Raw genomic sequence first — 288,358 nt, 5'->3', positions numbered from 1 at the left:
ATAAATTTTCCATCTGAAGGCAGGTGTCTCATTCACTTTTGCCTCATTCTACTTCTGACTCTGGTGTGAAATCACCGACAAAAGGATAGGCCATCCTTAGTCCTCCTAACTCCCGCCCTGTGATACCCCCGAGCATTTCTGCAAAGCTGGACCAGCTGACGAGGCAGTCTTTATACACCCTCTGGTATCAGAGTCCCCTCCAGACTCTGGTCCCTGGCTGAGTTGAGCCCCACAGATCTAGTGACCTCATTCCAGAGAAAGAACAGCCAATATTTGATTGTGCTGATTGAACATCACCCAAGTCCAGTGTTCTCCCAACAGCTCATAAATTCCAGGGGCACTGGGCCCCTCTCCTTTTATTCTCATTATATCACCAGCATCTCCCACAGCTCCTGATACACAGCACGCAGCCAAGAAACACTTGCGAAATAAACAAGGATGTCCTCCTTAGATTATACACAGAGGTAAATAAAAGCAGAGACAAAACAACCTCCAAAATAAAAGAAAAAGCTAACAGCAGTTGAAGAAATGAATTAGCAGGGCTGCCTAAATTGCAATTTTGAGATTCTGGATCCAGAAAATATGAAGAGCTTAGAAACTAAATCAGCCAACACGCAGATGTGGCTAGAGCAGGAGCTCTTGAGCCAAGGTCCAGGAGGGAAGTGGGCTGTGAAAGTACAGAGCCCTTGAAATTGACTGCAAACTGTACGAGCGGGTTTGGTATTGGGAGGTAAAAGACTCGTGCATCTTTAAAAGTCTTCTTCACATCTGGTTGATAATCACTCCTCCAAAGACTGTTACAAATGGCAAAGCTCATCCTGGACTTGGCCCACTGAAACAGTTCCTATAAAATACCACTAATTATGATGCATTCCGCTTGAAACCAGTGAGATTTGCATCAACCCAGGGTTTTTTTGTTTTGTTTTGTTTTGGTTTGGTTTGGTTGGTTTGTTTTAGTAAAGCTGATGATACTGCTCTTTAAATTCCATTATTACTACCAGGCCCAAGTACACCTCTGTCCGTAAGTGCCCTAAGAAAGTCCGTTTGCTCAGCTTGCTTGACAGCCTAGAGACCTGCCAGAGATGGAAAGAAAAATCATATCAAGTGTCCCCACAACAGCCCTTGTCTCTGGCCCTGCGGCAACTTCATCAGCCCCTGGTGGAAAAAAAAGGTCTGCGTGTGACCTCTGATGGTCTTTTCTTTACCTCCTCCCACATACACACCAGAGAAATATCAACGTTCTGCATAATACCTAATTTGGGGGAAAATACAGTTAGCATTACAAACGTGTACTCATTTCGCAGGAGAAGAGACAAAGCATTAAGCCGTTATATGACAAAAGACTCAGCAGTCATGCTAGAAGTGCAAGTCGAACTGCCTTAAAGTGGAAGAGAGGTGGAGGCATTTACTGGTTTATTAATCAACAGGGTTCCAGGGATCATTGGCTTCAGGCAAGGCTGGATCAGGGGCTCACACAGGTCCCCGGTACTGGATGTCTACCTGTGGTCCAGCTCTCTCCGTGTTGACTTCACTGTGGCTGCCAGTTACAGGGAGTCTTGGGCACACCCCTGTACCTCAGCAGCTGCAAAAGAAGAACATAATTTAATTGCTCAATACTTGCAAATTAAGTCCTGCAACTGAACCTCATTGTCCAGGTCTCTGATATATGTCCATGCTTATACCAATCATTGTGGGCAGAGGGCATAGAACATACTGATGGAGCAGACCTGAGTGACACGCCCTCATCTAAAGCTAGCACGCTACAAGGGCCTCCCTGGAACTGTGGGGCCTGAGACTGAGGAGTTAGCATGTCCTCAGAGGAAACTCCAAGTGCTGTCAGAAAAAGAAAAGAATATGATGCTGGGCTATTTAAAATAAACAAACATACGAAAACTACATTTGCAAATGGAAAAAAATTAAGCAATATGCCCAAGGTCAAATGGAAGTCAAGAGTGACAGGGAGTATGAAAATGCGTGTTTCGTTACTTCCAGCCTGGGTAGACATTCATTTGCTAGAGGGGCCGGAACAAAGTAGCACAGACTGGGTGTCTGAAACAATAGAAATTTTGTTCCGCGTGGCTCTGGAGCCTGGAAGTCCAAGACCTCTGCTGAGGTCTCTCTCCTTGGCTTATAGTAGCCATCGTCTATGTCCTCATATGGTCTCCTCTCCGTGTCTGTCTGCATCCTAATCCCCTCTTATAAGGACACCACTTAGATTAGGGCCGAAGGTAATGACTTCATTCTAATTTAGTTACCTATTTAAAGACGCTGTCTCCAAATACAGTCACATTCTGAGGTCCTGGGGGTTAGGACTTCAACATATAAATTTAGGGGAAAGAAGCACAGTTGAGCCCATAATGGTGGGTTTCATTACACCAAGTATGTTGGATGTAGTTTATATAAACACGTGAAGGTAAACCCACAGAAAGTGACCACGTGCACAGATCTGCCAAGATATGCACAGGGGGGCCATATGTGTGCCTTCTGGACACCTGACTGAGTGTGTCGGCATCCAAGGTGACCTGATGGTCAATGACCTGTTCTATCACAAATTTCACAAGTAAACCTTATCTGGAGCCATTGCAACCTTCCCCCCCCCCCCCCCCCCATCGAGTCAACCATTTTACAAAGTAGCGAGTTCTTGTGAAATTTTTTATCAAATAAGATAACCCTTTTACACCATTTATACAAATGTCAGTTTCAACATTATCTTTTTCACACTCCTTATGCATAGGGCAATAAGGAATGGAAAGTACAGAGATTAATTTAGGTAACAATTACCATAATTCACAATTGCATTAGCACCTATTAAGGTTCATTGTTCTGTGGAAATTTTAATGATACATTCCTGAGTGAATAAAAGCCGAAGATGATTGGAAATAAAATTGTTTCTATGTATGCTGACGGGACTGCTGAGTGTAATTATACATTTCAGAGGCGACCTGTTTTGGAGTTTACTCCATAATTTTATGTAAATGTTAAATAACTTTGTGTGTTCTTCCTCCCGGGTTAAATGCTAATTTGTGTTATTTCAACACAGGGAGTACTGCAAGGTTATTAACAGACTTGCTCTGCCAGCGAAGCCGACTTTGGAAAAATGGCTCCGCATACTTCAAAATGATAGAGGTATCTCTAGTGTTTCTTCCTTTTGCATCCTATAAGTGGGCTGCCAAACTTGTCGTTCTGAAAACAGCTATTCAGTCTTAAAATTTGTGGCGAAAACCCAAGACGTGAGGCATTTTCTCCCTAAAGGTAATCAAGTTCGTTCATAACGTTGGTTTGCATCAACTTGTTCAATCCCAAAAGAAAACAGGTAGAGGGTAACAAACCTTGAGACTCTCCAAAGTATGATCATTTTCATGTGTAGATAGGAGTGGCTCTCTATGTCCAGATTTCTCCCGGTTCCTAGAGACTAACACAGAGCCAGTACATAGTAGGCATTCTTCAGTACATGCTGACGGGAGGAAAATCCCCAGTCTTTACAAACCCTCAGGAAACCATCAAGACAAAAATCTGCTGAAACACAGAGGGCCTATTTTGCTTCTGCAGAAATGCTCACCCTATTCCCCACATATATATGCCCCCAAATCAAGAGAGGACCAGAACAGGCACACATAGAGAAGGCAGGGGATATAAAAAGCAACAGATCCATGTATGAGGGTTGGAAAACAGTAACACTTTCCCCTACAATTTCATTATCAGATCCCAAAGTCAGACAATCAAAGCGTTCCACTTTATTATGACAAGACTCTTTGGCGATGAGGTCAAGAAAGAGTCAAATTATTTGCTTTGGCCTCTAGTGCCACACAGAGGAATTGAGCGCCACATAGGGATGTGAACTTTTGAAGGGGCCTCTAAGGTCGTCTGGGGAGAACAGACGCCCGGTGGTGTGAGAACCTTTACCAGATTCACAAAGCCAAGGCAATGCCAGCACTGGACGCCTGGGCTGCCTGACTCCCAGACCCGTGTCCTCCCGCCTCCCTGCACAGCCCAGCCAAGGGTGACCAGGCTGGAACATCCCTCCGGCTTCCTCTTTGCACCATGGAACGGTGTTGTAGGGTAAAAAGAATACCCGTCTCTGGTTCCGATGAGTCAGGATGAGTCTCAGCTCTTTGGCTTACGTTTTCTGTAATGTGGGTCAATTACTGACTCATCTGAACTCTATCAGCTCTTTAGCAAAGACATCTGAATGATCAATAGGATTTTCTATTATGAAATATCAACAAGGATCTGGGAAGCCCAGAATAAACTGAAAATGTGGGGATAGAGGGCTGCAAAGAAAAAAAAAAAATCCTGTCTTTATCTGCCGAGGATCTCCTGGGACTGGTTAATCTGGCCACAGAGGAAACGGAGAACTCGTAAGATGGAGAATTATCAAAAGGCTTAACATTTATTTGAGTTCTTAAAAATAAGACGGCGGTTGTGCAACATTAAATGTATGCTAACTATATTGTTTCATCCTTGTGACCATCTACCCTGTGATTTTCTTTCTTCATCTACACAATTTTTGGTTCTGCAAAACTCTGGAGATTAATATGTTACACTTCACAATTACTTAGTTATGTCAATTATTTCTCTCTTAGATATGTCAGTATCTAAAGTGTCAGTCAGCGTGTTGATCTCCCTATTGGCATAAAAGTTGGTCAAGTCAAGTCCCATTTGGAGAAACATTCTTCACATAAAATGTCATCACGGATATTGTCATCAAAACCACCATCAACAAACTGATCTCCTCTACCAAGGGAAAGCGTTACTCCCGAGGGAGACTTTAATCTATTTGCTGGAGACCAAAAGCCATGATAAAAGTCGATGGCCGTCTGAACTCCCAAGGTTGTTGCCTCAGTGACATTTCAGCTCCCGACTTGCATTTTACTTTCCCTTCTCCAACATCGCTTCGCCTTCTCTGTTCTCTCTATTCCAAACATGCTTATGCCTCCTGTTCTCCTAATGCAAAAACATGTTTCAGAGTTTCCTCCATCTCAAGTTTTGCCAACTTCATCCCAGTTTCACAAACACATATACAGAGATGTCACATGTAGTGATAACATGGCCTCGAGTAAGATAAAACATAAGCCAATAGTGGATAAATTTTAAAACAAGGCACTATTTTGGTGATTCAGACAGCAGATGTCAACTCAGAATATATAGTGACACATATCAGGAGGCAACTGCTGTTGAGAATTTAGGAACTACAAATAACTATTGAATCATTTCCCAAACAACTCACCATGCTAAGGAAAAAGTCAAAAATAGAAGTACATTCAGTACTTCGGTTTGTCTCCAAAGTTAGGGGCACTGATTATACTTATTTCTATTCTTATACGCTCTTTTACCAATAGGAGCTCATGTCTGCTTATTGTCACCAGACTTGTACGTGTCCTTCCTATCAATATCTGTCTTCTTGCTGCTTTTATTTTCCAGCAAAGTACGGAAATGCTTGAAAGTCTACTAAAAATTTATTTTTCATGCATCTGTCTCATCCATTAGAACCAAGCTGAATGAGAGCAGGGACTGCCTCTGATCTGTGATTGCTGTATCTCTGGGTCGAGAAAAGTCTCTGGCATGCGGTAGACGGTGGATAACGTTTTTTGAAAGAACAGCAGATGTGTGCATACTGTGTGGTGGCAAAAGAGATGGTTAGATGATCACCTGCAGATGTCTGGCATCAGCTGCCTGGGACAGGCAGAACCTTCGGGTGACCAAGGAGTTGATGTCATTTTGGTGGAAATAAGGAGTATCACGGATCAGTTAGCGGTTTTTAAGGAAACTAGAGAATTTAGGGAGTAAAAATGATAAACTCAGGGCTTTGAATTTCTAGGTCAACACCTTGATACGGGACCAGAATGCTTCTGTGACTTCCCTACAAGTAATCTGGTTTTTTTTTTTTTTTCCTACAGACACAGGGCCAGAAGTTCTGAAAAACAAATTCTATATCAAATCTTTCTGGTAGCTGAATTACAAGTCAAATTGAATTCACATCCCTGAAGGGTTTCTGATGTTAAAGTTCCAGTGTTGGTTAAGAAAAAGCAGCATCCTAAAAATTGGACACATCCCGTGAAGCTGGAGACTCCGAACCCCCAAATTCCACTGAGGCGCCTTTGCAGGTAGAGGCCCTTCCTCCCTGACTGGTGTTAGTATTCATCTGCCTAAACGTGCCACAATGGCTTCCTCTGAGGTGTTTGCCTTGCAAGGAACCGCTGTTATTTCTGAAGACCCACACACCCTGCCTGTCCTTGCTTCTAGACTTGCAACCAGACCCGAATGCCACCAGACCCCAGAGCATGAGTTACAAAGTGTGAACCAGGAGAAGACGAGAGCCACACCAAAATCTTACAGGATTCTGTCAGCTTATACAGACAGAAACCCGACGTACGTGTATGGAAATGGATGGTAAGGGTGTTGGAAGAAATATAATGTTGGACAAAATTGAAATCATGGATACGGGAGCTTGGAGCCGAGATTCTGAATTCGATGTGCCAGCTTGAGTGGCTCTAAGAATTTTCTTGGTTACTTAACCGGAACTCAGTAGCCTACGCTAAATGAAGACTAAATGTCAAGACCTCCTTGGTAGGTCGTAAAAGACAGTATCTAAGGCCCAGGGAAATTGGAATGCCAGAACAGATTTATCATCTAAGAATTGCTCACCCACCCCCTATCTATACCCAAAGAGGATCCAGAAGATCCTTCACCAAAGCAGAGAGAAATACCATTGTAAAGGGAGTGATAGCATCCTGGGAAAGCTCTCCGGTGGCTACTCTCTGCGAGCCAGTAATGCCTGTGGTAACCGCTGCTTCGGAATGAGGCTCCCTGAATTCAATGCAGATGCTGGAATCCAGGGTGGGAAAGAAGAAGCCGACTGCGGTCACCGTAATAGGCAGGGAGCTGAAGCAGCGATGTGATGGTTTCAGCCACAGAGATCTCTGTCGTTAGCCGATTTCTCATATATCCTTGGGACCGATTTGATTAAGCACAAAAGCTCTTGGTGCGGTGAATCACCACAACAGACATTCAAAGGCCCTCAACAAATTTCTTGACTTGAGTATTTTTGCACTTGCCTCCGCTCTTATTTGGCATCTTTCAAGTCCTGAGTCTGCTGGGGTTCTATGGGAAATTTTTAAAAATCATCTTGTTCGGAAATAATTGCAAAGGTACAGCAACATTACCAGAATAATAACGAATGGCCCCAAACTCCTCACTTGAATTTTCGTCTTTTTAACATTCTGTCAGGTTTGCGTACTCTGTATGTGCTTACATACATGCATATATACTTATATATAACATATATACATATATATAATTATCATGTTTTCTTTAACATTTGAGAATAAGTTGCCTACAACGTGGTACTTTACCTCTTAGTACTTCAGAGTATATTCCCAAAAGAAAGATTTTTTTACATAACCACTTCTTTACGGACTAAAGTTATCGACTTCAGTAAATGTAACATGAATACAAAAATTGTATTTATCTTCTCTCTGTATTTCAATTCTGTCAATTTGCCCAGACTGCCGGACTACCGGATCTGGCACGGTATCACCCACTGCATTTAAATATTATGTCTCTGTGGTGTCTTTTAATATTTAAAATTTTCCATCTCGGAATAGGCTGCAATTTACTACGGCCCCCTCTTAAGGGCAGCACTAGAAAGGGGTCACTTATTCCACTGTTGCCGAAGAAGACCTGGGACAGATGACCAGTGTGGCCAGCAGACTTCTAAGATGGCCCCCGAGATTCCCCACCTCGTTGGTGTCCATTCTGTCTGCAAGCCCTGAGACGGTGACATGATGGATTTTACTGCTGTGACAGCTGCCGCAGGAGTCAAAGCCCCCTGAGAGGGAGTGAGAGGGAGTGACAGGGTGGGGCAGAGGCAACAATGGAAGATAGTTGCTTCCAGGGGGATTGGCCAAAGAACCAATTTGTATAAAACTTTTCCTTAACTCCCGAAACTGTCCTTCTTCCTAGTCAGCCCCTACCCCCTCAGAAACAACCACTGAAATGATTTCTGCCATCGTTGATTAGATTTTCCTATTACCGTAGAGTGTAAACATAGCTTTCGTATGCACGGGAAATAAAGTGGGGTGGCTCGCTTTGTTGCCATATTGGCTCTATTGCAGTGGTCTAGAATGGAACCCACAATATCTCCAAGGGACACCTGGGGATGGCATAGTCTCTCTAATGGGGCGCCTGGGTGGCTCAGTTGGTTAAGTGCTGTCTCCTGATTTCAGCTCAGGTCACGATCTCAAGGTTCGTGAGTTCAAGCCCCGGCCTCCGGCTCCGCACCGCTGCAGGGCCTGCTTGTGATTCTCTGTCTCCCTCTCCGTCTGCTTATTCCTGCTTCTTCCCCCGCCCCCTTTTTCCTGTCTCAAAAACAAACTTTAAAAAAAGAAATATATGACTCTTAAGTTCTTCTATTTATTTGTTAGTTCAGTAACTTGAGTCTTCAGTTGAAGAAGAATTTGTCCACTTCACTTACACTGTAGAATTTATTGGCAGAAAGTTCTTCATAGTACCTCCAAATTTTCTTCTTAATGTCTCTGTGACACATCAGGGTATCGTTCCCTCTTTCATCTGTGATGTTGCAACAGGTTTTCTTTCATTTTCTTATCAAGCAGGGTTTATCAATTTTATTCTTTGCAAAGACTAAACTTTTCACAGAACTAACTTTTGGCTTCACTGATTTTCTCTATTCTTTGTCTCTTTTCTATTTCATTGATTTCCACTCATTTCTATCCTATGCTTTCTTCTGCTTTTAGTTGTATTTGCATTTTTATTTATTTATTTATTTATTTATTTGGTGGCTTGCTTCTTACGGTAGATACGGGGCCACTGACTTACCCTGTTCTTTTCTGATACGTGAATTTAAAGTTATAAGTTATCTTTTAAAGAAAGCTTCAGCAGCATCTGGGAATTTTGATAAATTGTGTTTTGGTCGTCATTCAGTTTTGAATGTTTTCCAGTTTCTTTTGTTACTTCTTCTTTCTCCCAGGAATTATAAGTTACTGCATTACTTCATTTCCAAATATTTGGCGATTTCTGAGGTGTCTTGTTTTTATTAGTTCTAGTTTAATACCATTTTAGTCAGAAAACATACTCTGTAGAATTTTAATCACTTGAAACTTGCTGGAGCTTGGTTTATGACCCAGCTTTTGGTCTGTCTTATTCAATGTTTCATGTGCGTCGGAGAAGAATGTGTTTTCTCTTTTTGTTGGATATGCTATTCTATACATTTAAATTAAATCGAATTGGCCAAAACATTTTTCAAATTTCTGTATCCTTACAGCTTTTTATCTGCGAGTTCAATTACTGAACCTCCAACTATGATTGTGGATTTCTTTATAGTTTTCTTTAGTTCTATCAATTTTTGCCTTCTGTATTTGGGGGCTTTGCTTTGAGTGCCTATAATGACTTTCTAGTTATGCCTCCATGGGTTTTTTTTTTATAGACTGCTTTACAGATTATAATATGATTTTTAATTTATCAACATTCCAGTTCACTATTTTCTTTCTCCATTTGTGCTAATCTGTTGTTTAAACAAGACCTTGAGAATGTTTTGACAAATACATTTTTCATTTCTAAAATACTACATGGTTTCTTTTAACATCTGCTTACCTGTATTTATTATCTCTCCTTGTTTGTTTAAATTTGTCTTACTTCTTTTATTATTATTTTTTTTAATCAGAGTTACTGCAATACCTTACATCTGAAATATTTTTTAACAGAAGTCCTTGGGGGATCTGCTTCTGCAGATTTTCACTCTTGTGGCTCATGTTGGTGTAGATTGCATGACTGTTGGTTGTGAGCTTATATTTGCTTGGTTGACACTGATCAACCTTCATTTCACCTTTGTTTCTACTAAGGGGGCACTTTCTACTCACACTTTCACAGATGCTGGTTTTAGGCAACTATGGGTTGCCTGGGTTAGCCTGATGTTTCATTCACCTGATCTGATGTTGACGTGCGTATTTGCCCTTTGGAAGATCCGTCTTTCCTTTGCTGGCCCCTCACTGCTCTGGTTTCAGCACATGAATTTTTGCCTCTGTTTACTTAGAGGGGCTTCAAGACGTCTTTTCTTTCTTGGAAGTCCAGCACTGAACCCGAAAGAATATTTGATGCAGCATGCTGTTGATTTCCAGCAGGAAGGCCCTTGAGGGTACTTGTCTCACCATACTTGAATTTGAAGCCTGACAACATTCTACGTCTTCAGTCCATGAACATTACTACTGAATGTGCCACTGGGGCCCAATGCCTGTGGAGGCTCTGATGCCAAAGCTCCTCGTTTCAGCGTCTTAACACCCAAAAGCCCTCATCATCTGTCTCATTGTCTCCAGCGTTTAGTTCCCTTTCATTTTCTGGTCAAGTAGAATGTCCTACAGTAGGATGGTTAAGTCCCCCCCATTGAATTCTCCTAGTTGTTCCATCCAGAATCCTCTGGAAAGAAAGCCAACCCCAGTAGAAAGGTTTGGTCCTTCAACACCACAGTTCTTTCATTTCTCCCCGCAAAGCCCTCTTTTTAGCAAAGTGTTTAGGCAGTCTGGGAGGAAAGAATACGGAGTATATTCGGTCACAGCCTGACACTATACCTAAAGTAGAGAGTATTTTTGTGGCTCTCTGAAATCTGACTTCCATGATGATCTTTCCAGTCTGCTCCTCTGTCTAAATCCCAATAATGATGATGTCCAGGTTCTCCTTCTTGAGTGTTCTGGACTCCCAAAAATCAACAAGTGTGGCTTTTTAATTAGAAGCAATGGTACTCTTTGCCCAATCATATGGAGGAAATTTAGAGTGGATGCTGGTGACCTATGACCTCAGTTCCAAATTCAGCTAAAACTCCCTCGTGCACATAATTTTTTACCCAGGGCCATAAAAAAACCTTCCTGGTAGTGATTAAGTTCATAGGGGCACAGGAGAATGTTTCAGAATGCTGGGATGCTAGCAGTTTTGTGAATTGAGTCAAGTATTAAAAAAATACTTTATTATGCTCACTCCCAAGAATGGCATTGAAACTGGGCAACACAAGTGCCATAAAATGTAAGTATTTATAAGCTACATTGATTATTGGGGTATATAGCCACATGAGCGTAATGATGCTATGGTACAGGTATGTATTCATTTTCCAATGAATACATTGTATGTATATACAGGTATGTATTCATTTTCCAATGAATTATTATTCATTATCCAATATTATTCCTTCTCCCTCTTAAGAAAGTTTTAAATATCAGAGTAAAATAAAGTTTATACGAAAATGAAATACTTCAAAATCAAAGTAATTGTGTATAAACAAATTTCTAAAATGAATCATTAACCCTCACAATTTCACTTACAAATGTTTCAGTATATTTTTATAGTGAGCAAAAGTCTAACATATTAACGTTCCCCTTTTCTCTTTAACAGTAAAATTGGATACACAAAAATTCAATTTATTATATTTTTAAAAATTCATAAGCATTATTTAAATCTTTACAAGTTTCTTACATTTTGCAAAACCAGCATTTTTGTTAAAAAGGCATTATATATTAACCTGAGACTTTTACTACAGCTTCTTACTGGTTACAATCTTTTTAGAAGGAAAGAGGACCTACAAATTTGGTAACTTTATCAGCAGGAATTAAAAAGGTTTCATTGTGATTATATTTCAATCTAAACATCTCTGTTGTCAGCAATGAAAACACAAAATGCAACTCAATAAAGTGTATGCTAAAAAATGTTTTGCCCTGCACATTAAATTGACTTAGTAATATTCTTTTAGGAGGGTGTTTTCTTCTTTCTCTTTGCTGTACTAAAATCCGTGATGTTAAATCAAAACAAAATTCCAAATGAATTTTTAAGTATTCTTATGTCCCTACCCATGACACCATGATCAAAAGTCATATGTTCTGAGCACTTGGGTGGCTCAGTCGGTTGAGCCTCCGACTTCGACTCAGGTCATGATCTCACAATTGGTGAGTTCAGGCCCCACATGGGGCTCACTGCTGTCAGCCTGTCAGCACAGAGCCTGCTTCAGATCCTCTGTCTCTCTCTCTCTCTCTCTCTCTCTCTCTGCTCCCCCCCAAAATAAATATAATACCATTTATTTGCACTCTTCCAAAATATAAATAAAATATTTTTTAAAATATACGCTCTTCAACTGAGCCAGCCAGGCACCCCTGTCCCCAGCAGTTAATAGGTAGGTGGAATATAGGACAATTCTAGAGACCAGCTTTTATTTTTTTTTAAAAGAGCCCTAAACTCATGTAATTTTAGTTTTTTAATGAAGAAGATTCATCAGATGTGATTTGTTTTATACATTTGTAAGACTTCTTACATAAACATATTCACAAAGCAGAAAATAATCCTTTGACAAACCATGTTCATTGGCTTACAAATTATGACCCCCTTCCAAACAGGGCCAATCAGAGTCACTTATTATCACTTAGCAAATAATTATTCATCCATATTTCTTATAAAATGCCTCTGCTGTATTCATATAAAGCTTGACTTTTTTCCCCCAAGCTTATTTATTTTTTTAGTAATCTCTGCATCCGACGTGGGGCTCGAACTCACGACCCCGAGATCAAGAATCCCACGCTCTTCTGACTGAGCCATTCAGGCGCTCCTACAGCTTGACTTCTGGTAAAATTTCAAGGATGTTTCTAAACTGGGCTTGGATATCTTAGTTGGAACCATATTTTTGGTCTGCCATTTAACTGCCTGGAGTTCTGGTATGTGGCCCCTTAACAGCTCCGATATGATCCTCTATTGCCTCACCCATTTGCTTTGTATCAGCTTTAAATCTTGTTTAACTAAAGATCAAAACATCAGTGGCCACTCCCATCTTTCCCAATTCCAACATGAGCCTTAAAGGTGAATACACTGCATATTGTCTTCCATTTTGTTCACTTGAGGTCACTCATTTGATAACATATTGATCTTGGGAGGAAATAGTCAAGAATTATGCAAAGCATAGGACAAACTTTGAAAAATATCTCTTTATCGTCTATGAAAACACCTCAGCACACGCAGGCACAAACACACGCCCAACGTCTATGAAAACACCTGTGCACATGCAGGCACAAACACACGCCCAAATCATCACCTTCTATTACAGCAAATAATTAATTGTTTACTTTAGTTACCTTTTCTTAAAGTAACTCCATCAGATACAGGCAGGCTCCCATGGGCAGTTAGCGAAAACTCGAAAAGACCATTCCTGGTCTCCTGCAGAAATGAACAATGGGCCAGCCCATAACGCTAAGCCCATGTCCCCCAAAGTATGTTCCACACAATTTGCTGTTAATAAGTGGCAAGGGGCCAAATGATGCGAGGAACACTGGAGTATCAAAGTTAAACTGTTTTCACTGCAGGGTTTTTCAGAGTCTTTCATGGGCTCGTGAGTATTGTGAGTCTGCAAAAGCGCTTTGAAGATGTAGCGTTTCCCTGCTTGTCTTACTTTAACCCTGAGCATCTTGAGAGTCTGAGCAAAGCTCACTTTGGGAAAGGATGGACTGAATGGACTTTCTGGGGTTATTATAAGAATTAGATGAGATAATGCACATAAGTGCTTGTCACTGAGCCTGGCACAGAGAGAGTGCTTAACAGTGAGTGCATAACAGACAGGTTTATGACAAGCTACACCATTTCACATTCATACTAGCAACGGGTAAGGATTCCAATTGCCCCACGTTCTCATCAACACTTTATTCAATTTAATTTTATTTTTATAACAGTCCTAGTGGGTGTGGAGTGGTATGTCATTGTGGCTTTAACTTACGTTTCCCTAAGAATTTGGTGATGAATCGGGGCGCCTGGGTGGCTCAGTCGGTTGAGCGTCCGACTTCAGCTCAGGTCATGATCTCGCGGTTGGTGAGTTCGGGCACCGCCTTGGGCTCTGTGCTGACAGCTCAGAGCCTGGAGCCTGCTTCGGATTCTGTGTCTCCCTCTCTCTCTGCCCCTCACCTGCTCATGCTCTGTCTCTGTCTCAAAAATAAAAAAACATTAAAAAAAAAAAGAATTGGTGATGAATATCTTTTCATGTGCTCATTGACCCTTTGTATATCTTCTCTAGAGAAATATCTATTCAGATCCTTTGCCCATTTTTAAATTGAGTTTTGTCTTTTTACTGTTGAGTTGTAGGAATTCTTTAAATGTTCTGACTACTAGGGGCACCTGGGTGGCTCAGTCAGTTAAGTGACCGACTCTTGATTTTGGCTCAGGTCATGATCTCATGGTTTGGGGGTTTGAGCTCCACGTCAGCCTCCGCGCTGAGAATGTTGAGCCTACGTGGAATTTTCTCTCCCTCTCTCTCTGCCTCTACCCCACTCATGTTCTCTCTCTCTCTCTCTCTCTCTCTCAAAATAAATAAATAAACTTAAAAAAATGTTCTGTCTACTCGTCCCTTATCAGACATATGATCTGCAAATACTTTGTCCCATTTTAGGGGTTGTATTTGCCCCTTTCTTAATAGTGTCATTGGATACACAAAGACTTTAATTTTGTCATGGTCCAACTGAACTATTTTTTTCTTTGGTTTCTTGTGCTTTTCAGAATCATCAGATTTTACAGTCCTTCCTCTCACGCTATCCTGCTATTTCTAAACGAGATCCTCTATGTAAAGTCCCTGCCACAGCATCTGACACATCATAGAATTTCAATAAATTTTAGTTCCTTCTCTCTGTACTCAAGAAGCCAGGATGATTGGATGGGGCAAACGTCTTAACTCACATAAGTTGGGAGAAATGTTCCAAACCCAAAGTGAGATCCAAGGGAATAGATTGGTTGAATCAGCCAAACGCAAAGGCAGGTTAGACATGGAGTGAAGGGACAGTCAACATTGTCACCAAGTTTTCCTGACAAGACACCTGGCAGAATGGAGTGATTATTAAAGGACATGAACTTAAGATAGAGGTTGGGATGTTAAGATGACGATACCTAGAGGTCTTGGTTTTACCAATCAGATACAACCAGGGAAAATCTGGAAGTGAGTGGGTGTCAAATAGAAGATCATCTGGCACTCACGGGGGCAGGAGTAGGGGGAGGTCTTCCTGTGGTAACTGTCGGGGGCTCCTGGCACCCAGGCTCTAGCACCTTTGGTGCTAAGTCGGGACAGCCAGTGGTAGTGGCATTCTTTTCCTGGACCAATATGGAGGTGCCCTTGGGCATTTTGTCTGGCTGCAATGTTTTTGGCTGTGTCGCTCCTGGTAGTCTCCCATAGAATCTATAAACTACCTAATCTCCTAAATAGTCTAGGAATATTTATTACCTTATAACACATATTATGATGTAATTTTATCCTGTTTATGTATTTGTCAGCTTTTAGACTTGAGACTGCTGATTCTCAAGTGGGGTTGTCAAGGGGACATATGACAATGTCTTACAGATACTTGGGATTGTTACCACTGGGGTGGGAGAATTGCTACGGATATCCACAGGATAAGGGTCAAGGATGCTGCTAAACATCCTACAATGTACAGGACAGCCCCCCAATCACAATGGATTATCTGAGCCAAAATGTCACTAGTGCCCAGGTTGCTCAACCTTGATCTAGATCACTTGAGGGCAGAAATCATGGCTTATTGATCATCATATCTCCAGAATAGTGTCTGATAAATCCTTGGTAAAAGAATGGAAGAACATCAAAGGCAGTTCTCTAATGAATATCATCATTTAGGGAGTGGGGGAAAGAGCATCCACGTCTTCATCTGAGTTTTGTCGTTCACAAGTTGCTTCTCCCATCCAATCCATTACCTGTTCATGTCCCTGAGGATTCTCTCCTTGGCCATTTTCTCTCGTCCTATTCTCTTTGGGGTCTTCTCTTGCTCGTAGATTTCCTAAATAATCTCTTACATTTGCACAACTCTCTCCTAATTATATGTTAAAAGACCACAGAATTTTGTTTTCAGCTCAGACGTATCGCCAGGCCTCCAGAACTGCCTACTAACGTGTGGATGCTAACAGACACCTTCCCCACACCAAACTTGCCCCCCACACACCATATGTGAGCAGAGGGCACCCAAATTCCATCTCCTTCCCAATCTGCTATTTCAGCAAATGAATAACTGAAAACCCTGTTACTCAGATCGGGCAGCTGGACTTCTCTCTGGCTCTCAGCCATGAGCTGTGAATTCCCTTCTTGAGTATCCTCAATAGATGGTGAATTTACACCCTGCTCTCCAACTTTACTCCTAGAAACACACTTCGGACCTGGATATTTTTTTGCTATCGCTTAGTCAGCCTTCTTGTCTATAGTTTTACCTCTTCTAGTCTTTTTATATAGGCACCTGCTTGATGTTTCTATAATGCATCTCTTGTCATATCCCTTTCTGTGTTAAGTCCCAAGACTTCTCTCTCTGGATAAAATTCAAACTTTCTTGCTCTAAAATGCAAGGGGACTTATGATGTTGCCTCTGCCTATTTTTCAGTCCGCCTTGGTAACCTTTTCCTTCTTTGCTCTAAGTGTCTTCTTCCAATTCCTCCTTGCACGTGCTGTTCCCGCTGTCTGAAATGATGTTCCCCTCACATTCACCTGGCTGTTGGAGAAGGGTAGACATTCCTCCTTACTATTTGTGATGATCATTTTTATGTGTTAAATTGATCAGATCGGTAGTACCTAGTTATTCAAACACTAATCTAGGATACCATACATACACATACATCCTACTGGTTCGGGTTCTCTGTCGGAAGTCTGACTGATATGCTAGCCATGCCTGTCAACCTGGCATGCTTTGTGCAATTCTGCACAAAGGAGGAAGTCTTATAGGAAACACTTAGTGCCCCCCTCTTCTGCCTCCCCTCTGTCTTCTTTCTCTAACTTCCTCTTCCCCATAGGAGAAGTAGTGCCCAACCCAAATAGAGCCTGGTATTCAATGGCTCATGTTTTACCAATAGTGGAATCACTCTGTCTTGTTATTTGAAAAAAGACCACACCCTCTTTCAAACCCCATGCCTTGGCCTGCACACCCTTGTGGCCCCACAACCTGTCTTTTACAGCAAGCTTCTAGTCCTTGCCTATGGAGCTGTTTGGGTCAGAGGGTCAAATATTCATTTCCCCACATTAAGTCGTAACCAGAATTGCCATGTTCTGTAGTCTGAATGTTTGACCCCACAAAATCCATATGTTGAAATCCCAACCCCGAAGGGGATGGTATCAGGAGGCGGGGCCTTTGGGAGCTGATTAGGTCACGACGAGAGAGCCCTTATGATTGGGATTAGGGCCCCTAGAAAAGAGACCCAAGAGAACTAGCTCATCCCTTCCGCCATGTGAGGGGACAGCAAGAAAACAGCTGTCAGTGAGGAAGCAGGCTCTCACCAGACACCCAGTCTTCCAGCACCTTGATCTTGGACTTCCCAGCCTCCGGAACCATCAGAAACCAATGTCTGTTGTTTATAAGCTTGCCAAAGGTAATTCACTGTAGCAGCCCCTGCAAACTCAGACAGAAGTTGGTACCAAGAGTGAGATGCTGCTGTAACAAATACCTAAAAGTGCGGAAGTGACTTTGGAGCTAGGCAAGGGGTAGAGCCTGGAGGATTTTGGGGTGCATGCTACAGAAAGCCTACACTGCTGTTAAGGGTAATTCTGTGAACTGCAAGAAAGGAATGTTTACTGTTTATAAGCCACTCAGTCCATCTCTCATAAGTTGCCATAGTCCCAGTGGGCTAAGACACCATGCCTCTGAAGCAGAAGGCGGGCCATCAATTTCCTATTTCATTTCTCACAGGCTCTGGAGAAGCACTCACTTCTTTCTCGTTCCATCTGTTATGGTGAACGAGATGCAAGCCACACCCCCCTCCCTCCATCCACCTCCTCTGCTTCCTTACCGGGTGGAGAGCTAAGGCGGGTCTGGGAAGGCAAGGCCAAGGAGTCTGGACTTGGTAATCACAGGACCTAGCAGTTGAATATCATCTGAATCTGCCAGGCATCCTCAGCCAGGCAGCCACATGAGGAATCAGCACTAAGGGAGACTCACTGTTGATTTGGAACCTCAGAATGAATGAGTAGGGATGTGGTCAAGAGCCAAGATGGAGATTTCTCATCTGGCATCAGTAAGATCTTTTCACTTCTCCAGGAGTTCAGGGCCTCACAGAGTCTTTGACAGGCCCAAGGTCCTAGAAAGAGTAGGGCTTTTCACCGATCTTAGGAGGATGTCTTCAAAAGGGTCCGGGAATATGTGCGGAGGTTTGAATGCACGGCAGTTTGGGAGGGCTGGGCATAGGAGCCACAAAGGATATTTACTTGGTTTCTCCCATTGGCCTGCAGCTGTGAACTTGATGCACCAGGAAGTGGGTGCTTAACAAGGGATCTTGTGCCGCCTCTTAAGCAGTTAAATTTATTCAAGGCGTGGGGAATTAAGGGGGAGAACATGAGAAAAGGGAAAGATTTGGGGTCATTATATCTCAGGGACCGCTCAGGCACGGGTTTGGGGGATTCTGACAGCCCCACACAGAGCTGAAGGAACCCAGAGCTACTGCAGGTTTTGGGGGTGAAGCACACAGCAGGCAGAGGTCTTTGCTTCTCCTCAGGATTCTGAGGAAGAAAGTTCCAACAGTAGTAGCTCAGACGAGAGGCTTTGGCCTTATGTAAGGCATATGGCAGTATGTTGAAGCTCATGATGGAACATTTTCCCAATTGAGTTTAAGTGAACATGTTGTATACTCCAGACAGCTGGCATAGAGTAACTGGCGTTCTGGCAAATCTAGAGGCAAGATGAATTTTTTCCTTCCTACTTTTTCTCTGTGTTACTTCCTCCACCAACTCTCAGCTTCAATCCATCGCTGGCTCAAGACAGAGGAGAACATAGCTTCTATTTGTGAAATGCTCTCACTGGGGATCAGACACCATTCATCTTCTGTACGGGCCCGGGGCGCTGATCAGTCATCTTGAGAATTGGGTTGACTTGATTCTTTGGAGATGTGGGACGCGTAAGAGTTCTGAGGTTGGATGAATCCACTCTTAGCATCGGGTGATCACCGTGGCAGCCCAGGAAGACGGCCCCACCTGCAGCAGTTGGGTGAGACTATCCAAGTCTGAGCAGAATGGGAAACGTAGGAAGAAGGTATTTTAGAGTTAAGTGTCTTTGGTTTACAAGAAAAAAGGAATTTGCACTTTTATTTCACTTCTAAACTCTAATTTCTTCCAGGACTTTAGCTGTGAAAGAAGTGATCCATTGTTCATATTTAGGGAATCAGTATTGTGCTAATTTGAATCTAGTCCAGAATCCCTGGTGAGCTATTCTGGCTAATGGGCTTGGTATAGTTTGAGATAAGAACTGAGTCTAAAATTCAACTCGGCCTTTGAAATGATGTCCGTATAGGACCGTCCTGTATCCTCCTGGCGTAAACGCTGAACTGCCCAGCTCCCTCGTGGCAAGAATGGGTTCTCCGTGTCCTGTTGGGTATTGGGAGTGGCACAAAAGGGACACGGCTGCTTTGACACTCTTCTGGCCCCTTCTCTCCAGGGACAGCCTCATTCTTCGTCCAAAGGTTTGAGAAGGAACAGAAAGCTGAGGAGAATTCAGGAATTCCTTGCCACCTCTTCCTCTGTTCATGCCTCAGGCAAAGAGGAGGGAGGTGCTCTGTCTCTCCAGGTGGGAGAGCGCTGGCAAAGGAGACTCTGTTGCCTTCTCCACTCCTGTCTTTATCCACTGGCCCTTCCGGGAGGGAGGGGATGTGGCCAGTCTTAGAGGGGAACTTGAGATCCTCAGCCTCACTGCCCTAGCAGGTGCAGTTACTGGGCTCACCCTACCTCTTCCAGTGACACCAGCGGGGTGGGTGGTGGGAAAGGCTAGGAGAGTCCCGTGCTCCCAGGAGGAATGTCGTTTCACTGACACTGTCTACAACCGTCAGCATGTGATGATAATAAAAAGCAGAGGGCTTTGGGTTGGTCGGTCTTGATATTGTCTACAGAGAATGCACCACTAATTGGATGGATCGCCAACGTGGATCACTCCCAGCACCCTATCTTTATAGACTCTCAGGGAAGGGTCCCCTGGGCTTCCCTCGCTTACACCAAACCAGAGAGCTAGCTACTCTCTAGCTGACACCATCCCTCCTGCGTATCCGGGAAGGGCTTCCTCATATCCTACCTGCTTCTTATCTGCCCCTTCGACCCCATTTTCCTCAAAACGGCTGGAGCAAGATGTTAAAAGTCACTACCCCCTCCCATAATTTCTCATCAGACTTAGAATTAAACCCAGCCTCTTACCCCCAGCCCTCAAAGCCCTGTCCTCCTGGCCCTTGCCTGGTTCTCGAAACCTATGTCCTCCTTACTGCCTCCCGGTCACGAAGCTTCGGCCACACTGGCTGTCTTGGTGTGCTCAGGCAGATGTCACAAAACACTACAGACTGGGTGGCTTAGACAACAGACATTTATTTTCTCACAGTTCTGGGGGCTGGAAGACCAAGATCACAGTGGCAGAAGGTTTCTTCTAAGGCTTCTCTCTTTGGTTGACAGACAGCTGCCTTCTGGCTGTGTCCGCATATCCTCCCATAGCCTTGCCTTTTAACATCTTGTTCCAGCTGTTTTGAGGAGAATGGAATCAAAGGGGCAGATAGGAAGCAAGAAGGACATGAGGAAGCCTTCCCGGACCCCCAGAATGGATGCTGTCAGCTAGAGAGTAGAGATGGGGGTTGAGAGAAGTAAGCAGCTTTGGGATATGTTTGGTGTAAGTGATGTCCTCATTAATGCTAATTACTTCTTTCATGGCCCTGTCTCCAAACACAGTCACATTGGAGGCTAGGGCTTCCACATTTGAATTTTGGGAGGATGCAGTTCGTGCTATAACACTGGTCCTCCTGCCTGCCCCAGGACCTTTGCCCATGCTGTGCTCTCGGTTTGGAGGGCCCTTGCCAGTTCTTTGATTAGCCACCTCTTTTTTTTTTGTCATTCAGTGTTCAGCTAAAATGTCTTTTCTTCAGAAAGACTCTCTGGCATCTTATCTAAATGGCCCTTCAGTCACTCGCTATCCCTTTATCCATTTTGGTTCTGCCCCAGGCCTCGTCACCTCCTGCTATACATCATACATCTGATCGTGCCCCTGCTTGTTGTCGCCTTTGCCCATTAGAATAAAAACTCTGTGAGAGCAGAGGCCTTGCCTGTCACGTCCACTGCTAGTCGCTCTGTGTCCCCCACTGTGTTCCCAGTGGCACATAATAGATGCCTAATAAACATTTACTGAATGACTGCAACAGAATGCCCATAGTGTTAAACCAGTAAATCAGTCCAGTATAAGGTAAGTCGGACAGCTTTCCACACTGAAAAATGAACTATAATTAGTGCCTAAAGATCTTCTTCTAATCAAATGAGCAGAGCATAACTCAAGGCCAAGTGACAGGGCATCGAGAGTAAAAACACCAGCAAAGCTATCGCTAACGCTCCTGCCAAAACAAGTGATGATCGCTCACACCATCATCAAAAGTGTGTGCCCGTGCTGGCTCCCCGCCCTCTCACAAATGACCTGTGGGATCAAATGTAGGAGTATTTATCAACTTTACAGGGAAAATGCTATCTGGTTTTAATTTTCCGTTAGTGAAGGAGTGAGACTGAGTAACTGTTCTTTTGCTCACTAACCAATTGTATTTCTTTTTCTGTCTGACATGTGTTCCTTTATTAGTTTTAGATTTTTTATTCACCTTTTACTTATTGATTCATAAGAATACTTTGAGCCTAAAATAAAACATGTTATTTACCGAGCTTACAGAAATGCATGTACTCTTTGACCCAGGAATTACGCTTGTAGGAATTTCACCCATAAACAGATTTGCCTTACCGCACAAAAATAATGCTCAAGGACATTAACGGCACTTTTGTTGTAATAGTCTCAAATGAAAGCCATTTAAATGTTAATAGGGATAGGTTATATAAATTATTCCATAAGGATACACAGAACACTGAACAGCTGAACGAAAGACTATAGTACATTTTCAGGTCCAAAATCCATTCAATTTGAAGCAAAGTGGCAAAACAGTATTTATAGGCTGATTCCATTTGTGTCTTTTGAAACAATGTTTTCTAAGCCTGGAGAAGAAATGGTTAACAGCAGTTAGTAGTAATAGTAACACAAAGGGAAGTGGGTAAGAAAGGGACTGACGTTCCACTTTAAAGGCAAGTCCTGGGGGCGCCTGGCTGGCTCAGTGGATTAAGCGTCCAGCTCCAACTTCGGCTCAGGTCATGATCTCACCATGCGTGGGTTCGAGCTCTGCATGGGGCTCCCCACTCTGAGCGCAGAGCCCGGTTCAGATCCTCTGTCTCCCTCTCTCTCTCTGCCCCTCCCCCCACTCCTACTCTCATAAATAAATAGATAGATAGATAGATAGATAGATAGATAAATGTAAGTCCTCCTCACAGGTTCAAGGGTTTTCCAGTTGTCATCATATGTTTGCTTTCGTTTTGCTTTGTTTTATTTCTTAGTTCAGGCCTTGGAGAAGCAAATCTTTCTCTTGACCCTGCAGCTCTCCCCAGATACTCAAAGTCGCCGGCAGCTGTCCAGAGATTTCCTGCATTATCCACTTCCTTGAAAAGCCCACATTCTTCTTTAAATTCTTCTAGAATCAATCTTGAGTCATCAAGAGGAATTATTCCTGCATCAGTCCCTTCCCCTGCTGCACATTAAGCCTAGCTGTGAGGGGAGACTGCATTTTCTAATGGGGCTTGTCACTCTGCATACGATATTATGCCACTTAAAGGGACGTTACAAGAATTCTAACCGCATTCGAGCATTTCTACGCAGAGCAATGGCTTACAGTGTGAAAACAGAGCATGTACAGCCCAGAGACCCTGGAATTCTTGCCAGACTTGAAGAGGTTTCCACTGGAGCTAGCTGTTCTGAAAGTATTTGGCATCTGAAACAACTACTTTTTTGGTAGTTCCCATGTCTGCGTTCCAGGTGTGCATCCCCAGAAAAGTATACGCTATTTCATCCTAGGCACGTGGCTCACACCCAGGACCTATGCTCGAGCCACCAATCCACACTGGTCCCTAAGAGCATCTATTCACCGGTATGCAAAAAATGTCTCCTTGTATGTGAGCCATGTCAGGAAGAACGGATGGGGCACTGACATGAAATGAAGTGGCAACTCTTGCTGGAAATAACAGCAACGAATACACTTGAGGGGTATTCCTGGGCCTCACAAAACTGGAGGGATAAAAGCATAAAAATTCAGATTATTTGGGGAGCTCCAGGGTGGTTCAGTCTGTCAAGCATCTGTCTCTTGGTTTCGGTTCAGGTCACGATCTCCTGGCTCGTGAGCTCGAGCCCTGCATCAGGCTCCACGCTGACAGCATGGAGCCTGCTTGGGATTCTCTCACCCTCTCTCTCTGCCCCTCCCCTGCTCACTCTCTCTGTCTCTCTCACTCAAAATAAATAAATAAACTTAATATTTTTTTAAATTTCCGATTATTTTTATCTTTTCCTTTTCCACTTCCAAGATTTAAAGAAGACAGGAATAAATACGTAGAACTTTTACCAACCCGAGACTTCTGAATGGGGCCTGTGTCAGGGCGTTGAACTTACAGCAGTAGCCTTGACTCATCTACTCTCCACCATTTTCCAATAGCTATTTCCAAATCTACTCCGATGGGAGAGCCGTCCACACAGTCAGCCAAAGAAGATCATGCTTCCCTGGCCTCCCACCTCTCCCCGATTGCCAGACACCAAGGGTGAGCCTGCCCATCTCTGGCCTCACACGGCCGTCGGCAAGAGTGAAGAAGGCCTCAGAACACTCCTGGCCAGTCGACCACAGTTCACTGCCCCGCAATGCTCCCAGCCTTGTTGAGGACACACAGGCAAACCTCACTTAGCCCTGTTCTCTGGTGGGTGCCAGGCCCCACAAGATGCTTAGAACTGTCAGTCATCTTTCATCTCCGTGGACTCTTGTCCTCAACCATCTCTGTATTTTCCCGTCTTCTCTTTCACTCTATGACCCCGCTCAAATTCCCAAAACCCTTCCACACTGCCTTCTGGAATTCGGGTTTAACCACCAAATTCTGGACTCTCCTCTCAGGAAACGACTTGCTTTTCACTCAGCCCTCTGAGGTGACGGCCGCTGTGTCCTTCAAGACTCTTGCAACACCAGGCCTGGGGGTGGGGGGTGGGTATCCTTCCTGTTTCATACAGCCTCCCTCCCAACACACGAACAACGGCAAATCCTCATCTTTGAATATCATGTCATTAGTCTTTATCACTCTATATTCCAATCTGTTACAGTTACTAACAGACCCCCCCTCCTAATCCTTTGCAGATTTTAGCTCTTGGCTCACTGCTACTTCTCCAACATACATGATGACTTCAGTACGCATATATATATATAATCTTTCCAATGTCCTAGACTCTCAGTTTCCTGATGCCCTCTCCTCCAACTCTTACATCCTCCACTCTGCCTCAAGCAGTCACTTCAAAGGTCATACCTAGACTTACTGCCAGCAAATAGGACTCCTCTATAATTGTAATTTCAAGCATTGTCTCTTTCCAGCTCACTCTGATATCCCAACTCTAAGAAGCTTTGGCCCCACCGGGACTTATTAGCAATTGATCATATATTTTCATGGTCGCTTGGTTTTCCGTTTAGCCTAGGTTGTGAGACTCCGCCATTATATTACACCTTGGCAAATATTCTTCACAATCTTGTTTCACTATTCTCGTCTGGAAAAAACCCCCAAGCGAGGTTAACTCTAATCATTCATCTCTGTGCACCTACAGACATGGTCAGGGCTGGACCTCACTCCCTGACTGATCTCATTTTCAACTCCTGAACAGTGTCTTCAAGGAGGTTCTTTGTTCTTCCCATCAACATACATTTCTAGAAATCCATCAGTCTCCTGTTTACCCTGAACTTGCTCCCGAGTTTGAGATTACCCCAGAATCACCTAGAAGATACATGAAAACTCAGATTGCTGGGCCTCCCTCCCCAGATTTCTGAATCAGTCGGTTTGGGGCAGGGCTTGAGTAACTGTATGTCTCAGGTGGTGCTGATGTTGCTGGTCTGGACCACACGTAGGGAACGACGTGCCCTGGATGACTTTTTCATGACTTTTTCTTTCTCCTCAAACCTCCAATACATATTGCCCACCCTTACTCTCATTTGATGGCTTTACTTAACATACACCACACATACACACACACACCCACACACAATCTAAAAACAACTTCCGAGGCTCCCAGCACCCAATCTCCTTGTGACCCAGAGCAGTGCCCATCCGTTCTTTGCTCCCTCCTGCTATGATAGATGAACTATTTAGGCTTCTCTCTATAGCCAGCCCTCCACATGTATAATGGACTCTATCTCCCCTCTTACTCCATCCTAACTTGTGCAACTACCCGTTCTCCTAACCTTCTCCCTGTATCATGAACTTCTCCCTTGCCTCCCATGCCCACCAGTGTCAAGCACTTGAAGAGAACCCCCTCATGACCCCACATTTCCTTCTATCACCCTTTTACAACAACATTCCATGAAAACCTGGTGTCTTCAGGTTTCCTCAGACTCACCAGGCACAGTACCTACCTACCACACAGCCTTTGACTTGCTGTTGTCTCTACCTGGAAGATTCTACAAGACCAAATTGACCATCTCCTTCATGGCCTTGGTCAAATGTCATCCTCCCAGTATTTTCTCTCCCCCAAGCCCCACCCCTCTGTCCCTCACTGACCAGTTGTCCTTACCCTTCTTCTCTCCTGTATTGCTTGGGATCTGAAATTCCATCTTGGTTGGATTCGGGTAATAACGGACATTAGGCAAAACTAACCTCTTTCACACAGGAACACTGAGCTCTCTTTGACTGCATCTAAATTGTCAAGGCCTTCCTAAACAAAATACGTTTCTGCTTTTCCTTCGCTCTCTGTTTCTACTCTGTGTGATCAGTTTTAATACCAACTGGCCACTTTATAACTTTGTCCTGAATATTTAAGTGCCGTTGGATTATGGGGACTAGTAGGCTTCCCCGGAGGCCACTTCAAATGTAGCTTAATTCGTACTGGTCCATGTGGCTATGTTAATCTAAAATCCAGATATATGAGACCTGCCTCATCTTCCTTTCTGTTCACTTACTTTTCCCTATGTTAAATCGTATTTGGATAAGCTAGACAACAAGAAGGAAAAAAAAAAAAAAAAGACTGTGGCATATCCTACCCTAAAGGGACCACCACATCAGTGGCGTTAGAGGAATTCCCACATCATTCAAGAGGTACTCCAGTGCTCTTAAGAAACCCGGCACTGGCTGCAAGGAAGCTCACTGGCACATCACATCACCTGCAACACAGTGAATCAGACAGGAATGAATCTAGCTGAATCCATATGCCGTGTGGTCCCTGGGAAAGAAACTAATCAGTCAAAGTGACATGACTGATGGATTAACTTTAGGAATGAAGGACATGGCAATTTCTCCTCTGCACAGGGCCCAAATAAAGGGGAGGTCATACAAAAGCCACAGCAATTAAAGAATGAAAGAATCACAGTGTAAATATTTGCGGAATTTCCCTATAACTCAAACTCGACCGCTTTGGCTTGTGGGGATAGTTTCTCTGTAAAAAGAAAAAAGGAATTCTCTGTGTAAAGGATTAAAAAGCCAGTGGATTTTAAATACCCTGGTTTCTCTACTTAAGAGATCAAATAAATAAATAAATAAATAGGACGTGCGGACACTTTAAGTGCCGTGTGTGTCCCCAGGTGGAAAGATCAGGCTTGGTTAAATCATTATATACTCCATCATTCATGTGTCATGTCATGGAAGGCGTCATGGGGAGAAAAAGAAATGTGCCCCTCCCCTCGTGCTGGCTGAGGGGACATAAATCGGTATTCAGGACTGAAATGACGAACCCTTCGGGTTAGAAGCCTGCAGGTTCACAGAAGTTGCCCTTTCAGTTGGTTCTCTTACGTTAAAATAAAACATACCAAACAGAAGCATACATTTTAAAGGAGAGGATGAAAAACATGTGAAGGTGATTTGATGGGGAAGACAAAAATCCCACCCCTGGCCCTGCTTGGAAATATTCTGCCATGGAAGCTGTGTCTTTGTCCAAGGCCACTGTTTTCCCGGCCCCTCCTTTCCGGGATCACGTGTTTCCCCGGCAGCTATGAAAATGACCTGATACTCCCAAGGTAGCAAACATTCCACTGAGTTTCTGTTGCAGGCGCCTAGAAGAAATTTCCTGTTCCATTATTGTACCAAATGAGTGTTGGGCTAATCAGGGCCTCCTGGGGAGGAATGACGAATAAAGAGTACCCATCCCCTCGAGTGAGGCTCTGAGCTACTTCCAAATGCATTTATAGCCTTAATATAACTCAGGAGACTTCACCACCCACGTGGGAAACCAAACCCTTCTTCTAATGGAGTATTTGCTGAGTTCGTCATGGAGCAAAGGAGGACCATTTCTGATAAGCATATTCTTTTATCTATTGTGTTCATTAGAGGTGCCGATGAGAGGTTTCAAAGTCATTTTTTTGTTGTTGTTGTTCTGTTTTATCGTTGCTCGGGATAAGACATATAACTTTTATCATGAGCAAGATGACCGTCAGGAGACACACGATTCCTGCCTGGTGCTGCCCAGGTGTTCGGTGGGGAGGAAGAAAAACATGGGGCATGCCCCCTGACCTTGCCACCAATACTTGGTGTGGGTCTTCCCCATTCCCCATTAAAGCCCCATTTAAAGAAGGCTTTAAAACCCCACCCACTTTGGGGCGCCTGGGTGGCTCAGTCAGATAAACATCTGACTTCGGCTCAGGTCATGATCTCACGGTTCGTGGGTTCAAGCCCCAAGCCCCGGGTCGGGCTCTGTGCTGACAGCTCAGAGCCTGGAGACTGCTTGGGATTCTGTGCCTCCCTCCCTCTCTCTCTGTCCCTCCCCTGCTCACACTCGATCTCTCTCTGTCTCTCAAGAATAAATACACATCAAAACAAAAATTTAAACTCCACCCATTTCGTGACCCTCCCTCTTACCTCTTCGTGTGTCTTCAACATGCACCTCGCCCAGAGAAAAAGTATCAGACTCCTCATTTTCTCATAGGCAGATATTCTCCGTCCTTTTGTTTTGGTGAGAAGCTTGCTGATACTGCACTGAGAATCCCTGGGCCCCCACCTGCCTCTTCTTCTCCCAAGGGATAAGAAAGCTGTTATCACTTCCATGCTAATAATAGCAAATTTAGCACAATTGCCTTCTGATCTTTCAAACCACTACAATATTTTGAAGAGGAAAAAAAAAAAAGAAAAAGAAAAAGAAAAAGAAAAAACCTTGGCTCCAGAGGGAAGAGAAAGATTGTAGTTGATCAGATCTGTAAACAATTGTCTAACATTTGTATGTAGCAAGTAATCATGCTTTTTCTTTCTGTAATTAAAAGAAAAAAACTATTGCCCTCTCACTTTTGTCCTATTATTTTTGGAGAAACTGAGGCATCAACATTATACTTAAAAAACCTTCCGCATTTCCTGCCTGTCCCACCACCTGCTCTTTAACGTATTTCTGCCTTGGACATCAACCCCCACCTGAGAAATGCTGTTATAAAGAAGAAGCTAGATTTATAGAAACATCATGTAATGCCTAAGCAATTTGCTGGAAAAGAAGATGTAAATTTTAAGTGTATCTATGGTTCACATTCCAAGTGAGTGCAGCTCCCTGGGTCATACAAATTCTGTGTCCACAAGCATTAAAAATTAATATCATATGGGGCACCTGGCTGGCTCATCGGTTAAGCATCCGACTTCAGCTCAGGTCATGATGTCACAGTTTGAGAGTTCGTGCCCCACATCGGGCTCTGTCCTGACAGCTCAGAGCCTGGAGCCTGCTTCGGATTCTGTGTCTCCCTCTCTGTTCCCCTCCCCTGCTTGTGCTCTATCTCTCTCTCTTTCTCTCTCTCAAAAATAAATAAATGTTTTAAAAATTTTTTTAATAAAAAAAATTAATATCATATGAAAATATAATCACGACACTATTTGGCATCTAGATAATACTTCGCATCTTAAGAACTCAACATCCCTGTAAATAGGTGACCTTACTTCACCTTCCTTATAGTCTTGGAAGCTAGAAAAGGCATAGTATGCTAATATGATCCCTGTTTTATGAAGGGAAAAAAAGGAATCTAAAAAACTCAAGCAGCCTCCATATATAGGATGGAATTGGAGCCCAAAGTTAAAATGCTGCATGGGAAATTCACTGAACTAAAACAGCTCCATCATTTATTACGTTTGAGAGTTTGTAAAGGACCTTCAAGTGCTGCTGGCACATATACCTGCAAAATGCTCTCAACCCTCCAGATGAGCACATTTGCAACTGCGGTTTTCTGACCCAAACAAGGAGCAGCTGAACCAAATGAATTAGCGTCTACGTGTTCCGATTAGCGGGCCTCAGCGCTGCTCCCACAGGGACATCCCGGGATGTCCCTTGGACCGGCCGGGGAGGTGGGGACAGGGAGAGATGGAAAGAACCCTTGAGCACTAAGGGGAAAACCCAAGTGCTCCGAATATTCACCTTCCCTCCTTTTGCTTCTCAAACGTTATTGTAGATGAAATTAAGCCAGAGTGCAGTGCGCATGGACCCAAATCCTTTCTTTTCTTTTTTTTTTTTTTTTTTTTTTTTTGTCTCCGGTTCGGAAGTGCCAGACAGGCGAGCTGTGGTTTTAAGAAGCACCCCAGGTTTTAAGAAGCAAGGCAGGTGTGCAGCCATTTCCATTCCGGCTGCAAGCCCTTTTGCAAAAAGGAGCCCTTTGCAAGAAGCATTTCTCTCCTGTCCTTATAAATCAAATAAAGAAAAATAAAAATTTCTGCCAGGCCGTATGCCTCTGTTCCTATCCTTCAGTGGGCCTAAAATAAAAAAGATTACCCTCTCTGTTCTTTCTCTTATCCCTTTACTAGGGGGAAAAAATAAATAAAAATAAAAAATAAAAATAAAAGAGCTAGAGAAAGAGAGAAAAATCAAACAACTGTCTAAACCAATCAATCCAACATTTCCAAAGGCTTTTGACCTGTGGCAATGTCAATCCCGTCTTTTTTTTTTTCCTCCTTTCTTTCTTTGAATCGATATAACCTATGATTCCGATCGCTCCCATATGTCAGTGCCTGCTGAAGGCACATTTTATTGTTCATAAAGCCCCGGACGATAATGAAAAATAAGCAAGAAAATGATAAATTCATCAAAGTTGCGAGAATATTCGAGGAAAAAAGGAATTTCCCGAGGTAACTGTCCTTGACCTGGCTCTTTAATCGAGTGAGATTTCATCACTTTATCTAATATCATGCTTCATGCTTCAGGCGTCCAGCAATTCTATTTTAGTGTGGTCTAATGGGCAGCTGACACATCCACTCAGCCCCAGACTGCATAATATGTGCTGACATACTGTGTGGTGAGCAGCCTTGCCCGGGCTGTTTATTTGGGCCTCCGGAGGAAACAAACCAACCAACCAACAAGCAAGCAAAAAATGTCATCAGGAAAGGGTGCTTCCTCCCCCTTTCAGGCTCACCTTTCCGGGTCTCGGTGGACTTCACCTGTGAAGAGGTCCGGGAGCCCTTGCCGGAGGGCAGGCTCTGATTTGGGGCTGCCTGGGTCTGCCTGTAGGTGAGAAGCCGGCAAAGGCTGGTTATGGTGGTCTGAAACCTGAATCTGGATGGTGTAATGAGGAGTGTCATTCTAACCGCTTTGCAGGCGGCTCTTCTCAGAACCCCTGATTCAATTTGATATTCTGAGGTTAACGTACTGTATTGCGCCCGAAAATAGGAATGCACACGGAAGGCTTTTAGACTTACTCAGTTCAGTAAGCATGGCAAAGCCATCGACAGCTATTTGTACACATAGGCATGGTGGGGCTCACTTCGATGTTCTGATTAATGCTCGCTCCCCGCCCCCCCGCCCCCGCCACCCCCCCCCCCAGTCGGACCTCAGAATAGCAACCCCCTTGTTTTGTTCTTTTTAAAGTCAGCTTTTGACATAACAGCTGAGAATATTTTCGCAGATGACGTAACACCAACACCAACACGCACGCAGGGAAACGCCACAATCTTTGTAGATTTCCAACGTAGGCAAACTTCAAACTTTTCTAAAAAGCACGAGGACACAGCAGGGACATGATAACTCTCTGAAATATGTGACCCTGGACTGAATTCAATACTGGAGAATGAAAAATGCCATCGAGAATATTATGAGAACAACTGACAAAACATGCACCGTGGATTACAGGGAAGGACTGTGGCAAAGTCGCATTTTCTGGATTTAATAACCTGCCGCGGTGAAGTAAGAGAATGTGTTTTCTTTCACGATTCATAGCGAATTCAAGGTATTAATGGGTAGGATGGCAGGAGGCATGCAAATTATTCTCAAAGGGCTTTAGAAAAATTTAATTAGAGAAAGAGGGAATGATAAAGGATATGTGGCAAAATGTATAAAATGAGCCCATGGGGGACGCCTGGGTGGCTGTTAGTTAGGCGTCCCACTTCATTTCAGGTCACCATCTCACAGTTCTTGAGTTCGAGCCCCCTTCTGACTCTGTGCTGACAGCTGGGAGCCTGGAGCCTGGAGCCTGCTTGGGATTCTGTGTCTCCCTCTCTCTCTGTCCCTCCCCCACTTGTGCTCTGTCTCTGTCTCTCAAAAATAAATAAACATTAAAAAAAATTAAAATTAGCGAATCGTCATGGCAAGGCGAAATGCTTCTTGTCTAAAGGCAAGTAAAGAAATCCTGTCAAGCGGCATTTCACCTGGCTCCCTCCCCCACTGTGAGAAGCCAGCATTGCAACCATTTGCAAATTCACTTCCATGCTCTTGATCTAGAATTGAACCTTTGAACCGGTCATAACGTTCGCCTGTTTCTTTCATTAATAGTAAGTTAAAATCTTTAACGTGTGTTCATTCAAAACAAAATTTGTGCATCTGGATAAAACTCTACAATTTTCTCTCCCTCTTTTTTTTAAGATTCTTATTTCTTTAAGTAATCTCTACACCTCACACGGGGCTCAAACTCACGACCTCGGGATCAAGAGTCACACGGTCCACCGACTGAGCCAGCCAGGCACCCCTAAAGCTGTACAATTTTCTTAACCAACCTTGCAACATTTCTGCACGTTTGAAATTCTTGCAAAATAAAGTTTCTAAAATTACCATACACAGCCAATGACAATAGGCAAGGAGTGTATAAGAAGGAACACCTTCTGTATGTACATATTAAACAGGAATGCTCTTTGCAGGAGACAGTATGCTCAATCCAGAATCATGGCAGCTGTCAAGTTGGGCAAGCCATCATTGTCTAGACCACCATGACTAATCATAGCAAAGCTCTGTGATTTGTGGTCTCATTACAACCCTGACACGCCTACCTAGATCTCCCTGTATGCTATTCCTTACTTCATATCACATCTTTTATATTTAAGAAACTGGAATAGGGGCACCTGAGTGGCTCAGTCGGTTAAGCGTCCGACTGCAACTCAGGTCATGATCCCACAGTTCATGAGCTCGAGCCCCGCATCGGGCTCTGTGCTGACAGCTTGGAGCCTGGAGCCTGCTTTGGATTCTGTGCGTCCCTCTCTGTCTGCCCCTCCCCCACTTGCGCTTGTCCTCTCTCTCTCTCTCTCTCTCTCTCTCTCTTTCTCTCTCTCAAAAATAAGCAAACATGAAAAAAAATAATAAAGAAAAAAAAAAGAAACTGGAATATAACAGCTTTACATTTTCCAAGAAGATTAAATGTAGTTCAAATGGAGTAAGATAGCTCTATCTTGTGGGACTGGCCTTGTGGCCCTCATAGTCCATCTAGGGAGGAGGGGTCTTTTGCCCAAAATACTGGCAGTTGCAGTTAGGGAAGGCATGCGAGAGTAAAGCAGTGAAGCCATCAGTCCATCAAGGGTTGAAAGTAGGACATCTTACCGAAGATGAAATAAGGACATTGTTCCGTCTTTTAAATGCCATGTTTTCCATTCTGTGCAGGAGCACTTTTTTTTTTTTAATGTTTATTTATTTTTGAGAGACAGAGAGAGACAGCATGAGCAGGGGGAGGGGCAGAGAGAGGGAGACATAGAACATGAAGCAAGCTTCAGGCTCCGAGCTGTCAGCACAGAGCCCGACGCGGGGCTCGAACTCACGAGCCGTGAGATCATGACCTGAGCCGAAGTCGGACGCTTAACCCACTGAGCCACCCAGGCGCCCCTATGCAGGAGCACTTTTAATACAATGGCTCAAAGATCCCTTTCCTGGTGATTCCTGCTTTGCTTCCTGTCTAAAGCAGTACAATAATAGCTGTTATCATAATAGCCCTTATGTTGAGGCTTTAACAACGTTCCATATACTCCATACACAATCTCACATTATCCCTTTAATCTTCCCAATTCTCTGAGCCAGATATTATTGGTCCCATTTTACAGATGAGGAAACCGAAATTGAAGATCCAAGGACACCCAGAACTAATTAGTGGCAGAGTTAGATTTCGTATCAGGCTAATCTGGTTCTAAATTCAGGATGCTTAACCTCCACCCTAAGCAACCTCTAAACACAGATTTGATGAAAACGAGCTTAGAAATTCCTTTAAAAAGCTCATTGAAAGAAACAATACAAATTAAGTATTCACGATATAGTACTGTTCGTGTCATGGTCAAGAGTGGTTAACTGTGTTGTGTAGCATCATACTAATGAAATAGCTAGTTTAAATGAAGCTCTTTAAAAGCATTTAGAGCCAAAGTATGCAAAGCAGGGTCATTTTCTTAGATTTATTTAAAGTTACTAAGAAAAGGAAAGAAATGAGGAACTACTGTTTAATTTTCCATTTTGAAGACTTTAAAACTCTAGTTGGCAAGGCCTCTTACTTTCTAAGAGGATAAAACAAAACTGACTGCCAAATGGTGAGAAATTAAAAATGCAGCTTTCAAGTATCATTGTTTTAGTGATTATATCAATATTTTCTCTACTAAAAGTAAGCATTTTTCCAAGTAAAAAATGTTTGATGTAAATGGTTTTTGCTAGCCAAATCGTAGATGGAAGTGTTCAGGGTCTGATATTGTACAGAAAAGGATTGTTATCTTAAATAGTAAGCCCTCCCCCATTTTCTGTGAATGCGCATCTCCCTTAATTCCCAAAATATCAAGTCTCACTAATGAGGCTCTGGAAAGGTCAAAAAGATCCTTAACCCATTAAAATGATAACTTGGGGTGCTCTTTCATTTGCCACCTGCTTGGTAAGTCCGTCACTCAACTAATATTTATTGAATCCTGCTAACATTTATGGAATGGAGGTACATACATGTCCTCAAGAAGCTTAGAATTCAAAGGAGAAGATACACATGAAAAGTGAGCTGTAGTGGAGAGCAAAATGAAAGAACCCAAAAGAAAATATAATGAAGAAAATCACCTTACTCTTGGAGATGGTTCCTTCCTCACTCTACAATACTCTGGCACCCCTGTCCATCATGTGGCCCCACTTCCTTCACCACGGGAACCAGCATATGACCTATGCTGGCCAATCAGAGAACCTCAACTTCCCAGTTAGGGGAAAGTGATAGAGCCAAGGTGGACGCGTGACCCAAATAGGGACACTCGGTGTCCTATGGTGGCCGGGGGGGTGGGGTGGGGCTGTGGCTGTTGATACAGATATTATGGAAGAGGATTTCTCTCCTTTTGAGATGAAGAGCTGAAAACAGCCTCTAAATCTGGGGCTTGTTAGAACTACTTTCCTCCCATGCATGAGTGGAGGGTCTGCTGAAGACTGAGAGGAAGGCATGAACATGAAGGAATCTAGAGCCAGGAAATACAATGAAGGACAGACCCTGAAACCATTAGCTGGGCACCACAGTCAGCCAGCTCAACTGCTAGATTTTTGGGTACATGAACCAATAAGCAGGTCCCTTATTCATCCCAATGTGTTTGGTATTTCTTTCCTTGAAAACTAAATCATCTCTCTAACACCAAGAGGATCCCTGAATAGACTTTGATTCAACTGTAAGCCTTTCTCCGTCTTCAGTATACTAATTTACTCCAGGGTGCTCTGGGGGCGGGGGGGGGGGGAGAGAGGAAAGAACAGGTACTTTCAGGGGTACCCAAGGCTTCGGGAAGGGGTGATATTTGAGTTGAGCTAGGGTTTCCATAACTAGAAAAGTGGAGTAAGGACATTCGGGATGAGGAATTAGGGTGAACAAAGACAAAGAAACGTGAAAGCATCGGGTGCATTTGTGGAACCCACCGGTTCCTAAATCTAATATATGTAGAGGGATGAAGGGGAAGTTGACACTGGGAGGCATTTGGAAGCTAGATGTTAACGATCTTGAAGTAGTTCAGACCATATCACATAAGCAAATAAAAGCCCTCGAAGGCTTTAGAAGACAAAGGGAAAAAACCTCTGTGATCTATCCTATTTCTTGGTAACTAACCCTGAGAAGAACCTGAAGAGATAATTAAATTAGGAAAGATTGGAGCAGAAGTCAACCCAGGACCCGGTAACAGGACTGGCAGAGAGGTGTTCGTGACATAAGACAGTCTCAGGAGCCTGGATAAAAGGGGACATATTCAAGAGACATTTCAGAAATAAAATTAATAGGGCAAGGTGACTAACATTAAACTGTTCGAATAGTGATATCTGCCAACAGAGAGTTTTAAAAAAAGAAATTGTGCTCTGATAAAGTTTTGAGGGAACGGTTTTCGATGGTTCAAAACAGCATCTTTCAGGCACAGTGCAACTAACCTTTGAGAAATGCTTAGAAACGATCCAAAACAGGCAGATGTACCACACTCACTCTAGTATCAGGAAGTGAAAGAATTTTACTTCTAAGTTTTGACTTTATAACACATTTTAAACTGCAGACAAATGAGCTGGCATAATGATAGAGTCACAAAATGAATTGCAAGTTGAATGTGAAATGATGCCTGCTTCCTTTGGGTTTTTGTGTGGTCGGGCTGAATCTCAGGACAGCAACCAAATGTGAACACAGACACTCTTCATTTCCTTCCTTCCTTCACTTTTCTTCCTCTTTCTCTTCTTTTTACGCTTTTTTTTTCAGTCTTTCCTCTTCTCATACTCTCTCATTATAATTAAATTTTTTAGCTAGGCTTAGAAGGAAAATTTTCTTTTCATAATAGAAAGAAATCAGTGTGCTATTTGAAAATGGCAAAAGAACAGTTAGAAACGCTTTCTATGGTTTTAGGAGGGGGACAACTTGTAAATTTTAGGTAACAAATGTTTCTTGACTATTTGCCCCGCGGCAAACACAGTATCCAGTGTACTTTTCCACCCCGAATAGCCATTTAATCCAAGGATGCAGGGCTCTGAATCTTCGCTTGGAGAGATGTGACTCTTCTAACCTAATAATTAGACATTTCCTCCTTCAGGGACGTCTGGGTGGCTCAGTCAGTTGAGCGTCTGTCGGATTCTTGATTTGGGTTCAGGTCATGATCCCAGAGACGTGGGATCGAGCCCCATGTTGTGTTCCACACTGATTGTGGAGACTGCTTAGGATTCTCTCTCTCTCTCTCTCTCTCTCTCTCTCTCTCTCCTTCTCCCTCTACCCCTCTCTCATACACTCTCTTCTGCTCTCTCTAAAAAATAAATAAATAAGTAAATAAAAAGAAACTTTCTCTTTCAGCAAGTTTACACTTCTAATCACAATATGAAATCTTAGGGTGGTTTCCTTTCCTGGATTGATTGTATTATCCTTTAAATTCAAATAGGGACATCAAGGGATATCCTAGAAATGTCCACAATAATTTTTCCTAAGGGGATACAAACGTTGATTTCAAGCTGTCACCCTGGAGTGGGGAAAGACAGCTCTCATAGCATGTTTTAACTTTCAGATGGATAGTCATCATTCATATTTCATGAGAATTTGAGCTAATAGCAGACTGTACTTATTCGGGACTGAGTGTGAACCAATGTGCACTCCTGTCCGGGGAGGGAGAGCAGGGAAGCAACTACAGGGTGGCAGCCTCTGACGATAAAAGAAAGGCGAAAAGGGGGAAACAGAAAGCGAACTGAGTTGTCAACGCTGGAAATCAGTGGACAACTACAGCATGAAGTCCACCATCCACAGAGGACGTTCACAGACATTTTTCTGAACCCAAAATCAATACCATTAAGGCATCGGCATTCATTTTTTTCTTAATTTAAAACAGCTTTTCGGGTAAATAGCACATACTGTTATTATTACCCTAAGTAATAATCTGGGAGCTTAAACTATGCACAGATAATTTCCTTTGCATCTTCGAAATGCAAAAAGGAGGAAAAGTGGATACTTGCGACCAACCCCTAGTCCCCCCGCATGTACACACCAAGAAAGTAAGAAGTTAAGATACAAGACAAGTCTTAAAATCAGTTCTGAGAAACTTGAATGTGGTTTTCTTACATATAAAGTTGAGCTCATTAAGCTGAGATTAGCAAATTAGTTAAGACTATTAAAAATGATTTCCAATAAAAATACTACTTCTAAATTCAAACACCACAGAGACAAATGTATTAATTAAAAAAATAAAAGCTACATCTCACCTAATCGAGCCTAGCTGCTCAAGAAGAGTATATTCTCATAATTTCCTTTTTAAACACGGTAACTGGGGTGCCTGAGTGGCTCAGTCGGTTGAACACCTGACTCTTGACTTTAGCTCGGGTCATGATCTCACAGTTCGTGAGTTCAAGCCCCGTGTCAGGCTCCACAATGACAATGTTGAACCTGCTTGGGATTCTCTCCCCCCAACACACACAGTCACATGTTCTCTCTCTCTCTCTCTCTCTCAAAGTAAATAAATAAACTTAAACAAAAAAACTATGATAACCAACTAACAATTTAACAAAAGGAAAAGATAAAGAAATCTGTAACATATATTATGCTTTCACTTATCAGCAAAACAAACAAACAAACAACAAAACACAAAGTGAATGTGCTTTTACCACAACTGCTTAACCTTGGAGACTCACTGTTATGTTCACTCTTGCTCTGGGAGTTTTAAATGGCAAAAACATCCCTGGTTTCATTTGCAGTCTGAACGAGTAGTTCAAAGATAACAGTGACATTTGAAATATTTGTGGTTTTCTGCAACATTTCCTCTGAGAATTATAAATAAGTCAAAAACATTGAATAAGGCAAAGAGGACCCTCCTTAAGAACCACAGAGGAAGACAAAATCCAGTGAAAAAGTTAGTTGTTTCGCAGCACAGCCCCATTGACAGCAAGAACTCACATGGTCCACCTTTGTCTTTTGGCCGATTAATTCATTAATAGTAAATTGTATTAAAGATCAACGAATTGGCATTCAGATTTCCACTTCTCAGCTAGTAACCATTGCCCAATTAATTCATTAATAATAAATCATATTAAACATCAATTAATTAGTGTTAAGTTTCCACTTCTGAGCTAGTAACCATGTTTGTTCAGTAACAGTAAAATTCAGGGTTGTTGGGTTTTTTTGTTAGTTTAGATTTACGTAGCTTCTACAGTATGTTTACAAGAATACAAAATGACTACCAAACAGATATTTACATATATATCTTTGATTGCTCCCTCTGTTGACCAACGTCTAAGCATAAGAGTTGGGAGACGTGTATAAAACCGTAAGATACGGGGGGTTTATGTTCTAGGTAAAAGGATAGTTCTGTAAACTGAGTCTCAAACTACTCATGCTACATGTAGTCATAGTTTTTTCATGTCTTTATTTATTCTTGAGAGAGAGCCAGAGCAGAGCTCAAGTGAGGGAGGGGCAGAGAAAGAGGGAGACACAGAATCCGAAGCAGGCTCCAGGCTCTGAGTCGTCAGCACAGAGCCCGACGTGGGGCTCGAACTCAGGAACCGCAAGATCATGACCTGAGCCGAAGCTGGATGCTTAACCGACTGAGCCACCCAGGTGCCCCTGTATTCATATTTTTAAGGTGTGCGCACAGTGTTAGATGATCTCCCGAACTGTACGTTTTTAGACAGTAAGCATGTATAACAACTACAAATATTTCATGAATGAACCAGACCATCGGCCACAATGTCGAAACACTTTAAAAGAAACGTCATGAAAATAAGTTGTCTCCTTTACTCCTGGCTAAAGGCAATAAACCAAGAAAAAGGGAAGTCCTCCAAGCCAACACCTAGGCAAAAAGCAAAAGACTTCAGAAATCCAAGAGGAATGACACACATTTTAAAAATAGTATTTGATTTTAAATTAAAGTCTTAACTGAAAGTGGTTCTAAAAATCAATGTGCTCTGCTTCAGGGCAAGAGAAAGAATTGCAACACAGTTCTAAGTACACAGTAGGCACTCAGTATATCACTGTTGATTGATAGAAAAGCAATGACAAAAATCTCGTGTTTTTCTAGAAACAGAGAAAGGATCAAGGTTTTCTCTCTGTCTGGAAGTCCACTTTATCCTGCATAATGCGGGGGACCCACAGAAGGTATCGTTAAAGGGGCGAGGATGTAAGCAGGGGAGAGACTATGTTGGCAAAGACAAGAACACAGCTTCTCACTTCCCTACTGTCTCAAAAAATAAATGAATGAATGAATGAATTAATTAATTAATTAAGGTTTTTTGAAAGTGAAGGTATTTTGTGTCCTTTCTCCACGACATGGAGAATAAATCTGGGGGTGGCCTCCGAGCTCCCTAATCAATTGGTCCTCATTGTTCTAGGAAGTAGGTGAGGGAAGAAAGACATGGCATCCAACTTTGAGTAATTATCAGTCCCTTCGCCTCTCCCGATCCTCCTTAATATCCAAAAAGTAAACAAAGCGGGGTGACAGTGGGGCCATCTGGAGAACTCTGCACCGTTCCTTTAATCTTCCATTGAAGGACACCCGATAGTGGCCAGATAAATGTTACGGCTCGGAGGTGTAACTCTAACGTACAGAGAAGTTAAATAAATGATCGTTGTTGTAGACAACACAGAAGATTACAGGTGGTGCTTCCGTAAAAGTTAAGGATTTTTTTTTCCAAGTGCACTGTCTAAGCAGGTGGGCTTGACATGCACATTCGCCGGATCCTGTGCAAAATCACCAGCGCTTCCCTGTCCGAAAGCGTTACCGTTAAAAGGGAATTATCCTACGAGGGAGAGAGGGCTGTGTGTATTTAACTTGAAAACAAGATTTGACAAGGTGACCATCTGTTTTCCCTTTCCCACTTAATTACAAAAGGAATGGTACTCGAAGCCAACTAAAATACCCGGAGAGGAATTGAGATTATGACGCATTCGTTTTCTCTGCAAAGCGCCAATCTAACGCTTGCTCGTGCGGCCACTTTGAAGAGCGGCCGAATCAGTGCCCGGGCATTGGCTTTTCCATCACAGCCACTTGGCTTGAAGCCAGTCAGCCTGCAAACAGTGACATCATTCAAAGCATTGTTAAAGGCTCCTTTTAGGAGGGCCAAATGCTCTGCCAGGTGACACCTTGTTCCATCAGCTGGCATGAAGTCATCTCCACCCGAGGCCAGTTTCCACTGGCAGAGTTTATTCTGTGTCTGTTTGTTTTCGAATAAAACATGCCTAAATACAAAAGTGGAGACATAGTTCCTTGTCATGGAAAGCACAACTGCCCGGAAGTGCAAAGGTCTGGACACCAGCCACAGGTAAGTCACTCCTTCCCCGTGTGACCCTAGGCAAATCACATAACCTCTCTGGGTCTCAGTGTCCTTACCTGTAAAATAAGGCTAGTAATAGCAATTCCATTTACCTTAGAGACTATTGGGGAAAGTTTCATAGGACAATTGGAAACTGATAGGTAAAATGTAAAGCATTTTACAAATGTAAAGCGTTAATACCAACATCAACAAAAACATGTCACAATGAACCTAAGAAGAATCCCATAAGGGACCTTTCTACATCATGAGTAAACACCCCACCAGTGGTGAAGATAGTTTTCCAGCTACCCTTTTTTAGTTAAGCGGGAATTTGCTGACCAGCTTCCAAAAGACCACGAGAATAGTCAGATTGTCTCAGAGAAGTTAATTACTTCAGAATCCTTGCATTTGTTATAGACAAGACTTTTGCAAGAGCAAAAGTGAATTCTGAGTCCCTTAACTCTTTGGTATTTTCCTGCAAATATAGTGACCTTCAGTCCAGTGTTGCAGTCTCCCGTACGAGAGCCACCAGCCACATGCGCCTACTTAAATGGAAATTCATTAAAATTAAATAACATTAAATCTTCAATTGCTCAGTCATACTAACTGCATTTTAAGTGCTCAATAGCCCCAGGTGGCTAGTGGCTACAGTATTGGTTAGCACATATAGAGAACATTTGCATCACAGAAAGTTCTACTGGACAGTGCTATTACAGCATAAAAAATGAAAGGCTTTACTCGAAGGGAAGTGGAAAAGTAAAGATAGCCTGTGCTTTCAAGTTCAAGCTTTGACTCAACTCTGCCTTTTCTTGGCCAAATGGCTTAAACTGTCCCCTAAGACTCAGGTTTCTCCATCTGTAAAATGGGGACAATAATAGTACGGTTTGATAGAGTAACTGAAAATTAAGGGAAATAATACAGGTAAAGTATCTAGCATATTACACACGCTCTACAAATGTTATTTGTTACTGTATTTCAGCGAGTCTGAGATGCAGAACTTTTCACATTTTAACATATCTCAAATTCGTATGTAATTTATAGTCGGTGCCAAAACAAATTTGGCAGAGGAGTGAGTTGTGACATAGATGTCAATGCCTGCACATGTGCAAATTAGCATGTGGATGGGAGGTTATAGATTCATCTGAGTCTCACCTAAGCTGAGATATGAGCCTTGTTAGCATGACATGTAGTTGAACCTCAGTTTAAATCTGGGCCCTAACTGTCATTTAAAATGTCTTTTAAAAGAACCTATTAAAATTTAACAGGGAAACAAATAATAATTATCTTTGCAGAACAGAGTCATGCTCTACATAAAACAAAGGCAATAAAAATTACCAAATGTCTCCGCATGGCTTTCTCAAAACTATAAAAATTCAGTGATGTCTGCTCTTGAATCCCAAACAGCTACCACTCTGGTACCAGCACCCATCTATCAGAAATCCCCAGTTGAGGGGCGCCTGGGTGGCTCAGTCGGTTAAGCGTCCGACTTCAGCTCAGGTCATGATCTCGCGGTCCATGAGTTCGAGCCCCGCGTCGGGCTCTGTGCTGACCGCTCAGAGCCTGGAGCCTGTTTCAGATTCTGTGTCTCCCTCTCTCTCTGACCCTCCCCCGTTCATGCTCTGTCTCTCTCTGTCTCAAAAATAAATGTTAAAAAAAAAAAAAAAAAGAAATCCCCAGTTGATTCTTAAGAACTGTTTAATGTCCAATATATAATTCGGTGAAGGGGGAACATATAATCATGATTTTAACCACATAGGAACTGTTAATCCAGCCTGGAATACTGTGATACGCCTTTTGTTCTGAAATATGCTAAAGAGAACCAGATGATAGAAGAAGGGCCTGAGGTACAGTGGTCACCTGTACCTCATGGTACCTGACGTCACCATGACCACTATGGGTGGTCTTCAAAATAGACCTAGGAGAACATTTGGATTTTGAATGTGAAAAAGCATAGGTTCAAATCAAACTTACGAATTGAGGAATACGTCTGGGGCACCTGGGGGGCTCGGTTGGTTAAGCATCTGACTTCAGCTTAGGTCATGATATCACAGTTAGTGAGTTCGAGCCCCACATCGGGTTCTCTGCTGTCAGCACACAGCCCGCCTTGGATCCTCTGTCTCCCTCGCTTTCTGCCCCTCCCCCACTCGTTCTCTCTCTCTCTCTCTCTCTCTCTCTCTCTCTCCCTCTCCCAAAAATAAATAAACGTTAAAAATAGATCTACATATATTGAAGAACATACGTCTATCAGAAAAAGAAAGGGGCAGCTGGATGGCTCAGGTAATTAAGTGTTCGACTTTGATTCAGGTCATGATCTCACTGTGGGACAGTTCAAGTCCCTGTGGCAGGCTCTGCACTAAAGCACGGAGCCTGCATGGGATTCTCTCTTTCCTTCTCTCTCTGCCCCTCCCCTGCTCACATTCTCTCTCAACAAACAAACAAACAAACAAACATTTAAAAAAGAGAAAGGGCTGGGTAAATTTATGGGCACTTCTTTTTCCTGAAAAGCTATGATAAAATTCACGGGGTATCTAACAACCTATGGTGTCTGGTGTAAAGGAAGTGTGGGATTACCTGTTTCGCCCACCATCCAAAAAGAAAGCATCTCTCCGAAACCTTTGGTAAGCTGAAACGGCATAAAAAGAGCATCCTTCCCCTTTCCACGGTTTGCCACTTGGCTGACCCAAAAGACTTGCATCAGCACAGTAATGGCTTTTTTCCGTAAATCAAAAATCCGCTTCGAATTTCTCTCACTCAGTGAAAAGGAGGTACTAAGGTAGGTCTTTTCATACAAATGAAGTGCGTGTAGCGAACTTCCGAAAACCAGGGGACACCTGAATTAACTGTATGAGAAGAGCTGTATAAGGAGAGAAGAAAGAGACAAATTCCTGTATCTCCCGAGCTTAGCACTAGAGGATAGTTTTTTGAGTTTATTTTCCCCAGTGTCATTGTTGGTAGTATATTTCATCAAATCTAATAATTTAGTTGAAAAACACCATTATTTTAAAAGCCACTAAGAAAAAAAAAACCTACCAATTAAACTGATAAAAGTAACCTTCTTATCAGTTAGAATTTTAGGTGTAATATTAATACCATGATGACATTTTTTTTAAAAAAGCCCTTATCTTTTAGGGTTACATGTTGAAATATTTACATAAAAGATAATATGAAATCTGGGATTTGCTTCAAAATAATGTGGGAGGGTAGACGTGAAGGGGGGTATGTATGTGTAATAGGTAGACTTCTAGAATGGTTCCCAACGATCCTCACCTTGGTAGCTAACACCCTTATGTAATTCCCTCCCCTTGAGTGTGGGCTGGACCTAATGACTTATTCCCAAAGAACAGAATTTGGCAAGAATGGTAGGATGCCTCTTTTATGATTAGGTTATAAAACACTGTGACTTCCCTTTTAGCTCACAAGCTGTCATGTTGTGAGATGCTCTACAGAGATGTCCATGTGGAAAGGAACAGAGAGAGGCATCCCTTCAACAGCTCATGAGCCAATGACTCCTGTCAACAACCACTTGAGTAAGCTAGGAAATGGGTCCCTCCCACGTGGGATTTGAGGTGACTGCAGCCTTGTGAGATAAGCCAGAGGATCCAAATAAGCCCTATCCAGAGACCTAATCCACAGAAACTGTAAGATAATAAATATGCAGTGTTTTAGGCCACTACATTTAGGGTAATTCATTTTACCCCAGTGGATAAATATAGTATGCTACAAGACTGACCGTGGTCTGATGACTTTGGGGGTGAAAAGTGTATGGAGGTTCACTTTTTATTCTTTCTACTCTTGTGTATGTTTGAGATTCTCCATAACAGTGAGTGCTTCGAAAGCAATGAGTGAGATATGGTAATAACAATTCATTGCCTTTCCTGTCTTCCACCACTTAATGGCAGTACAGATATTTTCCATATGGCTAGGTTTTGTCTATATCTTCTGTTATGATACGTTTCCTACTCTGATTCGTCTACTGGGCTCCATAAGACAGTAAATATTTAGGGTCTGCTAAGTACTAATGAAGAAAAGACCTCACGCACCAGTTTAAAAAGCAAAAAAAACCCTAAAAGACTCTTCTTCCATTTGTGATCACTTTGGAAAATGGCAACAGCATAAATGAAGGTAAGTGATGATTAAAAGGATACGTAAATAAAGAAGGGGGCAGGGAGGGGGGAGGAAGGCGCTCTGGCATGGGACTAAGAAAACAAAGATGAAGGCAAATGTGTTAGTTCATTTCCCAGGCTGTGCATTAATTGGTGTCTCTGCTTTTGTTTTGTTTTGTTTTGTTTTGTTTTGTTTTGTTTTGTTCAATCTGCCTGACTTTAGACTATTGCATTAGTTCTTAAATCTCTACCAGCAGGGCAAAAGGGAAAAAAAAATGTAATGCAGCATTCGATATTCCCCTTGTCAACACATGTAAGAAAATGTTAGAGGTGATGGAAACAAATAGCAAAGCTTAAACATTAAGTTAATTAACACAAATTAAATATGGAGTGGGGATTTGAATTCCTACTGATCGTGCAGCTTGCCGATACATTCGTCTTAAGTTTATAAGGTCACATCTCGATAAAATTTAACAAGTGTTTTAGAAGAGATATAAAATGTTTTTTATCAAACCCACGCGCAATTTTCTTATCTTCTTTTGACAGGGATAATTTTGAATTAGCTATTTGCCACTTTGTTCTCATAAAATGATTATAGGATGTGACTCACTGAGGCCTAAATTATGTGAATGTGCTAGAAAGAAATCTGCTGAGCATCAGCAGGGGACGAGTAACAGTTTAGTCCTTGGGTGCCGATTCTCTTCTGTTGTGATCCAGTCCCTATAGGGAGAAACTGTAAGTAGTTCAACATACAAATTCTTGGTGGGGCCACCTGGATTTAAATACAAGCTCTTTTACTAACTAAGGGTATAAGCATGGGCAGGTCCTGTAAATGCTCTAAGTTTTAATGTACCCGTCTTATCAGATGGTATGGTATTATCAGTATGATAATGTAGTTAACTCCTCTGTTGTAAGGATCAAATGAAATTGTGCATGTAAGTGACACAGCCCAGGGTGGGACACCATAATTGTCCCTCAATAAATGAGAGCTATTGTTGCTATTATTACCAAAACCAACAGAAGACAATCTTAGACCCTCGGCCACCCAAACTCATAGTCTTAGGACGTGTGAGTGTGAATTATGGTACAGAGTGCAATAAACCTCCTACTCCTTTTCAGTTGATATTTTGATGTTAAAATTTGGTGGAAGGAAGTTAGGAGGATGGGTTTATGCATATAATTTGCTTCCTTATGTTATTACAATATAAGATACTTCTAGGATCATAGTATACCCCTAATTCAGTGGTTTTCAGCTGGGGGCAATTGTGCCCCCTAGTGGGTCCCATGGGACAACTGGCAATTTGGGACGTCTGAAGACATTTTTTATTGTCATGAGTGGGAAGGTGTTGCCGGCCTCCAGTGGGTAGAGGCCAGGGATGCTACTGAAAATCCTACAATGCACAGGACAGCCCCACCTCCACCACCACCACGAAGAATTATCCAATCCAAAATGTCAAAGGTGCCAAGGTTGAGAAACCCTACCCTAGCTAAAGCCAAGAACAGAACTGTCCTTTTAGTTGGCCTTTTAAAGGTTTGGAGCACGTATTTAACAATAGCTAAGATGGCTTTTAAGCGCTCTTACTTTCAGCCAATGGAAATCCTCATGACTCTTTAATCCTACTGACCAAGATTTCAGAAGGCCTCTTCCTGATGCTGTTAATTAAAACAGACTTTACTTCTTGAGAAGAAAGAAGAAAAGAATAGATATGCCACAAATAAGCAGAACTGTCATATTGTTCCTCATTATTGTGACCTAGAAAAACTGATACATATTATATTGTATATGTTATAAATATATGTGAGAGAAATAATTAGCATGGACTATCTTATACTTCCCTATACCAAGAGTTTGTGGACCAACCGACCCAACACTGTTGTATGTTAAGGGTGGGTAGGAGAAGGTAACAATTGAGGCCCTGCAAGATTTCTTCAGTAGCTCTCATCTTCCAACCAACCCTCCTCTCCACTCCAATCAAAACACTTCTAACAGTCTCTGTGGATATTTCTCCACTAACAACGAACAACAGATCCCCACCACCATCGGCTACCACGGCATTTCACACCACCTATCATTATTAGAGCTTGAAACCAGGAGCCCTATTTTTCCACACTGAAAATATTTGAATGGGCTGTCAAAAAGACAGAAATACGCCCCATCCAACAGCAACAAACCCTGTGCAAACAAATCAAGTGGTGCAGAAATCCTTTGCACAAGATGATAGGGAAGGCCTCCATGCTGACACTGTAGGCGAGCCAAGTTTTCATGTACTTGGATGGCTGACCTCCAACTTCTGACATATTCATTATATTCCAGCATGTCGGCTGCAGATTGCATTGAAGTGATGACAGCTACAAGACAGCCAACGAGGAATATGGCCATTCTGGCAACAGGTGGCCTTTCACTTGTACTGGGAAAGTTAATCTAGTTTATCATCAAAGTATATTATGTTCAAGGAGTGTCATGTTTTGAGAGCTCTAGTGACAGATCAAATAGAGAAAGCATTCTTCCGTGGAATGTGACATTTTGGGGAGACCAACCCTTTCAAACCACTTCATTGTTTATGCTTGATTCAGGTCTGTTAAGCTACTCCATTGTCTCAAGGTTTACATTATAGTTTCCAGCTTATGGATTGTGTTCCCCATCAAAGGCTGATGGAGGTGCCCACAATCTCACTTTTAATAATCAAATGCCCGGACTGCAAGGAATTTTTAATGGCCCTAATTTGTCAGTAGAAAAAAGTATACATGTTGAAGAAAAGGCCAGCAGCAAAGGTGTATTCGTATCCACGCAAAGTGACCATCATATTTCCTGGTGAATTTTCAAGTTACAGACATTCAAAACCAGCCTTGCGGACCCCCCTTCAGAATACAATTGTTAAAAATAATCATTGAAATGAAATCATGTTCAAGGCTCATAATGGGGAAACAATAGCCCCTGGAGGGTACTAACTTCTCTTCAGGTTTAACCTTGGATTTTGGCAGGAAATTCCTCCCCAACCTCTCTCCCATTCCCACTAGAGTTGGAGATAAATGATACTAGATGGTAATATTTATTCAATCATCCCATTCCATGGCTGCCCTCCAAGTTGGATGATTATGTTTTGCTGCACTTTGGACCTCATTTGAAAAACTCTTAGTACTTCTAAAACATGGGGAGGCAATCAAAATTCTCATTTGCCTTGTGGAAAATAATTCTGATTTTCTTGAAAGTCTTCTAGGCAATCTGGCGACTCTTTATGAAGAGTCTTTATGGAAGAAAGAACAGGGTAACACTCTTTATATTTTTTTCATTCTATGTGAACTCCTTTTTGCCCAGGGACAGTCAAGACATTTAATCTCTAAAAGCTAATTAGTCTCTTTAGTCCACAACTACTTCTCAGCATTCAAAAGGATGGCAATGGTCCCATAAACATACATAGAGAAGGTTATCTATTCATAATACTGTCTCATGTTCTTGGACCCTACTTAAGGATCGAAGAGTAGGCATTACCTGACTCATCTCAGATGTTGATGATTCTGAAGCATTAACATTCCATCCTAGCAATCTGGCAAGTACCTCTTTGGGGATTAGTCAAATTGAGCACACTTTGGACCAACAATCTCAGAACATGCGATTCTTCTGGATACTGAACACTTCAGAGAAAACAAAATATTGCCAAATGTGAGGAAACAAAAGTAATATGTTTAGTTTTATTCTATGACCATTCCAACCACCTGTTACTTAAAATATGGATTAAATACTTTGTTTAATTCAAAGAATCACTTACATAGCACTTAGTATGTAGTAGACATTGTTCTCAGTACTTTCATATGCATTAAAGTATTTCATCCTCATAAAAATCCCATCAGGTAGATATTATTATTACTTTTTTTAGGTGAGAAAACTGAGGTACAAGGGCATAAGTGATTTCTCAAGACCACAGACCTAGTGACAGTCCAGGGTTGAATCTAGTCAGCCTTAATCCAGAGTCCACGACATTAACCACCACATTGTACTGTCTCTACCAGCAACATAACAGTATGAATAACCCACAAAATTTAATGAGCCATACTAAACACTGTGCATGTTATATTTAATCCCTACTATAACCCAATGAGAAGGGTCCAATTATCATCCCCATTTTACACATGAGAAAAATGAGGATTAGGAAGATTCAATCATTTGTCCAAAAACTCACAGAACCAGCCAGTGGTGGAGCTTGGGCTAGATATTGTGGAGGTGAAGAGATGACATAGAATATAATTTTGTTTTCAGGGGACTGAGTGGCTCAGTCGGTTAAGCGTCTGACTTCAGCTCAGGTCATGATCTAATGAGTTCGAGCCCCACGTCAGGCTCTGTGCTGACAGCTCAGAGCCTGGAGCCTGTTTCAGATTCTGTGTCTCCCTCTCTCTCTGCCCCTCTCCTACTCTCTCTCTCTCTCTCCCCCAAAAATAAATAAACATTAAAATTTTTTCAAAAAAAAGAAAATAATTCTGTTTCTCTGGTTTCTAATAGTTTATAAAAGTAGGTGCTCATTGGTCTGGGAGCATGGGGACATTTTTAGAAGTATAATCTTTCCTTTTCATAAAAACAGAACATGACCCTCAAATTCTGGTTTGCTGGCCTTCCTCAGACATTATAGGTTATATTCCTAAAGAATTTGGAGATTTAGTTGTTACTTCATTAGTTTAATAAAACCCTAAATCTTCAAAAATACCCAAAGCTAATTCACTTATAAAAGGAAAATTTTTTAAATTGAATCCTTTCACGAATATAAAATTATATTGCCTTTAAGAATCTCAGCATTTGTAATTCTTCTCTTAAAAAAATAATAATTAGAAACACAAGATGTTGTCTTTAGAAGATGAAATGATGTCAAGGGATAAACCATTCTAGTAGATGTCATTGTTTTATCAGGAAGAACACAAGGTCTTAGGGGGAAAAACAACGCAAATTAAAAACAGAATAAAATATTAAGTTTAAAGACCACACATATGGTGAAATATTATGCAATCATTTAAAATTGTATTTTTATGGGCCTAGAATAATGTTTATTTATGTCAAGGGATAAAGCAGCATAAAATCTGAGTGTAAAGTACAATACAATTCTTTTTTAAAAAATTTATTCATTTAGTCATTTATATGCATATAAATTTCAGGTAGTAAATGTACCAAAATATTAACAAAGGGTACCCCTCAAGGGTAGGATTCTGAGTGGTATTTTTTCCCTTATACTCTATTTTTTAAACTTGCTACAATTCAATATATGTTTATAGTCACAAATAATAAAATAACCATTATTAGAAAACTATGGGATAACTAACTGCCCCATCTACACCGATCCCCATCTCCAGCATCCACAGCCCAGGTCACAGCAGACTGGAGACCAGTTCTCAAACTGGATTGAAATAAAGCCTATATAACTGAGGAAACACATGATATAAAGCAACATGGAAGTCATTGCCAAAAGAGCCAGAAAAACAAATGAAGTCAATTGATGGATGTGACATCAATCACATGTGGAATCCTATGTGGGAACACAATAGTATCTACCTCATGGGATACATGGAGCAAAGCCTGAAGCCTGGAAGAACAGAAACGGAAGAAGAGAGCTGAAGCAGAGTGAAAATAAGTTCAGAAAGAGGACAAGCATTGCAGACTCTACTCAGTTCTGCTTCCCGAACACAGCCATGTGAGCCACCCTGCAGGAGGGAAGTACAAGACCAGGATAACCCAAGGACCGCCCTGTTCCCTGCAATAACATTAAATTCAGGGCAGATCTAGCCTCCCAAGGAGCCCCCCACCACCAGATTCAGGCGTGACCAGAACAAACATGGTGGGCCCAACAGTCATAGCTACTTTCGGGATGCTGAAATGACAGCGATTTTAAGACAACTAAAGGAAGAAAAGAATATCTTGAGATTTAGACATTCCCAGGAAAGAGTCAGCCTTAAGTAATTTGCATTACATGCAGGAGTCTGTATATTTCTATGAAATAAAACTTTTAAACTGCATTGTTTAAATCTTTTATACCCTGTTTTTTTGGCTACTCAGTCAATCCATTGATTTATCGGGGGAAACGTACTACCATCCACACAATGCCTACTAAATTATCCCCTGCTCCTTGAAATTATTTCATGTCTTCTCTCTTAGGTTTTCATGTCCAACTTCCAATTTCCTGCTTCTACTGTGATCTTCCCCATCTCAGCAACCGACAATATTTATTTTTCCATTTCTCAAACTGGAAAACATGGGGCCATTTTTGACTCTTCGTTTTCTCCTGCATCAGACCCATGGGCTCTGTTTTTGAAATTACACCAAACTCTGACTCATTCTCATCCTCTCTAGTGGTCCAAACCATAGTCACCCTGTATGTGGATTATTGCAACAGCATACAAACTGGTCTTCCTGTTTGTTTCCTTGTTCTCCTACAGTCTAAACTCTGCACCACAGCCCGAGTGATCCTTTCATTTTTTAAGCTTATTTATTTATTTTGAGGGAGGGGTGGGACAGAGAGAGAGAGAGAGAGAGAGATAATCCCAAGCAGGCTCCAAGCTATCAGCGCAGAGCCTGCCACTGGGCTTGATCCAGGAACCATGAGATCATGACCTGAGCCAAAATCAAGAGCCAAACACTTAACTCAGTGAGCCATCCAGGTGACCCCAGAGCGATCGTTTTAAAACAAAAGTATATCACGTCACACCTCTGCTCAAGGATATCCCGTCTCACCCTGAAAAAAAAAAAATCCAAAGTCACTGTACTGGCCATCAAGGTCCACACGACCTGATGAATTATTACCTTTCTGACATCATCTCCTGCCACTTTCTCCATTGCTCACTCCACTCCTATCACACTGGCCCCCTTGCTTTCCACAGACACATTAAGCATTGTCTTGCTCAAGGTCTTTGCTTGTGCTAATTCCCCTGCTTTGAAAGCTCTTCCCCTATAAACCCATATTTATTATTCCTTCACTTCCTTTGGGTCTGAACTCAAACGTTATTTTTTTTTAATTTCCCCTTACCCCCTATCAAAAATAATATTCCCATATTGTTTCTCTTTCTCCCCTTACAATATTTTACTATTTTTCATAGTTCATATTACCTCTCCAAATGTGTTTCTTTGCTTAGTGCCTAATTATCTAACCTCTGCTCCCAAAGAAATTAGACTGTAAGTTTCATGACAGCAGAAATTTTTGTCTGTTTTGTTCACCAGTGTGTTCCCCAGCGCCTAGAACAGAGTCTGGCATAGGATGGCTTTCAGTTAATATTAAACAAATGAATGAGTGAAATTTTGAGAACTCTAAGAGAATACGGTATCGAATCACAGACTTCCTGGTGAGTTAAAATGGTAATGGTTATGTAGAAATCTCTTTAACCCTAAAGACGCTTTTGCCCTTAAATTTATTTTGTCCGGATTAAACATAGCTATGCTAACCTACGTTAGGTTAGTATTTCTGTGATGTAACTTCTCCCTTTGTTTCCATTCACCTTATTTTTTTTAAGCCTTTTATTTAAATTTCAGTGTAATATTAGTTTCAGGTGAGCAATATACTGATTCGACACTTCATACATCACCGGGTGCTCATTACAAATGTACTCCTTAATCCTCATCATCTATTTCACACCTCCCGTCTGTCCATTCATCTTAAGTTTTAAAGATCATTTGTAAACAGCTCATACCTAGTTTGATATTTCTAGTGCAATCAAAAAGCTGACTTTCAATTAAATTCACACCACTTACGTTCATTTATTGTTATATTTATTTATTTATTTATTTATTTATTTATTTTGTATTTATTTATTTACTTATGCTTTCTATCTGTAATGCTTTTCCTGAATGTCTTCTACTGGCGCTTCTCAAAAAGTTTGCTGACCTTGCGTCACTACTTTTTAAGTAATATGTTTTTTTCTTTCTGGCTGCTTTTAAGATCTTTCCTTTGAAGTTCATGTTTTCTGTGTCTTACGGTGTTTCATTATGAAGTATCCCGGTGTGGGTTATGTTTTAGTCATTCTAAAGTCACTTATTTTAAAATCTCCTTTTGCTGATTCCATTCCCTCAAATTCTTCAAAGTTTAATTCAGCTGTTTGTTGAATCTGCTGATTCTTATTTGGGGCGGGTGGTTTTTCCTTTTCATGTTTCATAATTTTGAATCATAAATTCATGTTCACTTAGACTTGATAGGTGGGACTGCTGAGGACATAGGTTGATGCTATATCCCTCTGGAAATAGTCTCTGTTGCTTCTGTCAGGCCACCCAAAGAAATTACCAGAAACAAACAAAATTTTGAAGGGGATGCTACCTTAAAAAATTCTTGGTTTACAGATTACCAAATCATACAAGTAGTATAACAAACCCATGTGGGCTCAGATTCATAATTATCGTATCACCAGGAAGACTTTTCCTCCGACCGGGAACCCAAGTCAAAGAGACAGATAAGATCCGCCACCACCACCCCCCCGCCCCGCCCTCCCCACCTTGCTAGTAAGTGACTTTTGGTACGATGTTCATTTGTTTGCATCCATACCTCCCATGCTAATGTCAGGGTAATTTCTTTTAGGATCCTATATATGGGGGTTGGGGTAGAGTCAGTTTCTTTTCTAAGTCTTCTCATCACCTAGACCAGAGATTCCATTTCTATTTTCTGCCTGATGACCATTAAAGTGTTTGCCCACGGTCTTCAGACCCAGCACCCACCTCCATCACAAGGCAGATACAAGTTAACTCCCACGTTCAGCTGAAGTTCTCAGTTTCCTCTCCATCTTCGGCCCCTAGGATTTCTTTAGCTATTTTGAAGGTTCGGCTCTCCATTTAGAAATGTGTCTGTTATATTTTACTAAGCCGATTCAGCTGTTTTGTTGTTTTATGTCAGGCTCCATATATTTCCAGAAATTGAAATCTCAGTCACCTCTCCTTAAAATATAATATACCCGGGGTGCCTGGGTGGGTGGCTCAGTCAATTAAGCGCCCAACTCTTGACTTCGTCTCAGGTCATGATCTCATGACCTGAGTTCAAGCTTGCTTGGAATTCTCTCTCTCTCTCTCTCTCTCTCTCTCTCTCTCTCCTTGCACTTGCAAGCTCTTTCTCTAAAAATAAGAATAAAAAATATAGTATACCCCTCCTTTTATAATCTTTTGTTACTGCAAATTCAAGCACCCTTTCACATGTAATTTACTATCAATCTCACTGTGGTTGGAGCTGGATCTTCTCAGAGGTGCACTGGGGTCTGGGACTCTCTTCCAGACCAGTGTGGCTTCCCTCCTTTTCTCCATCTTAAGTGTCAAACCCTTATTATGGTCTGAAGGCTTCTCCACCTAATCTGCTTCCTATCCTTTCACCATTCACAACATCTCCCCCAACAGGTCTCCAGTACATTCAATTCTGCCTTAGGGTCTGCTTCTCAGAGTCAAACCAGCACTCTCAGTAAAGATGAAGTCTGCCTTTACCATATTTTTGCATATCTTTGTCTCATAAAGTTCATGGTACTTTTGCCTAAATTGCAACAGGCTCTTTGAAGTTTCTGTCTCTCTGTGAAGGTGGCCTACCATTGTTATTACCCACTAACTAGACCACCGCACTTCAAACTCTGACCCGAAGAAACCGCAGATCCTAAAAGACTTGTGACTGGTATGATATCTGTGGGATAATCTTCCTGAATACTTGTCAACCTCATTTCAGAATTACCAGACTACAGGAATGTTCTAGAACCATCTATGGCCCAGTAAAATGAAAAGTCATTCGGGCAGAACACCATTCATGGTCCGTCCACGTAGAAGAGTTGTGTTCTATACATTCCTCCCAGAAATTCTCCACACAGCCAGTGCTTAGGGAAATTTCGATAGGATAAAAATCTCTTTGCTTTCAGGAATTTTCTCTGACTTGCTCTCAAAGCAGTTAGGGTGTTTCTCTCACAAATAACCTCTGGAAAAATTTCGCTGCATACATTATTTCTTTATCAAGTTATGTCACAGAAATTTGATTAAAAATTTGGAATTGAGGTGGTGTTACTTATGACACTCAAGTAGTCCACCATCCCGCAATTAAATCAGGGTTCAAAAAAATCAATCAATCAAGGGACACCTGAGTGGCTCAGTCAACTGAGTGCCTGACTTTGGCTCAGGTCATGATCTCACAGTTTGTGAGTTCAGAGCCCTGCGTTGGGCTCGCTGCCATCTGCACAGAGTCCGCTTAGGATCCTCTGTCCCCTCTCTCTGCCCCTCCCTGACTGAAGTGCGTGCGTGCTCTCTCTCCATCTCTCTCTCTCTCTCCTCTCTCTCAAAAGTAAGTAAACATAAAAAAAAAAAGAGGGGCGCCTGGGTGGCTCAGTCGGTTAAGCGTCCGACTTCAGCTCAGGTCACGATCTCGCGGTCTGTGAGTTCGAGCCCCGCATCGGGCTCTGGGCTGATGGCTCAGAGCCTGGAGCCTGCTTCCGATTCTGTCTCCCTCTCTCTTTGCCCATCCCCCGTTCATGCTCTGTCCCTCTCTGTCTCAAAAATAAATAAACATTAAAAAAAAAAAAAGAAAATAGTCACTTTAAAAAAATCAATCAGGTTCATATAAAAGATTCAACTTTTTGTGTTTATGCCCTGCACTTTTCATTTAAATTGTTCTTTGAATGCTGTGAACTTATTTTGTATTTCTTTGTATCCCATACGACACAGATGATCATTCAATAATATATGAGATGTCAAATTAAAACCTAAGAAGGATTTACTTTCTCAGTGAATGACTATACCCTAGAGTTATTTATGGCTTGAAAGATTTATCAAAAACTTAACTAATTTTTTTAAAGTAATATATGGGGATTAAAGCATTTTTACTTAAAATATTCATGGATATCAACAAGTTCTGAAATACTGAAATAATAACTCTTTATTTTATAGATGATTCAAAATACAATCCTTATTTTTATTTTTATATGAATCAGTTTATATTTGAAATTACTGATAGATGTGGTGATCTTTGGGAAAAAAATTAATCCAATATCTATTAGTTAAAAGTTCAGAAATTATATTCGATAAAATGATCAGTGATCACATAATTCCATTTATTTCTTCAAATTAAGGCATTTTGCCATTAAAGTCCCATATTACCTAACTGACTACTCTTCAATTAAAAGAATGCATTTTTAATTGAGTAAACAAGAAATTCAGTTTCACCAACGTGCTCTATTAAATAGTAACACTATACACAAACAAAACAAGATGAAAGGAGTAAGTATTCATTAACCTTAAGTGTTATAATGAAGCAAATATTAGTTGGATTGTTTTTAATATCATAACACCAAAAAGAGATTTATGTATTTTTTTTAATTAACAAAAAGGAAATGATAAAAGGACTATGTGTTGACAAAGCCTCTATTTGTAGAAAACTCTTCCTCTTAAATTCAGAAAAACTATGCACCAAGATGTTCACATCAGTCTTATTTATAATAATTTGACTACAACCTAAACATTAGCTGTGGCTTGAAACATTTAGCAAATTACTTATCATGGATGGAATAGAATTTAATGATAAAAAAAAATCTTAATTATATTCTAACCTACAAAACACAATCAGTGCTACATTTGTAGGATAACCTTCCTAAAACTCCCGGAACCTCTTTTCAGAATTACCAGGCTAAAGCAGCACTCTAGAACCTTCCATGACTTGGGAAAATGAGAAACTGATTTAGACCGGGCATTCTTTGCGGTCTGTCCATGTAGGAAAGCTTTGCTCTATAAATTCTCAGAGCAGGGAGAGTACAAATGCTCTCTTATCATAATAGGATCAAAGTCAGGATTATTAGTTCACATTGAAATAAGTAAAAATATTGAAAAAGAAGAAAGAAAATTTGTCAAGTAGACCCTAGGGAAGTTTTGCAAATTAAATAAATTTGGACTGTAGTCCAAAGAGTCAAAAGCCCGTCTTCCTTCTCATCTCTGTCCTCCTTGAGCCGTCTGGAGAGCAAGCAGCAATCAGTCGAGATGGGGAATTTTTGACATTCATTGGCAGGTAAAGCTTGTAAAATTGGCAAAGTCCAAGAAAGTTTTCTGAACTTCACTATTTCTATATCAAGGAGTAGTCTGTTCTGGAAAACACAGGAGATAGGGAGAGAGAATCCTTGAGGGCACCACAGATGAACCAGCTATGGGTTGGGGAAAGCAAAGGAGAGAAGGGGCAAACTCAGAGAAGAAAAGTACAGGGAACTGTGGAATGTTTTATTAGGTGCTGCCTGGAGGTGACACTTGCCTTTTGGTATTAAGACTGATGACCCAGATTGAATAGAAGCCAGCTATGTATTGACTCAGGTGACAAACATGTCAGAAGGTCCTTCTGGATCTGTGCATAACAAAAGATCAATTCACTCAAGGAATTTTCACTCTCTCCAATCCAGTCTTCCCACCTAGTGTTTTAGTTCTAGAGGTTCTTGTGTCATACAGGGTAACTAGATTAGGGTGTAATACTTGATTTACCATCCACCTTCATCCTGCCCCACTCAATCTCTACAGGGTTTCAGTAATTACTAACTAAATCACTGCTTTTGGGGAAATGCTGATAGAGGAAATATCTGGCCCATGGAGAAGAATGGTCCCCTTTCTCCATGGTAACAGATAGATGTTAACCACACCTGTGGAGAGGCATTCATTTCTGTGAAGACCTATGGTCCTCTGGGTGTTGAGAAGTCTCTATCCATGGTCGGTTGACAAACCCACAGCAAATACAGTAAATGCAACATTTCTGAACTCCTACTTATCACATCTTCATAACTCAATAGCTAGAAATAACCCTGAGGGACAAAAGGGGTTCAATGAATTACAAATGCCAACAAAACAAAATTCATACTGTTCAAAGACATCAGGTTCAATCAAATAGCACAATATGTTTATTTATAAGCATGGTATGTCTTCCCACATAAGAAAAGTATTTTCAGGTACACCCTTCCTGTATCAGTGCACAACTCACTCTCTTTTCTTTTGTGTAATGTCAGACTACTCAGCTTCACGGTCAGTGCCACTGAGGAGATGCTGGGGGAGAAGATAGGACCCAGAGGCCTAATAGAATGTGTATATATCTTTGTTGACCTATATAACTAAATGGTTAGTTGGTTAGTTATGCCATTTCCCCTCAATTTCTTCTGAGTCTAAAGGTTGGGGAATAGGAGTACAGCAGCAGGGCTCCTGGGTGACTCAGTCGGTTGGGCATCCAACTTTGGCTCAGGTCATGATCTCACAGTTTGTGGGCTCAAGCCCCACTTCGGGCTCAGAGCCTGGAGCCCGCTTCAAATTCTGTGTGTGTGTGTCTCTCTCTCTCAGTCCCTCCCCCACTAGCATTCTATCTTTTTCTCTCTCAAAAACAAATAAACATTAAAAAAAAAATTTAAAAAGCACTGCAGCAGAATTGAATGTGATTTTCCAGTAGGTGAATTGCCACCTTCTCCCTTTATTTTAGTACTGGAGACAGATTAGGAACATAAAATAAATACAGCAGAATTGCAGGGAGCTCCTCACAATTTCACAATTTTTCCTCAAATGTTTGTTTTTTTTTTTAAGTTTGTTCATTTTTTGAGAGAAAGAGAGACAGAGTGTGAGCTGGAGAGGGGCAGTGAGAGAGGGAGGCACAGAATCCAAGGCAGGCTCCAGGCTCTGAGCCATTAGCACAGAGCCTGATGCGGGGCTTGAACTCATGAACCGCGAGATCATGACCTGAGCTGAAGTAGGCCCTTCAGGTGCCCCTTTTTTACTTTTTAAACAAACCACTCTGTTTAAGTGTGAACAAGACATGAGCAAGAAGACAAAAAACAAATCTCAGAAGAACAATATGGCTCTACCTACATATTATTTTAAAATTCTGTACGTAGAAAGAAAAAAAGACTGGAAGGAAATACAACCAGATAACATTGGTTTTCTTTGGGGTTTTCTTTGTGTTTTAGGACTCTGGGTGACCTTTATGTCTTCTTTTCATTGTTCTATTTGTCCTAAATTCCCTATGATGAATAAGTCTTACTCAAAGCATTTAATATTTTTAATAAAATGTAATAAACACTTGTTTAGAAACTAGCCTATGTGGTGCTTTCCAGTCTTTTTAATCTTTTTTTTTTTTTTTTTGAGAGAGAGAGAGAGAGAGAACATGTGTGAGCAGGGGAGAGGGGCAGATGGAGAGGGAGAGAGAATCTTAAGCAGGTTCCTTACTGAGTGTGGAGCCCAACGAAGAGCTCGATCCCACGACCCTGGTATCATGACCTAAGCTGAAATGAAAAGTCAGACGCTCAACCAGCTGAACCACCTAGGCACCTCTACAGTCTTTTAAAATTGGCATTTTTAAGACTGTTTTTCTTTCAGGTGCCTGGGTGGCTCAGTTGGTTAAGCATCCAACTCTTGGTTTTGGCTCATGTCATGATCTCATGGTCCATGAGATCAAGCCCCATGTGAGGCTCTGCACTGAGCACAGCGCCTGCTTGGGATTCCCTCTCACCCTCTGCCCCACTTCTCAAAAAAAATGTTTTTCTTTATTAATAAGCAATCTCATTTTCATCACAATTTCATACATGTACTCTGAGAAGAATTCTGCCTCTTGGAATGAACACCTTTGCAATTTAAACTGGGCATTTCTGATGGAAAATACTGAAATTTTTTTTAGCAACCTTGTTCTATCTTGTATATATGTGTACAATATAGTGAAAGAGGAGTTGCTGGAATTACATGAGAAAGCGTCCTTTCTGAGAATGAAAGTGTAAGTGGGATTCTAATGGCCTTATAGACCAATAGTGGCAGTGAACTATTCATGAAACGCCACAGCTTCACCATAGAATGTTCTTTTTTTTTTTTTTAAGGGGGGGCAGAGGGGCAGAGAGAGATGGAGAGAGAGAATCTTAAGCAGATTCCACAGTTCATAAACCGAGAGATCATGATCTGAGCCAAAATCAAGAGTCAGATGCTTAACCAACTGAGCCACCCAGAAGCCCCAGCCATAGAATGTTCTTAAGAGTGCAACCACCAGGAGTCCTGACCTATATGTTTCTCAAGTGTCACTGTTCACGGGAACAAATGCTTTTTCACAGTTTGTTATAGGCAGCATATTAAATACCCAATCTCTGGAATACTAATTTAATACTGTGTGGCCCCGAGATTGTATATTGGCTTTGCCTTAAGTTTCTTTTTTGTTCTTCTTGGTGTAATTTTAATTCTCGGAGGTGTTAAGGGAATTCAATAAAGCCAAGGATATGTTTTTTTAATGGGAGAGAGAAAATATAATTGTTTTTAGAAAGATCCCAGAGACCTCCTGGAGCACAGCCTCTCCCTTTTTAGATGTAGATCCACAATCCCAAAGGCTGGAAAGACTAGCATACTCCCAGAAGTATCCAGAGCAGTGATTTTGGCACTATTGTCTTTATTTTGCAACATTCAGGAGGCAGAATGGAAGGATCCTCCAATTATCTTAAGTCACGTCATAGAATTTTCGATAAATTATCAGAAAAGTGCAATAGCTCAGAATGCATTTTTAAGAGGAGTGGTAAAAGGAACGCTCTAAATAGCCAGTATGAGACTAAATATACAAATGGAAAGTGGCCAGATCACATGTAAAAATGGTACTCTGAACTCTGACCTACAACCTTCAGAAACCCTGCCCAGGAAACCGAGCCCTCATCTTCAGAAAACAGCCCAGGAAACCAGCCTACTATGAGACTTGCCGGAAGTCGGACTGCTATCTCTAGTAACAATCCAGGAAGCTAAACAATAATTTCTGTAACAATCATCCCCAAATGGCCAGATATTGATTAATAACTGACAACTTCCCTAATTGCTGTCCCTGCTTCCAATTTAGGAACAACCAGAGAAAGTCAAATATGCACCCCTAACCGGTCACATAGGATGCCCACCTTCTGATTATCCTGCCTCTGGCTCCCCCATGCCAGCAGCCTCCAAGCAGGGCACACCCAAAGCCTTTTCTTTTTTCCGCTCTAAAGCGTTCCCACTCCTCTGCCTGCCTTTGAGTCTCTGCCAAACACAAGTGATGGTGGTTGACTTCCTTGCTAAAACATGCCCTAAATAAATAGCCTCAGCTCTTCTCATCTGATTGGTCTTCATTAATTTCCACACCATGAAAGAACAGGGAAAATGCCGTGACCAACTTGCAGAAGAATTCATAAAAAAGCAAAGCAAGTTAGTTACTGCAAAGTGTGTATCATGGAATTTATACCTAAATATGACCTGCATGGCAATAAGCAGTCAAGCATTAAAGAGCACCCCCTTTGAGAACCTCCATGGCATTTTTTTTCTAATATACCCGCTCACACACAGTGATCTCCAAGCATTCTTAATTCTGTACACCATTAATAAATTTTTGCAAGCATTCCCAAAATATAGATACCTATTTGTGCATTTTATACATGTAGAAAATTTAGACAATTTGAAGGATGATATCAAGTGAAATAAAACTACTTTTAAATATTCTGCGAGGGGTGCCTGGGTGGCTCAGTTAGTTAAGCATCCAACTCTTGATTTCAGCTCAGGTCATGATCTCACAGTTCATGAGTTCGAGCTTCTGCACTGTCAGCACAGAGCCTGCTTAGGATTCTCTCTCTCCCTCTCTCTCTCTCTCTCTCTCTTCCCCTGCCCTGCTTATGCATGTGTTCTCTCTCTCTCAAAATAAATAAAATTTTTAAAAACTTCCGGAAATCATGATGACTTCACACTGTGAAGTAGCTAATCCCTATGTTGCGAATTCATATGTGAAAATTGGTAAGTTTCAAGCCTTATATCCACTAGTCACTTGAGTAGATTGCTATTGTTTTTACCTCTCGAATGGCTAACCACACACTCACATTAGGAGTAGGTCTGCTCTGCCATGTTCTTGATGTTTGTCTCAGCTTAATCATAGATACTGTTTTATCTGTAGTGTCTTTCCAGGAATCTTTTTAGTTCACTTTCCTTTGAAAGATCGAGATTCAAGCAAGATACTACCTTCTATAAAGCCACACAAACAGACCCATATAGGCTATAAAAAGTTTGCAGGAAGCTTGAAAACAAGCAAATGGTCAACCATCTATCAACGTCCAATCTTTTTGGAGTGGAACGCTCCAAAATAAGGATGCAGGGTCAATCAAATTAAATATTCATAAGGCTAATTTATTTCTCACTTTAGATAATATGTTTGTAGAATTAGAAAATTAATAAATAAATAGAATTTCTAATATTTTCCTCCCACATCTCAATAGATACTTCTGTGGAGACACGCTTTATAGACTAGACATTCTACTATATTATTTCACAGAGTTTGATCAACGAATGAACAATTATTTTTTTCTTTTCTGGAATTATTTGGAGGGGAATAAAGGTGAGGAGGAAATGAGGTGGTATGTGTGCTTACATTTTGTTATCTTAAATTTACATCAGATAAGGGATTGTGCACAGTTTTTTGTGACTACTGGCCTTCTGAGCTATAGGAGAAGGATGGCCAATCTGAAAAATAAAATCATAGAAACCTTAAATTCTTGTGATTCCAGTTTCCCTGCTTTCCTTCTTTGAAAAGTGGCAAGTCTAGAGTTCAGTGCATTTAGAGATTTAGTTCACGTTAAATCCGCACAATTATCTTATAAAAATTACGCATAAGTGGTTTGGTAAGCACATTAGCTGATCCTCACATACTCAAGAGGAGGCATGTCAACCAGATGTGCTGATATATATAACTTCAAATTTTCCAAGTACAGTCACTTACCTGCATTTTTAGTAGCCATGTTTGCAATTTTATTATTTATTAGTGATCTAAAATTCTCTTCTTTGTTTCTCCTAGTAATGACAGTTTAAACACCAATATTTCAACCATTATAGAGTCATTCATAGGATGCCTATCTCTACTGATGACTGAACTTTTTAAAAACTTTTATCTACTTCTTCTCTGATATATTTGTGAAAGTCCCATTATCATTATCTCCCTCTGCCAACAAACTCCATTTGCTTTTTGGCTATTATCTTTTCCTTGTCAGTCATAACTAATGGGGCAGGATCTTGTTTAATTTTTTTTTCATCTGTTCTATTCCTGTCACGTTTTTATTTCCCCCTACATATAGATCTTAAAATAAGTCAAAGGAACCAGTTCATTAAAAAATTATTTGAATGCTTCTCACAGCACACAGCCTTTCATTTGGGTGTCAGTTTAAATTCCTCATTTCATTCTTATTCTCCCAACTGGATCTTTCTCCCAGCACAGAATACAAGGAAACTCTTTAAAATAATCATTCTTACAATCTGATATCCAATGTCATGATCTGTAAAACCAATTTGAATGATAGTCAGCCTTCAGTTGGCCATGGTAACTGGGGAAATGTTGGCCTGTTATAATTAATTGAAGGCCCTTGAAAGGAGCCAGAATTCATGGAAGGCACAGCTGTTCACCAAACCTGCTCCAAATTATATGCATTTGAGAGGAGATATCCCAAACTTTCCCATCTATTTTCAGCAGGCGTGATAATACACGTTAAGTTAATTGAAGGCAAAGAGTTAGCAACAATAGCCAACGGAGCAATACAGAAAACTGACACCAAGTCTTAAAAGTGATTACTTCTTGAAAGGCACGCATGCTGATTGGGGGAGAAAAAAGTTGAAGGGGCACTCCAGTTCTATGTATCCCCTTGTGTACCACCTTAATATTTTAGGGCAAAGCATGTACTTTCAACAGATTAAAATAATATAAAGAAAAAGAAGGGGGGCGCCTGGGTGGCGCAGTCGGTTAAGCGTCCGACTTCAGCCAGGTCACGATCTCGCGGTCCGTGAGTTCGAGCCCCGCGTCAGGCTCTGGGCTGATGGCTCGGAGCCTGGAGCCTGTTTCCGATTCTGTGTCTCCCTCTCTCTCTGCCCCTCCCCCGTTCATGCTCTGTCTCTCTCTGTCCTAAAAATAAATAAATAAAAAAAAAAAAAAAAAAAAAAAGAAAAAGAAGGAATCATATGAAAATTAAGCACCTGCTTGAGGGGCGCCTGGGCGGCTCAGTCAGTTAAGTGTCCGACTCTTGAGTTCAGCTCAGGTCATGAGCTCACAGTAGTGAGATCAGCCACGCTCAGCGTGGAGCCTGCTTAAGATTCTGTCTCCCTCTCCCTCTGCCCCTCCCCTGCTTGCACGTGCGCACACGCACACACACACACACTCTCTCTCAAAAAAAAAAAAAAAATTAAAAAATCACCTATTTAAGTGAACTACTGTAAAAACGCATTAATTAATTGCCTATATAATTAGCTATTTCCAGCAAACACAATATATTCTGAAGTTATGGTTAAAGTACAATTTGTTTCTGTGAATTAAATACAGCTATAATATATTTAAAATATATTAAATTTACATTTGTAATATGTAAAGTATACTTAAAATAATATATTAAAATGTATGTGTTTGTGAGGTGTTTTTTTTTTTAAATTTATTTATTTTTGAGAGAGTGCAAGCAGAGGCAGGCAGGGAATCTGAAACAGACTCTGCACCATCAGCTCAAAGCGGGACTCAAGGCTCAGGCCCACCAACCGTGAGATCGTGACCTGAGCCAAAGTCGAATGCTCAACGGACTGAGCCACCCAGCGCCCCTACAATGTATGTTTTTAAGTCAAATATATATTTTATATACATTGCACGTTATGTTTTAGGACCTTTTACGGTTGTAGTCTGAATAGGCAGTCGTCCGATTTCCAGATGCCCGTTCTAGACGTTCGATTCCCACCTGCTCCATCTGAGAAAGAATGGATAGGTTTATCCAGCTCATGTACACCAGAAGCTCTGGACTTAGAAGTCCCAGGCTGAGCTGATCACTGGGATCATGCAGGAAATTGAAAAGACGGAGATGACAGTGAAAATGTACAGACGAAACAGTGATCTTCTGGTTGCCTTTCAGAACGCTGGCAGGCAGACTCCTAACCTGCCCCCATGTTAGCAAACACTGGAGAAATTTAGATGACTCAGCGAAAAGAGTTGGAGAACAACCCCCTCCCCCCACCCCGCCCCGCCCCGCTGCGAGGGCCACCACTGACAAAGCCCCACCACACCTGCAAAGCTGCCATTGACCTTGAGTGCCTTGTTCTCAAATATGACAGTTCAGCCAGAGATCACCAGGGTTCACCAAGAACAAATGTGAAAATCCAAGATCAATAAACAAATAAGAAAAAAGAATTTTTTTTTCTGTCAAAAAGCAAAGAACCCTTAAATAATTATAATAAATTTTCAGGACATTAGAAAAATTCATAAACATAGAACAAAAACAGAAGACGCTTTTTAAAAAGGACATGGAGAGAACTTTTTTAATGTTACAAATTAAAAACATGACAGGAAAAAAAATGAATGATCTAAAAAACTTAACCTCCTATGCTCATTTATTCAGAAATCAAGCAGATGATGTATTCCACCAAAATGAAGAAATAAACTAAAAATGAGAAATACCTGTCAGATCATTCATCTTTGTCCTGATTTACATGTATCTATCTATCCATCTGTCTATATATCCCTCTATCTTCTATCATCTTATTTTACATACTCTCTTGTGGGAATGATGTTATACTTTCTATTCTGTTTTTTTTTTTAATTTTTTTTTAACGTTTATTTATTTTTGAGACAGAGAGAGACAGAGCATGAATGGGGGAGGGTCAGAGAGAGGGAGACACAGAATCTGAAACAGGCTCCAGGCTCTGAGCGGTCAGCACAGAGCCTGACGCGGGGCTCGAACCCACGGACCGCGAGATCATGACCTGAGCCGAAGTCGGACGCTCAACCGACTGAGCCACCCAGGCGCCCCTCTATACTGTTTTAAAACTCATTCTCTCACAAAATAACACACCAACATCCTCTCGTGGCACTAAGTACAGATTTACAGGTTTTCATCATTATGTTAAACCCTGTCCAGTAAAGCCTATAAGCATCATTGCATTTTATGAATCCCAATTTCATCTATGCACAAGAAAAAATGATATCAATATACATCATGGAGATGTTTTTAATTGGGCCTCCTGATGGATGTGAATGTGTGGGGACACAGGAATCATGGCGATCCCTCTGCTCTGTGATCTCTATGGCCACACGTTGGAAACTACAACCTTGCCGGGAAAAACAAGCCCCTTAGCAATGGGTAGGGATAAAAGTGCGTACGCGATGAAAGCAGCGTTTGTCATGTCACTTACTCATTTATCAAATATTCACTGTGAACCTACTATGTGTCCCAGCACAGTGCACCTGAAGGTGGTCGGATCCACAGGACTGTCAGGTACCGTGAGCGGCTGGGGGCCGATGGAAGCGGCGGGAAAAGGAAGAGAAGAGTTAAAATAATAACCAAACTATAACTGCGTCAAACTTTTGTGATTTTGACATTTTACTAAGGGCCAGCTCTGCTTGAGACTGGCCACATGGCCACCCAAATGACGTGACATTTCCTAGACTTTCTCCCTTCCTCAGAGGAGACAGGCATACTTTGGGACCAAACCCAGTGGAACATGTGCTACTTGTTATCTTTTTTTTAATTTTTTTTACTGTTTATTTATTTATTTTTGAGAGAGAGTGTATGTGTGAGAGAGAGAGAGAGAGAGAAAGAGAGAGAAAGAGTGGGGGAGTGGCAGAAAAAGGGAGAGAGAGAATCCCAAGCGGCCCTGCACTGTCAGCACAGAACCCGACACAGAGACCAATCTCATGAACCACGAGATCATGACCTGAGTCTAAATCAAGAGTCAGACGCTGAACCGACTGAGCCACCCAGGCGCCCCCATGCTACTGCTTATCTTCATGAGACCCTGCACCTGCATGGACTCAAGTCAGGATGTCTACAGTTCTTCTGGGAATATTTTACGGGCCGTTGGTATAACCACCAATATCCTAGAAGGAATTTTTTTTTAATATCATAGAAGGAATTTTTTAAATATTTCCCCAGATGTCACAATTCCCTTCTTCGGAAAAATTTTACAAAGCAAATTCAGCTGCGGGGAGACAATCAGGGGACAGGGGTGATCAGAGAACCTCTCCTACTGTTAGTTGAGTTTTTGGAAAATGTTGAGTCAGACCTGGCCACAGTCCTGAGACAACATGTTTTGCGTATTTCTCAGCAACATAAAATAACAAGAACAAAACCTAAGTCAGAAATATGTGGAGCAAAGAGGGAGGCACTCCTCCTTCACTCAAAAAAAAAAAAAAGAAAAAAATTAAGTTCTGGCAATTCTGTAAATCCATCCTGAAAATGACATCCTTATTTTGATGAGTGACAAATAACATCTTATGACTTAGAGCAGAAATTTATGTATATGTTCCCAGGATTAAATCACTCAGGATAGAGCATTTGAGAATTAAAAAAATTGCATCTCAGCCCCGTGCTCCTTATTAATTACGCTGCTAAGTTTGACATCAGTGTGCCTTAATGTTCTTCAGTGATGAAGGGGAAATTACACTGAGGTACATCAGGAAAAGTGTTGGCCTACTCTGATGGATATCAAATAGAAACTAGAATAATGTCGTCCAAGCAGTAATCAAAAAAAAAAAAAAAAAAAAAAAAATGCTGCCTTTCCAATTGAGTTTCCTGAGAAAAAGACACTCTGATGATGAGAGCAGTTATTTAAAGACTGACTGACTGGAGGGGTTGGGAGCAGATACTATTTGATCTTTTGAACTGAGACGATTCGAGTAAAAATATCTGGCCAACGGGATCTTAGCGTGGTGCCTGCGTTTCTGTTTTGGTCAATCGATCAGTCGGTCAACATACCCTATGCCAAGCGTTCCATTTAATCCTTACAAACGAACCTATAAGCCAGGTTTAGTATCCCCACTTGCAAAATGAGGAGAATAAAACCAGAGAAGTTAAATAAGTTATTGAATGGGACAAATTTAAGAAAGAGCCCTTAAATACTACCAACTTTTCCTTCCCTGACCCTTGACAATATCTGAGGCAGATTCCATAGCTTTCCAGTCATTTTTAGGCATTAAAAGAGTTTCGACTTCAGGTGTTAAGAAGTCCAACCCGGTCCAAATCAAAAGGTCAATACTCAGGCTCCCGGGTGGCTCAGATGGTTAAGCGTCCGACTTGGGCTCAGGTCATGATCTCACGGTTCGTGAGTTCGAGCCCCACATCAGGGTCTCTGGTGTCAGAGCAGAGCCTGCTTCAGATCCTTTGTCCTCCTCTCTCTCTGCTCCCTGCCCACCCCACCCCTGCTTCTTGTGCGCTCTCTCCCTCAAAAATAAGTAAACTTAAAAAAAAAATAAAAAGGTCAATATCTCAACTTTCAATCTCTCAGAATGCCCCTCCCCCGCCCCACAGAGATCACAGCAATGGTCATTTTACTTTTCATGCATTTTAAGTGAAAATTCTAAAACAGTGAAAGAAACCTGGCCATTGTAGGGAGGTGGGAAAGACTGAACTGTTTGGCAAACTTTTGGAGCAAATGCAGGCATGAAGCGGAGAGGTATTGGAGACATTTAAGAACTTCTCGCCTCCTGCACCACTAATCCTAACCCACGATTTTACAGACATGAGTGAAGAGGGAAGACAGCATGCTCTCTTTTCCTCTCTTTAATCCAGCTCCTCACTTATTCGTGGTCACCTTACCTCCTCCAAGGTCAAGAGAACTAACTAGAATAAGTGGTAAGGGACTAAAAGCTTCTTTTTTTTTTTTTTTTAAATTGGTGCTTTTTACAGTTGTCTTTTATGTCTAATGGTCTTTGCAAAGCAGTCATCAAATTCTGGCCCTTCTATGGGGTTCACCGTCAGTTTTTCCAGGTCCTTCTCGGAGGCCTCCCATTGGACCAATCCTCAGGGCGGGGAGTGAAATTTCAAGCTGACCTCCTTTACTCCAGCTCTATCCCAGCCTCTGTCGGTACACCTCCTGCGATCTCTTTCTGTCAGGGCTGCTTCACCCCAGCAGACCGTCCTCCAGGACGGTATCCTTCCAACAGGGTTCACTCCCGGCTATCCTGCTCTGAGTCAACGTGGCCTCCGGGAAACTCTGGATGCTTGTCTAGCAAACAATGGAAATACAAGTCCCTCCCTGTCTTAGCCTACGTTCCGCAAAAGTAGGGCCGGACCCAGAGGCTGGCATACGGGTAGTTCATGGACGGTCATGATGCCAGGGAGCCAGAGAGCTGGAGAACAAGAGAGCAACAGAGGGAGGAAATGCCTATACAGCTGCGGTTCATCAACTTGGCCCCCGCGAAGGACAAAGATGTGCCTCCTGTGAGGACAGACCACGGACCTTTATGAAATGCATCTCGGAGCTGGGGGTGGAGAAAACTGAGGAAAATAGGAAGCATCTATCAGTTGTCTCTCATCACCCATTGGCCAAGTGTGACCCCACCGGTATCAACTCTCCAGTATTCCAAGATAAGCACAACGAATTCACGGCCATTATATCAGAGAAGCCCCAGGGCAGGAAGAGAAGGCTGTACAGGGCGGGCCTGAGGCCAGGCCTTATCTCCCGCTACCTGCAGAAAACAGAGGAGACTGGAGCTAGGGGTAAGTGGCCAAGACTATCCCAAAGGGATGCGGGAAAGGTGCTCAGCACGCGTCCTCTAGTGCTCTCTCTCCTTTCCTGGGCGTTAAAGGACAAAATCACCACTCTTAACGCAGACCTAAAATGAACATTTGTCAAAAATGGTCCTTAACTAATTAATTAATGAGGGAACACTGAAGACATTAGAACCAGTTCATAGGAGTATCAAAAGTGCAGTTACATACGCAGCTCCCCAGAAATCTGGAATGAAAGGAATTTGCAGAATGGTTCTAAAACTGGTGCCTTTGGAGGAAAAGACCAGGGAGCCAATTGAATACCCGTCAGACAAAATTCACTTGCATCTTTATGGACAGAAATCATTTGTATTACTACTAGTCAGTTTCCTGTAATTGACAGAAACTATAGAATTAAATGAGAACACAAATATATAATACAAATTAAATTAGAAAGAGAAATTATCTCTTTATAACTTAAAGAGAATGAAAACTTCAGATCCCAGAGAATCACATAACCTGGGAGAGTGTTCCAGACGATGCCTGGCTTCCATTTCAAAAGACTCAGTTATCTTTTCTGCCCATTTCAAGTCTTCCACAACTTTTCCTAACCAGTCCATTATGGGATACTCTGGTCTTTATTTTCTCATATGCCCATCAGACACTCTACCAGAAATTCACTTGTGATCCAACCCAAACTAATAGGTAAATCTCTACATCAGGGTCCATACACTACAACCCACAGGCCAAATATGACCAGTAGATGTTTAAAGAGGAAGTTTTATTGGAATACAGCCACATTTACCTATTGTCTAGGACTCCCGTCCCTCTATAATGGCAGAGTGGGATTGTTGCAACTGGGACCACGTGGCCCACAACGCCTAAAATATTTACTATTTGGTTCTGTGTAGAAAAAAACGTGTCCATCGCTGTTCTAGGTCATCAAGCAAATAGCAGGATTGTGAATGTCAATTTTCCTTTCCATCAGATGGCCCCTGTCTTTAACAATGATTTTCCAGGGTTTGAGGCCAAGAAGGAAGCCAGCATTTTCTAATCCCCCGTGGGGGAGAAAAACCCAGCATTTTCTAATCCCGTGTGGACTCTTCAGAGAATTCTCCTGTTCTCTACCACAGCAGCTCATTTTTCTCTTGCATAGACTGGAGCTGGGCAGTGGGGACAGAGTTCAAAGACTAGTTTTACTACTTCCTAAAATATCTACAAAGAAATGTCTAGACCTTCCTTACAAAGCATGGGCACCCATCATCTTCAGTCCGTGAGCCTTAATTAAAATTCCGAGATCACAGGAAAGGTGATGCAGAACAAGTTCTGTCCTGTAAGTATCCAAAGACAAAACTGCTTATAAACCATTATGGCTGAGATTCAAATCCAGGTCTGACCCGGCCCCAACGTTTCTCTGCTCCTGGGATAGGCATGACTCACAAGCTTAGAGTCCACGCCATCTACTTCCAGAGCCATTTTGCTGTTATTTTAAAAGACACTGGATGTGGCAAGAGCATTGGGGTGAGAAAAAAATGTTTCAGGCAGAATGTTTGATATCTCCTCGCTGCTTCCCCCGCCGTTCAGATGGGGAAGGAAACACGGGTCGGCTTCCACACCAGCCTGGCGGTGCAAACGGACATCTGTCTCAGGACGGGATTTCTTACTCTTGATGGCAGCCAGGAGTGCTTTCTGATCCAAAAGAAAAACTGTGCCCGAGCTAAGAAATATGAGATTAAAATTCAAGCATATTGAAACTCAACTTTGAATTAAGTTTCTTTCTTTAAAAAGACAAAACACACACACACACACACGCACACACACACACACAAAACCCTGCCTCACAACAACAGAAAAAAATCTTCATCTTGCTAAAGCACCAGGTGGGATGTTCCTAAGTAGGTGTTGGAGGGAAAGCATTCCGAAGCCAATGAGTGGAAGGTGAGAGGCGAACCATGCCATCGAGATGCCACATCCTTACAACCAGCCACTTTTTTCTTTCTTTTCATCCACGCAGAAACCCATGCCACGCTTCCTTGTTTCTCTAGTCCTACCAAGACAATAAGAGGCTCAGCTTTTCAGCTGGTTGTCTGATGCCACAGATGAGGACTGTCAATCTGTGTGTTAAGACTGTTTCTTGGGCTGTCTGGAGACCGTAAATGGTTTTCCTAATTTTCTGTGAAGGTCATTCATCCAAGTGTTTTCACTTAGGGAGGTGAGATGTTACATTGCCAGCAATTACAAGGACACTTTGGCCCACTCTTTCTTGACGCATCATGAAATCGAATAGTCAATGGGTAGCATGCATCATTTGGGATTCGTGGTGTGCTGGAAAAATGCAAGGCTTCTGGCTTCAGATTTGGGTTCAAATCCCGGCCCCGTCATTTACGAGCTGGGTGATCTGGTGCAGATTGTCTCACATCTTTGAACTTGCACTTTCTCATCTGTGAGTTAGGGATGATAATCACTCCCTAATTTTGTTGCGAGATGTGAATAAGAAAGGTTAGGAAAATCTTTGCACAGAGACTGACACATGCTAGGTGTTTTGATGTGTTCCCTCCTTCCTACCTCACTGTGCTTTAGTCAGCAGTTACCATGCCTCAAAGAAATTTTATGAGTTTTGATATCGCTCCTACCCAAACATGCCCTCCACTGTGTTAATTTCTCCTGCCTATTTTCTATCCCATCCCTATCACAGATGCATTTGTGTTTCTCATCGGTTTAACTGGAAGCTTCTTGACCAAGCAAAATAAAAGGAAACTCAAAGTAGCTGCCTGCAATAAAACCCGTCACTATGGTTGGGTGTGATTTAATAATTGGCCTAAAGGTCTTTGGTATTAAAATACCAGAGAGTACCTCAGGAGACACAGTTGAAGATGATTAGTCCTGACTGGCGTTAGAGAACAGCAGAACGGGGATAGAAGAAGAGGATGGGAAGCTTTGTAAAAGTTAAGCACCTCTTTGTGTTTAACAGACCACCAGCTGCTTTGGTGGAAAACAATTTCAGAACAAAGCCGTTTGGTGTCTTGAGTTCAAAAGGAAGAAGAGTCCTAAACAGCATGCCAATAAAAGATAAAAAACAGAGGTGCCCGGGTCGCTCAGTCAGTTAAGCGTCTGACTCTTGATTTCAGCTCAGGTCATGATCTTACAGTTCGTGGGTTCAAGCCCCATATCAGGCTCTGTGCTGACAGCATGGAGTCTGCTTGAGATTCGCTCTCTCCCCCTCTCTCTGTCCCTCCTGCACATGCTCTCTTTCTCTCTCTCAAAATAAGTAAATAAACTCAAAAAAGAGAAAGAAAAAACACAAAGTCTAGAAGCAAATAGTCTAGGAAAAGATGTTGGCTGTTTGTTTTGATTTTGATGGACCTTTTTTTTTTTTTTAAAGATGAACTGTTTTGCATTTCTTTAACTTCATGTTGATTTTTAAGCTCCTCAATGGATAGAAAGTAAAAACTACGTGACAATTTAAAATTTGCTTTTCCACGTCTTTCCAAACCAAATAATTTTGCAAATTACATTAGGGTTAGAATTCTGGAAGCCAAGAATGTCTTTATACATAACCCAAAATAAGGCACAGTCTCTCTGCCCAATATAAATATCACCAAAGATGTCTGCTTTCAACTGCATGAATGGTTTTATGCTATTTTTCCTAGTTATTCCTCTGGAAAGTCCCTATGAACATTACCAAATAACTCCAGTCCAAGAAAGAAGTCAATCAAGATAATCTAAAGTCCAGAAACCTGGCCCACAGGGATCTGGTACAATCCACAACGTGCGAGAGCCAAGTAGACCAGAGTAAAAGACGACACTTCCTAGTTCTTTCCCTCCTGGCATCTGCCTCAAACAGGTTTTCTGCCATTAATAGCTGTCATCACAGGGGACTTCCCAACTGCATCCTACCCAGTGCAATATGTGTCAAAAAGGGAAAATTATTTTCTCATCAATCATGCTACCTTAATACCAAGGATAAACAGATACTCTTTCCAAGTTAAGAGGTAGGAAAAAGTCTGCTGGCTCAAGCTGTTAACCAGTTTCTCAGTTTTTCCTAAACATTCGTCGTCTTCAGAACACATATTTTATGTTAATGTAAATTTATACAATAATATTTGAATTTCTGCGATGATCATTGCCAGTTGAAAATAAAATTCACAAGCATAAAACCACTAAAAATGTTAAGCTATAACTGTATCCCCGGCTCTCAGAAGAATGCCTGGCACACAGAAGGCACTCAATAAATGCTTGTGGAGTTAATGACAATCCACAAGAAATAGTAGTTAAGCCCAGAGAGAGGACAAGATCACTCTTGGAGCGTGGGGAGGGAGAAAGGGAAAATATGGGAAGAAAAAGGAATAAACAGGAAGGAAAAGAGGGCCTAGGGAGTAACCATGGAAACCAGCAATAAGTAAGGGATGGACAGAGCAAAAAATGGCAATAAAAAAACTGAGCCTGAGAAACCAGAGAGATAGAGAAAAGCCTCAAAACATAAGATTGTGGAGGGATAAACATTAACTTCATTTAGGACGGGGCACAACATTGCCCTTGTCCACCAGTCTTTTTCTTTCTGTACAGTCTTTTTTTGTCTTTTTTTTTTTTTAATGCTTATTTATTTTGATAGAGAGAGAGAGAGAATGGGGGAGGGGCAGAGAGAGACAGAGAATCCCAAGCAAGCTCAGCACTGTCCGCATAGAGCCTGACTCAGGGCTCCAACTCACGAACTGTGAGATCATGACCTGAGCGGAAATCAAGAGTCAGACACTTAACCAACTGAGCCGCCCAGGGGCCCCTGTGCAGTCTTCTTAATAAATAAACAGATCTATTTTCAACTTCAACTTTTATTTCTGACCCTGTGTATCAACAAATTTAACATATCCATAATGTGACTCTAATAGAAAAGAAAGAAAAAGAAAGAAAGAAAGAAAGAAAGAAAGAGTAAAATAGAACTAATGTAGAAACATTTTCTCTCATATTAAGAGAGATATATGATAGATGGATAGATGATTAGATAGATGATAGATAGATAGACAGATAATAGAGATCATGAGAGAGCAGAGATACATCAGTGGTTCATCCTTGGAGTATTGATGTTATTTTTTATGGAAAGTAGCCCGAATAAAGTAAAAGCGTCCCAGCAAACAATGCTGTCTACCTTTTTGCAACCAGTCCTGGAAATCACAGCATCCCTTTTAAATACTCTATTGTTTAAGGCACTCACAAGTTCACCCAAATTCCAGGGAAGAATTAGACTCAACCTCTCGATAGTGGAACAGAAGGTTCCTGTTAAGGAGCATGGGGAACAAAGGACATCGCTGTGGCCATCTCTGGAAAATACCATCTGCCACAATGACTGTCTGAAGCTTCAGGTGGGGGCAAAGGCTGGAGTCATCATTACCTCTAGAGGCTTTACCCCTCCTGCCTTTCACTGGGAGCGCCCCTTACACCCAGACCTTGAATTCCTCAATTGCCACAGACTTTCTTGCTCAGCTAGAGTGGCTGCGTTCAATACCATCAGTTCAATTCCTCAATCACTCAGTTTCCTGACCACGGGGGAAACAAACACAGCAAAACCACTTACTCTTCTTTTTTTTTTTTAAACATTTATTTATTATTGAGAGACAGAGCATGAGAAGGGGAGGGGCAGAGAGAGGAGGAGACACAGAATTGGAAGCAGGCTCCAGGCTCTGAGCTGTCAGCGCAGAGCCCGGCGCAGGGCTGGAACTCACAGCCTGAGTGATCATGACCTGAGCCCAAGTCAGACGGTTAAGCTTAACCGACTGAGCCACCCAGGTGCCCCAAACACTTCCTCCTCTACGTTCAGGCCTGGTGGAAGAGAAAAACTACCATGGACCGAAACTCCTTCTTGTCATGACGGGAGCTTACGCTCTTCCCCGCTCCCAATCCCGACAGAATTAGGCCCCCCTTCCCTTGCACCCTCATTCTGCAGCTCCTATCCTGGTCCTTACCAAACCGTACCGCAAAGCACGCTTTGATTTGTCTCCCAGTGAACTTCCCAACGAGCCCTGGAAAACAGGGGTGATGTCTCATTCATCTTTGTGTATCCAGGCCTCACCCTAACTAACCACTTCTGTCTTAGAAGTCATAACGCTGTAACGTAAAAAGTCGGGACTTAGCGGCAGAAAACCTGGATTCCTATCCTACTTCTCCAATATACCTGGATGACACTGGCAAATTCACCCAACCTCTCTGAGCTTCAGTTTTCTCATCATGGACAGGGGGATATGGCTACCTCACTGCCTATATCACACAAGGGTTATTTTGAGAATCAACTAGATGATACGCTATAAAATTACAAGGCATTATTTTCCAATATTAGTTTCTAAATGAATATAGATCTTTACCCTTTATTGTCAAAGCTTACAAAATGTCAGTACTTTGCACTACATAGTCTCTGACACGCTGTTGACTTTAAGTGTTTGGGGTCATAAGTCCAAGCTACGCAAAAACTCTTAGAAATGAATTTTAATGAACTGATCAGGAGGGTAATACAGATATATAAAGTGGTTTCTCCACAGAGTATTTCCATTTAAAGCAGGAAAAAGAAAAATAGATAAAGTATTTCTATCTATAAATAGATAAAGGATTTCTAAGGCGCACAGACAAAATGGAAAAGGTACAGTGAACCACTATGAACACACTGAAGAAATATGCAGCTTCTTCCCAAGAATTTGCTTGGCATTTTACATTTAGAGATAGTCTTTTGTTTTTTTAAAACGTTTATTTACTTTTGAGAGAGAGAGAGAGACAGAGCACTAGCAGGGGAAGGGAGAGAGGGAGGGAGACACAGAATCCGAAGCAGGCTCCAGGCTCTGAGCTGTCAGCGCAGAGCTCGATGCGGGGCTCGAACTCACAGACCGCGAGATCATGACCTGAGCCGAAGCCGGATGCTCAACCGACTGAGCCACCCAGGCACCCCCAGAAATAGTCTTCTTAAGGGGCGCCTGGGTGGCTCAGTCGGTTGAGCGTCCGGCTTCGGCTCAGGTCCTGATCTCACGATTCATGAGTTAGACACCGCGTCGGGCTCTGTGCTGACAGTTCAGAGCCTGGAGCCTGCTTCGGATTCTGTGTCTCCCTCTCTCTCTCCCCTCCTCCGCTGGTGCTCTGTCTCTCTGTCTCTCAAAACTAGATATTAAAAAAAAAAAAAAACTTGTTTTTGAAGAAAAGAAATAGTCTTCTTAAAAGTACTTGCCAAGAAAACACATCATCGGCCGTCACTCGTGTACTACAGTTTTTCAGAGAAATAAAATAATTTGTCTGCAAGTCAATGAACATTTGCTACTCCAAAAGCAATAAAATTAAATCATGCTAATAGCTACTCCCTCTTCTTCCAGTCCTCACATCGTACTGTTTTAACGAAACAAATACTTAAATATCAGAAAAATTCTGACTATTCCACACTAACACCAAACCGGCACACTATCTCTCTGGGGGAATGTGCAAGGCAAAAATGTAAGCAAATATATGAAAAGCCAAACACAACTTTTGTAATCATTATCTCTAATGCAGAGAGATAGTGGCCATAAAATTAATGAAATACAGCTGAGAAAAAGAGAGTTTAAGAATTACGTGCAATTAGTTTTCGCGGAGGGAGGTTTCCAGCCAATCTTAATTCCATCAAAGGGTATGATCCCGCTAACACTGGCGTGGAGAAAACCTGAGGAACTGGATTTCTGTCTCTAAGATTGATAAAGACTAGGAGTCCACAGTCCTCACAGGGACCTAAGGAATGTAGAATATCACCAGGTGATTCGGGTGGTTAAGCAGGCTTGGAAACCATGACCTGAGTTACAATCTCGTTGCCAGCTTCTTCCTGCCACCCCTTGGCTCTGTCTTCCAAAGTCTGTAGCCCCCATTTGGCTCTGTGCCTCTTTCTTCCCTCTCACTTGTCATTCTTACTCACCAGTGATCCTGGCACCATAATACCCTGATATTGTCAGAGTTCACAGTTACCGTTTTTGACTCTTTGGGACCAAAAGGGCCAAAAGTGATGAAATTCATCACGGTGCCAAAGCAGGACTTTGAATCATCTGTTTGCAAAGCTTTTGCGAGGGCAGGAGTCACTTTAGCAAGGGAGTATGGCCACTTACAAAGTCAATGTCAACTGTAAGCAATGCAGGTGAAGGGACCATGAGGGAGACCACTATAAATATGACTGTCCTTGGCCAGAAAGACAAAGGTTATAGAAAAGCCCAGGGGGTAGGTTGATTGCATTTCTAGCCATCCCTAGGTCCTTGCCCTTTGCCAGGTAACTGCAAGGCTTTCTGCTGTGGGCAGGGCGATCTGCCCTGCCCCTCCCCTTTGGGCTCAGCCACAGGACTTATCTGGGCCAGTAGAATGAAATATAGGGTTGCCAGATTTGGCAAATAAGAAACACAGGACGTCCAAGTTGAAAATAAGAGTGCCAGGAGCACCTGGGTGGCTCAGTCGGTTAAGCATCCGATGGGCTCAGATCATGATCTCACGATTCATCAGTTTGAGTCCCACATCAGGCTGTATGCTGACAATGCAGAGCCTGCTTGGGATTTCATGTCTCTTCCTCTCTCTTTCTGCCTCTGTCTCTGTCTCTCTCTCTCCCTCTCTCTGTCTCAAAAATAACTAAACTTAGAAAAGAAAAGAAAAGAAAAGAAAAGAAAAGAAAAGAAAAGTGTGCCAATTCCAAGAACTCGGCCTCAAGAGTTCCTGCAGATTTCCACCCACTTTTACACCTGTATCTGCCCGAGCTAGCCTGCTATAGGAGAAGATTTATGTGAAACAGAGCCAGATCTCCTGTCAATCCCAGCCGAGGTGGGCCTAGATTGGCCAGCATTCACTCAACCTCCATTCAAGAGTGAGCCCAGCCAGATCAGCAGAACCATCTGGCCAATCCCCAGGGGAACTCTCTGACATATACATAAACAACAGACATTGCCTCATAGAGGCCCCTGAGCTTGTGGTTGTTTGTAATGTAGCATGATGATGTTAACAGACAGCACGGTAGCCCACAAAGTGAAGTATGCCACAGTGGGATTTGTGACCTGGCTGACTGGGGGTTGTGATTCGTTACCGGGGTGACCAGTGAGTTCCCTCTAAATGCCAAGGAATATGCACCTCTCCCTTCCCACCTCACCCTGTACATTGAAACACCGGGGCCAAAAAAGATAAAAATTAATTTCTCTTCCTCCCCTCAATGAGCTGAAACCCCCTACCCGCCCATTACCCAACCTGTTAGAAGTGCTGGCATTGTCTAGGACAATATAAATATAAATAAAAAGGACTGGTCCCAACAGGCTTATTCTTCTGTGGCTCTGAGGCTGCCAGGCCCAAATCGTGTACCTCATGTCCCTGGGCAGGGGCAGAAAAGAGGCACATATCTAGTTGATCAGAGCTACTTGGGATAATACGCACGACAGCGTGTTAGCATTGAATTCTTCCAGCCTCTGCTTCTACAGGGTGATACAACGGATGTAATATGTCAAAGTGGAAGCAAGGTAAGACCTTCAGCTTCACATACAACCATTTGGAAAGGCCTCGAAAACTTGTCCCATGAATCTTGAAGCTTTCAGTCAGATCAAAAGTATAAAAGGAGACCAAGGAGATTAGCAAGGTTTTTCCTTCCCTTTCCATTTTTCTTTTCCTTTTCGCAAGAAGTGCTACCGTCGTGTGAACGCCCATCCTCTTTATCTGGGAGAATGGCAGGGGTACCATCTTCCACCCTGAAGGGTGTAGAGCGAGAGGCTGCTAGAGAGTTTCAGGGACCCCTCAGAAAATTTGGAAATGGCAACGGCTATACACGAAGGACCAGTTTCCAACTCATGACTAAGAATGCCAGGATGAAGTGTCACCTAAGGCCTGCCTTCTGCAGGGGCAATGTGTCCAAAGAGCAAGGAGCTGCCTCACTCTTCTGGTGCTAACGCTGGGAGAGTGCTCTGTGATGGGGTCAGCCCGCATCCTCAGGGCTGGCGGGGCAGAGGATCCGGCGAGGCGGTGTGAGCCATGCCAGAGAGAGACCCAGCCCATCTGGCTGCCTACGGTAAGAATATCCCAGCAGAGGAGTTCACTGGACAGCCAGCAGCTAAGGGGAGATTCCACATGGCCCACTGGAACAGAGGTGAATCCACACGGGGAACGGAAGCTATGGGAGAAGAGCTCAGCGGAGTACTTCAAAGAGCCCAAAGACGTAGCCACGGAGGAAAGGTCTGTGTTAATCATCGGCAACCTAATTAGGGACGGTAGCTTCAGGCCCAGGGATAACTAAGCTCCCCTCCCTCCCTCTCCTCTCTTTGATGTTCACAAAAGTATACATGGAGGAAGAGGTGAGCAAGGAGGGCAAGGTGAGCAAGGGAGGTGAGCAGGGAGGGGGTGAGAAGGAAGGGAGATGAAGAGGGAGGAGATAAGACTAGAGGAGAGCAGGGAGGGGAGCAGAGAGAGGGTCAGGAGGTAGGGGAGGAGGCAAGGAGTAAGTGGGGAGGAGGGGTGAGGAGGGAAAAGAATGAGGAGAGAGGAAGGAGGAGGGAGGGGTGAATGGGGGGTGAGGAGGGACAGGAGTGAGCAGGGAGGGGAGTGACCAGGGGGGTGAGGAAGGAGGGGTGAGGAGGGAGGGGAGTGACAAAGGGATAAACAGGGAGGGGGGAAGGAGGGAGAGAGTGAGGAGGGAGGAGAACGAGAAGGGAGGGAGGTGAGCAGGGGGGTGAGCAGGGAGGGGGTGAGTAAGGAGGGAATGGGAAGGGAGGGAGGTGAGCAGAGAGTGAGTAGGGAGGGGATGAAGGAAGGGGGGAGGGAAGAGAGGGAGGAAGGAGGTCTGGGAGGTGATCAGAGAGGTGAGTGAGCAGGAGGTTGAACAGGGAGGAGGTAAGGAGGGGAATGGGAAGGGAGGGGAGTGAGCAGGGGGTGAGTAGGGAGAGGAGGAAGGATGCGGGAGGGAGGGCTGGGAGGTGAGCAGAGAGATGAGTGGACAGAGGTTGAACAGGGAAGGGGTGAGGAGGGAGGGGAGTGAGGAACGAGGGGTGTGAGAGGTAGGGAAGTGAGCAGGGATGAGTAGAAAAGGGAGGGAGGAAGAAAGGGAAGGAGGAGGGAGGGAGTGAAGAGGGAGGAGAGGAAAGAGGGAGGGAGGTAAGCAGGGAGGGGAGTGAGTAGGGGCTTGAGCAAGGAGAGGGTGAGGAGGGAGGGGAGTGAGCAGGGGGTGAGGAGGGAGGAGAGGGGGGAGGGAGTGAACAGGGAGGGGTGGAGACAAGAGGACCACGCCTGAAGCAGGTCAGAACTGAAGGAAGTCAGACAATTGGATGCCTTCACGTTCAAAGTTTTGATTAACATCTGCGCCATGACATTCTAATTACTGAATGGAGACTGTGTTTGCAACCTAAAGTGACCTTGGAGTATCTTTTATATAAGATTGGAGGCAAAAGCAGTAAGATGTGCCAGAGTTCACATCCCCGGGCAGGAGACAATCCCACTGAATCAAGCTTAAAGGTTTGTTGGGGGAAAGACTGTCATGCTGTGTTTTGTTTATGTCACAAGCAGTCTTGTTACGCTCACCAGTTACATATGGTTGAAGCTGTGTTTTCTACTCTTGATGATTTACACGTGCTCTTTCCAGTGTCTTGCCCGCGCTCAGGAGTAAGTGAAATTCCTTTGTTTCCAGTCATTGGATCCGGGCTGCGATCAGAAAGAGCCTGTAGAAGATGAGAATTGTTGGGATCTAAACGGCACCCAGTGGACTGTAAGGACGAGGGGACATCTCACACCTCCGCCCACGTCTTTACTGACCACGTGGACTGAATGAGTCGTATCCGCTCTGGCCACCTACTTCCAAAGACCTCTCTTCTTCTGTGTCTTCCACAACCCACGTGGCCCAGCTGGGTCCCCAGCAGCTGAAGAAAAACCCTTTCACCCAAGCCCTTATTTTTCATCTCCATGTGTTTTTATAAGATTTACGCACTACAAGAATTCCATTGAATAGGCAAAAGCCAGGCTTTCTTGAGAAGGCAGAGATGAAAATTAGTATCCAGATCTAGAGACTGCCATTTAACTAGGGCCCCTTCCATATATAGAACATCCCATAGATCTTAAAACAAATGGCCAGAAATAATGAGAATACTAAGATAGAAAGAGAAGAATCACTTATTTTTGAACTATTGAGTCTTACCCTTAACATATACCAACTGATCATAGGTTAGTATTCTAAAACAGCAATGAGGGATGCCTGGGTGGCTCAGTCAATTAAGTGTCAGACTTCAGCTCAAGTCATGATCTCATGTCCATGAGTTCAAGCCCCCCGTTGAGCTCTGTGCTGACAGCTCAGAGCCTGAAGCCGGCTTCAGGTTCTGTGCCTCTCTCTCTCTCTCTCACTCTTACTCCCCACCCTCGCTTGTGTTCTCTCTCAAAAATAAATCAATAAACTTAAAATAATTAAAGAAAACTTTTCCCCTGGAAATTGCCACCTTCAAGTCAATAACCACAAACCAAAAACAATTTCTAGCAAAGAGGACACAAAGAAAGCTACACCTCCCTTTGCCTCAGTTTCTCTGTTTGTGCAGCGGGGATAAAAGTGGTGCCTGCCTCTGGAGGTGCTGTGAGGAATTAATGAGCTCAGACCAGCAGAGCGCTAAAAAATACTGTGTGGCACACAATAGGCACTCGGTAAACGTGCACACAGGACGGCTGGATAAGAGGCCAGCCAGCCATCTCTCTGCGGCAGCCTCTGATTCAGAATTGACACCCAGAACGCTGCAGAATGGCCCGCCTGCGCGGCATGGGGGACGCTGCGTGGGACCCAATTCCCACCTCTCTGCTCCTAACCCAAAGCACACACCAAGAGAAACGGGAGGGCTTTCTAAAGAAGGAATTCCTCTGCAGTAACGCGTCAGCTCCCCTTTGCACCCACAGCCACCTCTCGGAGCCGTTGCAGTCGCGGTCACAGGTGTGGTCATGTGGCTTTGTAAATGACCACAGGTCGCACCGGTCTTCTCCTTGGCTTAACAGGCGCCTTAGGTGCGCCCACGCTCCCTTGCCTGGGATCACAGTGGAGGAGTTTGGAGAAGCTGTATGTGGATCCCCTTGTGCACCTGCTGTGCTCACTCCTGAACAGAATGAGATCAGGGGGATTTAACTTTACCCTTTCTGCTTCAAGGGAACACATATCCAGAAGGCTGCTCTGTAAAGGAAAACCCATGGGGTGCCGGGGTGGCTCAGTCAGTTAAGCGTCCCACTTCAGCTCAGGCCATGATCTCACCGCTCGTGAGTTCGAGCCCCACATCGGGCTCTGTGCTGACAGCTCAGAGCCTGGAGCCTGCTTTGGATTCTGTGTGTGTGTCTCTCTCTGCCTCTCTCTCTCTCTCTCTCTTTCTCAAAAATAAATAAACAAACATTAAAAAAAAAAAAAAAAAAAGGAAAGAAACCCAATATTCTGAATGCCTTCCTGGGCATTTGATACTTTTCACTTTCTCTTCCCTGGTTTCCTAGAAACTTCTGTACCAGATCTGGAGATGAAAATGTGTCCTGAGGAAGAAAGAAGAGGGCTCACCTGTGGGGCCTCCACCAGGCACCCAGCGCTGCTGAATTGTTTTCTATCAAGTAATTCAATTAAACTGCACAACACATTATTAGAAATTCTCTAGATCTTCATGTCAGCTTCAGTTTCTACTTTCTTTTTTTTTTTAAGTTTATTTATTTATTTTGAGAGAGAGACAGAGCAAGCAGGGGAGGGGCAAAGATAGAGGGAGAGAGAGAGAGAGAGAGAGAGAGAGAGAGAATCCCAAGCAGGCTCCACGCTGTCACCACGAAGCCGGAATCGGTGCCCAATCTCACGAACCGTGAGATCATGACCTGAGCTGAAATCAAGAGTCAGACGCTTACCCGACTGAGTCACCGAGGTTCCCCTATTTCTGCTTTTTTAAAGGAGTCTGGTTTTTAGCTCTTAAGCAGAATACATGCGATAAATCTTTAAAAAAAATATATATATATATGGAGACTAGGTCTGAGGGGAAATCTCTGGGGAAGGAGTTTCTGTTGGCCCCTGGTGACTGAGCAGGAGCACGTGGATGTCCATGTTACAGATGAAGAAACTGAGTCTCAGTGAGGTTAAATGACAACTAAAGGTCACGCAGACACTAAGGCCTCAGGCCGGGAGGATTAGAACTGCTATGACTTCAAGTTCAGAGCTCTCTCCTTTCCACTCCACTGTTCTCCACTCTCAACCAGCGTCTACGGTGCGGGCAGGAAGTAAACAAAAGGCAGAACGGAAAGTGGCTACCAGAGCTCGTGTCCAGGGGTCCGCCAGGCAGAAGAATGCAGGCCGGAAGCACCTGGCCTGTGGTTAGGTGGTCACTCCTGAAGCAGAGAGAGGGACTGTTTGAATTTTTCTCGGGTCTGCTTTGTGCAGCGTAAAGATAGACGGAGACAGGAGGTGAGCCAGCAACTCAATGGCAAGACAAAACAGCAAAGTGACGCTTCAGCAGTGAATCTGAATGGGGGTTCTCCGCGTCTTTCCTCCAGGCGGAGTGCACTATAATTCAGCCAGCACCACGGGGAAGCCAGAAACCGGGCGAGCCAAAACCCCGAGGAGGACGTCCGCTGGAGTCTTGGAGAAGTCTCCAGAAGGTCCGGCCAGGATAAAGCTGAACGTGTAAACCCCCGAGTGAGGCAGCCTCGGATGAGGCCTGGAAACAGGAGGGCCGCCTGCTGCCCAGAGGCAGAGTGAGGTGAACCGGCCTTACGGCAGATATTCTAGGCAGAAAAGAGCTTATAGGTGTAAGAGTTGTGGGTATAGTCCTACCTCGTCTGTATCTACATATGGTTTTCCCTCTGCTAATTGAATTTCCTTCTGTAAACTTGCATTTAGAGTGCTGATACGTTTTCCCACCCCTGCTTATCTGTAGAAGATACTCCCTGGGAACGGGAGAGAAGATAATAAACCAGAGAGCGGTTCTGAACGGTTCACTTCTCCCGGCCTAATCCGGTGGAGCTGGTACTCAACGCTCTTTGCGAACTTTGATTTTCTTGCTTGGTGTGCGGCCTTGGACAGCTGCCAGGGCCTTCCCTCCCCCACGAAGAGGCAGCTGGAGCTGCAAATGGGAGCTGTGGCTCCAAAGCTGATGAGGGACATAATTGCTCACAACAAGTGGACTTCTCCAGGATTCATGAGTTTAAAAAAGATGCAGCCTTCACATCCAGAAAAGCGTGCTTCCTGGAGAAAAGTGAGATAATAGATCATTAAAGCAGGTTTTTGTTTCTTTTGTTGTTGTTATTGTTAAGTTTATTCCTTTATTTTGAAAGATAAAGAGGGAGGAGGAAGAGGAGGAGGAAGAGGAGGAGGAGGGAGAGGAGGGAACGAGTGGGGGAGGGGCAGAGGGAGAGAGAGAATCTTAAGCAGACTCCATGCTCAGAGCCAGACTCAGGGCTCAATCTCACAGCCCTGGGATCATGACCTGAGCAGAAATCAAGAGTTAGATGCTCAGCTGACTAAGCCACCCAGGCACCCTTAAAGCAGTTATATATATATATATATATATATATATATATATATATATATATATTTTTTTTTTTTTTTTTTTTTTTTTTTTTCCTTTTCTAAAAACTCATAATGAGAGACAGCCCAGATGAAAATCTTGGTTTCCCCTTCCAGGCACTTTTTCTATTTATCTCCCTGTGTTATTGGAAGTTCAAGCTGTTGTGTATGAAGGCTGGAGGTCTTGCCTTAAAGGATCATAATTAAGTGAGTTCCACCCTTCTGTGGTATCATAGCTACAGCGTGAGAAGGGAAATTGCCTAGAGTTGAGACTTGTTAAATGACATTAAAAATATACACAGTATAAACTATCAAGTACAGACAGTATAAACTCTAAAAGGTAGTGGAGGGCGGGGAAAGTGCCCAAACTGTGATAAAACATAACGGGAAGAAATGTGAAGTCTTGTCTTGTATAGACTGGACCACCATCTTAATTCCTTCACTGTTAGGTAATATCTCCTTACTGTTCCTTCCTGGTTTTCTTTCTTGCTGTTACTGCCAGAGCAGTAACATTGGAAAAACAATATCACATGGATGAATTTCCAACTCTTTTATTTGGACCCAACATGGCTGTTTGGGCTGGGTATCTCATTTTGCGTAACAGATGGATTATGTGAACATTCGAGGTAATTTGGACACAATATTATAAATGTGTAAGGAGGGGAGCCTGGGTGGCTCAGTCAGTTAAGCGCCTGACTTCGGCTCAGGTCATGATCTCACGGCTCGTGAGTTCGAGCCCCGCATCGGGCTCTGTGCTGACCGCTCAGAGCCCGGAGCCTGCTTCGGATTCTGTGTCTCCCTCTCTCTCTGCCCCTCCCCAGGTTACACTCTGTCTCTCTCTCAAAAATAAATGAAGATTAAAAAAAAAAAATGTGTCAGGCAATGTCACTGTTTAAAAGTATTTAGATACTCAGCAAATTATTAGGTGGACCCACCTCTGCTTATTTTATAAAGGAATCAATCTTTTTGTACAGGCATTATCACTTCAAATATATCTGAATTTTCACATACCGAGATTTCCTACAGCAAGGCAGGACTGTGTTTTATCATCTCGTTACTTCTGATTGGCCTGATATTGTTTAAGAGTCTTGTACAATTTGTATTGCTAGTATATATAAGATGTTAAGTATACGGGGCCTGACCCTGTAAGTGAGAAGAGAATAAATTGGAAGCCACTGGGGTACAATTTGGTATATTAACTCACCCCTGATCTAAATTTTAGCATAATAGAATGAAGTCACAGCTGGGTGGAGAGAATAGTCCCCCGCCAGTCAGGGTAGCGGCTCGTGAGAGAGGGACCGCTCACTCCCCGGGGGGTAATAATATGGGCAGAGGGTAAAAGTTTCTGCAGCTTACACGTGGCCACACTCAGGCACTCCAGCCCGATTGCATCCCTTAGGATATAGGTCTACTTATAGATAACAAAGATCCAAAATAATGCACATTTTAAGAAGGTAATTTATTTCTCACACCTAAATGGGTGATTCATGCCTGCCTGGTAGCTCTGGGGGCGCCCGGGTGGCTCAGTTGGTTAAGCATCCAACTTCGGCTTAGCTCACGATCTCACAGCTCGGGGGTTCGAGCCCCGCGTCGGGCTCTGGGCTGACAGCTCAGAGCCTGGAGCCTGCTTCGGATTCCTTGTCTCCCTCTCTCTCTCTCCTCTTCCCCTGCTCACAATGGCGCCATTACCCCAGCCTTGCACGGCCCATTAAGATTTTTACAGGAGACGGAAATAAATTTTCTAGCTTTCCAGCCTCTGTCACTGGAGTCTCTGTTAAATGCTGATGCCACTACAACCCACCTAATACCCGCATCTTACGGGAGCTTTCCTGGGGGCTGGGGCAAGGTCAGTATTTTAATTACTAAGGTTCAGCGATTAGCCCCGAAGCCTCACCACTGGCCCTTAGCATGTGCACATTCAATAGCTATTTATCTAGCCTCCCATCTTCCCAACGGGGCTCCAGGCCCTTAGGGCGATGCGAAATGAATGTGCTCTGCTCTTTCCCTCAAGGAACGTATCAAATTGAGGAAGGAATGAAGGGAGCAAATGTTATTGAATGCTACGAACATGCCAGGCAGGCTGTAGTTATTTTCCCGTGTGGTAGATCACCTCACTTGCCCCCAACAAAATTTCTGTGGAGTTTCGCATCGTAGATGTGGGTGCTGAAGCTGAGGGTTGTGGAATGTTGCCCAGAGCTGCGCTTAGAACAAGCAACGGGATGGAGATCTGGGTTTTGGCTCCTGACTCATGAGTCAAGCAGTCACCAGGCTGCTTCGGGGACATGCATATGTGGACCAAGAATGCAAGGCTCTGTGTGACAAGGGCCAAGCACTTCAGGTGCTTGACCTGGCGTGTCCCTAACTCTTCTTGGGAGGCCGCCCGCCATTACAGTTTTCTCAAGGTTTCTATGGGACCATGAATAAGCAAGGAAGAGTAAGCCCCTTAAACATGATGGTGTTTACACCTGCATCATGGGCACGAGAGTGTCACCTTGCGGGTCTTATAACAATAACTACAATCCTCATTTTCTTTTCTTATTGGAAAAAAATATATATATTCGATGGACAACTTCCCTTCTGACCATCATCTTGCCTGCTTATCTACTCTGGACTCCAGCCTTTTTCACTCTGGGCATTTCCCTCTCCACCTTCCACAAACATAAAGTAGCATTTGGAACCTGTATCCTCCTTCATTCAATGGGCTTATTATGCCTAACTGACCCTAAAGCATATAAAGTAGCCTGTCCAGAAATTTACAGAATTCTTATATCATCTCTTAAATCATGTCACACCTTCTGCTAAAAAATACCCAGCTCTTAAATCATTTGCAGAGGTAAGCCAAGGTTCAAAATCCCAGACAACCATAAAGTCTGAATGGAAAGAAAAATTTAAAATCAGTTGAAGCATTTATATGTGCTCGAATTATAATTTTAACTCTGAATGATCACCTACACATGAGCAGGCCTGGCTTGCCTACCCATTTTGAGAGTAGTAAAAAAAAAAGATGGCAAGCCTCTCTTATATACCAGGAGAACTCATTCCAGAGAAGTATCTGAATTCAGCCCAGCAGAGGTCTTTGCCAGCAGTAGCTTTGCAGAAAGGGGCTGTGGTCCCTTACATTATTTATAGTGAAGGAACACTACTTGATGAAACTAAAAACCCCCAGATCCTACCGGCTTCACGAAATAAAGGCTTATTTATTTCTCGTATCATCCTCTTGGGTTTTCAGCGGCCAGCCTTCACTGAGGTGATTTGAGGACCCAGGCTCCTGCCATCTGCTTGCCTCCTCAGAACGGTTCCTCTGCTTTGGGCCCAAAGCCAAGGGAAGTCACAAAGTATGAGATACCGTGCTGCTCTTTTACGGCCAGGTCTGGACATCACATCATGTCCACCAGGATCCAGAATCCAGAATCCAGATTCCCTGACCCAAACCTAACTGCAGGGGAAGCTGGGGAACTCTGCCCCACCCCTGGGGGCAAGACTTTGGCAGCTGGCCTCACCACCCATGTCTCTTGGGTGATACGTATTTTCTCACGCCTCTGATTGCCTGGATGCAGGTGTGTCTGACATCTACGAGGCACTGGAATTCTGACACAAAGGAAGGGGCAGATCTTGGCCATGAATTTGTAACTACTAGTGGCTACCTTTTCAAATAAGCGTGGATTTCTGTTGGTATCCCTACCCACCATCCTCTACCCACCTTTACTGCCACCACAGCCTGACTTTCCCCAGTTCTGGGAAGTGGACCACTGACTGTCTTTCCCTTCGGCCTCCACAACGAGCAGAGAAGGCCCACAGATAAGAAGTTTTACTCCAAGTATATTGCTTTTGTTTGGAATAAAAGCATCCTATCTCCAGAAGGGATTCTCTGTTAAGACCATCGAGAAAGACCCCTTTCCGGGGGCACTTGGGTGGTTTAGTCGGTTAAGGGTCCAAATTCAGCTCAGGTCATAATCTCACAGTTTACGAGTTCGAGCCCCACATCAGGTTCTGTGCCGACAGCCCAGCACCTGCTTCGGATCCTCTGTCCCTTTCTCCTTCTGCCGCTCCCCCCTCTCTAAAATAAATAAACATTTGGGGCACCAGGGTGGCTCAGTCGGTTAAGCATCCAACTCTTGATTTCGGCTCAGGTCATGATCTCACAGTTCGTGAGTTCGAGCCCCACGTTGGCATCTGTGCTGACAGTGTGGAGCCTGCTCGGGATTCTCTGTCTCCCTCTCTCCCTCTCTGTCCTCCCCCACTTGTGCCCTCTCTCTCAAATAAATAAAAAATTTTGATAAGTAAATAAACGAACAAACATTAAAAAAAAAAAATGAAGGCAAGAAGCGTTCCCAATTCGGCACTTTGTATCCTCATCAGAGGGAGACTGGCAACCAGGCCTAACTGTGTGTTCTTCTGCGGCTCTGGACGGGAGAAACAGCGATGAACTCAAAATTTGGCCGTTGTCCTACGGAAGTCATTAGGGTCATTGGGTCTGTTCACGAACATTCAGGTGCTCTTTCCAGCGACCCGGTACGATTGCACTTTCCTAACCACTTCGGTGGGCGTTAGCAGGGCCGCAGGGGTTCGCTTGGTCAGTAAAGATGTGTTACCTGGACACACCGCTTCCAGGTAGGAATTGGAAGAGCCAGGGCGGGACTCACTGTGTTCCTTTTCCCCTCCCCCCATCCCCTTAGTAGGCGATGATCAGGCGATAATTTTTCCCAAAGACATTACTCATAAGGCCCTTCCCATAGCAGCTCTGTCAGCCTGGGTCCCTCAGTCACCACAATAGTCAGGAGTATCTGATGACTCTTGTTGGACACATAGCTGTGAAAGAAAAATAAACCTTGCTTCACTAAGCCAGTGTGAATTAGAGATGGCTTGTTACCCAGAATAACCTAATGGGACCTAACAGATACAGCGCTCGTGATTTCTTTCTAGGACATACCCTTTTTCCGGTTACTTTTATGGTGTTATGAAAAATTTCATGCTTGCAAATGATATATATACCACCTCTGTCTGATTTTTCACATGCACTCGTGTAAACATCATCCAGTTTCAGAAATAAAACAAGACCAGTTCCTTCCAGCTCCACCAAGTGACTCTCCATTGATTACTCCCTTCTTCCACCACCCGCCCCCCGCCCCCCGCCCCCCGCAAGACGACAGTTATCTTTTTCTTTCTGTTAACAATTCACTTGTGTTTCTTGATCATTTTATCTCTCATGCATATTGCTTAGCTTTGCATATTAGGTAACTTCATTCGACTGAAATCCTACTGTCAGAATTTTTCTGGAACTTGCTCTTTCGCCTAATGTTATGGGTTTAAGATTCATCCGTGCAGATGCGTGGAGCTCTATTTTACTCACTCTTGCTGCAGTTGTGTGCCTATAACAATACGAATTCGCCCCTTCTCCCGGTAGATGGTTTTGAATGTCCCGTTGGGAATTTTTGCCGTTAGAAACTACGCTAATAAAAATATTCTCGTGTATATCCCCGTGCACATGTGCGAGAATATCTGTAGGGTGTACACCAGGAAGGAGAATGCTCTATTTTACTCCATAAGATCACATTGTTTTCCAAAGTAGCTGTTGCAATTCATACCGCCACCAGCTTGTGTGAGAGCTCCGTGTCTGACATTCCCACCAACACTTGTTACTGATGGCATTTTTCTTTGTTTCCCCACTGTGGTGGCTGTAAATGGTAACTTATCATGGTTTTAAATTTCTTTAAGGCATACTTTCATCACAGGTGAATTCAAGAAACCAAGATGAGAAACTGTTCAAAACAGCTTGTCATAGATATGTTTATATGTTTATATATATATATATATATAGAGAGAGAGAGAGAGAGAGAGATTTATTTTTTAAGTTTATTTATTTATTTGGGGTAGGGGGAAGTGCAGAGAGAGGCAGAGACAGAATCCCAAACAGGCTTCATGCTGTCAGCACAGAGCCCGACATGGGGCTCAATCCCACGAACCGAGAGATCATGACCTGAGCCAAAATCAAGACGGAGCTTAACTGACTGAGCCACCCAGGCGCCCCGCCATAGGTATGTAGAAAAATTGGATAAACTTCATACATTAGGTCCCTTCTTATAGAGGAGGTCAAATAGCTGGAAAAGGCCCCATCGTTCATTTTTGGACATCAGAAAATACCAAAGGGTTTATGCTACTGTTTGCGTTGTAGGTTAAACAGCTATTTCTTAAATGGTTCCTTTTAGAGGGCTAACTGTATTATCTAAAGCCATGGGAGAAACAAATACATTTCAGGGAAATTATAAACATTTCTTTTATCTTACCAGATAAAGAGATTTAGTATAAATCCTAATGTACCCACTTGGCTGTACACAATTTATAGCAGATGAAGAGTTTGAAACACTTTTATGTAAACAATCATAAATTTTTTTTGAAGGTTGCTAAAAGGCTGTGTGACACTCTTTGTAAGTGGGGAGCATCTCAGAATAAGAGCCGGTTCTGGATAATATCAGAATTCATTTCCCGCTAGCAAAGCATCTCCATTAAGCACTTTCTTCATCTCTGAAACCTTTACTTTTATGTAATGTTTACATCATTGACACCTCCTCTTACTGAATCCCTAATATAAACAAGAGATGTAATAAGCCCTAATGTACTTTAACAAGATTTTAAGAGATGTGCCTATGAGATGACGATAACCAAATGGGGTGCAAAGTAAAGCGAAATTTTTATAACACCTCAAGCCCATCTGACATTGACAACTCTGAAAGTTAAGTCCAGGAGAGAAACATTGTCCCTGTGTTTACTCATCAGTTAGAATTTGACGAACTCCAAATGTTATCTGGCCAGCCAAGTTCTGTAACACAGCCTTTAAGCAGAAAATTAGAAACTCAGTCCTATTTGGAAGACAGATGTGAAAATAAATTTACTTTGCTCCATATCTATGTACTCAGGGCAACTGTGAGTTTCATGAACCACAACAGTAATGCATGAAAAGCAAACCTTTGTAATTCACCATCTTAATCCCATAATGTAAGAAGGCAATCCATCCAAGACTAAAATTTTGCCTGGTCTGTTTTAGCTGAAAAGCGTTCTTTGAAAGTGAGCTTAGTAACTGACCAGCCTAGGTAGAAGGGGTAGGGGTGGTGGGTGGGGGGGGCGATGTCTGGTCAGCAATCATCTCTATGATTCTATTCTCTTCTTACAAGATCGGAGGTATTCCGTGGCAGAGGTCCGTAAGGTCCAGGCAGCAACAGCGATCGTTCCAGACTGAGGAAGGCCAGTGTACTGGCTTACATGAGTGACACTCAAAGCGTGGTCTGTGGACGGGTGCAACCCCATGCAGCCTCCAATAAGAAAGGTAGAGAAGTTGAGAGTAAGCATCTAAAACTCGTATAGCGATGGACGCCCCTGCAACAGCATAGCAGGGAGAGCTGAATTTGTCTTGCCGAACAAGATGTTTTACAAAATAATGGGCTAGTGACAAATTTCTAAAAGTAGGAAAGCAAAACACTTGCCCTTCATCACGGGTAGTTTGAGAAGCACGGGTCTCAGGGTATGGTTAAAACTCAGACTCTCGATCGCCAATCCCAGAGATTCTGATTCAGGGATTCGAGGTGAGATCCGCGATCCTGCATTTCTAACAAGAACCGAGGTGGTGCCGATAGTGCTGGTCAGGACCACATTTTATGTGGCGATGGTCTAGATCAGTCTTAATACCAGCTGCTCCCCACTCTTCGTCACTGCTGACTCACAAACCTGGACATTTTAATTTTGTGGTCCCAGAAGGTAAGACCTTTCAGATGTTTCTATTTGGCACCTTCTGTGTGTTCAGGAGAGTGTGGGAGTTACCATTTGTCACGCTCCCAGTGTTCTGCTCTTCAAGACTTTTCCATGTCATCCCCTTCTACCCTCTCAGAACTGGCATTATGGTGACATTCTCCTGAATTTTTAGAGCTTCCTCTTTCACTGTTTGAAAGCTTTGCCAATGTGTTAACAGCATACACATGCTGGGTCTCATAACCAGAGCAGGCAATGCCTTCTGGAAATAGGGATTATAACTGGCATCAGTACTGACCTGAATTTTAAGACAGACTCATAAAAGAAAGGAAAGGCTTGCTCTCCGGGACTGAAAACCCACAGTGCCTACCACCCAAGCTCCTCAAGTAATCTTTGAAGACTCGCCTGAGTCTCTTTGCTGCTGCTTCTAGAACATCAGCCAATCTAAGTTCTCTTCCGAATGAACAAAGCCTTAGCACTTAGGAAATTAACTGTCTCTGAAGGCAGTTAGTCACCTTTTCTCCTGTGAATTTATAGGAAGAACAACTGGGAGCCCTTCCTGGGCCCTTCAAGACTTCCATCAGCACCCCTGCCATAGAAATGCAGGGGCTTTCTGCAGTGCAATTCTACAGCTCAATTATCACAGGGTGTGGCAGGCTTTTAGAGAGATTAAACTACCCTTTCTACCAGAAGAAAATGATGAATTCTCAAATGAGACCCCTGTAATAATAATCCATTTGCTCAGCTACGTTTACTCCTATTGGCCAATTATCTAGCTCGATCCCCATTGTTTGAACAGATGCCTTGGAATTCTGGGAAAGATGCACAATTTGGAGAGCCGCTTGTGCGTGCGAAAGGGGGCTGCGTCCTTAGAAGAGAACGTTCTCCAGAGTCTGAGAGATTGAAAGCAAATCTGTAAAGAGAAAACATTTCAAGGAAGTTCTGAAAGAGCATGCTTTAAATTCTGAGTATATCCCAATTATGACAGTTTCTTTACTTTGACGTAGCTGCTACTAAATATCCACTGATGCCCCTCTGTGCTTCCACCTCATCTGTAAAATGGGGATAATGGTAGTACCTACACCATAGGGTTGTGGCAAGGACTAAGCGAATTCATACATGTCAAGGCTTGAAAATAGTCCTTGGTGCCAAGTAAAGGCTGCATAAACTTTCCCAGGATCTCACCGTTATCAAGGGTCTTAATAACTAGGTGCACTTGGACCTCAGCCCACCCCACCCCATACCCACTCCTGGTAACTTGCATCCCCTAGTCTAAATACTGATATTATCCAGGCTGGTATATACTGGTAAGACCATAAACCAACTCCGTCCAACAGAAATATAATATGAGTCCTACATGTAATGTTCATATTTTTTAAAAGCTAAAAGGGGTGGAATTCATTTTAACATTTAAATATATAATAGGGGTTCCTGGGTGGCTCAGTCGGTTGAGCGTCTGACCTCGGCTCAGGTCACAATCTTACGGCCCGTGAGTTCGAGCCCCGCATCGGGCTCTGTGCTGACAGCTTGGAGCCTGGAGCCTGCTTCGGATTCTGTGTCTCCCTCTCTCTCTACCCCTCCCCCGCTCACACTCTGTCTCTCTCTCTCTCTCAAAATTAAAAAAACCTAAAACAATTTTAACAATTTAAAAATATAACCCAATGTACCCAAAATATTATTATTTCAACATTCCATCAATATAAAAAATGATTAGTGAGATAGTTGATGTTTTTTGTTTTTTTTTTTTTTACAGTAAGTCTTCAAAATGTGTCTACCTTTACACTTAAAGCATATTCCAATTTGAACGCTACATTTCCCTTGGGTGTATTTGCTAAGCAGGTAGAGCTCATCAAATGTTCAGTTGAAAAAGTAAGCTTCCGACTGCAGCTCAGGTCATGATCTCTCGGTTCGTGAGTTCGAGCCCCGCGTCGGGCTCTGTGCCGACAGCTCGGAGCCCAGAGCCTGCTTCGGATTCTGTGTCTCCCTCCCTCTCTCTCTGCCCCTCCACTGCTCGCACTCTGTTTCTCTCTCTCTCTTAAAAATAAATAAACATTAAAAAAAAATTTAAAAAAAAAAAAAAAAAAAAAAAAAAAAAAAAAAGAAAAAGTAGTTTCGCTGACCCGAGTTGTTACCAACATACTTGACACTTTTCCAGTATCTGAAGGGAGTTTTCCAATCGCTGAATTCAGTATCAGTTTTTTTAAGTTTAAACTGAATAAAATTATACATTCAGTTCCTCAGTCATACTAGCTGTATTTCAAATGCTCACAAGCTACCTGTGGTGAGTAGGGACCATCTTAGGTAACATGGGTGTAGACTTTGAAAACAAACCGGTCTCCCACTTCATGATACGGTCCTGGACAAGTTATAGGACTTTTCTTCTTTCTTATTTACAACTTAGAAATCTACTAATTTGCAATAGAAGAAAATATAATCGATAAGTATATTAATACATTTATTCTCTTTAGTGTTAGAGGGGTTAATATATCTAAAACGCATAGCACAGTGACAAACAGACTGTAATAGGGACTATCAGTGAATAGGGACTATTTTTTTCCTTAACATTTTATTAAGAAAAAATTGAAATGTCAGAAATGCTAAAATTGTACAGGGAATCCCCACATACCCACCCCCTCGATTCTATTAATTGTTAACATTTGGTTATGTTGCTTTATCACATGTTTATGATACCTCCATTTTGACCTCAAACTTTCTAATTAAGTTCTTTCCAGCTTATCTCTCAACTCAGGCAAAGACCTTACAGGCAAAAGCACACCCTGATGGGAACCAAAATTACTCCCTCCAGCAATAGGGACTGCCCTGAGCCAGCAAGATCCTGTGTTATTAACCCCAAGACAGTGATCGACCTGACCTTTACTACCTACACACTCACCAACCTTCGTCGCACAATCTCCTTAAGTAAACCTAGAAGTACCTTCAGTGCTTTGGAAACAGTCTTTGAAACATTAGTCTGTCTTCCCCGTGTTGGCCTCACTGAAATAAAGTCCTTTCCTGTTTCGCCAGCACTGTCTGTCTGCCTTTGGATTTTGTCAGCAGCGATTGGCCAAACCTGGTCTGTTTGGGACCCCGGGACCGGGTGCTCTTGCCCCCCTGTGCCCCAGCTACATCTAGCTATGCATTCGTCAGCCAGCCTTACTTCTCATGTTTCTCAAAGCAAATGCAGACATCAGTATCGTCCATCCTACAGCTCCAGCTTGTGTGTCATTAACTAAAGTTCAATATTTTCTCTTTCCTCTCTCCCTCCCCACCCTTCCCGCCTCCCTTTTTCTGTGACTCCCTGTCTTCCTGCCTTATTTATTTTTAGGTGAAAATACACATAGTGAAATGCACCATTGAATGAATGCTGACAGTGCATATACCTGTGTAAACCAAATCACTATCAAGATACAGAACATGTACATTATCCCAGAAAGTTCCCTCACACCCCTTCCTCATTAATCCTAGCCCTTCCTGTCCTCCCTTCCCCAGGCAATCATTGTTCTGCTTATCCCCTACAGATTAGTTTTGCCTAATCTAGAATTTCAATCATACAAGATGTAGTCTTGTGTAAGGCTGCTTTCATGTAGCATAATGTGTTTGAGATTCATCCGTGTTGTTATATATTTACTCCTTTTTATTATTGAGTACTAATTGTGGCTATTTTTTTTTTATTTTTTTAATGTTTTACTTATTTTTGCGACAGAGAGAGACAGAGCATAAGCAGGGGAGGAGCAGAGAGAGAGGGAGATACAGAATCCAATGCAGGCTCCAGGCTCTGAGCCATCAGCACAGAGCCCAACTCGGGGCTCGAAACCATAAACCACGAGATCATGACCTGAGACCAAATCGGATGCTCAACAGACCGAGCCACCCAGGTGCCCCTAATTGTGGCTATTTTTAATCAATAGAGCTCTTGACCTGACCCACTCCTCCAAGCAAATCATTCCATTCCTTTACAACTTAAAAAAAAAAAGTCTGCATCCTGTCAATCCAACATGGACCTCTCTAAGGCTTTTAGTTTTTGATACTCAACCCCTTAGACTTCATGAAAGAACGTCTTCTTCATATGACATCCTTTAAAATGTATGTATAGTTGGGAGGTCTGAGCCTTCTATGGAGAAGGCAAAACCTTCCTAATTCCTTCAATTCTATGTACAATGATGTGTTAGTTTCTTTCAATGTCCTGGCCATTCTCTTGTGTTCACTCTCTTGGCACCATTTGTAATTCATATGTATTTGTTTTCTTGTTTATTGAATCTCTTCCCTAATGAGTTGTAAGTTCCACTGGACAACATCTTGTCTATTTTATGCACCTGGATACACCCAGCACCTGGTACAATACCTGGTATTTAGAAGGCCCTTGACAAATATTTTTTGAATGAGTAAGTGAATATATAAAGAAGGAATTCTCCCATAAGCATGTTTAATTTTTTCTATACGTTAAGTATATATGGGGACAGTAGACAGGTGTTATGGGGGGGGGGGGTGAACACTGGAGCTTGACGAAAACACAAATTTCCAAGAGCCATCCCTCAGGGAATGTGCCAGACAAGGGCACTGACTCCATTCCTGGCTGGAAGTATTGATGGGATTTTGGAGTGATGGGGGGGTTCGGAGGCAACTGGCCAAGAAAGAAGTCTTGAAGACATCTTTGGTACAAAAAGGTGATTTTATTAAAGCATGGGGACAAGACCCGTGGGTAGAAAGAGCTGCACTGGGGTTGTGAAGAGTGACTGCTTGTATACTGTGGAGTTGGGGGAGGTGAGGTCAAGAGGAAGTTTCTTAAAAGGATTTCCATATGCTAAAGAGGGTTTACAGATTACTGGAGGCCTAGCTATTGTCAAGCTCAGGTTGTTTTTCCCTCTAGCAAAGCATTATCATGAAGATAGTAGGGAATTCCTGGAGATTAGACTAGTGATAAGATTAGCCTTTTCTTGTAATATTACTAGGATATTTGTAAACTGATGGAGATTCTACAGTTTAACCATTTGTTTTCTGTCCTTTCCTTTGTTCTTAGGCAGCCAGGAGTGCCTGAGGAATGTCACACATATCCCATCTGGGTTGGGGTGGGGTGGGGGTGGTGATGGGTTGGGGGGTGGGTGCTAGCTTGTGCTTGGCCCTCAGCTTATGGCCCCTCATCAGTATGCCCTTGAGTCCCTGTCTCCATCTCTTCTCCAGTGAGCTGAATGGATAGCCTGAAACTCCCCTTAAAATCTAAACTCAGTCATAATTAGCTGGGCCCTTACTTTTATTTTCCAAGCCTCCGTAGGTCCCCAGCATTAAGCATGTGCTGTGCTCTTTTCCTCATGCCCCAAGTCCAACTGTGTGAGATAATTTTTTAAAATATTAATTTGTTTTTGCCATTCTTGTATTTTTCTTTCCCCTCTTCCAAGCAGATAGCCAGGATGCTGTGTTCAGCTCCTTGCTTTAGAGGAGTTTGTGATTCATAAAAGCAAACATTGCCTTTAGACATCGTGATCCTCTGGCTTGTTTTTCCAGAAGCATAGGATTCCTGAAGGAGTCATCTGGGGGTGGGGAGAGAGGGGGGAATCTTGGACTGTTGCTAAAGGAAGCAGAGATGTTTCCCCCAGACTGGAAAGGGGTTGGGGTTGGTAGACCCCTCAAAGAGTATAACCCACACCCAGCTCTCCCAGCACCCTGGAGGGGGCAGCACCCCAGAAGGGAAAGGCTGTGGTGCCCTGGAGAGCCTAGACTCCAACCATCAGGCTCCCATGAGCAATGCTGACACTGGGTTCCTGCTTTGCAATGAAGAAGCTGCAGAACTGCCTGCCTAGCTTGGATCACCTAGCTTGGGTTACCAAACGTCAGTGGTCAATGTGATGTCTGAGCGAGAGGGCCGATTTGATAAATGGCCCTAGAGAAAGAGAAGGTGGGAGAACATTCCATCTTTACACCCTTCTCCATAATAACAAAGATTAGATTTCTTGCCAGTGAGGAGAGATGAAGATTCAGGCATGCATTTGATTTGCTCTCAAAAAAATAAAGACTGCACATTTTAAGCACTTGAGATTGTGCATAAGATTTCTACAAAGAGGAGAGAAGAGAGGAATAAGAGGGAGAAATTAGGCTGTATCAAAGGGAGGAGAACAGAAAAGTAGGGAGAAAACGAGGGGACAGAAGGCAAAATATGGCAAGAGTTCAAATGGAAGCCCATATGCCATAGATCTCAATAATTATAAGATATAAAGCAAGTTAACGAACTATTAGAGAATTCATATTCTATCTTCTTCCTTGACAAGTAAGTATTCACAATGATAGAATGAAAATTCTTTTTGAAGCTATGGTTTTTACATGACTGAAAGTCAACAAACTCTCAAAGACTGGATTTAATTATATTGTACATGTCTGAGTGTTTCCTTGATGGGCTAGTGATGTTTGATAAGTAATAAAATAACTCTCATTAATTCACAAATATATTCCATACAAATTTGCTTTTCTTGCCTTTGTTTCGCTAAAACACTAATTATATTGTAATCCACACTTTCATGTATTTGTATTCTATTGACAGTAATGGTAAAATAGATACATTTCTTGAAATATTATAGTTCTAAGGTAATTTCTTTATTATTAATTTCTGTTTGGAGAACATTCACTCTGCTAAAGCAGTAATAACTGGAGTTGTTAACAAAATTCCTTAATCTATCATGTGCAACCATGATATTTGGATTGTGTCCAATAGATTATTGTTACTACAAAAATTAGAAATTTTTTTTAGCATTTATTTATTTTTGAGACAGAGAGAGACAGAGCATGAACAGGGGAGGGGCAGAGAGAGAGGGAGACACAGAATCCGAAGCAGGCTCCACGCTCTCAGCTGTCAGCACAGAGCCCGATGCGGGGCTCGAACTCACAAACCGTGAAATCATGACCTGAGCCACAGTCGGACGCTTAACTGACTGAGTCACCCAGGCACCCCAGAAAAAAAATTTTTTTAATATTTATTTCTGGGAGAGAGTAAGTCGGGGAGGGGCGGAGACAGAGGGGGACAGAGGATCCAAAGCAGGATCTGAGCTATCAAGCTGGCAGCAGCGAGCCCGACGTGGGGCTCGAACCCACGAACCATGAGATCATGACCTGAGCTGAAGTCGGTCGCTCAACGGACTCAGCCACCCAGGAGCCCCAAAACACTATATCATATTTTAATTTCAATATATTAATCATCATATCATGGTTTTCATCATCTTTTAAAGCAATATCTAGAACCATGTAATAATGTAAAGAAAAATACTTCTCACATTTTATCTACCTCTACATCTATACAGATGTAGTAGTAATTTGGATTATTTAACTTTCAGAAAATGTTCCACAGACTCTATGTGCTAGCGCTCTGAACACTGTGCTAATTTGTAAATACCTCTGGAACCACAAAGAGGAATAAGAGAGTGGATGCTCGGCACTAATGGGAAATGATATTTGATCGCACGAGACGCTATCACACTCATGCTATCAGAGAACAATAATTTGACAAGTGAATTAATTTGTCTTTTCTTTTACCTAAGTGCTTCTGCCATTCAAATCTTGTCACCAGGTGCAATGCAATGTTTGTTTCCGATGTATCAGCAGTACAGCCCGGAGGTCTTTATGGCATTTTGATGGAGTCCTCTTTATCATTTTAAGGGCATAGGGCAAAGATGGGAGGTATTTCCCCGGGGCCTGAATGGTGTTAATACTGAGGGTGGATGTTCAGGCTTATGCTGACCCAGCACTGGACACGGGATCCCAAATGACAGAGGTGCCCCCGTGTTCTTTAATTCACTTATGTCTCTTTGAGACAAGTAGGGCTTTCTAAAGGGCGAGGCCCGAGAAGGACCACTTTGGTCTGGTGTAAGCTCAGTACTGATAAGGAGAAGGGAGAATGAAGAGAAGGAAGGAGACACGAGAAAGAAAGGAAAACAGGTGAGAAAATAGATGAGGAGGCCACCTCTCCCATCTCCAAGAAATTAAAGCCTCCCTCTGACTCAGTCGAAAATACTCCTATGTGCTAAGAGCATCCAGTGAAAACTCTTCAGCTCACCTCCATTCAAGAGCATCTCTAAATAAATGCACATAAATATGTAAATACATATTCTCTGTAATTTTTACAAAGTACATATAACACATGATGTATTTTCTTCTTGTTTTTCTACAGCAAGTGGGGTTATTTTCTTCTTCCCAATTTTTCTTCTGTTTTCCCCTTCCGTCTAAGACTCTCTCCACTGATGGAGTTTGGGAGATGCCGGTGTAGGGTGGTGGAGACAAAAAACATTGTACGTGGCGTTGCTGGTTTCCAGAATCAGGATTTCAGGGAACAGTAGGAATTTGAACATTTGCTGAGGGGGAAGGGTAAAATAGGCCTTTAAAAATAAATACCAGCCCTCTGTAATGTCCATCAATTCCTGAGAAAGACATTTCTTTTTTTGTAAGTTTGTTTAATGCTTATTTATTTTTGAGAAAGAGAGAGAGAGAGAGTGAGGGAGAGCACAAGTCGGGGAGGGGCAGAGAGAAAGGGAAACAGAGGATCTGAAGTGGGCTCTGTGCTGACAGCAACGAGCCCCACGTGGGGCTGGCACTCACCAAGTGCGAAATCATGACCCGAGCCGACATTGGAAGCTTAATCGACTAAGCCACCCAGGCGCCCCGAGAAAGACATTTCTAACACAGATACACACAGGCATGAAGAACATACACTTAGACGAAAGACTACATCTTTAAACTGGTTAGTTTTTTGTTTTTGTTTTTGTTTTAACTCATTTATTGCATCTGTGTATTCATCTGTGCGTGTGTTCAAGATCTGGTGAAAGCTTCTTCAGGAACATGAGCTGGTCCTCGGACTGACTTTCGGGATCCAGCACCCACATGTGTCCAAACGAGCCGAGTGAGAGAAGCCCTCGCAAGATCTCCGTCGAAAGACCCCACAGAGGGTCTGATACCGCAGGACGCATTGTTCGTGCCCAGGTTGGTGAGATTATTGCCAAACTGATCAAAGTCTGGAAACCACCCAATATTATTCCTGGCATTGGCTTCTAAACATCCCCATGATGGTGGTTCCTGGAACGTTAAGCCATGAAGATGCGTTTGGCTTATTGAGGCTTTAAGCATAAGAAAAACAGCAGTGTACCCATCTCAGTGGAACCAGAGACTAGGAAAGACACACACACACACACACACACAGCGGTCACTGTGAGAAATATGGCCAGGGGAATAGCACAAACTCTCGTCCTCTAAGGGCCTGAATGAGAGCTGGACGACGGCAGTCCCGGAAGAATAAACAAACACTTTTCGCCCACCCTGAAAATTGAAAGGCTCGGACAGCGTTGACAAATGGCTTCCCTCCCCTCTGTAAAGCAGGTCTGGTGCCCAACTCTACAGCAGGTGGCTCTGGACAGAACTGCCAGCAGGTGGCTGGCCGCAGACTCCACCGCTTCTCTGTACAGGTGCAGAGACGAAAGCCACACCCCCGGCTACGTGGCAAAGGCTCACTGGTCCCCTGGGATGATTAGACTCTTGGGGCAACCCACAGGTGTGCTGACCGTGGGGCTGGTGAGCTCCAGTTGGGTAGACTGGTCACACCAGCTCCTGGCTACAAACTTCGGGCCGATCACGTCACTTCCCCGAAGCTCCATTTCCCCGCCTTTCCGTTGGGCTGATACCGCCTATATGACTATGTTACTGTGGGCATTAAGTAAAAGGTCGTAAATGCAGTAACTTCTTCAGCAGGCACTCCTCCCTCTTTTCTAATGACATTATTTTCCTACCTCACTGTGAGTATCCCACAATTCTCCCCAAATTTCTATCGGCCCATCATCCCATAAAACGGCTACCACCGTCCAAAAATAAGGAGGAGGAAGAGAATGCCTGTTATCTGGGAGGATGTGTTGTTGCCAAAAACTAACGGGGATGGCTCCGAAGCCCTGTGACATTCCAGAGCTCCCGGGCCTCCTCCCCGCGCACTCTCGCCAACCCCACAACCCTAGCCCAAGGATGAGGATTATTGCGATGGGCACATCCCCGCTTTTCAAGGAGCACGTTCAGAGGGTGGCTATTTGCTTGGCCCCTTCCTTCCTGCCGTTGCTACTTGCCAGCTCACGACAGCTGAGGTGTCCCGTCGAATACCCAGTGACCGCCTTCACACTCACGGGAAAAATCACACGGAAGCCCCCGCCTCTGCAGCATGAACCAGATTCCTTCTATTTATAAGCAGCAGCCCCACGGGCAGGCTTCATTCTGTAACTTGCGGTTCTCAGCAAGCTGCACCAGAATAGAGATGTGTTCATACTTTCCAGTCACCCAGATTGCCACTTCAAAAAGAGAGTGATAGACAAATATGGTGCAACCCGTTTATAACATTTTCCCATGTTTAACTTCCAAATCTGAGAGTCTTGAGCGCAGTTGCCAAAAGCGATTTTTTTTTCTAAATGCAATATATATATATTTTTTCTTGGGCTCTTAAATGGTAAATGAGCTTTCCCCCTCCCCACCCCCCCCCAGCCCCCTACTGTTTCTTCTTAGAGGCCAAGAGTTTTTCAATCTCGGTCTGCAATACCTTGCCTGGGCTATCACCCAAATGGCTTTCACACTTAAAGCGAGAAAGAATTAAGTGCTTCTGCGGTTGAAAAATGGTTCTGTCTGCCTTGGAGTCACAGAGCTCTCTTTACTGAACTATCGCTTTGAGGCTCCAAAGCCGAGTGTGCCAGTGAGCCCACGACGGTGCCAAGAAAGTACCCAGAGAATAAAGACAATCCCATTGTTTGTCCATCCGGAGCACATCCGGGTAGGTTCACCTCATTTTCACCCCCCCGATGTGTAGAGAAAGGCATTGTTCACAGCTGTTCTTTGGTTTTCCTACAGGGAGTCTAGTGCAAAACTCAAAAGCTCCCGTCTTAACATCATTTCCACACAGTAAGGACAAGCTGGCTGCTGACCACATTTTCCTAGTGAGTTAGTTACAAGGAGATCTCACCTGTGCTTCTAACATGACGGTGAACTTATTATTATTTTTTTTTAATTTGATAGAGAGGCGGAGAGAGAGAGCATGTGAACACGCACTAGTGGTGGAGAGGAGCAGAGGGAAAGAGAGAGAGAGAGAGAGAGAAGAATCTTAATCAGACTCGATGCTCAGCGTGGAACCTGATAGACCCAGGGTCTATCCCACGACCCTGGGAATGCGACATGAACTGAAATCAAGATTCAGACACTCACCTGACTGAACCATCCAGGCACCCCAACGCTGAACATATTTTAATGGCAGGAAAAAGCAGTCATACTGATCTCCATCAATGATTATTCCCTTTGGAAGGCTAAACCAGTCTCTTCATATCTCGAAAGTATATATTATCTGGTCATCCACGTATATCTTTTATGAAACAAGCTTGTCAAGGGGAATAATTATTTGAATCAATTGGCCTTAAAATCTTTAACTATTTCACTGTTACTTATTGTTATGCCCCTGTAATGGTAACCTTATAAATTCTAAGTTTTGTTTAAGGTCAACCTTAGGGCTGCAGAAGGTGCCTTGCTTGTAAGAAACTCCAAATTTCACTTCTTTGTTGCCGTGTTTTCTTTTTTAAAAATTAACTGTAAGTGTTCCGGTAATCATTTCCTTTAAGTGTTTCCCCTTCCATAACTACTAAGCAAGCTTAATGATGTTTTCCAAAAGCAACTCAAAAAATTCAACAGGGATTAGTGAGGCCATTAAACAGTAAAAGAAGAAGAAGAACAAGAACAAGAACAAGAAGAAGAACAAGAAGAACAAGAATAAGAAGAACAAGAAGAACAAGAAGAAGAAGGAAAGAAAAAAAAAAGTAGAGATCAGATCTATATTTGAAACTGAGAAAGGGACAGCCCTGAAAATCATAGAGTAGTCAGCTTAGTGTTCATACCTGGAAAAATACTAGAACCAATCATCAAAAAATAAATTTGCAAACACCTATCCGATCACAGAATACTAGGTAATAATCAACATTGCTTTGTAAAGAACAGTCTTGTCAGAACCATCTAATTTCCTTCTAAAACAGAGTGACAGGCCTGTTGGATCAGAGGAATGAAACAGGTATAAGAGACCTTGAATTTCACAAAGCTCTTGATTCTGTCTTCCATGATACGCTCATCGACAGATGACTTCAAACCAGAAGAAATTTGCTGCACAGGTTTACTAAAAAAGCACAGCTCTTAGTGTTTCTGCACCAAATGGGGGGCGGGGGGGGGTGGTTGGGCAGGGGATGTTGGGCACAGGATTGAGTGGCTCCTGGACACTTTAATATGTTCACCCGTCCCAAACATAGCCCTAGCAACTCACAATGGAAGAAGGACGCGTCTCATGGCTGCTGCTTGGTGCATTATCATGACTCTCAAAGGAATGGATGGTCAGAGACCAGCGTATTAGAGAAGACCACCTCCCTCTCCCTACGAAGAGCCAGTTCCCTAAGAACAATATTAAGTAAGGGATTGACGTTGTTTGAGAAAGATTTCGTTACAAATGACTCTGAAGGTTTTATAAATATGCAAAAATAATGGCATACATTTCATTTTGGAGATCAAACTACATAAACTCAAACCTTAGAAAATGCAAAAGGAGTGGTCTATGAAATGCAGGGCAAGTGAAAAACATGTCATATTCTTAAAATATCTCTGGGGTAAAATTTTGAGGAAGATGAGGAGCCAGAACCCAGCAGTCAGGGTTTGAGAAGTGACTTGGCTATTTACTAATTATACAATGTTGGGTAAGTTATTGACTGTTTCTTGGACTTCCATGTCCTTCTATGTAAAACGGACCTCCTAAATCTTCCAGAGTTGAAATCATAAAGGAAATTTCATATCTTATATATTTATATATACAAGATATGAATATATAAATATATATTCATATATACAATGTGTTTAGATATTTAGGTATATAGGTACTTTCTCCAGAGTTAGGCATACCGGAGGCATGTAATAAATATTAGTTCTTCACTTCCATTCACATGTTGGATAATCCACCTCGAGAAACCAACTTATAGTGGTAGATTCAGTGAGATACATATCAACTTCTTATCTTCTGCCATCAATCTGAAGTGACCAATGGCCATTTGATGTTTACCCCATGATTCTCATACTTCACCCCCAGTTTCCATATTTTAGATAACATACTCCATCTAGTGTTTGGCTTATCATATGGAAAAAAAACCCAAATTTCCAGGGGATATCTATGGAGTTGCCTGCCCAATCACTATACCCTTCCCCTTTCTCCAAAGCCACATGACCATGACAGAAATATATTATATCCTTGGCATCTTGACCACACCAACTCATCTGAATTGGGTATATGCATCAATATAGGCTAATCCTTACCACTGCAATTGACGATTCCATTGGTGAGTTTCTGAATGGGCCTTCAGAGTCTTTCTGCAGAATTGGATTTGAACTAGAACTCAGAGAATTTCAGATTAGTCAGCCTCTTCTTTGTTGATGATGTCTATTGGGCCAATGGAGGTGTTTCCCACCGCAAGAAAAATCCAGTCTGTCCTAAAATAAGAGAATACTCTGAGAACAGCAAAGAAGACTGACAGGACAAGACCCGTCAACATTTAAACCCTGATTCTGGTTGTTGCAGTTGTATCCCTGCCTTCCATAACTCAGTTCTTCTAACTTTTGGATTCCCTTAGCCAATAAGCTCTCTGTTTCTACTTATGCCTTTTTAGGTTGGGTTTCTTTCACTTTGTAACCAGATTTCAAAAATCACTGTAACTAAAATCCTTTTAAAAAAATTTTATTATACTGTCAGATATTTATGTAGAGTGAAATCAAAGAAATTGTAGTTTTGAGTCAAGGTTTATATATACTATCAAGATTATTTAAGCACATTTCCAAAAAGTCTTTCAGAGAAACTTCATTAATTTCAACTCCCCAACATATGAGAATATGTTATCTATATGTTCCTGCCATTGGATTGAAAAAAACATATATAGTTTCCCAGTTTGAAAGGTGAAAAATGGCATCTTTGTTTCATTTTTATTTGTACAGTTATAAGTGCTAATGATAGCTATTCACTTCTCGTATTTGCAGAACGTTCATTTGCGTCATTTGCCCGATTTTCTATTAGTATGCTCTCTAACTGATTTGTAAAATCCATTTATATAGAGAGAGAAATATTAAAGCTTCGTCATCAATGTTGCAAACATGTCATGCTATTTTGTTATTTGCCTGGATACCTGTGCTTTTCTCCATTAAGGGTGAGTTGAAGGTTAAATAAAGACCTACAATACCCATTCCTTTTTTGAGAAATAGTACTATAATTGTTCTTTCAGGGGATTCTCCAAAGCAACGATACCCACCAAGTTTTACATATATTAATTAATTTATTTATTTACTTATTTTTAATTTTTTTTTTAAGTAGGCTTCACGCCCAGCATGGAGCCCAATACGAGGCTTGAACTCACGACTCTGAGATCAAGATCTGAGGTGAGATCAAGAGTCAGAGACTTAACCGACTGAGCCATCCAGGTGCCCTACATATCTTTAAATCATTTGAATATGATCAGAATATAATCAACACCTCAAAGTTTTCATTAGCCACTTCAAATCTCCAGATTTCTTTTCACTTCCACCCTCCCAGGGAAAAATAATGCAGTTGCCTTTTAAGAGTTGACCATTTTTCCATAAAGGAAAAGCTCCCATACCATTAGCAGGTTCTAACCAATCTTGACATCTTTCCTTGCTGACAATTGTTCTTCTTTCTTTCTAGCAGGTCAATGTCTTTGGTCCTCTTTCTTTCTGCATTGTAACTAAAGAAGGTCTCGTTTGTATAGCTTAGTCCTTTGATGTTAAAAAATCTATTTAACCAATAAAAATTCTAAGAAGTTACAGCTATAGGACTACTACCGTTACAGAGAAAAAATAAATAAATTTGGCTAGAAATGAACAAGGGACCCTGAAAGTCACTATTGGTTTCATAACAGTTTGCAGGGCGATTAGAAATAAAATGCTATGTGAAGAAAACTGAATAATAGAGCTGAATTAATGTCAGAGGAAAAACATTGACAAGATCCAAGTTCCCCAACTCACACCTGTCAGAATGGCTGAAATCAAAAACACAAGAAACAGGAAGTGTTGGTGAGGATGCGGAGAAAAAGGAACCTTTCGTGCACTGTCGGTGGGAATGCAAACCGGTGCAGCCACTTTAGAAAACAGTATGGGGGTTCCTCAAAAATATTAAAAACAGAGTTATCCTACAATCGAGTAATTCCACTACTGGGTATTTACCCAAAGGATACAGAAAACACTAATTCAAAAGGATATAAGCACTATTTTTATCGCAACATTATTCACAATAGCCAAATGATGGAAGCAACCCAAGTGTCCATCAACAGATGAATGGATAAAGATGTGATATAACATATCCAATGGAATATTACTCAGCCATAAAAAAGAATGAAATCTTGCCATTTGCTATAACATGGATGGAACTAGAGAACGTAATGCTAAGTCAAATAAGTCAGTCCGAGAAAGACAAAGGCCTTATGATTTCACTCATATGTAGACTTTAAGAAACAAAAGGGAAAGACAAAGGGACAAATCCCCAAACAGACTCTTAACTATAGAGAACAAACAGATGGTTGCCAGAGGGGAGGGAAGTGGGGGGATGAGTGAAATAAGTGAAAGGGATTAAGACTATACTTACCTTGGGGCGCCTGGATGGTTCAGCGGGTTAAGTGCCTGACTCTTGGTTGTAGCTCAGGTCATGATCTCATGGTCCGTAAGTTCAAGCCCGCGTGGGGCTCTGTGCTGACAGCATGGAACCTGCTTGGGATTCTCTCTCTCCCTCTCTCTCTGCCCCTCCCCGTCTCGTGCTTCCTCTCAAAATAAATTAATAAACTCAAAAAAAAACAAGTACACTTACCTTGACAAGCACACCTGAAACTAACATAACACTGTAGGTTCACTATTGGAATTAAATTTTGTTTAATTAATTTAATTGGAATTAAAATTTGTTTAAAAATCCAGGTTACAGAGAGCTCTGTGCTTAGTATCTCTTGCTGTACGACAGGTTACCTCAAAACTCTGTGGCTTAAAACAGCAAAAAGTTATTATCTGACCATATCTGTGGTCCTGAATCTAGGAGCAGCTCAGCCCGGTGATTTTGCTTCGGGATCTGCCATGAATCCCCCAGCAATGTGTGACCTGAGGCTGTAGTCACCTGGGCTTACCCAGGACTGGCGCGCCTGCCTCCAAGCTCGGTCACACGGCAGCTGGCCAAAGGCCTGAACTGCTCATCGCATGGGCCTCTCGATGGGGCACTCACAACACGTCAGTGGGCGGAGGGAGAGATCCACGAGGGAGGGAGAGAGCAAAACAAAAGCCCCCGTGTCCTGTAACCTAAAATGCCATCCGGTCTGCACATTCTGTTGGTGACGCGCATCAATTCCAGTACCATGGGGGAGGGAGCCCACACACGGGTGTGAATACCAGGAGGTGGGGACCGCTGGCCGCCATCTCCAAGGCTGGCAACACCAGCCTGGGTCAAACTTATTTTACCTCTGTTTCCTCTTAGATCTGCCCGTGTTAATTCCGAAGATTCTGTCCAAGCTTGTCTTCCCTCTCCTACTACACACTCTCCTTATACCCTCTTCTCCATCCCCGTGGATTTACCACCATGTGAGTACCGAGGACTATCTCCTCAGCCTAGATATTGTTCTCTTGGTTCAGACATGGATTTTCACTCTCCTGCAGACCTCTTCATGTGTGTGTTTGATATGAAATGCCACTCCCCACTCCTCTCTTCAAACCTGCCCCTTTTCCTGTCTCAGGGGATGACGCCCTCATCCACCCAGTTGCCCAGGTTGCGGACCTGGGCCTAAAGTTTCACTCCTCTCCCTGCCCCCCTCCATACTGTTGGGGCTACTGCTATGGTTGGCCCTCCTCCTTCCAGGTCACTGGTAAAAGAATATACCAACCCTGGCTGCTTGGGTTTTAGAGATGGGCTCTATGCTGGCCCATTCAGATTTCCTTTCCTGAGACTTTGAATTCTTTTTTTTTTTTTTTTTAAATATAACTTATTGTCAAGTTGGCTAACATACAGCGTATACAGTGTGCTCTTGATTTTGGGGGTAGATTCCCATGATTCATCGCTTACATAAAATACCCAGTGCTCATCGCAACAAGTGCCCTCCTCAATGCCCATCACCCATTTTCCCCTCTCCCCTCCCCTCCCCATGAACCCTCAGTTTGTTCTCTGTATTTAAGAGTCTCATGATTTGCCTCCCTCTCTCTCTGTTTGTAACTATTTTGTGCCCCTTCCCTTCCCCTATGGTCTTCTGTTAAGTTTCTCAAGATCCACATATGAGTGGAAACATATGATATCTGTCTTTCTCTGACTGACTTATTTCACTTAGCATAATACCTTCCAGTTCCATCCACGTTGCTGCAAAAGGCAGAATTTCATTCTTTCTCATTGCCAAGTAGTATTCCATTGTATATATAAACCACAACTTCTTTATCCATTCATCAGTTGATGGACATTTAGGCTCTTTCCATAGTTTGGCTATTGTTGAAAGTGCTGCTATAAACATTGGGGTACATGTGCCCCTATGCATCAGCACTCCTGTGTTCCTTTAGATAAATACCTAGTAGTGCTATTGCTGGGTTGTAGGGTAATTCTATTTTTAATTTTTTGAGGAACCTCCACACTGTTTTCCAGAGCAACTGCACCAGTTTGCATTCCCACCAACAGCGCAAGAGGGCTCCCGTTTCTCCACATCCTCGCCAGCATCTGTTGTTTCCTGAGTTGTTAATTTTAGCCACTCTGACTGGTGTGAGGTGGTATCTCAGGGTGGTTTTGATTTCTATTTCCCTGATGAGGAGTGATGTTGAGCATCTTTTCATGTATCTGTTGGCCATCTGGATCTGAGACTTTGAATTCTAAGTGAATATACTTGATAAGTCAGAGATGATTGGAACCAACCCATTTTATGGCAGCACTCCAAAAAAAAAAAAAAAAAAAAAAAAAAAAAAAGGCTCCTTGGGCTTTTGAAGATTCTGAAGAGTCAAAGCGCTCTGTTTCTTGGATCCCCAGACTGCTTGTTTAGCTCGCTCTTCTTCTGGTGACCTATACTGAGAGCCTTCCCAGAAATCCCATTTTTGCTTTAGTTGGTCAAAGACACTTTCTGTCGCTTGCCCAGTAGAACAGAAAAACAAACATAAAGACCTCATTCAGCATGCATGAAGTCACCCAGTCCTGGCCAGCTCCATCAATGACATCTTCAATGTCTCCAGAGCCCATTCACATCTCCATTGTCACTCTCTCTGTTCAGGTCACCATTGTCTCTCCCTTGAATCGCCCCACTTTCCGAAGCAGTCCCTGACTACAGTCCACTGTCTTTCTTGTCTATTCTCTTCATTTCAGAGATCCTCATTGCCTTTAGTGGAAAGTTGTAAGTGCTTATGTTGCTCACAAGGGGCTTCATGGTCTAACCGCCCTTGGATTTGAAGCACGGCAGCCATGCCAAAGGGCTTCTGAGTTCGTTGACGTCTCCATGATGTCACCTCTGGGGATTTCCACTTATTTCTTCTGCATTGAGTGTTCACTCATATATGTGAATTCCTTATCTGACCAATCCCTACGTGTTCTTCAGGTTTGGGCTTATATGTCACTTCTTCTGGAAGCCTATGCTTATCCTAACTTCCAGAATCTTACCCTGACCCTGTAAGTCTGGGCTATGTTCCCTTCCATGTGGTCCTAGAGTGTTCTGAGTGTCCCCGGCATCCTATCCATCCAACTACGTGGTAATCACAGAATGACTTACTTGAAGTTCTATTTCATTCCTAAGCTCTGTGAGGTCAGGGACCATCTCTTTTCTGTCCATTTCTGTATCTCCAGGGTCTAGCTCAGTCCCTCAAAACGTGGTGCAGCTATGTAATAAACATTTGTTGAATAAATGCGCAATAAGATTTTAACAACTCAGTTTCAGCAAACTTTATGTTTTAAAGTAAGATGTAATTTGAGCCACAAACATAATGCTAAAAGAGAGAAGCATCTCTTGTAAAGATATGTAGCAAAGAGGGTGACCTCTGAGTGAAAGACGCAAGTTTTTCCATCAATATCCCTTTAATATTGGGAGCTACACACATCTGATGGGGGGGGGGCGGGGTGCATTTGCTTGGACATCAAGGTATGATCCTAGTGGAATAAAACCCAAGGTTTCATTTTTTAAAAATTTGTTAAAAAAATGTTTGTTTTTTGAGGGAGAGAGAGAGAGTGTGTGTGCTAGCGGGGAAGGGGCACAGAGGGAGGGAGACAGAGAATCCAAAGCAGGCTCTGTGCCACCAGCGCAAAGCCCCAGGTGGGGCTTGAATTGCAAGATCATAACCTGAGTCGAAGTTGGACGCTCAACCGAGCCACCCGGGCACCCCAACCCAAGTTTTCTTTTAAAAAACTCTCCTCCATCTGCATTATAAAAAGTTGTACAAATATATTTTTTTCAACACCGTTGCCAAACGGCTTGATTAGTGCCACATTTTGCGTGGTCACTTCTATACATATGAGTTAATCAAATCATAGCCCTGAGAGCAAACATCCACCGAAAAGGCTGTCTTATCACAGCATGAGGGAAGGTGGGTGATGCAAGGGGAGAGCTAACATTTACTGCCTCCTGCTGTGCCTGTCACTGGCATGGGATGCGATACATCATCTCCAAAGAGAGAAGCGAGCAAGGCATCTGTGTTCAGTTCCGGACGTAGCGATACCTCCCTGGACTGTTGGAGATTTCAGGGAGGATTTTTCAGAGACCACAGATGAACGGGATTATAGTTTTGCCACATCCCTAAAAGACGATCCTGAAAATACTTAAAACACTCATAGCTGCCCCGTTCTCCTCCAGGGAACCAATTATGCCCTTATCCAAACAGCTGTGCATTTCTGCACTGGCCCTCTGGCAGCTCTTGTTTTTCACCGGAAAGCAATTCGGAGAGTACCTTAACCGGTCCAAGTCCTGTGATGAAATCTTAATTAAAACTCTGCAAAATCATCTCCCCGAATTCCCCAAGAATTCCTTTCTTGGCGGTCGAGAGCAGTGACCTTTTTAATACAGGTGTGTGATATCCAGCACTCAAGAGTACATAGTCAAACTGTCCCCAGACTAGAGCAATAGATCAAAATGCCTTTTTGGGTCCAGAATAGCGGCTCCTAGGATTTCAAGCAACGTGTGTCCTTTGTCCCGCAGTTCAATCTGTCCTGTGAGCACGACTCCTGTTATCTCAGTACAATTTTAACATGAACGTAAACAATTCTGCTTTAACTACCATGGTTGGGCCTTTATGAGCCCATGAATCAAAACACACACCGGTAATCAAAGAAAATCTTCCCATGTGGTCCATCTTTCAAACAAGACTATTGTGCATACCACAAAGTGCTTTCCAAAAATAAAAGAGGGGCACCTGGGTGGCTCAGTCGGTTAAGCCTCCGACTTCAGCTTAGGTCATGATGTCACAGTTCGTGAGTTCAAGTCCCATGTCGGGCTCTGTGCTGACAGTTCAGAGCCTGGAATCTGCTTCAGATTCTGTCTCCCTCTCTTTCTACCCCTCCCCTGCTCATTCTCTCTCTCTCTCAAAAATAAACATTTAAAAAAATTTTTAAAAATAAAAAAGGGGCGCCTGGGTGGCTCAGTCGGTTAAGTGTCTGACTTCGGCTCAGGTCATGATCTCACGGTCCGGGACTTTGAGCCCCACATCGGGGCTCCCTCTCTCTCTGCCCCTCCCCTGTTCATGCTCTGTCTCTCTCTGTCTCAAAAATAAATAAACGTTAAAAAAATTTTAAAAAAAATTAAAAGAAGGCAAAAAAAAAAAAAAAAAGGAAAAACCCACAATATTATATCAAGAGTAATACATAAGAATAACATCAAAAGTAAAAAAAGAAAAGTTTAACGTTTGGAAGAGAAAAAACCCAAACATGGTTTAGGACATTTCCAACCAGAAAATTTGAAAGGTGCTTTTGCCATCACATGCTTTTTGCTGATGCTTTTGTTACCATTAAAGTGGACCGCTTTTAACAATGCCTCTTGTCTAAAGATCAGACTTTTAGTCACATAGAAAATAGCATCAAAGCAAGAAGCAAACTTCTCAGAGCTGAGAGCACTAGAGCAAAGCCCAGGCCTCTCTCCACCCTTTTTGTTTTGTTGTGTTTTGTTTTGTTTTGTTTTTAAGAAAAAGTATGGGATTTTTCTTGGGCTTAATGAAAGTAGTTTTCAGTAACTGATCTGAAGAAAGGATGCAGAGAGCATGTAGAAGTAGCCTAACCCAGGGAACATTCTGGGCAACCTTGTTCCGGTCCCTGATGTGCTACCAGTGGGGAGACGTGAAGGACACTGGCTCTGGTGTCATTCAAGCCACTCAACCTCTGTGGATCTGATTTCTCATCTGTGAAATGGGGATAATAGGCCCACAAATCCCTTATTTACAATTCCAAGATGGAACATTCAAAGAATATCAGAATTTTTTTGTGATACATTTGGAACAAAACTGCCATGAACGGAGTTGTGGGTGTTCATAGTCCTCACTAAACTCCGCTTGGTAGGAACATTCACGTTATCCTTAGAACTATGAGCGGGCTTCACTATGGAGCGCTGCTCATATGATGTCCTATATGGTGCATGTAACATCTGACCTTTTCAAAATCCAAAACCAATCTCTATTCTCAAATATGTGTGGACCCAAGGATTTCCAGGAAGTTTTGAGAACTCATGCCTTTGCTTCGTGGGGTTGTTCTGCAGATAAACATGGGGTTCTGTGAATAAAGCCGTTAGCTTCGTGGTTGGCCATGTGGTAAGAGATTCACGTCACTTGCTCTAGTTTTCAGTAAAGAAAATAACAAAAGCATAGGTGCTACATAGAGCACAGCAAGGTAAGTCTTCTTTTGACTTTCTGCCACCAGGAAAGTTTCTAGCATCTTTTGGGGCACCTGGGTGGCTCAGTCGGTTAAGCGTTGGACTCTCTCGTGGTTAGTGGGATGGAGCCCCACGTCGGGCTCTCTGCGGACAGCACAAAGCCTGCTTGGGATTCTCTGTGCCCCCCTCTCTTTGCCCCTCCCCGTTTACAACATGTGCACTTTCTCTCTCTCTCTCTCAAAATAAATAAACATTAAAAAAAAGTAAAGTTTATAGCATCTTTTGAAGGCAATTAAAGGCAAAAGAGAAGTTCAATAGTGTTGGACATCTGCCCGTCTAAAAGGCTTTTCTTTTGAGTTTTGGTTCTTGAGTAAACTTTGAGTTATTTGGAAAATTAAATAGCACGGACTTTTTCATTTTCTAAAATGCCAGGTAAATCACGAAGCATTAAATCACTCACAGCCCAAAATGGAGAAATGTTAAAGTTTTTGAAAAGATAAAGCTTGGGAGGGTGATGTCAGCGAGGTGGCTGAATAAGTCCCTGGCTTGTGTCCCACCCTCAACAACAATGGCTAGGCATCTATCCACAGACAGAAGAGCCTTTGTGGGGGCTTTGAGGCCCAGGTAGGAGCCTGGGAAACCCCGGAGCCGCCCAAGATCGAGGAGAGCCGTCTTGAGAAGGCAGGTCGGCACCCAGAGGACTGCCGGGCCCATGGGGAGTCCTGGCAGCAGAATCAGCGGCAGCTACGGCCCCATTTGGCTTTGGTTCTGTCCCAGCGCCACCCAGCGACCCGGGAGGAGTTACGCCCACCTGTGCATCGGGTGATAGGCACGTAGACCTCGGGAAGTGGCCTGCGAACCAGCTCCAGCCGCTTGGCTGGAGCCCAGGAACCCTTGGAGATAAGCCCACCCAACTTAGTAGAATCTGAAAGGGCCCTGTAACTGGGCTGCATGAATAGTCCGGCTGCACCCCTGAAGGGCCTCATACAAAACTACCATAGTATCCAGCAATCATACTCCTGGGTATATGTCCAAAGGAGATGAGTCACTACATTTTTTTAATGTTTATTTTTGGGAGACAGAGAGACAGAGTATGAGAAGGGGAGGGGCACAGAGAGAGAGAGAGGGAGACACAGAATCCAAAGCACAACTCCAGGCTCTGAGCTGTCAGCACAGAATCTGATGCGGGCCTCAAACTCACGAACCATGAGATCATGACCTGAGCCGAAGTCAGATGCTTAACCGACTGAGCCACCCAGGTGCCCCGAGATGAATCACTGTCTTGAAGAGACATCTGCAACTCCATTTTTATTGCAGCATTATTTATAACACCCAAGAAATAGAAACAACCTAAATGTCTGTCCATCCACACATGAATGGATAAAAGATGTGGTTTATATACACAATGGAGTATTATTTGGCCTTTACCAAGAAGGAAATTCTGCCACTTGCAACAACATGGATGGGCCTCGAGGGCATTATTCTAAGTGAAACCAGTCAGATGGAGAAAGACATATGCTGAACGATCTCACCTATATGTGGAATTTCCAAAAGGCCAAACTCATGGAGAAGAGTATAGAATAATGGTTGCCAGGGGCTGAGGGCAGGGCGTTGGTGGAAATGGGGAGATACTGGTCAAAGGGTACAAACAACTAATTAAAAGGTGAAGAAGGTCTGGGGAACCTACTATTCAGCATGGTGACTATAGGTGACAACACTGTCACGTACTTGAAAATGTGTCAAGAGAGATCTTACGTGTTTTCATCACACACACACACACACACACACGCACCCCATTGTAACTAGGTGAGGGTGATGTGTTAACTAACCTTATTGTGGTGGTCACCCCCTAATACATGCATGTATCAACTCATCAAGTTGTAGATCTTCAACGTACACAATGTTATAGGTCAATTATATTGCAACATAAGTCGGGGGGAGGGTAAGATGAACCTATATAAGCTCCAACACCAACCTGCCTTATCTTATTCGACCGCGCAGCTCTGGGGTCAGGTTACAAGCTCCTATGAGTCTTAAAAACCAAACGGCAATCAGTGTGGGAAAGACTCCATAATAACACTGTTCTCTGTTAACTCCCAGGAAAACGAATCTCCGGCGCGAAAAGCACAGATTCAAGCAAACACAAAATGCTGGGGGCTGGAGATGCCGTCTGCCAAAAGTCCGGAGCTCAAGTCCTTTTGTACTCCAGCTCAAAGCTGCCCGCATGGGGGGATGTCTGCAGAGCCACATGGGCCCAGACCAAGCACCTCAGCCAAGCCTCTCAAGGGGAAAAGCAAGTCCGCCCCTGAGGGATCATCGCCAAATCCTTCACTTTTAGTCAGCCTGAGTCACCACTAAAGCTCCCATTGGGGGCACTTTCTGCCTTGTTTTTGAAGACCACAGCTCGGGAACGAGTGTCCGTGAACCAGGGCCTTTGTCCTCAGAGCAACCTTCACAGCCGATTTGTGCCCAAGAGGCTGTTCGTGTTCCACTAAAACACTGAGGCCTGCGGATGTCGTGCGCAGTGGCATTGACTGATTCTTGGTGTGGAAACTTGTGACTTTGAATTTCCTGACTCGGCCGTAAAGCCTGAAATCACATTTTGTTAACAGTGACTGTCTACTTGGAGGAAAAACAAAAGGGGCTGTTAATATCTGGAGGAGATTTAAGAACAAAGTTGAACGGATGGTTTCTTCAATTACTCCAGAGACCATCTCGTCTTCGTTCACCTGGCAAAGACCAACTGGCTCCGGGGGAAGGTGCTTCCTTCTCAGCAGCACTAGGCTTTTCTGCATTAGATGCATGATGCTAAACACTTGACTTCATAGACGTTGAAGTGAATAGTATTTGTTTAAGCTAAACTCTTGAGGCCAAGAGGCATCCAACTGAAGTTCTTCCAAAAACAGGAGGTTGTCCTAAGGAAAACTCCTTTGCTGGATGCCTGGCGGTCCAGGGGTCTCGCTCCAATCCCCGATGATGGTTCCTGCCGGTGTCTCTTCCTGTCCCTGTGCTGCTGGCCTTGCGAGGAGGAAGGGCACACGCTCGGCCTGTTTTCTGTGATGGAGCCCTCGAGAGAGGGCCAGCAGCCTTCTCTTTGACTAAGATCCCACCATGACTCATTCTCTTGCTACTTCTCAGCCTCCTGGGAACACAAAATCTCTAGTTCAACTCATGCTTCCGGCCACATGACACAAGGGAGAGCCAGCGTGTTACCTCTGGTAGTTTCTTTTAGAAGCAGCTGTGGAGGTATCTGGTAGGTTGAGAAAAAGCCAGTGAGGTCTACCTAGGTCTGTGGAGAAACGCTGGGCCACTGAAAACCATTTGGGCATTATTTGAACTCCACCTCAATAGAGTCCAAAAATTTACTGCCTAAATTCTCAAAATTCGAATAGAACTCACTGGTACCTTCTGGCGTGTGTGTTAGTGTTGCTGGGCTCAAGTCAGTTTACGTCTTCTTCCAAGGTAACATAAAGCTTGTTAGTTATGAATGTTCTCATCAAGCCATGATGTCACCTTAATGGTGACACCCAGGCTCAACAAGGGCATGAGGGTTGCCCTTGGGAAAGTCTACTCAGCCACAAGTGGGTTTTTGTCTTGCATGTACCACTCTCCACAGTAGGCACACACGTCCTAGGGACTCCAAAGATGATTTATGATTAAGGTTTTTTTTAATGTTTATTTATTTTTTGAGAGACAGAGAGGGAGGGAGAGAGACACAGAGCATGAGTGAGGGAGGGGCAGGAAGAGAGAGGGAGACAGAATCTGAAGCAGGCTCCAGGCTCTAGCTGTCAGCACAGAGCCCGACACGGGGCCTGAACTCCCGAACCGTGAGATCATGACCTAAGCCCAAGTCAGATGCTTAACTGCTTAACAGACTGAGCCACCCAGGCACCCCTGTGATGAAGTTTTCAAGAGATTCTGCGATGCCTAAATCCCAAGCCAGCTAGCTTGCGGGAAACTTGAAGGGCAGAGAGCAGCAGGTGGGTGGAAGACTCCAAATCTGCCACGCTGGGCAAATGGCACAGACTTCCAACTCCACACCTGGAGCCTTGGGGGTGGAGGTCGGCTAGCCCTCCTTGGGAGCCAGGGGATTTGGACAAATTGTCTTCTTCTGCTTCTCTGGGTACTTTTGTGTAAATCCCGTACTCTGGCACCCAGCCTGTCGAGGCTGTTGTGAGATCAGAAGGGACAATTTTTGTGAAAACGCTTGTACTCTTGGTTCTCCTCTGGACTAAAGGCAGCCCTAGGAATTCTCCTTCTCTGCAGGCCAAACACGTAAGACCCAGCAGAGGATCTCCTTCCCGGGGGACCAGAGACATCCCCCTACTAATTCCTATCTGGGACCCAAAAGATTGTCACTTGCTGCCAAAAACCCAAACGAAAAGGAAACTGAAGTTTTTGATAGCAGCTTATAACGAGAGTTGGTTCGCACCATCAGGATAGCACTGTTAAAATGTTGTAACGCGTTAGTGAGAGGTTTTCTGATGTGCTCGGGTTACCAAACCTAAACCATTTCCATGGTCAGTCCTCAATCAAAGCTGGCACCGAAAGGCAAATAAATACAATTAGCTCAGAAGAGGTATGGTTGGGCCCCGCTGCTTCTACTGCCGATGCCCCGGCGAGAAGCGACCCGGAGCTTGTGGGACGCCGCTCCACGGATTGCTCAGGAGCTGGAGGGCTACAGAAATGAGCCTCCAAAAGTATCGAGGCTTTTGTTTTGTTTTGTTTTGGTACCAACGTCTTTATAACTGTAATTTCTCACTTAATGCTGGGCAAGGAACTCTACACATTTCCTTACAGCTGCCAAAAAGACCCAAAGACAAATACTCTAAGTCGCATCTTTTGTTTCTGGGTTATACAGCCCCAGGGGAAGATCATCCAGATTGAGGATGCATATGGCCCATGATAATGGAGGGGACCACCGATGGTCTAGCTGCTTACGTGGGCACGGCCTCTCTGCCCAGAATGCCACCGTCTGACCGTGGGGCATCAATTTCCCCTGCTCGTGGCTGTGACGTCCCGGGATTTCGTGGCTGCGTGAGACGGTTTAGAGCTGAGTTTCTTGAGATCTCATGGCTTACAGGGCTGCAAGTTAGTGTCGGCACACACCCTCCAGAACAAGGCTGGACCTTTAGCAGCTTGTTGGACACGAAACCGCCTTGCTAAGAAGTGGCCCAAGAGTGAGGTGTTTCTCTGTAAAAACTTGAAAGATCTTGGACTTTGTCACGGCACGCTTTATCTGCCAATCTCGGGACAAAGTCTTGATGGCTTCTTCAGTCTGAGTTTCTATTTCTTGCTATTTCTACGTGAGTCAGTCTTCCGGTCCCACACCACTGTTCTTTGGCTGGAACCAAGTTTTCTCTGGTTCCGGGTGTTTCCTATCTCAGTAGTTCTTCAGACTGCCAGACCATACTCGGAGAGAAAACCAACGTAAACCAAGGTATAATTACAACATCAAGATTTTTGTGTAGATCAATCCAGGCCTGAGATTTCTATCGAAGACATAAAAATCTAATCTGATAAAACCTGGGCAAAGAGAGGAAGCTGATGTTCATTAAGTTTCAAAGGCTGAGTCTATATGTGTGCATCCACCTCAACTTTTAATCCAGTAGAGAACAAGCCAGTATTTTGGATCTCCCTAAAGAGACAAGTGACGGGCAGCAGAGACTTCACCACCCGACACCAAAGGGGAAATTCTACCTCCTTGAGGCAGTACTTTCTCCTTCTAGAGGCATAAACATGGTATTGTCATAGTCCTTGTACTTGAGGGATTTTTTAAAAACTCCGGATCTCTATACTTTTAAAGAAAGCTTAGTAAGGCTACACAGAAATGGGAGCTAAGAATCCTTTAAAATGTTATCATCTGATGCGGTAGCACTCACAGTACCCACACTTCGAAGCAATGCTTCCAACCGCGTGGGGGAACACCGCTGAAATCTGGCACCTAAAGAGTCCGTCTGGGTCACAGCTGATCACTGAGCCCACTCCAGTCCACGGTGGGGCCTCCAACCCCAGCCTTCTTTCTACCCAGCGGATCCCTAAAATGCCAGGTTTTTGAGCCTCAGGAATTTAGAATTCTCTAAGCCCCTCCTCATGTCCAATGTTCACATGCCCCACTAGAGGCAGCCCGTAGGGCCTCATGCTTTCAACGACTCCCGTGTATTACACCGGAAATGTTTCCCAAACCCAAGTGGCTAGACATGGTATGTGGGGGCTAAATCGAACAGTCCAATATGGTAGCCGTTAGCCACGTGCAGCTACTGGATCCTTCAAATGCAGTTAGTGTGACTAACAAACTTACTACCCGCCCCCCCCCAGTTGATTTCAACGGAGTGAAATTTAGCCACAAACGGCTAGTGGAACCATACCGAACAGCGCAGCTCTAAAGCATTCGAGTAACACTGACAACGTTTCGAGAGACCGTATTTGTACAAACCAAGGAGACACTCAATAACTGTTTGGTAGCAACACGTCCTCGATAACGTCCATCTGCTCTCCCCTCCCGTTCTTGTCAAGTGAAAATAAAAACAGAACTAAGACGGCGGTAACAATAAAGCCCACGCGACCCCCGTCTCCCTTGAATAAAACTAGTAATTTTTAGCATATAGGAGTGGCAAAGTCACAGACAAAAAACAAACCAAAGTCAGCACAGCAAAGAATTAGAAATAAGCGTCCTAGAAGTTATTTTATGTTTAATGCTTAAAAGTCTGAATGCACAAACAATCTACCGTTATAGAAGTACTGGTGGTCAATACGATGCATTAGAACTATGTACAATGCACAGTTTAGTATCAAAATCTTTCTACACTGTAGAGTTTTACGAAACTGTTAATGACATCAAACACTAAGCACTTAAGACACCATTTTTTTTTTTCTGCTACCACATTAGGAACGTCAATGGACAGTCCATTTCAACTTGCAGCATCCATCCATTTCTAGTATGAAATTAAGTAATTTTCTACTTGTACAATAAAGTTTATCTACACAGTTCTCTTGATTTTGATCCATAGCAGCAAAGGCACTGTACATCAGCAGATCCACAGACTTAAAAGATTTTTAAAGCATTCAAACAAAAAATAATAATAATAAAAAAAAAAAAGGAGTCACATATCATAGTTGAACAGCAACAACAACAACATAAAAGATAACACAATGTTTCTGGCACAATGGCACAGCCCGCGTCCATTTCGGGGACATCCAACTAAGACAGGGAAAGAACCGGAGGTAAAGAAAGCAAGTCCTCCTCCCAGGTGAGAGTCCATTCTTTCTGGTTTTCAGAGGGAGGTCCTTGCAAATCTCCTCTGCTGTCCTCGTTTTGTAAAAGACTTGCCTCGCACAGCAGGAGGAATCCTCCCCTGAGTCTGTGCAGTTCCCGAAGAACATGCCAAAAAATAGCCCATAATTTCTCGTTAATGACAAAACTGCCCAAAGGTATACATCTCCCTTTGCAAAGAAACGTGGCAAAAATATCCGGAAGGGATTAAGTTCTCTCTTTAGGCCAGATTTAATTTGTTCATCTGTCTATAATACAATAAAAAAAGGAATTAAAAACTTATTACAAAGACACTTGTCAACGAGTCAAAAAAGAAAAAGGAGAAGTCCAATTACTTTTATCAAATAGAATCTAAAGCTATAGATATATTTGTTAAAGTTGTCCAAATAGACTCAAATGAATACGACGTGGCCTGTCAGGTTCTAATCGTTCAAATTTCCAAACATTTAAAGTAGAAAACAAAAACAAAAACAAAAACCTAACAACACAGCAACATATTGCTTCCATATGTAATTATACATTTCACGTCTCTATACAGTCCTTAGTCTACATTTAGTGACATTTTTAATCAATTATTTTAAACCTTCCTTTCCCCTCCTTTGCCAAAAAAAGGAGGGGAGGGGTATCAAATACAACGCATCTTCATTATCAATGCAGGAGCAGACAGCTTTATTCAGTCAAAGTTAGAAAGCCTTCTTTAAACAAAATAAATATATTACAGATATAATACATAATTCAAGATTCCGTCACGGTTAAGTATGGTTCTTCCATGTTCTTCCGGGTAGAGAGCTGAAGATTTGGTATCACAGGTTCTTAATGGGTATTCACAATTCAACAGCGAGGAGGAAGTGGGGGTAAGAGGCGGGATCAAACCCCACAGCTGTAGCCAGCGTGTGGAATCCTTGGTTTTAGATGCAGGGGAAGAGGAGGACAGAACAAAGTGCTACAGGGAGAAGGGGTCCAGTTCGCATGAAGATTTGTCCTTAATAAATAACTTCATAAACCGTGGCCTTCTTGTCCCCAGAGCCAGTGACAATGTATTTGTCATCCACAGAGATGTCACAGCTAAGCACCGATGAGGATTCTTTGGACTAGGAAGGAAACAGACACAAAGGTTAGGTACTCAAGGACAAACCCACGAGGCAGGACTAGAAAACACACGGGGGAAGAGTGTGACACGTCCCGCTGTCCCGACTGGAGCACCAAGGCAGGAAAGACGGGGCGGGCACCTCCTTAAATGGCGGGGCCAGGGGCACTCCTCCGGACGCCGCCCCGAGCTAGGCTACGGGCTCCTGCACTGGGGCCGTGGGGCAGCAGGCAGGCTGGGTGTATGGGCGGCGGGGCCGAAGAAGCCACGCCCGGTTCCCGATCCTGTGTTCCACACGGTCAAGGGCGGGAAACCCTCAACCTCAGTCAGTCGGCTTGGACTCAGGTCGAGCTGTGGAACACCGGACAAGTCACTCGACCCGTCTGAGCCTCCTTCCCTGACAAGCAGGTAAAGACATCTTGCCTGCCCGCCACCTCAGAGGGTTGCCTCAGAGTTCAAGTGGAAAATGGCATCAAAAACACCACATCTTTTGACATCGGGAATGTAAAAATATTTGTAATAGAAAGTCTCATTTTCTCCTGTGTGAAAAAAAGAATGCCAGCTGTACATACTTAAGAGTTCTGGATACCGTCTTCAACTACACTACCTTCAAGGGGTTCAATGTCAACTTTGAACTGAACTGTGCTAAACAAAACCCCACAAGATTTTATTTTATTTTTTAAGTTTATTTGAGAGAGAGAGAGAGCGCGCGAGTGAGCATGTGGGGGAGGTGAGAAGGGGCAGAGAAAGAAGGGATGGAGAGGGAGAATCCCAAGCAGGCTCTGTGCTGTCAGCGTGGAGCCCAACAAGGGGCTCAATCTCACGAACTGTGAGATCATGACCTGAGCTGAAATCAAGAGTCAGACGCCAAACCGACTGAGCCACCCAGGCGCCTCTAAACTTGACAGGATTTTAACCGGAACTCTGAAAACACACACACACACACACACACACACACACATACACACACACACACACACAATCTGACATGCAGATGCTAACCCATTATCAGTGTTTCTCAAACTTTTTGGACTATAATCTGTAATAAATCCGTTTTACTTCACAACCCATTATACACATAAGATATTCACACACTTGTAAAACATCCAGGCGCCTGGGTGGCTCAGTCGGTTAAGCATCCGACTTCGGCTCAGGTCATGATCTCGTGGTTTGTGAGTTCAAGCCCCGCGTCGGGTCTGTGCTGACAGCTCAGAGCCTGGAGCCTGTTTCAGATTCTGTGTCTCCCTCTCTCTCTCTGACCCTCCCCCGTTCATGCTCTGTCGCTCTCTGTCTCAAAAATAAATAAACGTTAAAAAAAAAAAAAAAAGATCCACTCTAAGATTTTATAGATACACACACACATATATACACACACATACATATACACATACATGTACATATATTTAAGTCCTGGTTGGGACCACCAGAAAGGGTTTAACCCATAATACAAAAAAAATACTGTATTAAATTATAAACTTCATGGCAGCAAGAACTAGCTGTTTTTGTCCTGTTGATTATCTTGCACAGTATTTTCACTCAGTATATATATTTTTGGATTCAACTGCATTGATCTACTCTATGATGACTTAGTACTACTCATTCGAGAAAACTGCAAATCTGTTTCTATTCCTAAAAAAAAAAAAAAAATTCGAAGTACAGGTTAAAAAAAGGTGGTCTTCTTTAACTTGTCTATGAGATTCACACGTGACAGCCAGAGAGCAACGAGACTGTGCGTGAGCACACGGGGTACCATGCCTACCGTTTGGTCCTCCTAGAAATAATTTCACACTCTACACCAAGGACCACTGATTCAGTAAGAATACACATTTATGAAATTAATCAAGATTTACTAAACTTTTCCGGAACACTCTTCTTTGGGGAAAAAAGCCCAAAGAAATAACAATCCTAATACAAGTATTCAAGCAATACGCTCAAACTTTTTAAATGTAAGCATTTTAAAGATGTAACCCCCACACGAAAATCACAGAAGACGTAAAACCTCTACTCTCGTGTATAAACGGGACTGAGGTGTGAAGAGCTAGCGTATCAGGCTCGGTGTCTCGGCTCTGGGCTCACAGAGAACTGGAGACCATCCCCGCCCTCCACGGCTTGTGGCTAGGACACGAGCCTCCCTCACGCAGGGTATTCTGGTCTGTACGACAGGTGAATCACAGCACCTGCCCCTTAGAACACTGGGGGCCTTATTAACCTGACAGAACGCACAGAGCGAGCTTGGGTGAACCACTGCCATGCAGTGAGCACACAGAAGTGGTAGCGAAACAAGTTAATGTTACCTGGAATATACTGGCTCCGTAAGGTGTTCTCCAGGCATTCAGAAGGTTGTCCTTTCCAGTGCTTACAAACCATTTGCCTACAGAAAGAGGGGTTTTGTTCGTGTGACGTCATCAGATACCAGAGATGTGCTTTATATAGAGCACCCAACCATTCACAGAAAACCCATCTCATTTGCAACAAAAGTTTCTCTTCACGGGAAAAATAAAGCTCACTCTCCTAGATTTAGTGAGTTATTTATACTTACAAGAAGGGTAAAGTGGATTAGTACACAGCGTTAGAGACATAGCAAGTATGTGTAAGAAAGTAATGTAATTTTGAAGAGGGACACGGTAATAAACTAAAGGGGTGGAGTAAAACGCATCAGCAGGAGGGCAGAAGGAGGGATTCTGGCGGCGGACGGGAGGGGACTACTCACCACAATGGGCAAACTTGAGCGACAGCACACAGCTCTCATGAAGATGCAGCTGGTATTTGTCTGGCTTGGTGACATGTAGCACTTCCACGTTACTGTTCTCCATCCCCACTGCGAGCCACTCTCCAGTTGGGCAGTAGCCGAGAGAAAAGATCTGGAATTAAAACAGGCGATAGTGACGGTGACTAGGGAAGAGCACCTCCTTTAACCGGGAGGTACTGTTTCTTCTGGGGATAGATACTACTCCAATTATGAAAGACGTCAAGATAATTTGAATTGTATGGGAAGAAATCGCAGCCAAATCCTAAGGTAATGCGATACATCTCCACAACAGAATTTATTAGCCATTTATGTAAAATCCAATATATTAATCCTTTAATAAAATAAACACTATGCTATTTTGACAGAAAACAATGAAATTTTCAGTTATCTAACCTAGAGTCAAAAGTGACTTCATCACCTGGTAAACGACTTAAACCTTAAGCACGTCCTGTATTTCACAAGACCATGGCGTCTAAAAGGTCACGGGCACAAGACCAGACCTGTGAGGTGAAGTCATGCTGCTGTAGCTGCCGCCCTTCGCGCAGGTCCCAGGACCTGACCGTGTTGTCCAGGCCGCCCGTCCAGAGCTTGGTGCCGTCATTAGAAATGTCAATACAGCTGGCCCCATCGGTGTGGCCCTGGAATTGCCTGAAAATGTCAAAATGGAGTGAAAACCCCTGAAAAGTTAGTTTTTAGGTGAACTCAACTCAGAGTTTGAAAAGTTAGTTTTTAGGTGAACTCAACTCAGGAGTTCGTCAGTGCAGCCACCATGGAAAACAGTACGGAGCTTCCTCAAAAAATTAGAAGTAGAAACAGCATATGATTCAGGACTTCTACTACTACTGGTATTTACCCAAGGAAACACCAATTCAAAAAGATGTATGCACCCCTATGTTGACTGCAGCATTATTTATAATAGCCAAGATACGGAAGCAGCCCAAGTGTCCACTGATAAATGGACACGACGTGGTATAGATACACAGTGGAGTATTACTCAGCCATAAAAAAGTCCTTACCATTTGCCACAGCATGGATAGAGCTAGAGTATAATGCTAAGTGAAATAAGTCAAAGAAAGATAAACACCATATGATTTCACTCATATGTAGAATTTAAGAAACGAATGAACAAAGAAAAAAAAAGGATGAACAAAAAACCAGACTCCTAGAAAACAAACTGGTGGTTGCCAGAAGGGAGGTGGGAGAGGGGACAGATAAGCAAAGATGTTTAAGGGTACACCCACATGATAAGCACTTAGTAATTGGTGAATCATTATTTTGCATATTGAAACTAATATAACACTGAATGTTAATTATACTTCAATAAAAAAATTTAGAATTCCTCAGGGAGCAATATCATTGCCAGTCTTATAGATTTCATTTGGAATTACTGTATTTTCTAATTATTCAAAGTAATAATAAAGCATATACATAGATTGAAGTTTAGTTAAGATGTTGTATTTCCTGCACTTTTTATTTCTGAATACTTAGGAAGTACTCTTCATACCAAAAAACGATTAATATAACCAATGGGAAAAAAAAATCTCCAACACAAGTAAACAAAAGAGAACACACAGCTACATGTATATGCACTAACCAAAAATACTTTAAGACCTATTATATCATTGTGATATGAAGGAAAGAATTAAAAAAATTTTTTTTAACATTTATTTATTTTTGAGAGAGAAAGAGAGCATGAGCAGGGGTAGGGGCAGAGAAATAGATAGGGAGACACAGAACCCAAAGCAGGCTCCAGGCTCTGAGCTGTCAGCACGGAGCCCAACGCGGGGGGGCTCGAACTCACAAACCATGAGATCGTGACCTGAGCTGAAAGCGAACGCTTAACTGACTGAGCCACCCAGGTGCCCCCGAAGGAAAGAATTTAAGAAGTCAGGAACATCTTCCCTTCTACAAAAGCTATGAGGAGGGCAAGGGAGCGGCAGAGCGAATTTTGCCAGGGCACAACAATGCAACTGTACGAGGCCACGTAAGACAAAACGGCCATGCTCTCAGGTAAGGCACATGGAAAGAAACGCAGTGTGGTTCAGCTGCCCCAGGAGCTGGTGGAATGTACAAAAGACACTGGGGGAAGGAGAGATTAGGAGCAATTTCTTGTAAGAGCCTTACCCAAGATGAAACAAATGACAACTACTTTGTTTTTGGAATCATACTTGGAGCTCAGTCCTGCAAAATATCTGACGGATGGACAGTGGAGGCCTCTTCTCCTGACACACTCCCTCGAACTCACAGCTAGGCTTGATTACAATCCTCTCACACCCTTCGGTGGATCACACCTCTTGCTTCCTGCTCTTGTGGGTGCTGACATCTGGAGACTCATTTCAGGGCTTTACCTATCAACGCCAACCCTATACAATTTCACTTCTTAAAACAGACATCTCAGTGCATCTATCCATCCTCCAACGTGGGACTACAGATAATCTAGACCATTTCAGAGCAAGTAGCACAAAGCCTGGGCCCATGGTAGGTGTTCGATGGTTATCTGCTGAACGAATGAATGTGTGGGCTACACGTGGCACAAAGGACAGTGCCATGCGCTGTGAATCTTCTCAGTGAGTGTCTATCCACAATAATGGCTGGTTAGCAAGCACAGATGGCAAATTACAGATGTCTAACGAGCTCATGAGGTCATGGGAACATTATGTACATTAATTATGTAAAAATGACCTCATTTTTTAAAAACCCAAGTTGGTGATGCTCAGGATAACATCCAAAAAAAGCAAAGAAAGAAAACAAGCCCTCATTTTTTAAGATCAGAAGTGTAGAAAATAAGATTCTACATTACTAATTTGTTTCCAGCATCTTAAAAGAGGCCTGTTCCTAACACTTTTTAGTACGGTAATTGTTATTTCATCTTTTTAGATGCACACAGCTCTTTGGCCCAGAGTGGTAAAATCGGCTCCCCTCGTGCCCTGGTAAGAGATCTTGCCCACTCACCTCACCAGCGTCTGGTTGTGCAGGTCCCAGACCGCGATGTTGCCGTCACTGCAGCACGAGAAGCAGACCTTGGAGTCGGGGCTGATGGCCAGGGCGTAGCACGCAGGGGCCGAGGACGTCAGCTCCGCCTTGATGCGCGGGGTCGGAGCCGCCAGGTCCCAGATGGACAGAGTGCTGGCTTCCCCTCCCACGATGAGGGTGCGACCGTCAGGGAGCAATCGGCAGGAACGGATGTAGTTATCCCTGTTCTGTAGAGACAAAAACCATCAAGAGATCACTCATGAGGAAAGGAAAACAGCATTAACATGAGAGCAGAAATCCATAAAAGTATTGTGTTCCCTCCTGGTTTTAATGAGCCATTTTTACTTATGACAATGATAAAGTGGATTAATGCTAGAAAATTACATGAAATTAGGGAAGTACTTAAACTTGATCTACAAATTTAGTGCTGAGATATTTAATCTTAATTAGCATGAAAATGCAAAGATCTAGACCCAACTCCCACCACCACCAAATCACCCAGCTGCCTCCGTCATTTGCACACAAAGACACATGCACACAACGCGGGGGCCCTCACAATCCCGGAGCAGCCACATCTGGGGACCTGGGTCCCCTGGCACACTCGACCTGGCCAGTGAAAGGTCCTCCTGCCACCGCCAGAGGGTCAGGGGTCAGAGACGTGGAGTCTCCTCCCTTCCGGCCTGCGTTAGCTGGCTGACGGGCGGCCGGGGCTGATCAAGCATCATCAACCGGGGGCAAGACCCCATCGAGGACTGTTAAGGGACAGGAAAAAAAAGGCCCCTTCCAGCTCGTTAGGCTCTGGGAATGCTGTGTGCGTCAGGCATGTGACGCGGACCTAACACTGCGCTGCGGCGAGAGCGCTACCGCCGGTCTAAGGAAGAACGTCCAAGTGAGGTTTCAAACACAACACAGGGGCAGGTGCCCAGGAGACAGCTAAGGGGGTACTCTAGTCTCGTCTCACAATGTGACAGACTGAGAGAGCCAGGAGCATGCTCACAGAAACCCTCCCGGGCTTCGAATTTTCCTCACCTCCCTTACCAGACAGGAAAGCAGGTGGCGGGTCGGTGCCTGTGCCCTGGGCCGGGTGAATGGAAGATGCCCTGGGGCACGTGCCACCAAGACCTGCTGACTGAACTGAAAGATGCTTCCCGGGGAACTGAAAGATGCCTCCTCAGCAGCACTCTGAACCTCCACGCGAAAGGCCACCAAGCGGTGAGGACAACTACCCACTCGAGATCAACTCCGTGTGCTGCTTGTACACCCAAGTCTCTCACTGTCCCATCCTATTTCTGCATCAAGTGCGCTCACCAGACAGTCGAGCTGAGACACGGGGCTCTTGTTGCCGGGGTGGCTGATGTCCCAGACCTTGACGCAGCCCTTCCCGCCCGTGTACACATGTCTCGTGGGGTTGCTGATGGTCACCGCGCACACCACCTCCCCGTGGTTCAGGGTGTTGATCTGGCGCGCGTGGCGGGGGATGCCGGGTCCGATGAGGGCGTCGGGGGGGAAAGGGACGGGCTGCATCTGACCGTCCGCGGTGACGTGGAAGGAGTATGCTCTATGGTAGTGGGGAGGAGAAAAAAATAGGAAGAGGGGAATGCAAAAAATGTTACTTAACTGATCGTCGTAACGAGATGAAAAATAAAACATTTGTGGTGCTACTTGTGATTTGCAAAGAAATCAAATTTACCTACTATAGTAGAAAGAACATCATTTTCAGAGTCACAGAGCTAGCTCTATGATCAAATTCTCAGGCCGACCCTTCACTAGCTGCTGTGTGACCTAAGTAGTTACTTAGCCTTTCTGAACCTCAGTTTTAAACTTCAAAAGGGGGAGCATGCTACCCACACTTTCTGGAGAATTAAACAGGACAGCCAACGTCTAGCATAACACCTACTCCTTCAGGGTGCTCAGCAAACCTGCACCGCTTTCTGCTATGGGTCATTCAGAAGCCTGTGAGAAGATTCTGCCTGTCTCTCAATTCGATCAAGTGGTTTACTAATGGGGATCAATAAGCCCAAGTTATCAAGCTTTAAGGAGTTAAGAGCATCTGGGCCTACGTTGTGAAATGACCGACGTGCCCTACACACAAACCACAGACTTGACCATCACTAATTCAAGTAATTCCCAAGGGAGCTGGAACCTGAAAAGGCACCCTGTGTGACCACCACAGAGGCCGACCTTGTGAGCACCTATCGGCAGCTCCTTTTCTAGTTCATTTCCAGGAAAAGCTCTATATGGGAAAGCATTTGGTTCCAAAATGCAACTTAAGTTAGAACATCTCCCTCAACACACCCCTGTTTTTAGGGTGCAGAGGTTAGGAAGGGCGCCTCAGTGAGGCTACTGTGAAGCAGGGGCTGGGGGGAGAGGGCTGGACCCATCCTCTACCACAGGCGATAGCTCATTTTGGAAATTATGTCATTCTACTTTGGCGTGAAGCTTTGGAATGCGCTCTGTTTATAGAAAGAAGTTAACAAAAGACGTACCCGGGGAAAGCGTCTGTGGGTACACAAAGGATTGGAGCTTGGACCGATCAGGGAAGTTTTAGAATCAAGCCAGTTTATGGTTCCTCAATGCAAAAATCTACAGGCTAGTCACCTAAATTCATCAAAATGCAGCCCATTACTGAGGGGCCCTGAGTGTCCTCAGAAAGGATGATGCGAACATGTGGCCGTGGAAGATGTGGTGCCAGGTAGTGGAGGGCTTTTTCTCTCTCTGTAAACAACAGAGAAAGGCACAGGACTGGGTTGTAGAAGAAAAGTAGTAGGTCAGATTGCTGAGGGGGAAGGAAGCAGGAAACTAGGAAGACAAGAGACAGAAGACATTGCCTTGTCAAATCAAAAGGACTTGGGAGATACATAGGAGGTGCAACCCGAGAGAGAAGCACTGAGGAGGGCTCTAAAGCTTGGAACCCAGATGACTTAGGTAGCCCACGATACATCAGTCAAGTGTCAGGGAATCATGACTGAAAGGTATGCACGCAGGGAGGAAAATGGTTTGGTTTTCTCTAACGTGAAGGCAGTCAGGAACCCTAACAACTCAGAAGGAAGTCAAGTAATGTGGTTCAGGAGAGAGGTTAGGTTAGAAGGACAATGTGTTAAGTTTTTTTTTTTTAGCGTTTATTTTTGAGAGAGAGAGAGAGAGACAGAGCGCAAGCAGGGCAGGAGCAGAGACAGAGGGAGACACAATCTGAAGCAGGCTCCAGGCTCTGAACTGTCAGCCCAGAGCCCTAAGTGGGGCTTGAACCCACGAACCGTGAGACCATGACCTGAGATGAAGTCAGACGCTTAACCAACTGAGCCACCAGGGCGCCCCTGTGCGTGCTTATCGACTAAAAGTGACAGTTGAAACTAAGGGAACAGAAACAATAATCTTGCGGCAGATTACGCAGTCAACAGACTACATGCAGGATCTAAGGGAATGCTTCCGTCTACAGAACCTTGACCAGCAAGAGCAGTCAGAGATGTGGATAACTGAGAGAGATGACCAAGGTCGGGGAGGAGAGGATGGTCAATCAAAGAGATTCAACCATTCAACACGGACTTTGTAAGTTTCTTTATTTTGAGAGAGACAAAATTCCAAGCAGGCTCTGTACCGTCAGCATGGAGCCTGACATGGGGCTCAAACTCAGGAACCACCACATCATGACCTAAGCTGAGACCAAGAGTTGGATGCTTAACCAACCGAGACGCCCAGGGGCCCCTCAACTCGTACTTCTTGCGTACCCCAGCACACCAAGCACCATGCTGGCCGGACTGGGGTTACAACAGAAAGAAAAAAGCCGTATCCCCGGTTCTCCTGAGGTTACAGCCTGTGGAGAGTGGGCGGCAGGTAGGCAGAGGGGCAGGTTCATTAATGAGATATTCACATAGAGAAGTATTAAAATGTTAGATGGTCAAGGCTATGAACAGTGGAAGTGCATGGTACCGTGACAATCTGACAGAGTGAGGAAATGGTGTAAAGAAGACGGTGTGAGGAGGTGTGTGACAAACATGAAGGCCAGAGTGAGACCGAATGCTTATTATTTACTCGGAAACTATTAATTAAGTGCCTAGTATGAACCAGGTGCTATCAGGTGCTGGGGAATCAGAGGTGAATAAAGTAGACCAAGTCCCTATCCTCCAGGCCCACATCTAGAATGGAAAGCAGACATCATATATAAGGAGATAAATCAGTAACCTCAGACTCCATCAGATGCCGACACACACACACACACACACACACACACACACACACACACACACACACGAGCTGCACAGGTCTGGGGCAGCGTACGAGCACAGACATGAAGGAAGGACACAGGCCCTGCACACATCGAGGGGGGAACGTGCCAGGAAGAGGAACAAGACACAGTCCCTGAAGCAGAACCAAGTGGGAATGCTCGCGAGTACTCAGTGGAGAGGGGCAGGCTGGAGACGGGAAGGCAGCGTTAAAAAGGGCCCGGCAGGCTGTGAAGAGGAGTGTGGGTGTTATTCTGGGCAGAAGGGGAAGTCACAGGAGACTCAGGGGCAGGAGTGGCAGGATTCAGTTAATGTTTTCAAGTGCCGTTCTGGCTGCTGGGTGAGGAGCGGATTGTAGGGGGCACAACAGAAAAAGGGAAACCAGACAGGAGTTCTGTGCAGTGATCTAAGGGACAAGCCAGTGGCTAGGGTTTGGGAGACAGTGAGACAGCTGGGAACAGATTTGCAATGCAAAAGATCACTCTGGGCAGGTGGAGGTAGAGAAGGGTGTGCTGGATGGGACACTGGGACTCTGGAGATGACACAGGGAGGGGCAGGGACGACATCTTCCTTGTGACCCTGTAAGTAGGTAACTGAACTCAAAGGGAGAAGCTAGAGGGGACATGGTCCAAGCCACGACACGAGGTTACTGGGGGTTGACCTTGTGAACACCAGAGTCACCTGGGATGATGGCAGGTTCCGAGTGGAGGAAGACCCTAAGCCAAGGGTCCAGTCTTTAATAAACTGGGAAAATCCCCCAACAAGGTGGAAGGGGGGGAGGGTACAATCCAATGGCACAAGCCTGAAAGGGTTAGAGTTTTCCCAAAAAGGTAAAGGAGTTCGGTTCTAGAACACACTGCAAGGGGTGCAGGGTGATGACAGCCTTTATTACCCCACCACTGGCCCTGAGGATTTTGGGATATGAAACAAATGAAGGGGCATCCCCTCAGAGAGGCTCCCCTTGGGAGAGAGCTGGGTGTCAATCAGGCAAGGAGGGAAAGGCAGCAATACTTGGAGAGAAAGGCTGAGATTCTGAGGGATGACGAAGGAGGAAAAGGCTAATTGATTTAGCAATTAAAGAGGTCATGAAGACTAAATCTTAAAAGAAGGCAGGGGAAGGTTATTCCAAGTTTAGATGGTGTTATACATTCTTAATGATAATTTACTTGAAAAGCCATCCCTTCTCTCCTCTCTAGTATCACTAAATGGTTTTTAAAGAGCTTTGAGAATTAAAATAGTTAAGAAACTAGGCACACAACTTCTTTTGAGGTTTTTGATAGGACATTCTTCAACTCAACCGCGACCACTCTGTGAACACCTACTATGTTCCTGGAGATCCTTTAAGAAGAATTTCAAGAACCTACTTGTGTTAAGGATATAATGTGGTCCTCTGTTTGCTGTTAGCACACGTTAAGATACTCAAGACTGGAAACGATAAAACTCTAGTACACACTTATCAGATTTCAGCAAACTCTTTGATGTGTAGCTAGCAAGGTGTACTGAAATGTGTACTGAAAGCCAATCTTTCTAAAACTCAGAGAAACCCAGGCTTGAAGCACTATTCTTTCTCTGTCTCATTAATTTCATCAGTAAGGACCTTTTAGCCACATGCTTGGATACAGACATCATGCTAAGAATACAAAATCAGGGAAGGCACTGGTCTTGCCCACTAGGGGCTTCTAATCTAGGAAGTATGATGAGAAAAGCATAGAAGTGAGCACAATACCAGGCGGAAGATAAGAAATATAGGTTCTGTGGTGGTTCAAAAAGAAAAGACAAAGCTGACATTTCAATAGTGACATGGTAGTAGAGATGGGTTTTGTGGAATGGAAGGATCTCACCAAAGAGGGAGGAAGACAGAAAAACAATTCCAGGGGTGGAAACGGCAGAGAGCAAGGGCTCTAAAAGGAGAAGGTACAATGATGGAAATTGCTGGACTGGTTTTAATCCAAGGATTCATTTATTTAATAATGATTACACAGAGGAGTGGTTGAGGGAGCTGGCCCGAGTACAGTCTGATCAAATGTGTACATACATGTATATATATTGATATGTATCTATATGTATAGAAACTCAATGTATCGACACCTAACGCTATAAAGGGGAGGGCCTAGAATGCCAGCCTGACAACTCGACAAACAGAATTCACTAAATTCTTTTATTTATTTTTTTTTGAAGTTCATTTTTTATTTTGAGAGAGAGGGAAAGAGAAAATCCCAAGCAGGTTCCATGCTCTGCACTGGGCCCAACACAGGGCTTGCTCTCAACCACCGTGAGATCATGACCTGAGCCAAAATCAAGAGTTGGACACTTACCCGATGGGAGTCACCCAGGCGCCCCTCCCACAGGGTTTTTGGAGCGAGAACAGGTAGGACATCACTGGGGCAACTGACAGAATAAATTTGACAGCAAGGAACACATGGGTAGGAGAAGTAAGAGACAATTATTCCAATAATCTAGATGCAAGGCAGTGGGGGACCTGAACTAGGCTAGGCTAAGGAAGCCACACTAACAGTAACAGCGGATATAAAATTCTGTAGGACATAATGAATGAGATGTGAGGAGGGAGCCAATAACTGAGTTTCTGAGCTTAGGAAACAAGAACCAGAATGCCAGTAGTCCTGATGGGCAATTCGGGAGGAAGACCCAGTGTGGGGAAGCATCGTGATACGATGAACCTGACGTGCGAATAACACACTCAAGATGTCCGAGATGTCCGGCCATTTAGTAGCAACGTAGGGCCGGAGGGAGAGGGTACAGGGCACCAGAGAATACGGTGACCCGCACTCTTCCAAAACACACACACACGCATACGCACATGTGTGCGCAGCAGGCAAAAGCACTAAGAACTAAGAATGGCTAAGGAAGACTGTAAGGAGAACAGAAGCAGCTTGGACTTTCTGACAGAACTATATACCTCGAACAGTCAAGGCATCTGCAAGTGGCTCTTTTTAAAACTTGTGCGCTGAAGATGCTATTTAATCCGAATCACTACCTTTCTAGGAAAAAGCAGCATATTTAAAGAAGGTCCCTGGCCTTCCCACCCCCACCTCCCTGACCCTCTCTAAAAGGCCCAGTTTTGTAACGGCGCACTTATCTTTCTCATACTTTGCAACACTTCAAGTTTCCAAGGTCTCACAAGACAGGAGTAGGCCTTGAATTCACAACAAAAGGTCTGGCCACTGAACTTTATGAAGTATGACAGAAAATCAGGTTCTAAGTAGCATATGAACCCACTAGTAGGTTAGCCGACCAACAAATACTTGTTGGTGGCTTACTGTGTGTCAAGCATTGTTCCTATCTTGAAAAAGCCCACTTTTATAAAAACAAACAAATACAACAACAGGGAAAGATTTCTGAATTGTGAGCAGCCTAAAACCCATAAACCTGAGGTCTTCTGTCACAGCTACATTCACATGCCATAAACTCATGATATAATTAGTACTAGGGTTTTGACTGAATAGTTGTATATATTTACAGATGCCTCCTTCAAGTAGCAGGTGAGGGAAAAAGTCCGTTTTGGGCTTATGTTGAAATTAAACTATGTTGTCGTTCTAATTACATATTGAGTGGAACTCCTGCGAATTCACCAGAACAGACAAGAGGACCCAATGTGAATTATTCGAGAAAAGCTACTTTATTCATTAGTTTGGAACATGCATTTAATTATAACTTTTGATAACATCTAGCAACTCATTCTGTAAAAATAATTAGGATAGAGATACACGACTGTTTTAAGTCTGTCTGGAGAAAGGCCATTTACTTTGTGTGTGTGGTAGGGGAAAAGCCTTTAGGTGATTTATTATGTTTTGTGCTCTAGCACAAAAATATGAGTTGCTTCTGTTGAAAAATAAGCACAAAACAAAGTTTCACAATTCTGTACCTTAAGATCTGAAGAGCCACCTAATTGTTACAATCATTTCTTCGGTAAAAAATCTGTAATAAAAATATATTATCTCTATATGCATACATGAACGTGAATTTACATGTCTTGACGCCCTCTTGTATAAAGAGGCACCAATTGACGGGGATGTGGAGTCTAATTTACTCAATCTAATCATCTTGGGCCACTTCTGCCCGCTACTACATGTTCTATTGCAGAAGCCGCTGAAAAACTGATAATACCTTGGGGCAAAGCTAACCAGGAAATGATGCCGCAACTGACTGAACTGCGGCCCTATACCAAACACGGTGCTAAACATACAACATCTTATCTTATTCCATCCTGACGCCCTGCCTGTCAGGGAGGTGCCACCCCTGGTTTACAGATGAGCTCACAAAGTTAACCAACTATCCCAAGGTTGCCCACTGGCAGAGTAAGAATTCAAATTTTCATCTGTCACACTCCACAACTCGCTCTGCTGACCACACCTTGCTCTCTCTGGGACTCCTAATGTCATTTGCCAATTGCATTAGATGTGGCTCTATCACCCCCAGGAACAAAACCTCACAACCATCCTCAAAGCCATCAATCTGCCCCAAAGGATCCCAACAATTGTACAATGCTAAGAATCAAAATGAGGGGAAGGAAAGGAGCCCAGCTTAAGGCTCCGAAGTGCCTCCTCAATCAGATTAGCTCTAACTCAACAGTGGTTGCAACGGCCCAAACCTAAACCAAGACGGGCATCTTCTTTCTATACTCCTGACACACCTCTGTCTCCCCGCCATGGCCCCTGGGCAGCAGCTGAGCCAAGAAGAACCAGCTCTTCTGTTCCCACGGTGATACTCCAGCTCCGGTGCAACAGCTAGTTAACCAAGTGGTGACTGTGCGGTACTTGAACCTGGGATCACACCTTTTCCCTACAAAAACCTCTCCCATCTCCATGGGTTCATATGGAACTCACAGGTACTGGGGTTATTTGATTAATCCTATGACCTTGTTATTTAGTCACTGCTTGAAATACACCAAATTTTCACCTTCAAATACATCAGAGTTCTTAGTCAACAAGACTTGTAAGTCAATCAACAACTATTTGCAGAACACAGGCAGGCACACAGAATTTTATGGTAATGGGTATTTATACCTTCGATTCTCAGGGAACTCAAAGTCTAATTTGCTTTGCCTCCCTTATTAATCAGTCAAATATTTACGGAGCAACTTGGCTATGGAGCCAGCATTGTGTCTGATGCAACGGGGAAGTTTAGCACAGATCTGGACAGAAGTAAATTACGCATGGGAAACAACAAGGTGAAAACTAAGTGCCTGAGTGTACAGGAGTGAATAAAGAAGCAATGGGAGATCAGAGAAGAAAGAGACCGGCTGGCCCACTTGTGCTCTCTCTCTCCCCCGCGCCCCCATTCATTCACTCATTTAAAAACTATATACTGTGAGCACCAACTAGGAACCAGGTACCATTTCAGGCACTGGAGCTACTTCTGTAACTGAAGAGTAAAGCGTTCTGCTCTGCTCTCACGGAACTTCCATTCAAGCAGGGAGAGGCAGATGATGCCTACAGACAAGCATAAAAAAGGCGAGCAGTTGAAAAGAACAGTGATGGGGAGAGTAAGGGAGCGATGGATGCTATTTTAGATAGGGCTGTCAGGGCAGAACGCTCTAATAAGTGACATTTCAGCAGACACTTGAAGTTGAGACCATAAGCCACAGAAAAAGCACTGCAGGCCTTCCAGTAAGAGCAAATGCCCCGAGGCAGGCAAGCCACCGGGAAAGCCTCTGGGAGAAGGGACTTAGCTGCAACGGAGGGTCACGTGTGGACAGGAGAGGGCTGTGAGAAAGCAGCAGCCCGGGGAAGCAGCGTGTGCACGGCGTGGAGCGTGAGAGAGGCGGCCAGCACAAAGAGCCATGAGAGTAAATACACACATGTGACTAATAAGGCGGGGAGGGTCCGTGGGGATGCTTCCCCAAGAGAGGACGGAGGAAGCAGGCTGCGATTTTAAGGAAGGAGCCAGTGTTATTTCACAGTAAAGTCTTTGTACCCGGAAGACGAAGCCAGAGAGCAGAGAGAACCATGCACAGGTAGTAAGAAAAAGGTACGCTGGACTGAAATGAAGGACGTGGAATGAGATAAGGCGAGAGAGTGGCACATACAAGAGGCCAGAAAAACCGATGTGTGCGTTTTGCCTTCGTGACCCAAGGGGCCTGTGAATACGGATGCTACAAATACCTCGCTCACGGGACAAGGAGCCAAATGAGCAAGCCACCTTTTCCACAAACACAACTGAGCATAAGACCACACTTCTTTCTTTTCACAGCCTTTGAAGTTTGGCACATCTTTTCCCAACACGCTCAAATTGTGAGCATCCAGGTTTGCACATAAGACGCTTTTTTTCAAGGCAACAAAAGAATTCAGTAACAGACGTGGAGAAGACCTGACTGCTGGAGATGCTTCGGTAATTTGCATTTCCATATTAGAAGCTCCAGATTTTAAATTGAAAATACAAAACCCCACCTCATTACTGCTTTCCTTGGGTGAAGAGAAAATGGAAAATTCTTCGCAAGGCAAAAGCGTGAGCCTCAAGAACTCCCCCACACTGCCTAGCAGTGCTCAGTCTGAAGGGCGGGCAGGGGCCCGGGGCCCAGTGGGCACGAGGCACAGGGGTACTCACGGTTTTCCTCCCGGAATGCCGGTCAGGTTTGGAGGTATTGCTGGCACGCGCATGTGATGATGTGGGTCAAACCCAACCTGCAATTTTCCCAGGCAAGACAACAAAAACAAGCACGGTTACATGAACTCATCTCAGCCTACCCGCTATCTCCCTAAATCCTGGGAGAACACAGCCTTTAAAATAGGATTTTAAAAATATATATGCAGCAACATCTACTGGGGAAAAGAGAGGACGTTTATGATTTTAGTGGTAATCTATTGGGGGGGCGGGGGGGGGGGGGTGAACCATACATGAAAAAAAATTATTTGTGTAAGTTTTGAAGCTTATGATGGAAACAAAGGGTTCACTGCATTCATTATTATTTGCTCTGCTCTTGGGGGTTTAAAATTAAAAGAAAACATAAAATAACAAAGACAGTTCCTCACCTTAGGAAAGAAAATGGATCTCACGACAGAACTGCATGCAGTTTAATTTACAAGTATGACAGGTCCCCTTACAAATACCTCCACTTATATAGACCACATTCACAAATCTGTCTGGCAATCCCACGGGCTGAGGAAGAGCCTGATTCTGTAAGGGCCACACGCGTACCACTGGGGATCTCCCGTAGGCGGCGGCGGCGGCGGCAGCAGCGGCCGCCGCGCTCATCTGCGGAGAAATGTTGTGCAGCCCAGCGTAGGCAGCGCCTGGGCTGGTCAGCTCCCCATTCATCCCAGCGTGGGGCACGATCCCAAACGGGGTTGGGTATGGACAAGGGACTGCCATCGGGGTCCTTAGGCTTGAGGCTACAGACCGAAACGGAAGGAGGGAAGAGAAAAACCAAGAACACAGATAACAGTAAGTTAGTAAAATGTTAATACACACGTTAAAGGAGCCAGGATTCAAATGAACTTATTGTAATATTCTCAAAAGCCAAAAGGCATCAAGGTTCAGATTAAATAATTCTAACAACCTTACAATGCTGGTCATTACTGCTCTGAAGGTACTGCACTCTTTAAATTGCTTTAACTTCTTTAAAAACAAGAAGCATAAATATACAGAAAACCTTTCTTCTTACTAACCCAGGGGGTCGACTCCTGGTGGTTTTCCAGGCACAGGCCTCAATCCGGGAGTGGAGTTACTGCCTGGTGTGGGTGCATCGGTTCGTGGAGTAGGGGTATTGGATTTTGAAACAGGAGTGGTAGATTTTTCATTCTAACAAGAGATGGAATAGAATATAGTGCCAATTAGAGCACAGTTTTAACAATGACGTTAAACATTTAAAAAGGCAAATCAGAAGGAAGAAAAAAATGGAAAAGGTTCTTCAGCTTGGGCCTTCACTTTCATAATTAAAAGGAGCAAACCAACAAACAAAACGAGTTCACCGAGTTCATAAAACCAATGTTCAGGAGGACATAAACTGAAGCCGAATTTAGGGCAGAGTAGATGATTTCTAGGAAACTGGTCTGAGCCAGACAGACGCTGACAAATTGTGATGTCCTGACTGTGACTTGCTGGTTGCTCTGATTTAAAGCTGGTTGAGCTGGGTTCCTGGTGGACTGCTCACGTCACAAGGTTTCCTGGCTAACGGGTCCCGTTAAAACAGACCCAAGCCTGAACTGTCACAGAGATCAGCACAGAGGAGTTGCCAATACAAGAAGGCCAGAAGGCCAGGAGGAAACAACAGAAAAAAAGAACTTAACATAGCCCTGTGCCAGACACATCCCCTAGGTTGCGGACACACTGAGGAATTTTCTTTCCTTTAGCTGTAAACTCAGAGGTTAGATGAAAACTGAATTGTCTTTTTTTTTTTTTTTTTAACGTTATGTTACGAGGAAAAAGGAAGACATACTACACAAAAAATGCAATTAACTACACAGCCACAGAAGAAGGGGGTATGGAGAGATTATCCTGACTTGCAAGCAGTTTCATTTTTGCATCCATGATTTGTGGTGTGAGTCAAGGTAGACTTTTGTAAATGACAGATTACTTCTTAGATAGGAAGGGAAAATTATTGCAGTCGTATATAGCTTGGTAATTCAAACAAAGCTAGCAACAAAATCACATCTAAGCCAAAAACGAAATTTACCGTAAACCATAGGTGACAAAACCATCCCTGTAACCCCAGAGTGTATTTCTTCATCTTCCCTAAGACACGTTTCACTCAATTTCCCCATATCCCTCCCCTATCCTTGCAAAAAGAGTCATAAAACACACATCTATCACTGGTAAGTCAGTAAACCCATTCTGCTCCAAAAGTACTTTTGTCGATTAAACTTGAATACCCGGTAGAAAACAAAAAAACAAAAAAACAAAACTATGTATGTTTACACACACACATATCTATATATATCTATATCTATATCTATCTATAGGTATATATATATAGGTGTATATATATATATGTATATATAAACTATGTATGTTTACACACACACATATCTATATATGTCTATATCTATATCTATCTATAGGTATATATATATAGGTGTATATATATATATATGTATATATAAACTATGTATGTTTACACACACACATATCTATATATGTCTATATCTATATCTATCTATAGGTATATATATATAGGTATATATATATATATATATAGGTACCTATATATATATATAGATAGATATAGATATAGATATATATTTAGAAATAAGAGTCCTATAGAAAAATATGAAAAGTAGAAAATTTTCAATAATCAAAGCCAGCCATCTCGAAAGAGGCAACGCCGAGAAAGATGATGAAGACCAGCTTACAAGGCTAAGCTCTTTGGATTTGGAGGAAGGGGTGCTGCTGGAGGATGCGATAGACGCTGGACTGATGGGGGCATCTTTCTTGAGCAGGCGCGTCTTGTCCAGACCATTCTCCCTCGGGGAATGTGCTGGGCTCCCTCGAGGGGAAGATGGATCCTACAAAGGAACAAAGGGCATTAATGCAGGACGGCACATTTACAAGGTTGGAGTACTTGGGTGTGGACGTCTCTAGCGGAGAGCGTGGGGAAGTGCACAATGTTCTGTAATAGATAATAAAAGACTCACCAAGTTGCTCAAGAAAATACCTGGAACTGAGCTCAAAGAAAATACAAGATTTATGGTACAGTCACCCCTTGAACAACATGGGGGCAGATCTGTGCAGGTCCACTTATATGCAGATTTTTTTTTTTGATAAATTAACAGTACAGTACTATAAACACATTTTCTCTTCCTTATGATTATCTTAACATTTTTTTTCCTTTGGCTTCTTTATGGTAGGAATACAGTATGTAACACATATAACACACAAAATATGTGTTAATCGACTGTTTGTGTTATCAGTAAGGCTGCAGGTCAAAAGCAGGCTAAGTTTTGGCGGAACCAAAGTTCTACACGGCAGCATCATGTGTAGACTAGCTGAGTCACTACGCGGTACACCTGAAACTAATAGAACACTGTGGGCTAACTATATACTTAAATTAAAAAAAAAAAAAAAAAAAAAAAAAAGGCAAGTTACATGTGGACTTTTAATATGCGGGAGGCTGGCGCCCCTAAACACCCCCTCCACCATCTGCATTGTCCCCGGGTCAGCTGTACTTATTTGAAAACAAGAATCAGTACCCTACACATCTGCAAGCCGCCTGTCCGCGAGACCTGCAGGCTGACCACAGAGGTCTGGTGTGCATTCATGGTGATAGCAAAAGGCACTGATACTTCATGGAAAAGAATAGCAATACAAAAAGGATTAAGACAGAAAACTAGTAATGCATAAATTCTTCACGTAAACAAAAAGCGGGTCCCTTTAGAAACTAGGCACACACTCTGCACACTAACTGCTTGGGCACGAGTCACTGGGACAGCGGGTGAGAGCAGGAGGTTGAACGTACCTCATTGGAAACGTCAACCACCAAGTTGTCGTCGCTCTTCTCAGCGTCGCTGTCCTGCATTGACAATGGACAAGCATTACCTCCTTCCCCAGTGCACAGGCACAAAGGACAGATTTACCCTAGATGAGTCCAGACTAATTCCTCACATCTTACAGAAATGAACTGCGCCAAACGGGGCTAAACACTTAACGACGTACTATGTTCTTTAATCCTCATGGTGATGTTATAAGGGAGGTAAATATGATGATTCCGCTTCACAGGTAAAAAAAACAAACAAAACAAAACAACACACAACAAACTGAAGCTTATGGCTTGCTTGTTACTCACTCCAGAGCAGAAGTTAGCACAGCCGGCTAAATCCAGCCTATAGTTGTATGTGATTTGTTCTCTCAGTGTTTTTGTGGGTAAGTAGCTACTCTTTTAAAATTGGGATTTCATTCTTACTCATTGCCAAATAGTATTCCATCGTGTATATATATACACATCTTCTTTATCCATTCATCAGCTGATAGACATTTGGGCTCTTTCCATAATTTGGCTATTGTTGAAAGCGCTGCTATAAACATTGGGGTACATATGCCCCTATGAATCAGCCCTCCCGTATCCTCTGGATAAATTCCTAGTAGTGCTATTGCTGGGTCACAGGGTAGTTTTACTTTTAAGTTTTTGAGGAACCTCCACACTGTGGATGGAACTGGAGTATTATGCTGAGTGAAATAAGTCCGTCAGAAAAAGATATCAAATGTTTTCACTCATGTGGAACTTGAGAAACTTATCAGAAGACCATGGGGGAAGGGAGGGGGAAAAAATAGTTACAAACAGAGAGGAAGGCAAACAATAGGAGACTCTTAAATACAGGGAACAAACTGAGGGTTGATTGCCGGGGAGGGGGAAAATGGGTGATGGGAATGGAGGAGGGCACTTGTTGGGATGAGCACTGGGGGTTGTACCTAAGTGATGAATCACGGGAATCTACCCCCAAAATCAAGAGCACACTGTATACGCTGTATGTTAGCCAACTTGACAATAAATTATATTTAAATAAATAAATAAATAAATAATAAAATTGGGAGATGTCACATGGGAATTCAAGCTTGCAGCCTTGTTTTGAGGCCTACAGTCTTGCAGGGCAGCTCCACAGTGGGCAGAGAGGGGACTGCCTGCATCCGCCCCAGTGCCATCCAGCTTGTTCCCTTCACTATGTGCCCTGGAGGGCCAGTCACCGAAGAAAAATGAGCTTCACCCATGCTGGACACACATTTGGGTGCCTCTGCAAGTTATAGTCAACAAAACCTGCTTTATTCCTTAGCACAAATTCATTTTAGGCATTTTACCAGGTTTTCTATGATTTTATATTTTTCCTTAACATTTCTAGTTGACCAGAGAAAATCCAGCCACCTTGAAATACACAGAGGGAAGTAAATACATCTATAGAAATGATATTATGGAACACCTAAGATGTCTTCTATTAGCTTCCAGATAAAGCACTGTGTTCACTCACGACACGTGTGCACGGACCTGCACGCACAGAGGACTTCAGCTAGCCCACTGAGATCCAGCTATAAATGCAATCACTAGCTTCTTCTCCTAGTAGATGTTTTTTTTCTCTTGTGTCTAATTGTGGTTGATAACAGTCAAAGGGTAAAATAGCTGCTGATAAAAAGCAGAATAAACTGGCCTCCCCCAAAGCAAAGGTGAATGAACCTACATAACGAGCTGCGATTTCCTTTTCTTCAGTTTTCTGCTTTTTGCTATCAGAGGAGTAGTCAGTGGAGTTTCTGTGCTTCTCGGCACCTCGGAAACTGGCTGATGGGGATACTGAAGAACTCTGGAGTTAGAAAAGAAAGCAGCATTAAGAAATGACCATCCCTTTAACAGTGAGTTCTTCAGTCACTTAAGACTTAATGTTCCTCTTCTTCATTAGTATACACTTGCAAAACTATTTAGGAGGAGATGGGAGAGAAGGCAGGAGGTGAAAGGAAGAAGGCAACAGAGGTGTAGAGAGAAAACCAAGGAGAAATGGAAAAGGGAATGAGGGATAAAAGGAACGAACCGTGTACAGACGTGGCAGAGGGAGCCAAGGAATAAAAAAGGAGGCAGGGACAGCAAATCCAGAAGACAGAAGGGGTCTGGTCCAAAGGAGATGTTGATTACACTGGCAAAGCATCTTTAGAAAAGTGAGAAAGGAAGCGGATAGGGAAAAAAAAAAAAAAAGGAATGGGGCGCCTGGGTGGCTCAGTTGGTTAAGCATCTGACTCTTGATTTCAGCTCAGGTCATGATCTCACAGTTCCTGACTTTGAGCCCCACATCGGGCTCTGTGCTGACAGGAGCTTGCTTGAGATTCTCTGTCTCCCTCTCTGCCCCTCCCCTACTTGCACTTTCTTTCTCAAAATAAATAAACAAACACTAAAAAAAGAAGAAGAAAAGGAAAGAAGAAAAAGGCAAGCCACCCCCCCACCCCCACCAAGTTTGCTGGCTGATGGGAAGCCAGTATCTTAAGCCATTATAGAAACACTAAATACATTAGAGTTCAACCTGGAGAAAAATTAGTAAATCTTCAAAGAAAAGGGAAGAGAGGTACTCTTTGGGAATTTGAGCACCCAAAAATGGCGATCATGTGACACTAAGGTCCTATTTACAGAATTTTGCTTCGTCCCTTGTCTTGTGGGCATGGAAGATTCAGAGTGGCAAGTAATAAGAACAGAAACAAAACATCCGCAAAAATTCACTTTGTTCCTTTCTGACTCCTACAGTTTTCATAAGCTTGCTCTTTTTTTTTTTTTTGTTTGTTTATCTCTGGAAACCCTGGAACCCCCATTAGGACCAGGTAACAGAAAAAAACAGTCCCTCCCTCTTGGGAACACGGTCGGGAGCGACCCGTATGGGTTCAGGTGATGTCCGTCATTTCTGCCCTTCCAAAGAGGTCCCAGGTGGAGGAGGTCCACACGTCAAAAATAAGCACTGAAAGCACAGAGAATGGATGTGTCTGCCATTGAGGCCAGGTGGCTACTGGTAGGCATATTTAGATAGTATGACTAGTAGGCATATTTAGATAGTATCTAAAACCAGATATGAAGAAATGAATAAAGTGTCAATGGAAGCGGGAAGCAACCTTACAAACTGGCTAGTGACTCAGCTCCAGACAGACCCAACAGGAGCTAGCTAGACATGAAGGTGAGGTGTGAGAGAGGGAGCAGGGCTGACCTGTGGAGGGTAGGTCGTAAAGGCCAGAGAAGCCAAGTCCTTCATCAGGGCACCAGCACAGGGCTCTGTGCACTAGACTGACCCAGGCTGGATGGTGGAAAGAACATTTGTGGAGTTAAGAAAACAAGTTTTAGGAACAGCAAACAATCTCCACCAGAATATCTCCGCCTTGCCATCTGAATCAATTCAGGAAACTATTCCGTAAAGCTCTTCCTCATTGATAACTTTTACTCTTCTCATATAAAACTAACCTTTGTACTTTTTTTTTCTCCTTTATCTTAGTCTGATGGTATTATAAAGATACACAACACTGGAGCGCCTGTCAGCATGGAGCCTGCTTGGGATTCTCTCTCCCTCTCTCTTTGCCCATCCCCCAGCTCATGCACTCTCTCAAAATACATAAACTTAAAAAGAAAAAAAGATACACATTTATAAGGGCTTTTAAATTAACTATGGGGGAGGGAGTGTGATATCCAGAACTTGTGGCCCTGTATTCCATTTCACTTCCTCCGAACCTTAACGCCACATTTTCTTCTGTGGCTAAACTTTCAAAGTGTGTTGTTAGAGGAAAACCAATTAACTTCCTTCCCCCCACCCTCCGCCAGTATCTCTACCAAGACACCACCCCCTAGTGGTCAGCTGTGCTGATGGCAACTCCACCACCAGCTTCAAAGGCAGGAAGGAGAGGGGGTAGGGGTTTGGTGGCAAAGGAAGACGAGAAGGACAGTGAGTGGGTTCCCAACGACAGGGCTGGGTATCTCTAAACCCTTCCTTTGGCATTCTCTCAGCGCTTTCAATGAATGCAATAAATTGTAGGCATCAAACCCTGTAACTATCCCTATTCATTCACCCTTAAGCTTAATGGCAGAAAAGATGGCACGCGTTACTCAGTAAGGCGGAAGGCTGAAACAAAACATTAGAAGCCAGATAATTTTTAAAACTGGACTGCTTCATTTTCACGTATTTCCACGCAGTTCCAATCCTTGTTCCTAAGCTGTAAAGACTCGGTTCAATGCTTCTGCTTTATTTTCACACCATGACTAGGTTTTTATGACCATTACTCCACTAAAATCATGCCTGCAAACATCATCTGTGAGCCACTACCTACCATATTTAATGTCAGAACCCCATATCTAGTTCCCCTGTCTCCAGTCTATCCTCCACATTTCTGGGGTTCGTATTTCCCCAAAGAGAGATTCAACCACTTCTCAGTCTTCCTTAAAAACAACAAATGGTTTCCCACTATCCTTAGGGGAAAACAAGAATCCCATATCTGAGCGTGGCTGTTTCCAAAGCCCTTCAGTCCATGCCCTAAACCAGAGCCCTGGCCTTAGAGCTCAGCGCCACGAGCTTGGTGTTGCCCAGTGCTCTGTGCATTTTCATTGTATCTGTAGCCTTTTTTCCTGGTTTATGAGAATGCCCATTTTCCCTCGGTATCTTCCTGTTGAAATCCTCATTCTTAAGAACCAGCTCTAATGTCACCTTTTAAAGCTCGCTCACACTGGCAGGCAGAATTAATCACTCCATTCCTCTTTGTTCCCTTAACACTTTGTTCACCCAGTGAGTAGAGCCCTCGCAATCAATATGTGGCTATTTGTTTACAAGGTTACTTCCCACCACGGTCTGTGGCTTACTTGGGGGTGGGGGCCCCCGGCACAGTGAGCAGCAGAGAACTGCCCAGAAATGTTTTTGAACATCAATGAGCAAATATCACTTTTGTGCTCCTCAATCTTAACCTACAATTCAAGTGACACATGCCCTTTCAGAAGACCACTAGGCTGGACGGTTCCACAAGAAACCATGCATTGCAGTGAGAGCTGAGCAGTGACGCCCCTTGGAATTAGCAGCAGGGAAGTTCTGTGTCTCCTTCATCTCTACTCCTCTACCTACTCCCACATGCCTTCATCCGACTCATGTGATATCTTACAAAAAAAAAGAAAGAAAAAAAACTCTACGTGTGCATGATTATCAACAATCTGAGTCTTTTGATTCTGACACCCTCTACTGATAAAGTCATTTCCACTTTGTCCGAAAGGAAAAATTGATTTTTAAACAATTATGAAATGCTTTCTTAAAGATCAATACTTAAATGGTAGTGTTTATTTATCTTTATGCTTTATACTTACTTATTGACATACATGTACAGACAGCTTTACTTAACTGGCTGGTTTCTGGCTCTGTGGGCAGTATTTTATTTGTGAATTTTACTGCAGAACAGAGTTATATGTTGGAGTCTCCTGGTAGAAGGATAAAGTAGTTAATTATCACTAGCATTTAAAGGTTAAGCTACACAATGGGCACCGGAGCAATCCGCGATGTTCCAATAACATAATTGCTCTGGAATCAAATTGGACTTGGCACAGACTGCCATCACGAATCTTACACCACCGTTCTGCCACTGGAAGGCCTCTTGGATCTTTGCTGAGCATGTGAACAGGAGGAGTTAAATAAATACTTGTAAAGACAAAGTCATGCTTTCACTACGAAGTACTTCTATTTCTCTATCACTACTTTACAAGCTTACCTACATTAGATTTCCCCTAGCTTGCTACACAGGAAACTTACTGGAGCTGCATCATGACTCTGTATAAATCTACAAACTCAGAAACATTTTCTCATTACCGTTTGATCATGTGAACGTATCAACAAATTCATTAAGAAAGGAGGGTCATAACAATCAGAAAAAGTGGCCTTTTTGCCTCGAAGGCAAAAGACCTTAAATGTGAATGCTTACTAAAAAGCTCTGTATTTTTTAATTTTTTTTTTAAATCTCTATTTATTTTTGAGAGAGACAGAGCACAAGCGGGGGAGGAACAGAGAGAGAGACACAGAATCTGAAGCAGGCTCCAGGCTGTCAGCACAGAGCCTGACGTGGGGCTTGAACTCATCAACTGTGAGATCATGACCTGAGCTGAAGTCGGACGCTTAACTGAATGAGCCACCCAGGCGTCCCAAAAGCTCTGTATTTTTAAAAACAAAACACTTGTGTTGGGATATTAAAAAGAACAAAGCAGATGTTTAAAGAAAGAAAAGGAAGGAGGCAAACAAAAGACCAGGGGAAAAAATAATAAAAATCTGTAAGTCTTATGATATGGAGATCCCAATTGCTTTGGAAGCAAAAGGTAAGCTTTACAAGAGTTACTCCTAACATCATAAATCATATTTTATCTTCAAATGAGAAAAATGATAGATCCTGGTTTGAAACCCAACCAAGACTTTACTAAGGTTATTACTGACCAAGTCAGATGGAAAACAGACACGTCCCTCAATTGAAATGGATGGCCCCGTCCCTTCACCTTTACTCCTCTGCCACTTCAAAGACGACCACGTACGACAAAGAGTTCTATAAAGCACACCATCGCCCCCCAAAAAACCCCAAGAAATAGTGTTGTTACAATTAGCTAATTTTAATAACAGGTAGCACAGATTTTACTAGCAGGCAATAGCATCTGTCTGGAGTCAGACTGCCTGTCTGGATTTGAGTCTAGAGTTTTCCATTTAATAGCTGTGTAGCCCTGGGGATGCTGCCCAGTTTGTCTCTCTGTGGTCTGGGACAAGAACACCCCGCCCATTTCCTCACTGGGCTGCGCTGAGGACTAGGAGAAAGAACCTACGTAAAGAAGTACAAGGCAAGGTCCCAGACACAGAACTGAGCCCCTCAGCAGCAGCAACTCGGCACTATGACGGAGAACTGCATGCTATTTACTACAGAGCTGGTGTGGACCTTCTATTTGGAGCCCCACATAAGGATTATTCTTGGCATCTGTGTAGCACTAGCCCTCAGCACAGATATACAGATGGTCTGTGATGATAGGGTTTCAATAGACTGCTACGAACCAAAACACATCTCCTTTCAACAAAGTAAAGGTTTTGGTTCGATACTGCAGGCAGGACTAGAAATACCACCTCCACGTCGGACTTTCTAATTTGATTTCAAACGCACATCAAGCTAAGGCTGCTTGCCATTCACGAAGTGCAGTGGGTGTATGTCCCTGCCCGCTTCCAAGATTCCAACCAGAAGGAATGGTTGAAGAACCATGATCAAAAACTCTCAAACACATTTGATATGGTCTGTTCATTAGCTACAGCCTTCGAACACCCCATCTACTTGGTACCAAAGAGTAAAACCATCAGATAAAGGGGATAATGATGGGACAAGAGGATACCATGAAAATCCGGCTGGGGTTTTGCCCCTACCTTACAACTGCTGTCCAGGCCTCCTCTATTCTCAAAACCAGCCTGGTTTAGACCATTAATTATACTGTCAGTCTGACTGTAGTTCATTCAGTATGGGAATTAGTTTAGATGAGGGACAATTCAGAGGAAGTCTGTTAATGGCAGTGGGGGAGGGAAGGATGGAGAAGTCAGGCTCAAGAGGCTGGCTGACCCTTCACTGGTGCCATAACTAAAGTCCTCAAGCATCATTTCCTCTGCCAAAAACAAAAACAAAAAAACAAACCCTAGATGACTAAAACAGACATGAATATTGTTGACTTTCTTGAGTTCAGAAAGGCCAAGGTACTGCTGGAGATCAGCAGGGACTCTGCCCACCCCGCATCCTAAGCAGAAGGGCCTTCAGGAGGAGCCCTTCAATCATGAGTCACCCTGCCATCGATATGTTCACTAGTCCTCAAAGCATTTCAGAGTTATGAAATACTTTAAGTTCTGAAGTGAAAGTAGTATCCTGAATCACCTATATTTACCAAACACAGTAGCATACCCCAGTGCATTCCTGACTGAGGTTTTATTGTACAGTATTACACAAAATGCTTATTATTTACATTCATACAGCTCTTTAAAACTGTACAACATTGTAACACTGATTATCCCACCCATTAGAAAAACAACCAGAAGAGATGGAGAAAATAATCCTCAATTTGGAAAAATTAAAACATAAAACATATTTGGCTAAAATATATACATCTTACATACTGACTCAGAACACATGCAAATTTATGTAAATTAGCTTAAAATTTATAGCATGCTGCTGGTGAAAGACCTGAATATGGTGGGGCTCTAAGCCAGTCACCGGTGTCAGTTTACTGCTCATTACAGTAAGACTTTTTTAAAATAACCTGCTTGATTAAGGAAGTCATTAAAAACACAATCTGTATATAACCCTCACAGAACTTGCTTTTTTCAAATTAGCATAAATCAAAATTCACCTTCAAAAATGACTGGGACTTTCTGAAGACCTGCCCTTGTTAAAGTATAATCTCCATATAAAGTAATGAGTCTGTTCTTAATAAATGTTTCACCTTCCACAACATGACAAGAGCAACACATTCCTTAAAATGTTCTATTGTTGTCTTTGCCTTTCTGCTTCTCTCCTGGTAAGAGATACCTGGGTCAAGATAAATGTCTCTGGCAGATAATCAAAACTCGACCAAACAAGAGGAGCTGAAAGAGGAAAGATTCACAAGAGAGGCAGTGTCCACAGTGGGTACGGAATGGGTCCTAGAGTCAGCGCAGGTGGGCCAAACTAGGCTGTACCGCCCGCTGTGTGACCTTGGACGAGTTAATGAATGTCTCTAAGCTTCAGTTTCCCAGTGGGCAAACCAAGGCTGAGTGGAGTCCTTGCTGGGAAGGCTGCTGCCAAGATGAAAGGAGAGTGCATGTTGTGAACGCAGTAGCTAGCCTGTGAAGAGCCGCTACTCCTATGCTAATGTGGAACCACCACACAAGGTCAGTGTGCTCATGGACTCTTTCGGCAAGTATCTGCTGAATACCCACTAAGCACGGACAAACAAAGATGGATGAAACCTACACCTTGCCCTCCAGTAAGGCCCCGGGAGTTAAAAATACTTAGAATACAAAAGTCCCACATATCTTTTCCTTCGTGCAGTAAAATACACAGCACTTGCATATTCAGTCATTCATGTTTTGTTTCCATGGCCTCAGCATTATGTATTACTTGGTCAGGATAAAACGCTATAATAATTTATAAGGTATCAATAGAATTGATTTTAAATTAGGACATTATCTTAATGTCCTCCTGGGTTTTCTTGAATGTTATTTCCTCTTCCTGGAATAAAGCTGTTGGCTCCACCCCAGAAATTTCATTAAACACAGTTACTTTAGCTGGCGAGCTGAGCTGCTGCTGCTGTGTGATGCTCTGACACCAAAGACACAGGTCTGGTCTTTGTGTGGCCACCTCAGCTTCCCTCTCCGGACAGCCACTGTCTGCCCGTGGGCCAAACTGTGGGTTACATGAGGAAGCAACTGGGAGAATGAGAGGGGACAGGAGAAGTGAGCCCACAGATACTGCTCAGAAGTCCCATCTCTGATCCGGACTGATCGCCCCAAAGCCGCCGCATGCCCTTCAATCCAATGGGCCTCCTTAAAGTCCACAAGACCTAACATTCTTACGTGTCTGTCCTCCGTCAAGAGTTCCCTTCCCTCGTAAACAGACAAGATTTATAATCTTGTACGCGCTCTGTAAACTACAGTCACGAGCACCTGCCACCTTCCTCTGGGAATTTTTTTTTTTTTTTTTTTTTTTTTTAGTACAGCACCCATAAAATACATCCTAGATCATTCATTCACTGCTGCCTTATAATCAATGTTACCAAGTCGCGCTGACAACTACGACACGATACGTGAGTCTGACTGCCCTAAAAACAAAAAGGGGGGACTGGCAAAAATTTCCTTCCTACATTTTCTGGGAAGGTGACTGACTTTGGACCTACACTTGCACTGTGTTCTGTTCCTGAATCCAAATATCAACCAACTTCTACCAGCTGCTTTGAAAGAAGCTGAAGTAGAGCAGCTGCTCCGAGAAAAGAAGTGACTCAGCTCGAAGACTTGGCAAAAGCTATGTCTTAATGGACCAGAATCCTCATTTTAGTAACTATTAAAATTTATTGGAAAAGAAAGCCTTTTCATGTTGCTATTTTTTCCAGTAAACTGTTTTAATCTATTTCAAAGACTAAACCTTTTTTTCTTCCAAAGAGTGTTAACTCCACAGAGCCTCCTATATATCCTTATGTATTACGGATGCAAATATTCTCTACAACATCGGAGGGTAGTTCCGCAGGAACACGGAAGGAAACAACAGTGTATCAATTCAAAGGCAGGCTGCCTAACAGTTTTGAGGGGGCTCATCGGAAACTCCAGGTCTTTGTCTGCCACCTCAATACGGCAAAACAGTTTTCAATGATGACTCAATTTGGTCGTAAGGTCCTTCACTAAAACACTCAAGTGTGTGCTCTAGAACAGACCCAACAAACATAAACATCATGTGAGCCACATACGTATTTAGACCTTTTCTAGTAGCCAGATTTTTAAGAATTGGAAACAGTAAAATTAGTTTTAGTCATACACTTAAACCGCTGTATCCCCAAATACCATTCAACGTACAATCCATATCGAAACCAGCACTGAGACATTTTACGTGATTTTTTTAGTACGAGGTCTTCAAAATCTGGCACGCGTTTCACACTTGCAGCCAGTCTCGATTTGGACTGGCCACGTTTCCAGGGCTTTAACAGCCACGTGTGGCTTGTGGCTACCATACTGGATGACAGAGGTCTCAAAGATCCTAAAGCCACAATGGGAATCATGCCTATTAATGTAAGAATCTGGCACTTCACAGAAGTACAACAGGCCTGACCCGGCCACTGCCTCCCTTCTCCAATCTGAGCTCAGAGTCTCTTTGTCAGAGAGCCGGACATCCCATACTCTTTCATCCCACAGCATGGGCTTCTGCCAAGAACTCTTCCCCAGTCCAAGTGGCTAGCGTTTTTTACCTTTTATGTCTCAGCTTAAATGCCACTTTCTCTGAAAGGTCTTGATGGTGATATTACCCAAGAAGATCTCTCCTGGAAATCTCTATCATAGCCCCTTATTTACTTCCATCCTAGCATTTATACTACAGCCATTATTTTCTTATTATTTTCTTGTCCCTTGTATTTGACTCGAGTTCCACGAAGGCAGGGACCATGCCCCTGGTTTGGTGCCTCAATGAATAGCTGCTGAACAAATCAGTGAGTACAAAACTTGATCTGTTCCTGTATCCACACGCATGCCTACGTTTGCTTGTTCCCATATTATTTTCGTGTTACCCGGAGAGAAGTTGTGCGTTACCAAAGGGCAAAAGCTACTGTGCCTTATTACTTTGTGTTCTCAGCACTCAGTATAATGACTGTCACAGCTAGAAGAGCAGCTGCCTGGGGCCGGGGGGCGGGGGGACGCCAGTGCAGGTGTGGTGTGTGTAGGCACACCAAAGGAAGGAGGCAGCCTTCAAAAGTCAAAAGTGGTAATTCTGAAAGTGATACAGTGACAAGACAATCTTCAGGATTATGCTGTAAAGCTACTAAGAGGAAGCAGTACAAAAATTAAAACTGGGACAGAGGGCGGAATGACGCCAGGTGGAAAGAGGGTCAAAGGTGGTAGCTTTACCCTGGTTGTTCCCCACCAGCAAGGGCACAGGATCTGACCTCTGGGTGAACACACAGGAAGTATTTGTTGTTGCATAAACGTGACACTATCAAGGCCACCAATTTTTCTTATTCTGAAAGAGATAAATCTTCTACTCAAGGGAGACATTTTTCAACTGGCTCTCCTTCGTCTTTCATCATGTACTCATCACCTGCCTGTGACCAGGGAGAAACAAATCTTACTCAAGTCTGACCACTGAAAAGGCAAGATTTAAATGAATCCTGCCTGACAGACCGACCACAAGAAGAATGCAGGCATCAGCAGTTTTTCTGTGGCTGCTCATTTAGAGAATAGTGATCCCTGGGGATCTCCTAGAAATGTTTATCTCCCAACGAGAGATGTGGTAAAAGGAAGGGGAAAAAAAAACCACCTTCAGTCCTCATGTTTTTTTAATGGATAGTAAGTCACCACACACAGGTGATGAAAGAAACAGCCCCGTATAGGGCAGACAGACATAATACTTGTTTTTTTAAAAAGAGCTTTACAGTGGCTGATTGTTCAGTCACAGATGACTAGAGTTTTATGTAAATTTTTAGCATGTAAAGCAACATACAGCATGAGTATCAATCAGCTTAACAAAGTGATTTCAGTATACTGACGAATGAAAACAAAAGAGACACAGACACTCGGGAGATACAATTTCCAATCTTTCCCAAGAAATGATTTCAAGCAGCGGCTTTCATTTGACAAGCAGATCTAAAGATGCAGGGCTGACAAAACACATAAAACACTGGAGAAACAGGTTGATTCGCCAAGTGTGTGCCAAGCAAGATGAGTCTGGTCTAACCAGGAAACCACACTCCTTCCACTAACCAGCGCTGACATGTTGGTCGAATCCCCTCCCCTCCCACCACTCGATCATAGGTCAGAGAGCGAAACTGTAAGGGGCCTTGCAGAACACGTCTCAGAGGTGTCCACTTGCCACCGCAAACAACTGTGGGTGCTGGTCCCCGGCTCCTGTTCTCTGACCTTGACTTTTCCTTCCCTCCCACTCCTCACCTGGTCCCTGCCCTGCCATCAACACCTCTGTCAACGCTTAAGTCTTGCTGGTGGCAGCGTGGGCTAAAGAGGTTGTTGACCCTTATTCTAACATGTCCTTTTAGGTTAATTACTTTTGTATACTCGGTGTACCCAGTGACATTTAATCACTACGGCACTACTCGAGTAAACAGAAGTGAATGGCGCCAACTGCAATTTGGCATCGAGCTAAATGGTGCGGTAATAGCAGCATGCTGAAAACGGACGGCGAGAAAATGCTCTCACTCACCACGGTGAGAAATGAGGTGGACACCATTTGATCAATCACTATTTTATTAAAAAGCAAGCACACTAGCCCAGTGGTAGGCTTTTGCTATTTAATACTAAATACGGCTTAAAGGAATCCTGCACTTTGTAACATATGGACGGTCCAGTAAGTGCCAGCTGACTGCCTGGAGGACGACAAAAGTAACTCAGAGTGTGGGTGTGACTTTCACGGTGTGGATGTGTCCCCTGTCTCCCTCTCCACAGGCACCCACGCATACACTCAAGCACATGTGTCCCGTGGCAGGATAGCCCTCTGCTAACACAGTCAACCGTCTATCCTCTTGCTAGCGTTTGGGTGTGTAAATACCCGGGGCACAGAAGTTAGATGCAGAATGTCCTAGAACTCTGTATATACATCAAAGCATCCAGTACTAGATTAATCAAATGTCATGCCATAGACCGTGAGCCACTGAAAGTCTGCGAAAACACATGGCCAAGGACTTCTACTGGGAACGGAGAGTGGGTCAGAGAGGCCATCCGCAGCCCTGAACGGAACCAGCCAGAGCAGAGGGACGGAGGGTGATTTTGTCGAAGTGCTTTCAATACTGGCTGGCAGATGAAAACATGAGGCCTTACTCCTCTATCTAAGGAACAACAAAGACTTCGCAAGCAGTCTCATGTAGCGATGCCAGTAAAATCCCACAACGCTAACCGAATGCTCCTTCTGTACCGGCAGTGTGGTGAGACACTGGGGACACGAAGTGAAGACGGCACCAGTGCTTCGGTGCTGTCGAGTCTAGAGGGAAGGGGATGGAATGGAATAATCACAAGCTGGACAGAGAGAGTGCTCTGGTTTCAAATCTCAGCTCCAGCAACTTAGTAGCTGTGTGATTCTGGCAAACTAACCCCGAGGCCTCAATTTTCATCCCTGTAAAATAAAGATACCTGTCCTACCAGATTGTCATGAAGATGAAATGCGATAGCCACATGAAATGGCAAGCATACTGACCTTTCTTTCATGCGTATTTCTGGCATCTGCCCGAGAAGCCACAGGCCAAGGCTTCGTCAGCAGCCCAAGCAGGCAACGGGAGGCCTGGAGCGCGGCCGCACTGTCTCCTACTGGCCTGCCTTTGACAGAGGCAAATGGGCAATTCTTCAGGTTCTGGGCAAAGGCCACCCCACTACTTGCCCAGATTCAAACGTTTCAGCCAGCAGATTCTCTAGTTTGGGCATCTACCTGCCCTATTGGCTTGGTGCCCTCTTCAGAAGTTCTGCTCTTTTCTCTCATTCGTAGGATTCACGTCGAGCACACCTTCTGACATGACCGTGAGCCGGGGTAGTAGAATAAAGTCTACGCTCGCAACCCCAGCCTCACCGAAGTTTGACAAATGACCCTAAGGTGAGTAAGGCATCAGGACTGGTGGGGTGGGGTGGGCCAGGCACTGACTGAGCACACAGTACCCCTCAGAGCACCCCTGTTGTAGTAGGGGGCATCAAAATAAACTTATTGATATAGTAATAAAAAATTAGTAAGTGCCAACGGCAACATGTTACAAAGGAGATAAACAGGATGCTAACCTTCAGCGTCCTGACAGGGTGGCCAGGGACTGGTTCTCAAAGAGATGACATTCAGCTGACAGTGGGAGCAAAAGCTGGAGCCAACCAGGTGGATGGCCAGGAGAACGCTGTGGACAGAGAGGCAGGAGGCCTGGGTGCCGACCCTGGAGGGCCAGCATGAGGGGCTGGTGCCGGACAGCGGGAAGGCTGGGCTGTGCGGGGCTCAGCAGGCCATGGGGAAGTCTGTTTAATTCTGAGTGCCACTGAGGAGAATGGGGGGATGACACATGTTCTCAAAATCGGTCAGATCTCTGGAAAGTTCTATGTTAGAGGGGGACCAGAGTTAAGACTTTTCAGAGCACTTAAAACCAGAAAAGACCACCTTGCTTACTTACCTCCACCCCCTGGTAATTAAAAATAAAAACAATACTAGGTGCACAACACAAACCTTGCAATTATACTAAAATTAAAACAACAGCATTTTGCTTCAGATCATCAAAACTGAGCTTTCATCACTTCTGTGTCCCTGCTTTTACCAGCCCAGTTAGCAGGGAGGCAGTGATCCAGGGCAGATGCAGGTGACTCGGACTGGAGGGGGCACTGGAGAAGGGGCGAAGAGGATGGATTCGAGAGATGGGGAGGTATGATCTGGCGACTCACTTCACGCGATCGTGTATGTGTCACACACAGAAGTATGTGTATGTTGCAGGGTGTGTGTAGGTATATATATGTGTTTATAGAATCAGAATGGAAATCCAGCTTGTCCACATACTTCACTCATCTGGAAAAACAAAGAGCTCCTGTCCTTTCCTAGGTATCCCACAAGAATGCGCTTAACCTTAAGGTGCTCATGGGACGACGGGGAAACATGTGAATGGCATCCTCCAGGTTGATCACGGAAGGGGGTGGGGTGGGAACACACAATTGATCTAATCAACCAGAATTACATTTCCACAAAGTGGTACACTAGATATTTGAGAGAGACGCTGCAGAATAAATGCTGATCGCTACTCAAAGAAACTTAGAAAGAAGGAAGGAAGACCTGTATCTGTGATAAACAGAAAACCGGGTTATAAGAGCATGTGAGACATTTTGGGGGGTGAGATCTACCCACTGAGACTCCTATGGGAGAGTAGGCCAGGCACTGCCTGGGAAGGAGGAGACAGTGCTGCCAGGGTCCACACCTGGGCTGAGGGGATTTCAGGCATGGGGGGGAAGGCGAGGCTAAGTCCAGGAGGAAGAGGAGGAGAGTAAGACACAGAGCAGCGAGGACAGAAAGGTGCCCTTTCTCTGGGATAGTGTCACAGGATGAGACAAGCAGGTGGGGGGCAATTCAAGGACTAGGCAGTGGTTCTTAGCCCTGGCCTCATGACTGACTTGCCCAAAGAGCTTAAAAAAAAAAAAAAAAAAGAAAAGAAAAAAAAGAAAAAAAAAGCCTCACCTGTGCCCTGCCCTGGAGCAAAAGAGTCAGAATGGGGAGTGGGCCTGGCCAATTTTGCAAGCCCCCGGGTGGGTGGCTCTATCTTTGAGAACCTCTGACCTCAGGCGTATTCAGATAATCAGCAGTGCTGCGACTGCTGTCAATTAGCACTCCTAATCAACTAGAACCACCTACCTATTAATACCAAGTCACCTCCAGCCCTTTCAGAGGGCACAATTAGCCCAGCAGCAGCAACAGCATCCCAGACTTTATCTCCCTGTGGCTGTTCTTGCCGGGATGACCCACATTTAACCGGTAAGAAATAACATATTTCAAAATCATAGTTTGGAGTTGGGAGAGAGAAAACAATCACAACTGTGTCACAAGATGAGGCGACATGCTCTTTACCCATTTCTGAACGCCTGAATGTGGTGTTCCCATGCATGACTCTACAATGCTGACAAAGTGATGTATTTTGAGTGCCATAATTAAAACGATAATCTCAATAAAGTGGGCATTATGAGATAATTGGCCATCCTCAGGTATTAAGTAAACTGTGGTAAAAGCCAAGGATACTCATCGCCAAGGTCAATTACAATAATTGCTAATCTGAATCACATTATGCTATTGTAAACCCCGCTTGATTTAAAACACACACACACACACACACACACACACACACACACACACACACACACCAAAAACTGATTTAACACACACCACAGGGAAATGACCTGAGAAGGAGTTCTTGTTGTTCTTGTTGCCTGACTACTGGTCACTGAAGAATTCGTATAATCAACTTTGTAGGGCCCCCACTTACATCCTATCCCTTTAAACCACACCTGTTTCCTCAGCTCTGCAGTCTGAGCTCATTAAGGAAATGTGCCTCTCAGACGTTAGGTGGCTCAGAACGGTAACATATAGGAAGACAGAGTGGCTCTAAATTGATAATAAAATTAGTCCAACAGAAAAACAAATACCCATTACTCCTTGAGAGTAATTTTCCCTGCCTCGGCACGTTACAGGAAGTCTTCACTGACTTCTGCAGAAACCGAGTCTCTCAGATATGATGGGTTTTAGCTTGTGGGAAGTTATTTCACCCTCCACATGCCACTGTCAGCTTGCCTAGTAGATCAACACTCAGGCTCAAGTAACCAATGGTCAACCAGAAGTCAGGAAAAGCCCGGAAGACAAGCGGGAAAACAGAATGTGTGACCTTCCTTCGGCTAATTGGAATGTGTTTGGCAATCGAAGAGTATAAAACTTCTTTTTTAAGCTGTGATTAAACATCAAGACTTTGATGTTTTATACGGCATTCTTCCCCAGTAATTAACTGCACTAATGAAGTTAATTAGTGGGGAAGAATGCCGTATAAAACATCAAAGTCTTGATGTTTAGTGTCACCATCAGTTCAACTAAACAGTAATAAAGAAATAATTTCTTAAAGCGCATTTATGCATGCTCAGCACTTCGGTTTACAAGCTCCGATTGTAGGATAGGAACATTTTTCAAAATATCCAAAGATGCTATCCACGATGCAATCCAACTGCACTGACAGCAACAACATACCATTTAATGTAGTGTAATTAAGTGGCCAAGAACGCCACATAAAGCAAAAGAATTGAGACATTTAATCATAGTTATGAGGACAGTTATAAATCTACCATTACTGTGAGATGAAGGAATGGGGAAACCCAAGGCGAACAGCCACACGAAGAACTATGCAACCTGAAGGCTGATGCTAATTAAGCAGTGGATAGTGGGTTTACACAAGGGATCAAGACCCCATGGAGAGTGGGTCTAGACAAGGGATCAAGCTATCAAACAAGACGTGCAGACAGCAGGTCCTTTCAAGCACTCCTGGATGGCACCTCGTGTCCTCTGCCCTTTGGTGGAACACAGTGAGCGGGGATAGCAATACTGGGATGTGAAGTCCACCGTGGGCCTCCTCCACGTGAGGCTAATGGCCGCGACAGGCTCTGCTGAACAAGGCTGGTAAGTGCTCCTCTTTAGGGGACAACATCTAGTCCCCTACTATCTTAAGTATGGCCCACTGTCCAGCACCGTGGAGATCCCCTTTGAGAGTCTGTCCAAAATACACTCCTGACGGCCCTGCCCTGTATCTAACTAAATCTGCAGTTAACTCACATTGTCTGTTTATCCTCATTAAAATATTTGACAAGCACCTGTCTACTTCAGCCTCCCCCCCACCCCCTCCTTATACAGGAAGAAACTCGAATCCCTAAGATGAAGGAGCTCAAACTAACAGGGCAGATACTGAAAGACGACCCTCTGATTTTAATAGGAGGCCCAGGAAATGGTGCCTGTGTGCTGCGTCAAAAGAAACCATATACAGAGCAACAAGGCATCGTCAATAAAAGAGGACAGAAGGAATGACAAGAGAATGACAAAGGGGATTGCTTCATTAGGTAGGACAGGTCTGAGTTCAAATCTATTCTACTTGGGCCAAGCAGTCTATGAAACAAGTATGAAGTGAAAATTTACAAACTCTAGAAATATAAAAGATGAAAAGGACATTAAAATGTGTATTGAGAAAAAAAAGCTCTAGAGAAGGAAAAGCTGTGGAGTCTCCACTTTACTTTTTTGAAGGGCAATGGAGACACGAGAGGAAACGTGGCATCCGCGGGGCCACCGCACAGGACTGTGGAGAAAGCGGATGGACCACCCCGGGCACCATGAATTGTGCTCCTGCACAACCGTACGTCGCCACACAAACTCACGAGGCGATGACAAGGACGCGCAGATTGTCGCATCACCTAAGGCTGCATTCTAAAGGTCAATCAGGATTCTAGACAATGACAAAAAAAAAAAAAAAAGAACAAGAAGGCAGGCTACATAAAAGTCACTGAGGCAATTTCATCATTAATCATAGAATGAATGTCTCTCTCCCCAGTGAAATGTGAGCTCCGTGAGGGTAGACACTGGTCTTTTTCAATACTATATCCCCAGAGCCTAAGTACGGTGCCTGTCCTTGGCTAGCCACTGAAGAGCAAAATTTTAACAACACTTAACAAAGAACAGTCCTGAGGCTTATTATGTGGAGATGCTCACTGTATTAAGCATCATTTAGCAGTTGCTACACTGAGTGATGGGACAAAACTGACAGATAAACTTGACTCTTGGAGGCTACATTAGTTTCCTAAGGCTGCTGTACGAATTCCCACAAACTGGATGGCTTAAAACAACAGAAATGGGGGCGCCTGGGTGGCTCAGTCGGCTGAGCGTCCGACTTCGGCTCAGGTCATGATCTCGCGGTTCATGGGTTCGAGCCCCGCATCGGGCTCTGTGCTGACAGCTCAGAGCCTGGAGCCTGTTTCGGATTCTGCATCTCCCTCTCTTTCTGCCCCTCCCTCACTCATGCTCTGTCTCTCTCTGTCTCTAAAATAAACATTAAAAAAAAAAAAAAAAGAAAAAAGCCCCACCACCAACAACTGAAATGTCTTCTCTCATGGAGGGGGAGGCTAGAAGTCATGGTCAAGGTGTCAGCAGGGTCAAGCTCCCAATGAAGTCTCTAAGGAAGAATCCTTTGCCACTCCAGCTTCTGGTGGTTGCTGGCAATCCTTAGTACTGCTCTATCTGTGGCTGCGTAACTCCAATCTCTGCTCGTCTTCATATGGCCTTCTTCTCTCTCAGTTTTTGTACTTCCCTGCCCCCACCCTCTGGAACAGTGGCAATGTCACTGAAATGTCTCAGGAACTATCCTATCTAGATGACTTTCTCACCACATGCACGTGGTCTCAGTGTCAAGGCAGAGGCACTGGCTTTTTAAAGGTTTCCCACCTCCTCCTAATTTCTTTCAGAGTCTTGCCTCATCTCCAGCATTTTAAAGTACTAAGGAATTCAACCTGTAGCATTTCTCCAAAGGAACAATATTTATATTGCAAAATGATGAACTTGGCCCTCCAAAACATCCTCTTACTCAAGAACTTGAATGAATGAGGGCAGCAGCAGACAAGATGCAACAGACCCATAAAAACACTCCTCATGTGATGCAGACACAGGGCTACTGGGTTGAGGGTGAACTAAGAACGTATGAGCTTTTTCCTTTAAAAAAAGTTTTTAAAAGATTAATGATATGCCTAAATAACTGAGTGATATAGAAACTGCCTAACAACGTGGAAGCCAATAGCTCAAATCAATAAAGTCTCAATCTCTGAGATCCTCTGGACTTGAAAATACTTTTTGGTAAGTAATAAGCAAACTCATTTTTAATTCAAGCCAAAGAAGCAAAAAACCAGAAATCATGCTCCCTTACACCCTAATATGCTGCCAAGTAGTTAAGTGTGATAACTGACTTTCAGACATATGACCTTCTGTTCAATTCAAATAAGTTATCTTTAGATGTTTTGTGACGACTATTCTTGTGATTTAAGTACCTCATAATAAAATCCATCTTTCATTTTGCTTTTGTTTAGGAAAGGCTTGAATAATACCCTTACAACAGTGTTCTGGCAAACACTTTTAAATTATGTAATTCACCAGGTTCAACTCTGCTGGTACAATCACTTTCAAAGAAGATGGTTATAATACATTATCATTACAGCTATACAATCCAAGTTGAATTTTCCTTGGCTGAATTCCTAACATTTTAATGCTGAAATTGATCTGTTTTAAAAACATCATGTGAAGGGTTTTTAAATACCATACATGCCCAAGCTCTTTATTTTAAATGCTTTAGAAATGAGCTTGCATAAACAGAAGAAAAAAAAAATCTGCTCTCTAATCTAGCATTAAGCATATTTTAAAGAACAACAGGCATGTTTCCAAACAAACTACTGTAGTATACAAATTACCCAGCAGGGATGAGGATAACAATGCTTCTTATGTGGGTTTAGAACCTAGAGAAAGCTGACATTTCATCAAAGTTGTCTTGGAAACAATATTCTTTGTATTATTTAAAACACATGAGGTGCGCATTTGGGCGTGGGCTATTTCTTGCAAAGCAGATTGTGAGGCTGCCAAGTTTCTAGTACAGTGACGAGGAAGAGGAGTGTGTAAGCACTGAAATTATGTAAGAGGTTCACAAGAACACAGGACCGCCAGGACTCTCGCATGCTATACTCTCTGGTTCCCACTCGGGAAGATTTTCCTTCACCGCTGAGACCACTGTGCAGACGTGACTGCAGTACTGGCCATGGCTTTCATACCTCCTTGTATCCACATTTGGTAGTGCCTTGTCATACTGATGCTAGATTCGGTCGTGTGAATTGCTTTGGTCAAGAGCACAGTATCAAACTTGATGCAAAGAACCCTACTCCTGCCAGAAAAAGAAGAAGAAAAAAAAAAAAAGAACAAGGCTTGGCTAGCCTCCTGGATGGCTACAGGCGACATATGGGGAGCACCAGGTTATCTCAGCTGAAGACATTCTGGACCACCCAGCTGACTTCAGACACAAGAGCAAATTTGGACAAGCTCAGCAGACCAGCCAAGCCCGGCCAGGGTGGAAGAACTTGCCCCACAGCTAACACAAAGACTAAATTAAAGAGAAATGACAAATAGTTTTCACTTTATAGCACTAAGTTTTGGAAAAGATTATTACGCAGCATTGCTAACTGATATAACCATTTAATTAAGAATTAGCACCATAAGAATATATGCCCCTTTCACTCTTTAAGCTATATTAAAAATAGATGAAAATAATGTAAATTAAAAAGCAAGCTCATTCCTTTCTGGTTCCCAGCCTTATCACTTCTAACACCTCAAGAAACGAATCAACATATGTATCAATGGTAAACTCTCATAAATTCATTATTGCTTCACCAACACCAATCACTCTATAATTTTCAAATCATTTCCACATATATCATCGTATTTGCCCTCTCCAAAACTTTGTTAGGACAGTATTATCACCATCATGTTAGTGATGAGCAAACAGAACTCTAGTGAGATTAAGGGACTGCTTGAGGGCGCACAGCTAGACACAAGTACAGCTGGGGCCGGAATACAGGGCTTCTGACTCCAGACTGGAACTGATTTTCACTAATACCCTGACACGAAGTCAGGAGAATAGGACAAGGTCAATGAGATTACTCACACTTGATCAATTCATGGAGTAAAAAGGCAAGACACAAAAAACTAGATATTGAGGTAACTGAAATAATTTAGAAAAAAAAAAACAGAACAGCTCACGGTATAAATCCTAAATTACACTGATATTCCAAGATTACGTAAGTTAGATATGTATTCAAATGCCACTTCTTTTCACAGCAATAAATATTTTCCCAGGTCATTATTTTTGAAATAGTTCTCAGTATGTGCGCACAATTTTGTGAATCAAAGGAATTTCGAAGAGAAAGGGGCCACGGTAATGATACCTCCATAAAACTAGTCAGGACAGGCACTGTGGAAGCTCTATAATTGGTTCTCTCCACACCTGAATATTAAAACAACTCTCAACTTCAAGTTTATGCTCAGCTTACTTCTACATCTCATCTTCATTTAAATTTCCTCCTGAGGGGATTTTCAAAAGGAAATAAAATAACCTTTTAGAGTTATCATTTCACATACACAAAAAGTACCCCGTAAGCCCTAGGAAGAAGGACCGTGGAGTCCACGGACTCCTGAAACCAAAAAAGAAGAGGCAGAGAGAAGCAAAGGATTCATCTGAAAGACAGGGAACAGTGAGCTGGGAGTTAAATTAATGGTCTATATCAAAGGTTGGCCAGCTTTTTCTATAAAGGGCTTGCTCCCATCATTTTAGGCTTTGTGGACCACATAGCAAAGCCTATGCATGTTATTTGTTTACAACCCTTTAAAAATGTAAAAAAACAGTCTGAGTTCATAGGCCACAAAAAAGGAAAGGAAAAAGAAAAATAAGAAATGAATTTGGCCATAGTTTGCCTGTGTCCTCGTCTACATAACTGCAAGAGAATGTGGTGTATTCCTACATTTTTATATGACCTGAAGCATATGACCACAACAATCCTATCAAGTTTCCAGCATTCTCTCCCCAGGGAGAGAGATGGGGTCTGCATGGTATGACCAGCTGCTCCACCTGGGGCCGTCCCGCCACTCTGAGATGCCTGGGCATTTAGATTTTTGTTATTTTAAATGCAAGAAGAAGGTCACAGGTGGTCATGTTAATAACTTCAGTTACCAGTCAACTCAGTCGCATGGCTGCACTTACTATGCCTGGGGACCCTGGACGGAAGCCCCTGGCGGACCAGTCTGGAGGAGAAGGAGACCAGTTGCCTCCCTTCACTGGTTTATTTGAGACAGTAACAAAGAAAGGACTGCTGTGACAGAGGCACCCTGACAGCAATCCCGGAATGCTCAAAGCAGAAAAGGACAAGGTCTTCCCCCTCAGAGCATTCTGTCCCTGGAAAAGCTAGAGATAAGATAAGCACACAAGTTCTAAGGCTGCACTTGAGAGCCTGCAAGTCAGGAAACCCTTCGAGCCAGATGTGCTTTCAAAGTCAGTATTCGGGCAATTTGAGAAAGGCAGTATCATACACTTACTGTACATGCTCTGGGATAACAGCCCAAGGCCAAACATTAATATTTCTATCGTCAACTCAGTTTTGTTACCAAATGAGACGCAAAGAAACACTTTGTTTTCAGAGCTCTTTGGATTTCGGGGTAGTGGGTATGGAACTGTCGTGGATAAGGGTAAGATGAGGCCTAATCCCAGAAGAGTCTGTAAACTTACTTTTTCTTTCTCTTTCTTTGAAAATAAAGTTTTAACTTAAGAAAACCACAGAATATGGTGATTCCAGAGCCAAACTCGAAGTAGCCGTCAACTTATTATACCAGCACAGCCTTCTTTATGGCACCAGATCTTAGCAAAGACAACAAGTTACCTGAGATGCACGTGAGGGGAGTTCAAGCTCATCAAGATTTTACTCTTAGTAATGTTTTCTTGCATACCCAAAATCTATTAAAAAAATCAGACCGAAAAAATACATAAAATATTCCCCAGGAGGTAGTTAAGGAAAGAATATAATTTTCTTAATAAATTATCCTTCAAATCACTAAGTACCCGTGGCTATGTGGCTAGAAAAGATAATACACTTCTAGAATGGGGCCACTGTAATGTGGACATTCGATCTTCAATTTCCAAGAGAACATGCTCCAAAACCCAATAATATGAAAGCTAGAGATCTTCTGACCTTCTCAGTATGTATGTCCTGTCATTCTATGAGGAAAGAGCCTATGCCCAAATGACCTTTGCTTCCGCTACAGTGCCCTGTATGAAGCAAGCCCTTTGTCAAAACCTAACAAATCTATCCAAGCGATTTTCATTTGTACATCTAAACATGAAAAACAAACTATATTGTTCATTAAACCGGCAGACTTGGTAAGTTCTTTTCACCACAGTGGACAGAGTATATCCAAGACTCATTTGAATACATCAATACATTATTTTCCCCAGATTGAATCTGGTTTTTTAAATGCAGACAACAGATTTAGAGAACTCCTGGTCCAACTACTTTGGTTTTAATACTGAAATAAAAGCAGGGAGAAGGACTTGTCTGAGGGCCTATAACTAGTAAGAGGAGAAGCTCGGGCAGAATGAGGTCTGCATGTGGTTTCTGATTCAGGTAATGAAAATCTGCTGATAAACAAGGATGTTTACCCAAGACAATGTGTACAGATTAAAGCCTACACATTAGTTCTGGTCGTACTGCATTAGGCTCACAGAGGCAAGATTATGAGGAAACAAAGCTTCTAATTATCAAGGAGGCAGGTCCACACACAACTGGATGAAGCTCGTCACCCCTGAACTGAAGCATCCTGATCCTGGGCAAAGGCTGTGCCCAATTTCTTTCCTGCCTTATTTCATGTATTTCAGAATATGGCTAACATGATTTCCTGCTAATTTCTCTAACAAATACGCGGACTTTATACAATGTAAAACAGCTCTCTGAACTTGTGCAGCAAGTGCATCCCACTCACTACTTGCTTTGCCAACAAGTTTCTGATTTGATCTTCACCTTTATATACAAACAGGCATTCAAAAGAGAAGAAAGAAATTTTACCAAGAGCACCTGATAAGGTTAATCTCTCATTAATCTTCCTCCTTAAGTTTCCGAGTTTGGCAAACGTAAGGATCCTCCTCCTACACTGCCCACTTCCGATTGTATAGGCAAAAGAGTGCCCACCACTGGACCACATCGATACAGAGGTGAAATTAAGGACAAAATTAAATTCAAAACCCAGAGGGAGTTTAATTGTGAGGATGCCACATCTTAGAAGTTTGGGAGAGTAGAGGCTGGGTGTAAGTTTGTTTCCAGAAAACAAAGTAAAAAATTAAATCTGGCACTGGTCATATATAAATTCAAAATACAGAAGTGTCTTACAAAAAGCTTAATGAAGAAATCAGGTTATCAGGACCTGTGATTATCAACCTCAAATATTTTTTTTTAATTCCTGCCATGTCATCTTGTCTCTGCTATTACCATCGTCTAGTCCTTATAGGTAATTAAAATTAACATCTTGAAGGAAAAGAAAGGACACCCTAAAACGAGATAAAGCAGGAGAAGCACGTGGCCCACTAGTAAACTAAACTGGGGCTTCTGCACCATGGAGTACTGCCAGCAAATTGAATAAACAAATTTGAATAAACAAAATACTTCCACATATACAATAAACAAACTTCACAATACTTCATTACACTTATCATATAATACTCCATAAACGCTAGGTCTTCAAGAACCCAAGCAGTCATGCAATGTGATGGCAAAACTGAGGCTGAGAGAGAATAGAGGACACCCCCAAGGTCAGATAACAGGAGCAGAATCCCTGAATCTCAGCCCAGTGCTCTTTCTACTGTATCACCAGTTGGCTTTTTTTTTTATTTCTACGTATTTTATTTTAAAAAATAATAAAGTATATTCAAGGAGTTAGACTTCTGAACCAAAATAGTTTCAGCAGTGACAAAAGCAATAATTTATTTACTTTATCTGTTGTATCCTTTGCTGGAAAAGACCTTGGGGAGCAAAAACAGTGAAGAATCCCATTAATTAGAGTCTCTAAAACAAACATCAGTGGCAATTAACAGGCCATCAAATATGGCAGTAGAATAAAACAGTATAAAATAGTGTTCCTTCCCTGCCACTCTACCAGGGAAAACTAGCTTTAAGCATCTTGCAAGATGCCTGGGACCCAATCACATCAAAGTGGCCGGTGTAGGATGCTCAGGCACCATCTATCTCTCCTCACTGCAGTTCCCTAATGTAAAGCCAAGATTTGTGTTTAAAAGAAAAGCAGAATGACTAATCAGGGTGGCATAGACAGTGCTTCATAAACAAAAGAGGGATCCTGAAAATGATTCAAGCCCCCAGTCATAAATAGCTGTTAATGATGGGGCGCCAGGGTGGCTCAGACAGTAAAGCGTCCGACTTCGGCTCAGGTCATGATCTTGCAGTTTGTGGGTTCAAGCCCTACATCGGGCTCTGTGCTGACAGCTCAGAGCCTGGAGCCTGCTTAGGCTTCTGTGTGTCCCTCTCTCTGCCCCTCCCACGCTCATGCTCTGTTTCTCAATAATAAATAAACGTTAAAAAAAAAAAAAAACACAAAAACTGCCCATAAATAGCTGTTAATGAGTCCCCCACTGTGGACTGACAGGATAGTCTTGTATCATGCTTTATTTTCATTTTAAATAAATAAATGTAGAATAAAGGAGATTCCATTTCTGTTAATTCTTTTCAAGTGGATCCACAAATCGACACAAAATTGCTCTTGTCAGGCCATGGGCCCCCTCCACCCCCCGCCCCCCACCCCGGGGTTTGGTATTTAAAAGCAGAAATCACCAGCATATGCAGCCCCTAACTTAATTCTCCGCATTATCCTCAACAAACTGATACAGCACTGCAATAAAGCATTCACTGCCCCGTGGTTCCTACCTAAGTGTCCCATGTGTTCTGTCCCGAAGGTACCAAGTCATCCTTTCCTGGAGGGGGGAGAGGCAGCAGCAGAGAGAAGGAAAGGACTGGAAAGGAAAACGCAGAACAGTCCAAAGAGGCCAAAGGGGCCTCTGAGTTATGAAATACAAGTGGTCCTTCCTCAATTTGTGTCATAAATCTCCAAGTCAGCTGATGAAAATAACAGCCAAAACAGTAAAAGCTTGAGCATTTGTGCATCAATTAAGGAGGAGAAGTAAGCATAAATAGATTTAAAAATTACAAATTATTGGGGTGCCTGAGTGGCTCAGTCACTTAAGCAATCCGACTTCGACTCAGGTCATGATCTCATGGTTCATGAGTTCAAGCCCTTCGTTGGGCTCTGTGCTGACAGCTCGGAGCCTGGAGCCTGCTTTGGATTCTGTGTCTCCCTCTCTCTCTGCCCCTCCCCTGCTCGTGCTCTGTCTCCCTTTCAAAAATAAACAAACATTAAAAAAAAATTACAAATTATTACAGACATTTAAGTTAGGAAGTACTGTATCATCACTAAATGCAGTTAGTGGTTATGTTAAAAAAAAAAAAAAAAGGCAAAACAACCCTTGCTTCTCCATGAAAGAAAAATGACAACAAACTATAAAACCCAAATTAGGGAATTCTATGACTGCAAGAGTATTCCTGTTAACCCCCAACAAGAGGATGAGGTGACAAGTTAAACTCTTTCTCCGATTTTCATCTGCATAAATTTTAATTAGTCAGATAACAGATTCTGAGCTGTAAGAGGAGGAGGATACATCTGCTGAATATGAGAAATTTAACAGAAAAACACACACAGGATTGTGTGATAACATTCCAAAATGTTGAGAAACAAAAATGGCCTCAAATCACCATTATTAAAAGCACATATCTTCCCCTGGTGAAGAGCTTCCACTCCTAAGGACATATGACAGCTAAGCCACACAGGCGAACACATCACAACAGCATCATTACACATGCACAAAATCACATCTATTTAGTGTGGATTTCCGTGCATGTGACAGACAAGAAAGGGAAGAAGCTCAGGTAGGAGCCCGGCTGTCTTCCTAAGGGGCGGGCACCGTGCCGGGTCTCCTCGAAAGCGTCTCTAATCCTCATACTAAAATCCTACACCAAGAAAGGTACACTCAGATGAGACTGAAACTGCCCTAGTGCAGAGACGAACAGGATGGGCCCTGGACACTAACCTGATTCTAATCAGCTCATTGGACAGATTACATTCCAGGTGACCACGGGCAAGTCTCTTAGCCTCGCTGTGTCCCACTTTCCTCAGCCTGTTAGGACTAAAGCAAAGGATGGGCGCAAGGTAAGGACTCGGCCAGCACGGAATAAATACACCCTCAGTGCTCATTATTTTTATTATTATTGTCCAAGCTCACAAAGCTGACAGGTGGCAGAGTTGCCTCTAGAACCAATGACAGTGGCTACAAAGCCCGGGTCGCTTCGCTCTATACTAAGCAGCTTTCCGGCAATTTTCATAAACATGGAGAAGAGCAAAAGGCCACCTCCCTCAACAGGAAGGGAAGCCTGAGGCATGTGTCCTATGAGGGGACTAGACAAGGTGAGGGCAATTAAGAGGAAGATTCCAGGGGTGATGGGCCCAGGGACAGCCAGAGGCAAGAGCCAGAGCAACCAGAACTGCCCAGTCTCCAAGGCCATCTCACTGAGGAAGGCATAGCATACCTGGCCGGGATTGGAAGCAACGGCCACCAGGGCTCAGGGGCAAAACCCACTCATGTGTGACGATGACCATGCGCCCTAACTACATTTTGAGTCTATGTTTTGTTTCACATTTACTACTTTGGAGCAAGATGCAGCCTGTGGTTTTGGTGGCTGACAATGAGTAAAACATGAATTATACTGCAACTTTAATTTTTGTACGGGGAAGTTATTCATGAAAACTTTTCTAGATATAAAAATAAAAAAAACTAAAATATGCAAAGTAGGAAATCAGACAGAAACATTTCACTTGAGGTGGAATCCTCCCACAAAAGCAAATACTTTGATATGGACCTATGCATAAAGTTATCTGAAAGGGAAACCACACTTTAAAAAATCATGTAGTATATTCTAAAGGCAAACAAACATTTCTGAAATCACTCACTGCCAATTTACATACATGGGATTCCAGGAGGTAAATCATGAAGGAAAAACCTCTAAGACTTACCCACATTATTTTGCCTTAATGGAACTGGGTTACATTTAATATTGTTTTAAGTAAGTGGACTATTGGTTGGGGTCTAGAAATTGTTTGGTTGTAAGCATATTTTTGTTGTAATGGTATTTGTTATCATCAGATCTGATTAGCACATCTCCCAAAACAAATGTTGTGACAACCACCAAAAAAAAAAAAAAAAAAAAAAAAAAAAAAAATCAGGATCTCAGGCCAACAAAACCAGCACTTTAAAAATTTCCTTCCTTGTTGGATGCAAAGACTGTACAATTCTGATATTTATTCTGAATATTTCAGTGATGTATCCTGCACGTATTTGAAAGCCAAAGGCACATAATTTATAGCAGGGTTTCTGAAACCGTGCCCTTTTCACTGGTTGCTGGCATTTAAAGCATGTTTTCACACATCTTGCAATGTTCTAAGACTATCCAAATTGATTGGAATTACATTTTTAAAGCATTTTTAATTGAGTTCCTGGGCTGAGAGTGTTCTACACCCCACCTGCCCTCACTCGCACTTGTTTCTATAACAGAAGTCGAATGTGGCTGTAGAAAGTTTCCACTTAATCGAGTCCTTCTTCGCCGAGTATATTCCATTTTCTTATCTTTTAAATAAAATAAATCTCTACAGAGAAACATGGTTGCTGTTCAGTTTTGATAACCAGAAAAATATGAATTCTTCTTAATCAAATTTCAAACCTGAGCTAATAAGCACTCAAAAGTGGCATTTCAGGGAGCAAAAGGTAAAAAGACCCAAGAATTCTTGAGCATAGCTGATTCTTGAGCCTTCGCGGAGACATGACTTCCCTAAAAACAAAGGTTTGGTAATTAGGAAGAATGGACTGCCTCAACTTTGGCCTGATGGCTCCCAAATCCTCTGTCTCACAGGAAACAGATTATCCAAGAAAATGGCTCTAAACATCCAGATGGGGTAATTCTCTAGAAAGAGTCATCTGAAAGACACCTTCTAAAGCTTTGTGAGACCAGCTGTGACCCCTGTGGGGAGCTAAAGTCCTGTCTGCTCAGGGGCCCCTCACCTCCATCCCCAGTGGGAGACCTGCCTAGGCCAAAACTCTCCCCACCAGGGCAAGCACCACGCAATGCCCAGTTGTTACCTTGCTTTCCAAAACTCTGGCCCTTTTGTCATTCCTATTAAGAAAATTCAGAATTCCCTTGAATCCCGGTAGGACTCTCTGAGTAATGTGAATTCACAGTCTGGGCGCCCTCTCCCCACAACAGGAGGGGTCCCTCATTTTTGCAGGCTCTGGAGGACACGGGACACGCATAGCATCACGGAAACGGCACGTACCAAAAAATAAACAGGGAAGGTAAATACTGTTTCAACCGCCTAAAAAGCACAGGCTATACAAAAGCTTCTAGACTAACGTTCCAGAGAAACTGAGGTGAATCTATCTACTCTCTCTACTGAAGACACGGCAACCAGGTAGCATACTGAGCCTCTCTCTTCTCAACATTTGCCATTATGAGAGCACTTCTCAGATACGGGTGGTGGCAGTCCTGGGCCTCCCTCGCTGGACCCAGGCCCGCCGTCCGTCATCCCCCAGCACTCCGAATGCCGCTAACATCCTTTTTCCCCCTCAGATGCACCCCTGCCAAAGCCCTTACCAAGACTGACTCTTGTTGCCTCGTGAGATTTCTCTGTTAACTCAGCCTGCAGACAAGGAGCTGCAAATAAATCAGCATTATAGTGCAGGGATGTGTGTTCCTTCCCCGAACAGTCAACCTTATTGACAGGGATTAGGTGTATGAGTAGTAAAATAATGAAAAGCAGCAAGAGTCTCTCCTGCTCCACAAGCATCCACTGGGTATACTCCCTCTCCCCACACAATTAGAGGAACGCCGGAATTGTTACGGTTTACAACACTGGAGGGAGAGGTCCATTTTACAGATAATCTGACATGAAAGTAAAAAGAGGCTCTCTATAAAACGCAAGGTAAACCTCGGGACCACCGTCCTCAGGCCAGCCCTTCAGTGCTTGGAAGGCTGGTCAGGAATACCAGCAGAGTCACGTTGCGCTGGGACAGTAAGGGAATGCCTCTTAAAATGAGGATTCAGGCTGACAGGAACCCACGAGGTTCTCCCCACTTGGTCTCCAATTTCATCTATTATGAGTGGCAAGAGGTTTTTGCTGTGAAATACATAAAAGTCACGCTCTCAGCTGAGGTTGAACCATACCGAAACACGAAATCCCCTTTGGAATTAAATGTGTGCTCAGATCAGCTAAAGTTAATTCTCAACCATCTGCACGTACAAGATCCATTTTGTAGATTTTTTTGCAGCAAAATTTTAATCCCAGAATAATTTCCCCCACAGCCTAACACATTTCTAGTTTGCTGCTTTCTGCTGTCAGTCTAGTGTTTGCTTGCGAAATGCAAGTTGATTTAAATATTAAATCCCAAAAGAATAAATGAAACTGAGTCATTTTCAAATTTTCCGTATTGTGCGCTAAAAAAATACTAACAGTAAGATTCACTGGGTGCCTACCAAGTGTTAAGCACCCATGAACCTTTACCACTACATTCACTTCTGTGTCCCAGGAACTGGAAGACAGAGAAAGAGGTTGCAGAGAGGTCACAAGGTTGGTAAATGGCAGAGGGCAGTGTTTGAAGCCAGGGTATCTGACCCCAGAGCTTAAGTTTCTAACCGGTATCCCTAACACTGCTTTTCACCTGTGGGATGGTTAGAGGTCACAGTGTGTCACACGCACAGATGTGGACAGGTCCCAACATACACCAGCTTCCCGACACGAAGAGATGTGGTTCAAACAGTGTACAAAGAGTCACCCTTTACGAGGATGTTATTTCAGCTTTAAGAGCACAGCAGACATGAACGAGGGGTGGGAAAGGAAGAGGAGGAGGGAAGACTGAGGCAGAGCTGACTGTAAAAAATGTCTCTTCCCAAATACGCTTACCCCTGCGGCCCCTCGGCCACTGCCTGAGGGATGCAGTGTACCAACCTACTTGTCTCAGCCTAAGTCAGTTTCTCTTGAACTCCTTTCACTTCACTTGTGAGTCTTTTATGGTGTTTCTGCCCAGGTCTCTTATAATTTTGGAGTCCTGTTGAGTCAAGTCTGTGGAGTCTAGGTCTCTCTCTTTTCTTCTTCCAGCTTGTGAACGATGGTAAACTTCTTGCCTTCTTGTCTTTTCAAGTTTTCTAACCTGCATGAAGTCCCTGCCTCCTCCCTGGAGGACTAACCTCTGTCAGAAACCTCAACTGCTCAGGTTGGAGCATTTCCCCATTTCAGGGGAGGCATTTATCCCCACTCGATACCAATCCTTTCAGGCATTTCTTCCTTGCGAATTTCACATCTAGGTCCCTGCCCTTGATCATCTCTATTGAAATAACCAAATATCCAGGAGGTGAAACCTGGAGAGCATCTTGCAGTTCTTTTTCGTCAACTGCAGAGCACCATCACGTAATGCACTCCATTTTCCTCTACTCACAAAGTCCCCTCCGCTTCTCAAGTGACCAGACACGCTGCAAAGACAGAAGCAACCTGACATTCTCCCTTTTAACGTAAACTCGGTACTTGCCTAGTCTTTCCCACCAGAATTCCTTATGATTTGATCATGAGGTACTGGAACAATTACACAAAGGTGCAATCCATTCTTTCTGTCACTAGTAGGGGAGGGAAATCAGGAGAACAGAACCCAGAAGAGGAAGCACCATTCTCCTTGCCCCAACAGCGGGTGAAGCAGTATCAACAAAAGGAGGTCTTAACTCAAGGTGCCCAGAGCACTTCGGACCAAAATGAAGGACCAGACACACAAAGGCATGGGTTAGTTTTTCTGGCCATTCACACACACTTTTAGTGAACTTTTCAATTATCCTACTGCTGAAATGCACTGCCCCAGAGGGCATCTGAACTTCCTATATACAGTTTCTGTCTCTCCCTGCTCAGGTTTTATAGACACTTTTCTGGCCTATGTATTCCAAACCCTCTGCTTGCCAGGGAAGGCAAGTTCGGCAGCGTCATCCGTCAACCATATTGCGGTCAAGTTTGCTGGTTGGTGCTTTTAGACAACTCCCACGGACCTATTTAGAGAGACCTTTCTCCCAAGCACACCCACCTCGACTGACCATCTGGCCACTGAAAACAGTCCACAGCTTTTGAATCAATACTCAAAGGGAACCTTCCCTTCCAGATATTTTTAGGGGAGAAAATGCATACAATCCTCAGCCAAGAAGATTTTGTATTTTGGTTTGTGATAGGGAAAATACACGCACAAATGAAGCCTGAGGAAGACTAAATGCAAAATGAAATCATCGAGCAGAAGGACAGCGGCTTCTCCAACACTCAATCATTTCCAGTCACACTATGTTGTCCAGTAACCTGCATTGATAATTCCTCATGAATAAAATGCCAACATTATCATCTGCAGCTATGTTGTTGACATGCTTTTGCTATTTCACTAAAAATACCATTAATTTTCTGGCTTCACAACAGCTGAGCTACTCCCCATTTGAATATACAAAAGAGTATTTTGTTTAAACCAAATTAAAAGCGTTCCAGTAAATGACTTCCATTTTGCTGGCTATACTATTTTAGCGTATACTGTTCTTCTTAATCCTCCCCACCTCAACGTCATGTCTGTCATCTCCCCAATCCAATATACTTCCACTATTAAAAGTGTCGTTTTTTTTTTTTCAAGTTGGGAAACGGGGAGTCTAGAAACTATTTGGGTTACGGCATTCCTGACCAGCAAAACGGCTGAAGGGCAGTGGTCTAGTGTGGTTTTTTTAGGGTTTTCTAAAACGTGGGGGCCTCCTTAAATCTCTCACCTCTGTGAGCCAAGGTACATAAACAGCAAACTATTTTCCTGTTTGGGATGTGAAAAGAAAACTACACACACACACACACATACACACACCTTCCATTTCGCATCTAGATAAGTTCCGACAGCCCCGACAGCCCCCATTTAAGTCGGAATGAAAACCTCTACTCCTGCCAAGCCCTCCTGGCATCTCACCACTTTATTTGTTCCCATTTGTATCTAATGCTTTTGTCAACAGTTCAACAAAAGTCAAAGCAAACAACCCACTGCAAACACTGGGGGTAACAGCAACAAGCATGAATCCTTCACAATTATCCAGCCCAGCTGCTCCAAAGCTCTTCCGGGCCGCTTTCATTTACAACAATGTCAACAAAAGGCTGAAACCCAATAACCAGATGGGTCAATATGGCCACTGTGTACCCTCTGGAGGAGGAGACTGAGCTCCTCCTTTGCTGCTTCGGCAAACATGTAGAATAATTCAGTTAGATGGACAAGTGCTTGTCTAATCATTTGTTATGTGAATTATTCAATGACTTTCCACGTAAACTACTAAACAGGGCTCTTCAAATATTTCCACGGCGCCTCCAGCTGTCCGATGCAGAGGCACATAAAGGAACAAAAGCGGATGAAAACAGAAATCATGACCCGAGTGAGTTCCCAGTGATAATCTCTAGTCTAAGAAAGCCAAGTCTTTACAACTAATCCTTTTGGGTCTAACCTTGCCTGGCATTTCCACTGGAGGCCTAAGCTTCACTAGGACCCAGCCTGGGGGTAGAGCTGAGCAGAAAGCCACTTAACTCAGCCATTCAGGGCAACCCACGACCGACCATCTATCTTTGACCTTGTTCAACTTTAGAAGTTTCCCCCTGCCTTTCAGAACCACTGCCGAAAGGTACAACATGCATTTATGGTTTCTAATGGGGTATTTTAAAAGCATAATTAGAAATGTATTAACAAGCTGCAAAGCATAGTTTAAAAGTACCTGTTCCTAAAGACTGCATTTTAGAACATGAATGCCCTGGACTAATTTTGATAAAAATGTTGACGTTTATTTAACAAAGAATGACTCTGAGATGTAACTGTTCCAAATCCCCACTTTTCCTTTCTTTCGTCTTAAATGTATGGCTTATAAAATCACACAAAAACCAAACAGCCTGGCAAGAGGGAACCCTGACTTGGGGTCTGGGCCCTAATCCAGCTGAACACCTCCCTCAGGACCAAAGGGACACACCGCCCCCCCCCCCCCACTCTCTTACCTCCTCCCCCCTCCCCCGGCATGGGCCCTGAGCTGGGCACTAGGACCCCGAAATTCCTGACCCTCATACAGGGTTTACCAAAGTGTTCTTCTTGGAGCCTCTCAAGGGTAGACTAAATTGTCGGTCTGAGCATACCTGGACCTGAGGGCAGCCACTGAGGTGCAACGTTTTGAAGTGACAGCTGGGGTGTCTACTAGAAAAGCACATGTGAGGGGCCCATGTGGTTCCAGCATTGAACTCCAGGGGGCCTGAGAACTTTAAATTCAATGCTGGCCTTTCACATAATCATGAAGGTGTATTTATTAACTGGATTTATAACTCTTAAATATTTAGACACGTATTAGACATTTGCACCCTTTCCCAGGCCCGACAAATGTTCGGGGCAGGCCCAACAGGAAGTTGGCATGTAGTCTGGGGAACCCCATCTTTTGATGAGATCACTTCTACCACCAAACATTTCACTGCAATGCACCGAAAAACCATGCGAGAATTTTTTTCCCTTAAAAACCTTTCGATGTTTACAGATCCAGACACAATCCACAAGTGGAAGGAAAGTACTGATATTATTTCTATAAACGCTTTAAAAACACAAAAAGCTGAAGAGTTAAAAATTCAAGGATTATGTTGTTTGCTGGGCTAGTCCATACAGTAAGGAGGCCTTTTCCCTTCTAGATTATTTGTATTTGCTTTCCTTTTCCAGCCTTCAAATACCCAAGTTATAAAATTACTGCTTTTAACACACTTGGTTAAACACAGGTGAAGGGAACAAGAGATTCAAACTCGTGTCTTCTGCTCCCAACAGCCAGAGGACTCACTGCCATTTATTACTCTACTGTGGGATTCTCACTTCTTACCAGAAGTGTCTAAGAATTTTTAGTTCTCGGCATAAACAATTGTGCTTTCAAAAAATAAATACTAGTCTGGAATATGAAAAACAACTTGAGAATTCTACTTCCTTCTAAAGATCTTTAATAACCCCCATAACTGTTGTATTTCTGAGGCTGGCTTCCACGTATCAACTAGAAAGTTGGTAACTTTAAAAGATTCCTGAAAGAAGACCATTTCACCTGACCTGAAATGGAGCTATTTACTGGGAGCAGCAACAGAAAACCTCTTTTTTTTTTTTTTTTTTTAATCAGAGAAACCACCTGAAAAGCAAGTTGAGGGGGCTCAAACACCATGAGTCTAACGATATAATGTTTTAGCCCTACAGTCCAATTGCTTTGCTGATTCCTACAAAACTATCGAAATACCGATAAAAAGGCACCATCATCAAGGCTGGGAGTCTACAGAATATTGCCACTGGCAATGCTGTCAGTGTCTGCGGGAAGGTTCCAGGTTTGCATGTGTTTGCACATCAGCCCTGGCAGTTTCCTGGGAAGAATGCCTTCAAAAGCTGTCCTCCAATCATTGTAGACTAGTTTTATATGTACATTTTAAAAGAATTCAGGACCAACCAGAAGCTCAGAAAAACGAAGGGGAACTGTCCAGTAATATATTTTATTCTACTCAGAAGGCAGCATATCTGTCCCATACTTTAATAGGAAAACAACTGGAGGGGAAGGGATTGTATCTAATCTCCACCACACACCCCCAAAGGCGCAGTGCAGGTCTATTTGCCCTCCAGCTGCCAAATCAATACCTACCAACAAACTTTCAATATTTTATTTTGACCGCATTGCTCAATTTTCAAGCTCATCTATCAACACCAACACCAACACAGGTTTCAAAGTCAGGAACCATTAAGATAATAATTTGGGGTAAGCTGGGTAAGCTGTCAAAAGAAAATCAGGAAAACTGTCCAGCTACAGAAGTTCAGCTGTGCGTTTTTAATATCCAAAGGCAAACATACCCAATGACAGTTCTTTCTACTTAGATGACCCTCAATATGAATGACAATCAAGCAAATCATATGGACTAGCAGGTACCATGGACTTTTATCTTTTTTTTTTTTTTTAAGTTTATTTATTTATTTTTGACAGAAACAGTGGGAGCATGAGCTAGGAAGGGGCAGAGAGAGAGAGGGAGACACAGAATCCGAAGCAGGCTCCAGGCTCCGAGCTGTCAGCACAGAGCCCGACACGGGGCTCGAACCCACGAACCGCGAGATCATGACCTGGGCCAAAGTCGGACGCTTAATCGACTGAGCCACCCAGGCGCCCCACCATGGACTTATATCTTAACACACTTATTAAAGCAATTCCTCACCCTACATACTAAGCACAGACTACATCCAACCTGGGACACCTTTCATATGTAGTATTCTTTCATTCCTCCCCAGGAAGGAAACAGGTGGAGCCACAAAGAAGAATGGAGGGAGACCAAAATGAGGGAGAATAAGGAAAAAAGGAAGAGAAGAAGGGAATTGAAAACGACAAGGGTGAGCCAAACAGTTCACAAGTGAGCATCTGTCACTGACAGGAGGAACTGAGCACAGAGTCTGCGGAACGTGCTACAATCTGGAAGGAGGGCGCCAGTTTGAAAATGGGAAGAACTGAAGATAATCCTGTTAGGATTGGGGGTGTAACTTATCTAACCAAAGTATTATTGCTGGACGCCCCACTCTCTAATTCTCTATTAGTCATAGTTTGCTCGATGTTCCCAAGGGCAAAAATGTCACGAGCTCAGTTTAAAATTTCCTAAATAGGGGCAGACTAGGTTACTACCAGATTTTATTATGAAAACAGATTCCAGCCTAAGCACCCAATTCGGGAGCCTCCCTCTGACTAGCCCAATATGGTTTGGTTATAATCCCCAGGCAGAGGCTCGGCCTGAGGCTAGGGCAAGGGTGTGGGGGGTAACTCAGAGGCCGGTCAAGTCCTGATCACTGTGGTATAAACACAAGCGATTATTTCAATTTTCTCCAAAGATTATTTTTTCAGGGCAGCCCAATAAACCCAATAATGCCCAGATTTACTAGAAAATTTTTTATTCATTTCCCCATGCACCAGAAAGTAAGCTAATAACATCCCACCGAGAGTGCTGTCAGGCCAAATCCCTCTGCTGCTGAATGCACTGGCAGGATCAATCTCCCTTCGTTGGCCATCCCACCATCCACTTTAGGGCAAGACCCTGGGGACCGCTCCAGATTACCCCTCCACACACAGTGTCACAGGCACAAGCCAGAGTGGCCCAATCAGTGCCAAGAAAAGAACAAACTAAAAAAGATTAATTCACAGATGTTCATGCATTTCACATACACTGTGCCCCATGGTCCGTTGCTAGGGCAACGGGAGACCACCAGTGCGAGCTTTATTGGCTTTATGAAGTGCGTCTCGGGGACTATAGTCCGAGAAATGCTGCATAATAATAGTGTGGCTTTTCTGAAGCCTTGTTTTGTGCTTATCCACATTTAACCTTCTGAGCATTATGAAGAGGCATCGTTATGCACGGCCTTCAAACCCTCCCACCACCACCACCAAACTGCCCCAACTTTCTACCTAGAAGCATTAAAATGTATCTCCTGGGGGTCCATTTTGGGAAGATCCACGTTAAACTGCTCAACCAGTTGCACTAGGGAAAAAAAGACCTACAACCATTTAAAAATCCCTCTATTCGTAGTGCCGCCGACCACACCAACGATTTCTGAGCAGCACAGAAGCTACTACAAAAACCAAAACGTGCATATGCCCCCGACTTCCTATGCTCGGGAAAGACCCTTGCTGCTGAATATCACAGTTGGTTTTAACCAGCAGGACCAGCAAGCCTTGTCAGGCCAAAGTCTCTTCCCAGGGGAGAGAACTTTCTGCAATGATGGGACTGTTCCACACCTGCACTGGGAAGGCAGTCGCGGCAGCCACATACGCTACCGAGCACACGGAAGCGTGGCTAGCTGCTGCCACGAAGCTAGTTTTTAAAATTTTATTTCATTTCAACAAATTTAAATTTGTAATGCTTCACGTGGCCAGTGGCTACCGTTTCCAGGCAGTTTTAGAGGCTTACCGAAACAACTAGGTAGGTTTTAAAAAGTTCACGAAGTGCTGTCTCTTCACGCTTTTAGTTTCTGCTTAATTAACACAAATGTGACTCCAAGTAAACGTACACAGCACAGCATTCAGGGCTGGCCATGGCTCACCGTGCTGGCTCCAAACAGCCGCTGGCGGCGGCCTAATCAGCCCGGTTCTTTGTCCAACGGGCCCGGGATGGAGACTGACGTCCCCTCCCCCCACACCCCACCCCAGGGCGGGAGGTTAAAATCACAAATGTCACAACTCTCAGGGCAGTAGCACAGATCAAGTGTTAATCTAAAGGGAAGGGGTGGGTGAGGGGGAGAATACAGGCTGGCTGGGCGAGGGAGGATCTGGAATGAAGAGGAGAAAAATAAAGCCAGTGAATAGATCAATAGAAGCAACAGCTTACATTCAGATTCACAGGAGAAAGAACACACCGAGACAATCATTTCCTGGGAAAAGCTCAAGCCTAATGAGAATTTACTCTGCTCCTTTATGTGACAACCAGCCCTTTTGTGGCACGGGCTTCCTGACTGACAGGAACCCAGGGCCCCTTAATAGGATTTCCATATTATTTCCAACACCTGCCCAGAAGTTATTTGTTTACATTGAAGGAGGCAAGATTCTCAAATCAGACATCTGCTTCTAGTTCAGGCATATCTTAGGAAACCATCTAGAAAGCAGCTTTGTTACCATGGTGACATTTTTATTTTCCGCCTTTAGTTGGCTCAAAACATTAGCATTTCCAATTTTATTTTGTTGTTCAAAAGGCCAAATGTCGCTCAAGAAAACAGAAGTTTAAAGAAAGATAAATGAAGAGACTACTCAAAAATTTCTAGAATTAAAATGACCATAGGAAAGAGTAAATCAAAACGAGGCGTCATTACATTTCCTACTAGCTTCTCTCATTGGGTGGCATCGCTAAACCTGTTTACCTTCCCCCTCCCCTCTCCTCTTCCCCTTAAAAATCTGAATACTCAGCAACTTGGAAAACACCAATTTTGAAAGACAAATTCAAGAATCCTTAGGGTGTGATACAATTAAATAATGAGGCCATTTCCATGAAAAAGAATTCCCCTCGCTCGACCCTATCACCATCTTAAGAAAGCTCACTTACAACAATAATGCTTAAGACATTTTAACTTCCACCTCACTGCAATTCAGTACGGGGGCGAGGGGTGTGAAGGAAAGGAAAGTGTAAGCTTTTCTTGAACATTCAGAGGTTGAGGAGGGGATGGAATATTAAACAGCGAGGGAAGAAAGGTAGATGACGCAGGGGTGGGTTTCGTGCAAGGGCATGCTGTTGTTCGCAGCCTGCGGCTGAAGCTGCACGGCTACGGGAGGCACTGGACCCGGGGGTGGGGGGGACCGTGTTTATCCACCACCTTCAGCCATCGCAAAGAAACAGGAATCTAACTAACTTACGGGACTAGTGCTGGAAGCCGGACATGCTTTCTAAAGCATACAGAAACAACTGGATTGGTTCCGAGTAATGCATCTGATAAAGCTAAAGTAACGGTACTTTTGTTCACTTTTTAGATTCAAAGGAAAACAAGGAAGCAGTTCAACGCTAACATTTAACTTCCGATCTGGCAGATCTAAGCAGCATTTATTGAGTCTCAAAATACGATTTTATTACTGTCATTTAATGACAAGCTTATTTAAAGGAATCTAAAATTCTTGCAGAAAGCGCTTCTCAGCCCTCAGCACCCTTCCTTTCTACTCCTCTGTCACCACACCAGAATGGTGTTCAATCCTGCCCCAACGTGGCTGGCATGGCCATAATTAGATAAGACTCCTCTCTACACCTGACATTACAACCCTTAGTAGTGATGGCCCTCAGGCGTAGGGAGTCTTGAACTCCAGACACACATGAATTACTTTAAACCACCACAGAGTAAAATACGGAAGTTGGATACAAGTAAATACAATGATTTCCAGCAAAAATGATCCAACAAAGCATGAGAGGCACGAATGCACAGCCACCCTGAGTGGTTTTATAATTTTGCCAGAGTAGGTTATGGGTGTTACTGTAAAACACAAAAAAGATGGTGAACAATTCTTTGGAATACTTTTTTTGCAAGAATTATCTACATTTGAAGAAACAAACACTTTTGAAATTCAAGGGCCAGTAAAATTAATCTCAGGCCCTTCCACAAAACTGAAATGTTAGATATTAACTTTTCAAGAGATGAAATGCATTCTAAGTAAGCAAATTAGACACGTTAAACATCAGGATGAAAATGTCTAATAACGAAGAGGGATGGTTCATGGAGATAAAGAAACCACCCTTGCCAAAAATCAGCTGGGGAAGAAGCCCCCCACCCCCACCCCCCGTAATTATTCCTTCTGCCTGGGTGATCGGGGGAGGAGGGCACAGCAAAGGAGCGGCACCTCTCCCCCAGTCACATCATTAATCCATTTGTGCCTGCCACCTGAGGACCAGCTATGCCCTAAAGATATTTATTCATCCGTTCGACAAACAAACAATTACAACATATTTTCTGGAATTAGGGCACCTGTTACATTTCACACAGCTTACACGCCTGGAGGCAGGTATCAATTAATACTGAACAAATTACTGCATCATAAACCCACAGAACAAAAGTTCCCAGTTGTCCCTCGATAAGGTAACTCTACATAGTAAAATGCACATTAGAAACAAATACTTCTACAAAGAACAGAAAAGCAACAATGATACTCAAACATTTCATTACAAATTACCATCTTATTTTGGAAAACTGAAGAGTTAAACATTAAATGCTTGAGAAGCCTACTTTAAAACACTAAACTATCCCCTAGGCACCCCACTCCCAAAATGAAATAAAACTGCCACTTGTATTTATTTGGCTAATGGTGTGGCCAACTTTATTAATGAAACATACCCTATGGTATAAGATTTTTATTGTAAAGTTCACTTGTAGGGCAGAATTAAATTACCTAAGAAAACATCTACATTCCAAATGCTTGAAAAAAATACCTAGCAGAATAGCTTTGCGATCCAGGGACCTGCCACTGTGGCACAGCTTAACCTAGAGGGAGAGAGGATTCCTAGCAGGGTCAGGATTTTCCTAACTCTATTACAATTCCCTTCTTAACTAATCCTTGATGTGTCATCCTATACAGTTCCACAAAGAAGATTAAGATTTTTGCCCTCAAGGAGCTAAAAATTTAGTGGGAGAGAACTTTATTCTGTTGGAGCACAGGGCATGTAGGACACCACGCACAAGGAAACAGATGTACTTAACATATTTTAAAAATCGTACTTAAAAACCTATTTTTGAAAGCCCATCTTGAGTCATATTTATGTTGGGAAAGTGGAGTTGGATTTCAAATACATCACAGTGTGTGTGTGAAGGTTAAGGGACACAAAGAGAATTCCATTTATCAACGATCAGCATCATTTGTAATACACCTTTGTGTATTAATAAACCTCATTAGATTGGTCATCGCCAACACGTACACGCAAACCAAGGGGTCATTCTTCTACCCATTCTCCCATCGTAAGAAAAAGACATTTCCCGGTAAGATTCAGCAGAAAGTATTCTTGCCACCACCAGGAAGCACAAAGAGACATTTAGAATATGGACCGTTCTACAGGAAGCCCAGGCCAGGTTCGTCAACCAGTCAGTGGCAGAGGGAAAATTTTAAAAGTGAAGGAAACACCTAGATTAAAAGAAACCTGAGGGTATTACAACAAAATGAAATTGATCCTATTTGGACCCCATTTCAAGCAAATAAATTATTGGAAATCATCAAAGAAGTTTGCTTGTAGGCTGGATATTAGAAGCTATCAAATAATTATTTTTACCGAGTGATTAAAGGCATTACGGTTACCAAAAAAATGCCCATTATTTAAAGAAATCCACCGTATTTTTCCCTACGTTAGAGCGGATAAGCTGCAGTGTCCGAGTTACAGCCCTTATTTAGATACATCCTTTTCTCAGAGTACTGATGCCTGAGGGGAAAAGAGGAGACAATGCAGGCTCCGGGAGAGTTTGGTTTAGTGCTGGTGGTGTTTTGTTTATACCGTCTCGCTAGTGTTTTATAGATTTCATCTACTCCTCTTTTTAATCTAGTCTCCTATCACTTTATGCCTTTGTCTTTCTATAACATGTCCTTCTAAAGTCTACAGTAATGAAAGATGGGAATCAATCCCATCAAGCTTTCTCCCACACGGTAAAATGCCAAACATTCCCATCTTAAACAGGTGCATAGGGGCGGGGAGGGGGGGCAGCGTTAAAAACAAAACTGACTGGGCCATTGGGTTATCCCCTCTCGCACTGGTCCCCCTTTCTTCTTTCTCAAGTGGCTTCTTCTCCACTTTCCCCCACAAGAGACATGCCAAAGGGTTAAACGTATAAAAGGCACATTTTTTTCAGACTGATACTCCTTTGAGACAGGAAGAAAAAACATTATCAAATCATACAGGTCACACAAGATCCTGGAACAGAACCTTAACCATTAAGTCTTGGTGTACCAAGTAAAGTGGCAAACAGAAGTAATCATTCTGTTAATTCAAGCTAAAAGCCCACTTTCACCTGTAACACCCAACTAATGAGGTAAAAGTGCTTTCTTGGCCTGAATCATACACTTTAATTTTTATATAAAAACAGTCTTAGTCTAATTCTCCATTGACAAACCTTTACTGCCAACAGGAAAGAATTGGAAGCAAGAAGAAAAGCAACGTATGATGTTTTAATCATCTACATAGAATGAACACCAAAATAGAGCAGAGGCAGAATACACAAGCACTGCTTAGATACGACTAATGAGCAGATCATTCTGAAAACCGTGAAACAAACAAACAAAAAGAATTCACGTAGGAAATGGAGGGAAAACACAGTATATGCACTCACCGAAAAGCATTTTGGTTGAAAAATAACTACGTGTAAGTTTAGAAAAATAAAGTGCACCACCCATACTTATGCTAGCAAGACTTACAAAAATTGTAAGTGCCATATTGGCGGACTGTGTGGAAACATAAACACGGCATTTTACGATGGCATGCTGTTTCTGGAGATTAATCTGGCAGTGTACAAGTCACTAAAGATGATCATACTCTCAAGATGAACATGGCATTTTGGGGAAAACAATCCAGTGAAAATAGTAAGATAAAACCACCACCACTTTGGAGGAAACAAATGTACTTGTGCTGTATTTTACCAAAAAACATGGCAAATCCTTCACAGGTCTGACTCGAGGAGGTTACTGCATTTGGGATACATAATATGTATTAAAAGGACTAATGAAATCACCAAGTTTGCACAATACCAATTTGAGAGGGGCCACGGAGTTTACCAATAGTTGGTGAGAGTGAATTTTGCTATTTTTCTATTTCTATTTAAGCTGGTCTTGATTTGGGTATCTGTCATTTGCGAGACGGTAGCAGAGTTGTATAGACATTTGGGGGTAATAAGACTAATTGCTCAACCTCAAATTCCTACCAAGTTTTGGGTAACTTGGCCTTCATACCTCTGATTCATCATCCTCACCATCAGCCGCTCAGAGAAAAATGGGAGAGTGATGTGAGGAGCCTAATGATTTCTCTTCATGAACTGGTGCCACCAGCAACTGGGCAGCTCCTGGCAGTATACGGGAATGCCACTTTGGAGCCAACCAACTTTTACCCCTTTACCCTCAGGAGGCACGGGCAGTGCGAGGTTCCACCACACTAGAGAATGTTCCCTTGGTTTCGCTTATGATGCTTCAAGGCATGAGAGAAATGGTACCGTATGTGCCGGAAGATGGTGAGAAAGCCCCCGGTCAGGAGAGAGAAGTGGGAGCCCCACTGCGGGAGCTTCTTGGAGAGCTAAATTTGGGCCTTCCAACCTACCACTAAGGATAAGAGTGGATCACGGTCTGTGTTTCTGGGACCCAGGCTTGGGCATATGGAGTTAAAGAGAGCCAAACGAAAAGCAGGTGCCCTGGGCCCTCGCGTCAACAGCCCTACAATACACCCCGTTCTGGTTTCTTGTCACCAAATAAACCGATTCTTGGGCTTCTACAGTGCTTTCTCGTTTAGGTCCATATTTACCTTCTCTACCCTTGTTGAAAAACTTCAGATACAGATCTGTAAATAAAAGGCTTAGGAATGAACTTGGCTACTGGAGCTATAGAAAACAAGATCAATAAAGCCAATAGCATAGGTTTAGTGGCCACAGAACCTCCAAGAAGAGAAAGGAAAAGGAAGAAAAAGGCCCAACACTTTCACAAGTGAATTTTTCTCATTTTACTCGACATCTAAAAAGGTAAGGCACCTTAATTATCTGAATCTTTACAGTAAGTTTAAATTACATTTTATGAGCTATTCTGAAATCTGCCCTGTTTAATAATCTGTAACGTCAAGAAAACATTTTAAAGTGTCTCTCACAATTAAACCCATCCACAACCTTGCATAAATCAAAATTTTGCTACCATATCAAAATGTTACACTGGGGCTGTATAACATTGCCCACATCCTCATTACATGCAACACTAATTACTACCAGCAGATTCAGAATTTTCTGCACATTAGAGGCTTTTAGAGGAGCTATAAAAAATTTCAGGCACCATTAATTTAAATTTGTATTGAAATTTCCTTTTGACAGATGGCCAAAAATTACTTATTATTTAGAGCACCAGAGCTGCCTGTTTGCACATTAGAAGAGGAAAGGGAAAAATTAAAAGCAAGAAGGAAATTTATGTCACGTTCATTACCTGTTAAATGTTAAGGAGCATTATCCTGCATGAATAAATTATTTCATACAAGCCTGACTCCAGCTGCAGGCAACTGGCACGCTCCGGCTGATAAAAAACCATCTCGAGTCACACAGCAGACAATCATAAAAAGCCCCTCTTAACCAGGAGCCACTTAAGGGAGGATGAGGACGATCAATGGAACAAGCAACTAACTTTCCCTGAGCATCACAGAACACACTGCCGAAAATCAGCAAACTTGTTTCACCTTGCAAAGCCACAGCACAACCCCAAAGCTGACACAACTTCCAATTTGAGAACGGTAACCGACAAGAAACATCTATTTATAGCTACCATTCCATAATAAATCAAGGAAAATCATCCACTTCTGTTTGCTTTTTGTTTTCCCCCTGGCTGCTGGCTATATAGACACTCACTCCCAGACTCATCCCGAATGATTATAGATGATTTCAAAATACACCCTACTCTGGCACAAGGGAATATAAAATGTAATTGACGCAAAAGTGTGCACTGGAGTATAAATATTTTCATAGTCTTCTGAGAGTGGGGCAGGACAGGAGCTTTTGTTTAGTTCACTGGCCTGCCTGAAGGTATGTATTTATCATAAGAAGGCAGGGAGTGTTTATATGCCTGGCCTCAGAGTAACTAGACAGGCTTTCCAAGGGCTGCTATCAGCTAATGCTGGTGGATGCATTTACTCACTACTTCTAAGTACACGTGTGTGGAACACTTACCACACTCAGATTAAAACTGCTCTTTTAAAAAATCTACATACTGATATGCATATTCTACAACAAAATACACAACTGTAAAAGCGTAAGTAAATAATTCAGTGTGTGCAGTTTCAATTGTAAATGTTGACATTTCTATGGGTGTGCAGATGCCCTTTCAAATTACAAAGACTCTTGAAGGGTAAAATAGATACACTTAATTTTTATTTTCCATTATGTAAGGGTTTTGGAAAAAAGGACAAGGAGTCAAGAGGCGTTCAAAGGGAGAGCACATGTGGTTTCAGGGGAAGATTTTAGTCTTCATAAACATAACTTCATTAAAAACTACAAGAGACAGAGCTGCTTATAATCCACAACAATCAACTGTTGCAAAATATAAGGAAAAGAACTGACAGCATCTGTGCATTGGCCGATGCTTGAGAACTATGCTTTCCTTCTAATCTGTACAAAATACAGTACATATTACATATATAATTATGCGTAACACACGGGCATATTTACACCGTGGCTGGCTCAAAAGTGATCGAACAATTTTCATATTTTCCTCATGTCCTGCCGTGGTGGCCTGTTTTTCTTGTTTGCTTACTATATAAATTCAGGCATCCTGAGTACATCCCATTCTGGGGTTACACAACCACATCCAAATTATTAGGCCCCCAATACTTTTCCTCTTTCCCTACAACTTGTCTATAAAGAGATATAGAGGCAGATAAGAGAGATGCAAAACTTAAGGAGAATACCTTATTATACCAGGAAACAAGATGTTATTAATGGGGTCATGCCTTTTAGATCTAAACAAAATTTTTTAAGTTTATTTATTTATTTTGAGAGAGAAAGAGAAAGAGAAAGAGAAAGAGAAAGAGAAAGAGAAAGAGAAAGAGGGAGAGAGAAAGAATCCCAAGCAGGCTCCACGCTCAGAGCAGAGTCCAAACGGGGCTCGATCCCACAACCCTGGGATCGTGACATGAGCCAAAATTAAGAATTGGACACTTAACCGACTGAGCTACTTCCGGCGCCCCGAAGAAAAACGCTTTAAAACAAATGTTTTGTTAAGGAGTTTTGTAGGATGGAATTGTTTTCTAAAATGAGACTAAGGTACATTTCTTATAAATCAATTTATTTACTCTTCATTATTATTTATCTTACAGCCAAAGCCTAAGTGAAAAGAAGTAGTTATTCTTCGTCACACAGCAAGACGTAATAAAATGAGCACTGCAAGCCAGATCTTCTGTAGGACAATCTTGGTCTATAAATCAGATTGTGACAGAAAAGTAAGACTGAGATTTTCAAAAACCTCCCACACACAACTGAAAACAGTCAAAAAATGCAGCTGACCACTATTTGGTAAAGCCCACCAAATCATTCTGTACATTTTGAAGACTCCATTTCTAGATTTATTCAAATCATTCAGAGACCTAGTAAGCCATTCCTTAATCTGTGGGTTTGAGTCCTACCTTGATGGAGTCTCTGTCTACAGGCAAAACGGCAGCAACACAGGTGGTGGGAAGAAGGGAAAAGAAAAGTACCAGTTAGTTTACATAAGATTATCCATTTATCAAACTTGATCTCTGCTAAATAATAAATGGCACAGATGGCAACTTTGCACTCAAGTTCATTATTAATGCCATTCGACCAGATCCACACGCAAAGTGCCAATCTACCTTTAACACAATTTAAGAGGCCAAAGCTGGATACTCAGATTATTTATACTCCTTATTGACTTGTCCACTTATAAAGATGTTTATAGTCACGCTTCAGCTCTGCATCACAGCATTTAGGTAACTGGATGACAATATTACAGTGTTTCCAACATCAGAGATGGGAAATTTATGTTTAGGTGATAAAAATCATTTACCCAAGATTGTAATTCACGGTAATGACACTGAAAGAGGAGTAGATATGAAGTTTTAATTACAACCACACCCTTCTAACGAATGAACCACCCTTGTGCTAACTAAATTCCACAAAGGAATGCTGGGAGAAATCTCCTTGTTTACTTTTCTGCCACTGAATAATAAAAATTATCGGTAAGCACCATACAAACAGACGGTCACATCAAAATATCTCATATACTTTAACGGAGGGAAGAAACCAATCTAGAAGGAGCACAACTGTCCTTTAAATCAATTATTTGCATAAACAATTGTGCTGTTCTTCTAGGAAGAGATGAGTTCATTTCATGCTTCCAGACAGCCTGTGTGAGAGAGGTAGTTAAATCAACAGATTTAATTTGGGCTGCACTTTCTCAAGTACTAAGACTACTAAAATTGTTTTCTCACCTGCAAGATTTTTATCGCACCAGATAGGCTGATCTGATTTATAAATAATAATTGGCTCTGTTAAATTATCAAGTAGTTTCTATCAGTAAGTCTTTTCCCAAAACAGAGGAGGTCAAAATGAGCTATTAATGCCACTCACTATTTCAAACATGGAGCACTGTGGGATTTCATTACTGATCTAGACTTGGGGAACATAGGAGGTAGCACGGGGTCAAACGCAGTAACCAGGAAACAGGAGCCCTTGCCTTTGGGGACTGCATTAACTCTTGCTAACCGCTAGGGTATCATTTGGAAAAAGACTGCTTCCAATCATTAATTTCCCTTCCAGCAGAAATCCTGTGTCGAGTCAGTCACTGGTAAAGTTAAATCCAGAGCCAGAATGCACAACGGTATCCAGAACCCACCCTCAGTGGCAGGCAGGTAACAGCAGATTGACATCTTGAGGGAATCACTCACCTCTTTGGTGATCATTGTCATGGTGCTTCTTCTCGTCTTTAATTGGAAGGTGGGACTGGCCTCCCAGGGCACTGGAGAGGGCCAGGAGGCCAGCGCTGCTCCCAATGGGAGGAATGGCAGGGGGCTGAAGGCCGGAAGGGTGTGGGGTCAGAGGCACCGGCAGACCATGTCCATGTGACAAATGCTGGGCCTGGAGTTGTTGCTGCTGTGAGAAATGAGACACAGATATTGAACTTGTTCCCCACCTCCACGTCCCCCCACCCCCCGCCAAAAGAAAAGAGGTGCAAACAGATCATGGAAAACCCAGCACCCATGAAGGAAAGGTTCCTCTTTTGTATACCTATTTTTTAGAAGGGGAGGGAGGGAGATGTATAATGGAGAAATGCCCTTAGATGTGGGGATTTTGCACTTCACTATGAAGAACTTAATTCTCACTGAAATTAGCTAAGTAACTTTTAATAGCCGAAAGTCAGATTTCTTCAAAATGTTCATATTTTGTTCTCCAAAACATAAGGCCTTGCTATCATACATTTCTAATCAAAACATATACGTGACTAACTGTTAGAGCAGTTATGGCGAACCAAAAAAAAAGCTGAAAATTGAGAAAATTAGCGTTAAACAGTTCTCCCAGAACCGCTGCACAGCATGCAGCAAGAGTTAATTTGAAAGAGAAAACCTGAATTAACAACCCAGAAAAGGAAACTGGTTGCAGCCACCGTTTTAAGCCCTTTAAGTGTCCTCAGCGGTACTTGAGCAAATTACTAAAGAAAATCTAATGTAGCAAGGCCTGGGTCCTCCTGTAGGCTTGCTCAATAATGCTGAAATAATTGGGCACTCTGTGCACGTTTAGTGATGCTCGAATGGAAAGCTAGAGGCCTGCCCTTGTACTCTTCTCTAGCGGCCGCCTCTGTGTTGTGACAGGTTTATCTGAGGGGGACTGTGATGCATGCACCAGTAACTGTGCTGACAAGAGTTTAAAGTCATTTTTACCAGCACACTGGCAACACATGGAGAAAGCCCTCGAGAGGCTGGAATGGGAGTGCTTGACCTCAGCAGAGGCCACATCAAGCTCAGCTACAGGAACTGCTCTGGGCAGGCCTTGCTGCCTCCCAGGAGTGGGCAGGAGGAGGGGGAGGTGACAGGAGGGCGTGAAGTTAAACATGTCCCTCAACAGGAACCCCCTTCCACTGGAGACCCTGCTTAACAGTGCTGGAGGAGAACAAGCGCTGAGAAATTCTCAGACTGACTTCTGTAGTGATTACATTTTAATTAATGCCTCTAAATAAATCACTTGTCAGGTCTATCCTATGACAGCCAAAGAGGCTTCTATAATCTTTCCAAGTAGGACTGCACAAAATAGCTTTTAAAAAAATATGTGGGGCGGTGTATGCTGCTGCCCTTCGCTGGCAAAAAGGATCCTGAAATGCTTTTTTTAAAATGTGTATGTAGGGGCGCCTGGGTGGCTCAGTCAGGAAGGCATCCGACTCCGGCTCAGGTCATGATCTCGCAGTTCACGAGTTCGAGCCTCGTGTCGGGCTCTGTGCTGACAGCTCGGAGCCTGGAGCCTGCTTCAGATTCTGTGTCTCCCTCTCTCTGCCCCTGCCCCTCCTCTGCTTGTGCTCTGCCTCTGTCTCTCTCTCAAATAAATACATACTAAAAAATTAACATTACGTATATTTATATGTAAAAAAATATTTCAATGAAAAAAGTATTTTTTTCTCCTCCCCAAGTGACTTTTATTTCCTTCCTCATCCCCTCTACGTGTCTTCCTGTGTCTGACTATAAAAGTCAAAGTATAGCACTAATTAGCTCTTTTCTCCAATTGACCCACAACTATTTTCTGGCTACATGCAGTTAAGATACAATCAATAAAGTAATGACACTTTCAAAGCAAGTTTACGTGTATAAAACAGAAAAGCTGGAGCAGCATTCCAGACTTTCCACCAACTCACACCCACCCTGTGGTCTTGCAAAGCACGGACTGTCTGGACAGTTCAAAGTAATGTATTTTTTCATGTGAGTAGCCAAAATCATGTTCATGACTCTTTATGTACTGTCACTTAGTTGTGACCAAAAAAGTATGAGCACACGATCATATGTTCTAGATGTGCACGAAATAATGTCTATGATGAAAACAAGGCCTTTAGGTAAATATATGGCAAATTTATTTCAAAACCTCATTCCACTGAAATAACCACACAATGCTCCAATTCCCTTTCTCCTCTAAATCGCCTAATACTTCGTGGGTATGGGTCGGGCGTGTAGCCACTTTCTACCTCAGATCAGAGTTCAACTGGCAAGCATTTATTAAGAGCCTGCAAATGTGTCTCTCTTCTCACCTTCCCTCGACTCTAAACTCTGGGAGTCTACATCTGACTCAAACCCTAGCTCACTGCAGGCACCCAGACTCAGAATATCTGGGCAACTTCAAAATATATATGTCTATTTCATTAGACAAAAAAAAAAAAAAAAAAAAAGCAAAAGCAAAAGCAAAGAAAAAAAGCCCTCAGTCAAAAACAAACCTTCAAAGGTGCAGGTGTTTCACTGTTATTTTTTTTCTTGCAGGACAAAATAGAAACACTATCATCCTCATGTTTCCAGTCAACCAGGAACTTTTCAAAGGCAGAAAACAACAGCCCTAGAGGCTGGCGCACAATATGCACTCACTATTCTACCTCAAAGCAGCTCTGATACCACCTGATCCTCCCTCCTCCATGTCCACCTGTGAGGAAGGAGGGGCCCTTTTCCCTTCCAAGGCTGAGACCCTTCCCCACCTCCCCAGGCCATCAGGTTGTGGTCGGCCCCTCTTCCCTTCCATTGCTGTCGATTCTCCAGCTCCCTCCCCTACTCCTGCTCTGGTGGTTCTCTCACCGATCTTGTCCTTCTGCTAGCAAGCCGGGTTACCAGCAACCCTAGCATTTGGTTTAAGATGAACTGCCCGGTGAACGCTGAAAGAACCCGAGGTAGCGGTTTTTCAGGAGGGAAAAAAACACTCTATTTTAATCACTTTTTGTGGCCTCCATTGCCCCTAACACAGTGCCCTGCACATAACTGGCACTTGATAAATGTTTGTTAAATTTAATTAAAATAACCTTCTTTTGCCCTCTTCAGCTGCTGGCCTGTATAGATATATCCTTGATTTTGCACAGCCAAACTTTTCTAAAAACTAGTGTAAATTTGCTCTCTCCACTTCTCAGCAACCCCCTCCTGTACCCACATATACACACGCCCTCTTCCTCCTTAACCCCTATAATTTGGATTCCAGGCCCACCGTTCTCATACAACTGACCACCTAGATAGCAATTATTTCAGGATTTTACAATTTTCTTTCTCTCTGACACACATGCAGCCACAGACCGCACACCCTCCTTGCCGAAACCTTCCTTTACCTGCTTCAGGAATACTGTAATGACCCCACGGCCTCTCTTCACCTCTCTCAATGCTCAGCCGTTAGATTTCCTTTTCAGCTTTTTCTTTTCCTGCTCACTAAAGAGAACAGTCCGCAACTGTCTGCTCCTCTCCCATACTCTAGTAGCCCAGGTCTAACTTCTTGCCAGACAACTCTACCTGACAGCCCAATATTCCTGGAAAATAATAATGTTCAACACAAACGCCCTAGGTAACTTCCGCTGGCTCAAGTTCATCAACCACCATCGATTTGTTTTTCTTCTGTGCTCCTATATCCATTATCACCAAATCCTATCAATTCTCAAATAATTCCTTAAATTTCTACCACCACCATGCCCGGCAGACCCTTATCATATTTTGATGACAGCAAGCCTCCATTAGCTCACTTGAATTCATCCTGCATCACCACTGGCATGTTTTTCCCCTCAATTCCTGTCATCTCCCATCTCTTAAAACCACCTCACCCTGATTTCACCAAGTTGTAGTCAGTCACCCATCCCAGCTCACCTCCTGTTTCACCTGTTCTGCAAGGGCCTCTCAAATGTTCCGTGTCTACTATCTCACAAGGTTCCCTGCATCATTCACTGCGTGGGCTGCCTCGTAAAGGTACTGTCATTCACCTTTTTATGGCTAAGAAGACCTTGGGCTTGCCAGTGAGACTGAGAAGTTCTGCAGAGAAGAGACCAGCCTCAAGCCTCTGTACCCCTGGCACCTAAACTCACCCCTGTTGAGTCACAGGACCATACATTTAAAGCTTTGGATAATTAGATTTCCACTACATACGAAAAGAGTTCCTACATACCTTTGACCTGGCTTCCGTTAAAGTTGATAACTTACATAAACCACAGAAATGATCAAAACTAAAAACTTAACGCAGTAGTACTACGTTACTATTAAGTAATTACCATGGTACTCCTGTTACTATCACGGACTTGGTTCAGATTGCTCTGGTTTTCCCACTAAATGCCATTGTTGTGTCCTAGGATGTCACATTGCACTGAGAAGTTGTGACTTTTCACATGTCAGCATACCAAAATTACAAAGCCCTTTCAAAGATCCTAAGAATGGCAACATTCAAATTACAGTCACGTTGTTGACTAGAATATGCCTGGAGAGTAGGAGAGAAAAAAAAGAATGAGAAGGGGCTACCATGAACCCATTTCACAAGTCATCCACTATCCACACAAAATATCAAACAAAAAAGCACACTCAGTAGGGTACCCTGTAGAAAGGTGTGATTTTAAGCAAGTGTTTAAAATACAAAATTTTAAGTCAAAAAGGAGATTAAATAAGTCACCCAAAGATATACGACAAAAATGTAAAACATATGCAGAAATAATACAGTACGCTTGAAAATGTTTGCATCGATGAACAGACCACTTTCTGTATTAAGCGGTCACGTTTAGGCTTCTTTCTGAGTTCACACTTAGAAACTACCCTACAAGGAAGTGGAGTGGCAGTGCACACTGACACGAGTCAATAAAACAAACATACAAGACACCGTCTTCTTTAAATAAAAGCACTGAGTCACCAACCAACCAACGGAACCACACCCTTTCCTCGATTAAAAATAAAATGGCTTCAATCTGTCAAATTTCGAATAACATTCAAGAATTCAATACAAAAAAGAATCTCTTGTCAAGTCTTCTCATCAACAGAGGAAAACTCAAAGCAGGTTCCCAGGAAGAGGCCGCAGGTTTCACTGGATATTATTCCAGATCTGAGAGTTGCATAACCTAATGGCCTGCCCTACAACCTGAGCAAAGCTTGCTGATGGGGAATCCATGGCGTCCTCTGTCCTCTGATCTCTGCCCCATCCGTGCTAATTACAGAGCAATTAACCTGCAAAGGTTTACTACTTTATCCTACAGTCATGCTAAGAAACGTAAAACTTCCTTATTAAAGACAGAATGAAAAGAAATGTATGTAGAGTACATAGTTCAACACTGACCTGTCGCTAAAATAATTTAAGATAAATCACCATTCTAATTACAAACAAAAGTTGAAAAATAATGACATGTAAGATAAAAAACAGTCAAAAATCAAAGAGAAGGGCATAGACTATAGTACCAATTAAACATTAAAAGAAAATATACTCTGTGTAACCATTAACTGAGAAAAAGGTACTGAGAAAGATACATACCTTGGAAAAATTCCTCTCATAGAGCTCTCTAGACTGTTACTATCTTTAAGTTGCTTATTTAAAAGGGGGGGTGGGGGTGGCGGAGAGGAAAAAAACAAACCCAAAACACTCTTATCTCAACCACAATACAAAATAAAAATCCTCCCCCCCTTCCCTTGATGGGCCATTGAAGAGAATAAACGTTAAAATGGAGTGAACTTTAAACTTAGACAAGTAAGCATTCCATTAAGATAATTAATTTAATTTTGAAAAATAGCCAGTAATTACTTCTGAAAATATACAGCAATGAGGTGGTAGACACAGCCTCAATTCCGTTAATAGCTTTTTACTGGAGTTTCTGTAACAAAGAATTATTTCCCTGCAGTTTCAAGTTTGGAACGAAGGGTAGAAAGGGACTTGCGAGGGAATCAAGTTCACAGGAAATGTCTTTTGAAATGTTGTCCTACTGCAAAAAAGGAGTTATTTTAATCAAATGACACCAGCTGCGGGAGCACCAGGGCCCGACAGGCCAGTGACCAAGTAGGAGCAGGTAAGCCAGAGCCTCCGTGCAACACAGATCCCTGGCAATCCTGGACAGCTCCAACTGGACACCAGACAGTTTTCTTATCCACCACCCCAGCGGCAATGAGCGTACTTAGTGCCATATCTTCATTTCTTTAAAAAAAGAAAAAAAAAAGTGCCTGGCGAGCCCACTATAGAGCGTTAAGAAAGCTACCTAAATTAATGGGGAGTGACAACTGGGACAATGAGCCAACTAGGAGGTTTTGTTGGGCTGGCGAAACTTGAGGCACGTAAAGCATTATAAAGAATAATAATTGTAATCGATTATAACACATCTTAAAAAACAAGTTTCCAGGAGTGGGATCCTCGGCACCCAAAGAAAGGTGGGGCTGGGGGTCATTCTGGGGCCCAGGACTAGGGAACGGCTTCCAAATTGACAACATCCTTCCTCTGGCTGGCCAAGGTATGTGCAACGGAGCGGGTGTGACTTGAGCCAACCAGGAGCCACTGTGCTGACAGAGAAGCAACAGGGGACCCAGTGACCTTAAGAGAAGCCTGGGAAGGGGAGGCAGCAGACTGAAATGGAGCGAGTCCAGGGAGGGGCCCAAGACTGGGCTGGTGTCTACATTCTGTGAACTGTGAAGACGCCCTTCTGTGAGGACACTGCCTTGGGGGCTGGGCTGAGTCTGGGAAAAGAGATCCGGAATGGCACTCAGGGATGTACCACAACGAGGAGGCATCAGAGCCACCCAGCTGGGATCACTGCCATCTATGGAGGCAAGGGCCAGCCACTTAACATTTCTGAGCCTTAGTTTCTTCACGTAAAAAGTGGGAACAGTTTTAAAATCTATCCCCTGAGGGTGCTGGGAGAATTCTATGAGGTCACGCACATAAAACCTTTAGCACAGTGCTTGGCAAGTAATAAACACTCAATAAATGGTGACTGCTATCACTGGAAAAAGGTATCCAGAAGTACACACACACACACACACACACACACACACACACGGTGGGGTGGGGGGATTCTTTTTTACAGAATATTAACTTACAAGGAGAAAGAATTTAAAATTTACCATTTTGCCGCTCCAAATGTGTTAACAGCATCAACAGAGGCTAAAGCCAATGGGTAAAAAATTGTTGGGGGGCCCAGTGATTCAAGTGTCAAGTATCAGCCCACAGATTACTGAGCTTCCCCAATAAAGTGATACAACTGTAAATATACAAGAGCACCTAGGTAGTATTTTTACGAAAAATACTTAACCTGAATCTACACATGAGGAAACAATCAGACAAATCCAGATTATGAGACATGCCATTAAGACTGGTCTAGAATCTTCCAAAATGTCAAAGTCACAAAGTAAATGGTTCAGGGACTGCTGTACCTTAGAGAAGATGGTAACAAAGACAGCTGTGAGTATTGAGTCATAGACTGGGGGGAAACTGCTAGGAAGAAAATGTGCTACCACAGACATTTTGTGATGACTGAGAATTAGGAATACAAACAATACACTAGATATATACAGACATGTGAACTGTATCGCCCTTCTATAGGAAAATATCCTTGTTCATACAAGATGCACGCTGACGTATCACAAGGCAAACCGCCCTTGTGACTTTCGGCACACACAAAAAGGCAAAATGTTAACTACCGAGTCTACGCGATGAGTATACGGTGTTGACTCAACTATTCTTTCCACTTCCCTGTAGTTGTTGGGGGGGGACAGTAAGATGTGCCCTTCTGGCCAAAAGATGGGGAGTTCTTGCTTCCAACAAGTATCTTTAGCAAAAGCTTGTAAGTGAATACGTGGAAAGAAACAAGAATAAAAAGAACAAAAGAAAGAACTTTTCAACCGGAGTTTATCTGTAACTGACTCCAACAACTTAAAACATGAATGAGACTTACTGCCGTGGAAAGAACCTGCATTGAGAGCAACCCAAGGAAGATTATCACTGTGAGGTGGCTGTTTCTCACGGTCCCTGGGCTGGTCTTTAAGGGGAAGACATGTAACAAGCAAAGCAAGTAATCTTGTGACTCCTGTGCCAAGGACTCTATTGGATTACCTTGTAGTTTCATTCACAGAGTGATAACGGCAAGAAAAGCAGGGGAAAAATCCCCCAAATCCGATTTATTATGTTAAATTTCCCATCTGAGATCCTGTCAGAATTTTTTCTGAATTGGTCCAAAGTTTACCAGGCAAGGTAATTCTAAGCAAATTAATAAGAGAAATATAATTTCCTGGAGACTTCTTTAAGCTTTTGAAAGAATTTTTTTTAGAGATTTTTTAATGTATTATCTCAATGAAACCAATGATTCTATTTTGTGTTTTAGTCATTAAAGTCACCAAGCTAGGGTGTCTTGCTCAGAGAAGTTTTCTTTAGTTATTTCAGAGTCCTTTTAAAAAGTCAAGCTGTGTTTAAAAAGCGATACGCATTAGGTTCTTCAAATAATCATGCAATTGACCTTCAAAAGTAGAATGAATCGCAGAAGATACCGAGATGTGCTGCTCTCCAAGATCTTGACCAAAGCTCCTATGTGTGCTATTTACATGTGTACACACGTGTATGTGCAGGGAATATACACATAAACAAAAGAAAATTTTAACAAACAATATCAAATAGTATGTGTAGCTCACTGTAATATTTTCTGTTCTCTTCTACTTCTTAATAGAAAATGTTGACTATGGTTCACTGAATTGATTTCACTGCACACTCAGTCTGACTCACAATTCGAAAAACACTGAACCAGGTTCTGTGATGTGTGTGATATTGTGATTATAATAAGAATTATATATTTGGTCTCTGTCCACTATTTCTGGCACAGAGAATCCTTGAGAGATTTCCTAAGCAAGGAGACTGGAGCCAAGGTGTCTTTTGTTACGTTAATGAGGTGACTTTGGGAAACCACCTAAAGATGGATAGGGGTGGCTGCTAGGAGAACCAACCGTGTGATCAGAAGATTAGAACTTTCAGCCTCACTCTCTGACCCCAAGGGAGAGGAGGGGGCTAGAGATGGAGTCACATCACCAGGGGCCAATGGTCTAATCAATCAGATTACAGATTACAGAGACCAAGCCTCTGTAAAAAGTCAAAAGGATAGGGGTAGGGAAACTTCCCAGTTGATGAACACATGGAGAGTTGGAGAGAATGTGCACTAGGAGAGGGCATGGAACCTCCACACGCTTTCCTCATACTTCATCTTATGAATCTCTTCTATCTTTCTGTCCCTGAGTTATATCCTTTTATAATGCATATGGGTAATCTGGTTAGGTAAAATGTTTCTCTGAGTTCTGTGAGCTGCTGCAACAAATGAACAGAACCCAAGAAGGGAACTATCAGAAACACAGGTGACAACCTGGAGAGGGCAGTGGTGGAGGGAAGATGTCTTACGGGGCTGCGGCGGGAAGCTATGTCCAGGTAGACAGTGTCAGAAATGAGTTGGACTGCTGGAGAATCGCTTGGTGGGGTGGGAATCCTCCCACCCCACGGAATGGGGTATAGAATTTTATAGGCCAAAACCCACACATGTGAGGCCCAAGGTAAGTGTCAGTAGACTTTAGTGACCAAGGAAGAAAATGAAGTCTGGTGGGGAAGCCCAGTGAGCAAGGGAGAAGTAGGATAGAATGTAAATATGGGAATCAGATCATGGACAGAAAGGACTTCAGACTTTCACGTAAAAATAAGGAGAACTTGAGGCTGTGATGAGTTTTTTTTTGGTTTTGTTTTGTCTTTCACATTGAACTTTTAGTTTTCCTTAATGAGCATAAGCTGGCTTGTAATCATTTGGTGGCTGCATGTGCTGGCCAGTACCTTCTCTCAGTTTCTGGGTTTGGCTTTCCATTTTAAGATACCTTTTAATACACAGATGTTTTTAATTTTAACTGGGTAACATTATCAATCTTTTTTTCTTACGGTTTGAGCTTTCTGTGACCCATTAAGAAATACTTCTCTACCCCAAGATAAAGATTCTTCTTGTTTTTTTCCCGAAAGTCATCAAGTTCTGTCTCTAATAAGCTTTTTGGATCGACACTGCAAATGATAAGTAGATCCAAGTTCACTTCTTGCACAAGAATAACCAACTATCCCCCCTCAGTAATAGTTACTAGTGGCCATCTTTCCCCTCATGGATCCGCGTGGCCCTCTGACGTATATGAATGGATCGATTTCTGAGTACTTTATTCCACTAGTCTAAAACAAAGACGAATCAGTATTGTGAGCCAGAGTATTAAATAATTTGAAAATGTTAGAAGTGCAGAATGCTTCTGTGAGACTGTGAGAGTGGCCACAATGAAAGAAGAGAGATGAGCTGGGAGGTAATACAGGGATTCAGATCAAAAAGCAAAAAGCGTTGCGGCAGTGTCAGCTGCCAGGAGTAGAAGGAGTGAAGATAAGGTGAGGCAGCACTGCAAAGACACGGTTTTGGAAGGAGAAGGGATAACTGACGGAATCCAGAATCCCTTGTTAACACCAGGCCCCCAGTAACTGGGTGGACGATTGGCCTGTTCACTCAGATGGGGCGGAAGTGACGAGGGGCGGGCCTACAGATACAATTTTATGACGTACTTTTTTCTTTTTTAATTACCTCATTTTCATAAAGCAATTTTAGGTTCACAGAAGTTATAACTTCTTTAGATTAGAACAGTTTTGTGCATGAGGAAGACAAGCAGAATATAAAAAAAATTAAAAGTCATGCAAAATCCTACCAGCCAAATTATGGCTAATGTAATCATGAGTCCATCGAGTATTTCTGTGAATGCATATATAAGCATTTTAAAACACAAATAACACCATGCTATCTGGAAGTTTAAAGTTCTTCTTTTCCTATTTAGTGTGAATCAAACAACTTTTTCCCATATTCCTACTTTACTGTTTTGACTGCATCACTCGTAACGGCCGCATAGTATATGTCACTGCATAGCTATAGGAGAGTTCACTTCAGGGATCCTCATTTGTTTGGTTAAAATTTAGGTTGTTTTCGATTTTGATGTATATACGGAGTCACCATGGTGTTACAATGTATAAGTTAAGGCAGTTCCTCTGCAAGTCATGGAATACCCAAATCAAAGTGGTCTGAATAACAGAGGTTTTTATTTCTCACTTAACAAGTCCAGGGTTAGCTGATCACCTGGCAATATCAAGGTTTTGAGTCAACATGTCTCTGGTTCTCACGGCCTCTCTCATATCCCATTTCCACACCAAGATGACTGCCAAAGCTCCAAGTGTTATCTCATCCTCACACAACCATGTTCAAACGCAGAAAGAGGGCAGTTTTCTCTTTCTGGGTCCTTCTGTTAAGGAGAAAAAGGTATCTCCTTATATCTCACGGCTGGACTTGGACAGGGTCACTGGCCCACAGCTGGACAGAGCACCTAGATGGCGTAGCCTCCACAGCAGGAGGCAGGCTGAGCCTTCAAGAAACAACCAACAAAACCCGCCTTGACATCTATCTTTACTCACAAGCCGGTCTGTGCCTATTTGCTGAAAGAGACCCCAAACCGCCCAGGTAGACAGCAGCTGAAACTTCTCCTTGCAACGGTTCTTTCTCCCAGATATTCGTTTGTACAGAGATGCGTCTACAACCAAGAAACACCCGGGGTGAAAATACACGATTGCCACTTTGCTTCGGAGCCACAGCGGCACTGCCCCTGCTGGTCAGAGAAGATAATTCGGGTGCCTGTGTGAACTGTCACCTTTTCATAAACCTGCCAAGGGAAAAAGATGTATAAAAATCACAAGGGACATAGAACAGCTGTGGAGCTGCCTTAAAAAGGGTTCAAGAATGTACCATTTTGAGTTTTCCTTAAAAGGTTTGTAAGGGTCAGTGCTAACGGTTGCTTATTAGAGCAACACGATTATTTCAGTGTGTAGTATTACGATACCTCATGAAGCCGTTACTGTTCACAAGCAGAATGGACAAGATTTTCTCCAGATGGAGAAATGGAAGCAGAAAAAAAAGTACACGGTTTATCCTAAGACAATAAAAAAATTTCAAAAATAGGACTCCCCCAAATATACTGGCAATCCCTATAGATTCTTACGTCCCTCTGCCTGGCCCTCCTCTGCCAGTATCCCCTTCCTTTTTCACTCACCCACGGCTGCCTATAGTTCACTTAGCCTCACACATCTGCTTTCACTGGGTAACTGCTACCCCGATGCTTGGTTCATTACCCAAGATTAACATGATTTATCCATCTTTGGATATACCCCTCCCATGAAATCATGAGCACCAAAGAGGCAGGGACCAATTTTTAATCGTCACTGTGTCCCCAGAACTTGAAAGGGTGCTTCTATGAACAGGAAACAAATACAGTATTCTGAAGGAATATTTACTTGCCTGTATTTTTTTAATAGGACTATATGAAGGGAGCTGCTAGCTCCAGTTAATGCCTCTTAATATAAACAATATTCCAGGCAGTCATTATCATTAACTGTCTGTTAAAGCTAAAATGTTAACGTGGCTAACTTATTTTCCATATCTGTGATGATATCAACAAAATGTAGCTTTGTTTTCTGTTGTTGTTTTGTTTTTGTCTTTAAATTTGAGTGAGAGGAAAAAAAAAACCATGAGCGGGGGAGGGGGAGAAAAGAAGGCGGGGTGGGGGGCGGAGAGAGAGAGAGAGAAAGAGAGAATCCCAACTAGGCACCGTGCTCAGTGTGGAGCCCGTCACAGGGCTCAATCCCACGAACCGTGAGATCGTGACCTGAACCAAATCGAGAGGCGGGCACTCAAGTGACTGAGACACCCAGGTGCCCCTTTTTGCTTGTTTTTTTAAACCATCAACAGTTCAAAAAAATTCCCCCACCCCCTGGGCAATATGAGAAACAAATCCAGTAGAAGCTAGCTCCTGCTCTCCAGGCTTCTGAACAATTGTCTAGCAATGTCTCCTTTTATGTCTCCTGCTACAGACAACTGCTTTGTAGCTGCATGCATTCTGCCAGGTATTTTACTATTTCACATCAGGATTCTGCATGGCTCCACTCCCATTAAAACATAGGCTCATACATTTTTTGTGTCATGGGACCTTCCGGGAAAATAAGTCCAAAACTTCTCCTCTAGAGAATGTACACATATCCCATCCACCCACCCAGAACTGTGTCAAAATTTCAGGGAGCTAATGGACAGCCCATATCCAAGAAGATCCAAGGACCGGGTTTAAAATACCTGATTTGGTAGTGGTGTTTATAACAACTTTGATTCTTACGTGTGAGAGTACGTTACAAACAGACAGGGAGAAACACCGGATGAGTCAGGAGTAGCCAAATAATTTGTGCAACTCATACACTTCGGACAACTTAGACTAACCAATTAGCATGTGCATCAGGCACACCCCATTTCCATTTCCCTCGCTGAGCTCCGGGCACTGAACACTGGACAACCCTATAGTGGATCCTGGGATAAAGAGACCATTGATCCTAGTGTAAAAGAAAGAAGAACACAGAGTTGAGGGAACAAATAAGGGACAAGGTCAGATGTGTGAGCTCTGAAGTTGGTCTAAGTTTGGAGCCCAGTCCCACCACTTCCTCTCCTGTGCGGCCTGCAGAAAATGACTTATCCCTTCAGAGCCTTGGTTTCACTTTTGGTAAAGCTGAGAGGGTAATACTATCTTCCGCATGGGGTTGATGTGAAGATTAAACAAAATAATCCATGTGAATCCTTAACACAGTGTTAACCCAAGACAAATAAGAAACACTTGCTATTTTTTACTTATCTGTCTGGGGAAAAGAATATAAGCCTAGGGATGTAAATCTAGAGAAATAACTATGACTCAAAAGGCCTTCTAGTTTTAAAATAAAAAATTCAGTTACCAAAAAATAAGCTTAGAAACCATACATTAGAAAACCAGATAGTGTTTTAGTGGCTATCTGCTCCAGCCATGCAGCCTACAGGTGAGAAAACTGTTAAATGAAATTCCTAGGAGCAAATTACGAGTGACACTCAGGATTGTGTATTTTCTACCAGTCGGAGAGATAGGGGTCAAAACACAAAAACTGCTCAAAATGGAGTATTTGTTCACTTAACAAATATTTATTAACCAGATATTTATTAAACATAATAAACTGCTGCGTGTTTAGTGAACAAATAGTTACTGAGTACTTACTGTGCAAATATTTATTGAACACGATGAGCTACATTTGTTCTAGGCAACACGGCAGGAAAAGTGAACAAGATCTCACTTGCTAGTGAAGGGAGAGTGATGCATTCATGAACAAATAAACAGTAAATGCCGTGACAAAAATAGAACCGGCTAACGGGCCAGAAGACGAACTGGGTAAAAGAGCTAGTACAGCCTGCTGGCCAGGCAAGGCCTTTTGCAGGAGATGTCTGAGCTAGGACTTTAAGGCGCACGAGGACGACCATGTCAGGACGTGGAGGGCAGGCCTTCTAGGGGGTAAAAGAGCTGATGTACAAACCCTCAGTCACGAAGCAGCTGGGGTGACCCAGGGACAGACAAGGCCAACGTGGAAATGTGGGTGGAAGACAGTCAAATGAAGAGAATGAGCACTATGTGAAGTCACAGAGGTGGGCGAAGAGTCAGCTCACACAGAGCTTTGTAGGCCATGGGAAGACACTTAGACTTCGTTCTAAGACAACCAGCAGCCCTCCCAGACACGTTTTAAGCAGGGGGCAGCACAGGATCCAAGCTGTATTTCCAAAGATCACTCCGGCTGCTGCAGGAAGAATGAAGTATAGACAGACAGATATGCAAACGAGAAGCCCTACTAGCAGGAAGCTGCAGGAGTCTAGGAGAGGGATACTTGGGACCAGGGGAGGGCAGCGAGCGCGGTCATCCTTGACAGGACAGTCTGGAGGTAGAATAGACACCATTTTTGACAGGAGAGGTTTTTTACTGAGCTTCGATTCTTTCCATTCTTCCCTCGGCCAGTCTCGAGGACACAGATAATAAAGACCTGAGTTCTGAGGGGTACTGGAAAGAGGGCAAACAAGAACAGCAAAGAACAGGCACAAAATGGAATGGCGAATATCAATAATGAAAGCTACAGACATCAAGATAGTATGTCATTGGTAAAAGAACAGACAGTTTAACGGAACAAAAGAGTCTAGAAGTGGACCCATGCACATATAGTCAGTAGATCTTCTATAATGGTGCAATGGCAATTTGATGGAGAAAAGAGTTATTTTAACAAATGTACTAGAACAACTGAATCAAATGTCCATCAGAAAGAAACAAACAAACTCGACCTATATCTCATACCATAAACAAAATTAACTCAAACTGGATCATAGGCCTAAACATGTAACTTCTAGAAGATAACCTACAACATTTTTGTGGTCTTGGGTGAGACAAAGATTACTGAGAGACAACACCAAAAGTTAAGAGTCATGAAAAAAAAAAATCATAAACCAGACTTCACCAGTGTTAAAAATTTCCACTCTTCAAAAGATACTGTTGAAAAAGATGAAAGGATGATTGCAGATTGGGAGAAAATATTTGCAAAATATATAAAGGACGTATATCCAGAGAACTTTTTTAAACACTCTCACAGCTTACTACTAATAAAAACCCAGACTCAAGGAAAAAGTGTGGCAAGGTATGAGCAGAAACTCCTCAAGGAAGATACAGAGATGGCAAGTGAGCACCCAGGCCCTCAAACAGCAGTGGCGGTTACGGAGATTCATGAAAACATGAGGCCACCATCACTTTTCGGAAATGGCTAACAGGCTCCGAAGCCTACAGTTCCTCGTGCTGCTCAAGAGGCAGAGCAAAAGTTCTCTCACATGTACTCGTGGGACTGCAAGACTGCACGGTCACTCTGGAAAGCCCTAGTCCAGTTACTTTGAAAATACATGAACCGTGTAACTCCACAATCCCGCTTCTAGGGATTACCCAGAAGAGAGGAAAGCTTCTATTCACTTACAAAAACTTTAAAAAGTCAGTATGTTATTACTAATTGGAACCTTGTTCACAGTCACCAAAAACCACAGCTAACTGAACTGTCCTTCAAGGAGTAAATGGCTAAGCAAACTAGTCCACCGGTACACTAGAGTATCGTTGGGCCATGCGAAGGGAACTATGGACACGGCAAGCACACGGACCAACCTCCAACGCGTTATGCTACATGAAGACGAAAATGGAGAAGACCACATGGTGTACCTACATAATTCCATTGATAGGACCTTCTCAAAAGGTTCGCTTTGGGGGAAAAAATATCATGGGCACGTGCCAAGGGCTGGGGTACGGAAAAGAACTGGCTATCCATACAGAACAAGGGAATCTGGGCAGCAGGGCAGTAGGGAAATATTCTCTATTTCAATAGTGGTGGTAGTTCCATGACTGTATTCGGCTGTCCGAACCCACAGAAGTGTATGTAAATTAGTGAAAAGATTCATCAATAATGAATGTGGATTGCTAGATTCCTAATTCCAAACATAAAAAATATAAACTTACAGATGTACGCAGCCTCATTTTTATTATGTTTTCTCCTATGTTTCTCTTTATTCTGTTGTCCTTGGAAACTCAAGTGTCATTAAAATTAAAATGTGTAAATTAAAAGTTGATTCTGTGTAGTAAAATGTAAAACCAGAAAGCTTACAACTACCAAAACCTTCTTAATAAGGGTGATTGATTCAAATGTAATTTGAGGACCATTTCAAAATACACTTCAGAAAACGTTTAACACTATCATTCAAAGAGAACATAAAATGTGCTCCTTTGATACGATGTGGTGAAGGTACTCAGCTGTTCGCTGAATGAATGGGGGAGCAGATGTAATCATTAAATTATTCTCACCATTCAATAAAAGGTTCTAACCTTTAGAAGAACGCTTAAGTTCACAAAGGCATTCTCAGGTAGAAGGTTCCGAAACGGAGTTCCTGGGGAGCTCTGAGGAGGACACAGAGCAATAGTCCTTTGAAGTCTAAGTCCTTAAGCCCTTGAGGTGCCTGTTTGGGGGGAGCCTGCCTCCTCTCCCCCCAGCTCTGAAGGCACAAGTTCTGGCTACACAGGAGTTGATGACGCTACTTGTAGGGTTGCTACCGGAAAGACGGAAAGACGTCAGTAAGAGAATCAGAAAAAGGGATGCAAAACAGCAAAACAAAACAAACTGCTGGCCAATAAACAGGGAAACCCAAATGTAAGCTTGTAAGCCGCCTCCAGTGAAACCTGCTCTTCTGTGTAACACTTCCACCCACACCCTGGACCTCTGCACAGGCTCAGCCTGCTGCGCTCGGGTGTGCTGGGCCTCCCGGATCTGGGAAGCTCCACTGTCTCCTCGGTAGTGGAAGCACCAAGCCCACAGGCCTTAAGCTAAGTCACATGCACCCACTCAGACACATTCTGCAACTGTTGTCACACTTTTGCTGAGCTCTGCCTTGAGCGGTGGAAACATATATTAACAGGAAGGATGGAGAGAGGGGCTCCTTCCTCAACAGAAAGAAAAAGAGTGGTAGCCCTTCTGGTTGCCAACAAGAAAAAGGGAAAAAAAGGAAAAGAAAGAAAGAAAGAAAGAAAGAAAGAAAGAAAGAAAGAAAGAAAAGAAAGAAAGAAAGAAAAGCTGAAAGAAAAACCAACTAGCTTCCAGAAATGTCTCCCAGTAACAGAAATGTACAAAGTATACACCATAAATACAAATTAGAAATCTTGTTCTTTATCCAGGTTTCTCAGGGAGTTCTGAAGTGGAGACAGAGCTAAAAAAAATTACTTAAATATATGAGAGTCTTTGCTATGAGAGAAGGGAAATTACTGCCTCTTAGATCCTCATCAAATTGTAGCACAAAGATTAGATTATGACTGCATCGCTCAATAAGGTAGCCCCCTGATCCACAGTAAATGAATCAGTTAAAACAAAACAAAACAAAACAAAACAAAACAAAACAAAACAAAACAAAAGGCGAGGGGCAGGCACACCACCGTAAGATACAGAATGTGTAGACTTATAAAACTGCTTCGGCTGATGTGCAATCATGGGTTTATCACACTTGTGAGAGCAGGTGAGCAAAGCCCTACAAGTGCAGAAAACCAACCTCTTCCCCCCAGGCCCCAGCAAGTTGTGTCCATCGTGCAGTCAGCATATTTTATAAAGTCTTTAAAAAACCCCAGGCACACTCTTTGGTAAAGACTGTAACAAAGGGGGAAAGACAACCTCTGATGAAACACGAATCTATTTTATAGCTTGTTTTTAACTTTATTCCCTATTATGTACGTTTAGAAAGTATCAGCAGCAATCAGCTAGAAGAAAGAGAAAGGGAAGCTCACCTATAAACTTATGGGAAAGTATTTACTTAAAAAACAACGTAAAAGCCGAGGTGTTAAGGAAAATGTTTTATGCACAGAACTCATGTCAGAAAACAAAGCAGGACTCTGGCACCTGAGAACATGTGCCTACCTATACCAGAAAGCCCCTGGAAGAGTGTGGGCCTATGAAGTGAGTATCCTTGTTCATCCAGGAAGGTGGACAGACAGGGCTCTGACTGCAAGTAATTTTGAGAAATGATCCCAGAACAGGAGAGGGACCTAGGGCAAGTGAATCAGGGAAGAAAAGAAACTCGTAACTAAAGCCGTATTCTTGAGTAGCTGTATTCTACCATGGGCGGCTAGCTGAAACCCCGTCCTGGCACCTCAAAACTGCCCACCAACGGGGCAGGAGGGGGGTCATTTCACGGGCTGTTTGCCTGTGGGCCCAGGACTACCCCACGGGGGTAGGTATCAATACCTCACCCTCTCACCCTGCACAGGCATAAGTGAAGAGTGGATTCCCCACAAAGAGGGGAATGCAAGAGGTCTGCAGTGTCTGAGGGGAGGCGCTGTCAAACCCTGGGAAGCCTGTGGTTGCAGTGGCAATGGCAATGGCAATGGCAATGAAAACGCCAGAAAGGAAGGCTGACCAGGGGAACGTGGTAACCCTGGAGGGACACCATTGCTTCGGCATGGCGGGACTGGCTATCTGTGTCCAAAAGAGGACAACAGCACGATTCCTGCACAATTGGCAGTGCCTCTAGAAAGCCCTTTACTGGGCAAAAACAGAGGGAGGATGAAAGCATGGTTCCTGATACTTAATACAGTTTTGCGTTTGTTAAGAAAGTGAAGTCTCTTTAATTTTACTTCAAATTTGTGTTACTGGAGGCTGTGATATAATGGGCAGGAACAAACGCACACACGTTTTTATAAATACCCGCATATTTATATCATTCAGTTTTTTGCCTAATGCCCAGTTAGCTTAAAAAGACAACAAGAGGGGGCACCTGGGTGGTTCAGTTGGTTAAGCATCTGACTTTGGCTCAGGTCATGATCTGGCCATTCTGGAGTTCGAGCCCTGCATCAGGCTCTATGCTGACAGCTCAGAGCCTGGAGCCTGCTTCCGATTCTGTGTCTCCCTCCCTCTCTCTCTCCCTCTCCTTCTCTCTCTCTCTCTCTCTCTCTGCCCCTCCCTCGCTCATTTCTATCTCCCTCGCTCAAAAACAAATAAACATTAAAAAAAAAAAAGCACAAGAAAAATTACCACAACAGCATGTCTAAATGCCTCTGAAACTTAAAATGGCAGTTTTGAAATCTACAATGGAAAAAGAGGGACACACATTTTAAAACTGTCATACTGTAAGACCCTCTGCCAAAATGCCAATCTGGAATATGTGTATGTGTGTGTGCACGTATACGTGTGCGTGTGTGTGTGTGTAATTTAAGGGCCAATCATATGACAAGGACAATAAAACAAAATGCTAAGAGGAAGAAAAAACCCTTGAAGGTATTGTCTTCCTTTTTTTAAACTAACTCAAACACATAGGATGGTAAAGGCAAAGTCATTTAAATCATTTCCTTAGTAATACAAGTAATATTTAAATAGATTTAATAGTGCTGCTCCAAACCAATGAATTATGGGTTTAAAACCTATTAAAATGTAATGTTTTTTTCCTGAGCTGAGAGGAGAGAGATTTAAATCCACTGAATTTTAATATTTCAGCTTGAGCTGCAGGAGGTAGAGAAAGTCCAAATGAACTATTCCATCAGCACCATTCAAGCATGAACATTTTAATCAGTTTTACTTCCTTGGAGTTCTCGAACACAGTTTACGCTGTCATTCTGAAAGCACTTAACACAGAGAGTGTGAAAAACCACCAAGGCTTGTTATTGCCTTCACAATTGATGGCAAATAATTTTGCAGACTTCCTATCATTAAAATGTCACTGCTAAAAATTGAGGTTCAGCATTTCTTGTGCTAAACTGCATTTTCCTACAAACGCCATGGCATACCTGTTCTTAAGGAATTTTTTTAAGAGGGTGGGTTTTTTTTTTTTTTAAATGCATATTTCTATCTTTTTTTTCCCCTCAAAGAGTTAGGTTAAAAAAAGGGTGGAGGGAAATCCAAAGGAACCCCACTTTCTATTTTTACAAGCCAAATATTTTCTTCTCCAATGTTCATACTAACAAAACTTTTTTTTCCCCTAATGGTAGCTTCTTTAGTGAAATTCTTCTGAGGTTCCAAGCCAGTCTCCTTTATGAAGCATAACCACATTCACACAGCATGTGCTGATTATATAGTGTAATGGATTTAAAAAGCATTTTAAGACAGTCAGATGACTCAATTTAATAATACAGGAAATGAAAACATCATTTCTAATTAGATCATATTACTGATTTAAAACTACAATTTGTGTGCTGTTCCAACAGTGTGATCTCGCAGAGATTCTAATTTAAAAACACAGTGGCTAGTAGGACACATGACAAGATCAAACTAGATACATAACATTCCCTCAGCCCATTTAGGGGAACTCCGGGAAAGCTTCAGGGAAATGTGAGATATGACCAACTCAAAACAAAACACAAAATATTGACTGTAAAATACAACACGGGAATTTTCCTGGGTTTTTTCCTTATAAATAAAAGATAAATGATATTTAACTTATTTCAATCTATCAACAGTTTTAAACTGAACATGACCTGTGAAAGAAATCATTATAACTGTGTTTCATTCCATTAAACACAACTAGCTTATTGTCAAGAGAACAAGCCGCCTCTCCAGGTTTCAGGCTCACTTCAGCATTTTGCATTTAAACTGCATGGATCACTGGTTTGGCTCATTTACCAATGAAGGTAGAATAATATTGCAGAGTTAAAAAGGTGCTTCATCAGATTTCATTAAATCTGGGAACATTTGCGCTTGTCTGGATGGTGTGCATACATATAAAACAGATACATACGTAGTGATAAACAAATGAAGGTCTGTCTGCAGGGGCTTTAGATGGGTCTTTGCCTCTTGAGAGGAAAATTTTCATTCCCTCAAGGGAGAAAACCATTGCCGACTACATTCCCAAAACCAAGTACAAAAATCTTAAGACTGACCCCCCTCATCACTTTGGGTAGCAAGTCAAAACAGCACCACCTAACAACACAAGCCATGAGAAGGGCAGGTGCACTGAGAATTCCACAATGTTACAACACTGAAAACTACTGGACTGAAGGCACCGGAGGGCTGAAACAGACAAAGACCACACACCTCAGAGAACAGTAGCAGCAGGAATGTATCAAGTCAGTTTGTCATGGGGCTCTTCCTTCTCACTTGGGTTGTGGCTCCCTAAAACTGCTGGGTTTGTTTTTCTATTTCTGCAATCTATTTTTCAGAACAGTCAGATTATGTGACTGTGACTCCACTTCCTGCTCAAACACAAATAATCTGGAATCCTCCCCGCCCCCCAGATTCACAAACCGCTCGTGCTGCTTTGACAGCTTGCCCCTCTACTGAGTTAGCTCTTCAAGTAAGTTTTTAGGTCACAAAATTAAATTTGCTGTATTTTAATAATTGGACCCATATATATACAATATGTCTGTCAGTAACTTGACTACCGTCTAATAAATCATCCTTTTCCTGAGAAAAGGCAATCTGCCATCCCATTCAAAACAAAGTATGTAAAATGAAATAGATATGAAACAGTATTAAAACTATACTTGATTTTGCACTGAAGGGAAAGGAACCTGTTCTGACTTTCAGATCTTCCCTCACATTTTTAAGCAACATTCAACATAAAACAATGGGTTTTCGATTTAGATTAATCTCTCCACTGTACAGACGGCAACTAATGAGACCGGAAAAAGAAACAAAACAGCCAGAAACAGCTGCTGCCAACCAGTCCTAAGTAAGGTAAGATGGCTACTTGCCTTGTAATAGTTCACAGGGACAATGAACACTAAGCCAGAAGTGACCCAGCACGGCCCCCGCCCGGAGTCCTCCCGTAAAGCATTCTCTCCTTCAACAGCAGACAGTGGTGGAGTGCGTGAGAAGGGCAAGCTCTCTATCCCTGGTGACCTTAGGAGGTCTGGTGACCAAAACACATCCCAATGGGAAGCCCACGCAGGCTTCAAGCAAACACAACTGGAATATACATATGTACCTAACTTTAACGCTTTTTCAACTTTTTAAAAAATGTGACATACTGCTATTTTCTGGAGATTTAGGAAATAAAAATTGTAAAATGTATTCATCTCTTCCCCATCCCCAGAGCTAGAAAATGTGCTCCAAACAAATCTACATGGCTTGTTCCGATTCAGCCTTCCTTCCGAGAGGGCACTTCCGAGGAACTAAAGGTTATTACCCCTTCCCATTTACTGTCTTCCAATTTACTACCCGTATTTTCTTGTGGTCAGAGGGACACACGGTAAGAGCTCAAAATAGGCCATTAAAAAACAAGCTCCAATCGGACTAGTGTTCCACCACCATCGCCAGTGAGCCCAGAGTTCTGATTTCCTTGTTAAAAGACAGAGGCATAATTGAAGCAATATCTTCACTCCAGATTGATTATCAGGCGACCCTTATCCGCATCTTCACTCAGCAATTTGAATTTTAATGAAAGTAAATGGAATAATTAGCATTTCAAAGTGTGTTTGATACACTGAGGGGAAAAAAAAGAGAAAAGACTTTTGTGTATAACCTATACACAAAAGAAGTATTTGGGAGGGGGCAGAGAGAGGAAAGCATAGTTGTATTGTCTTCATTAGAATAATCTAAGGAAAGGCTTGTACCAGCTGCATAAATAGAGATGGATACCGTGCGCTTTTCAGCGAAGAGTTTCACCTTTATTATCCCTTATGCTGTAGCACCTTATTTATTATTTGTTACCTTAATCCGAGAGAACAAAAATCTAAGTGGGGTCGGAGTGACTGTCCAAACTCATGAATTCCAGTAGGATTTCTATGCAACATTAATGCTACATTCGCCAGGAAGGGTTTTCTAACGGGGCCACGGATTCTGCCTAAAGGTGCACCTTTCACCTACTATTCCTACCACAAATGGCCACTAGCCCTTAAGAACCACTCATCACAGGGGAGGGAGAGGAGCAGGGAGATTAAAAAAAAACAAAAAACGTACAATTTATTTCACCTAAAATGGTATTAGTCTATATTTGTGGAAAGATCAAAGAAATCAATCAGGTCATTTTAACATCAGGGCAATCTCCATCTTTTTTTCAGGCCTAGCCCAGCAACAGGAACTGATTGCAAAGGTAAGAAATATTATGAAAAAAGAACTACCCAGGCTCCTTGGGGAGAATTTCTGCGAACATGTCCACTGGAACTGGTGAGAATGTGATCCAAAGTTTCTGAGGCAGCCATCCAATTTCACGAGACAGAAGGCAAAGTGCTTAATTCCACTTTGTGGTCCTCTATTGCCTTTTGCCCTTTTGATGGCACAAAATTTAAAAAGAGAGAGCAAGCGAGCTGATGACACACACTAAGATCAGAGCTAAAATGGAAAGGCCACGTACCCCAATGATGGCGTTCAGTTCGGCCATGGTCACCTGCTTGGCCCGTTCCACAGCCTGCACCACTTGTTGCTGGTGCTATAAATGAAGATCAGAAACAGAATACAATTATTTGCTTTCTAGTCAGTCAAGAACAGCTTTTCCTAACGCGTCCTCTAACTTCAATTACATGCAAAACAGGCTTTAGGGGTCTCCATACTTCACATAGAAGCCCCGTGGGGGCGGCTGACTGGACGTCTAGGGCAAGTTGGGTCTCTACTGCGGAGCAGGAACCGCAGGAACAGGGCATCTGACTGCGCCCCTACTACGGATAGAAGCAGCTTCGACTTCCCTCTGACGTCAGAGGTGCACTGTGACCCAACGTCTCCCACTGGCGCTGACAAACAAAACACACCCCGTCCCACCTGCTTTCTTTGTGCCCCCTTTTCTCTGCCCTCTACATAAAAAGTCTGAAAATATTTCCTAGCAGTACTTATTTTTAAAATTTCTCCTGGTATTTGTTAACAGTAAGGACTAGAAGGCCACTTAGAATTAAACGTTTATCTTCTGGAAATGTGAAAAGTGTTCACGTTTTAATTCCTGCCGTGAAGGGCTGCATATTTATAAAAGAGATTAAAAATGTACAGCTTTGACTAGCAGTCAAGTTTAAGGACTTCAGGGGTTGCTTTCACCTGCAACGGAAAAACTAAAACCTACAAGCGTGTTATTTTTCTTTTGGAAAACAGGATGGAAAGTAGAGGAAAATCACTCCGTCTAGCCATGGTTCAATTCTAAAGAGAAGGAGCAGGACCAGGGTATTGGTAAGTTTTGTAATATTAAGAAAAATTAAGTAGAACAGGAGTCCCTGCACGAGGCGCTCACTTGCATCTGGACATTCACGAGTGCTTGCACAAGTACCCCCAAATATAAATACTATTCTCCACCAAATGCACTGCAACACTCTAGTATCTACACACTCGAACAGGTCTCCTCTGGACTATTTTCAACTAGGTTTAGTGAATGAAGAGCCAAAAAAGACTGTGCTACGAAACAGGCACTCCTCTGCATGGCTAGGGAGAATCTGGTCCTGTGGGACCCCAGGTGAGAAATGTAGCTGAAATGCACAGGAAGCTTAGCTAACCTATTGTCATAATACATACAAAGAGGTAAGCCATCAATTATATATGAAATTTCCCTTGGGCTACCTGGTACTACATTCCAAAACTCTCAAAGATGCAGATACTGAGATTAACTAGGGTGACCAATATTTCCACCTCCCAGCTGTGTAGGGTTAAGGGGAGGGTGTGGGAAAGGAAACTGCCTTCGTTATCCACATGTAGTGTTTTCACCCTTGATTTCCTAACGGAGATGTATACTTTATGCCTATAATCTAATGGAAAGAAAATTGTCAAAAGATCACTGCATTTTAAGATTTTACTAAACTCTGAACATTAAACTATGTACCTTTGATTTTTTTTTTAATTGTAAGAGTTTCAAAACAAGGGCTTAAGTTACAATCCCAAAGTCTTTCTAGATATCTCCATCCACTCTTACTGTTGAATAAAATATCTGCCAAAGTGAAATAATTGATTTCCTTCTTTCTTTGAAGACAGTGAAAGTCCTAAAGATTTATAAAGACACGGGAAGGAACAGAGAGGCATACTCAATAAAATGACCAGTAACAGCAGTTTTTCCTTGAAGCTAGACTAAGCAGTGTGTTAACCAGTCAGTACAGAGCTCATGTCTAGATTTAAAGCAATCCAGTTGTCAATGTCGGGAAAAAAGCAGTACTTGGAAAACAGAGAAAAAGACAACATGTAAGACGACTCTGGGATTTTTCTCATATTCAAAGTGAGCATACAGACAGAAACTATTATGGGATTTTCCACCTTTTACTTTCCAACATTCAATAACGGCTGCTCCGAACGTCCAAGAAACTGAAAACCAAAGGACCACGCGAACATACATCCAACCAACCACATATCATTCATTCCACTCATGCAACCATCCACTCAACAAAAGCCTTTTAAAGCGCTTACTCTGTGCAATTTCTGTATATTACTGAACTACTTCCACATTAGTGAAATGTCATCTGCTTTTTGTTAAGCATTCAAAGAACAGTTCTGGAAGATATGCAGAAAATACATCTATTTAGGGGCCTTTCTACCATGAAGACTGTTCAACTCTTGCTTCATAAACTGGATTCCAACTGCCAAGATGGGCAAAGATGCCTTAGGCAGTAGGGATATCTTTCTGGCTCAGCATTAAAATATCAAGTGCATTTACCAAGAAAACCAGAAACACAGCAGTGAACCGTAACACTGACATCTGATGCTCCTATAGAAACTCTTGCTAAAAAGCTAAAATGACAATGGAAGTCATGATTCAGCTCCTTCGTTTTCTCTCCTGACAGTGGCCATGGGCTAATACCACATCTGAACTTTACCTGTCGTTCAGGATCTTACTTCCCTATTTCTGCTTACAACTGTGAATCATCTGCTGTTTAAGGACCTTTTGAACAGAAGCTCCCTAAGGCAAGGAGTGCCTCCTCCCCATGGCTCTGAAAGCACCAGAAACACCTCCACTTCGACATAGCTCACTCAGCCACATGGTAATAACACCAGGTAAGGTGAGAAAATTAAAACTCAGGAAAGAAGGGGCAAGCGGTCACAAAAGAAAAAAAAGGAACACTGGAGGAAGAAGCCCCAGATACCCTCAGAAACTGACCCAGAGGTGGCATTTTGTTTTCTGTTTCCAAATTTCAACAAATAAGCTGACTCAGAAAACAGAGCGAGTGTTTGCATCTTAGAATCCTGATGGCTTTCCCGTTCTGTGTGCCATCTCCTCCCCTTCTCTTCCCCTTCCGTCCCTCTTACTCCCACTCCACCCGCCATCTCCTTTCCTCTCCCACTGCCTGCTTCCCCTCTGCCACCACAAGTGACGACAGTGCCTCCAGCCCCAGGCCGGCCTGCAGAAGGCATCAGCGCTCTGGCCTCTTACTGCTCGAACTGCTCACTCATAGTGGGGCTCCCATCGCAACTTTCTACAGGCACCACCAAATAAAATGCTAAGGCAAATACATCGATAAAGTCTAAGGCAAGGGGGGGAGGGGGCTCTAACTGGGATTTGCAAGAGAAAAAAAATGCCCAATTATTTATTCTTTACAATACTGTGATTTATAATTTTAGAAAAGAAATCCTTAAAAAAACAAAACGTATAATGTGATATGGCTGTGCGACTCTAAATTTACTAAAAATCATTGAATTGTACACTTAGAACAAATGATGTGTAAGTTACATATCAATTACATACCGTAATTTAAGGAACACCAGCATGGATGGGGGGAGGGGAAGGCCACGAAAATGAAATTCTATACATTAATCACCTGCCTACTTAACTTTCATCATAATTTTTTTTTTTGCATTTGTTCAGCAAAGTACTGAGGATAACTTTTTTTAACAAGAAAGAGACTGAAACAATAGAAGTCCTAAGTCCAACAAAGCCTGCTGAGAAACAGACCTTAACAAACCACCGAGATGTGCACGATAGATATTTAACATATGTTTTTGGGAAGACACAATGACAATGCCCGCCAGGCCAATACTTTAGGGTATGGCGATAGATGTAGTCCTTCTAATAACAAGAAAAAAACCCTCTACATTACAACTTAGAATTTTGTTTTAATTCTCACCCATCCTCCCTTACCTCCCTTACTAATAAGAGTAGTGGGGAGTTAAAGGCAGAGGTGTAAAATGAAGTAGGATTCCTCCAATGAACCACTGACATTCCTGACACGTGGAGATGCAAAAGTGAGCAACTGAGATATTGGCCCCACCACCGCTTGGAGAACTCCCGGACATCGAGCATCTTATACAACACAGGAGAGCAGGGTAGAAGGAATGCCTAGCGTACTTCCTGGAGCATTGGGAAAGGCTTTGCTTTCTTATTCACTCATTCAATTCTTTATTAAGAACCTACTGTGCACCAGGCAACTGTGGCAGGCACTAAGACGAGAGTCATGAACAAGACACTTGGTGAATGAGTAACATGGAGCTTGGTAATTACAACCGGAGAGTAATCTCCATGACGAAAATTACAGGATGCTATGCAATCACTTAGTGGGGAAATATCTCGTGGGATCTTAGGGCTGAGGGAAGATTCCCTATGGAACCGAGACGTGAAGGATGTGCAGGAGTTCTGTGGGGGAAGCAAGGAGAAAAGAACCCCAGGCAGAGAGAAGAGCATGGGCGAAGTCCCTGAAGGAGGAAGGAGTTTCTCAGTCAAGGAAGAGAATGAACGTGTGGCTGCAAGAGAAGAGTAGGGTAGGGGAAAAGTTGGGAGAGACAAACGTAAGGTAGGATTTTGAAAGCCTTCTTGGGCCTGGCAAGACACACGTGCAAAACTTTCAGGTGGAAGAGGCATCCACAGAAAGAGCCGAGGCCAGCACCCAGAGTCACGTGAGGACAGCACGGGCATACCCTACTGAACCCCCAGGGAAATCTGTAAGGTGGGAGGAGCCCAAAACGCTGCCGGGCTTTGCCTGACACGCAAAAAACTTGGACTTTATTCTGGTTAAAAGTCTTAAAGCAGCTGAGTGCTATCAGTTCTGCTCTTTAGGAAGATGGACCCGGAATAGTAAAGAACAGTAATGAAGCTGGATGACAGGGAGGTGAACCAGACAGGAGGGAGAACAGGTAGAAGGCTAAAGCAATTCTCCAGGGTGAAAGAGAAACCCGAACTTGGACCAAATGCCCCTCCCGCTCATGAGACTCATTAGCCACATGTACAGAGAAAGCCACTCAATCAGAACTAGAAAAGGCCTTCAGAAATCATGGACCCAGAAGACTGTAGTGCCCCAGGCACTGTAACAACAAACCGACCCCCTTTCCCAAATGCCTACAGATTTCCAAATGCTGCCCCGGCGGAGGGCATCCGGGTGGTGGCGTCACAGTATCAACCACAACCCAAAAGCGTTTCCTCTGTCACACCCAACAAGCAGTCTCTGCTTCATCATATCCTCTGGAAGGGACCTCACTACCTCACGCACAAGCTTCTCCCACTTGGGGATAATGGGCTCTAATACTGATTAGAAATCTCTCCCTCCAGAACTTCTTCCCAGGGGACCCAATGTTGCCTCTACATTCTCCTCCCCTGGAGTGCACTTCAAAGTCATGAAAACGACATAATGGATGTTCTCACTTTCTCTACTCCAGGTTAAACATCCCCAGGCCGCTGGCTCTAGGCCACTTATCCTCTGACCACGCCTCTGGTCATGTCCTAGGTGACAAGAAAGAATAGTCCAGGTATGGCTAAAGGGGGTCAAATCTGAGTGAAAGGGTCACTCCGTATCCAGTAAGTCAGGCTAAAATCCTAGTGGGCCTTTTCAGCAACTCTACCTAGTTTACTAGCACAAGTAAGCTTTAACTTCCAATCAGCCTTTCCTCAATGGTGGCCCAAGAAATGTTAGTCCCGCAAGAAATTAGGCGTTACTTGAAACACCTGTTTAATTTGGCTAATGCCTGGTGAATGGCAGATCTTCCCTGAGCTGCGAATCTCAAAGAGAGTGAATATACATGCAGGGTTTTCCAAACAATTTTGGCTGTGGAACCTGGGATTAAAGCTTGGGAAATGCTGCCCAAGGCTTTTTCCTACTGACCATTTAGCCTAACCTTCTCCGTTCTCAGCCACATGAGGACAGAGCATTCTTCACGGACCTGTCCAAGTTCTACAGTCCGTACTTTCCACCAGAACTTTCTGCAATGTTGGAAACATTCTAAATCTGTGCTAATAACATGGTAGCCACTAGCCACATACAGACGGATACTGAGCACATGAAATAGGGCTAATGTGACCGGGAAACTTAATTTGTAACCTTATTTAACTTTGATTAATTTTAATTTAAATCTAAATAGCTACGTATGGCTTTGGCTACTATATCAGACATTACAAGCTCTATTTAAAGTATTATAAAGCTTAGCTCCAGTAACAACCCAATCACTACCTACCTGAAAGTCAAAGAAATGAGGTTTCTCAAATGCACCTTAATTTTTTTAGACACACACAGATATAGAGCTTGGCACTGTTGCCTTTGAAAGGAGGCCGACGTGGAAACCTGCAGAAAAGTTCTCCCTCCTGGGAATCATTTACTTGCTGAGGGCAAGCAGGCCATAATGCCACCGTAAGGATCTCACCAGACATCCAACTGTCACCAAAATGCATGGTCACACAGAACGAGCCGACTGGTCAAACCGTGGAACACGGGACAGCATTATAATCCCTGATGCCTCATTCAGTATTGTGAGGAAGGAAAAATAAAACAAAACAGATTTTAAATGAAAGGCTGTCTAATGTGAGTAATCAGAAAGCGAGACAAAATCCATTAAAGTCCCAATCTAGGCAGATTAGTCATTTTTGGACATTCCTTATATACACAGCACTGTCGTAACACGTTACCAGCACTGACAAAACGGCCCTGACTGGAAAGCAGACATGTCCTGTGAAGGCTGCTGGCATTTAATGAACGATCTCTGAAGATGGTCTTACGGGTGTCACATACTTATCAGGGGATCTCTGGTGATTTCAGCAAAGCTCACCTACATCAAACCATGTTATCACAAGCCACTGATTCCTTACAAAGTTAACAAGCAATAAGATGAGTTAACCTGGTGCCATTATGAGGCGAGAACACTGCCACCAGTGCATGTAACCACTGTATTTTGTTCATTTCCTCCCTGAGGCGCAATATGAAAGTGACTGATCACATTTTTCAACTTCCATTTTACAATTATTCTATACATGCAAAATGTGGTTCAGAGTAATTCAGTCCCCTATTAACCCAGGTACCAACAAGACAGCATTTGAGAAACACTCCTATCTCGTATTATAGAAGGGGTATGTTTTCCATTAAATCAAAAGGACCAAATTTATGGCATGTCCAAAATAGAAATCGATGCATCATGGCTATTCTTGCCTTTTGAAATTGGAATTTAAATCAACATGTATTATCACTATTATGTAATTGTATACTATTTTCTACTATTTAAGCGCAATGAGCAACCAAATAAATCTATAGAATTCTAGAGGAAAACACTATTTGGTTCTACTCATTAGATAAGCTAACAGGGTAATAAAAACCAAGTTATGAGTTAAAATTAAATTTGCACCAGAAAGCATTCAACTTGGAATGGTCTCTTTTCCCTAGGTAAAGAGAAGAATAAAAATAAAAGGCTGAAAAATTTCACTCTTAATTTCCCTTTTATACCCTAAAATTTCCAATGACCAGAGAACTCTTGTCAAATGTGGTCAAAAGAATGATTTAAATTCTTTATTTCATTTACTCAATCAAAATTTTCACGCACAAGGGAAGAAACAGCCAGTTGCTGGTAAGCCCAGGCCCCAAAGCCGGGCCCCGCCATGACCTCGCCTCAGCTTGGAGAGGACGAGTCCACAGGGGTCCTCCACCAGCCTTCTAAGCAGTCCTGCTCCCACTTAAGTAACTCAAGAAACAAGAAACGGGGGTTGAGAGAACGGGCACTGAAGGGGAGTCCGAATTTACTAGCATCTTTCAATGTTGCTGAGGCCCCGTAAGATCTACAGGTCTACAAGATAGCTCCTGAAATCACTGATGAAGACAGAGTCCGCCCATAAGCTACTCATAAGAACAAAACTAACTTCAGCTAAGCAACCAGGTATTTTGACCATAGCCAGTCCCCAAATGGACTGACAAGTTTGTTTTTCTAGATAGCTTCGCAGGTGAAATACAGACCCCGTCCAAGACCACGGCGCCTCTGGAGGTGAGTCTATAGGGTAAACTCCGTTTGGATCTTTGCTTGCTGGCTGAGAAGATTCGGGTGTTGCTAAACTGGAAAATTAATTTTTGGAGCTAGAAGGGAATTACCCTCGGGGCTACCTAATATGCCTCACTGAGATTTTTAGCTAGTTGACAGCCCTGGGTTCGGTTTTAATTTACATTTCTTTTCCTCTCTAAGAAGGACATTGGAGAGGAAGATAACTAATTCATTCTTCCAAAAGGCAATGACTAAACGGTGGGGGGGGGGAGGCTTGGTTCCAGGTCTTCTCAAAAAGGAAACTCAGAGCTTTGCTGCTCCGCTGCACCGATCCCTACTGCCGCCCAACAGCAGGAGGGGTAATGGTGTGCTAAGCTGAACGTGGGTAATCCCAAGTAATCCTCGCGGTGACGGCATGCCGCCCAGGCTATTAGTAACCTCATGTACAGATAAGGAAACTGAGGCTTAGAGAGGCGAACCACTGGCTAAAGGTCACCCAGCTTTACTTGGTTAGAGTAAGCCTTGCAATTTGTAACAGGGAGGCCAGGACTCAACCCAGATCCAACTGTCATCATTCTGGCATCTCCTGCTTATGGAACTGCCAATGGGGAGTTGATTATTTATAGCTCCTCCCCTGCAAATGAGACCCAAAGCGGGAGAAAGAAGAACTTCCTACTTACTACACTGAGGTCTGCCTTTTAAAGAAAAAACTTGTAGGCTGGAGAACAGAGATCAGTCCTACCCATTCCTAAGAGCCAAAAGAAAGTGGGAGAAAAAAACAGCTTCAGACAAGTGAGGACTCACTCATAAGCTTTCCTTAAATTCTGGTATTAAGGCTCTTACAAAATTTTGAGAACTTTTATGTGATAGTGACTCACTTTAATGACAAAAGTTGGCAATATCTTTGTCTAATGTCTGGGACTTCGGAAGTAGCCGTATATGATTGCAACAAGCACATCGTTAAAATATACATTGGCTGTAACTCTAAAAAATGTTTTTGTGAAATCTAACAGGAAAATGTTTTTTTCTGTGATTGTTTCCTGCGATATGTAGACACGTTTCAAGTGCTTCTGAACTACAATTATGCAACTCATTTCTAAAAAAAAGGTCTTGCAGGGGCGCCTGGGTGGCTCAGTCAGTTGAGCATCCGACTTCGGCTCAGGTCACGATCTCAAGGTCTGTGAGTTCGAGCCCCGCATCGGGCTCTGTGCTGACAGCTCAGAGCCTGGAGCCTGCTTCGGATTCTGTGTCTCCCTCTCTCTCTGCCCCTCCCCGGCTCACGCTCTGGCTCTCTGTCAAAAATAAATAAACATTAAAGAAAAATTATAAAAAATAAAAAAAATTTAAAAAAATAAAAAAAAGTCTTGCAGTTAAAACTAAATGTATTTAATAACTGCCATTCAGTATTATACGTGTGTTTTCAAATTTTAGAAGATGGGGTACACTAGCCACAAGCAATAAATATTAAGCAGGTACACTAATGAGCATGTGGGGGCTAAATTAAAAACAGGCTTCTCAAAGTATGTGAATTTACCTCTTGTTCCTGTCAAACTCCAAAAAATCCCTTCAGCTACCGTCCTGTAGCTTATGTATTAGTCTTCAGGGAATGTTTTTCTTTTTTTCTAAATACAATCATTTAATTTTTAAATAAAAACGTTTTAAAATAAATTCTAATGCCACAGCTGCCGTTTTGGCAGTGAGACTGTCGCACAGAGAGCCGGTGTTAAAAGATCAGATTAAGAGCCTTCAGTCCTGGCACCGAGTGCCGCTCGCAGCCATGCAAGAGTGATTTTCCATGCCTCTGAAGAGACAGGAAATAGAATTCATCTTCCTCTAATAACCTGCCTCTTCCCCTCCCTCCAGATTACGGTCCATCTGGCCTCGGGACAGAAGCGAGGAGTCTGATGCTCGCAGAATGCCCAGAAGATGAGACAAGGTGGGCAATGTTCAGACACAAAACATCAGAGAGGCCTGGGTTAGACAGGAAGAAACGTGTCTGTGGCCCACACACGAAAAGATAGACACACACCTTAAGGAACTGAAAAGAGAGGAGCCAATTAAGTCCAAAGTAAGCAAAAGAAAAGATATACACAGAATTAGGATTCAGAAAATTATGACACACGTCATTCATAACACACAAGTCAAGGATTTCAACCAAGTAATGTGCAAAGTTTCGGGGAAATAAACAGTAAGTGGTGAGATCGTGACGCTGTCTCCCCAGCTAAAGCAGAGAAAAGGAGTTGTGAGTAGCTCCCCATGGCTTTCCTCTGCAGGGTCCAACTTCCTTGGCCAAGTGATTCCAGTCCAGTCTTGCTCAGAACCACTACAATTACACACTCCCTTCCTGCTGGGCCCGCTCACACAAACAACGTAACTCATGTGGGAAAGCAACCTATTTGCAAATGAGCTCCACCAACACCCCCACGACCTCCTTCCACGGCCGTGTATAAGCCCACAGATCCTGCAAAAAGGCCTCGGGAATAAGCTCTACCAGTGATTCTATATGGGGGTGTATGCCTGCAAAGGCCTCAAGTCTAATAGTACCTCAGGGATGGTTCAAACTCTCCCCTCTACCTTGGGGTGGAAGACCTCAGCGTGGCTGCAGCTCTGTGGGTTACACATCCTTCTCCTCCCCCGCCACGAGGCAGAGCGGCCTCCCGCACTGGTATGGACTGGGCAAAGCGTAGCTCTGCTTCCTAAAGAAATGCAAACAGGCCTCTTGACTCTGCCTCCCACTCCACCCAATCCAGTCACAAAAGCAAATCCTGAGAAGAAATAGGTAAACGGGGATATAGCGGGCAGTGGTTTTGTGGTCACAGCGAAAGGGGGAGAAAGACAACTCATCCTCTGTTGTTTGTGGTCCAGCAGAGCATTTGAAATCAGGATATTAACTCAGGTCCACGGTTTGTGAACGTGAGCACCTCCGTGGGATACGTATCCGATGAAAGGTACCCATGGTTACCGAGGTCTAACCTAGTTCAAACCAAGTAAGAAGTCGCAGAGGAATCCACGTACGTATGATACACGCCCATGCGCAAATGCCCGCTGCACGCTAACATCAACACGTGCCCACTGGTAGGCAGGCAGAGGGACCGCTCTCCTGGACGGCAACGCCACAACACATCGGGAGAAGTGAAGGGTGGGACAGTGCTCCTAGCCCATGGCACAAAGCTCAGTGGCTGCGAGACCTGCAGACAGCCCGTGAGGTAGCTCCTTGCCTTCTGACGGCTGAGCTGACCCGAGCAAATGAAGGATTCAGTAATCCCGAAGCAAAAGTGATCTCTTTCTAGCACTTTCACCTCAACTTTGCTAACTACCAAAAGCCAACGAGCAAACCAGAGGAGGGGAAAAAAGCCACAAGGAAGCCACCGCGCACTAGAAATGCACCTTCCTGTTCCCACACAAGCGTGTCTGCGGACAGCGTGCGCTTCCACGGTGGTGAGCAAGAGGAAGCGTGTGAGCCATCCAACAGGCCGTGGCCATGCATGAAGGCTGCGGTACCCAGAGCACGGAGCCCACGGAGCCCACCCCGCGCGTCTTTTTCCAAGTGCACACACGTTGCTAAGACTTCATCGGGTAAGAAGTAACTTCTGTAAAGCAGCCGGCCAAAAGTTACATTACTTTGTCTGCTCCGGAAAGCACTTTCTACGGACAGGTCTTCCGCTGGCTCTTAATGCCCGGTGACAAAAATGTAGGACAAGCCCTTCTGGGCGATTTTTCAATCTACCCTATTAGATGCCATTATGAAAACCAGTCATAATTCTGAGCAACACTGTATCGTCCAATGACAGCAACACATTTTAACAATTGGATTTTGCTTCACACATTAGAAAATGTTCCATTATATGAACACAATTATATTCCGCTGAATGTTAATAAGATGTAGAAGTTGGAATGTGAACACTGTATCTTAGAAATGTGCCATACAAACACCAAGAGACTGACAAGGCCAAAGAGACAGTTCCACGATCTCTTTTCTGCAAAACCACTAAAATGGCACCTTCTAGCCCAGCGCCTCAAACCAACTGCCTTACCTCTTGGGACAGGAAGGGAATGACTTGTGCACAGATAGCATTCAGCCTCTTGACAATCTCTGCCTGTATAAAAATAAAAATAAAAAATAAAATAAAAAGGAAAGGAAAGCAATAAAGAGAACAGTCAGCTGGTTACACATTCCCGAAATATTAACAGGATGATATTAAAACACACTTTATATTCTGACTGGCGTATTTCCTAAGGAAGAGGAAAACTCTCATCAGCGAGCCCATTAAAAGGAGGCAGTGACAACAGTGCCACATTAATAGCACGATTTATTAACCAGCATTCATCTTAAAAAGTCAACCTTCAAGCACCAGGACAACATAAAAAGGAATTTGATTTTCATGACTGGGAATCAGTTTTCAAAAGTCTTCAATAAGACCCTTGTTAATTCTGACGTGTTTACTCATAAAACCTTGAGTTTTTGGAGTTTTGATAGTAAAGATACATTCTTCCTCCATCCCAATTTCTCTCAGTTAGTAACTCATTGGATTTCTACAGCTGTGGTCTTTGCTTCAAGTCCCCAACCTCCCAAAAGAATAAGTCAGGTAAGTTGATTAATTCAGATCCTTAGTTATAAATTGTTGGGAAATAGTGTATTTTCTCCAATCGTGAAAATCTCCAAATGTGTCCCGCCAGGGCTTTCACCGTGCAGAGGTGTAGAATACAGTAAAATTTTCCTAGACTTAGCAGAAAGCAATTTGTATGTATATGAAAACTAACCTTGCGAACGTTAATTATTCCTATACTATAGAGCTGTGAAGTTCCAGCAATATCTGGTAATATAGTCTAATCTCTAATAATTTAAGTATAGAAATTTTCTATCAATAGGATACTACAGTAATTAAAAAAAAAAAAGACATACCCCCCCCCCCGCCAACTTTTCTTTAAAAATTTACCCAGAGCTTCACTCATGTTTATCTTAATTTGTATTATCAGATGGCTCCTTATACACTTCGGTACGGGACATGTAAGCACAGGGTTTTTGTATACACATATATGCAAAATAGCTTATATTTTAATAACGGGGTGGGGTGAAGGACAGGAGAGAAGTGTTGAGAGGCAGAAAATGTAAAGCAATTACTATTCCTGAGACATTCTTAAAATACATTCCATCCAGGGTCAGTTTCTCATTTTATAAGAGGACAAAAATGCTCTTTTTCTTGCGAAGTCATTACCAGAATGACAGCGACACTCTACTTGTGCAATCTAGGTTTCCTTCTTTCATCAGCAACCCTTTTGACTTTGCAGCTATGCAATCTTTTAAATGCCAGCACCTTAAAAACTCTGCCAGCCAAGAGAAAACACAAATTCACCATGAAGGAAGTTTCAAACCTAAGCTTTCCACCCCAGCCTGCATTCCTAACAGGATGGACAAAAACCCAGCACCAATATGCAGCAGTGAATAAGGACCCAACTGCGCTGACCTGATTTAATTTACTGCACTGGCCCCATGGAGCATTTAGCTACCCTTTAAGAATGCTTAAACCACCATGAAAAGCTGCAGTGGGAATCACCAAACCACTCTCCACCTGGACGGACATACCACAGTGGTTATGGGGTGAAATTCCTGTGTGAGCTGAGAAAATAGAGTAGCATTCACCAGACCGAAAGCACTGCATCTCAAAGGCATTTGGTTGTTAAGCTTTTTGTAGGGAGAGGTGGAGGGGGAGAGAATAAAAGATAATGAGACACTTTGGGGCAGACCAAACTGATGATTCTAATGCTTAGAACCATCTGCCAAGCATATTTTCCTCATTATGTTGTTTACATAAATAAAATAGTCCCTTGCTAGGAGGGTTTAAAAATGTGTGGGCACATAAGAAAACGGAGTTCTTTAGTTTGCCTACATAATCTAGGCAATAAAAACTACTCTAAGGAAACTTACCCATCAGGCAAAATAAAGACCAAAAGGTATTTATTTGGCCTCTTCAATTTTGGACCCAGGCTATTTTAAGTCTGAGCAACTTTGGGAGGAAAAACAGCACACTGAGTATTCTTAAGAATAAATTTAAAAAGTTCATTTATTCCCGTATATTTAACATACATAACAGAAAAAGGGGAGGATCTTCCAAACTTTTTCTCTATAGGTCTCCTTTTGTTCAAAAGACTTCTTAATTTCTTTAAGTTGTCATGCCAATGGATTTTTCATGGTCAGGCTAATTGGCAGCGGGGGGGGGGGGTGGAGGGGGTGGTGGTGTGTGTGTGATTTCATAAAATTAAGCAGGTCATTCCTCACTTTGAAAGCTAAAGTTGCCTCGGAAACACTGCTGCTTCCATGGTCAACTAATTTTGCCTCTTTTGTCCCACAGGACCCAGCTTTAGGGAGGCATCATTTATTTACAGGCCTTTCCACTGGGCTTCAGTGATCAGCCAATAATACTGTGGACACACACTTCTAATGGCCTGTGTTTTGAAACTGAGTCTAATCTAATGGCGAGGGGCCCAAACTCCTTTTCCAGCACAGCCATTAAAGGATGTAGGTTATTGCTGTTGTCACCATTGATATTTGTCATTGTAATGTAATTAGGGCCCTAAAATGATGCATTACAGCCCTTGGCACAGCTTCTATTAAAATCTTTTCTTCTGCTCACTGAACTGCGACCTGCTTTCTGATGAATAACAGACAGACAGCTTTAGGGTAAGGAGCAGATTCATCAAAGAAGTATTTTTCAGCTTTGGGGAAAGAGAGGGGAAAAAAAATAAAAAGGCAACCTAGGAGGAAAAGCACTAGGGGAGGAAAAGCCACAATACACATTTGAATTTCATCTGACCACTTGAAATTCTGATTGCGTCTGATGAATCTTGCTTAGACAATATATCCCCAGTCTTCGAATCACATGGTTAATCAGGGCTCTAATCTGCTATCCATCAGCCTACGCCAGGGCTGCAGCTTCCAATCAGATTGATAGGTGATGTGGCTCATGCTTCCCTGAGCAAGTACATTCACAGATAACCCATTTCAACAGGCAAGATTCTGAAATACTGCTGTCAGGGCTGCTGGCTCTGTTCTCGTGGTATTCGAGGCCTTACGGACACTGCCAGACTATTGTCTGTAGATGCCCACGATATTCCAAAATGGCATCAATGGCCCCAGTGAAAGGACGATTGTGCCAAAACAAGACAAAATCATTTGTTTTCACAGCCATAATTTGTGAAATCCATTAATAATCTTTGATACTTCTATATTATGTCTTCCTCTAGCCATCAAGACGGTCATTTAAAAATAAGTTTTACATGTATTTTCCTTCTCTCAATTCACTACCATTCTATGAACTGCTCCTGTAATTTCCCACCTTTATGCCACCCTCCAATAAAAAGAACCAACAAATGACCACCCCCCCCACACACATGCACACAAAACCAACAAATTGGGCAAAATATTTTAGAAAAGGGCATCCTATGAAAATACCTTGGCTGCGCACTCAGCGCTTGGCAAATGAATGCTGACAGTCTAACTAACTAGTTAGTAATGGAACAGAAAAACACAGGCAAAAAGCTTTCATCCCTTTTTCCTTCACACTCCAACTCAGTAACTATCGGAAGATGTATTAACTACCTTGCAACATGGGAAAGCAACATCAGGCATTGAAAAGAATGCCACATTTCAGTCATTAGATTAAAAAAGTAACAAATCCTGGAGAACACGATATCAAATACATATTTTCTTTATCACTTACAACAAATGACATTAGTCATTTAAGTAAGACAAAAAAACTGGCTAAGCCTACCCTTGAATTGAATTACATCCCCTCAAATAGTTGTAATATAATAAAAATCTAATTTTTATTTAGATTACTTCCGCCTAGATGATTTCCTTAAAAAATTAAACAAATTTTATTTTTATGACATAATAAACTTGAAAGAAAGTACAGATAACTTTATTTTAGTAATCAAAGAGATGTATCAGAAGCAATTATTGGCTTAAAAAAACATTTCTTGGAGTTTTAGTCTCTCATCAAAATAGGAGCCATACTACTACCCAGTACTGTTGAAATAAAACAGAATAACAAAACATTACTAAGAAACCATTTTAGCAGCCCAATCAGAAAACAACAACAAAACACAACCAATTATAGTTTCAGAAGAACATTCTTGAAGAATAACATTTCACAATTAATTTGCTTTCTACACAGGTTTCTTCGCCAAAAACATTTTCAAGGGAGACTCCGTTTTTTTTTTAAGTTTTTATCAGGAACATACATTCACCAATTATATAAAACACTTCTAAAAAGTGATGAAAACGTTCTTCTTATTCCATCTGAAATCCTTTCTGGAGGACGTACAAATAATCTTGCAAGCCTCTCCTTCACCCAGAACCAAAGATTGTAATTTTTTATTTCAATCAGAAAATCAATTATCTTCATTTGTTCATTGATCTGTTCCAAATTTTCTAGGAAATGGCCTAACTTCGGGAACTGATCCTGCTTGCCCCTAGATTAAAAAGTCAGAGGACTAATGAGAAAGTCTTTCCGAATGACTAAAAATCCAGACTAAACATAAGGAAAAATACTCAAGTAGGACTATTTCTCTAAACTGACAATCCAGGTTTGATCTTGTCATCAAAACTGAACTTTACGTACGAAAGAAAGAACATGTAATGGACAAAACTAATTTTATGGATTAAAAAAAGAAAAGCCAGATTGGAATAAGGCATTGAGATCTAGATCAAAGGTACTGTCCACATTGCTGGCAAGCTGGTAAACTAGACGGCTAAGTTTTATTTTAGTTCACGTACTTATTTTGCACAAAATATCTTATATTGCTTAATAGAGCAATAAATGAAGTGGTACTGTTATAAGAAGCAAGTTAATAAAACATATATCAGTTTCCATAAAGGGCTGATTCAAACTAAGACTTTTTTTTTTTTTTTTTTTTTGGTGCAACTATTAAGACTTTTAAAAGCTGTCATCATCCCGCTTCCTCTAATAAGAAAAAGGTACTATCTTGGAGTACTCAATTAGTCTTCCCTTGAACGATATGAAAGTGCCAATATTCAACTAATTTTTAGCCACCACCCAACCTCCGCCTCCCCTAGGGAGTTGAACTAAAGCAATGATTCTACTGACAATAATACCGCAAAGCGGTGTCAATCTGCTTTGTGCTTTGAACTCATATTTATGCTAATTTACTGAGCGCTAAGTATGCTATAAAGTACCCAGTATGTTGTTCAGTTAATTGCATACAATGAAGTACCTCATTTGTTTGTCCTAACAAGATATATGGGTGCTACCATTTGTGGCGCCGGTACAAGAATACTCAGGACAATGCCTTTCCTGAAGAGTATGGCGGTATGCCTGCGTTTCATGAAAACTATTCCAATCTGTCCCTAAAGGCAAGGCTGTATTTTATTGAAGCTTTTTTGCAATGATTAGAAAAAAGTGCCCTTTCCTCTCATCTCTTGAGCTTTCTAGGTCTTTAAGGGAAATCCAGATAGTTGCCTATTATCCTTACTACACCTTCTGGGCTCTCGTTATTGTGTTTAAATACTACTCTGAGCGTTGAGAGTGATGTATTATCAAGGTTAAGAACAATGATCGTTGTGCCAGACATCCAATTACTCCTACAAGGTCAAATCATTTCGGCTCTCAAGTCTGAAAAACACTGTAACCAATGTTATCGTGATTATGTTCCATTCCACCAGAGGGGAGCGGCAGGGAAAATGGGGGAAAAAGATGGGAGGGACAAGTGGGATGTCAGGAGTGGGAAGAGAAAATGACCTTCTCTGGTGGGCTTAACTTTAGCCTTCATGGAACACGGTGTGCTGGTCAGAGAACCTGATTACTCTGAGTCCTATGACACTCATGTCAGTGTGTCATAGCAAAGACCTGCCTGCTACTTTCTGATTTCTTTTTTCTCATTCCCTGTTTCCAAATCAATCTCTCACACGCTCTCTCTTTTCACCTTACTGTTTCCTACTGACATAAACATACAAATGCCTTCGTAAGTCGATTTACAAGTAAGCGTTTTCATACTTAGTGATAATATAAGGGGACAAATATTCCTTGTGCCCATGGTAGGTGAGTATCATTTACCTTGAGTTTTCCCAACACTATCTATGTGATTAAACGGTATGTGGGAAACTTTGGATACTGGAATAAAACCAGCAAGACAAATAAAAATATTAATGGTTCTTCAAGTTCTCGTCAAGGATATGTACCTCCACGAAAGCAATAAACTGCCTTTCATACACCGAGAGCCATGCTCTGCTTCTCAGTCTATCCTCTTACGTTAGACTAAAGGCTTCCTGGTCCGTTTTCTTCTTACCTCCATTTTGCATAAAGTCTGTCTATATCTACGTTCTTCAGTATTTCTTTTTCTCTCATCCTTTCAATTCTAGCACGGCCTCTACTGGCTTCCCCTCGCCCCTGCCAATCATATAAAATCTCAAGTCTCTGAAGCCATCACTGTCAAGATACCCTTCTAGCCCCTTAGACTCTTTTCTTGCCTTGATAAATAGCCAGTTCCTATCAGAACCAGGCTGCACTCCTCTGCTGTTTGCACTCATACTGCTCGGCCAAACACCCCCACTACCAGCCGGGTCCAGGCAGAGCAGGCAAGTGAATCCATGGGCCTCTACCTGGCTAGAGCAGAAAAGAACAGCATCCCCAAGATGGGGGTGAATAACCCATGCAAGGATGAAGGAGAGACCCCGTGCCTGAAAGTCCCAGGACTCGCTGCCGACTCACCTTTTCTGTCTCAGCCCAAAGATACCTCAGGCATCTTCACTCCCCATCCTCTGATTCCTTCTCCCAGTCATTCTCTGGCCCACTACAGCCCTTTCTTCACTGCATTTATAATCATCTGAAATCATCTCACATGTTTTTGTTTACATGCAGGAGAGCAGTGCTCCTCAAACCTTAATGTGCATACTAATCACCCAGGAATCTTGTTAAAATCCAGACTGGAGTGAGGCCTGACCATCTACACTTCTAACAAACTGCAAAGAGACACAGGCGCTGTGGGTCTACAGGCCGCACCCTGAGCAGCAAGGCTCTCAGGGTGCGGTCTGCAGGCGGACCGCAGGCTCAGGGAAGGCAGAGATCTCGGTCTGCAGCCACCTTGAGGAGCGAGCAGAAGGCACTCACAAGGATCTGCTGAGTGGACAGAAGCAACCGCAGTTGAGTCAGGTGGCGGGATCTCCTCAGATCTCTTGCAAGCACACTAAAGTTGAGAATAGTCTGGAGCATTTCACCCAGAAAGGAGTATCTATCTGGAGGTCCTGCTTATACTCTGATTTGGTTTGTTTACCTTCCCAACACACATCTTTTCTGGCATTCGGGATGCCGTGCTGCTCAAAAAGAATAATAAGTAATCTCGGTGGGTGACAAGAGGAAATGCAAATCCACTCTGGACAATTCCTGGCTGATAAGTAAGTGACTAAAACTTCCATTCCAAAACCTTAGCAGGATATGTGTTTTAAAAAGTATTTGAGAAATACGATAAAGGCGATGCCACTCAAAGCTCCCTCCTGAGATTACTCACACCGGACTGATCACCTCACCCAGCTGAACTAGGCTATTTGTTAGACAGCACAGTGGGGGAGCACCTCGTATGCGGAGTTGGGTTAGATCTCCACAATGGTATCTTCAGAGTAAAACAGTGTGATAACTCTTAGAGTCCAAGGAAGGGCCCAGCCCGAGCCAGGCACTGGCAGCCATGCTCTCCAAGGAAGTACAAGAGCAGTTCCTGGTAATCAGCGCATAGTGGGTCACACGCACCCTCCCACACGTGCAGTGCCGTGCACACATGCCGACCCCACCCAGAAGGAGGACAGTCAGAGCCAAGCTTGGGGAGCCACGGTCACAGCCCCAGCACGAGGGCTCGGGCTCGTACAGAGAAGGCACCATTGGAATGCCTTCCAAACAAGGACCAGAAATCCCAGGGATCCATGCATAGATTCAAATATGCAAATCCCCTCCCCACCTTCCCTGACAAGCCTGTTTGAATACTCTCACTGGAGGGGGATGTTGTTCCCCTAGAACCTACTAACTCCTGATGCATTTTGTGTGTTCTTTGTCCTCCGTGCAACGTATCCCACACAGAAGTCCACCATCACTCAATGACTCCTCACCCAAACTCTCGTAATGACTCACATAGGTGTGAACCCCACAGGCTGGGAGAAGCCAGTGTTAGGCTGGTTAAGAAATTTAAAACAAAAAAAAAAAAAGGAGTCCCACAGACTGTTGTCTCTCTATATTCAGAAAAATAGCATTATCTCTACAGTCAGGCTCATATCTTAAAAAAAATTTTTTTTAAATGTTTATTTTTGACAGAGAGAGAGAGAGAGAGAGAGAGAGAGAGAGAGAGAGAGTGGGAGAGGGGCAGAGAGAGAAGGAGACACAGAATCCGAAGCAGGCTCCAGGCTCTGAGCTATCAACACAGAGTCCGACACGGGGCTCGAACTCACGAACTGTGAGAATGTGACCCGAGCCAAAGCCGGAAACTCAACCGACTGAGCCACCCGGGCGCCCCTCTTTCTTTTCCTTTTTAATACTTTACAGGTTGAGAAAATTAAAAGTACAGGAAACTCCTACCATCCCCTTTTGCTCCAGTATCCCTAGTTACTTTTCAAATGTATTTCAAGCTGCTTTTAATTAAATTGCGCAGGCAGTTTAAACATTTAAACGTGTACCTTAGAAAAAGCCAAACCAGGGGCGCCTGGGTGGCGCAGTCGGTTAAGCGTCCGACTTCAGCCAGGTCACGATCTCGCGGTCTGTGAGTTCGAGCCCCGCGTCAGGCTCTGGGCTGATGGCTCGGAGCCTGGAGCCTGTTTCCGATTCTGTGTCTCCCTCTCTCTCTGACCCTCCCCCGTTCATGCTCTGTCTCTCTCTGTCCCAAAAATAAATAAAAAACGTTGAAAAAAAAAAAAAAAAAAAAAAAAAAAAAGAAAAAGCCAAACCCACAAATGTATGGCTGCCTTTCTGTCCATTCAACAAATATTTGTTAGGCACCTACTATTTGTCAGGCCTATTTTAGGTGCTGAATGGAGACACGGGGGTGAACAAGACAAGTAAGTTCCTGCTGTCACAGAGTTCACAGTGCAGGAGGGGGAGACAGAACCAAACATAAAAGTATATGGAGAGGAATCTGAGAAACAAGAAGTGCTGAAGAAGGTAAAATGGGCGGGGGAGGGGGTCTAAAAGAGAAGCCTGGGATGGGACGTGGATCTGCTCTGGATGAGATGATTAAAGAAGGACAAATAAAGAACGGACTTGAGAGCGGAGATATGGCTGGAAGCAGCATCGCCCAAAGCAGGTTCCACACGGAGTTTGGCAGATGTTATTAACAAGTGTTGTATACGTAAAGCACTCCCTGACCAGATACCTCACGGAGCTCAAACAAAGTGAAACAGGTTCCTTTGCTGTTGGGACATCTCAGACCTTTCATTTGACAGTGTTTAGTCACAAAACTTTGGAAAGGAGGACAGAAAACACACGGCATCGATCAGACCTGTTTGCGGAAGCCTTTCCTCTCAAAGCTCTTAGAACGGATCCCATTTTGTGGGAAACACTGAGCTGGTTGAGGGTTTCCAGGCCTGACTTTACACTAGCATTACAAGTGGATCCTTCACAAACACCAACGCCCAGGCCTCACCCTAGACCCATGAACTCATGCTCTTGGAGGGTAGAACCCATGCTTCAGTATATTATTTTACAGCTCCCCAGGTGATTCTAATGTACAGGCAGAATTGAAAACCATTAAGCTAGAGCACAGGATGCGTGAAGTAAAAAACAGAGTGGAAAATAAGGACAGAAAGGGCTCATGAGGTCAGACCATGGAAGGTCCTGAATGCCACACTAAAGAGCCTGAACTTTATTTGCAAGGCAGCAAGGACCTACCAAGGGCATTTCTAGGAAAGCTGTGATAAATACCAGACAGGAGGTCAAGACATGCCAGTGCATTTCTGCCCTCCACCCCTTTCTTGCCACTGATTATACTTGAGTGGCTGTGGAAGGATAGAAGAGATTTATAACCACAAAACATACCACAAAAGGAAAGATGGAGGATGAAAGATAACTTCAGAATAGGAACAATATGAATTCCCACAGCACCACAAACTTAGGAAATTCAACAAGACATTTTCAGATACCAGCTCATTCATTCACTCCTACTCTAAGCTAGCAGCTGTGGTAGAAACAGCAGAGAATGCTGAACTGATCTGGACTCCAGTGTTTATAACCTAGGAAAAGCAAAGACCAAACGGAAATAAACGTGGTAACAGACAGCATGGGGCATCTAGGTGGTACACAAGAGAGCCCTAGATACGCAAGGGTGAGGACGAAAGAAATCCCTTCTGGCTGAAGTCTTTGAGGAAAGAGCCGCATGTGAACCAGGTTAATTCCGCAGTTCTCAATACCACTCTGCTATCCTACCAGGCACTGTGTCAGACACAGTCTGAGAAAAAGAGGAGTGAAACAAGACAGGATTCACAGAGCCCATAATCTAGCAAATGAAACAGACACTGAAAAAATACAAAATGCAGGGCATTTAAAAATGCTTAACAGAGGTCTCTGTTTCCCTGAGTAACTGAGGGTGAAATGAGTCTTATAGACAAAGGAGAGAGAGGCAGGGAAAAGGGCGACAACATTCCAAAAAGGATCGGCCTGTGGCACCCATGTGGGACATTCATATTCAACAAACAGGACAAGGGAAAGAAAGGGGGCAGCAGCAGCACAAGATGAGGCTGAAGAAGCAGATCCAGAACAGCCCAGCATATTGCGATTATCTCCACCCAGGTTAGCCTGTCATGAAAGTCACATATGGAGGCTAGATGTGCCAGTCACGATCATCATCGTCGTCCTAACATTCACCGAGTTTCCCCTGCACCAGATAGTTCACGTCAGTGCAGAACAATTCTAAGAGAACTACTCTGTCCTCATTTTACAGATAAAGCCAAAGAAGAACAACTCGGGTAAGTAATCTACCATGATCAGATAGCTGGAGAGAAGTAAACAGATGCAAGAATAACTGAGGGCAGATTCCAAGAGACTGACTGGGTGTGGCTAATGAGCAAGAAGGAAAGGCAATCATCACCTGCCTCCAGGTTTCTGGCTTGGCAAACTGGGTGGATGGTTCTGGCATTTCCTGAGATAGAGATCACTGGACCACGAGCAGGCTTGCGGGGGAAGATGTCGTTTGCAGACATGTTGAGTTTAAGTACTTGTGAGACACTGAAGGGAAATGAGGACTCGGTTACATACAACGGTCTCAGAGGAGAGATCCAGGCTGTAGAAAAAAATTGGGATTCGTCTACTAAGCAAAGTGGACAAGGTCACTGAGCAAAAAAGAGGATAAGAGCCATGATGGGAATACTGACTAGATTTCCAGGAGTGGAGAAGGGCCCCTAAAGAATAACCAAATACGGGGGCACGTGGGTGGCTCAAGTCGTTGAGCATCCGACTCTTGATTTCGGGTCTGGTCATGATCCCAGTGTCATGGGATCCAGCCCCAGGTCAGGCTCTGCACTGAGGGTGGAGTCTGCTTAAGATATTATGTCTCCCCTCCCCAGCTCATGTGCATGTGCTCTCTCTCAAAAGAAGAAAGAAAGAAAGAAAGAAAGAGAAGAAGAAAAAAAGAAGAAGAAAAAAAGACCTAATATGAATGGATAGACATTCAAGTCTCCCTGAGTCCCATAAGCCCCCATAAGGCTTGGTGACGGTGGGAGGAAAGGAGACACACTGCAGAGGGAAAATCAGCAGCATGTTGTGACTTCCCTAGACCTGGACAATAAGAAGTATGGAATCCATGACTCCAACATGTAAAGCCTAGGTATGGGGCTACCACTCATTAGGGTAGGGAAGTCCCAAGGCTAGTTTCAAGGTTTGTTGTGGGGGACAGTTATGAAAGGCAAGGGGAAAAAGCTGAACTCAAATGACAAAACATTCTGGAAAGCACACCGATACTGTGAATGATACAACTGTGGAGTCCCAAATCCTAAAATGACTCTATTTACTAGTCCAGCTGAACCATGACTTTAAGCAAACCCCTAAGTGATATGGGACTCTGCGTCTACACCCATGAAATGGGAAGAATACCCACTGCCCATATCTGGTGGGCAGAAATATTTATGAGGATACACTTATGAATAAAATCCCTTAAGGTGAGTAGTTCTGTTCTAAAACAGAACTGAGATTAGATAGTGCTACAAATTGAGTAACTGTATTGTTAGGTATCGATTCAAGCTTAGGCTCTTCCCGTCCCTCAATTAAGAAGCCATCCCTCACTAATTTATACTACACCAGGGAAGGGCTTCGGATCTAAAGGGGCAGGGTGGGGGGCAGACTCAATGGCACAGTAATAAGAGAATAGTGCCTCCCAATTGATCGGGAAGAGGAGAGAGGTCACAAGCCCAGCCCCAGAAAATGTGCTGCTTCTCCACTTTCTTGCACTATGACCTAGAAAAGACATTCTCAGTATTTATGTTTCGCTACTGGCAAAGGATCTCTCTTCCTCTTTTCTTGGTAAACAGATACTTGCCCTGGATGCAGTAAATTTTATATATAGTAGTAAAGAGTAAAGAATAGCAGGCTGCAGGGAAAGGAGGAGAGGTGCAGGGGAAGTCAGGCTTAATTTCAAAGCTTCTTGTAATTTAAGACTACAGAAAACAGGTGAGATTTATAGAAATATGTTCTTTCCATTAGATAGATGACGAAAACGAAAAACAAAAATTCTAAGTTATTAAATTAAGAATTCAGAAGTACTCAGAAGAATTTAAATGAGTTTTGCATTAACCAAAGAACAAACTGCAGTGACTGAACGGCTCCCCACTTGAGAATCTGTGTCAACTGCCTTGACTTAACTTACTATTTTTGCACATGTCCCTAACCAGCTTGAACTTGACTTTACCTTTCACCTAACTTGCTTTTAAATTTACTTTTTTTATTTTTCAGGTTACACCTTCCTTTATCTTATGAACTCCAATTTTCTAGTCCTAATAAAACCGCCCTGATAAACCCACTGATTAAATATTGTAAAGCAGTGCTAATGAAAAGTAGTCAATCCTCACATTGTTATCCATCATCAAGAAGACAATGGTCTTGTGCCAGAATTAAATCAACTCAGAGTTGAGTTCAGCTTAACTAGGTGGAATTTTTGTTGTCGTCCTTTGGTTTTTTGAACAGTGAAGACATTCCCAATGAAGAAAGCAGTGTGCTGATTTACAGTCTGGTACAAACTCCTTACTGTTAACGCCCATCTGTGGCAAATTGTTCGCAGACCTGCACCAGTCCACAGACCACATGCACGAGCACTGTTCTAAAGCAACACTCCCACGTTGCAAACGATAATTTCTTATTGCCTGGGACTTTAGAAAAAGAGGTAAGTATATTCCTTCAAGGCAACAAAATTCTCCGACAGAGCCCTGAAAAATGGAGCATTCCTTGATCCCTTCCTGTGTTACGTGGAGAAGCTACGTGTCCACAGTTACACTCACTGGCTTAAGGGCAGGTGATGGCCTAGAAATCAGTTCTGCAGACACCCTAGACCTCAGTGGGGTCTTCCCACTGCATCATGCTGCCTGCTAGTCGGATGCTATGCTACAGCCAATTGTAAAGGACTACAATTATAAACAGTACTTTTTTCTTTCTAAATGACAGGGCTAAAGAAGACCATGGCAAACACTCAAGGATGTTTGTGCTTCTTCCACAACAAAATACACTTCAAAATTGGGAGTTTTGCTTGTTAAACTTAAGTTTGATAAATTTTCTGGGGACGCCTGGGTGGCTCAGTCGGTTAAGCGTCCGACTTCGGCTCAGGTCATGATCTCCAGGTTTGTGGGTTCGGGCCCTGTGTCTGGCTCTGTGCTGACAGCTCAGAGCCTGGAGTCAGTCTATGTCTGCCCCTCTCTCTCCCTCCCCTGCTTGCGCTCGGTCTCGGTCTCTCTCTCAAAATAAATGTTAAAAAAATAAATAAGTAAATAAATAAGTAAATAAATAAATAAATAAAATTTCTGCAGAGAATGTGCTCACATGACAAATCAAGTTAAAACAAAATGTACTACTGCATAACTTTTTTTTGCCCATTTACATAAAATACTACTCAGGAATTAGAGGTCAATATGAGCAGGGCAGACACTGGAGGATGAGAAGAAAGAGGACAGAATTTGAAAGTGTAAGTACCTGTCACAGTGGGGTCTCAGAGAGCAGAGGAGGGAGAAATGGAAGTGTCTCCCTTCTCTGTAACAAGGTACCAACCCCACCAGTGACCAGCTGGAGTCCAGGCAGGCTACCTAAAACAAGGTACTATTAAAACGACTTCAATTTGCTGACCTGTTACAGAGACGCGGGTCTGGAATGTAAGCAAGGCCAGGTTATGCAGATATCACACTAGCTACCAATCCTGACATCCTAAATTGGGGGTGTCATTCAAGCAGCACATGGACTCCCCCATGTACGATATCGACTACATCATGGAGACAGTAACAACGAAACACAAGAAATTTTAAACATTCCTTGGCTCCTTGCTACTCAAAATGTGGTCGGTGGACCAGCAGCATCGGCATCACCTGTGCATCAGAAATGGTGAGTATCAGGCACCACTCCAGACCTGTGGAAACACAATCTGATTTTAACATGATCCTCAGTGACTTGTGCACACACCGAAGCTTGAGAAGTACCACTTTAGTTCACTGGTTCTCAACCCTGCTGCACATCGGAATCACCCTGGAGCTTTTAGAAAAATGCTGATGCCCAAGTCCCAGGTCGTGGGGCCTGGGAACCAGCATTTTATACAACACATTGATCCAGTTCTATCCCCTCGTTTTATAGGTATGGATGAGAACTGAGACTCAGAAAAGTTAGGTAATTTACCAAGATCACAGAAAGTTACCAGCTGAATTTAGAGGAAATCCTAAAAAAGTATTTAGGATCATGCTGCCCATAAAAATGATGAAGAAACCATTAAGTTAGCAATAAACCAAAATTAATTTTAAAGAACTAAGGTTTCATTTTACTACACATATACTTTTTTGTACTTTTATTTTTTCATTTTGTTAATGTTTATTTATTTTTGAGAGGGGGGGCACAAGTGGAGGAGGCACAGAAAGAGAGGGGGACAGAGGATCTGAAGCGGGCTCTGCAATGACAGCTGCGAGCCTGACGAGGGGCTTAAACTCACAACCGCAAGATCATGACCTGAGCCGAAGTTGGACACTCAACCGACTGAGCCACCCAGGCACCCCAACTGTTTTGCACTTTAAAAAGAAACTGAACATACACCTGTCTATTTTATGTATCTTTGAACCCTGCCCAGTATTTTTCGATGGTGGGTAGGCAGACATAATTTTCCATCGGCCACAGAACAACCGGTAGAGACAGCGAAGCCTCAGCCTTGGATGGGCTTCTGCCTAGGTCAGCAGTTAGCTTCAGAGTGGAAGGATCATGTGTGATTCTTTTTCTAAAATGTCTGTAATATGAATATACTACTTTTTTAGCAAAAAAAAAAAGAAAAAAGAAAAGCAAAAGCACTTTGAAACTGCCTTTTAAAGGTCTTTATTTTACTTACATTGAAAAGTTCAAAAACAAGGACAGTCGCTATGTGCTGATTATGAAAGTTTCCAAAAGCACAGCACTGGCTCGGGGCACATGGGAGACGAGAAACTTTTGCCACAACTGCTGACCCCTCTGGTGGTTGATGATTATGTCATGACATTTCACCCATAAATTCGCACAAGATGCGTAGAGGTGTGGTGGGAGGTGGGGGTGGAGCGGAGGAAATTAAAAGCTGTGGTCAGACTTGAAAAAAAAATTACCCCAGAAAAGCAACGTATGTTTCTGACAGTTGAAAACAGACTGCATGACAGACAGCAAAACCACATTTCCGCATGTTTTTTTTTTTTTTTTTTTGGAATGGATCTGTGGTTTTATGCCACCAAGCAATATTTTGGTTTACCAAAATGTACACTATGGCCTTTTTAATTTCATGTTTACTTAACTTTCCTTACTATCATTGCTGTTCTCACTCAACTACAGCAGTTTAAAACAAGAGTCTAGGGCGGGGGTTTAAACTACAGAATATGCCACATTACAAAAAAAGAAGAAAATTAACCACACACATTAATTTGCACTAAAAGCATCCATTGTAATTTCAGTATTTAGCTCATACATAATAAACAATGGAGATAATTACTTGTTTTGAAATACAGTAGTTTCTCCAGACAATTACAGACTCAGCCTCACGTTTCCACGAAATTTCTCCAGACAAAAAGGATATGGAATCACTGACCTATCCAGTTGCTGGCCAAATGATATAAAAATTGAAAGGAAACAGGAAAAAAAAAGAATGACTGGAGCAAAGTCTCCACAGCGGATGCATAATTTAGAAGATTCTGTACCTATTTTTAATGTTAAAAAAAAAAACTTTAAAAAGGAAAAAGTCAAAAATCAGGTAATTTGCAAACTCCCACTAGTACGTCTATAAAGGTAATGGCAGTAATCAAGCAAAATGACGAAGAACAACACTCGCTCTCATACACTGACACAAAGGTCAAACGTGTTCCCTAAAATGGTAAGTTCCTAAACCCACTGTCCACAAAGAGCTGCCTGGCAAAGCCCATCGTGGCCTGGGTATAGAATAATAAGGCACAAATACAAGTCTTATGAAAAAGAATCCTTGAGGTTCTTGGCAGGAATACAGATTTGGCAGGAGATGAAGGGAAGATGCGGCTATGAAGACATGGAAGGCCAGAGAAGCAACAAACTCACTTTTCTTTCCTCCTCTTCCTTCTAGCACTCCCTCCTCCCTAGGCACCTCACTGCCAGCATAATCAGGAGCAATTCCCCTCCCCCTCCCGGAGGTTTCCTTTTCTATCAGTGGTACCATGATTCTGCCAGGCTGCAGTGGTCAATGTCTTAGGAACGAATGCATTTACACACCCGCCGTCCAATGAACTGCTAGGTCACTTGGGTTCCTCCTCGCCAGTCCCACATCCCTCCTCAACCCTGTCCCTCTCCAGTCCTGTGCCTCTCCACTCAAATCATTTCAGCTAAAATTCATTGAACATCTGCTGTCAGGGCCCATGCTAGCTGCTACACCCTCGCCCTCCTGGCTGATTAAAACTTCGTTTTGCCTTCGTCCAACAGCTCACATAATATACTAGCATTCAAGGCCTTCTGTAGATGAATCCCACATCTGCCTTCTCAACCATTCTCTCCCCCTATCCCAACCAAGCTAGAAATGCTAACCAGAACCTGAACAGACACGGCCCTTTCCCATCCATGTATGTGGCTTCCACTTGGAATCATCCCCTTTCCCTTCTTCTTAAGTGCTCCCCCCGCTGCCCCCAAGGTCCAACTGAAATGTCCCTGAATCTGTCTCAAGAACAGCGCTCTTAATCACTCCTGACTGCCCCTCTTCCGTCTCTGTCAGAGTGCCATGTCAGAGAACTTGTTTTGTTCACACTGGTCCAAATGCCATAAAAAGATTAGAATCTCCACAGAGGCAAGCCTGTCCTCTCTTCTAACTCCCTAGACCTCAAAGTGTGCCCCGCAAGTAGTGGGAGGTCAATTAGCATTTGCTCAAAGAACAATTAAAAGCCATCAGGGCTTTTGCCTTAATTCCGAGGTCTCTTGACCAAGTAGCTCTCTCAATGTAGGAGGAATAAAACAACCTCAAGAGGGTTAAGTTCTTGCTCAGGTTTAAAGTCTTTAGATTATCATCTTAGCTTCTGTAGGTCTGGTTCTAGATATTTCTATTTGAGAAGCTACATATTTCCATTTCAGATAGTTAAAGCTTGGGGTGCGCCTCAAACAAACAAATGTGGCAAAAGTATGCCTTCAAACTGGAAAATCAAATACAGGCATACCTCATTTTACCATCTTACCATGCTTCAGTTTCCTGAGTTTCGCAGATACTGTATTTTTCTGCAAGCTGAAAGTCTGCACCAGCCCATCAAGAAAGTCTATCAGCGCCATCTTCCCAACAACACTGGCTTGTTTTATGCCCGTGTCACATTTTGTTAATTCTCCCAATATTTCAAACTTTTTCATTATTCTTCTATTTCTTAGGGTGATCTGTGATCAGTAATTACAACTAACTGAAAACACAGATGATGGCTAGCATTTTTTACCAAAGGTGTTTTTCAATGTAAGTATGTGCATGGTTTTTTCAGACATAATGCTACTGCACACTTAATAAATACACTACAGTAGAAGAGAAGCTTAATTTTTATATGCACTGGGAAACCAAAAAATTCATTTGACTTGATTTCAGTATTTGCTTTATAGTGATGGTCTGGAACTAAACCTGACAATACCTCCAAGATACGCCTGAATCAAAGAAAAAAGTGGGATGTATAAATCTAAGTGGGGAAGCTGGCATGAATACCATCTAACAACCCAAAAGCAACAAAGATCTTACCAGAATTTTTTCTATATGCATCCAAAATTGATGCAAAATATTCTGAATTCTTGCTTCGATTATAAGAAAATCCTATCAGTTCTGCTTAGATCTGGTTACAATAGGTCCCAACTACGAGCCATCTATGAGCATTTGGAAATACACAGCCATACTAAAAAGCCAGGTCTTTGTACATAAATGTATTATGCCTGACCCAGCCTCTCCTAAATCTGCCACCTTGTAAATGGAAGGAAAGGCTCACAAGGACACAGAGCTGCCAAACTGTCACCTCCACATTCCTGGAACCTACATAAAGGTAAAAGCTTAAGAAGGACATTCTGGAATTTTGCAGGACACAATTTCTCCATTAAGAAGCCCAAACAAGGATTCTGTGTTCTCCAAGTTAGCCAAAAAATACTCAAGCAAGTAAAACTGTGGAATTGCCACCATGTTTTTTATTGGCCACTTTAGGTTAACTATATTTTTTTGAGGTTAACCAATGTAGATGTACTTAGTGGTAATAAGCCACACTCCAAAACAATTCTATGTCCCAAAAAATCAAAAGCCTTTAAAATAGTCACCCACATTCACAGCACAGCTCAACGGAATATGGAGCGGGGGGAGAAGTAAGCCCAAAGTAAAACTTCGGCCCACTGACCAGTGCCGATGCATTCAAAAATAAAACAAATCCAGTTCGGGACTCATAGGCTACTGAGAAAACTCGGGGTTCCATTTTGTTTATTACAATGTAACCAGGACTAGACAAAGCCAAGATAATGCCCTTTGACCTCAGCAGGAGATGAAGTCAAAGGGTAGAAGGGCTATTTTCCAGCAAGATCTGCCCTGATCCCTGAACTGGCACAGACCAAGCCAAGGTATCGCGCTCAGTTCTCAAGTGGTTCCAGTCCATCATATACATCTTGGTACCAACCAGACGACCGTCCAAGACAATGGCTGAAATGACCGACAACATTCAGCATGGACAAACACAGGCTCACAAAGGGCAAAACTATTCCCTGCAAAAGGACTAACGCTAATTCTGGGGCCCTCAATGGGTAGTCAGGACAAATGGGCCTCACCTAAAGCCAATAAACTTCGACTAGCCCAACAGTCCCAATGAAAAAGCCTCCTTCTAAGAGAAAAGAAAAGAGAGTGGTTTACAGAAGACCATGTAATATCCCCATTCAGAACCTGAAATAAGAGCCTACTACCACCAACCTTACTGTGTTTGTCATCCCAAGAAAATCTGAAAAGATAAGCACGGCTTGACACGTTCTCTCAAACTGACTGAAGTAACTAGGGCAGCCAGGTAAGGCTGACTCTTGGCCTCTAGCCATCCCACGCCAACAGCGCCCCTAAGTTGTGACAACCAGAAACACGTGCAGACACGGCCAAAAACGTCCTTGGGAAAAAGGAACCGCCCCAGTTTGAGACCACTGCTCCAGAGAGTAGTTCTCAAACTCTTTCATTTGGGTCTGGGTTTCCTCACTGGATCGGTGGGTGCTTATGGACTCTTCTCCCACAGAAAAACTTCTGCAAAGAAGTTCAAGGACCGTGTGGATCCTTTAAAACCCAGTCAAGGAATTCTCCATCCCATTCTCATCCCAGGCTGGCTCTCAGTGCGTTAGCTCTCTGGACACTCCCATGTGGTTGTAAAAGGTACCGTCCCTGTCCTAGAGACTTCATAGTTAGAAGTACAAAAAAAATCAATAAGCCTGTGGTCATCAGTCCATGAACCAGCAATGAAAATCTGCAATAAAGATGAACCGATTGGTTCACTAGCCCAGTGCATGTGTTCATAAAAAAAAAAAAAAAAAAAAAAAAATTATCGGAGCACCCTGGTGACTCAGTCGGTTAAACGTCTGACTCCTGATTTTGGCTCACGTCACCATCACACAGTTCATGAGGTCGAGCCAGGTGTCGGGCTCCACGCTGACAGTGTGGAGCCTACTGGGAATCTCTCTCTCCCTCTCTCTCTGCCCCTCCCCTGCTCATACTCTCTCTCAAAATAAATAAACTTAAAAAAAAAGCACTGGTATTACATACTTTTATATTATGTGTAATAGTAATATTACATGAATCAGTGAATTCTGACCAATCCACTAATTAACTGTGGGACTTAATCATTTGACTTTTGCATCTCATTTTATTCATCCACAGGATAGGGAAAACCCTTTAGCAAACATTATTGACTTAAATAATGGATGAGAAAGTACCTTGTAAAATATATAAAGTACTATATAAATTTAAATATTCATTCCGACTCCTAGTCTCATCAGGTTAATTTTGGGCTAAAACAAACAAACAAACTCAGAGAATAGATGTTTAAAGAGACTTGCTAAGACTAAAAAGAAGTGATAGTAAATCTCAATTTCTAGTCATACGGTCACAGAAAATAACAAACCAAAACCAAAGGGTCATTTTAGACCAAAGGAGCTAAAAGGGATCTCAATGTTGCTTTCTACTAATTGAAACTGAGAAAAGTGTGGTCCTGAGAAGTTAAGGTACTCAGCAGTATCACACAGATGGTCACTGGTAAGGTGAGAACTAGAACCTGAACCCCGAGTGGGTCAAGTATTTGGGGGGGGGGGGTGGGGGAGAAAGAGAGCGAGAGAGGAGAGAATGCTGGTAATAAGTGTATTCCAAACCCAGGATTGGAATATGGCAGAAATATCTATTATACCAATGATCTGAAAACGGAGCCAAACCCAGGACCTATTTCACTGGTTGGTTGATCTCAAGAAGTTACTTGATTTCTGTATCTCAGACTCTTCATATATAAAATGGAAATAATAATATACTATAATCTCATAAGACTATTGTGAGATTAAGTGAAGTATTATTCACGCAATAAGCTCTCTAAAATCACTTACTGTTACAATCATGACTCTTTCAGTAACACTATACCATCTCCACTAATAAAAAACTAACATATCTTTAAAGTTCCTTGTCCCTGGAAAAGAACTAGACACTGGCATTTTTACTGACTTGGAGGGTAGTTAGCTAAGCACACCACAGACCCGTATCTCCCCACACTCATTCAAACCACACGTGCACAGACTTATTAATAGTAAAAGGGATTCTTCAGATTAACACTGACTAGTGATGTAGTGATGTTCAAACTGAATTTTAGATTCAGTTGGGACGCATTCATGTTTTCATCTTTAAAAAGGCAGATTCCACATGCTGAAATACATATATTCTACTTTATCCTAACTCGCTCCCGAAGGGCACGCCGAGCTAGGCCGCTTTTACTTCCCTTTCCATCTGTCATTTTTTCCACGAACTTAACAAGTAGGCACCACAGGCCTAACTAGGCTTGGAAACTCCACTTTTTGTTATCCTGCAACCTAACTATTAGGCCTTAAAAATAGGAGATCACACATATTCTTGGCTAACTCAATCTGAATGTGAGCATTCCCTCGTCACCAGATATTTCTTGAGCACCTTCTGTGTGACAGGCACAGTCCTCAGTACCAGGGACACCACGGAGAATAAACACACTGTTCCCACGAAGCTTACATGCTAGTGGGACAGGGGACACTGGCGAGAAACAAGGCTGTATCAAGTACAGTGTGTGTGCATAGCATACTTGAAGAATGCAGGAAAAGCCAGTTTTATTAAGCACTTTGCTAAAAGTGGATCTGGGCTTCATACTTTAATCTGCGATGGTAAGCCTCCCTTTGGGCAGGGCCCAAGCACTGGAAGAGTAGAGAAGAAAAGAGAAAGGCTCTGTACTCACACACAAACGCCCAGATCAGAGCTCTAGCTCGAGAGGACCCCTAACACTCCCTGGAGCCAACAGCATTCCCGAGCTCTTCCCGCTGCATACAGCCAAGAACGTCACAGGAACAGCACACTATCTGTTGTCTGGAAACGGCACGGTCAGTGAAGGGAGCCCTGGAAGGGAAGTCAAGAAACCTACTTCCTTTTCTGCCAGTTACTCTCGCTATGCGACCTCAGGCATGTTCACCGACCTCCGTGAACCCTAGGCTCCCCGCCCGCATGCTGATCCTCCTGTACTGTGACACTGGGCTAGTCTCTTAAGCCCTTAAGCCTTAGTGTCATCTGTTCAAGGAGGCCAGCAGAATGACACTGCTTGGCAAACTGTCGAGTACTCCGCTGACAGAAGCTATTTAAATAAATACACGGATCCAAAGCTTGCTACTTGCTTTACAGGAACATCAGGAAGATTAAGGAGAACATATAAAATGCCTTAAGCTCTCTGTAAAGAGAGAGTGTTACGGGGTACTAGTGCTCATAATTTCTACAATTACTATTCTTTCCAGTTATATTTCCTTGTATTTTCAAATTCCTTAACCAAAATCATCCACAAACCCAGAGACGCAGAATACAGAGCGAAAATAAGAGCAGTGTCCTAATTAGAATACTGCTAAGTGGAATAAGCTTGCTAAGAAATCAGGAAGCAGATACCCATCTTCCCCTCCTCAACCTCTCCCTGCCAGGGCCGCTGCCCAGGCCGGGTCCCCGCAGGGGTCCCAGGTACACCGCGGCCACCCAGACCACAGCCAGAGCCGGGGTCCCGAGCTGGGAGTGCAGCCACGCTTTCTTTCCGAGAAATGGGAGACGCTCCCTTCGCAACACAAATCCTGAAGTACCTGTGAACAAAGTCCTCAAAAATAATGACCAAGGGACACAACTCACCAGAAGACTGAGTCCCTAAGGGGCATTCAGGAGCATCTGTCTTTCGCTTCTCTGACAGTCCAGTTAAAAAACCCACACCTTGCCCTTCATCCACCTGCTGGATGGAGCACAGGCAACACAATGAAGCCCTCCGAAGAAAGTTTTGGCCGGGTGGTAGAGAACCAGCAAGGGCCTGGCACAAACACTGGGTCAATTCCAATGAAAACAGAGTATATAGATTTGTGTTGACGAATGCTGGCTAAGTCCCTCTTTACAGATATAAAGCAACTACCACTGATAGCTGTTACTGAGGCAAAGTCAAAAACCTGCAAAGCCCTTCTCACTTAAAGCACAGCAATATTAATTTCACGAATTCGGTCTGCAGTACACTTGGAACGAGTCAAGTCCTAAGCCTCACAAACTGTCCTTATCAGTGTAAACACTCTGATTTACAGAGTTGCTCCCCCACCCCCACCCCCACCCCACATGCTGTCTCCTGCTCTTCTCCAGTAGCCCAGTTCACAAAAGTGATAACCCAACCACAAGACTACTGGATGTGCCTCCCTTGCTGGTGTGCTGGGGCTTTTTAAGGGGAGGTGTGAAAGGGGATCGAGCCAAAGTACCTTCTAAAAATCACATCCCCTTCACTGGCTCCATGGCCGTCAAATACCTTCCTGCCATCCTGACGTAATAAGCCAGACTACCCAGTCACGTCAAAGGTAGTGAAAATGTCCTCGTTAAAAAACAGACCAAAAATAAATAAGTAAATAAATAAAGCCCACAAATAACTTTTCTAAGTCCACGTTCTAAACATCTAATTCCCAATGTACTTTACCTACTCCATAACACAAAAAGAAAAAGAAAAAAAAAAAAGTGAAAATTCTAGGAGAGAAAAGGTGGAACCGAGGTGTGAGCACAATGGCCGCCGCCAGCAGGGTCTGACTTCACTAAGGCTGCAACATCACCTCAAGGCACGAGATAGTTCAACCCAGCTCAAAGGTATTATTACTTAGGTCACAAAGAACTCTGCCCAGAAAAACAAAAAATAAAATCAATATCCAGGAGGGATTAAGGGGCAGTGAGAAGGAAATATCCCTTTGTTTGAATGCTCTAAAGAAAACCTCTCACCAGTAAAAGCAAAATATTTACCTTCATTTAAAAGTTTTGAGTTGTATGTGATTTCCTGCATCTAAGAGCCTCTTTCTGAACTACAAAGAGGCCACAAAACATCACATTTTCCCCTCCCCATTTTCCCCTTCAAAAACCCACAAGATGGTGATTAAAAAACAGCCCCTTGTCTTCAGGCATAGTTTTAGAAGCCACAAGGAAAAGATAAAAGTTAAATGGAAGAACAAGTCTGTAAACAGATGAGAAATAGGTTGCCCACGGAGGAAGCAAACTCAGTCTTGATAAGCAGGCAGCTCTCCTTGCTCCATCCATGGGAGATTCCAAGCGAAAGAGACCCTCACCCCCTCCCCCACTGACAGAGTCTGAAGGACGCTCCAGGGGCTCTGGGCATGAGCCCGGAAGTTCAGTGACTTAAGGACAAACCCCAGGACTACACCAGTCTCCCAGGCGCTCTCCATTCCCAGAAGGCCCCGGGGGCCTGAATCTCCAACCCAGGGCAGACCTATCTCCCAAGAAACATCCTCCCAGGTAAATTCATCTGAAGTTCTGAATCCACTACCTAATAACGACATCACCTTGTGCAGATCTCATCCTGTTTAATCACCCTTTGATTGGACATAATCCCTTTCTTAGGATCACCGTGAGAATAAAGAATTCTGGCAGTGTGCCCAGATAAGTGCCCATGCCGGATACATAAAAAACGTTCACTTCCATTGAGAGGAAATCCCAGTTCCACTCAACGCTCACTACTTTAGGTGAACAATCTTCAGATACTCTAGAAGACCTCAAAAAAGAGAAAATTCAGAACTCAACGCATGAGAAGATGAGAAGAGAAAAGGGGGAAACCCACACCATTCAGAAAACACCCCTCATTATGCACCTACCCTGACAGGTTAAATTTCCTCCTCATACCTCTGCTTCTCTTCAAAGCCCTGTGAGAAGTAAAGTGACAGCTTACTGGGTCCTGCCCAAGGCACTGCCGCTTGTATCAATTGTCCTAATGCTAGATCCTCTCCGAGTTTTGGAAAAAAATACGTAATTTAAAATCTACAGACATCCAGATTTACTAAGCAGGACTGAAGTTGGGTCCTTATCCCCAAATGTCCAGATCAGACAGGCAAGGGGTAAGAAAACACCACCATCTGGTTAATATTAATTGCGAAGTATTATCCAAGTATCACTGAAGGCTCAGTAACCCTGCACTAGAAGAGGTGGCTTTAAGCCTCGATGAAAAACACACACAAAATCACAAGAAGCCCCTCCCCCACCCGAGCATGCACACGCTCTTCTAACTGTATCTGGAGGTTTTCTGCACCATCGTCGAAATCTCACTTGTAATCTCTTTTGAGATTTTCCAGCGCCGTAGTGTCCACCCACTGTTCACCAACCTCAAGACTATTACCCTAATGTTGATACAGCAAAAGAAAGCTCTGCCAGTAAAATTTTCATCGGCTTATTCCTTTCGGCTAGAACATCCCACCTTTCGTAATAGTTCACTTTCATTAGTATACAAGAGTTCGATCATTCATTTCTGGAAAAAATAATTAGTCACTGTGCGGGAAGACAAGACACATTTTTGCCTACATTCTCAAACACCTATTCGTGCACCTAATCCTCCTAATCCAAGCGCTTATTGTCCAAGACAAAAGGTGTGTAAGAAACTAGGAATATTTTTAAAAAATACTTTTCTTATGGGAAAGCTGCTCTAAGCAGAACTTTAAACAAATGGACCTCCATCGCAAGCACTGTTCCCAAATAAATTTACTGCACCCTCGCATCAAGACCACTCAAGGCTGGAATGTGATGCCAGTCATATATTACTTCAACCTCAATAAATCTCTTTTTATTCCTCAAATCCTGGGCTACTTTCTCAAATAGTTCACGAAAAAGCACCAACCTAATTAACAACAGCTTCCTCTGCAACAGTGGCCTTGATTTCACTTATTTACACATTAACTGCAGCCTCCTTTTGGCCAATCCAGTCTATTCTCTGTACCATGCCGAGCCTTTTATCTGCCCTGGACAGCATTTTCTCCAGCAGATGAAGTAGATGCCGATTGATTTGCTGTCGAGCATGGTAAATTAATAGCAACAAATTGCTGAGGGCCCGTCTCGCTGCTCCACCATGCTTCGGCAGTTTTGCTTTATTTGCTCCATGATGGGCAGCAGTCGGCCTCTTCAAGTCAATTTCTTCTTAACAACCTGCAATACTTTTCAATGGTGAAAATAGAGCTGTTCCTTGTAAGTCAGAAATCAATATCCTATTGCCCTTAGAAAATGCTAAACAAGCAGTATTGGCAATCCACTTGGTACTAGAGGGTATCAGATATAATGCAAATCCATACTGCTTCCCTCCTTGTAGTTATTACAGTTTGCTAAAAGGTTCCTAATGTCATTTATCATCATTTACCATCGACCAGAGAGGCTATGATTATGATATCCTATCAGTTGGCAAGGCCCTTTCATTTCTATTCAATTAATATTTTAGCAGCACTCAAATGGTTGTGGCCCAAGTCTCGTAATAAAATTTACATGGCTTGGAGTGAAACAGGAATTCTCCTGCTCTGATTAAAAAATAATAATTATATTTATATATAAAAACACACACACACATATACACACATGCACAGAAACACACAAACGTGTATATTGAGAGTACAGTATTTACTTTTTTAGGTTCTAAGTGTTGTAGATTTCCAAACTTTTCTAATTCTAAAATTCAAATACTAAGCTAAGTTCTTTTAGAAGCAAAAAGACCTTCAGATTACAGAAGACTGACTATGAGAAAGTCACAAGATGTCCTCAAAACGTGGTATATTCATCTCCGTTCACAGCTCCTCTCGGTGGAATTCACATACCTACTGTTCCTAATCAACATCCGATATTCACTTTTTAAAGAGGTAACTGCTGCTGTCAGATTACATCAGGGAGGTCTTCTTTAATTACAGCATTACAGGTGAAGGATGGGAATGAGCAGCATTTAGCAATGTTATCAACTGCATGCATCACCCTGCTGTGCCCACAGTCACTGACCCATTTAGAAGCCACACTGCATTTATAAAGAGGAACAATCAATGGGGTGCCTGGGTGGCTCAGTCAGTTGACAGTCCGACTCTAGGTTTCGGCTCAGGTCATGATCTCACCATGGTTTCGTGGGTTTGAGCTCCACATGGAGCTCTGTGCTGGCAGCTCAGAGCCTGCTTGGCATTCTCTCTCTCCCCCTCTCACTGGCCCTCCCCCATTCGTGCCGTCTCTTTCTCAAAATAAATAAAACTTAAAAAAAAAAAAATCATCAAAAATAGTAACAAGTAAACCGTGAGCCAACTGTCCCATCCACCCCAAAAAATAAACACAAAACCCAAAAACCTCACTGGGAAATCCTTAGGGAACACAGGCCAATGTTCTTTCATTTAAAAAAATTCCATTATGCAGACATCACAGTAAAACATGTGCCATTTCTAACTATGTCCCATTTGTCATCTTCGTGTTCATGCTGGAACTTGAGACAGTGGTGAAGCATTAATTCACATTATGGCCTACAATGCTCCATTCTAACTTTTCTGGGTTTGTTTCCAGCTTCCTTGGCTCAGCTCTATCGATCCTACTAAAGAGTAGCAGAAATTAGATTCATATTTTATGCTCTAATTCCATGTCATGTCACCCAGTTCTCCTTTAAAAAAAAAAAAAAAATCAACTAATTCTACCAGACTAATGCTATTTACTCAGTTACCAAAATTTAAATTAATTATGTTCTCAAACATAATTGTTAAAAATTGGCAACATTATGCAGGCTTAATTAAGATTAAATCCAATTTACTAAATGTACTTTAATTGGTACTAATTACATTAGCTTTCATTTCAGAATGACAAATTCCCCATAGATTTCACTCTATAGTCTTCTATCAGAATCAACACAGGGTGACTGACGACGAACATCATACAGAAAGGGGAGGGGCCATAATACCAGACCCCCACCCTGTCTGTCACCGCTCTATGCTTTTATCCTTTTATCAATTTGCTAAGTCACAGAGTCATGACTCCATCACAGCCATCATTTTCTGTTCCAATGAAAAATTTCTCTAAAAATAAATACTCTGTGGCTGGCAGCAGCCAAGAAGAACAGGAGCGTTAACCAAAAAATACACAAAGGTTTCAAATATCAGGGCCACCAATTACTAGGGTACTTCCAAGGACTCCGGGGACTCCTACTCTTGAACCCTTCAGAGACACAAATCTAATAAGTGAATAAGCCTAACCCGATCTTGAGAACTAGGCCCAATTATGCCGCAGGGCAACTGCCCTGCATTATTGCTGCTTTCCATTACGAGGGTATCCAGTGAGTGCATCTGGAAGAGAGGCCAAGAGGAACCAAGGCTGCCTGCCTAGGAAAACAAATAAAGACAGATATGCCTCTGTGCTTAAGGGGGGAAAGAAAGAAAATATAATAAGTAGGTGGTTTGCAGGGCTGTCTGTATTTCATAATGTGATAAACTGCCCTCAGGATTCTTGATATGATTGAATTTTAAAAGCAAGGGGGAAAAAAGAAAGGGAAAATGTACTCCATTCTCAATTTTAAACGGACGGCATGTGAGGCCACCTGGACAAGAGGATGACAGAATTACGGAGGTACAAAATGTGTAAAATTAAGGGATCCCACACACAATCCCCCCCTCCCCAGAGAAATGCATACAATCAAATACAAGCTCTGGGTCTCTCAGAACTGTAAATGTTATGTATAAAGAGATCTGGAAACTAAGTGTTACGGTAAATAAGACACAGGAGGAGAAATAAAGGAACATTAATCATCTGGTTCAATCTTTAAAAAGACACTAATTAATCCTGGGATGGTGGGGTGAGGACAAAAAAAAAAAAAAAAAAAGACACGTACAAGATCCAGACCTAAAATGACACGTAATGAGCATAATTAACAAACAATCTCTCTCATATAATTTACTCCTGTAAGGTACAGCTAAGAGGAGTCCATCCATAAGCTTGATGGATTTTTTTGAGGGGATATTTTAAGACGCAGCAAACTATATTGTATTAATCCTGACATACGTAAACAGCATATGATAAAAACAAAAGTACCTGAAATCAGGTCTTCAGCTTAAGTAACAACTCCCTTTTTCCAACTTTGTTTTCAAATACTGTTTATCTGATGGCTTTTTTAAAACACGCATCTTTTAAATATCTACTACCTGTAAGTATGTGATTATATCCAGAAAGGAATCCGTAAGTACTAAAAGCCTAATAATATGTGACCATTTTATAGGTTATAAACTTAGAAAATAAGGAGATCTACCACGAGCATAAACAAGAAATGAAGAGCATTAAGTTTTCCCTCATCTTTTCCCAGCAGGTAAATGCATACACACCTATTCTAAAGTAGCTGATGAAACAGACCTGAAGCACTTTCACCAGGAGATCACTAAAAATAAATTATTGCTGCCAAACAATATTTTTTACATATATGCTATTTTTCTATCTAGAAAATTTAAACCAAACCATTTAATTCAGTTGCCTGCATTTAAAAAAAAAAAAAAAAAAAAAAAAAAGCTGTTTGAGTCATACCTCTCAACACTTTCTGACTAATCATTATGGTTTTTGTTTTGTTTTGTTTTGTTTTTTGGCTGAACTAATTACTAGATTTGAAGACTCAGTGGTGTTGAACCTGATCACAACCTCCTATCTGGCTCAATTTACTGCACAAATTTTGGAAGTACAGTTACAATTCCTAGTAAGACCCAACTAAGTAGCCTCGGGGGACTGGTACAAGGATTTTATTTTACATCAATTTCTTTTGTAGCGCTACAGATTTCATTCTGATCCTCCCAGCTCACCCTCTATCCGTTCTTTCACACCAAGCCAAGGAAGGTTCCACACAATTTACAGTTTTCTTTTTAATATTCGCTAAGAAAAGCCCTGTCCTAGGACAAGTTTGCAATGCCTGAAATACACACATTAACTCTTTCAAAAGAAAAACAAAACCTATTTTAAAATTTAGCATCCTGCCTTTGAAAGTGTACAAAGTTTAATATGAATTCAGACACTTTAAGTCATGTTTTTAAATGATTAAAATTAGGGTAATATGCAAAAAGGATGGGGAACCACACCTGAAAAGATAGCATTGTTTCCCGTACAGTCTTTTAAAATACAGACAGCCACAAAAACGTGCAGAATAAAATTGCAAAACATACAATTTTCTTTCTAAAGTATACGGTATTACTGTCATTTCAAATGGTATAAAGAAGTAACTTACCTGCTTGTGCATTTCTATATTCAACCCATAGGACATCTCATAATACTGTCAAAGAAGGGAAAGCAATTAATTTCGTGCTTTTCATTGGTCTCCCTAGTTTGTTCCCAATGCTCCAACTGTGTTTAAAACAAACGTAAAAGCCTCACCTAAACCAAAATAACCATAATACTTATGCTGCTAAAAGAGGAACGCTTAGCTTAATAAACTAGAAGCCACCCTAAGACACAGACTCTAGGAAAATAACTCACAAAAATCAAGTTCACACATAGCATTCTTAACATCTCCAGTTCTCTTTATACATCACAAACAGATGCATCAAAAAGGTCTGATGAAAATTTGGTACCATATGGACTCTAATTCCTAGGCACAGCGGGCAAGTTAATGGCAAGAGTCTCCTACAAACGCTGACGCTTTGAAAGAACTGTTCAGAAATGTGATGCTACTTCAGAGTTCTCTCATTTTTAGTGTACTGCTCATGTTCATACATTCAAAGGAAAAGGGCTTGATAGGAAATGAATGAGTTACTCTGAAGCCTTTATGAACAAGCATAAAAACATGCTTGGTAAGACTTCTGAAAAAGCAGATCTGATTTTTTTTTTTTTTTTGGATGTGTAACGTAACTGTCATTACAGAAATTCTGGCAGAACAAATCAGTTACACAGGGGCCGACAACACTCCTCAAACCAATGGAACACCACAGAAATTGAAAGCACACAAAACACATGCAAAGACACACAAACTAGTAGCCTAAAAAGCGGGAAAAATTTGAAAAGGTGTCTGGTGTCTGGGTATCTGTCATTCTCTAAGAGAAATGAAACATTAAAAATACAACTGTGTACGGAAAAACTGGTTAAGACTGTTTGGAACAAGAACAATAAAACAACAAAGAAAACCACTAACAGAAAAACATTTTGCCTGTGACTCTACACAAAACATAAAGGAGGTTTGGGTTTGTTTGTTTGTTTTTTGGGTTTTTTTTTTTTTTTCCCATCTATAAAAACAAAGCCCAGAGGATTATACCCCACACAGCTGAACTTTTTGAAAATGAAATCAAAGCTGGTTGTCAGAGGCAAGTTCTAACATCCTGGAATTACAGGTTGCTAATGGTCACATTCCCACAACCTCAACTACGCTGGCACGGAGACTGGATCTATCCTACAGCCTCCAGCAATCTGAACATACCCTTCCTTGCTTTTGGTATCCTAAACTAATAGGCACTTTGAATCTGTGACACAGTTTTCTTACCATGACATAATGCCGCTGCATCTCGGTCTTCTCACTGGCCAGTTTCTCACATTCCAGCTTCAGGCTGTTCAAGACATAATGAAATCTAAATACAATGCAGACCTTGACTCACGTTCTTCAAAAGTAAACACGCATTCCCTCCTCTAAATCATCACCTACAAAGCGCCAAATCAACTATCTTAAATACCGCCCTCATTACCGAAGGAGAGAAAGGGGTGACTGGAAGGAGCCTGGACTTGCCCTTTCAAGAAGGACCAAAAGTGGGGGTTTTGTTTAAAAAAAAAATCCTCTGGCCCATTTAATTCCAGAACCGCATTGAGAAACGAACGTTCACTAAATTCATTTAATGAAAAAAGAAGAAAATAAACATCAAGAATGTCTACACACCCAAACACAAATTTAAGTCCCCCAAAATGTCACAAGGGGTTTTTTTTCTTTCATGTTCCGCGAAGAGATTAACGAAAATATGAATCAAGCATGTCTTATGAATGATGTCTTATTTGTTCCCTCCAAAACAGAGACAAGTTTAATACCACCACCCAGGGGCAAAGTGTGGATCGGGTTCAGTGGCTTGCTTAGGTTCTTGCATTTAAGAAAGAATTCCACGTCATTAGAAAGCCAGTGAAAGAAAAATATTTCAAAGGCACTCCAAGTCCAACGGTCGTCTCTAAGAAGAAAACATTTTTTCAGCATAAAAGTAATGAAATCGCTCACTTGCGACTTCCCAGGGCTCTCAGCTCTCGGTATTTCAGTGGAATGGCAGAAAAAAGTGAGACGGAATCAAGCCCGGAGTAATAAAGAACCAAGGAAGTCAAAAGGCCCCAGAATCTTCCCAACCTTCCATTCTCCTGGCCCCAATAAATCAATATCGAAAGTTTGGCCTCAGCATTTTCCAAGTCTCCCCAGTTTCGATTGTTCTGCCTCCTTTTTATTTATTTACAGAAGGGAAGAATGCTTAATTTCTTTACACCTGCCTAAGGAAAAGAGGCCTTGCCTTGCCCTTTCTGCCCACAAGTAAAAATGATAATATCATCCCCGCGGCGGCCAAAAAAACAAGGGGGGGGGGGGTGTTTGTGTGTGTATGTGGGGCGGAAGGGGGGGGGGAGAGACAAGAGCTAAGCAAACAGGAGGATCAGCTAAAGTCAATATCGTTACCTGTGGTATTGAGCCTGTAAAAACTGAAACTCTTCCTTAATCCGATCACAGGACTCGGAAATTGTAAATTTAAAGGGTTGAGCAGGCTGATGCGGTGCCTAAAGAACAATAAAATATTTAATTAGCCCACATCACAGGCGAGGCAGAGATGGAGAAAACACACCACGCGGCGCTAGCGGGGGTGGGGGGGGGGTCACCGCGCAGGCAGGCAAAGAGCGATTAAAACTCTCATCTAGCTCCCCCACCCCACCCCCGCCTCGCCGCACAGCCCGCCAGGGGCCGGTTTCGGGGTGGCCCCGGGCCCCCGCGTCCGCCGGCCCGCCCCGGACCCTGCGGGTTCGAAACCCCGCTCCGCTCCCTCGCCCACCGCAGACGCCCCCACCAGGCGTCCGGCGCGCCGCGCCCACTCCCTCCCCACCCGGAATCGAAACTGGCCCGTCGGGGGGACTCGCGCCATGGCGTCTGGCCGCGGTCAGGTCGGGGGAGGGGGGACGCAGCCGCCACCCTCCGCGGCCAGCTGGCGGGCTCGCTCGCGCGTCCCCGGGGCCCGCGGCGCGAGGGGCCGGCGCCCCGCACTCTCGAGCCGCAAGCGGGACCAGCCGCGCCGCCGCCGAGGGCGCCCTCCCCGCCCCGCCGCGGAGTCGCGCCTCCTCCATCGCTCGCCACCCCCCCGCCCCCGGAGGAGTCGCGGGGACGGCGAACCGCTCGGCGCGGCTTCCAGGGGCTTCAAAGACAACAATAAGAAAATGGCTACAACTCAATTGCCTCTCCGCACCCCCTCGGAGAGTGCCACCGCGCCGGGGGGTAGGGGGGATGACGGCGGGCGGCTCCCCGAGCGGGCCGCGGGGCGCGGGCCGCCCTCCCCGCCCCTCCGGCCCCAGACACAACTCGGCGCGCAGGGGGCGACGCGGGGAATCCCCCCGCGCTCGGCGAGCTCGCGCCCCGCCGCCCGCACTCACCGGGTGTCTGGTCTGCGGGTACATCTTGCTCAGATCGCGAATCATCCAAACCGATTTAGTTGGCTGCGCTGGGCAGAGGCGCGCGGCTCATTGGCTTTAATGGCCCCGAGGAGGAGGAGGAGGAGGAGGCGGCGGCGGAGGCGGCCGGCCAGGTCCGAGGGGCGGCTCGGGCGGTCCCGGCCCCCGCCGGGTCTCGCGTGACGCGGGCGGCAGGAACGCGCTGCGGCGGTGGCGGCGGCTGGGTGCGGGCGGCCGGGCCGCTCGGCATTCCTCGCGGGCGTCACTGGCCCGCCGCGGGCATTGTCCGGCGCGCGTCTCCCGCGGCAACGCTCCGACGTTCGCTCCGCCGAGGCGCGCCCGCCGAGCCCGGCGCCGCGGCCGCGCCGCTCCCCCGGGCCGGGAAAGTGCGAGCTCCGCGCACCAGCGCCCGCCGGCAGCGCCGCCCGCCCGCTCGCTCGTCCCACTCCAAACTTTTTTTTATTTGTCTTTTAATTGGTTGTTATTCCTCCGAATGAATGATCTCTCTCTTCTTTCCTAAAAGCAAACACAAACTCCTTTGGTTCGGAAGAGGTCTCGGCGGTGCTTTTTGGTTTCTCTGGAGATTTTTTCACTTCACAGCAACGATCTTTTAAAAGGCACCTTTTAGCTTCTTTTACCACATCTCATTTCCTTATTTTTCTTCCTTCCTGTTTTCTTGTCTTTTTTTTTTAACCCCAAATTGAAGGGGATTATAAAAATAAAAGTGAAACGCTTGCGGCTTTTTTTTTTTTAATTCTCTCTCCTTTCAAACTCTGCGAACACCACCTCAAAATAATATACAAGTGTGTGAGAGAGGGGGAAGAAAGCAGCCAACAGCCCAAACACCCGCTCAGAACAGCTCTAACAACACGCTCTGTGTAGGTGACTTCTTTGACCAAATTTAGCAGCAGCTAATCATTAACATTCTGATACATATTCACAACCGTCCGTGGAGGGACCGCAGAGCATCCCGGGAGATGTAGTCCACTCCCAGCGACCTCGGTTGAAGATTCGGCCAGATTGACTACAATCACCGGCCCGCCACGCGACTGCTCTGGGGCGCTCTTCAGGCGCCCCGCCCACCCTCGGCGCGGTAGGCGTCTCCAGCAACCAATCAGAGGTGGCTGAACATTAATCGCCGTTCTGTGTTACTGCCCATCATTTCACTGCTGACAAATGGCGAGCCAGAGGGGAGGAGCAGGCCGGGCTGGAGCCCACGTGGGGGCCGGGCGTCGTCTGCGGTTCGGGCCAATGAACGGAACGGGATGGGGTTAGCGGAGGCGGAGCGGAGACGGCCCGCCCAAGGCGGAGCTTCGCCTTGGCTGACGTTCCTTAGCGCGAGCGTTCGAACCGGGGAAACATTTGTTCAGCTGTCAATCAAAGTAACGTGGGCCTGGGAGTAGCGGCGGCGGCGGCGGCGGCTGCTGCTGCTGCTGCTGCTGTTGCTGCTGCCCTGGCTGCATCTTCAGAACTGGGTGTTGGTGGCGGTGGTGGCGGCAAAATAAAGAGGGTGGAGGGGGCGGTAAGGCTAGAGGCTGGTCAGAAGATCTCCTTCCGAGTCTAGTCCTCCCTTCCGCCCCCCTCCAACCCAAACAACCCTCGGCCCCTTGCTCCTCGGCCTCGCCAGGAATGCGGACTAATTAGGGTCCAATGTCTCCTTAAAGAGACAAGCTCGGCCTTGTGTAACGCGCCGAAACCCCTGTTGAGACAAGAGAGGGAGGATCACACCGATCCCACTTCGTTCGGTTCACATCAATTTTACGCGCCGCTGGAGCCGGCATAATTTTCCGTGTGAACGCGGTCTCGGGCCCCTGTTCTTGTTTAGAGCAGGAGACGGAGCTGCGAGAGGCTTACTGGGGCAGGGGGCCGGCGTACGGGTGGGGAGGGCGCCCCTCCGAGGCCCGAGGGGCTGTGATTGTCGTTTAACCCCGAAGTGCGGCCGTTTTCTCAAGCAACTATGCGAGGAAGCGCCCCAAGTCGCTCTCCTCGAGAGCCGCGGGGGCGCAACCGTGGAGCCTCGGGGTGGGGCTGGAGGCCCGGGGGCAAGGGTCGCCAGATTCCCAAAAGAACTTTGTCGAGAGGGCCACTCTCACTCCGCAGACTGCAGTCGGTCAGCACTATGGCAGTGTCAAGGGGGTACCAGACGCAGGTACTGGACAGAAAACGCCCCTGCGCCCCTGAGATGCTCCTTCCCCCCCGGATCAGTAGGAAGGAGATTGCCCCTCTTTTTCCTGCTCTTGGGAGGAGCAAGTCAAGATTGACGCGGTTGAAACCCGCTAGAAGGCCAAGCGGACCACGAGAGAGGGTGGGTCGGCCACCCCTGGAACACGGTCCGGGAAAGTGGGGGTGGTGCAGGGGCAGAGGCCGGGGAAGGGGCATTTTTAGGAAAGGAGCTAACGAGGAGGGGACCGACTCTGTGACAAGGAGGGGCCCGAAGCAGTCAGCGCCTTCTTAGTCCTCATCCAGCTGGGGTTGCTCCCTGGTTTAAGGGTTGTCGGTGAAGCTGGTAGCCTTTCCTAGTAACCCGTAACCCTCTAGCCTTTTGGGGGTGTGCAGGAATTCAGAAAAAGTCAGATTGAGGGTTGACTAATTTAAGGGTCTGTTTTGGACGTTCATTTCTGAGTGTCTTTTGCCTACTCTATCTTGAGACGTTGGCAGAGATGGTTCAGCATTAGTGGAAAACCAGTCTTCTTAATGATATCCCACGCCTCAGTGGACAATCAATGACTTACTGTCCAAGTTAGCACATTCTATGGGCTTCTTCCTGTGCGGGCAGTGTGGAAGGCTGGTGCAAAGGAAGGCTTTGAACGTCTTCACAATGTAAACTCCATCCCCAAACACTTTCAGCAATTCAATTCAGCGAATACTTTCTCCGTCCCCCAAAATAAGAGGATGGGCAGTTTTCTGAACCTCCTCTGTCCGATGTGTCCAGTTCAAAATGAGATGTGCTGTAAGAACACACACGAATTCTGAAGAGTTAATTAAAAAAAAAGTAAAGTGAAATAGCTTTATAATTTATGATTACATGTTGAAATTCTAATATTTTAATATGATTGCTTAAACAAAACATGTTGCTATAGTTAATTTTTGTCTGTTTCTTTTTTACTTTTTTAACCCAGATACTAGGAGAGTTTCAATTACTTGATGGAGCCCACATATTTTCACTGGACAGCACTGTTTTTGAAACATTCCTAAGAACCCATAGTTAGAAGACTTAAGTGATATGGTTTCTACACTAGGACAGTGAATTTTCTAAGAACACCAGCAACAATCACGTTTTATTCTACGGTTGGTTATTTTCTCCCAGTGGAGCTTTTCAATAGTTGGTTAAATGACCCACAGCGCCTCTGTAGGAAGTTCCGTGCTATCTGTTCTTGCCAGAATGTTAGCAAGTTCCATAAGAACAAGAATTTGGTTATGCTCACAGCCACGCTCCAGATACTGTCCGGCACATAGTTGGTGCTCAGTAAATATTTGCTAATGGCATTAATGAGCAAACCCCAAGTTGTATCAGCATGGAAAGCTTCTGTATCTTTTGGGCCATATTTATTGAGATTCTGTGCAGTTATTTCCTAGTACGGGGAATGTGAATCCTAATAACGGAAACTGAAGAGCTCGGACAAAGGGAAACTGCTCTGTTAGGAAATCTCAAATAGCTTATGGCAGGGACCTCTCTCCCAAACTCTCTCAATAGTTCGTGTCAACAGAAAGGTGATAAGACATCAGGATGTTTCTTTACTTTTTATAAGTGCAGTTTTAGAATACTGCCCTTGGATATGTTTCACGTTTTGCTCATTTGGCAGATCTACATGACAGTGATGTCTCAGAAAGATGCCAAATGAAACAGCTGGTGACCCGGCAGAACACAGAAAGCAGGACACAAAAACAGCTGCTTTTGTCTCTTCTGCTCTCTGCTTGTGCTTCTCTCTCTCTCTCTCTCTCTCTCTGACTCTCTCTTTTAAAGTGTATTTATTTATTTAGTTAGTTAGTTAGTTATTATTTATTATTTATTTATTGGAATCTGTACACCCAGTGTGGGGCTCAAACTCACGACCCTGAGATCAAAAGTCACGTGCTCTTCCAACTTAGGCAACCAGGCACCCCTGTGCTTCCCTTGATTGCCCTTTTTTCACAAACTGTTAAGCAAGCTGTGAAGTGGCCTGGCAGGGGTGGGGGTGCGGGGGGTGGGGCTCACCTTACACACAGTGGTGAGCTCCGGAATGTCTCTGTGGGCAGGGCTCAGCACAGCATGCCTGTTGGAAGCTAGGCCTGGAGGTTCCAATCTTAAAGTGATACATGCAAAGCAAGCACATTATTTTCTCTTATGTTATATGTTATAAATTACGTATTCCTCTTTCAAGCATTTATTGAAATAATTTTTTTTTTTTTTACCTATTATGTGCCAGGATAAGGGAACTGAGCAATAAATGTGGGTATTTTTTTAAATTTATTGCCTCACAGCTTCAAATTCATCCTCGTTGCCTGCTGTGTGAAAATAGATCTGGGCCCTTTCAACACTTTTCTTTGCCAGCTGGTACCAAAACTTTGTCAATAGAGGGTGCTGGGGAGACATTACAAGGGGAAAGGGTTTTGCTTCCTGGTTCTGGTGTGCAGGCCAGGCAGATTGCCACAGCACAGTTGACAATCCATTGCACCCAGCAGCCAGGAGCTTCTTCCAGGACTCTCCTCACGTAGTTTCGGACCAGAGTGCCTCTGGGGAGACATTCCCTGAAACAGCTTTCTTTGGCACCCCAGAGGATGGATTTCTAGTAAGTTCTGGAATGTGGATTTCTGGCAAGTTCCAGAAAGCAGACTTCTATCAGGGTCCACCAGCTCCAGCTGTGCCATTTTGAGCAAGGTCTGGATTTCAGCCATAGGGTGTGTGTGGGTCCTGGGGAGGCTCCTGCTTGAGTCCTCTGTCTCAGCCCTAGAGGTACTGGCTGTTCCTTATATCTGCTATTTGTATATTCTTGAGGGTTCTCTTTACCTCTTACTCACCACACCCTCCTTACTCCCATGCCCTGTCATAATTAGTAAGTCTTTATATTGAACTTCTCTTGTTCAAATTACTGTGTAATTGGACTCAGGCTGATGCAGTAAACAACATATGCAGAGTCTCTCCCCTTCGGGGACTTCCATTCTGATTGAGAGAGGCAAACAGTTGAACGAGTAGCAGCATGATATGAAAGCCCCAGTGTGTGCTATGAAGAGACATAAAGCAAGGTGGGCAGAGAGGGGGTGACTGCAGTAGTGGAACCAGCTGGGATGGCAGGATGCTCCCCAGAGGAGACAGTTAAGCTGAGGCCTGAGTGCCGCGAAGGAGCCAGCCATGGCAGGGACCACCGAGCAGCCTTCTTAGGGGGACTACAAAGTCCCCATCTGCAGAAATGTCGGTGAATTCATTAGGATTTCAAAAAGACTGGTATGTGTCAGGGTAAAAATAGCATAAGATCAGGTCACAGCCACATCGATGGGTCCGGATCACATGGAACTTTTGACATCTGGCAAAGGCATTTGTTTTGTATTCTGAGTGTAATGGAAAGCCATTGTAGGAGGAGGAAGGATGGTAAGAGGGAGTGACAGGATGATTACAAACATGAAAATGGTCTGTAAGTGCCCTTATTCACTCTTGGCCTAAGATTGAGAAAACATCCTTTTCCATATGGAAGAATACCTACTACTTTTATTTGGGGCAGCTAATACAGACTATGGAGATACACCTCCCCTTGGCATTGGCGCTGCCTCCCCTCACTGTTGAGTGATGGGTAAATTTTCATTTGAATAGAGGCCATTTATGCAATTCAGAAATGTCAAGCAGAACAGCAATAATCATAGAGAATTAAAGACATGGAGATTCATTTCTAGATCAGCAACTGATTTGCCTCATAACTGACTTGGCACCACCCTCCCAGCTATGATAAGATGGGCCTGACTGCATAGTGTACTCCTTATGTGAAAAGATTTAGTCTATCAATGTCAAAGAGAATGCCAAATTTCTGAACTTGCCTGGTGAGGTGGAGACTTATCTTTGCCAGCTGCCTTCAGGTTTACTGGTAGAGATTGCCAAAATACCTTTTTGTTGTGATGTCTTTTCTCAACTTGGTTGAAAGGCAAGTGGGCACCCATTGCTTTTGGAGGGAAGGGTAGCACTTGGCTCAGGAGTAGGGTGGACAAATGCATATGGGGACTAAGGAGGTTTCCTGGGAGAAAAGAATTCTTCTTATTGAACTGCTACATTGTTTGAACCCCTTCAGATGGTCCCTGATTACGTTTATTGGCAAGAAGGAACACTGAAGCCTTTCTCTTCCCCCCCGCCAGGGGTTGGGGCACAGACACAGTGGGGTATGGGGGGTTGTCTAGAACTCACCATGCAGTCTACAGGAGAATGGACCAGTGACCTAGGTTTGGCATCAGCAGCTACAGAGGCAGGGGGTTATGGGTCTTTCTCATTCTGAAAGAAGCCTGGGTTAAAGACAGGAATCCCCTTTGGCTTACTCATACTAGCACTAATGGAGTGCTTTGGGATAAATGGCTGTATGAGGATGATAGAAGTCAGTAGAGGACCTCCTTATGTCAGCAATAGTCCTGAGTTCTGGGAGAGAGCCTGGACTTATGGCTAGTCTGAACAATGAACAATTGACAATTTGTCTGAATATTTAAGAGGAGCTGTGAATTTATTTATATTCCAAGCTGATAAAGCAAACTATATTTAAGAAATACACTATTAAAAATGACCCTCTTGGGGCACCTGGGTGGCTCAGTCCATTAAGCATCCAACTCGGGATTTTGGCTCAGGTCATGATCTCACAGTTCGTGAGACAGAGTCCTGAGTCAAGCTCTGCGCTGACAGTGCAGAGACTGCTTTGGATTCTCTCTGCTCCTCCCCTACTTGCACACGTATGCGTGCGCAATGTCTCTCTCTCTCTCAAAATAAATGAACATTAAAAACAATTTTTTTATGACCCTCTTGCTCAAGAAAAGTTCACATTATATTTACTTTCCTGGAATCTAGAAGAGACCTTTAATAGATACATCTGTTCCATACCCCTGCCTTTAAGCAAATGGGGTATTATTATCCCCACTTTAAAGATTAATCAGCTGAGGCTCAGAAAGAAGTTACTTGCCTGAGGTTATACGGTTTACAGGTACAGTGGCAGAGATCAAAACTTCTGTCTCCTGCCTCCTTATTTCAGACCTGTCTAAAACCTGTTTTCCACAAGTGGGTATGTGATTTAAGCATGACCCATCTCACCTGCATGGTTTACTCCTTTTCAAGCAGAGGTTTTCTTGCTAAACTGGAGGTGGAGGGTGAATCAGGGAGATGACTGTGTTGCAGCTGCCAGTGGACAAAACTTGAACCCGAGGCTTCCCACGGATGCTTGAGGAGAACCTTGCTCCCTCCTTTCCTCCAGCCCCCACCCTCAGAGTCTCTGCAGGCTGGAGAAGCACAATTCGAGGGAGATCAAGGGTGCTGAGGCACAAGTTGTTCTCCACTTCCACAACAGCAGGGTTCACGGCCACTCAGCTGCTCCCGCAGCCTCCCGTAGGCCCCCCACTCGTGCTATCACAACAGCCTGTAACGCAGATATTCCAGGAACAAAAACTGGGTTTACTTTCTGAAGCGGGTGATACGGGAATGGGGTAGGGGTAGGAAAGTATAACTAGATACCATACTGCTTTGTATTAGAAAATGATTCATGAAAATCCAGTGTTCTTTTCACAACCAGGGCTCAGTTTACAATTTATCGTGATCTGGTCCACTTTGGTTCGTCCTTTCCACCTTTCTGATTCCATCTGTATGGTGTCTCCTCCATAATGCGGGGAAACATTTCCCCACTAAATGCAAACGTTTGCAGCCCCCAGAAAGTTTTATATCATAATTTGGGAGTTGCGTGGATCATACAGAATGGATTTGGGTTCAGGATCCCCTGCTAAGCATGATCACTTTTTCTTTCCCCTTCTTTAATACTTTCAAAGAAATGAACTTCTGGAGGGAACGTTTATTGGGGGAAGTGGAAGCCGACACGTTTTGTTGAGAATCGATTAGTTGTCTTATAAAGTGACCAAAACTGTAAGGCTCTAGAATCTTAATGCCAGTATGTTGGCTCCCACTGCTGTAATTTAATTCAGGACTCGTCCTCAATATTATGGAGCCTGGAACAATTCTGGTAAGTCACATGACTTCCTTTAACAGAAATCCTTGTAAAATAGTGTGAAGGAGCCATCATTCATAGTGTAGTATCTAGTCTAGTGCACAACCACTTTTAGGAAAGACTAATTCTGGGAAATTTTCATTCACGGAGACACCTTATATATAACCACCACTGCTTGGCTTTATATAGAACAAGATTTAAATGGTTTTATTATGGATTTTTATTAAATATGTCCACAAGAGAGACTATTGGATACCTTATTTCTGTATGGACCACAAGCGTTTACATAGTGTTGTCACACATTATTATATCTGGTAATATGTAAAGACACTGAGAGATGGGAAGAATGGGTATTAAAACCCCCATTTTACAGACTAGGAAACTGATGTTCAGAGAAACCAATTGCCTCTTGAAGATTATACAACTAGTAAGCACATGGGACTCAAACTCGAGCTTTCAATTTCATTCTTCCCACTCCACAAGAGCTGCCTTTCAATATCCTAGGTTAATTATAAGGCTTTGTGCTTTCCAAAGTGCTCCCACGTGCCTCTTCCTTCCTTACAAAATGCTGGTAGGCAAGGAGGGCAGGTATTGTGACCACCTTACACATGTGAATACTGTAACTCAGAGAAAAGTGACGGGCTTGACTCATCTGTGTATAAATATAGGTACACGCCAACTCTACAATGTAAATTTTTATGTATAACCGTATATAATAACAGTTAATATCCTGAAATATATACAGCTAGAAAATATACAGGGGTGCCTGGGTGGCTCAGTAGGTTAAGTGTCGGACTCTTGATTTTGGCTTAGGTCATGATCTCATGGTTTGTGAGTTCGAGCCCTGCGTCAGACTCTGTGCTAACACCGTGGGATTCCCTGCCTGGGATTCTCTCTCTCTCTCTCTCTCTCTCTCTCTCTCTCTCCCTCCCACCTCAAAATAAATAAATAAACTTAAAAAGAAAAAAGAAAATATATAGAAAGGTGTTATCTGTATAACCCATGAATCAGCTAGCCCATGTCCCCATCTTGCAGACTGCTGGATTTCTTGCTCTTATAGCTTTCAACAGGAATGATTCACCACCAACCCATGTACAGTAAAAAATTCAGCATCCTTCTCAGTAGCTCCAGGGATGCTGGAGGGTCTCTGTTTCTCTTTACCATCACTCTTGAAAGCTTGATCTCTATGTGATGCCTCCTGCTCATCTGTCCCTTTTCCACACGAGGCTATCCTACCGGACATCCTTCAGTCTTCTGAAGTACCCTTGACACAAGCAGTCTGTGATGAACACTTTTACTGAAGGTTTGGGTGACAGAGGGAGTTAACAACTCAGTAGGGCAAACAAATGAAAATAGAGTATTAACCATCCCTGGCCCTTGGTTATCTCTACCCCCTTGACCAGCTCAATTGCGGACACCATCCAACTATTGTTCAGTCTAGCAATTCTCCTTCCCTCCTCCTGCCTCATTTCGTAGGACAGGCAGTGATAGCATGGTTGGCATACCTTTCCCTAGTGTAGTTACCACTGTGTAGCATTTTCACACTGGAAGGTTGATTTCTGAACCCAATTGTTGCAACATCTATGTAGGAAAGAGAGATGCACAGGAATAACTCATTCTTCTCTTGATTTGTAACCCAAACCGAGGCACCTTTTTAAAAATAATTCAGTGAGAATTTAAAGCAAAATTAAGGCTTGTGAAAGGGAAGCCATGCTGGAAATAATCTTATAATCTCCAGGAATGACATTCATCAAGGATTTAAACAGCAGCATAAACTATTTCTCCTTTACAGGCTTACGAAATTTGGTACTTAACGCTTTCTTGAAAGGAAACAGTTTGTTTTTAATTCCTTGGAGGATTTTATATTCTGTGAAAATTTTAAGATGTGTAATTAATCATGCGGAAAATGATTTATTATGATGGTAATTGTCATGTATAAGTATAGTTTAATAAGACATTGAAAATGTAAACTAAAGAATTGTCAAATATTTATTACAAATTGTGTTTAGGAGCATTTTTACAACATTTAAATTGCTATGCAGCCCTGTTCCCTAACAACTTGCTCCAAAAGCAGTAAACACATGAAAAAATTAGTCAGCTTCAGAAGTCAACTCTAAGCTATAAAAACACTGGATGGTAATAACTGTACTGGCAAAAGGTATGCTAACTGTACAGTTCCCATCAATTCTCAAACTGTTTACGATAGCCTAATACAAACAACCAGATTTAGCATTTACCTTTTGAAAATTTGCTTTCTCTTGAATGAAGTATGTTAGTCACATACATTTTTGAATTATTTATGCAATGCTTAGGAAACTTTATAATCAAAGTTGCATCAAAGTAAGTTTAATTAAATTTTTATTATCTGTAAAGCTACTGCATGCACAACTAGAACTTGACTAATTATTAAAGCCAAACATATACAAAATCATAGCTTAGAGAGGAAGCATAGCCAAATAAAATACTCACTAGTCAATTCAACTGAAAATTTAAATAGTGATCAAAAGGGATGTGTATTTTGTTTTTGACATCTCAAGTATCAAGACTTCCGGTGCTGGAAAGCTACTGATTTCTCTTACAAACCTTGCCGCATGGCCTTCTGTTATATCTTAAGAAGGACCTGTATTTATTTATTCCACAGCTGAGTTACATGTAATCGACCCCCACTGGTAGCTAATGTTTACTTCTCAAACCACATTCTTTGAGAAGTCCCACGAAGTGTGCCCAACACTGTCATATAAATGATCTAATACAATACCTTAAATTCCATCTCATGTTTATTTTAAAGGTGAGGCCATAGACTCTTGAACAAGTTCTCTAACTTGCATAAGTTCATCCAACCTGCAAATTGCACAGAAAGATTCAAACTCAAGACCGTTTCTCTAGACAGTTTTTCAGGTTTGTGGGTTGGTTTGTTTTCTGCTGCTTCCGAACTACCCTTTTCTAGGTCAGAAAGGAGTAAGACATTTAGATACATACTTGTGAAATAAAATATCTTGTTTTCTTCATTTTGTTTTCAAGGAATAAGTTGTGGCTAATACTGCGTTTTATGTGTCTTTCTATATTGTGTGATCTTCTTTGGAAGAATTTTGATGTGAACCAATGAGTCAACAAATGTTTGCTAAGTTTTTATTTCCTCAATTGAACAAGATTAAATCCTAATTCATTCAAATTGTTTTGATGTTCCAATGAATAATCAAATGACCCATTCTCTAAGCCCATCATTTTTATTTTTAATTCTTGGCAGAGGAATAATCACTAAAATTAGTGTTTAAAATATACAACTAGGAACCACACTTAAGTAATTACCAAAGCCTATTGTCAACATGGTACCCTGAGAATTTCGGCATATTTTAAGTTTCAGGCGTGATAGCATGCAAAAAATCCAGTCATAAAGGAAGTTATGAATAGTAGAGACTAACACAAAAAGACACACATATACATGTGAGTCTCAACAGTTGATTTCATAAATAATTTCCTGCCTGCTGATGACTGCACCCAAATCTTTCTTTAATTATAGAGGAAAACTGATAATAGTTAATAATATAGTTTCATTTGCTATCTTTCTTATATTTAGACTAATAATCAGTGTTCTAATATACTTGTTTTGATTAGATAAAAAATAAGCAAAGCAAGAACAAGACATTGTATTGTTTAAGAAGATCCTTGACATATTTTAGGTTAACTGTGTCAAAAAGATCCTTTTTTCTCAGCAAGGTTCATTTGAGTCTACTGAAAAGAAAGGAAGAAAGAAAGAAAGAGAAAGAAATAAAAAGAATATCATATTCATAACTGTTTTTTGCTAACAAACTTAAATTTATGAGAGCTATAGATGTCAGAAAAATCAAAATTTCATATCAAAGTCGAGGACAGAAATTCAAGTGTTTGTTTTCTGAAGGGCCGCTGAATACATTGTCCAGATTGTACCACGGAAGGCTGAAAGCAAAACACGGGTGGGTCTATCAAACAATCCCTGACTCTGTTTATAACAACTGAAGCTGTGCCTTTCATATCAGAGTCCCATCAGAAAGGGGAGGGGGAGGAAGAGATAAGCTCCTGAGTGAAATAGTAGCCTTTAACAACAACCAGTTACTTCCTGCAATCAAAACCATGCTAGCATGTGGCTTGTTCAAATAAAAATTACTGGACTGGGGCCAAACAAGGAAAAAGTAATTGATAATGTGTTTTTTTTCAGAAACCATCCATCCATCAAATGTGTCAGTCCTTCATAATACTTTATTTCCCTTCTGAACAAAGATCTTTAAAATTCATTGTGTGCACTTAAAAACAAAGTGTCCTTGTGCTGGTTTATAAAGATTCTCTTTTACTTTGGGTTTGTTTTGTTATTTGATTACATTCCCTCCCATCCTGCATTTTTTTTTTTTTTCCAGATAGTTGCTGGAAATTTCTGCCATTCTTAAACAAAGCATCTTTGTGCTGTATCAGCTTGCATTTTCCTTGGATTGTATTTGGATGATGCCTTTTCACTGACTTCAGCACTAGAGTATTGTGGCCATAGCTTCAGCAAGTAGATTGTAACAAACAGATTCGTGGGCCCTTTTTGTGTGTCGCATCCTATTAACCTGCTGGTAGGAAATGTTACAGAAAGTGAGGCACAGGAGCGATTACAGAAAGAATAAAAACCTGATGAGGAAATACTGGATTATACTTGCAGCAGGAGAAAGCCATTAACAGTTAGTATTAAAACATTTTTCCCCTCACCTCAAGCAATCCCTCCAACATATGGGAAGATCTTCTAACTGAAACACTTCATTCATTTTCAGAATCCTAAAGATCAATTTGCAAAATTAACAATAGCTTAGCTCACCATCAGTCTCCCAAAGAAATTTCTATAATGTGAATTTCAGTGATATTCACTCACTTCTGTTCTTGATGACTTCCATATTAAAGTCAAGTGTAGGGGGATTTAGTGCCACACACACACAGACACACACACACACACACACACACACACACACACAATTTTGCCCTAATGGTAAAGATCGCACTTCAAAATGCATATTTAAGGAAATATGACGGTTCCCCTTAAATTATATTTTAAATGACGGTTCCGTGATTAAAACACTGCAACTGAAAATATGAGAAATAATTAATGAGGCTTCTGTGAAGAAAAATACGACGGAAAAAGTCTGTGGGGTTCTGTAAGTTTTTACTTCATTCAACTACCTATTTAAAGTCAATGCAATCATAGTATGCTCTCTTTTGTATTCTTGGAGTACTCTCAACCACTGACCTGCAATTACTTTAGGTTTCTATTTAGATTTTGTCACCAGTGTCTTGGGACAGGCTAGCCAGGAGAGGGGACCTTCGAGAGAGTTGTTCCTTGTGCAGCCAGCTAAGGCCTGGCTCCTATTAGCTCACCAAGCATCTCAATAAAGTTTCCTTTTAAAGAATGCCAGGAACAAAAAGCTTCAGTAGTTGGACAAAAGCGCTCCATTACACGAAGTCTTGCCCCTGGAATTACTCTTTGGGCCTTCTCCAAAATAATAATAATAATAAAAAAAGTAATATTTATACAATATAATAATAACCATTTTCATGTGTAAACTCTACTCCGCCTATGAGATACCAATACTAGAATAGCAAAAAGAAGCAAATATTCACTCCTCATCCAAATATTGCGACACAGAGACGTACAAAAGTGTATAGGGCCTCAGGGTTATTTTTGGTGGGAGAGATATTATCAGTTTGGAAATGGTAAAGAGGTCAACTACTAAGTCAACTTCCACTGTGGGTCCCTTGAAAATGAGGTCTAATTTAGCTTTTTGTGGGAAATTGCCAAAAAAGTCAATGATACAAATTCTGCCTTCAGAAGTACTCATAAAAAGGAGCTTTGGGGACAAGTGCCAATATTTTCATTCTTTGTTTTTCTGCTAGGATTTACTGCATATCAATGTCGCCCATCGCTCCATGCTAGGCCTTGTGGGGAGATAAAAATGAGAGAGCATCATTTTTTGGTAATATTTTCACGTGCTTTGATTTTTTTTTTTTCCCCTCGTTTGTTTTATTTCCCTTAAGGGAACTCCTCCCATGGTGCCACAGGCGTTCAAAAAGCTCACTTCCTAGAAGTTTAGGATTGTTACAGAAATCTTTCACGATGAAAAAAAAAAGTTAATATTCAATTGCTGATATCCAAAAGAAGATTTTGTCACAAGTCAATGTAGACTTGAAAGCCAGGCTTTGTTGAAAGAGAAAGGACTTTCCAAATTCATTGTACCATTGTATCGAGAGCTAGGCTTGGCCAAATAGATGAGTCTCTTCCATGGGAGGGGAAGCCAGGCAGTGATGCTTACTGCCCTGAGGTAGCAGGACAATGCAGTGACAACAAAATTCCCCAAGCTTATTCCTGTTGGCCTGAGGGCTGTGGAGAGAAGGAAGTGAGAGAGGAAGGTTGGTAGTGGTCAGGCCCATGACTCCATCTTTGTTCTTGGGCTAACGTTCTGTCGACAGGAACATATGTTACACACATAAATCATTCACTCATTATGCACATATTTTCACACTTTTATATCTCTGAAATCAGGACCTTTCAGGATGTGTCATATCTTCCAAAGAATTCTTTTCTTCTTTTTTTTTTTTTGGTGGTATATAGAACATTGGTATATCATAAAATCAATGGCATTGCGTATTCAAAGAAATGTTCTAAGTTGAAGGAAAAGGTGAAGAGAGGTGCTTCTCCCCTCCTTTCCACTTGTGGCTCTGTGAGGACAGAGCAAGGATGGCCGTAGTAAAGTAAACTCACAGATACCCCAAAGTGAGGCAGAGGGCAAACCTCTTGAACCACTGTCTGCTTCTCAGTGGCATGAATGAGACCCAAAGGAACCAAAGAGAGGGAGTCTGAAAAGTTAAGGGAGAGTCTGACAGGAACTCTCTAGAAGGAGGATAGCCACTGTGTCAGGAGCAGCAGTTGAGTTCTGCCTGGTGGACTGGCTGGGCCAGTATTTCTTGGGGAGTCCTCAGCACTAGCAGAGCAAATGTGGGAAGAAGTCACCAGGGAGATGGCCAGTCCAGATCAAGAAAGAGAAGACTGACAGTCAGTTGCTGTAGCTCCCTACTCCAGGATGGCTTCACGGTAGAACCTCCTGGAAGGAGAGCCACTAACCCTCCGTGGTCATCAGTTCCCCGGAGAAGTCCTTTGAGTCCCTCTGCAGCAAACCTCATGAGGATCCAAGATAGACTCTTTTGATCTGAGGACCTTGTCACCCCACTACCTCCACTAGCCACAGAAACCCCGGGACCTCTCCACAGGTACCCAGAGGCCATCTTGGCGAAAACAGGGAGAGGAAGCAGAAATCTGAAAGGTGTGGAGCATTTCTTCCAAAACAGGCTGAACCGTGAGGTAGAGAAAATGTCACAATTAAGGAAGAGGATGAAATGTTCTGGGTTGTTAAAATAAAATTGTTTTTTTTTTTTCTTTTTTTCCTTGCTGATCAGTTAGGCAATTATAAAAGGAGATGAGTTAACAGGAAAATAAAAGAAACTGTACTTTCCATTAACATCTGACTTGTACTGTGAGTAAATATGTGACTCCAGGCCCCAGAGTAATGACATCACTGCCCTCAAGAAGTCTAGAATCTAAAGAGGGATAATATGGGAACCTACGTAACACGAAGGAGCCAGTAGCATAAGAGTCTATGAGAGATACATCATGTTTCAATTATGCATAAATTAGCAAATTGTGATTCTATGACCTGTATTGTAATATTAAGGGTGTTTTAATTGAACCAAAGGATACTTTCATTATTAAAATTGTTTATACGTATTAATATTATTGATCCTGATTAAGAAAGCAGCAGATCCGGGGAGCGTGGGTGGCTGTCAGGTGAGCATCCGACTTAGGCTCAGGTCATGATCTCTTACAGTTCCTGGGTTCGAGCCCCACATCAGGCTTTGTGCTAACAGTGTGGAGCCTGCTTTGGATGCTGTCTCCCTCTCTCTCTGCCTCTCCCCAGCTCGTGCCCTCCCTCCCTCCCTCCCTCTCTCTCTCTCTCTCTCAAAAATAAATAAACATTAAAAAAATTTTTTTAAAAAGAAAGCAGCAGATCCTTTGACTAACAATAGTCAAATATACGTGAAAACAGAAGTATCAGCATTGGAGCAGATTATTGTCCACCTGTTGCTGGGCCTTTTCCAGAAACGATACAAATTAGTTCAAGAAAAAAAAAAACAAAAAACAGCAGATGTCAGGGACACACGGACAAGTGGTTTTGAGACCTGGACAGCAGCACAGAACGACTTTATGGGAGGAGGTAAGCGGGCCTGGGAGGGAGACAGAAATGGCACGGACGTTCCTCTGGGACACATCAGCTCAGTGACCTACCCCAGACATCTGAAGTCCCCACCCATGTCCCCGCTCACAGCTGTGCTTCAAGGAGAGGCAGGCAGGGGCCCATGGCCTGCCACTCTGGGCCCCCCCAATCTCACCGGGGTCTCACCAGCTACCAGGAAATGCTTCCTTGGGCAGTGAATATAGCCTGCTTTGTTCTTCCCTCAGCCCAGGATTCCAGATTTCTATAGCTCTCCCACCACCCCAAAATGTGAGGGTGCTGGGTGAACAGGGTAGCTGCCCAGTGGAAGAATCATCCTGTCACAATGAGAAGGGGCACTCTGAACATCCTTTTTAATGCAAATGAATCCCCTCTTTAGAAAGCTGGGCCTATTGACTAAAAACCATTATCACGGTGAGAACAAATGAGAGGAAGCAGTTAAACATGTTCTCCCCCCCCCCCCTTTGTGTTTATAGCTGCCCAGAAATGAACATCAATATTTAAATGTCTGAATTATCTCAGGCTTGTAAAAAACCAATTAGCTACTCCATGGGCCCAGTGTTTGGGGCCTCCGCAGGGCGTAGTATGGGGCTGTTTAGTTCTTGCGGTCAGAGGCAGGGAGTTCCAGGACAGGTCAGAGTGGCAGGGGTCATTGCTGGGTTAGTGGGGTCCCCAGGGACCATCTGTCCTAAAGGGGCAGGTCAGGGTGGGGTCAGGAGTCTGCAGCAGCCCTTGTAAGGCTGTCAGGAAGGATCCAGCAGGATTGTTGGCAACACACAGCATTTGACCAGAATGGCTGCATCCCGGAAAACGCGTCACAGACGGGTGCCTTCATTCTGGGCATTTGAGGGCCATCCAGGCGGAAACCTTTAGGCTTAGAAGACCTCAATTCACTATAGTAATCCTGGTTCCTCTGAAGAAAGGAGTCCAGCTCTCCAGCCAGAGCTTCCACGTTTGGGTCTGAAAGTAGCACCCCATCTTCAGACTTCACACATCCTCTGCAGGCACATCTTGCTTGGCCTGGGGCAGAGGGAATGGGCCATGGGGCCCAAGCCTCGTGTGTATTAGATCTCTTTCCGGCAGACATCATTGGTTGTCTACTCGATATCTATTAACCCACTTTCTCCTTACTCACAGAACCCCTATCTGTTTGTGGCAACAGAAGATCCACACCTATGTGGGATACATGATTTCCCAACCTCCATGGCCACTGGGGGTGGTGGTGAAAGAGAAGGAAGTAGGAGATATTGGGACAGTGGCTTCTGAGAAAGATTACCCCCCTCCCCGAAGAGGACAGACACTGTGGGCATGGCTCTTCCAGCTTTGAACTCTGACATGCTGTCTGGAGCTGCACTGGGATCTCCATGTGGCTGCTTAGAGCACAGAGGTCAGAGGTCAGTTGGATTCCATGCCTGCATTTCCTCCACAATTATCTATTGAGCACCTGCTACGTTTCAGGCTCGATGCACAAGACACAGACACATACGTGTCTGTGGTCCTCACTCATTACTTCTATCAGGTATTGTATCACCCACGGCTTCTGTTTGCAATAGATTTATTGCAATAAATACTTTAGAATATAAGATGAAATGGGGGAGGGGATTCATAGAAGATACTAGATAATGAGAGTTTCACTGGAAGACTGGAAAATGTGACTCGGAAAATGGACGGAAGACAAGGAGGAAGGCTGGGCGTCAGCAGGCACAGCCACGGTCGTCCCCAGGAATGACCAAGTCGTAATCAAGCCACGGCCACCTTCACAGTCTCCACTGAGTTTGTAACCACATCTTCCAGGGTTGCTGACTTCTGCCTGTATTCTAGAATTCTAGAGCCAGTTTCTCAGGAGCAGGCATCAGGTTCTGCTGAGCTTTCTCACATGCCTGCACACCGGCAATTGCAGAAATGAGTGGAAACAGGATCCAATGCCCCCACTCTTGTCCTGTTGTTTGTGGACAATTAGTACCTTAATCCCCCTCCTGCAGAGGCCACACTCACAGTGCCTGAGGGCAACTCCCAAAAGAGACTGGGACACTCTGGGAAGAAAGACCAAAGCTAGGTAGCCAAAATAAAAAGGTGTATGATGGTAAGAATAATTTACATAGAGTATTACAGTTTCCAAAGTGGAAAACAGTAAAAATAGCTTTCATACACTATTTTAAGGTTTTCAAAGTACATCTGATCTTCACAAGACTGAGATGCAGGCAGAGCAGGTATTATATCTGAGCTTCAAAAAGATGAGATTGTTTTTATAGAATATAAGGTGTTCAGTGATTACCTGACTTTTTATTTTAAAAGAAAGAGATGTGTGACCTTAAGTATGTGACAGTTTCAACTGGGGATGACTTTAGCATATTTAGAGTGCAAACGAAATCTTCTATCGACGGTGTTGATTTATATATACAAATGAACTAGTTTTCTGCAAAATGAAGGTCTTCTATTTGGAAGTTAAGGCGATTATTTTTCATATTGGACTCTTCTCAAAGTTTCTCTCAAATGCTTATCAAATTCTCAATTCTTATCTTATAAAGACAAAGCCACATAGCAGACCTAATCTTACATTTAATTGGTGTAGACCAAAGATGGCGAAACATGACATATGTCTTGTTATTCTCCTATCTCTTGACCTTCACAGACATAACTAATTAATCATGGCATTCTTTCTCATAGAGTCAAGGCATGGTGTCAGAATTCCTTTCAACTTGGCCCTAAAAGCAGCCCCTACCAATCAGCCTACCAACCAATCCCCTACAGGAGCGGGGTTCAAAATGGAGTTGTAGTCATCAGAGACTTCTTTTGTTTGCCCAGAATATTGATGTTCCGGGAAGAGCATACTTCTTCCTCTAGAAAAGTCTTCCAAGCGTGTGGTTCAAATCCTGGGCTTTTATGCGGGTTTGAAGGTTTGGTTAAACTGCAGCCTGTGGTCTCTTGGAATTCAAAACCCATCTCCATCAAGACTAAAGTTTTAGAGGATGTGATAGAGGATATCATGATAGTGGAGTGTGGGGCTTCCTCTTATGGCACTCGGCATGGTGCTGCAAGAGAAAGACATGCTCTGCCCCTATTAAAGATTGAGTAGCAGGAGAACAAAATGGTTTTGCTAAGCGAATCGATTTCTGTCCTCAGCAGAGGGCCTATAACTGCGAAGGCCTGGTATTCAAGCACTGGTGAATTGCAGAAGTCTTTTTCTCAGCCCAAGCTAAAGTGGGAGATTGAGGAAAACCCAGGGAAACAAGGAAGTCTGATCTCCCAGGCCCTCTCCCCAGCATTAGATAAAGTTAGGGGAGAAAATAGTTTTTGCCTCCCTTCTCTACTCACCCCTCCTGACCACAAGACAGAGGCCGAGATCTACGATTTTAAACTGAAATCTAGGCAGATGGAAGGTAGGAGGAAAAAGTGATGGTGATGTTTAGTTCAACTATCAGGCTGGACCACAGTTCTGGCGCTGGTGACTGGGCCATTGTGATGTTGCCAGACAAATTTCAAATCTGGTCACAGAAGCCAGTGATCGCTTAAGCACCGAGAAATCCTTACACCTCTAGGTGGGTGCCAATTGTAGGGATGCTGGATGCTTGAGGTGTCGAAACGTCCCCAAACCTCTCTCCCTTCTCTTGGGGATCCTGCTGACGAAAATGGAGGGGGGAAATCACCCAGCTGGCAGAACCCGAGCTACCAGATTGGCCAATTAAAGAACCCAACATACTGCCAGGGAAATGGTTCAACACATAGATGCCAGTGAGACCTACTAAAGCCATCATTTATCTTATTATGCCTGACCGGCAGGATTTTTTTTTTTTTTTTTTTTTTGTGGATGGAAAATGCTAGAAACACTCTCCTGCCAAGGCCACACACATACAAAGACTGAGAGCAATTCCCAAAGGAAATTGGAGCGCTCTGGGCCAGGATCAATAACAATACTCAATGCTGGGTCGCATTTGCCCCTGCATGTGGCTTCTATATCTGCTATTTCTAAGTGGAAACTTTTGATTAGCAGTATCTTAATTTTTTGCCACCATTAAATATTAATATCAGAAAAGTCACATTTAAACTTAATAAATAAGAACAGATATCATCCGATACCGCACATTCAGCTATTTGCATTGAGATGCGCCGAATACGTCTGTGTTTGTATGTGGCATTACTGCCTTTGTAAACCGGTGGCCGTATTGGTTTATCTATCTCCACAAAAAATCTGTTAACGTGAAACCACAAAATTCAGTGGCTTAAAACAACAACCATTTTATTTAGTTTATGAGTTTGTAGGTTGGTTGGGCAGTTCTTCAGTCTTGGCTAGGCTTGACTGATCTTGGCTGAACATACTCCTGTGTCTGCAACTTAGCTGGTGGGTTGGCCAGGGGATGCCTGGTCTAAAATGTCCTCACACACAATGATCTGGCTCTGCCTCTAAAGTCCATCATCTTCCATCAGACTAGCCGGGGCTTGCTTTAGTGTTGGTGGAAGGTTGTAATATAAAGAACATAAGCACATGGAACCTTTTCAAGCCTACGGTCAACTAACCTACTGTTATTTCTGTCCTATTTTATTGGCCAGAGCAAGTCATGGACCAGCTCGGGTTCAAAGGTGGGGAAATAGACTCCACCTATTGATGAAAGCTGCTGCAAAGTTACATTGCAAAGAGTGTGGATAGAGGGCAAAGGGGGAATTGGAGCTATTTTTGCAATCAATCAACCACAGAGGCTGTGCAGGAAATTATTTAAATAGGAAGAAGAAGGTATATGAGAGAGCTAGGTGCCTAAGAGATAGACAGTGGTAGTGATTTGTATCTAAGATCTGTCCAGCGTTATTGTATTCTTACACCTCCAGTCTCCTAAGAAATAATTGTTTTGTGGCCCCTCTGTGGCTCAGTTGGTTAAGCATCCAACTTCAGCTCAGGTCATGATCACACAGTTTGGTTCTTGGGTTCAAGCTCCACATCAGGCTCTCTGCTGTGAGTGCAGAGTCCACATCGGATCCTCTGTCTCCCTCTCTCTCTGCCCCTCTCCCACTTGCACACACATGCACACACACATGCTCTCCCTATCTCAAAAATAAAATAAACATTAAAAGAAAAAAGAAGGGGTGCCTGGGTGGCTCAGTCAGTTAAGCCTCCAACTTCGGCTCAGGTCATTATCTTGTGCGGTTCATGAGTTCAAGGTCCACATCAGGCTCTGTGATGATAGCTCCGAGCCTGGAGCCTCCTTCAGATTCTGTGTCTCCCTCTCTCTCTGCCCCTCCTCCACTCACACTTTGTTTCTCTCTCTCTCTCTCAAGAATAAATAAACATAAAAAAAAAAAAAGAAATACTTGTTTTAACCATAGGACGTACTTAAGAGACTGCTGACATCTTCCTATTGACTCTGCTTCCTTGACCATAGTGATTAGGTAGAGGTGGGTCCTGTTCCAACTTAGGTTAATCAGAGCACTCCATATCTTGCCTTAGTGCTTGGTCTAGTTGTGGACAAGGACTAATTCAGGCTACTCGAAATGTTTCCACCGGTGGGAGGGCTGAACATCTATGAATGTAGGAACCTGTGACATCAGCCATGGCAACATGAACAAAGGAAGCTTATGGCAATGCAATTGACATTTGGGGAGAAGCAGAAAGAAAAGGAGGAGAATGGGGGCATTCCAGTTCCTGGTACAGTTATCCCTGAACCCTATCACATTCATCTTTCCTATGAGTTGGTTTTGGAAGAGAACTCTATTTTTTTTTTTTTTTAATAACTCAAGTTAGAAGTTGGTCCATTGCAACCAAAGTAGTCTACTAGAGTTGAAATTTGGGAAATAGCTGTACCCCAAAACTTGCTTTTATCCCCTCACAACTAAGACCTAGGCAGATAGAGTTGCCATTTTCTTTGCTCACAATTCATTCTTTGGGTTAGGAAAGTGTATAAACTGGAATGAGCCATACACTTTGATACCTCCATATATGGCCTGGAAGTGCTTACCTTGCAAACCTGTTCTCACATTTCAACACTCAGAGCAATGCTACCCACATTTTAAAGCTTCTTTCCCTCTTATTTTTCTGCCACTCCAAATTCGTGGACATTTCCCATTTGTGCTCCCCAAATACTTTAGATATATTTCTAGAATAGCACTCATATATCATATTCTATGCTTATAGTTCTATAGGCATCTCCCTAGTTAAATTATGATTCCTTGCTTTAGGCTAAATGTTATTTAAAACTTCTATTTACCTTTGTAATTTTGCATTGCTTTTAATAAAAATGCAAGTATTCTAAAGGTTAGTCTATTAAAACTTTAAGCCATTAATATCTTAGCTTGAATTCATTGATAAACATTATTTAAGAACATACTCATTCAACCATCAGTTCTAAATCTTGGCTGCACATTAGAATCACCTAGGGAGCTTTTTAAACATATTGATGCTTAAGCCTCACCCCAGACCAATTAAATCAGAATTTCTGGGATAGGGGCCCAGGCATCAATATTTTTAATAGATTTCCAAGTGGTTTTAATGTGCAGCCAGGATTAAGAACTACTGTCCTATATGTGGTTTCTATCTGTTACAAAGAGCTAAAGCCAAAGGAAAGATTCCATCTAGTTGGAAGGAAGCCTTCATGAAAGTGATGGCTTTTGAATTAAATCTTAATGGATGGGTAGAATTTCAGTAGGGAAACATAGGGAAAAAAATGGAATGTGGGAACATGGGGGCACCGGCTATGTATAAGAAATTGTACGTGGTACATTCAGCTTATCAGTTGTACAGGAGCGTAATGAGAGACAGCGTTTATTGAGTATTTACTCTTGTGCTAAACATTTTATACCCCTTTCTCAATTAATCCTCACAATTACTTTCTGAGGGAAACATTTTGTGGATGAGAAGACTGAGGCATAGACAATTTACACACTTGCTTAAGACCACACCACTAGCTGGCGGTAGATCTGGGACTTAAGCCCAGGCCCGTGCTTACAATCCCACTCTGGAGCCAGAATCTATTGGTTGCGACAGCCACCATATTTCCCTGCCTCTCCTTTTCTCCAGCTGAAGGTAAAAGGTACTGAAGTGCTAATGCGCCAGGCTCAGGCCCATCGGACTTCTTGAGTGAATATCGACAAGGTTAGTGCATTTGGTAGTGACCTGTGTTCCCCTGCCAGGTGAGGCTTAACATGGCTGCTCTCCAGAGTAAGCTCCGGGGGCCCAATCAAATGACTAGCTGTCTGCCTGCAACCAGGCAGGACCAATGGACTGGGAGAAACTAGCTTAGCCTTTGACCTGTAGTGTCACTGTTACTCCTTTTGATGACCCAGATTTCCCAGAATGATGTCTCTGAAGTATTTGTTTTATGTCTCTAATTGTCTCTAATTTATTTTACTCACGATTCTAGAAATGACCATAAGGCACTGCTCCCAGCCACCACGCTGTCCTCTCCCAAGCAGGCCATGGCCCTCTGACCACTTCTCACTAAGTCCTGTTTGTTCTTCCTCCCAACTGGCCTCATGCTGCTAAACCACATGCCTGAGCCAGCCAAGGTTAGGCAGAGAGCAGATTGTGCCTGTTAGGCTAAGTACTGAAGAGTCATTGTTAAATGTTCTTGAATAGGAGAGTGCTAGATCAAAAGGGAGATCAATAGCGGGATTTTTCTAGAACCAGAAGATGAGAATCATTGTAGATAAGAGATATATTGTTTAGAACTCTCTTGTTGCATGTGACAGAAAATCCGATTTAAACACATTACACAAAAAGAAGGATAAATTAATATTATTGAAAGTTCAGTACTTATATTTTTAGGCATGGTTTGATCTAGGGGCTCAAACAGCATTATCAAGGATCAGTTTCTTGGCTTTTTCTGCATTACATTCATGGGCTTCATTCTTGAATTCCATAAAGATGCCCTGTAGTTCTAGGATTATATCATTGTTAGTGCTAGTCATCTGAGCAGGAAAGACTTTTCTGGTGTACCTTCCCCAAACTCTTAATTAACTATTATTGGATCAACTTGCATTTATGCCTGGCTCTAAACCAGTCAGTGTGCCAGAGGGACGGAATTTTGATGCTAGGACAGGCCTGGTTCAAGAATCCACGTCTGAACCAATCAGCCTGGCTAGGAAAATTGAGTGCTGGGTCACATAATCTGTCTCAAACCACTTGATCTGAGTTTGGGGATGGAGTAGCTTCCCAAAGGAAATATGAAGTATTGTAACACGGAGAAAAAGAACACAGATACCAGAGAGGCAAAAATAACAAATGACCATGACAGGAAACGACTTCAGAAGTCCAGGTCTGGCCCAGATAGGCTTTTCTAGTATGTAGCAAAGGCATGAGGTATTACAGGACCATGTTGAGCAGCCTACAATTCACATATCTATGCTAGTACATACTGGCACACAGCCACAAGGCAAATCAGATCACTTTGGAGCCAATATCTTCCTTCTCATCTTTTCTGCTGAAACTACGGGGCAGTCCAAGCTTTAGGAAATTTACAGCAACTTCTTAGCCTTCCATGCTAATGGATATCACGGATAATTGAATCCTACTGTTAACCTCCATATGTCACCTTCCATAAATATTGTAATGTCACCACCAACCTTTGTGTCAAAGCTGTTAACAAGTCATTAAATTAACTTACTGAAGGTTCCATTTTTACATATTTTTCAGGACTATCATCCAATAAATAGAAAAATGAGCCAAGCAGTGCAGAGATGGAGAGCTATCGAGCCTCAATAATCTATAATTGCCTATTTATTCCTTGATCTTCCAAAGTAGAGCGAGAGTTGTTTATTTACAACGTTTTAATGTTCTGAGCATTGAAGCCTGTGAAGTAATATGGATAACCCTTGGTTATCTATATTTGGTTGTCCATATGTGGTTTGGTTGATCAGAATGTTTTACAAAAGCAGCTTAATATGGTAGTGATGCTGTTCACACTGACAGATGCAATGTGGCCGTATGCACATTCCACAGTTTCATGACATTTCTCAGAATTCCACTAAACAAACCTGACACGGGATAAGTTTAAGGCCAATGGCAAAAACATTCTTTTACAGCTTTGTATGTAGGACCTTAATACAGATTCAACAAAACAATCAAACTCGGCTCCCAAGTGTCCAAAGCAATCATTCAGGAAAGGGAAGGACAGACATTCCAGTGGAGATGGAAAGGTGCAGAACAGAACATTCATGAATGGCAGGAGCCAGCAAGTAGACTGAGGTCTGTGTAGAACCTTCCTCAATTGACATTTCCCCTCAGCTCACTCTGCCTCTGATGTCTTTTCTTTTGTTCTTCCTTCATCTTTACCATCTTGCGTTTTATTTGCTGAGCTTTCAAGCAAAAGATTTTGTTTATTTATTTTGAAAGAGAAAGAGAGCACAAGTAGGAGAGGGGAAGAGAGAGAGCGAGAGAGAAAGAATCCCAAGCAGGCTCTGCACTGTCAGTGCAGAGCCCGACGTGGGGGCTTGAACTCACAAACCGTGAGATCACGACCTGAGCCAAAGTCAAGAGCTGGATGCTTAACCAACTGAGCCATCCAAGCACCCCTTTCAAACAAAACTTTTAAAGAACCTCAATCATCTCTTCCAATATTAAAAAAAGGGTATAATGCAGTGTTTCTGGACAGGAGACAATAAAGTGTTTAAAATTTGGGGCTCGGGGCGCCTGGGTGGCTCAGTCGGTTAAGCGGCCGACTTCGGCTCAGGTCACGATCTCACAGTCTGTGAGTTTGAGCCCCGCGTCGGGCTCTGGGCTGATGGCTCAGAGCCTGGAGCCTGCTTCCGATTCTGTGTCTCCCTCTCTCTCTGCCCCTCCCCCGTTCATGCTCTGTCTCTCTCTGTCTCAAAAATAAATAAAAACGTTAAAAAAAAAATTAAAATTTGGGGCTCTGTAGTCTGGGTGTCTCCAAAACCCTAGTCATTTATTTCTGGTGATGTGACTAGAAGAGGTTAATGATCTTCCTTGAACCTTAATTCTTCTCCCATACGGTGTTAAAACAGAGACAATCAAAGCACAGGTACTTGGGCACCTAGTAAACATTCAGTAAGCGACCATCACCATCCTCACTATCCCCACTAACTTACACTTCTAGCAAAAAAAAAAAAAAAAAAAAAAAAAAAAGGAGGGGGCATTGTTCTGGGGGAAATTTGGAAATCCAGAGAGCCTCAATGAGGGGCTAATAGTGATTTATTAATTTTATATAACATATATTCTCTCTATTATATAAAAGCTGATTAGGAGAGATTTTTAAACAAAGGTCTGACTGCGACTCTTCTTGTTTTAAGCTCCACGAGCTCCCGCTATTAACGCAAAGGAGAGCACAGGATGTCTTGGAACATTTTATTTTAGTCAAGCAAACACAGCATGAGCACCGTCGCACATAAGGAGAAATAAACATGTTTATGCAATGCTCTAGGTTTTCAGAAATGCCTTCGGCCATATTTTTCTTCATTAGCGTTAGCCTGAAGCACTTAGCAGGTACCCGCACGTGCCCCCTTGCGTAAACGCCCAGATCGCGCCTCTGCACCGCTACGGGCCCCTCCTTCTGCTTCTCTTCCACCTACCCTTCCAGATCCACGTTCCGCACTTCTCTGGTCCCACTCCGGCCTGGGAAGCTGACCTGCACCAACTAGCTCCCTTGTCCCGTGGCTGCGATTGGGGTGGACGGTCAGGGCGCAGGCGCCGGAGGTGAGAGGGGCAGGAGGAAGGTGAGGTCCAGGTGTCTCTGTCTCGGGCTTCCCCACCAGGATGCTGTGCCTTTGGTGCTTTAGTTGTCTGTCTCCGTCAGTAGCCGTTTCCCTTGGGCTGCCCAACCTGGGTCCCTGTG

At 43.1% G+C, this 288,358-nt stretch overlaps 1 protein-coding gene and 1 long non-coding RNA gene across 13 annotated transcripts; one reads left to right on the top strand and one right to left on the bottom strand.

Annotated features, from left to right (window-relative positions):
* Nucleotides 1-77,877: 77,877 nt before the first annotated feature.
* Nucleotides 77,878-84,156, top strand: LOC122205021. The gene is made up of 2 exons (XR_006195875.1): nucleotides 77,878-79,123; nucleotides 83,766-84,156. It is a non-coding gene; the product is annotated as an uncharacterized LOC122205021 (long non-coding RNA).
* A 36,544-nt stretch (nucleotides 84,157-120,700) lies between these two features.
* Nucleotides 120,701-261,841, bottom strand: LOC122204905 (transducin-like enhancer protein 4). Of its 12 annotated transcripts, none has more exons than XM_042912727.1 (20): nucleotides 261,125-261,841; nucleotides 260,166-260,263; nucleotides 259,011-259,074; nucleotides 257,766-257,810; nucleotides 227,395-227,457; nucleotides 215,598-215,672; nucleotides 191,839-192,043; nucleotides 190,558-190,574; nucleotides 144,447-144,566; nucleotides 142,739-142,792; nucleotides 141,636-141,788; nucleotides 139,953-140,085; nucleotides 139,483-139,676; nucleotides 138,892-138,968; nucleotides 129,416-129,665; nucleotides 128,087-128,334; nucleotides 125,635-125,782; nucleotides 125,096-125,246; nucleotides 124,680-124,756; nucleotides 120,701-122,389 (listed from the first exon to the last, which is right to left on the bottom strand). In XM_042912727.1, the coding sequence occupies exons 1-20, from the start codon at nucleotides 261,167-261,169 to the stop codon at nucleotides 122,282-122,284; spliced, it is 2,325 nt and encodes a 774-aa protein (XP_042768661.1). In that variant the 5' UTR covers nucleotides 261,170-261,841; the 3' UTR covers nucleotides 120,701-122,281. The 12 variants fall into 12 exon arrangements, with proteins under 12 accessions (XP_042768661.1, XP_042768662.1, XP_042768663.1 ...); XM_042912728.1 differs by having other exon boundaries at nucleotides 191,839-192,040; XM_042912729.1 differs by lacking the exon at nucleotides 261,125-261,841 and adding an exon at nucleotides 260,584-260,641.
* Nucleotides 261,842-288,358: the final 26,517 nt, after the last annotated feature.

The sequence above is a fragment of the Panthera leo genome, chromosome D4 (assembly GCF_018350215.1).
Source record: "Panthera leo isolate Ple1 chromosome D4, P.leo_Ple1_pat1.1, whole genome shotgun sequence".
NCBI classification, from domain to species: domain Eukaryota; kingdom Metazoa; phylum Chordata; class Mammalia; order Carnivora; family Felidae; genus Panthera; species Panthera leo.
This window is presented reverse-complemented; position numbering and strand designations above follow the sequence as displayed.

Coding starts and splice junctions, on each gene's coding strand:
- LOC122204905 (XM_042912727.1), bottom strand. CDS start 261,169: ATGATTCGCGATCTGAGCAAGATGTACCCGCAGACCAGACACCCG. Junction 138,969..139,482: donor CCTACGGGAGATCCCCAGTG/GTACGCGTGTGG, acceptor GGAAAATTGCAG/GTTGGGTTTGACCCACATCA. Junction 125,247..125,634: donor AGCATGACTTCACCTCACAG/GTCTGGTCTTGT, acceptor TTTTAATTCCAG/ATCTTTTCTCTCGGCTACTG.